This window comes from Anthonomus grandis, chromosome 3 (assembly GCF_022605725.1).
Source record: "Anthonomus grandis grandis chromosome 3, icAntGran1.3, whole genome shotgun sequence".
Lineage (NCBI taxonomy): Eukaryota > Metazoa > Arthropoda > Insecta > Coleoptera > Curculionidae > Anthonomus > Anthonomus grandis.
Window position 1 is genome coordinate 14,750,809 of NC_065548.1, and position 288,358 is coordinate 15,039,166.

The 288,358-nt window shown below is 30.3% G+C and overlaps 5 protein-coding genes and 2 long non-coding RNA genes across 12 annotated transcripts; 4 read left to right on the forward strand and 3 right to left on the reverse strand.

Moving 5' to 3' along the window:
- Window positions 1-8,623: 8,623 nt before the first annotated feature.
- Window positions 8,624-54,282, reverse strand: LOC126733711 (uncharacterized). Its single transcript, XR_007659836.1, has 2 exons — window positions 54,139-54,282; window positions 8,624-9,056 (listed from the first exon to the last, which is right to left on the reverse strand). It is a non-coding gene; the product is annotated as an uncharacterized LOC126733711 (long non-coding RNA).
- LOC126733709 (uncharacterized) lies at window positions 49,216-242,832 on the forward strand. 4 transcript variants are annotated; one of them, XM_050437085.1, is made up of 14 exons: window positions 49,216-49,582; window positions 187,106-187,169; window positions 204,405-204,568; window positions 211,829-212,056; window positions 216,885-217,047; window positions 217,564-217,745; window positions 217,802-217,940; window positions 220,970-221,101; window positions 229,226-229,401; window positions 229,458-229,591; window positions 230,147-230,286; window positions 237,183-237,409; window positions 241,358-241,547; window positions 241,607-242,832. In XM_050437085.1, the coding sequence occupies exons 2-14, from the start codon at window positions 187,106-187,108 to the stop codon at window positions 241,756-241,758; spliced, it is 2,091 nt and encodes a 696-aa protein (XP_050293042.1). In that variant the 5' UTR covers window positions 49,216-49,582; the 3' UTR covers window positions 241,759-242,832. The 4 variants fall into 4 exon arrangements, with proteins under 4 accessions (XP_050293042.1, XP_050293043.1, XP_050293046.1 ...); XM_050437086.1 differs by lacking the exon at window positions 49,216-49,582 and adding an exon at window positions 62,110-62,177; XM_050437089.1 differs by lacking the exon at window positions 49,216-49,582 and adding an exon at window positions 130,649-130,666.
- Window positions 182,711-184,232, forward strand: LOC126733710 (enolase-like). The gene has a single exon (XM_050437090.1). The coding sequence runs from the start codon at window positions 182,768-182,770 to the stop codon at window positions 184,109-184,111; it is 1,344 nt and encodes a 447-aa protein (XP_050293047.1). The 5' UTR covers window positions 182,711-182,767; the 3' UTR covers window positions 184,112-184,232.
- A 9,451-nt stretch (window positions 242,833-252,283) lies between the features above and the next one.
- Window positions 252,284-258,916, reverse strand: LOC126734354 (exosome complex component RRP4). Its single transcript, XM_050437945.1, has 5 exons — window positions 258,702-258,916; window positions 256,227-256,464; window positions 252,868-253,002; window positions 252,631-252,810; window positions 252,284-252,569 (listed from the first exon to the last, which is right to left on the reverse strand). The coding sequence occupies exons 1-5, from the start codon at window positions 258,833-258,835 to the stop codon at window positions 252,348-252,350; spliced, it is 909 nt and encodes a 302-aa protein (XP_050293902.1). The 5' UTR covers window positions 258,836-258,916; the 3' UTR covers window positions 252,284-252,347.
- A 132-nt stretch (window positions 258,917-259,048) lies between these two features.
- On the forward strand, window positions 259,049-271,742 carry LOC126734351 (xaa-Pro aminopeptidase 3-like). 3 transcript variants are annotated; one of them, XM_050437941.1, is made up of 8 exons: window positions 259,049-259,216; window positions 259,294-259,529; window positions 263,322-263,461; window positions 263,540-263,934; window positions 263,992-264,156; window positions 264,219-264,460; window positions 264,537-264,657; window positions 271,448-271,742. In XM_050437941.1, the coding sequence occupies exons 1-8, from the start codon at window positions 259,174-259,176 to the stop codon at window positions 271,630-271,632; spliced, it is 1,527 nt and encodes a 508-aa protein (XP_050293898.1). In that variant the 5' UTR covers window positions 259,049-259,173; the 3' UTR covers window positions 271,633-271,742. The 3 variants fall into 3 exon arrangements, with proteins under 3 accessions (XP_050293898.1, XP_050293897.1, XP_050293899.1); XM_050437940.1 differs by having other exon boundaries at window positions 259,050-259,216; window positions 259,275-259,529; XM_050437942.1 differs by having other exon boundaries at window positions 259,050-259,216; window positions 259,324-259,529.
- On the forward strand, window positions 268,037-269,289 carry LOC126734358 (uncharacterized). Its single transcript, XR_007660031.1, has 3 exons — window positions 268,037-268,505; window positions 268,712-268,842; window positions 268,960-269,289. It is a non-coding gene; the product is annotated as an uncharacterized LOC126734358 (long non-coding RNA).
- Window positions 271,743-271,801: 59 nt separating the features above from the next.
- LOC126734350 (amidophosphoribosyltransferase-like) lies at window positions 271,802-284,687 on the reverse strand. Its single transcript, XM_050437938.1, has 9 exons — window positions 284,519-284,687; window positions 282,176-282,423; window positions 281,844-282,114; window positions 279,316-279,565; window positions 279,078-279,262; window positions 278,839-279,021; window positions 278,550-278,771; window positions 278,367-278,487; window positions 271,802-272,286 (listed from the first exon to the last, which is right to left on the reverse strand). Exons 2-9 carry the CDS (start codon window positions 282,412-282,414, stop codon window positions 272,126-272,128), a joined length of 1,632 nt encoding a protein of 543 aa, XP_050293895.1. The 5' UTR covers window positions 282,415-282,423; window positions 284,519-284,687; the 3' UTR covers window positions 271,802-272,125.
- Window positions 284,688-288,358: the final 3,671 nt, after the last annotated feature.

Genomic DNA, 288,358 nt, shown 5'->3' on the forward strand with positions numbered 1-288,358 from the left:
AGATTTGGTTTCGAGTAAAAACTGTACCATTGTGCATATTTGGAGCTCTTCACCTTTGGCAGCTAATTCAATATTCAAGATATTTAAGTGAAGAACTTAAAGCTGTAGTTGATCCTGTAATTCAACGAAATGGCTTTTATGGCCATCCTGAAAATATTATACTAACGATGATCTTTGACTCACGTCGTCATATAAGAGAATTAGGGTACAGAAAAATATTAAGTTGCAGGTCGAATGAGAAAAAAATTGCTGTAAATTTGAATAGCACGATAAGAAGATTTGAAATTCCCAAGTTTAATTTTGAAGCGGAATCATATATTGATTTAATAAATTGGCAAGAGTGCAAAGTAACAGAGCCACCAATGACGAAGCCTCTGTCTGATGAAGTAATTGAAGAATTTATTAAAACTCGCAGCTATCCAGAGGGAGATTTATGGAAGTTACCCTGCCATACGCAGGCTGTTGAAAGATGTGTCAAATTAGTGACAGAGGCATCGTCGGCCGTATGTGGGTGGTTTACTAACAGAGATGGTTGGATAAGTACAACGATAGCATCTAGAAGCCAGATGCCAAAGTTTAATACCAAATCAGACTATGAAGTAGGAAATTAGAAATTGCTCATATGGTTGGGTGGATGGGTGGGCAGGGATGGAACTCGGTGTGGTGAGTTCTGGGTTATTTTGTATCTGTTTATATACAAAATAGGCGAAGAGCTGTCGTAAGTGGAAAAGTTGAAAAATGCTAGATTTTTTTTAGGTTTAAGAGCTGGCGGGGGAGCCTAAATATGTCTACAATTTAATAATTTTTTTTTGCGTAATTAGAGGACTATATTACATTATTTTATAGCACAGGTAAATTATTTTCTTTTAATATTTTTTTTTGTATTTTTGGGGGGTGTAGCAGGGGGTGCAAACGCTGATGATTTTTTTTTTATAATTGCACGAGATTATTTTACCCAATAGCAAGTTTTTAAACCACAGGTCTGTCAAAATTAAAGAAAAAGTATAAAAACGACCTACCCTAATGCATATTAAATTTTTAAATAAATAGAAGTTTTATTTTTAATAGTATAGCCGCACCCCACTTGAGAATTTGCGGAACTACAAAATTGAAGAGTTTCAAACTATTCAAAACAGAGCTATGAGAGCGATTTTGAACTGTGATAGATATACATCAATAGACAATATGTTAAATGTTTTAAATATGTTTTCTGTTAAACAAAAGATTTTATAGTGAAGAAATAGTCCATAATTGCAGTGGAGTCATAGGGGGTTAAGGTAAAATGGAAATCCTGCAGTCTCCCTTCACTTATTTATTAAACATTTAGTTATTTAAAATTCCCTACATGTTTCGGACACAGCGGCGTCTATCATCAGGGGATAAAAGGTTTTAAATTGGTATTAGATATATGCCTTAAGGTTTGATTCCATGTCAAAAAAACCCTTTTTTTATTCTACTTTTGAACGATTTCCTACTATTTTGGGTTACAAAATTTTTTGTGTAATATAGAACGCACCTTTAATTTCTATTTATGAAGAGTCTGTAAGGGTTTCTTTTCTGTTTTTTTTTCACAAAAACAAATTAAAATTAAATTTTTTTTTTATTTTTTAAAATTTTAGTCCGTAAAAAAATATTTTTTTTGCAGTTTTAAAATGTGCAAAATGTTTTTTGAAAATTTAAAAGAAATGCCATTTGTAGCATGTTTTTAAAAAAAATTTTAATGCTCTGGATTTAAAAAAAAATCATTTTTGGATATGAAGGAAGCTTTTTAATTTTTATCTTTAAGTTTTTTTATTTTTATTTTTTTTTCATGTTTTGCACATATTTTCGGTATTTTTAAAAAATTGGTATATTTATGTAAAACCATAGAGGTTAATTAGTCCAGGAGCCTCAAATAAAAAATTTTTAAATGGATTAAAAATGAAACTGGCTGGAATAATTTGTACATGTAATTTATAAAAGAATGGATTTTTTGGATCGACTTTTTATTTTTGGAGAATTTATTGCTATTTATGCTTAATAAGGATTATTATTATAAAAAAAATTCTTATTTTCTGAAAGAGGAAAATGCATTAGTTTTATTTTTTTTTAATTATAATTTTTTTTGGATTTTTCAAAATTTTTGATTTACTTCTTAAAGAAGTTCCAAAAAATTTTCAAAAATTAATTAAAACCGCACTTTACTATTTTTCAAATTAGGAGTTGTACTTGTAACTTAAGAGTACTACTTGTAACAGGTTTAAAAAAAAACTTGTCGAATATTTTTTTTATTTACTTTTTTAAGTCCTAAAAAATTTTTTCCACAAAAATAATTCGAAATGCAGTTCTTATTTTTATTATTATTCCGGTCATTCTCCACTAAATTTATTTAAAAACGATCAATCCAACATGTTTTGGACATAGAACATGTCCATCATCAGGGATAACGATTAAGGAGTTCTGTCAAACTTATACATCTAGTGCCTCAGATAAAGGTAAATAGTTAAAACGAATGAAAATAATCAAAAATAACATATTAAAATACATGTAAATAGGACAAAACTTGGTTTTACTAAAACTTAAAACTACATAATTAAAACAATTGGTCCTTTAATGGCTTGCTTTTGTTTTTTGTTTACAAATACTTATTGAACTATTAACTCCACTGCAAGAATGGACTACTTTTTCAATTTTCTTATTTCAGATACAAATGTTATAGAAATAATCTATAGCTCCGCAGCACTTATGTACCAACCACCACTGATACCGTGTATCAGAAAATTATTACGCCTAAAATAAACCTGTTTCTTACATAAACAAATATCTTCATTATATCTTTAACATCAGTTAGTAAAATTGATAATACTTACAATTAATGCTTATTGTTGCTATTTCCTCGCATAAATTAAGACTTTTTTAAAAGGACTGTACAAATGGATGAACTTCAATGAAAAATTTACTTTAAACAACTGGATACAAATTTCCCAAAAAGAAAAACGTAAACAAGATTCAACTAAAATATAAAGAAGCCGAGTCAAAAGACCCTAGCTAATGACTAAACCGACAAAGTTATTTACCAGCTAAAAAAGTCTCAAATGATTGGAAAAAGAGCATAACCATTCCAATGTAAGAAAAGGGACAAAAATACTCAGAAAACTATAGACGCATAACCTTACTAACCTCAGTCATGAAACTATTCACGAAGATCATAGAAACAATAATTAGCAAACATGTAAAAATAACAGAAAAACAAGGATTCAGAAAAAATCCGTCAACCATGGATACTGGGATCTTTATAGTCAGGCAAGTAGTGGAATAGGCCAAATTGAACGACGTGACAGATATTCTTAAGTAAAAACCGTATCCAGATATATCTTTTATTTTTATTTAATTTTTTATTTATTTATAATACATCAATAGTGAAAATACCAATTGTAGCTATCGAAGCTAATTAAATCCAACTCTAAGTCACTAGCATAAATATTAAGAATTTTACATTTTATAGATTGGTGAACCCTTAAATATGTTTTTCCTGGAAAAATTTGAGTTAAACGTTTTTTTTGTCTAGTGCTATCAGTTTGACAAAGAATAGAAGCATTAAAAGTATTTCTGAAGAACTAATTTTAGGAACATATATATATTTTAGGAACATATATTTCAGGAATTTACGTTGCACACTTTCTATAGTTTTAGTTCATATTTTATATTGTGGAGTCCATACCCTGCAACCATACTCCAACACCGGCAACACCAGACTGTCAAACAATCTTAGACAACACTCAACGCTAAAACCCTTAGTGGATCTGACAATACATTTTTTTTTATATACCTTATCGGACAAATCAATAATATAACTGTATATACCAGGTTACAGTCTACTATAACACTCAAATCTTTTAGTTATATTTGATTACATTTTTATTAGGAGTTGAAGACACAGAACCAGACTTTTTTTTTATTAAAAGTAAAATGATTCAAATTACACCAGCCCTCAACTTTTTCTGAATTTCTTTGTAAACTATGACAATCCTTCATTCAACTTGTTTTCATGTATATTTTAAAGTCATCAGCGAAACATAAGGTCATTGAATTATCTACAAAACTAAACAAGGCATTTATACAATTTAAATTAAATCCTAAATTGGACCCTTGCGAAACCCCGGTGCGGTGGTGCTAGTATAAGCATTAGATTTAGCACCCTTGACTTCAACATTTTGCAGCCTATTATATGAAGAGAATTTAATATCTTACTATGACTTACTTTATTAAAAGCCTTCTCCATATCAGAATAAACTGCATTAACCAATTTTCTTTTATTAAAAGCATTATGTACGTATTGGTAAAATGTTATTAGGTTGGTTAATGTTGATTTTTTCGGTAAAAACCCATATTGATATTCGGATATACAATACTTACTCGTAAATACGAGTACCGTAATAGACGTCATAAGACAGCTGAATTATCATACATCTACCCATATATTGATTTTGGATAACAAAGGAAATAAAGACACCTACGGAAATCCGACAAGGTGACTTCTTCAATCAAAATCATATATTGCCGATGACAGCCTAATTGTGACGGAGAATGAACGACTTATAGCGGCTCTATACTCATTTGATGTGGGAGCAAAATTCTTCAACATGCAGGTATCGATCAGAGAAACTTGCCCTGGAAAATAAAACAATAGAACATGTTACATCGTTAAAATACTTAGGCAAAAAAATTACCTGAACCCAAAATAGAACAGATGAAGTAAGAAACCAAGCAAACAAAGTTAGCAGAATCAGGTGGACTTCGGGACATTATCTGGAATAACACCAACATGAGCCAAAAGTCAAAGATTCCAATATACAAAACCTGTGTCCAAATGTGTACGTAACATGAGCCGTCAACACAAGAACAAAAAACACCCTACAGACAACAGAAATGAAAATACTCGGGAAAATCGGAAAAGAGATACAGACATAAAATACGAATTTAAAATGGATAATATCATCAGATGGGGATGCAAATATAGAAGGGACTGAAGAGCCACGTGGACAGGCTGGCAAATATCGCTAGTGATGAGGACCATGGACAAGACACCCCTCCGGCAGATCTCCAAAGAGTTGGATAGGTCATGGACCTTCACATCTCAAGAGAATTCCGTTGGAAAATACAGTCATAAAGCCTACAATATGAGGAATAACAAAAAGAACTGACGAACTATAAATAATTTTTCTAGTTTCTGCCTGACAGTATAGTAGTTAATAATCCTTTACCCAAGTTCTGCAAAGTAACTTTAAAAATGTATTATGAAATATTCGTTTATTAGGAAGACGTTTATTAAAGTACTTCATTCAGTATAATTTCTTACAAAATATAAATAGGCTCCCTTTCTTTATATTGTTTCTCGAATTTTTATCAAGAGTAAGTATTTTTGCTGCCACAATACGTAATCTTCTTGGTCGTATCTTCAATTTCTTTATTGCTTTAATAAATCTTCGTCATATCCGGTCATATTATACTTTATGGACATGCCTTGTGGTGTATACGTTGAATCTTATGCAATTGTTTAAAACACAATAAATAAATAAATAACACAAAAACTTGAAATATCATAAAACATATCTTAAAAAATCTTTTTTAAGCACATGTAATAATTTTAAATTTTTAATTACCCATTTAACAAATGTCAAAATTTAGGAGGTATTAAGGTACAGTGATCGCAAAAAACTTCAGCAAAATTTTCTATTAAAATTTTACGAATACGAATTAATTATAAACAGAAAAAATCCCGAATATGTAAACATACGTATTGGGAGTTAGTGAAAGGGACAACTTCTTAGAATACACATATTTTGTTATAAAAATAAAGTTCAAAATTCAGTCAAAATTAATTGGCGATAAAAGAACTGTGCAGTGTCATTCCGTATTGGTTAAGCAATTAATTGCTCGTAAATAAAAACAAAAGGCAATTCTCTCAGTTAATTTTTAAAAAATTGCCAAAACTCACCTAACCACATAATTAATCATCTACCTATAATAATCCTAACGGGCTTTTCGAAACAATTCGGTTCGCTTCCCATATCACGTCACATACTAATTCATAAAAACAAAATTCGTTTTCATCGTCATCATAATACCTAATAATCCATAAAATTACAAGATTAAAATTAAGCAAGTTCGTTTGCAAATGGTTATTAACAAACCACGACGAAATCTATGTAGCAATCCGCAAGGTCGTTTAGTCAATGACCGGCAATGCCACTTCCTTGAACTCGAAAAAGAGAGCAAAGTAGTCCTCTATATCGCGCTAATGATCGAAAAGAAGACAGAGAATGCGGTGGCTGCAACGAGATAATGTTAAGTTGCAACGCTCTAATAGTTTTCCTCTTTTAGAACTTCAGTACCGGATTATACGGCTAATAAAATTGAAAAGCTGACTAACGCATTTTTGAAGGATGGTTAAAAGAATGTTAGAACAAATAAGTAGTACTCTGACATAAAGTTATACTGCCTATACTTTATTATATTCGTAACAAGTATCAAAAATGTTTAATGTCTTATAATTAGTATGACTGACTTTCATTCTCATAAGCATAAATACTAATATAATAAATGAATAAGCACGAATTCTTCGCTTTAAATCATCAAAATTATTTAGTCTATTTACATAAACTTTGAACTTCAAATAGCCCCATAACAAAAAATCTAATGGGCTTATATCCGATGACCTTGGTGCCAACTCAATCGGTCCTTTTCACCCAATCAATCTGTTGAGGATGAGGAGCTGCCCCATCTTGTTGAAACTATATCTCGTTACTACTTAGTAGTATGACAGTCTCTTGTGGATCAGGGAATAAAAAGCAACTAAACCAGGGATAAGTTGAAACTGTAGAAAGTCCAAGTAGCACTCTTGTTGTGTACGCACCCGGTCTCCAAAATCAATCATCATAAATATTTCAGCTTGTTCTTTCTCAGATAAATGCGTTTTATTAAAAAATAAAGCGTAAAATGACAACTAATATGACAATTATACTAACCAATGCATGACAAACCGTTACGTTAAGTAGATCCTAAAATTGAAGACTGTTCGAAAATAATAAGGTGTACTGTCCTTTTTTTTTTAATTATAGTTGGCATCAAAGTTCGATTCAAAAAACGTGCATGTGACAATACTAATCGATGTGTCCAAAAAATAAAAGAAGTAAAATAGACCTGAGTTTTAAACGAATTTGTTCCTTTTATCGTGAATGCACTGTACATACATATATTTTAGAGCCGTTTTAATACAAAACAAAGTTGCTTTTATAAAATATTTATTGTAATAATAAAATGTAATGTTAACAGCAAAAAAAAACTACGTTTTAGGATATAAAAGTTTAAAAAAATGTGCATCTGATTAATCATCCTCTTTTTCTTCATATTTTAAGCAGATTACAGGTACATCTTTCTGATGTTCTTTGCAGATCGAACTATTGTAAAGAAAATAATAGTTTCTCCTTTTTTTGTCTCTTTTTTGAGGACATATATAGAATTGACCATTTCCTCTTTTATCCCTCTTTGGTTGGGATGCAATTGTTTGTACAGAAGTTGAATCTTCTTCCGAGTGATCTTTGTTTTCAAGCACCAATTCACCCCGCAACTGTTTCGAAACATTAGGAGTGCAAAATCTCTTTTTAATTTGCGGCTTCATTTAATCAGTTTCAAAGCTAAGCTGCTTTAAAAATCGCGCCGTACAACAGTTAGGTTTGGGTTATTCATAGAATAACTGCTATACACAAAATATTAAAGAAGATGGCTAGGAGCCATCGCCTACTATTTCTGGCAACATAATAAGAATCACACATTTGATCTACAGCATCGACCCCAAACTTGTCACACAATTGAGTGATTGGAGTCACACAATCATTGCTCGTTTGCCAGTATTGCCCGGTTAATACTATCATCTTTATGGCTTATTGATAGAAAAGAAAATTTTTTCTTCTTCCTTAGGATAAAAGATATAACCGTGCAGTCTTTATAAAATGCTAACTGGCTACTAAAATCTGGCCTTGCAGTGGTGTCTATGAATTCAATAGGTATTTCCCGTATGTTTTCCTTTACTGTTCCGAGCATAGTGAGAGTGAATTAATTTTTTAATTTTATTGCTAGTAGGAAACTGGAAAATCAATGGCTTATAATTTATTATGATATCTTCCTCTTATAAAGTTTATAAAATGCTTGACAATATCCGAAGGGATTCTGGCTGAGTTCTTGCGCATATTTCGAGGTTCAGAGTATACATGTTACTTGAATCAACCAATGCCAACAGGACCTTCATGCCAGATTTAGCTGATTTTGAAGGTGTATACGGTCTAAAAGAACACCGATCTCTGAAACTTATAAGTGGTTCATAAAGTATGAGCTCAGGGCCAGGTATTACTGATTTCTGGCAGTTTCCTAGGAATATTTCAAAAATATTGCATATTGCCGCCAACGTATCGGTTTTCCTTCACACTTGACTGGCATTGATATCATCAAAGCGTAGACAGCGTAGAAGAAATTTAATCAAATTGTAAGACAATGTGCAGTATATGGCATCCAAAGCAGAACCGTCGGTTATCCAAAAATCTGTTACGTTTTGTCGACCTGATTTACTAACTCCTAGAAGGTAACATATTCCAAATAGAGCTTTTATTTCACATCGATCTATTTCTCTAATGTATATATTTGTAAAATTAATGAGCATTTCCACAATGTTGTTACTGATAAAAATTTTAAAACATTCTAAAATCGTTTTAGCGTTTACATTAATATCTATAGATTCAGGTCTTTATTGGAAAATATTATATGCTTTAGTTCTTATTTTTGGTAAACAGACTCCAACAAGTTACACGGTCTTTTCCAACATAACAGGGAACTTCATTATTTTTGTGCCATCCTATATTTTCATCAACACTATCCTGCTCTTTGTCATCGACTGAATCGGTATTATGAATGCTATTCAAACTAAAATCACCATCATCTTTATCAAGATCTGCTACTTCTTCCTCTTCTAGCTCTTTGTACCATGTCAACCCTCTTTTTATGTACTTGCTCATGTTGAAAAGCTAAAAGTAAAAATTGACATATATTAAATAACAGTTAATGAAAATAAATAAATAACTTATTTAAACAACAAAAACAAAATTCGTAGATCGCGTGGGATGCGTATGTATCTCCACAGATTTAACTAGCTAATATCCAGTTCACATGATAAGGGGTCAAGAAATAAACTTTCCGAATCCTATTTTAGAAGGATGGAGATAAATATTATTTTCTTTTAAGTAAAACAATATAAAAAACCTTTTTTTTGGTTTATTACCATTAATGGTATTTTATAAAGTTAAAACAGTTTATTATTAAAATATATTTATATAACACACAATATTTAATATTGTCTGTAAAAAAATAATTGAAAACCGAAATTACAACTAAATACAATAAAAATTGCATTATCATTTTGTAAAAAATTAAAACTCAACATTGCACTTAAGCCATTAAACGTATAACGAATTTTTTTAATAAAACTAAATTAAAAACTACAATATGCAAATTTAAAACTGCTAACGATAATACCTGTACTGAAAAATAGGACATTTTAATATCAGAGCAGCATTAAAACTCTTAAAATTCATTAAAAAATGCAAAGCTTCTCATGCTCTAGTTTCATAGGTCGATAAAACTATATTTAATATTATAATAAAATCCTCTCCTAAATAACACAATATAAGAAATAAGTTTTAAAAAATTTAAAGTCTTTTCACAGAGTCTATTTCCTGGATTGCTTTAAAATTGGTATATGTAAAGAGAGTAAAATACTTTGCTTACTCCAATGCTCTGACACCTTTCCCCGTTGGCTATTCTATAAGTCGGTGTTTCAGATTCCTTAAGCTTTCGACAAATCTTCTAATTACAATGCCCATCCAAGATTCCAGAATCTATAACAGAAACTAAAATTATATAAACAGGAAACATAGTTTTGGTTGCTTTAGAGTTATCACTCCAGAACTTGCTTCTTCAAAATATCTACTTTGAACTTTCTTCACTCTAAGCATAATCAATTACATAGGCCAATAAAGAATAAATAGAATTGTTCTTATGTTGAGTGGCACTTCCCACATCAGCATGCCGATCTAGGAGCGCCTTGGCTCGTTTTCCTGGTGCTTGCAATTGGAACAGTTCTTGACAGTCACACCCTCTTTCCTACAGCCAAAAGAAAATTTCTTTTGCAAAGCACAACCTATAGCACGATTAACAGGCTTCTTACATCGGTTACAGATGACCTCCCTACTATCAGGATCAGCATTCTCCTTTACTTTCACAGTATTAATGTTATAATTTTCCTCAACATAACTAAATCAAGCTCTAAGATATTACTGGGCTTTGGAGGCTGTGAATAACTTTCTACGGATTCTCTACCCTCTTCAAGTCTCCTGCGCGAAGACCTTAGTTGACTGATGAAAGTGATATCTACCAAAGGTTTTGATTAAAAGGTGTCTAATTCCTTAGAAGTATCTTAAGTTAGGCATTCTCAGACATAGAACAGTTTGGTCTCTTAAAATAACTAGACATGATGGCTAAGTAGATTCTAATGAATCTTTTATCTCAACCTTGAGTTCTCTTTGTCTTCAAGTAGCTTCTCATTATAGTTACATGGTTAAAATTATTCATCTAATAAATTAACAAGCTTGCTTCAAACGGTTACCTCATGTCTATAGGCTACGTAAAATTGATAGGCTTTCCCAAAGAACCAATCTATGCGAGACTTCAATAAAACTTTATAAGGTACATCCCTTGCCATGCTCAGCTCGTCGCACTTTTCAAGGAATGCACTCAAGGAGAGCTTTTTCTTATCTCCTAAGAAGCTGAGATTCCATTTGCTAGGAAGAACCACACTATGCACAACACCTGAACCAGACATGGTTGGAGACAAATTTGTAGCTTCGCGGAAGCTTAAATTAGAGTACTTATAAGTACTGTTTTCTACCGTAAGCAAATTAACAGACTTTGAAGGGCCGGTAAACGGTCTTTCTCTACTGAAGTTTCAGCATTTTTTTCTAGCTTATTCATTAAATTCAGTAGCATTGCCTTCCACTCTGCCTGGGATTTCTTTTTAGCATCCTAGTCTTGAGGTTCCACATGGTCCACTCTTTCCAAGAAAGATGACAGCTTACTTTGGCACTTTATGTATGCTTTATTGAAATTATCGTCCACAAAACTCCCAATTTCCTTGACCAACTCCTTTAACTTGGCTGAAATGACCCCTGCATCCTCTCCATAAGTGTATAGATAATCCGGATATCTCAGAGCATCACTCTTTTTCTTCCTCTTTAAGACCCTAAGACAATGCACAATGATGTGATCTAAAGAGTTCAAGATTTCTTAATTTCGAATTGCCTTATTAAGTCTCTTTGGTAAGGTGAGACATCTAAAGTCTACATATTGTCTAGACATTAGTAAATCTTGTTGCGATAGCTTTTGCAGTTCTCTATTATTTCAACTCTGTAAAATATCAATTTTTCTTGTCCATGGTCGCTATCAATCTGTAAGTTAGATGGCTTTTAGATATTAAATATAGTAGAATTAAAAATAGTTTTCCTCATTCTTTTTAAGTTTTTAATACCTGTGCAAAAGGCAGTCTCCCTTGGAGTGAATGATTGTCAAAATAATTAGAACGATCCAAGCAAGTACGTACATATAACGTAATAATGAATTTAAAGCTAAGCAGCTAACAGGAGTTGATCTTGTAATTGGTTCAGGAACACTTTACGTTTTCTATTAATAATAATAATATAATTAATAATTAGATAGTCAGCACCTCTCTCATTTCTCATTGGCTTCAAACCTGGTGTTACAATTAAATTCTGTTGGTTCTTAATTCCTATTGTTCGAAAGAGCAATATCAATGACAGTTGTTGTTTTTCAAGAACTTCATCTATTAGAATTAAATTATGTTTATCGTTATATGACTCCGGGGCAGACTCTTAATAATTTACCTTATCTTAACAAAAGGTTTAGTTTTTCTGCTATCTCTTGATGGAGTATTCTCCTTACAGTATCATGTCGCTCTGTACATCCGGGTGGTACAAGTATCTGACATACTTTTGTAAAATGCTGGCAAGACTCCGAGGATTCATATCCCTACGTACATCTGTTACACTCTATTGCTTGTCAAACCATGAACAAATTTCAAATTAGTTTAAGGTTATTGCGTCAAAGTGGTTCTATTAAACCTTGATGATTGGCCTTCCAAGTAGTGATTTTTCAATCCATTTTATCCTACTCAGTACTGTTATCGGGAGCTCTCGAAGTTTAAGAGTTGTTGTGTCGTCTGCTTCACATTTAGTTAGATGAATTTTAGATGGTTCAGAGATATCCATCTATGCAGAGATATTCCAACCACGTTTGCACTTTCACTTGTTCGGTTTTCGGTCAACTTAACTGCAAAGATGATCGATTTGACAAGTTACATGATGGAACAGAGAAGCTTTTGCCTGTATTTCAAAGTTGTGAAGATTAACAATTTGTTTGCCAGACAATTTCTCATATCGATAAGATCCTTTCAACGGGGTAGTGCTATTCATTCTGCAGCATATCGATGATAACGTTTGTGTGCTATAATTATAAAAGTTGGTAACCATATAAGTTAAAATTTCCCATACATAATAAAAAATTAAATTGAGCCATGATAAATCTATATTGTTATTTTTGATAGTAAAACCATTGGAAGTTAAATTCAGCTAATGGAAAATGTGTATTCATTGCAAGGCAAAACTGCATTTGACTCAGCGAGTGACATTAGAATATGTTTCTTCAAATTGAAATATATTTAGTATAAAACTATTATTTTATAAAAATTTATATAAACTACGCCTCTCTTACAATAGATTATCCATGCAGATTGTTTTGCATAAATTGCCCGTGGTGTAAAAAGCACCTGTTTGAACATAGCCTCTGTTTACCAGACCGGAAAAAGGGTTATGATCAATAAGGCGTCATAGCGCCATTATAGAAAAGAAAAAACATCTATATCTTAATAAATGGATCAGCCTTACTTGCAGGCCTAATAACTCGTTTTGTCTTAAGGCATATTGGCTGTTCCATTTAAACGTGGCTTCTCACAAATTCTCTTAGTTCAAACCTGTATTAGGTTTGGTTGAAATAACACTAATTAAATAAACTTCTCTATAAGATATGAAATAATAACATTTAACTAGAAAATCAGTTTCAGATGGTTTGCTAAATATTACCTGTTATTAATAAGTGTTTTTAAGACCTATGAACATTGGTTTATTTTCTCTGCCACTTTGAAAAATAAAAGAGCAGTTCCAAGACGTTTACTTTAAGATTTATTATTACAAGATCGCGTTTTAAATTATTCATTGCCGTGTATAATATTATAATTATTTAGATTATCTATGAAATTAAACTTGTTTTGTTTATTTATAGATATTTTATTTTAAAAGCTTGTACAAATTCATAAATCTCTTTTATTTATATATCCTTTAATTTATCTAAACTATTTACGCACTTTTGCCTTTCTGCGTAAAGACTTTTTAATTGCTTCTTTAATTGCGATTAATATAATGTATGTTTCTTTAAGATTCATAAATTTTTTATAAAGTTTCTATGCAAGAGCTTATATTTGCTTTTTTTTTTCATTTTCGCCTTACGAAATCAGGTCACGTTTTTAAGTTGTTTAGGAAAAAAAAAGATTGTACCTATATACTGGTACCACTTTTCACTCTCGGCCTTAGTGGGTATTCATTAAACGTCTTCTTGGCAAATTTAATAGCAACTGGGGAATAAAAAGTGAAATTTTTACTGTACTCTATAGATTGCAGGATAATAAATGTTCAAGCTGAGGTATCTTACTGAATTTTAATTCTCCTTTGTTATAGGAAACTACTTATTTGGTCAATACATAAGTTGGAGATTTTTTTTTTGTTTTTATAGGATGTTCTACTTATTTCTTAATTGATAATAACATAATAACATCTCTGGAAGGTCAGCGAATCTTCCGGAATTATAATCAATCGAGTATAAGGAGCCACGTCGCTGTTGGGAGTCAGTTGACAGTTCAGTCGAAGTTCGGTTTGGAATATTGTCGCAAGATTTAAATCGAATCAAATGTTGCACGAATTTAAAGCCTAGCATTCCTGGATGGACTCTGCGATGGTGAAATGAGGCAGGCCTTACTACTAACATCCATCTAAGCTAGTAGATGCACTAACACGTGCTCTTAAATTCAAAGCTGCATAGAACACGAATAGGAGAGACCAGCCTTGTGTCCGGTGTTGATTGAAAATGATTCCAGAAGAGGACAACTTGAAGGAATCGGTTAAGCAAATCATTAGGAAGATTAATGGAGGATGCCAGAATCGGAAGTTGGAGTGTTGGAAATGTGCCAATGTAGGTCACATGAGAGGGCCCTGTTTAGAAGGCTAGTTCTAGTCCTGCCAATCCGGAAAACTAAATTAGGTCGATACGAAGAGGCGATCGTCGACCTGTATTTAGCAAGCTCCAGCAAATGCAAATACCGTCCAGGTCCCTTGTTGCAGAACCATAGCAACAGTGTTTTTGTCGATGTGGATATAATCCTCCGCACTGTGCTGCTGAATACAGGTGCGGCAAAGACAATTATAGGACCCGATATAGTAAAATCACAGCTAAGATTCGGCAATCAAAATTACGTTCACAAACAGCGACAGGACATTGAGCACATGTTTATTAAAAGAAGAGTCACATTCACCATACCCACATTTTAACATCCTGTGAGAGTGGCAGAGATTAAGAATGAGGTGATGGTCGAGACGGACATAATGGATACAAAAGACTTCAAGTTGAATGTTAGAGTGAGTCCTGAAAACAGATGATGAGAAAGTTATTTTATATCGTTAAAGGAACTACAGTATTCGAGTCCTACTTCCGGAAGAAACTTTGTTACTAGAGCAAAGCGAGATCGCTCTGGAGGGCTGCGGTGATAACTATACCACGGATGGTAAAATAGTCATGTTCGAACCTGCAATGCATGACGAGAATGTTGGTCGAGGAATAGCAGTGGGAAAGAACCTTGTACGCCGTGAAAGGAGTATTCCTGTGAGGGTAATGAATGTCAATCCTGCCTTGTTAAAGAAGGTCATAGAGTGACGACACTGCTTTGCAGTTTTAGCAATACTTCGACCAGTTACGATTGTGGACATCAACTTAGAAGCCATTCCAAAAAAAATAGAGGTGCTGGTATCGGTGTCTGGCACTGGCCTAAAGCCAGATCATAGGAGGCATTTGGTCCATAGATATCGAGACGTTTTTGATACTGATAAGAAAAACAGGACACACATAGTCGAGTACAAAATCAATACAGGAAATGCTTGTCCCACTTGGCAAACAGCTTTAAGACTACTACTGGTCAAAAGAGAAGAGGCTGATAAGCCAAAGAAGGTGTGACAGAACCATCTAGCTGTCCATGGTCTTCACCGGTGGTACTGGTAAACAGAAAAGACGGCTTAATTAGATTTTGTGTAGATTACCTGTAGCTTAATAACGTGACTAAAAAGGACACTTTGGACACCCTAGCTGGATCGAAAATCTTTTCCGCGCAAGACCTGAAAAGTGGATACTGGGAAAATAAGCTGGCTTCCGAAGATTGAAAAAACACGCATATAATATCAATTCCAGCCATGGTCATCCAGAATCATAGTCAGCCTATTCGGAAGAGAAATATAAGGAGCCGTATCGCCACTGGAAGTCACTTGACAGTGTGGTCGAAGTTTGGTTTCAAAGAATGGCGCGAGATTTAAATCGCATGTAATAAGTAATAAATAATTACTGTGGAAATATATAGTTCTAGTAGTCGTAAGTAACTGTGTTTAGTAGTAAAAGTGTGTAAATAAATTATTTGACTATTTTGCTGCAATCGAGTATTTAATTCACATCTAGCGAACTATAAAAACGCTATACAATACCTTAATACTACTTCAACTGATACTTGTATTTAACAGTTCTAGACAGGCAAGACTAAAAGAGGGTATTCCAAAAAAGGCAGATCAGTTCTTGTATACTGACGGCCCCTCAATGACCAACTAAGGCTCAGGTTATCCAAAAATTGCTATAAGAAAAATATTAGATCACACATTTTGCAGTATTTGTTTAGGTAGGATACGATACACAAGAATAGTCAACTGATTTATCCCACATTTACAACACAATTATTAAACACATAGATACTAAACAGAATTACTTAAGACTACTAGAAACACTTATTTACTTTGTATGTTATTTCCTTTTGTTTATTTAGTTTTAAAAGTCGCGCCAATATTTAGTTTTAAACTCGCCTTTTAGTCCCGACAGCTATTTTAGGTATTTTCTACGTATGTCCCGGGATTTTACTATGACTTATCAACCGAAGTATTATACCTTGATTGATGAGACAACTCCGGTAAGTCTGGTGAATTGTTGTGAAATATCCCGCTTTTGCTTGCTTTATTTTAAATACGCTAACCCTCTTTAGCTTTTTACTATGATATTAAGCTGCTAGCAAAAAAAGCAAAATAAAATACACGATTCGTAATACCAATAAGCCTCCTTACACCACAGAGAAAAAAAAAATCATGAAATAATTTTTCCCCTGAAATAACAGAAATAGAAAAACTCCAAGACGAAAAGAGAGAATAGAGGTGAGAAGAATCGCTAGAAGCATCATGGTCGATAGCACACCAATATGCTCCCCTAAAGAAAATCTTATCATTACATTGAAGTCAAAAATAGACCTAAAAACATAAAAATTAACTATTTTGATGTAAAGGTTGGGGTATACATAGGCTCGGTTCTTATTTGCTATAATTGCCTCGATATGGCTATCTAGTAAAACACCGAAAACCACCAAAAAGGAGAAAAGTATAGAGAACCACCCAACTTGCGCATACTGCCCCAACACACACAGAACCACCGATACGAGTTGACCGCATTATTTGAGGCAAAAACAAATAGAGAAATTAATGAAAATATCAAATGTCTCATACTACGAAGCCCGAGGCCGATGCCGCAAAACTAGAATAAAACAAAATCTAACTAAAGCCTCACATTTCCTTGGTGATCAGAGAAATTTCCCAGCCACTTTTAAACAATAAACACAGAAAAATAGTTATAGAAGACAAGAACACAAGAACAGTTTATAACTCTAAACTAAACACTGCATATACAGCTGTATATTCAGGGCTGCTAAAAATATTTCAAAATCTAATGGTCCTGTTATTGAATATCAAATGTAGCCCTTTAGATGAAAAAAAAATTAATACAATTTTGAACAAATAAGTGACCACTATCTTTTAACAGACAAATACGTGCTCGAATTATAAACTACATGATTTCTGATGATTTCTTAATAAAAAAACAAAAAAATTTCATTTAAATGCCTTGTTTATTTTTGCATAGAAACTAACACAGTTTTATCCTGATTTCAAAGATATATAATATGTCAATCTTTAGCTATTAATTTTTAAATTATTACAATGAAATAAGTATCAATTTATGTTAAATTTAAACCGTAATGATAGAAAATATATTCATATCGCTTATTTATTTTCAATTTATCAACTAGGACTTATAATAACTTAAATCGTTTTCTCTGGGCTTCCTATATAAAACAAGTATTTTATGTTGGTTTCTACCACACATGCAATGAGTTTTATTCTTATATTTTTAACGGTTGAATGTGTAGATTTTTTATACCGAATGTTGAAAACCTTGCCTCATCTGTAAAGATAATATTTGCTTGTATTTGAGATAGCTACTAGTAGTTTTCTTATCTTTCAAAATGATATCGAGTCTATTGCTAGATATAATTGGTCAAGTAGGTTTTCACGAATTTAATACAACTGAAAACTATTGTTTTCCGAAAATTTCTCGGGAACGTCCTTATATTATAATGATTTATTTTTCAATTTACGTTTTAACATCATTTCTTTCCTTGTATTTAATAGGTGCAAATATTTGATGCCCTAAGGTTGCTTAATGGTTTCAGAAAATGGTAGCAACCATATCTGCTATCTTAAATGTTCGATTTTTTGCAATATATTTTTACGTAGTTTCGTGTAAAATTGACTGATGTTGGATAAACTTAAATAGCTCAATATAAAACTTTCTGTTTCACGATCATTTTTGTCCTTATTATTCAACTAAATTAAAATACATTTTTATATTTTTTTTAAAGGAAAGAAGAAAAAAAATTGATTTGATCTCTAGAAAAACTATATAAAAAATAATAATATTGGCTATATAACCACCGCCAGAATTGGCAAATAACAAATTTGCACAAACACTGTAACTATCAAGTGGCAATATAGTTTGCAGGTAAAAAGCCGGAGTTTTGACGCGTGTCCAAAATAAATTATATCTGGCGGTCTTTTTCAGTGTAAAATTCAATAATGCAATTTCAGGTGGATAAATACATTTAAAGCTGGTGGTATATATTTGCACCAATCAGTAAAAAAGCGTATGTATTTAGTAAGTTCTGTATCTCCCATAAATAAATAATGAAATTTGATAATCTCATTTAAGAAAAAAAAAGCATATTCTTAAATACCAAAAAGATTGCTTGCAGTTTACCAATTTTGCATTTTTTTCATAATAAATAACAGAACTGGTTATTGAATAAAACACCGTTTATGATACTTTATGTGATTACTGAGCTTTAAGTAAAGTTTTATAAGATAAAATTCCTATTTACTCTATATTCTATAATTTCTATAACCTAGAATTAACAGGGGCTTGATAGGCAAAATAAGTAATTTGTTATATTCCATGTAGCGATCGGGTTATACCAAATTCCGACGAAGAATTCTATTAGTAAAACCAATTTAATTACATGAGATTATCATACAATTTTTTTATCATTTCAATACACCTGCCATGTTTCAGCGTGCAATTTGCAATTCTCGAAACCGTCGATATATCAAGAAGTTAATTAGCTGTACTTAATTACGTCTCATCCTAATACCTCTAGCATATTTTGCTTATCATATTGTGATCTTATAGCTATTACATTTAGCAGCATGCCAAGGATATCCAGGTTTGTAGAGTAATATCACAAATAGAGATATTTCTAAACAATAAATTAGGTTATTCAGAGGATTGTAAAATGAAACATAAGGTATTTAGATTAATTTTATTTAGGTTATATTCATACTTTTGCAAATGAGGATATTGTTTAATTCACGTGGTGAAATCTTACTAAACTTTCATTCATAATGTCAAATAAGCCACAAAAAAGTCAAAGAGCTTATATTTGCCCATAAATTTATACCAAAGGATACTCGAGTACTCTTAATTCTATCAATCTAGATTAATTTGCTTAGATTCTTAAGAATAACTGCCTAATTTTTGTGTTTGTATTTTAAGTTTGTTGTGTATTTCTTACTTACTAACGATTGATAAAATAGAAGTTTATATCAATAGAATCACAGCAATTATCTTTCATGACCTACTTGTTTGACCGATATTTCGCCTATCATGTTTGTCCGAAATATACCTGCTTCTTAACTCTCAAATCCCTAAGTGGAGGCCCATACGAACCGCAGAATGTATTCCTTTATGTTACTTATATCCTTTAATATTACACGCGAGCAAAATATAAACTACTTTGGTCTTTAAAAAAGCTTTTAAGCCTTTAAGGCCTTTCTGGGCTCATCTAATGCAATAAAGGCAAACACAAAAAGGTGTTTTTCGTTTTGATTAGATTTAAAGATTGCATCATATTTCTTCGGTGATGGCGTCACTGCTACTTACAGCCATTACTATAGTCATGGGCTAGCTATTGTAACAAGACTTCACCTTATTTTATGTTACCTTGAACTCTGTAACTTCTTTGCTTGTTTGCAAAATAATAATAAAACCAAAGTTCAGCTATAAATAGCTTAAATAATTTAACAAATTTCGGCAGGAATATTTGTAAAAAAATCAGCAAATTCATTGAAAATACAAAAAAAATGTAACATTAATAAATACTTAGATAAATACTTAAGATTAGGAAATTTTACCCAATTTTTTGAATAACTCCCAAAATTAAAATAATGTGATGTTATCTTATTACCAATTAACTTAAGAAATACGTTGAGTTTAAAATAAATCTCGGAAGTAATTTAGCGATTTTTCAACTCTTTTTTAACAAATGTATGTTAAGACATTTGCTGTCATGGGAAACTAGCACTGTTATGTAGGTTTTCTCTTAGTTTAACATGAGTATAGATATTTCTCCGAACGCCATTATACATAACGACATCAGTTTTATTCAAATAATACGCCTTGTATGGAAGTCAATATATTACCGTTAGGTAAAGGATTTAGGAATGCAAGAAACGGTCCAAAGACAATTATTATTTAATTATTTTTGAATTTCTGAGAAGATATCTTAAGAACCAATTTGCTATATTTACCATTTTTAGTGTTACATGAGTTTTTGTTGAGGCTGATTGACAGAAGCAGACGTTTAGTTTTAACGTTTTGTAAAACAACCGTATGTATCAGTAATATAATACATTTATATTAATCAATTTTCTACTATAATATTATATACATCATTTTTAGTAAATTTAGTTAAACTTAACTTGCTACAAACGTTGCTTAGTTTTAATATCTTTTTACTTGACTAATTAAAAAAATTGCTTATATGTTTTTGCCGAAATTTGGTACATTAGCGCAGTCTTACAATACAAACAACTCATGTCACAGTGATATAGATATGGTGTTTATGGACGTTTCTACGTCAATGGAACAAAAGAGATTTGGCTACAAAATTCCGATCAACCTATACTCATTTGCTACGAAAGAGGCACTCTAAGTAACGAATGAGAATATAAGCGACTATATATAATAAGACATATAAATTTTAACCGCATTAAAACATCATTTAAGAATATGCTCAACCTCTAGATTTCCTTAATCAAAATATATAACTTATGCATTCTATTAAATTTGTCTACCCTTAAAATCTCAACTCTGATTTTTTGGCTAAATAAGTAAAACATTTAATAATAAAATGTGTTTGCAGTTTACATAAACAAATGTTACATTTTTACTATAGTATTTTGATCCTACATATTAATTATTTATGTAACAAGTGTGTGAATTGTTTCTTCCTTTATAAATAAATTTACAAAAGAGTATTTACATGCAAAAAGGAACATGCAAACATAATTCTACTACCAAAGAAAATGATTCAAATATACTAATTACTTTACGCAGTAGTGTTTTTTATTAAATTAATACTGTATTCGGTAAAATGTCAAATCATTTTAAATTCTAAAATAGGGTGAATACTGTATTATATGTAACTAAAATATACGAAAAATTATACTTCTGTATTTCTTAAAATCATAGGAAAAAGTAATATTTATATTATTAAAAAAGGATTTTTAATTTTATTATCGTTATATCTTAAAGTAATAAAATAACATTTTAAATTCAAGTCTGGATATACTATATTTATTTGAACGTATAATAAAACTAATAATTAAAAAATAATATTAATAAATTAAAAAATCAAATAATAATATTATAAAAGATTATATTAATACATTTCTTCCGATCAAACTAACATTGAAAAAAAAAAAGTACGTTACATTGATCTAATTTGAACCCGTCACCTTTTGCATGCAAATCGATACCATACCTCCTGACATTAATCGTTTTATTGATTATAATTGTACCAGATTATAGTTGTAGGAGATTTCAATCTTAATTTTTTAAGCAAAATACAGGTAAAATTAAAGTTTAACAGTTACTTGATATTTTTAAGTTAAAGCAAGTTATTACTGAGCCTACACGATATAATTTGACCACAAACAGTTAAAGTGTTATTGATCTAATAATGACTTATAAACTCTCCATAATAAAAAAATCAAGATCTACAAATATATCAGAAAACATAACTGACCCTAATATGTTATTTTCAATTATATATTTTTCTATGAATACCAATAGCATTAAACGAATTCAATTAAGAAATTACGAAAATTTAGATTTACATCAGTTGCATTTGGAAGCAAGTCAATTAAACTGATGTTATTTAATTTAGTTAATGTATTAATATTGTATACACACCTGATATAAAATACTTGAAACACTATTTAAAATTAGTTTTATATGCTTAGTTTTTGAAAAGAAAAAAAAAATTAACCTATTTACGTATGTAAAAAAAAAGGTAAACATAAACCCTTAATGTTTACGTTAAACATATTTCAAACTAATGTTCAATAGTTCTTTAACACAACAATTTACCTAAAGTATAATGCATTGTTTTTATAAACCTGGGCGCTAAGGCTTTATCTAGCGAATTCTAAACCATGTTGTTTTTCAATAGTCAAATTAGTTAGATAAAAAATCGTAACTTAAACCAATTTTATTACCAAAAGTAAATTAAATGAAGTTTTCAAATGGAAAGCCACTTTTTTAAACTCTCATTGAAAAGAGCCCTTTTTCTTGATTAAATTGCCCTATTTACTTTTGTGATTATCTAAAGGAGAAATACGAAAAAAAAAAATAAAAACCATTAAATTATTAAAAGTTGCGTTTAATCTATAAGATGCTCAAAATGGGCACCATTTACTTACACCTAAGACGATAATAAAATTCGTTTCTGACATTTTCTAACACTTCTGGAGATATTTGTCGGATTTCTTGCCTAATACGTTCTTTGAGTTCGTCAAAGTTTCCTGGTTTGCTCATATAAATTTGACTTTTCAAATGTCCCCCACAGAAAAAAATCAAGTGGGGTGAGATCGGGAGGACGTGCCGGCCACTCGATAACACCCTCTACTACCAATCCATCTGTTTGGAAAATTGTCATCTAAATACTGGCGTACATTACGGGCATAATGTGGGGGAGCACCATCTTGTTGCATCCAGATTCTTTCATCATACAAATCTGGATCGAACTGACTCGGATATAAGGCACGTAAGACTGAAACTAGTTCATGTTTAAGAAATTTTGGATATCTTTCCCCAGTTAAAGTATCATTGAAAAATATGGGCTCTATAACTTGCCTGCCATTATGCCAGCCCAAACATTAATTTTCTGGGGATATTGTGTATTAGTTTCTCTTACCCAGTGTGGGTTCTCTTCAGACCAGTAGCGACAGTTCTGCTTATTAACATGGCCATTTAGGGTGAATGTAGCCTCATCAGAAAAAAAAATCCACTCCGAAGATATGCGATTTTCGTCAATGGCGTTCATCATTAATTCACAGAACTGAACTCTGCGATCTGGATCGTCTTCCAATAACTCTTGAACGGGTTGCATTTTATAAGGTTGTTTGTTTGCACTTTTTAAAATTTTTAGCACAGATTTATGATGAATAGTGTTTTCGCGAGCTACTCTTCTGGCTGCAGTTACCGGATTTTCTTCCATCGCTAACAATACATTTAATTGGGTGTTTTCATCGATTTTAGAAGACCTTTGTCTTGAAACATCCCTCACGTGCCCAACTTCTCCAAATCTGCTTTCGATTTTACTAACCGTACCTTGGTTAATAGGTGGCAAATCTGGATATTTCTGCCTGAATAAGTGGACAACCTCTAGCTGAGTACGACTTCTGTCCCCATAACCAATCATCATTAAGATTTCAATCTTGTGGGATTCGGATAAATAAGACATTTTTTTAATATAAGGTAACTTATTTAACAACTGGTTGAAATTCGCTTTAACAGTGATACTACAACAATGTCAGGAAATGTCCCGATACCAATAAAATAAACAAACACGCCAAAAATTTACCAACACAAAATATTTCAAGACTTTTAATAATTTAATGTTTTTTTTTTGTATTTCTCCTTTAGATAATCACAAAAGTAAATAGGGAAATTAAATCAGGAAAAAAGGTTCTTTTCAATGAGGGTTTAAAAAAAGTGACTTTCCATTTGAAAAAAAAAAATGGGTTAATTTGGACCCTTCCTGTAGGGGAAAAAATATATAAGTTATCTTGAAATGTAAAAAAAAATAAACAAAAATTGACGGGTCTCAGGAAGTTTGCAAGATAAATTTTGATTAGTTTTAACTGAATTTATTCCAGTTAAAGTCACCACACTGTATATACATCAATATGTTTTTTTGTATTTTTCTAATTCTTCCAAAACACTTAAAGAAAAGTTGATATTTGTTTGATGTTAATAAAGTTCAAAAACTAACAGAGAAAATACAAAGGTAATTTTTTTAAAAACGTAAAAAGCAACAATTAGTCAACTTTTTATTATTTTATATTTTAATTAATGAAATTATTTTAAGTTACAAATAAAAGACAATATTACAGCTACGTTTGCACGTAAAAATTCTGTATGCGATTTGCATTCAAAATGCCATTTAGAAATATTTTCATATCTTCCGATTTAAATCATAAGCTTATTTTGAATATGAAAAATCGTAAAAAATGCCTAATACATCTTGAATTATAATATTTTAAAAAGTGCTTTATTTTGATTTTTTTTAATAAATACGAGTACTACGCCAGAGTAAATGGAGTTGGTTTAACATTGCTTTTTGTCAAATTGAATGAAATGCAATAAATATGAATTTTAAAATCCTTTTAAATTAAAATATAATATAATAGACTTTTATACCATTAAAATACCATTTTTTACAACTTATCACGTCTTACGTAAAATATTTTTCCTAATACAGTATCATCTTCCATTCCATTATATCATATCCTGTATACAATTACAATTTTTTAAATATTTTTTTTTACATTTATCATAATTATGTCACGCATCAGATGCGTTTGGATATCGCCATCTAAACATCTAAGGTTTCAAAACAATAAAATTCGATTAAGGCAATTAGTTTTTCTATTTCTTATAAGATGATTGTCCTCGTGAAACAAAGTAAAGGTATTCGAGATCCGATATAATCGAAAAACATCTTAAAAATAATTTGACGCTAATTGAACGTACTATTTACAGTTACCATCAGTTATGGAAGATACTTGTTGGTATTTTTGTCTTAAGGACACAATCATTTCAGTACCGTATTGTTTTAGAGAATTAGAGAGCCGTTAAACTTTGCGTGGTTATCGTGGTTGGAATATCAGCTAACATGCTATTGCACAAATTATTATATAACTATAGAGGCTGCTAGTTAAACGTCATTGTTTTCCCTCAAGGATATTGCTGTTTAAGTTATTTGTTACGTTAAACTTCTGTTTATATTTTGCTTCCGGTATAAAATTATAAGTTTATTATAATTGGGTAAATATTGATGATTTCAAAGCATTTACTGTGTGAGTAATTTAAAAGCTAAGAAACTTTGAAAATAGATCCAAGATTATTAAATAGTCTATTATAAATTCACTTTGTAAGGTTAAACTTAGTAATAGTGATTTACGTAATGAGCGTGTAAAATGATCTTTTTTTTAAATGGAAAATTTCGACAATTCCCATGAATAAAAAAAGATTTTACACACATGTAACATAAAAATTTTTTTCTACTACCGAAGAAAACATAAAAAAATAAAAAATGCCAAATAAAGTATATTTATACGTAAGAGTGCGTAAAAAAACACGTCAAAAAAATAATTCACACATTTTAAGGACTAGTGCGTAAAAAGTGAAACTTTATAAGCCCTGGGAAGTGTGTAATGTGAGTACTTTACGCACGGTAGTAGAAATTAGTAAAACTTATAAAAAGCCTTAAACTTAAATAATTGAAACCACTTAAAGATTATCTTAATGCAAGGCCAATTTATTTAACCTTAATAGATACGTTTAGTTAAGACTTTCCAACATTTTTCATTGAAAATAATTCATTTAGATTTCGTCACCAATTTTTCACTTTTATAAAGTTTACAGTTTATACAGGCTTTTTACTAAGGTGGCAAAAATAATTGAAGTTTTTATTATAATTTATTACTTCCCTTATAGAATAATATTAAACGTATACAGGGTGTGATTTAATAACGGACAAATTCAATAAAAGGTAATTTTTTAATGAAAGCATATTTTATTCACTTGTTAACAGATAGGGTGTCAGAAAAAAGGTGACAAAAAAATGGTTTTTCTTAAGAAAAACCTGTTGTATATTTTAAAATTTTCAGATTATCCGGAAAATTCTGGACATGTTTTATGTATATTATTTGATACCAGTTTTCAACCGTTCACGAAATAATTGGGATGAAATAATAATTATAACACTCTATTACAATATAAACTGATAAATTACATTCCACATTCCTAAAATTTATTTTATCAAATGCTGGAAGTGACCGCCATTAGCAGCATTTTAAACCAGATACTAGCCCTAACAACTATGTGTTGGAACAAGCAGTTATTTTGAAATAAAATGCCCATTTAGCGAAAATATTTTATTAATTTTTTTTTTAATCATAAATATGAAATGAACAAGCTTTTTTATAATGTTTAATATTGTTTTTATAAATTATTTATATATTTTAAGTTATTTAGTATTTAATTACTTGGTAAATAATTAAAAAATGCTGACAAGTAAATATTGGAACAAGTGAGTTTTAAAAAAGGAAAATACAAATTAGTAAGGCATAACATCGCCCTTACCTTGAATAACAGCCTGAACTCTATGAGGCATTGTACCAACTAGACCTTCACAAAATTCAGGGGTGAAACTATCCCATATTTCCTGTAGTTTAGCACGTAGTTGTGACAAAGTACGCTGCGGACTATTTCTTAGGCGTTGCTTCATTTTGTGCCAAAGTGTTTCGATTGGATTAAGATCCGGGCTGTTAGAGAGAAGTGACAAAACTTTAATATTATGTTCCCCCATCCATTTTTTGGTAGATTTAGCAGTATGACATAAGGCACCGTCCTGTTGAAAGATAAAATCTCCAGATGGATATAAAATTGCTGCACTTGGTAAAAGCGAATGTTCGAAAATGTCTTGATATTTTTCTGCATTTATTATGCCATCAATAAAGTGTAACGTTCCCAACCCTTTAGCTGATATACAACCCCACACCATGATGCCTTGTGGAAATTTTACAGTCTTTTTAAGACAATCCTTATGGAATGCTTCTGTTTTGTCCCGAATTACACGCTTTCGATAATCTCCGACACAGACATCAAATTTGCTTTCGTCGCTATAAATAACTTTGGTCCACGAGAGTTTTGATTTGGCCCAAATATAACGATTCCTTTTTTGAGTCTCCGTTAACAATGGTTTTTCTTTGGCCTAGGCGAAAAAATGCGAAAAATGAAAATAATATAGCACAGAACAGCCTATTAAACATACCTTATAGAAACTTACACTTTCTCTATTCCACCTTTGCAGTTACTTCTCGTAGAGTATTTCTTCTTCCTGACTTACAAATTTTAATCAAGTCCCTTACATTTCTTTGAGAAACAACTTTTGGACGTCCTGAACTTTTGCCGCGAATACCAATACTGGCAGTTTCACCATATTTTTTAATTATATTAAATATAGTAGTTGTTGCAACATTTAATTCACTGGAGATTTCTCGCATTGTTTTCCCTTTATGGTACTGCCGGATAATAATTTCTCGCACTTTTAGATCAGTAGGTTTTCCACGAGCCATTATTGTATTTTACTCGTAATAAAAATGACAGTAATTGATTATTAATGGTCAAGTGACGCATCAAAATTTTTATTGTTGACAACGCACTACTTACTTTTGTTTATTCAAAGCCATATCTTCGCGTCATGCTAATAAAACTGGAAAAATTTGAGCAAAAGCAACCCATGTTCCAACATTTAGTTGTCAACATTTTTTAATTACCAAACAATTAAATAAATATTATTTAACATCAAAATTTTATTAAACCTTAAAAATAATTCTCTAAAAAATAAAAAATGTTATTAATTTATTATTTTTAAATAAAAAAAAATAAATTAAAAGAATTACGGTAAACTGGAATTTTATTCGTAAAATGACTACTTGTTTCAATATATAGTTGGGGGCTCGTATAATAATTTATAACCATGTCAATTATTTACACCTCTGTGAATATTTGACAGAAAATATTTACAGTGCGTTTAATTGAGACTCAAAGAATCAAAATATTAATTATGCTTAGGGGTGATTAGAAAACTAAAACACACAACAAAGTCCATAATCTTCAGCAATAAATATCCGAATAGAGAACCTGTAAGTCAGTCCACAATCATTAGAAACAAAGCTAAATGGAGAGAGACTATTAACTATTAAGGGTCTTGGCAGATCAGGGAAGGACTCGCATGCCTAATAATTTAAAAAAATTAAATAGATTGGTTTCATTACATGAAAATCCAAGCTTCTCAATATTGAAAAAAAAAGTGGTATTCTTTTAAAATTCAATTTTTTGAAGATACTAGAAGATAATCTAAAAGAAGTTTTATTAATTTTAAGTTTTATATATGTTTTTCAAAATAGAGGAAAAACCTAGTTGTAATAATAATATCTGTTTCAAACATGCAAATAGAAATGTTATATTGATGATAGGTATTATATTTATTTCCTTTTTCCTTGTTTTTCTAGTTACCTTGGCCTAAAGAAGCCAATAAACAGAAACACGTATCTTCAAGTAGCATCCTTGTTTTTCCTACTTACTGACGTTGCTACCGCTAACTTTTTTTTGTACACCATATTAAAAAACTTAGATTTCAGGTTTTTCAGTTTTATTATTAGTATTCCGTTTGAATTATTTAACTACACATTTATCAGATCAAAAATTAAGTATGCTCCTGTAATATTGCCTCTATATATTGACAATATTAATAATGATAACTATGCAGTAATAATATTATAACAGTGAAAAATAATATTTAATTAAACTCGCTAATATATTTAACCAATATTTAATATTAAAGAAAAAAAATCTGTTTTCGTAATAATAAATTATTTAAAAAAAATACAATTGCCAAATAAAGCAAAATTATTTCTTTAACTTATATTATATATATATGAACCTTGAGAGAAAACAATAAAAATTAACTAAAAAAATATAATAATCTTTTAACCACACTGTTATTTGTACTAGTTGAGTATCAAGCTTTTTATAAAGATGTTTAAATTTTATTGGTTTACGGTAAATCAGAGTTTACGGCAGTGATATATAATTTAACTCCCTAATAAATTCAACCAATACTGCTCTGCTAAGGCAAGTTGTGCTAACTGCAAAAAATGGTTTTTAAGGTTAAGACGGTTTTGCATGTAAATGGCGATAATCTTTCGGCCTACTAAATGAGAAAGTCCTATGTGTATTTGAAATACCCGAAATAGTACTATTCATTTTTGCCTAACTGCAAGAACTGCAAGGATTCCTAAACCGAATTGTCTTAAATAGATTTTAGAAAAAGTTTATGATTTTACCGATTTTAGAGACTCAGTTCAAAATGCCAATTCAAGAAAAGTTAATGTCTTGGAAATGGCTGCAAATAATTTTTTTACTTTTACTGATTATACTTCAAAGCAGAAGCTACAGAAACTTAATGACCGTGTTTATTTAAAAAGTATAATTCAAATAAATTTTGAAAGAGGTTGTAAATTGTTATATTATAAAGTAAAATTTTGTGATGAACTTAAGCAGTTATACAATATATTTTTGGCTAAGTTTTGCAAATATGAGCTAACCACGCCAAAACAAAGAAATGCTCCTAAGAGAATTAATTTAATTAGAAAAAATAATTTAATCAGTAAACTAAAGGATCATATACCACCAAACAGGCTTTTATTTTGGGAAAATCTACCGATTTCAATAATTATTGATGATTCTGGTGACATGAACTGAAAATGAATGGTTTTAAAAATTATAGGGTGTTTGGTGCATCATTTGACAAATTTAATTGGCTGAAAGAAGAGTTAAAAAATGTCTTCTTCCTTCAGCCAATTCAATTTAGCAAATAATAAACCCAACCCCCTGTATATGTACCTTGTCATCTATTTTTGTTTAAGTTGTTTTAGGCTCTAGAGTTGCTTTGGTATTATTTGTTTTTCACTTATGATATTTGAGCTTGTATTTTGCTATTGTTTAAATTGTCCTACTATAAATATATTGGAGAATAAAGAGAGTTAATAAACCTAACCTTAAATTGACGTATAGTGTTTTTTTTTACCATATATTTAAAAAAAAAATTCGGATTAAATAAGTAAAAAAAGTGTATACAAATACATTAAAATGAGAGATTTCTCAAAACTACTATTTAGCAGTTAGGACAACTTGCCTAAGCAGGGCAGAATACTTAATATTAACGAAAAAATTTTTATTTTTGCGCAATATGAAATTATGTTTAAAAAAAGTAACAATTACCAAACAAAAAAAAATTATTTCTTTAACTCATATTTTATATACATTAACCTCGAAAGAAAGCAATTAAAATTAACTGGAAAAATATAATAATTTTTCAACCCCACTGTTATTATTATACTATTATCACTAGTCAAGTATCAAGTTTTCTTATAAACATATTTAAATTTTGTTGGTCCATGGTTTTTTAAATTTATTTTTATTAAATTATAGTTGTAGAATACTGATTTCTTTTATCATTCATCAACAATTTATTTGATGATGAATTCATTTATACAGGGTGAACCAAACGACCATCAACTTCAATTTTTTAAATGGAAACACCTATTTTTTATTCCTCTTTTGAATTCTGCATAGAATTTTAAGTATATTTTGTATACCATGTCTTATACCTAATACTAAGATTATTAATAAATTTGGAACCGTTTGGGTCATTTGAGCATATTCAGACATGTTTTTTCATAGTTTTTTTAACAGGTATATTTGCTTGTTGACACCTTGTCACCTTTAAATCGCATGGAAACAGTATATATTACTTAAGTATACGATCTTTTTAACAATAAGTACCCAGAGAGGCCTATTACATGTTCGGTAGTAAGCAAAATTGAAAAAAAGTTTAGAGGTTTTGGTCATATAGAGACAAATATGACCTGGACAGTCCCACGCTTCCAGAAAACAGACAATTAGATATTTTGCTCGATTTACAAGAAAATCTACATAAATCAACTCGACAAGTTGCTGCAGATCAGTCGGTTAGTAAATCATGTGTTCTAAAATATTTACATAGGAATAAATGGCATCCACATAAAATTCATTTAATTCAGGAGCTTATTGAAAGTGATCACATCCGCAGAGTTTTGCGAAATAATAATGAATAAATGTAATGCAAACCCACAATTTTTAAGTAAGATTTTTTTTTTTCGACGAGGCAATTTTTTGTTAAATGATTCTCTAAATAGGCAAAATTTTTGTTATTGGACACCAGAAAATCCACAGTGGAGTATGGAAAGTCTCGAAAGGCAGAAATTATGGGCACGTCATTTGTGGGTCCCTATTTTCTTGAGGGCGCTCTTACCTCTAAATAATATTTAGAGTTGCTTCAAAATCAGATAGTACCTTGTTTAATTGCACTTTATCCAAATGGTGAAAACCCATTTATACCGGCATGTTCGATATGGTTTCAACATAGCGTCCCCCCACACTATTCGTGAACGTTACGCGATTACCATACCAACATTTTTCCAAATAGATGGGTTGGAACGGGGAGTTTTATTGAATGGCCAGCAAGGTCGCCAGATTTAACGCCATTGGATTTTTATCTATGGGGTTATCTAAAATCTAAAGTTTATTTTGACAAACCTAAAAGTTTAGAAGAATTGAAAAATAGAATTAGAGCCGAAATATAACAAATCCGGCTTTAAACAATAAGTCAAGAATTTAAATGTCAGGAAGTTAATCGTCAACAATTTAAATATTTATTTAAATTTTTTTGCTTTGTTTTCTTTATAAACTGTTCCAAAAAATTAATTTTTAAAAAAATTAATCGCAAATTACTAAATAAATATTGAGATAGGACATGGTATACAAAATATACTTAAAATTTCATACAGAATTAAAAAATAAAATAAAAAATGGGTGATTCTGTTTAAAAAAATTAAGTTGATAGTCGTAGCTCATGTTCGTCCTTTGGTGTTTTTATTAAAAAAAATTTGGTTGGTAGTCGTAGCTCATTTTTGATCCACTCTGTAAATATGAATTTATCATCAAAAAAATCAACGTAATTAACGTATCCGAGCATTTTATTTTCGAACACACCCCTGAATTTTAAATGAATTTGTTCCAACTTGCGCGTCCTCACTGTATATATAGAGGAGCAGATAATAAGCTGATGTTCAAGGTATGGACATCGGATCTAAACTGTATTTTATAATTGACCTTTATTATACATTACAGACTAAAATAATACAGTTGATTGAAATTTCCTACGATTATTCATATTCAGCTATTTGCCGTCTTTCAGCCTATGTATTACAGCTCAAATTTTCGTATACCATAGACCAAACCTAAGCAGTATCTTTGGACCCTCTGAATGCCATCCTTATCCAATATGGTTCGACATAGATTGTAAAGAATATCACAATAATTAATTTTTTGATTTAATGTATGCCTATGGGGCTACAAAAGTTTTAAGTTAGCATAGGCTTTTTTAATATATAAGGATATGTAGTCGCAATAATCGACAATTCAGCATTAGTAGTACCGGTGGTTAATGAAGCAAAGAATTTGGGTATTATTTTTGATAATACTTTGTCTTTTTCAGCCCACATAAACAAAAAAATTGTCACTGCTTATAAGCGCTTAAAATATTTAAATAATCTAAAGCGTCACTTACCGAGTGAAACCAAGTATTTTTTGTGCAACCCTTTAATATTATCATATTTTGATTATGGTGATGTAATCTACAATAATGCAATTACTTCGGCAGTTTCATCTTCTATTCAAAAAGTGCAAAATTCCTGTATGCGTTTTTCCTTCAATATTTGCTACAGATGTTATATTACCCCAAATCTTAATAATCATTTTATTATTTCAATATCAAATAGACGCAAATATCACATGTACTCTTTCATATACAGAATTTTAAAATCGGGAAACCCACCATATCTAAGAAAACTTTTCAATGTGCTTGAACACAACCATAATACCAGACGGTTTAATATTTTTAGGGTTCCACAGCAGCTAATCAAAAATCATTTTGTTACGTTTTAATTCATTTGTGGAATAATTTGCCTCATTGTGTTAAAGATGATTCTTTTTATAAGTATAAGAAATACATAAGAAATATGCCTATGCAGTCACAGTATGATGCCTAATAATTAAAAATGTATTGAGATGAATGTCAATTGGATTTTTTCCAGTCTCTTTTCATTCAGGTTGTGTCATATTCATATAGCTGTACTGGGTAAAGTTTACACTTACATTTTCTTTCGCATTTAACAAGAACCTGCATCATATTATTTATATTCATATATATTGAATGTGTTTCCTCTCCTGCGCTTCTCTGATTCAGTCGCTGCCCACCCCTGCCCTGTGTACACTGTGTCCCAATTGGGTTGTATTTGCAGGTTATCTCTGTTATTTTTAAAGATAGAGATGTGCGGTTTTCGCGAACCTGTGTCACTTTTTTGTAAAACTTTTATTGCCGCAAACAGAATTGAGATACCTTTTTTTGTTTCTGAGATACAGGGTGAAATTGAAAATTTTCACTTTTTGACGACTTGCTCTATCTCACGAACCATATAAGTTATAAAAAAAGTAAAAACTGCTATGGATAGATAATTTTAAATAAAATTCAGTGGCGTAGTCAAATATTTTATTAAAGGCATTATTTAAGAGATATGACCCAAACTTGCATTTTTTTAAATGGAACACCCTGTATTTTTTCATACCAATAAATTGCGCTATTTTTTCCGATTAAAATGATATATAACACTTGGTATCTTAAGTCATGATAAATGGCCAAAATATGCAAAAAAAAAACAAATCATAGCGAAAGAAACATTAGTTGGCCATGAAACAGAAAAAATTGAAGTTGGCTGTTTAAAGATGTCAATCATACCGTGATAAAAGTTTTTATAACCAAATAAAAACCTTTTAATTATGTAATATTTAAAAGTCTTAGATACAAAAACTCTTGTTTTAAGCAATTTTATTAAAAAAAATATTGTAACAACTGAATAAATTTAACAAAGAACCTTAACAAGCTATGTTTTATTTATTAATTCTACAGTCCTATAAAAAAATTTGTAAAAACTAATTAAATTGCTCGAAATGGTTACCATTTTCCTGAACGCATAATTGGAATAGAGTTGTTATTCTCCGCAAAGCATTTAAAATAATAAGCGGCCTTGCTTGCAAGGCTTCAAAGGCTTGAACTATAGCATCCTGAAGTTCTTGCAAATTATGCACCACATTTAAATAAATTTTGTTTTTTAAGAAAGACCAGACAAAAAAGTCCAAAACAGAAAGATCCGTTGATCTAGCTGGCCACCTATTTGGAGCGTGGGTACCAATCCATCGATCTTCGAATGTCTCGATTATAAATGGCCTTACTATTTAAGAATTATGAGCTGGCGCCCTATCTTGCTGGAAATATATGCTATTTAAAAATGCCAACGGTATCTCATCTAGAAGTTCTGGTAAAATCCGCTGCAATATTTCCAGACATCTGGCTGCTGCTAAAGTGTGTTCATAAAAAACATACTTTATTTTAGTGCCCAAAATAAAGCATGATACACTAAATCCAAATCTGCCCTGTTGTTGGCGTTCCCGTAATAAGTATGGATTCTGAGTGTACCAATGCCTGTTATTATGACGGTTAAAAATTCCAGTGCAACTTATATATGCTTCATCGGACCATATAACTTTTCTGGCAAAATTTGGAACAATTCGAGTTTGCTCTAAAAACCAATTGCAAAAACTATTCGCCTTTGCGCATCCCCGGGATGTAATTGTTGAACTATGTTAACTTTGTATGGTTTATATTTATATTTTTTTAATATTCGCTGTGTTTGACTCTTTGACATTCCTACATTAGTTTCAATATTTCGACAGGAATTTGAATGATTTGCCTCAACACTTGCTAAAACCGCAATTTCATTATTTTCCTGATTTTGCCTATGGTAATTTTTATTTCTTGGCTTTGTAAATGATCCATTATTAATCAAACTCATTTTTATTCTCCGAAAAATAGACTTGTTTGGTTAACGCCTTTCAGGATATCTTAGAAAAATTGTTTTAAGTATAATAGCAAATATTAGGTAACGACACTAACACATATCTGTTTAAATACAAATCGGATGCCCTGTCACTATTTTCTTGGCACTCAATAAAACAAGCTATCATGTCATATTTGTGACTGTTTTCAAAATTATTAGTCATTCTTAAAAATTACGCTCTATCCCTTAAGAAAAATACTAAAATATTTACTTAAAAACTTTCGTTCGAAATAAATAAATTCTAAACAATTATTGACAGCTTCATACTGACATCTTTAAACAGCCAACTTCAATTTTTTCTGTTTCATGGCCAACTAATGTTTTTTTCGCTATGATTTGTTTTTTTTTGCATGTTTTGGCCATTTATCATGACTTAAGATACCAAGTGTTATATATCATTTTAATCGGAAAAAATAGCGCAATTTATTGGTATGAAAAAATACAGGGTGTTCCTTTAAAAAAAATGCAAGTTTGGGTCATATCTCTTAAATAATGCCTTTAATAAAATTTTTGACCACGCCTCTGAATTTTATTTAAAATTATCTATCCATAGCAGTTTTTACTTTTTTTATAACTTATATGATTCGTGAGATAGAGCAAGTCGTCAAAAAGTGAACATTTTCAATTTCACCTTGTATCTCAGAAACAAAAAAAGGTATCTCAATTCTGTTTACGGCAATAAAAGTTTTACAAAAAAGTGTCACAGGTTCGCGAAAACCGCACATCTCTATCTTTAAAAATAACAGAGATAACCTGCAAATACAACCAAATTGGGACACAGTGTACATAAATATAAATAAATTGTATTTTTTAAAAATTTTTTCAAGCTCTCACTTTCAAAATGTATCGAAAAGATATTCTGACGTAAGGTTTGCTTTTGTTTTCTTATTATTTTGTTTACTTTTTTGTTGCTTTTTCTTGAGGATGTATCACTTAAAAGTGCCTCTTGCAGAGGTACTTTTGAGAAACGGTTTTTATAATCGAGATGCATTCCTTTTTGCTAACTTCACTTACATCATAAGTATAACTGTTTTGTAATTTTTGATATTTGCAAATAAACGTTTTGAATTTGAATTTGATTTATTAAGAGTAATTTTAAATTGAGTTTTTAAAATATATTTTGTTTTCCGAATAATAGTACTAAAGCTAAAAATTGACGGATGCAGGAAAGGATCACTTTCTGGTGCAGGTAAAGATATTAAAAAGACCATAACTAGACAAGAAATATCCGCACTAAAAAAGTGAAACGCAGATAAAAAATACCAGGATAAAAAATGCAGATGCGAATACCAAAAAGAACTAGAAATACAATGGACTCTAAATAAAAACGCCAAAGGACCCTAAATACCAAAAACAAGGCCAGAATTTAAATGCTGTGATCCAAGTGATAGAACATCTAAAGATTCAACGACCTAAAAGCAGGGATAATACAATTCAATCAAATAATAGAGGATGTAGAAAGGGAGACAAGATTAATAAGCAGCCGAAATTTATTTAAACAAGTAAAAAATATAAGGAAAGGGTACATATCACAAACTTAAGAATCTCTAAGATCTTCAGAAATTAAACCGATGAACTCATAACTGATATAAAAGAAGTATTGCAAGCAAAAAAAAAATTCTTCGAAAACCTGCTGAACGTAGATGCAGTATCTAGGAACATAAAAAAGGTAATGATCTGAAAATATTTATAAATAAGGACCTAGAAAAAACCTTGTATTTCTGCTTAATGAGACGTTTTATTGTAGCAATATATCAAACTTTTAATTTTAAACTTACTCAAATTGAAACAAAATTATTTCAATATATTATTTAAATAGCTCTACTATCGCTAATTAATATTATTAAAACTATAAATTTTAAACTCTATTGGTAGGAACTCACATAAATTTAAGTCACTGAGACGAAGAGAGATTTCCTATCCTAGAATTTGCATATCCAAGTATTTCCGCAGATTCTAAATTGATTCGAACCGCAGGCAAATGACATATTGACGATTTTGCGGCATATTTTAACGTTACAGATCACGCCGATAATTCTAGCGTACAGCGAGATTATCAGTAGCCAATTTTATTACGAGAAAAAAAATATATTCCGCATATATACTGTGTGTAGGCATTAGCATTGGATTCGATGCATAGTTATTTAGAAAATAGTGAATAATGGCCGTAAGTCCTGTTTATATCGTCGTAATTTAAGATTTATTTTTGTTTTATTGTGGTATAGAAGGCAGTATAATTTAACTCTTTATATTAGCTCTAACAGACATTGGCTAATTAAGCGTTTTTCATTTATTTCTCTAAACGTAATGTGAAGGAATACATTTTGGTACCATTAAACCAGCGATCCTATATAAAATAATTCTTAGCAGACTGGATGAAGTATGAATCGGCAAAATAAAAAAAAATAAACGAAATACACTAACTCTTAATTTTCACGTCATCTTTCTTATTGTCAAAACCTGACGTCACTGATTTATTATTTTGATATCAACCTCCATCAAAATTTTAAATCAATTTTTCAAAAATGTAATTTTATTATGATTTTATTTATGAGAATATCAGGTCCTGTACTTAGATCCTATATCTTAGATATTCTAACTCTTTAAAAGGACATAATGTAACCCTGGATATTATATATAAAAGAGAGTGGAACCATCCTCATTCTGAAATTTAATTATCTTTATAACGATACCTGAATAACGTAATCTACGTTAGTTTCATAATTATTTGCATTTCAAATGTAAAAATGCAGTCAAATTTTATTACATAATTAAAACTTACACCGCATAAATTTAAATATAAAGCAAAAAAAATGATTTTTTATGCAATTTACTAACAATAATAATAATAATAGTAATAAAATAATTAAATTTACTTAGAGCCTAAGTAATACTGCATACAACAAACATCATTTATCTAAATAGTCTATGCAACAATATAAATTTTTCTGCAAGATGCTAGGATTAGTTGGAGGACTCCAATTTATATATTTTTAATGAATTTGGTTTATAGAATATTATAAATATAATCTAAGAGTTATAATTTGGCTATCGAATAGGTTATTTAATAGAAACTCTTCTCCCTATTCACTAATTTGGAAACATTGGATTCAAATAATCATCAAACATAAATCTTTCCTCTTTATTTCTCATATTCTGACTTAATTAATATATTAGCTATAAATATTGATACTGGCTCAATAACTGCTTGTAGTTATAAATTCCTTATGTAATTTTAAATAGGTCATGTTACATTTCCAGGTAGAAAAAAAGAGTGAACTAATTAATAAGCGAAAAGTATCCTAAATTTTCGTTTTTATTAGTGTTCGGCATATGAAATAAGTTTCTTAAGTGAGATTCAAAAAGCAATCAATAAGATCCTCATTTCGCCATCATCCTTTTTCTTGCTATAGTTGTAACTAATACCGTCTATTTTTGCAAAATTGTAATTAGTGAGCAAAATAAATACCTTCACTGAACTGTAGTTTACGACGTATTTTATATGGAAGCTACGAAGTTTCAATAATGATTTTTTTAAATCTTGTTACTCCATTCCTTTAATTATATACTCTTTCTAAGTTTTCTTGACATAATTAAGATAAACCTGTTCTAAAATAATGATTTCTGGATCTGCGTTTTCTAGAAGAGTCTCAAAGATTAGTTTTTATTATCTAGGTTTTCAAAATTTGACCAATAGTTTCTAAAACCTATTTTCGTTGCACCTGACAATAATCATGACGCTGATTTAATAATTTAGCGGTTCCACTTATGTCTAAACCCATTCTTCCCGTTATTTTTCTTTTTAATAATAGTTCAAGCAAAGGGTATATTATTATTTTGTTTTAATTTATAGCTAAAAATTTCCTCTTTTGGAACTATATGTAAACTTAACAACAGAGAATCAATAACTATGTTAGTACATATGTTTGTAAACCAAACACCTCCTTGCTCCTAAGCACATGCTGAATTTAATCAAAGTTGTTGCTTACTGATTCTATCTAGTCTTTCAATGTTCTAAGAAGAAAAACAAGAAAACAGCATATTTTTATCATTTGTTTGTATTGAGTTTGTTTTTCTGTTCTCTAAATTTCGAGGAAAAACAGACTTTCAGGTATTTAAAAATAATTTCATATAGCGTGATGTTCTATTTTAGTGATATTTTCTCAAAAGGCGATACATGTGAATAAAATAACAGAAATAGAAAATAGGCAAACATACGTCTCCGTGTTTTTCTTTAGATTTTAATCAATGATATATTTCACCTTAATTAAGGAGAAATTAAACTCACTTCAGAAGTACAGTTAAAAATTAATTACATAGAAAAATGTTAATATTCGTGAATTTAAATTCGTTAATTCCTGAAAAAAGCATTTGAGGAGAGTTCTATCTTTATATTTTTTTTTTATAAAACTGGGTTTATTTCGAAGCCACTATTTATGTCCAAATTAACAATATCTTAAAAACTTTTATTAAAAATATATAAATATCTCTGCTAATTACCATTGAGATAATGCTAACTATATCAATCAATTTATCTAAACCTACCAAATAAGGCACATTCAATTAACTATACAAAACAAAAAAAGTAACTGTCTTATTAATCCAAATAAGAAATTTACACCCATTCTGAATTTACTGTTACAATTTCTCATTAGCAAAGTTTTCAATAATTAAATAGGCAGTCTAATATGTAGCCAATATGTCGTGTAGAGGAACTATTAATTTAACCTTCATAATTGGTAGTTGAAATAGATTTGGTAAGTAAGTTAGTTGGTCTTAAATCTAGACGTTTGCTTTAATAATTCAAATACCTCGTGTACTTATTTATATTAGGTAAATTGGTTGAGTGGCTTACATTAATTTTTTTTTTACAAAATCTAGATTTCTGATATATATTCACAAATAGAGACAGTAGTTTTAATTAATTAAGGTAGGCTAGCTCTATAAATATTATATAATATATTTTATTAGTCTGCATTGATCGTATTTAGTGTGTACGAGTTGCTGCATAAAAATGCTGCATCATGAAAACTGTTCTTAAATGCTATCCAGACTTCACTCAGGTAAAATAATTTACGTACATGTACGTCCAGTTATGTAATCAAGCGCTGAGAATTTTCAAGCCATTAATTGAATACATTTAATTTTTATAATATTAATATTTTAGTTATCAGCTACTCTAAAACTAGACTTTGTCTGATTATGTAATAAATAAATAAATAAATAATAGTAAAAATCGTAATAACTTGTTTTTAATATAAATGTTATCTACACTAAGTCTACAACCTATGACAAAATAATGCACATAAATAAATAAATTGCAGTTTTTTTACTGCTTAGATCTGTTTCCTAAAAACATTAATTTACTCATACCGGTTCTGTGTTGAATGGGTATATCTTGCTCCTCTTAGAGTTAATCGTTCTTTTTCTTAATCAACAAAACTTTAATAAATGATGTGATTTCTTAGTTTACCAGAGTTTAGAGGTTTTTTTTCAAGTAATTTTAAAATAAAAAAAAGTTTATAATTGAGATAGATACAGATTTTCATTTTAAGCCTTTCTTATATGGGTAATTTGCATGAAAAGTTCTGGACTTAATTAAAATATGTTAAATGAACCCATTACAACGAAATATTAAGACCTTAATATTCTCTAAATCTTTGTGGAAATTATTTTATAAATTATTTTATTACAATAAATTTAACAAGATAGAGGCAGTTTTCGATGTAAAGTATAATGTTTTCCAGATTTATGCAAGTTCTAGAACAAGAAGATATCTCTAGATAAATCAGATCAAGGACGTAATGATTACCTCGAATTTATGATTGTTACGAACCCTAGTCTGCCTAGATTTCTTAGTAATCTAAGGAGATTACTACTTTAATCAAGAAAGCATATATTGAAATTACAAAAAAATACATTGTACTTAAATTCTATGCAACAGGTATTACTTCATATCAATATTCATTTAAAGCTATTTTTGTTACATGAAATCTGGAAGATTTTGAGAGATTTTATGTGCTCTAAAGGATCTTTGTCTGTTATGCGGGTAACGTTGGTTTCTGGGTAACTTAGGAATATTCGAGCACTATTTATACCCCCGATACTATGATCAATAATCGAATAATCACAATAATGACAGTTCGATTGAATGCTGGGCTTATAATAGTTCATCTAATACAGGTTTATGCTTCTATATGTACCGCATCAGACGATGTTGTCGAAACATTTTATGGGAAGCTGGAAGATATTTTGCACCCAATTCCAAATAGAGAATTTACTTTTTTAATAAGCATTTTCAATTCCAAGGTTAGAAACAAAAAGTGGATGAATATAGGCAAACAGTGGGCAGATTTGGCAATCCTAGAGGAGAGTCTTTAATTCAGTTTTGTTTAGAGAATGAATTTCCATAAAGCACCATGTTTTCGCATCATCCTTGTTTTCTTTATACTTGGATATCACCAGGTAGTAAATATCGACACTAGATTGATTATTTTATAATTAAAAATCGTTGGAGATCATCTATAAGGTCGTGTAAGACTTTACCAGGCTTAGATTAGATATACACATTTCAACAATCTTTTAAAAAAAGGTTAGAGAACCATACATAAAACGCCACCTAAGATCACTGATACAGCATCCTACCAGACCCAGGTTAGACAAAATATAGCAGATAATGCGGTAAAAAAAATAGTAGTAGTTTGCTGTCAGTTTACACTTGATAACGGTTGGAGATACTTACCAACCGAAACGTCGTGTTACATTAAATAAATAAGACAATGCAAGTCCGACAAGATATTTTCACTGTACCATTGTCTACCACCTTCAAAAACAGATAATGCGGTACTACTGCATCCAGTTGCCATAAGTCCGTGGTAATCATTCAGAAGATGTATTCCAGATGCTATTACTTAAACTGAAAGTAGACAAAACTCTGAACCTGAATGATGAACCCACAAACATTTTATATGATAGAACAACGAAGATCATTGAAAGCTTCAAATCTACATGAGGAAGAAAAAATTACTGAATTTAATGAATATACAAGGCAATGAGGTAAGAGACAATCATATTGCCCCATTTATGGAATTAAAATTAACATTAATCTTTAGTTTTATATCAAAATAGTGGCCAACAGTAAGGCAAACTGAAAAATTAATATTTTTTAAACCATTCCTTTTTAACTTTTTTATTACCACAATTCGATAGGGAAACTACTTTGTAATTCAACAGTAGGAAAACAGAGGCAATTTAATGCCGATTTAAAAAAGAATAAGGCATATTTTACTTAATTTAATATGCTTGTTACCAAAGGAAATATATTCTCAAAGTTGTGCCGAAAGGATAAAATATTTACATCTAAGGAACATGTATAGAAATACTACCTCATTTTAACTGTAATACCTAAAAATTTAAACCAAAAATTAAACAGTTAGAGACAGTGAGGAAAATTTGGTTGCTGATTGGATCAGGCGATTTCATTGTAGTCTGGTATCGGTATTGTATGCTAACAATGACTTACTTAAGAATCGTAAAAACAACATTACTCAATTTGAACCGTATATTCTGCTCTCGGAGGTTAAAGCTGCCATTAAATAGCTAAAATTTAATAAGCCTCTTGAAATTAATGCTATAATAACCGAGGCACTAAAGTCTTTGAAAGAGGAAGGTTTGAGAATAAACATTGATTATGTCAGGGGTCAGGGAATATGGAGGACTGGATGACTGGAGAGCATTAATCTTTTTTCCACTTCATAAAAAGGTGACAGCTGTAATAACTATAGATTACTTGCCTTGATATCTCATACCCGCAAAGTTTTTCTGTACATTCTTCGATCTCGTTTGGAACACTAACTTCTATGGCATATAATAACTCCTTCACAAGCTGGTTTCACTCCAGAGGCACTAAGGAGTAAATTGTGAATATAAGACAAAGCATAGAGAAGTCGAGAAATTTCTATGCTCCCACGTATTTATGTTTTGTCGATTATAGGAAAGCTTATATAACATAAAATGAGAAAAGCTTTGGTTTATTATATTGTCAATGAGTATCCCAAACCATCTAGTGTAACTCATACAACAATTATATGATAAGAATATTACAGGGATTGATAAATGCTTTCTAATGAAAGTGCCCCATGCAAGGGTGGAAGATTAGGCTGTATTCTCTCCCTGTTTCCAGAGAGAAATTCTGGAACTTCTGAGGAGACTTATAGTGCTTTTTATCACATAAACATAAATTGTAATAAATCCAAAATTATGGTCCCTGGTAGAAAACATATTAACATATAAAACATATTAGACATGGTAAAGTTGTCAACAGTTTCGTCTATCTTGGAGCCCTAATAGAAAATACTGGGATATATGATAGCAAAATAAAGCAACGTATTCAGCTTGCTAGGTCAGCAATGATACCATTAAATAATATTTAGAGGGTTGAGGATATCACAAAACAAACTAAAATCAATCTAGTGAGTTTGGTCTTTTCGGTATTTCTTTATGCTTCAGAAACCTGGACTGTCATAAAAATCCTGTCTAGTGGATGGTCATCGGATTGATGTTGATGTTGATGATGATTGAGATGTGGGCGTGGTGACGAATGTTAAGAATGCGCTAAACCGTACATAAATCGATGGTTGAATGTTACCAAAAAATATGTAGATGCTGCTTTCTCATAAGTGGTTCACATGTCATCTAATCAAGTTGCATGAAGGTGCATTTCATCTCAGCCATCAGTGTTAGAATGGTAATTATTATTAGTTATTAAATTTTATATATATATGTATATTTATGTCCGTCGGAATGATTAAATTTAGGTTCAATAACTTGCCCTTTGACTGTGATGAATATTGCATTGGATAATTTCAAAAGATCTATAAATTTGTGTAAATAAAAAGAAATATTCAAATTAAAATGTCATACCCAATTAAGTTATGCCATTTTTTTGTTGTAAAAATATTATTCCATGGTTTAGAATTGTCAAATAATATATTTATGGATAAAGTTATTATAAAACTGTACTAATGATTATTGTTCCAATTTTTAGACTGGATGAGTCCCTTTGACCGGGTCATCAGTGGTGAGCACAATGGGACATTTTCTTTTTTTTTATTTTATTATTTTGTAGCCTAGTTTAGTTTAAGTAAATTTTTAATTACTTTTTGAAATCTCAAAATTTAAATTTATTTCTCACAGTTAAAGAAAAATATTCGGGTTTCTTTTAACTTTTAACACTATTGAAATACTTTTTATTATAATTACAAAATTATATTTTTAGTAAAATAAATATATAACTAGTCTCTCTTTAACAAAGGCACGTGAGTTTATAATTCAACGGTTAAAATTTAAACTTTAGAATCGTGAATCATCATGGATGATGAGAAGTATGGCTATTTTGGGTAAGACTTAAAGTGCCAATTTTCAAAAACTAAATAGGTTATGCGCACCACTTTCTCATAAGAATGGGTAGCACTCTTATTACCAAACAAGCTTTATTATCTAAACCAAAACACATCAGTAACGAAATTATAAGCATTTTAAATAGTGCATTAAATTTCTTTCTACTGTGCTACATATATCCTGTTAACTAAAAAATAATATCCGAGGTGATATATTAAAAATCCGTATGGCTAGCGAGTACGTTAAAGAAATCGATAACAAGGTCAATTTTAAAGTGAACCAAGTACGTACAAATTACGAAACTGAGAGCAAAGATTTAGTGACTATTATAGCAAGCTGCAATTAGCCTAGTCTATCCATCAAGAATAGACACAGTTTTTTAAACAGTCAATTAAAAACATAAAGCAGCTTTCAAATTTGGGTGTTCCTTTTCCCAAATCCTTTTCATGTTAGTTAATCAATACCGGATAAATTAATCAAATTAAATTAATAAGGAGGTTATATTTAAATTAACATAAACTTAAAATAGAAGCTTTAATCAATTTAATCGTTTTGCCTGTTGCCTAAAAAGGTGATTTGAAAAAGGGCCATTATCCCGGCAGATCATGGTCGTGAATTTTCGACAAATTAACACATCTTTATCTTAGTACCAATCTTTAACATTTTGGTACCAAGCCCTAAAAAGATTATGATAATATGGCCGATGAATTTAATAACTTTCTTAACATTTTTGAGGAGACATTTCTAATATATTTTTCAGAAAACCGATATTTGGTGCACACATCATATTTTAATATCCTTTGACAAATATGAGACTGTCTCCATTTTCTCCATGAGGCTAGAAAGCAAAAGAGGAATGATGTTTTTTATAGAGAATTTAAAGATTTTTATGCGGTTTATGAAACTGAAATTTGTTAAGAAAAGATCGAGGCATTTGATGATAATGAAATTCTCACAAAAATCTTCCAAAACAGTGTGAGAAATTAATAACCAATATTGTATAATTATTTCTGAAAATTTTAGTATATATTTTACGAATATAGCCACTAATAAGTAAGCAATAATTTTTCTTTTAAATTAGCTGATACTGAAGAAGTCAAATTTTTCATAAATTAAAAAAAACGGGGTGAGCGATGACGATATTTCTCTTAGAATGCTTAAGAATTGTAGTTCGCATATTGATGTATTTCTAGTTTATATATTAAACCTCTGTTTGGATTATTATTTATACAAAATTATGGACCGCTTCCGCTTTTCTAACTGGACTAGCACAGTTAGAAAAGCGTATCTAAAAATGTATTATTAAATAATTAATGCGGATTTAGAGCCTCATTAAGTACATTTACAGTGCTTGTTAAAGTAACTAATGATATTTTTGAAAACCTGGATCGTGGCTATGTCACCATGCTAAAGCTGCAGATAGAAGCTATTATCTATTCTGCAGCTTCTGCAGTAGAATAGACAATAGATTTTATCTACAGCTTTCAAAATATTCGAAAGGATTATGTACAAGCAAATTTACGACTATTTCCTATCTAAGAATTTATTATAAAATAATCAATGCAGATTTAGAACCTCATTAAGTACATCTACAGTGTTTGTTAAAGTAACTAATGAGATTTTTGAAAACCTAGATCGTGGCTATATCACAATGATATCGCTGCTTAACTATTCTAAAGCGTTTCACAACATAAACGAATAACTAAATTATAAATTTTAGGTTTTTTAAAGTATCAGCTTCTCTAGTTAATTCATATTTATCAAGTAGATTGAAAAGTTCGCTACCATATCTCATATTCTGGTAAACTAGCTATAATATCTGGTATACTTAAAGGATCATTTTTTTTAAATTATTTACACTGCTGATATTTTGTCTTTAATAACCCTAATAAAAATAGAATGTAAGCATAATAAAAAAAGAAAAGATAAAACTTTAAATAATAAGCCTAACAAATAATTCTTTAAATAAAAGGCTTAAAAAAACCTCCTTCTTTAGCTAAATAAATGGTTAGCCTATCGCTAAAGCTGTTTCTTACTTACAAAAGAGTCTGAGGTAAAATGGAATTGACTGAAATATTAATTGGAATGGATTCAACAATTTTGTTTTTCAACTCCTCTAAATTCGTTGGCCTACTACTATAATATTTATAAATAGCCTCCTTGAGATAACCTCGCAAACAAAAGTCATTTGGTGACAAACCGTTAGATCTCTAAACTCTAACACTATACTCTAACCATATGAGCAAAACAGTCATTTTGTTTAAAATAGACTAATCCCAAGTTTATATCAGGGAGAAGTTGAATGGCAGGAAAAACTTGGTTTTGTAGCAATTTAAACTATGTTTCGGCATTCAAAGTACCGTCAATGAAAAATAACCCAATAATATGGTCGCCCAAAATACCATCCTAAACATTCAACCTTTGAGGGTAAAGAATACGGAACTAAAAGCTTCCGTGCTCGTTTTTCTAAAATAAGTAACGAGCATTGGAAGGATTGTATTTACCAGGCAATGGAAAAGACTCATCTGAAAACAAAATATTTTCATTTTCATTTACCTTTTTCATCATGATTCACAAAATGTCATTCTTCGCCACTAATCTTCAGAAAACACCTTTTCAGTTTTGGAATATTTAAAACATTCGTATCTATGTTTTTTCTAAATACCTGTCAGATTTTTATGGTTCATACCCAGTTCCTCTCCAATGCTTCTGCTCGATTTTGTTGAATCCAAAACTAAAGCACTACAAACCATTTCTTTTCGCCGTTCTATCTCATGAACCCTTTCAATAGGTGGTTCTTGAGCTTTGATGTGATAATTTCTACATTCTGTGACACGACATTTAAAATAGTTTTAGCACAAGGAATTAATCTATTTTTAAAATTTACTGAGAATAAATCCCTGCATTGTACTTACGAATTGCCTCCATAAAACCATTTAATCAATTGAACTTTTTCAGAAGGGGTATAAACAGCCCTACTTATAAATATTAAAAAAAAAAATAAAATAGCGCTTTAAGACCCAACAGTGCAGTATACAATCACACAGCAAAATGAGGTGTGCTGATTCTGCCATGCCGAATTTTCAACCAGAAAGTAAGCGAGAAACGGTGTTGCCATTTATAATGACTCTGTGTAGTCTTCTATTCGCCAACCTGTATATCTCCTTTGATCCAACGACACTTAACACTGCCTCTGTTGTTTAATGGATGATTTAGAACTAATATAGTAGAACTCTAAAAATATAAATAGAAAATATCAAATCTAATGGCTTTGATAGCAAGAATGCATCATAATCAATAATGAATATTTTCATGTATTCGAAAATTAATTGCCTTTTGTAGAACTAGTGCGCACTCTTGGTATTCTTACTCACTCTTTTTACTTTATTATTTTTTAGTTCACATGTAGAAATGTTAACGTGTAAAGTGTTTCCCAGGCTAAAAATTTTATTTATTAATAGACGCTTTTTACACTTTAAATTTAATTTTAACCGAATCACTCGTCTTTCGATCTTTCATTATTGCAATTTTATTATTTTTCCTTATTTTAATATTCTTGACAAGACATGATACAAGTTTCCCAAAATACTTACGTTCATCTAATTTTTGATCTAAAGAAACGCGATTACATTTTTCATAATATTAATAATTTAAAATAAATCAAAATTTAAAATATTTGAAAATATTGCTTATGGTATATTACACAGATACTATTAACTACTCATTATAGTAATTTTAATATTTTACTAATATTTTTATATCATGACTTTTTGCACATTCTGTAAATATAAGCAAAAAAGCTTTCAATGCTCCAATTTCGAATTGCTTTTTATGCTAGATCCCTTGCTTACAATGCAATAAACTTGATCATCAATTTACTTCCCGATAAATTTCGCCTTTTAAATTTCCGCAAATTTCGATTTAAATTAAAAAATTTTACAGAAAAACAAAACTATCCATTAAATGTGTTGACCTAATTTTCTTTTTTTGTCAAATGGAAAACTTATTTTATCACTACTGTGCTTCCCATTATTATTAGTATTATATTTTTTTAAATGTTTTATATTGCTTTTTTCTTCGTACAAAAAATGATCTTTGTTATTGTGTTTATGTTTTTTTTACTCCAATAGTTTAGTGTATTCATTTTTATTCTTTTGATTTTTTCTAAGTTTTCTAAGGTTGAACAAAATAGCATTTTTCGCTATCCTTGAACTGTTAAGTGTAAGTAATGGTTATTGTACACATATTTTGTTTTATCTAATAAAAGGCCTTTTTTATTTATTTATTTATTTATTTATTTAAATAAAGTTATCAAATTATGCTCTAAAAACTTAAGCATTTAAATAACAATTACTAAAAAAATTTAAAAGTATTTTATTTTATTTGGTACATACACATTATTTAATTAATTAGTCCCAAAATGATCAAATTAGGTCTAAAATATTAATTTCATCTCAAACTATTTAAATTCCATCAAAAATTGTAAAACATTTACATAAAAGGTGTATAAAAATTTGTCATAGCGTGACCCAACAAATGTTTTAGGTACACAAACAAATTAACATCTTCTAAATCTTAAAATCTCAGAAATCTCTTGTCACTAATATGTAATTAGTTGTGTTACTTTTCCGTAATAATTACTTCAAACTAGATTTAGAAATGCAAGCATCTTCAACTCTTTGAGCTTGTCTAACTGTTAAATCCGAGCGTACTTCGGAGCTAGCCGACTCAGCCATCCAATAGTACTGCCTTTTCGTCTTCTTCTTTGCGTAAAAACCAAGCCACGGTCTTCTTTGGCTTACTTCAATAGTGGAAGCCTTAGAGTCCACCAGAGACCGATCATTTTACTATATCAGTCTGACTAGAGTTGAAATCTAGCCGGCTGATCTTTGAAGATTTTTTTCTTTTACTTCTCGAATCAATTTGTTCAAAAGGCGACTGCGACACTTTAGTTTTATCTCTGGTTTACCGTTTTGCTTTCATCTGTCAACGGTTTCTTTTTACGGTCATTATAAAAAAAAAATTCAATCAATCCGCGTTGACATTGACATTGTGAATGGTGTTTTGAAGTGTGTGAAAGGTTCAACGCTCGTGGACTGTTACGTTAAGATAGACTCCGGCACCCACTGACATTGACCTGTTCTGCAATTATAATAAAGGTGAGAATTTGCATTTTTATGTTAAATTTTTATGTTGCAGCTGGTATGAGGTATTGTCACTAGAAGAAAGTTTTAAGAATATGACTTACTGTATTTTTTATATTATGTTACTTTAAGTAAAATAAGGCGAAAGGGAATAATAATTTGTAAAATTTATAAAATTTAGAAAAAATATAGTCATATACTATTAAAACAACAACAAGCAGTTTTTTAAAAATCTACTATTTTTTATCAATTAAAAGCTAAAAACGTTAATAAAATAAAAAGTATTAGTCTAAAAATTTTATAAATTAATATTCATTTTTTTAAGAGTATCTAATATATGGAATAATACTATATAAAGGATACAAACTGAAATAAATGAAATTTAGGTAGCATATCGTTCGTGAATTATAAAACGAAAAATTCATATGAATATGAATCTACAATATCCCCCATCAAGAATATTAAAAAACACTTAAGAAAATTTTCCTGTAAATTACTGAGAAGCAAAAAATGCATATTTCCTTTTAATGTATTTATATATTACAAATATGCATTATAGAGAGAAAAATATACTTCAGTAACTAAGCAGTGATTATTATAAAACACGCAGTATTCAATAATTATATAAAATACATATTGTATATATGAAGATAATTCGTTGAGAATTTTTATAAATATTTTTTATTTATATGTTATATTTGAATCAAAAAAATCGTCAGACATTTGTTTATGAATAAAAATCCCTTTTGTTAAATTCTGAGTAATTCAGAAAAATACAAACAAAGAAATAAATAAACGATATAAAAGCGCTGATGAGTTTCTTTAGTAAAACGGTCCTTATTCCTCTAAATACAGCCGTTTTGGAGGTATTAAGTAGGTATTCAATTAATTATTGATACTATCAAAAAATTTTCAATTAACTAAACATTTTCTGTAAACTTATTATGTAATCATTATATTTCACAATTTTGGATGTGTATCAAAGTTTCTTAACCAGAAATTCTATTTCAAATTTCCTTCCAGATATAGCTCTTATGAAATTATTAAAAGCATTAAAAAATTTTAATAATATCAAACGCCTTCCGAAATTTCAAATATTTTGAAAACCCACGATTTTATTAATTTTACTATCATGGAAGCTAATCGATTTTTTTTACCAAAAGACCATTTCAAATTTCTTTATCCGTTTTGAAGTTATTGAGAAGTTAATGAATGTATTGAACACACTTTTCAAAGGCTTTATACAAACCTAAATATTTTAAAAATCATATAACTATTTTACTAAGTCTAGTTTTACACAAAAGCTTCTTTTTATGTTTCTATAGCCTTTAGAAAATTTTTTTATACTCCAGAATAAAAAATTGGAGATTAAATTAATTCAAGATTTTGGCTTAATCTTTTTGTCGTTGAGAAAATGAAATAATTTTCCAGGCTCTCGGTATTGTCTATTGTATTCCAGAGATTTTAAATAATTTTCCAGAAGTGTGAAGTCACTATTTATATCTTCCATTGATTAATTATTCCTGGAAAAATTCCAGGTTTTTGGGGTAATTTTTTATGTTTTCTTGGTATTTGACCTTGGTTAAGACCTATCATTCTGAAGTAAAAAGAGGCTTTTTTGGTGAATTTATTTTTAAAAAATTCGCTATAAAACCAATGCTTCGGCACTAATTTCTGCCATCTTCAGGAACAGTCATCATGTAGTCCAGACACTATATAACTTTCTTTATGAGTTCCAGACCTTTAAAATAGTTTTTCTTTTATTCCAGTGTTTTGAATTATATTTTTATGTTTGTCGATCATTTAACGTCATATTTTAAATTTTCCGTGAAATTATGATAATTTTCTGTCAAACAATTTATTTATTCGTGTCTTCCAGGCCTATTGAAATTTTTTTGTTTTGCTAAGATTTGAAAAAAATGTTAAATTTTTCATGGTTTTTAGACTAATTCTTCTATAGGCATCTCAAGCCTTATGCAACTTTTTAAAAAAGAGACTCATATTCTTTAATAAACCTTTTGCTTATATTTATTTTCGATAAGAATTCTATAAACAAGAAAGCAAATACCATAAACCGTGATATACATACGACGACCACAAGATGAAAAAGGTTGATGATGGCAGCAAAAAGACTAAAAGCTTTATATCAATTTTAGATCATGATAATATAATATTCAAAAACATTACTACCATAAAACGCCAAGATATAAAATAAAAGAATATGACTTTTTTTAGTTTTAAAAATAGTTCCATTTTATTTCCTTAAAATTATAAAACGGTTTAGTTTCTAGTTAAAAAAAAACACTCTCGTTTTTTTACGAGTAAGGCTTAAAATTGAATTAATTATTTATATGAACTTGGCAACTTTTAATACTTTTTAAATAAATGGTACTTTCTGTTTCTAAATCTGTTTGCACATTGACTGAATAAAATAATTTTATCTCGGATTTTTCCAACAGATATTTTTTTTTATTAGGAGTTAATTTTATCGGTTTTCTGACCCTGCCAAAATGTTTTTTTATTCCTAAAATAAAAATGCATTACTGCATTAGTCACGTATAAATAAAAATATACAAAAAAAAATTAATTAGGAAATTAAAAAATTACACATTTTAATTAGATAAGGACACGTTTGCATTTTATATAGTGTGCGTTTTTTACATTTTACTTTAATAAAAAATTCATAGCAATAACTGATAAATTAATTACTTTGAATATGGATACTAAAGACAAACTTGTTAAATTTATATAAAAGATTGAAACAAGTTAGCTGCAATAATCCACTGTCTAGAAGGCCAATTTGAAAACAAAATAAGAGATATACGTCAACAACTTGATAGACGGAAAGAATATATTGGGGAACTTTTTAATGATGAAAGATCTGAATATAATATGATTGATGCTACATTAGGACTACCTAGAAACGAAGTAGAATGACCGATAAAACTCTCCAAAAATGGGAAAGCAACTGGAATTTTATCGGTTTTCTGACCCTGCCAAAATGTTTTTTTTTATTCCCAAAATACAAATGGATTACTGCATTAGTCACGTATAAATAAAATTATATAAAAAAAGTAATTAATTAAGAAATTAAAAAATTACACATCTTAAATAGATAAGGACAAGTTCGCGTTTTTCAAAAGTGTGCGTTTTTTACGTTTTGCTTTAATAAAAAATTCATAGCAATAACTGATAAAATAATTACTTTGAATATGAATACTATAGACAAACTTTTAAATATATATATAAAAAATTTAAACAAGTTTGCTGCAATAATCCACTGACTCCAATCCCCTATCTAGAAAGCCAATTTGGAAACAAAATAAGAGATATACGTCAACAACTTTATAGACGGAAGGAATATATTGGAGAACTTTTTAATGATGCAAAAATCTTCATATAATATGATTGATGCTACATTAGGACTACCTAGAAACGAAGCAGAATGACCGATAAAACTCTCCAAAAATGGGAAAGCAACTGGATCTGACCAAGTGCCTTCAAGCAGGTCGTAATATTAATGAGGTCAACCAACATAATATCAGATACACCAATCATATACTTATGGTCAATGATTTACAAAACCTTATTAATAAGACAACCAAGACTTGTTTACACTTCGGCTTAGACAATAGTAGCAAAACTAAATATATAAGCAAACAACCTAATATTGGAAATGATAGTATTAGAGTCAATGGCACAAAGATAGAGAGAGTTCATAGGTTAGTTATTTCGATAGGAACATCAATGATCAGTAAGACCTAATTGTGTAAGTCAAAAAAAAGGAAGCTGGAGACACCTTTGTGAAGGTGAAAAGAGTGTTAACCAGTAACGATGCTGAAGTTGAAAATGAAGACGGTACGCTACAATGTATTTCCAGTTCTTTCGTATGATGGAATTATTGAAACTCACTGAGAAAATGCCCAAACGTCTAGAATCATTTGAGATCTGAGTATACCGCCGATTACTAAAAAATAGTCGGGTAAACTGAATTAGTATTAACATGGTTGTTAATCGCATGGTTAAAGATTTAAAAGTATAATAAATATAAGTAGTTTAAACTATCAAACGATGCAAATTAGAATATTTTGGTCATATCATTAGCCATTTGGAGAAATATAAGATCTTGCGTCTTATTTTAGAGGGAAAAATCATAGGTAAGAGTAGTCCAGGAAGAAGGAAAACCTTGGTATGAAAAATACTCAATCAATCTAATACAATCTAACTTTTTTGAACAGCCGACAATAAAACAATAGCAATCACTATGATAGCTAACTTGACAACCAACAATCGTTAAATAGTCATGGAACTAGAAGAAGAGGAGGCTATACACTGATCATAAGCATTTTTAAATAAAGTATTAGTACTTAGTATTATTTCCTTATTAAAAAAATTACCACAAAGCCACATTTATTTAAAATTGTCTTAAATGCTTTTAATGAAAGAGTAGGCAAAAAAATTAATGAAACACTTTTAGCTTCTTAACTTACAGAAAAATAGGTCAATGTCCTTTTTACAGTTCTTCTCTAAATTAAGATCTTTTTCTAATAGCACATATTATAAATGCTTACCAATTTATCATATCCCAATAAGTTTTTTGATGCCAAATTATTACCGATGCATTCTTCTTTATAAGCTTAAAATTACTTAAGCTTTTCCATCTAGTTCATTTAAAAGAGTCTTCTTATTTAACTTTTGAACGCAAATCTTACTTTTCACTTTTACTTTAGGTTCAAAATTTGATATTAGTGCGCTATTTCTAATATGTTAGCTTTTGATGAAACAAACTATCGTAACTAATTATATACATAGTTCGACTGACTACTTATTTTTGTTTTCATTAATAAAACCACATTGCGTATAATCAATAACGCAACGTAAACTATCAACATGTAATTTTATTTGCTTTATTTAAAAATACAATTATTTGTAATTGAAATTTTCATTATATATTTAACGGACCTCATTTACTGTTATGTTATTCACCATTATTTATAGAAATATACAGTATATATGTTACTGGCAACAAAACATATTAACAAATACCGTTTGTCGAAAAAAAGGATCTGTTATTTGAAATTTCACACCTCGCCAATAAAGTCAGTCATGACACACTTCGTAGGCATCGCAGCTCGTAACATGATCAGCAGTAAAAAGTTCAAAAAACTGTTGAAAATTTACAGTTTCTTAAAATTTTGTCGGACAATACCACCAATTTTTAACGCTGCTGATTCCTCGTTGGTCACGGGTGTTACACAGCACTTTTTTTCATAAAAGTCCGCCGGTTGATTCAATAATAACCTTCGATCACGAATTCGTTCCTCCAAAGAATGACTGCTCGGAGAGGCGGTGACCAAATATAATTTGTTGTGGCATAACAATTATAATTAGATTTGTGTTTGATAGTGCATTAATAAATAAAAGGATTTGAAAGGGAATTTGTTTTAGGGATTAAATGGAATGACTTTTGATTTTTTCAATGACGTTATTAATTTGAAGAAGTCTTGTTCGTAAAGTTCACAAATTTACTGATTTTTGGTGGCACATAAACATAATTTTAATGTCCACTTTATGTATGGATTATTGATTCAACTAATCTTTTTAAAGTATTTTATGATTTTAAGGTTGCCATTTCTTACATATTTAAATTTATTAGGAAACTTTTCTTACACAATTTGAGGATTAAATCATGTTGCTCATTTTTTTATATAAGCCTTACGTAGTTGCAGTCTTCAAAATGTCTTAGCTGGTCGCACAGTCCCCTACTAGCTTTAAGAACATTAGGCAATTAAAATCTTAAAATTCGAAATACTCCTTAGGCCTATGAGCCTTATTATTTTGCTTTTACAGATTTAATATTAACAATATTCTGAAATTATTGAATCAAGGATCTAGTTCTTCTCTGAATAGTGCAGCTCCCATTTCTTTATCAATTTTCAATCCTTCTATATTTAGTTCTTATTAAAAATAGAAAGTTAATAACAATTAACTATTTTATCAAATGATTAAATATTATTTATTCTGCCTTTATGCAACCAATGATGCGAGCGCAAGCTGAAAACCTTTGGTAGAATATGTTTTTTTGGAAAGATTCATAACACTTAGGTCACATGCTACCAAATTTTTTGTTACTTTTTTTAATTTTAAAATTTTGCAAGTATTTACATGATTATTTTAATAAACAGAATAGTCTTTTAAGTTATGCAAAATCACTTTCTTCTTTCTATCTCTTGTGAAAAATTCCATAGTTCAAATATTTGGTAAATTTTAGTTTCAAGTTTGGTAAATTAGTTGAAATTTTGCTTCTTAAGTTACTCAAATAATTTCAAACTAATACCTATTTTAAACTGGTCCCTAGCTTTTTCAGGTAAGTTGCCAAAAAGTTAGCCTAATCATTGTATATTGGATCACAAAGCTACGTGCTTTTAAAAGACAATTTAATTTGTCAGCATATTATTTTTTTAAGTCTTTTTAAAACGTTGTTTTTTTAGTTCCTTTAGAATAAATGTGTGCCTTTGGTAAAGTTGTTGGAAATATTTTTGCAGTATAATAAGTCTATAATTAGGTTATATAGTTAAAAATACAGTAATACAAAAATACAATATAGTTAGTAATAGCTAAAAATAGAGTTATAGTTTAAAACTTGCGGTCATTAACTTTTTCTTAATAAAATTACAGTCAAAAATAAAAAATATAATTTAACCTTTACACTACGTTACATACTACGTTACATTAACTTTTACAAAAGTATATCTACATAAATACTCTCTTTGCGTTAGGATAGGAAAATTATATTTTCATTCTGGATTAGCAAGAAAAAAATAGTTTTTAAAATTCAAATAAAATATTTTTGTGTTTTTTGAAATCTTAATATAAACTTAAAGTAAACTTAAAACTTAAGGTTTAAACTAGGCATGAATGGCACTAGATTTGTAAAGTTAAACAATTGAAAAAATTAAAAATATGGGCTTTTATGGAAATTTGAAACTTCCTAGATAAAGCTACATCTAAAATTAAATAAATTCTATAAAGATTTTTAACAATTTACAATGCAGCGATTATGCATTGCTATATTACATATAATAACTATGTCTAAGCATGGTACTAACATACAAGTATTAATTCCATATAGTTCTTGTCATTATAAGTCAGAACACAAATGTTAAATTGTTTTTTTACCTTCGCCTGTATAAACAATCAAATAAAATTATTAAACGTAAAATGTGTTAAAAAATAAAGCATAATTTAAATGGATAAGATGCCTCTAAAATACATTAAGTCTATAACCTCTCATACACCCAGATTTTCTCATTAATAATATAAAAAAAACATAATTTTTTACTTTATTTTGCTACTATATATACAATATACGCCAATAGACTAGTTTTATCAATTTATACTGTGAAAATACGTAAAGCCTTATCTGACGTATAATAAGTGATGTCCTTTTGTGAACTTATACTACTGATTTATTTCTTTTTGTTTTTATTTCAAAACTTAAACAGAATAATTAATCATTACAGTAATAAATTAAATTAACAAATTTCTTTATTACCCAAACAAGCATACGTCATATGTCTTTTTGAAACATAGAAAGCAATACGAAAGATATAAATCCTAGACTTACTAGCTACAAGACATTGGAAGGGATGCGCTTCCTACATCAGCCCATAATTTATATTGTAGTGGTTCCTCTATTATGTTATGAGGAAGTTCGAAGAATTTATGATCGTTTTGATAATAAACCTCTTTGAAATAAACGATTGCGTGTCTCGGGCACCACACGTAACTGAACATAAATAAAATTGGTAATGCATAGTGTTTGTAATATTCAGTTACTGTAACATGGGGAATATATGCGTGTTTATGCAGTGCATATCCGCCGAATACGTTTCAGTAATTTTGGTTATTTGTAATAGGCACTGTGGATTTATCTAGGAATATGAACTAGCGTTTAGCAAGTCAAGTCAAATAATTTCTTTATTTAATTTTCATGCAGTTTAGATTCAGTAAGCATTTAATTTGTATGGAAAGGCTGGCATGCGTAAGTTCTTAGAAATTACCTGCGACAGTGAATCTTTGTGTCTGTCTATTTCTAGTAACTTTTTTCCATCCGGTTCGTGCGAAAGAACAAACAATAAAAGGGAAGTATTTGATATTTCATCAGTTTATCTATCTAGGGAGTTGTTTGAAGAAGGAGCTATTTTTAGCTTTTAATTTATGGTGCCTTTTTTAATGTTACGATGTAATTTCTAAAAACTATAAGGAATTTTAGTGAAACGAGACTAATTTACGAGATCAATAGTGATCCTCTGGATTTTTTTTTCTGATAAAAGTATCATCAGCAAAAGTAGTCAGGCGTACATTAAAAAGTAAATCATTTTAAAATTTTAAGTAAAATTTTAGCCTCTCCCAAGCCTGAATATAAGTCTTTAAAACTCCAGTTAATATCATATAACAATCTAACAGAAATGTGCTAAATTTTAAATCAAAGTTCGAATAAATCTATCCTGTTACATAAAATAAATCTATATTTATTTGTAAATCTTTTATAATTCCCTTTTTTCTAATAGTACATTTTGTAATTATACATCAGGAGTTTATTTGTGATTTATATTTAATTAAAAAGTATTTTTGAAAGACTTATGTAAATAAAATCTCTATTATTATATATAAATATATACATATATTTATTAATAGCGCAAACAGATATCCATAACTTTTGTTCTTCTGAATTATTCAGTATTTTTTTTTTAATTTATATGAATTTAGTCTTACAATTATTAAATATTAAATTATCTTTTAATCTTAAAACTATAGCCTTCGGAAAAAAAACAAAAAATAATTAAATATATTATATCTTAAAAAATTATACTTCCCGATATATTATTCTATAAATAGATGCACCTGGGCAAGAGTCCATGTAAACAGCAACAATATTCTTAACAATAAATTATTATGCTGTACTAACTGTAAACTAATACCGTTTCAGTTAGGCACTAAATAATCTCTTGTTTAACTTCAATAATAAATTAATTAGAATTAAACATACGTATTAAATACTTAAATAAAATTATACATTTTGATAGAATTTAGGGCAGTGGGTATTTTAAAATTCACGATATTTGAGTATTGTTTTTTTAATTTCGTACATATAATTTGTCTTGTCATTATTAAAATTTGATTTTAAAAACTGATGAAAACCAGTAAATTTCTCTCTTTTCCAAAAAATGTTTGAATTTATTTATTTGTAAAGTTTTAAGAATACAATAATTTAGTTGGTTACACAGAAATTGATGATGGCTAATTTTAGGTTTATCTGTAACTAGTTATATAGCAGATATATTACAAATTTAATAAAATATGCCATTTCTGTATTCCCAAATAGTAAACCAAAGTTCAAAAGTGATATCTTATCAGAAAGATAAACTGATATATATATATATATATATATACATAAACCTTTCTTTCAAATATTCACTTAGCATTTATAGTTCAAAAGCAATTTTTCAATTTTTAGTTTTTAGTTAACGTACTATCAACACTTATTTATTTCTGAATATCAAACAAATCAATTATTATTAGTGCCATACAATCGAAGCTTATAAAACATAAATATGCTAGTAGAGTATTCAACGAATCATAAAATATTACGTCGCACCTCAAAATCGATCAAAACTAATATTTAGATTATGTGCTTTCTATGAGAATATCTTCAAGTATACCACTTCAAAATCTAATTGATGTCTACCCTTTAAATTTTTGTCATGTAAATATGTCAAGCTCCTAGTCTCACAATTAAATTATCTCAAGTATTTATTATAGATCTTTTTATTTTACAGAGAAGCATGTTGGTCATTAATAAATATAATCAATTATGCTTGTCTCAAAATACTTTACTACTGGTACTGTAAAACCTTAATTTTTATCTAATTTTAAGCATTCCAAAAATGTTAATCCTGTTAACAGAATAAGTAAATTAATCATCTGTGTTATAATTATGTGCATTGTCAATAGTTATTTTGACAATAAATCTGTCGGGATTCTTCGAAAGTCTGTTCTATTTTTATTTGATCATATTTTTTTAGAACATGAACACATGTAGATAATTTTGATTACATAAAATTTGATATAATATAAGCTTCTGTGCATGCAAAAGTGTCGGAGATAATAAGAAAACCCCAAGTAAACAAATATGTGAACAATTTAAATTTCCGGTCACAAATTGTAAGTGGAAAACTCGGATTTAACATCTCGGGATGGAAATTCACTTAACTGCGTCAAAAAACTGCATTTTATGTAATGTTACGTGTAAAGTCTGAGCTAAAATTATTTAGTTTGAGAGGTTGTGTTTGTTCTTTTTTAAAAATTTTATTTATTACTATTCATAATATTTTGTCATATTTTTGTTTTAGCAATATGTCTAACCTTTATTTATATTCCATTATTGAGTATTCTTATAAAGATTTACAGCAGGTATTTTGATTATTCAGAACAAGAATTTAATTGAGTCTTAATAATAGGTTTAAGTCAAATTCAGAAATTTTCAGTTTTTGTGTATTAGTTGATACACTTGTCATTTTCATTTGATATGACATAACCAAAAGTTAAAGAAGAACCCTATTCACTTTGATAATATTCTTGGGTAACTAACCTTTATGATACAATAATGCAGTTAATAGGCTCAAGTTTATAATTATAGTGACAAAGCTTTTCATGTACTATGAATACGAGATCATCAACAAAGATAGTCGATAAACAATTAGTTATTTAGGCATCATTCAATAATTCAGAAGTCGCAGTTCTTTTCGATGACACGTAAAAAAGTAGAAATATATTTAGAGTTTTATGACTTATTTATAGCTTATCTAGGTTTGACGCTTTAAAAGTGGGATGGAAGATGCATTTGCAATTTAATACAATAATAAACTTCATAAAATCTGTTGATCCTTTGTTATTTTTAAAGGCAAAAGACAATGAATATTTTTTGGATTGGATTTTTTATTGACTGCATAATACAATAGTGTGTTACATTTTGAAGGTTCCTATTTGATATATCAAACTGAAGTTAAAATTTAAATCACTTTGTCCATTATAAAAGTTATATTTTATAAAACGGTTCTTTATATTATGAGAAGGACTAACAGGCCACCAAATCTTTTCTTCCGATGAGTGCATTCTCCCAAATAATAGAGGAAACGGGTTCCTAATGGCCTTTTTTAACGTTCCTTTTTAATTTGGTTTACCGCAAGTCTACGAACGTTTTCAATTAAAACGTAATCAAAATGACAGCTATAAAAATGTTAGCTCTTGTAGGGTATTCGGTTTAAAAGAATTGAGATGCAACCATGTTTTTTGAAATTTTGTTTAAAGTTTTTGTATATACAGTAAATTATTTGTACTATATCAGTACTAAAAATTTTAGATCTTAGTAAAGAGAATCAGTAAATAAAATTGTCCTAGAGAATGAACTGATCATAATTTCAAAGTTCAAATTTCGCTTCTATATTTTTCTTAGTTCTATTTATTTTCTTTGGAAATTGAAAGAAATAAATGATTGTTATGTTATAAGAAAAAATTAAAATAAATTTACAAAAAAATGTGAAAGTTTAAAATTCAATATAGTGAATTATATAAGTATATCAAAGTAAGAAATAAATGAGTAATAAGAAGTAAGGGTTAACATCAGGTTTTTTCTTTCCCCTAGTATATCCTATATTTTTTTCTCGTATTCGAAGCTTTCTGTAGTATCTATATATTTATATAAATACCTTAAAACTCTCCTTGGTGATAAAAAAGTAATCCTGTATTTTAAAACCCTGTCCTAAATAAATTTCCTATATTTCTTTATTGGATTCTAATTTCAGCCCTTTATAATATTTTTTTTAATCATTCAGCTTCTTCATTTATCATATCATTTTTTTGAGTCGAAATATAATTCCATTTGAATTAATCGAATAATATATTCTAAAGTTGTTACATATTTGTTCTAATATTAAATAGTAATAATATATTATGATAATTTTGTCATTCTATCTAACTGTCAAGCGTAATTAATGCAATAAAGCTTTTCTTACCAGCAAATGTTTTTTCTCTTTTAGTTCTGTTTAGCAAAACCCAATTTTTATTAATATCCTTGCATTAAATAAGTAAAACTTAACCAATCGTACCTTTACTTCAATTTCATGATTTTTATACAGACAAACATCACAGAATGAATTTTGAGCAGTTCAAAAAAACGAGTCAATGAATAGCTCACGAAACCATTTTCCGTTTTCCAATTTAAATCTGTTAACATGATCGCAATGCCAAAAGGTCTCCATTTATGCATTCTCATCTCATTAGGCATTCTTAATCTTAACTATGGTGGGCCCCAGTCAGAAGCCGATAGGTAGTAACAGTTAGGTCCATTATGCCTGGGATACCAATTTCTATTGTATGTTAATGGGTATGGTCGTCAACAGTACCGCAAACTTTGACGATGTTGTGAAAAAAGTGTTAACCTCCTTCACAGCATCGTGTGAGATACTCGGCATGCTTGTGTTAGAACGGTGGTCTCTATAGTGTAATTTTAATGATGTGTGCTACTGGTCTTGTGTTTTAAGACGAGGTAAGTGGGTATATATAATCAATAAGAAAGGTCCCAGTTTCTTTAGTAGTTAAAAGACAAAACAATTCAGTTCATTAGTTCAACTGTACTTTAAATTTAAATATTACATTTTTAAGGTTATATCCTAGGTCCGCTTCACTTTACGATCTTTATATCAGACTTTGAAATTATATTCATATATATACTGACGACCTTAAGGTTGATTTCCCTTCGACTCCAACTAGTAATTTTGATTTATTTACCGATGATCTGAAATTATTACTATCAATTGGGACTAAGACTTACTGTCAATTTGTCATGTCTAACGGCTGCTTTAAGAACAAAAGTCTGAATTATTACGCCTTAACTCAAGAGAGTCCAAAGAGAGAACTGACATGACCGACTTGTAATCAGTATGACCATTAGCTAATGGAACTTTAAGTTTAAAAGAACAATTTCTTAAGAATTTATTTTGGACTTTCTCAATATTTTCAATATGCGATTTATAAAATGGAGACCATACGGGACTAGCATACTCCAAACCAGAACGGACTAACGAACAGTACAAAACTTTATAGACAGAGCATGAGAAGTCTTGACTGCATCTAGTTATAAATCCTAGATTTCTATACGCTTTCTGAACTAACTTTTCAGCATGAGACAAAAATGTCAACAGAATCGGAAATTACTCCGAGATCCCTAACTTCCGTTACCCTTTTTAAAATAGTGGAACCTATACTATAATCAAACAATGTAAGGTTGCGAATTCTTCCAAAAGTTATTGAATAACACTTCGGAGCATTTAAAATCTAAACCATTAAGGTTGCACCATTCATAAATATTATGCAAGTCGTCCTGTAATAATTGACATTGAACATTAGAATCAATAGACAAAAACAATTTCAAATCATCAGCAAATAATAAAAATGCACTCAAACTCATATCATTAACTAATATTGTAAAAAGCAACGGATCCACATGTGACCCCTGAGGAACGCCAGATGGCACAGAAAAGCTGCTAGATAAGAAGTTATTAAGCCGAATACATTGCGATCTACCCAATAAATAACATTTAATCCAAAACCCAACGGTTGGAGCTTTGTCAGTAGAAGCGCATGATTAACTCTGTCGAACGCCTTCGAGAAATCCGTATAAACAGCATCAACTTGTGAACCCTTACCAAAAGCATTAAACTAATAATCTTCATAACATATTAAGTTAGTAATAGTGGAACGACCTTTTTGAAAACCATGTTGAATGTTAATAATAAGGCTTTTACATTGCCATGACAATTGCTTGGTTACAAATGCATCCAAAAGTTTAGTCAAGGTTTAGTCAAAGTTTAGGCAAGGTTGACTGTATACAAACTCCCCTATAATTACTGACATTACTAGTATTACCAGACTAAAATATCGGCGTAATATACGAATTCTTCCAAAAAGAAGGAAATACTCCCGACTTTAAAGACAGATTGAATAAAGTGCAAATAGGCTTCGACAAAATACATACACATTCAAGAAGTAACAAGCTGAGTATGCCATCCGGTCCCGCAGAAGTCTTGCTGTGTAAGCCAAGAATCTCGTCAAAAATCTCTACTAAAGATAACTCTACAAATTTGACATCGAATTTATCCACAAGCCCTGTCATGTAAGGTATTTGAAATGCTTTATCAGAATATACGTTTGACAAATATTTGGCAAATAAATTAACAGTATCACCACCCTCATCACTAGTTTCATCATTAAAAAACATATGTTTAGGAATAATATTTGACTTTTTAACATTGCTTACATGTATCCAGAATAACCTATAACCTATAACAATAGATTATTCTCGTTACGAGAAATATAATCGCGGTAACACTGACCGCTCAATACACTGCATGACTGCCGAAGCCCAGAGAAAACCAAGTAATCACTTTGCAATTGAGACTCCCTAAACTTCTTATGAGCAATCCTCTTACGTAAAACTAAGCTTCTTAACTCTCTTGAAACCCATACAGGAAACCTACCAGTAATATAGGACTTAATAGGCACAAAATAGCTGATTCCATCATACAAAAGGTCATAAAACTTATTTAGGGAAATATTTATATCAGAAGTGTTGTTAATAAAGGACCAGTCGATAGATGCAAGGAAATTATTTAACGATACAAAATCAGCATTTTTAATCAAAAAACTTTACTGAATATTTCAGAGACCTTGACATATATGGTACTAAAAGACACGGAGTGTGTCGAGAGCCAGTGACCGGCAATAAAAAATCATCCGCCAATCCTGAAGACCCATTAATATTAGAAAAACAAAGATCAAGAAATGTGCCTTCTGGATTTGGTCGCTGAAATATTTCTTTACCATCTAAGTAATTAAATACCTGTCCAAGCAGTGAAGCTGGTGCGACATTCGAACACCCATCCGAAAAGGTAACTTTAAGATTTTGATTTTCATTAAACCAAGTGCAGCCAGGTAGGTTAAAGTCTCCTGCAATACTAAATAAGCAATTCGGATGGGCCTCAAAGATCTCCAGTACTCTATTACAGAAAGCACTGTATTGATTCATATCAGATTTTGGCGGCAGGTAAACCACATCAAAAACAATATTCTTAAGATTAAGTTGTACAAAAACAAAAACTTGCTCTAACGATGAACAAGAGTGTTTAATTAATCGCGGTTTTAACTCTTTTCTACCAAGGAATCACTTAATTCTTTTTTGGACCTCGTACAATTCTCTTTGAGATTGATGGAACTCCATTGGTAAATTTAACTATCACATCTTCACCTTTTTCCTTTCTTTTTGCCGCCAATTCTCTATTCCTACATTGAAAGGTCTGTTTAGAATTTTAGTCTTATTTCTAGATATAGTAAAGACTTTTTATACTCGATGCAGTAAATTAAAGAATGTGAGTCTGGTCACCCTTCTCTTGGCATTAGGAAAGGATAAATATTCCTAACAAACTGCTCTTTTAAAAGTTCGTTGCACTACCTACGAGTCTGTATTATCGATTTTTCTCTATGGACTCGCTAGAGTTAAGGCGTAATAAGACTTATTTTAATTTGGATTGTAAAGTGGATAAACTGTCGTTCGTTCGATAAGTATTATCTTCATTTACATATTTTCTTTCGTAGTTTTTAATACTTTCTTAGATGCATTCAGCATTTTTTTTAAATAATTTAATCGTAAACTGGTTTTGATATTATAAAATTAGAATCATTTATTTTTGTTAATTGGTAGTTAAAGTTAATAAGCAATTGGCAATCAAAAATTTTCTACCAAAATAACTCCAGATAAAAAATAAAAGCTAAGAAAGAGAAAAATAGTTACTACTCGGCTAATACTATATAGTTACTACTAATGGCTTTCTATGTCTTTTCTATGTTTTAAGTCTTATTTAGTAGTTGGAAGGGTCTTTATTAAAATATGCTAGTGGTACTTGGCACCTTTGCATAAGCTATAATTTATAATATTGAAATAAAGAAAGAAATATTATAATAAAAAAAAATTAATATTTTTAAGAAAAACAGAAGTTTAATGTATTTCACTCAATTTAGTGCATCGTCAGGCCTTAAAGACATTTATACACTTTTCATATTTACTAACAAATTAAACTGATTTTAGTTAAGCATTAAACGCCTGCAGCAATGCTATAAAATTAGTGAACTGGTAACTTTGTGTTTTTGTCAAAAAGAAACATTATTTTACAAATATACTAATTGTCACGTATATTGTAATCTTGCTTTAGGTGCTACTCTTTTATAATAGTTTACTCATCGTGTATGCAACACGTACTTTAATTACGTGATAGTAAGTTAATAATATAACAATAGAAGATAAACTTCTATTGTTTTGAGTTACAGAACACTTATAGGCTCTAAATTTGCCGTCAAAATACCATCCTTGGCCATAAGCTTTTACATTACCTTTGTTATATATAGCGTTTTTCATCAATTTTATTAAGGATTTATTATTTGAGAAAATTGTTCTAGAATATAAAACACAAATATGGATTATATTTTTACCATAAACCATCTAACAAAGTTTACCTTCTTCTTTTGTTCTTCTTCTTCCTGGGCTGTTACTTGTCCACTTCTGAGCATATGCCTTTCTACCTTCCTTCTATTTCTTCCTGTCCTGTGCTATCTCTAACCAGTTTCCACCCGCAATTTTCATCAGCCCATCTCTTCTGATGTCTCCCTACGCTCCTTACTGCTTGTCTTGGTATACATTTTGTTACTTTTGATATCCGTCTATCCTTATTGGATTGGATATCCGTCCGATATTGGATTTGGATCTTCTTGCTTTATGCCCTGCCCATTACCATTTAAGTTTAGCTATTCTTTCCACTACATCTGTGACCTTCGTTCTTCCTCTTATTTCTTAATTTGTCTCTTAACTGCTGCCCAATGTCGCTCTTTTTCGGGCCGTAAGTTGTCACTGATAAGATACAGCTATCAGACACCATTCCTTTCAGGTTTATAGGCACATCTTTATTTTTAAGTATATATCTTATCTTTACAAATGCACCGGTATATACCACGTTAATACATTTCTGATTTTAATTTCTCCTGTCTGACTTCTTCTATTTTTTGTTGTTAATAAATATTTCAATGTTGTTAAAACTCACTATTTTTGTTTGTTTGTAATTCATTTTCAGTTCGATTTGACACGATACGGTCTCTAGTTGTTGCAACATAGTTTGAAGCTGATCTATATCGTTAGTAATGAGTATAATATCATCAGCAAAATGAAAGTGGTTGATATAACTAGGTAAATTTTTAAAGATATCCTCCAAGGCCAAAGTAAACAGTTTAAGAGAAATAGTATCTCTTTGTATTATCCCTCTCTTTGTTTTGGCTTTATATTTTATTAAATCTTTATTGATTTTTACATTTAAGGTGAAGTGTTCATATATGTCTTTAATAATGAAAGTGTATCTATCAAGAGCCTGGTATTTTTCATTATAAAGATGATTTTACTTAATTTAAGCAACATTAAATACTATTAAAAAAAACAATAAAAATCCTCCCTGGTGGTAAAAATTTAAGTCACACGAGTGCAATCCACACTTCAATATCTTAAAATATACAGGGTTAGGTTCAGTGTCAGGGCTGGTAATTCGATATATTCCTTTGAAGATGTGATAGGGGAGGGGGTAAGAAGTAAATTGAACCCTAAGTTGATAGTTTTCGACATATTTAATTTTTTCTGTTTTTCTTCAAAATGTAGACCTTAGTGGTTTAAAAGGCAGTTTCCAGAAAATCCGCTGTATATTTTTTTAGGCAAAATACATGCTCAACACAATAGTGTTACGTTTGTAATGGCAAAAGTCCCGCATACAGGCTCGGCAGCGCCTTCTCATTTCAGTCTTTGTTGTTCTAGTTATTATGGTATTCCTGATCTGCTGGGCAGCGTTGGTTATTCTTTGGATAAGATCTTCCCGGGTAATTATTGGGGTTGCATAAACCAGTGCTTTCATTTGACCCCATATGCTATAATCAAGCGGGTTTAAGTCAGGGCTTCGTGCTGGCCAAGCTATTGGACCTGACCTACCAATCCAACGATTCGGGAAACGTTCATCCAGGAACTGCCGAACTGACCGCCGAAAATGAGCTGGACAGCCGTCATGTTGAAATATCATTCGTCCTCTAACGGCGAGAGGAATATCGTCAAAAAGATCTTGTAGGTCATGTCGTAAAAAATTTTCCATAAATATCCCCGTTTAAATGGTCTGGGAAAAAATGTGGTCCTATTACATCCCGGCCAATAAGTCCCATCCACACATTTACAGAAAACTTTCTTTGAAAACTGGTTTCTCTTGTTTAACGGGGATTTTCTTCGGCCCAAAAATGAAGGTTATGAAAATTTATAATGCCCTCATGACTAAACTTTGACTCGTCCGTCCACAAAATGTCGGTTAAAAAAGTTCTATTGTCTGCATTAGAATTTATAATAAATCTGCAGAATTCTACCCTTCTTATCGGGTCCCCTTTTTCCAATCCTTGGACAGGCATATAATGGTAAGGATGGCTTCCCATTTGCCGAATCGTGGACCAAACTTTCCATTGCGATGATCCTGTTTGCTGCGCTACGGCATTAGTGGATGTGGTTGGATCGTCTTCAAAATGTCTTAATATTTCCTCCTCATCTTCTGCTCGATATACGCGAGGAGCGCCAGCGTCACCTCTTCTTGGTTTTACGGATCCAGTTTAAGCGATAGCTCGGTAGGTCGAAGCGAAAACACGGACATTTGGAATGCGGCGGTTCGGAAAGCGACGTTGGTATTCTCGGCGAGACTCCGCGGCATTACCATTGCAAAACCCATAAACAAACATAATATCTGCATATTCAGCGTTAGTAAACGTGGCCATAGCGCAGAAACCAATAGAATACCTTCTTTGAAAACACGAGAAAAATAAACTCGAAACTCGTAATTTAACTACTTTCCACAACAATTATTGCTGTCAGACTATCTACACATCAAATTTTTAACAATAAAATTTAAAAAACAAATTGTTGCTATAGTACTTAAATACCATAGATGTAAATACCACTTGGCATTTTTCAAGTGCGTTCTTACTATTAATAATAAAAATACAAAATTCTGTTAAAATTTTTGGTAGCATTTATAGCCTATGAGTTAGCTTAGATAATAAGAAAGTTTTACGTAAATTTTGAAGAATGTAGCATAATTTTTTTTTCAAAAAATATCCACTAGAAAGTGTAGTATTTTATTTAAGAAAAAAAAATTACACTTTGCATCGAGAATTTACCTATGGTTACAACTATTTGCGGGACTTTTGCCATTACAAACGTAACACTATTGTGTTGAGCATGTATTTTGCCTAAAAAGTTAAAAAAATATACAGCGGATTTTCTGGAAACTGCCTTTTAAACCACTAAGGTCTACATTTTGAAGAAAAACAGAAAAAATTAAATATGTCGAAAACTATCAACTTTTGCATAATACATATTAGGGTTCAATTTACTTCTTACCCCCTCCCCTATCACATCTCCAAAGGAATGTATCGAATTACCATTAACCATGTATACGAGTCATTCATCTAAAGAAAATTACAGATTAATAAATGTCTCTAAGAGATAAATATGTAAGATGCTGCTCGTAGACTTCAGCTTTCTTAGAATGCATAAAATTAATCTTTCTTTTATTTATATTAACTATTTTTATCACATTCCTTTTATATCGTTGTTGACAGCGCCTTGCCAACTAAATTCTCCATGTCATTAAGGTGACACTAATCTAGTTAATATTTTACCATTTTATCTAGACGAGTCGTTTATATGTCACTAATGCCCCATCTGAATTATCTGAGCGATCTTATCATGGTTTCATATAGAAAAACCAAAGTTACACCTTGCTTTTATTTACATTTTTTAACACGTCATAAAAAAGAGACAACATAATTGGTGTGTAAAACACCACGAGAGATGCCAGTCATCTGTCTAGCTAGCTTCGTTTGATTAATGTATCGGATTTGGTTTGAAGAACACGTTGGGCGCCATGTTGTGATTATTATTAAATCTCGTTTATTTACATAAGGGGTACCTACCTATTTGGCGCTGCACTGCGGTGGGTAATTGCTTTGAATTGGTTGAGTTAGGTTAGTATTAAGGACGTATAATTTGTGGTTCATGGTCATATTTTTAATTGCATAACTGCGGCATGTTGCAGTAAGATGGTGAAAGATTTCAAATGACAACAGTGGTGTTAGTAGAGAGTTAACGCCATATTATATTATAATTAACTTTTACAACGTAATAATTTTATAGAATAGTGACAAAGAACAACTGCCAGAACAGGATAAAATTTCTTATAAAAATATCTCAGAATGTGTGAGTTATCTCTTACTTGGATTCAGTTAGAGTTCAAGGGAAAGTTCTAATAAATGTTTTCCTTTGAATCCTTTCGCAGAATTGATGCCAATAAGAATTTTTTTTTTCTAATCACTTTTAAAATACTGTGTATAACTTCATAATTTTTTAGTCTAGTAAATGAGTTTTCTTAAAGTAAATCTAGTAAGTATATTTGGTTTGCCATGAATGATCCAGCTATAGCGTAATATTGCCTTTTTTTACGTCCATTAAGAGGCTCACGAATGATAGCGTTAAAGAGTTTTAAACTTTTTTGAAGTAAATAAAAAAATTCGCTTATGCAGAAGTAGTTCTTTAAAGCTTTTTTAATTTAACTATAAAACTTTTTATCGAAGCTCCTTCCTATACATTATAAATTTACCTCAGGAGTGCTTAATTAGCTTGTTTAGTATATAAATACTCATTTAGTTATAAAACTTTAAACACCCTTATAATACTTTAAAGGAAAAAATAGTTGCTCTCTATATTAATGAGCACATAAATTTTAAATAACCTAATTAACGTTAAAATTAAAACCGTCGAGAAGTAGCTTTTATAAATTTCTACAAACTTTGAAAGTTTTACTTATTTAGTTAATACAGAATTAAAAGATAAATATTTGATAAAAGTGCCTTGCATTTTCATTTAATTTAGATATGTTATTTGACTTAAGAATTTTGCATCTATCCACAACTCGTTTTCATGAATTAAATTAATTAATAAAAATTGATTATCAGTGGACCCAAGCAGAAATGAAGACAAGAAAACAGAAAACATTTAAAGATTTATTTTTTAATTTAATGAGTTAATTTTAGAGCTCTTTGATGGGGAGAATTAAAAATTACATACTTAGATATTGAAAATCTCTAGATTGGAAGTAAACTAGCGAATCAACTAAAGAATGGCTTGCCTACTAGCTATGGATGCCTGCAGAATAACACAATTGAGAGGTGCTACTTACAGCTTATTTAGGCTGTATTATTAAACAGTTAACACACATATCTCTCTGTTATTATCTGATTTATACTGTCATTATATCTGTTGTGGCAATATGCGATTATAGAAAAGTGTTTTTATTTATTCTATTTATTTATATTAGTTATTACAAAAATGTGATGTCAAAACAATTCAAATAGTAGTATAAAAAATTCTTAAAAGACTAAAGTTTCTAAAATCGACCTATTCTAGAGTTTTTAACATGGTTTTTAAAAATGTCCTCATTGTACCTAAGAATATTTACATTAGACCATAATTTATCATAGGTATCCAATTGTAACAAAAGCCTTGCTGTCCATAGTTGGTTCGTCGCTGCTTTAAGTAAGACTCCACTTAGCAGGTAGTTGCGTAAAATTTTTTCGTGTAACAGTTTGCAAACAAAACTAACAATTGATTCTTCTCTTTGGATCTTAAAATGTTGAAGCTTAGCCAGTGAAATTCTAGTCTTATTACAAAAATTTTAGTTTATATAATATAAACTTTGGGAACATATTTAGGCCTATTTCAAACGATTAACATAACATGTATACAATTGACACCATATTATTGAACAATACTCTAAAACACATTTGACAAGACAGTTGTGCAGTGCAGTTATGACGTAAGAAACCCAACATTCTGTATGATTTTAAAATAATCGTGTCAATAGGTTCTTCAAAACTTAAATCAGTGCTAAAAATCATCATAAAAGTCATTAAAGGTGTCAGCTTTTTAAAAAACTTGAATTCCAAATAAATAGTCACATAAAATAGATTCTTTAGGTTTAGAATAGCAGATGTTTTTACATTTAATAACATAAATTTTTAAACATTTATCTTTCCACCACTTGACTAAAGAGTTAAGTTTTAATAGAAGAGCTAGACAGTCAACTGCGTCCAGGATATAGGTCTTAGGAGAGCCAAAATCTCGACTCTTCGGCCAGTTTTTCGGACATATCCTAATTCTGTAATATCCTCGATATCATTTTATAATTGTGTTTTTCTATTGAAGTTTATCCAATTACGTATGAAAAGACGTATTTTACAAAAATTCTTTGCTTATTTTTATACTGCCTCCAGGATATAGGTCTTAGGCGAGCCAAAATCTCGACTTTTCGCAATTCTTTCATGATAAAAAATGGTAGAATCCTTGAGGCACACCCGAAGTAATATTCCAACAACTTCGCGCGACACAACATTACCAACTCTTATACACTGCTTGCAATTGAGAAACTACAAAGTTGACAGCCGTGGATCTCCCTTTCCTGTGCTATACTTTATTTGAATTCAGTAAACGGCTTATTAGAGAAGAGGACAACAAATAAACTCCAGGTTAGTTCCTTATTTTTTCGCCCTGTCCAGACTTAAAAAAGTGGCACAAGCCATAATTGCTTCCACGAAGCTCGAAAGCCCCTGCAGTTGAAGGATTTCTGGAACAGGAACTGCAGCGTTTTTGCAACCGTACAAAAGATACTCCATCGGACCCGATAGAGTCTTCTAGTGTGCTGAGTTTGTGAAGAATTACCTCAAGTGAGAACTCGCGGTGTGATAGGTTAGCGCTTTGTGTTTCTATGACAGTTGAAAATGCAAGAGCAGAAGAGTTTCTCTAACAGTCCTAAAAACAGTCAGCAAACGCTTAAGCAATGTTGTGAGGAGTGGTCCTTTCGGTGGTGTCCAAGATCATGCTTTTTGAGAGAGCAACTACTTCTTCAGTGAGTTAACGTAGGACCAGAAGTATTTTATGTTTGCAGGCAGCATTTTTGGATAGTGAAAACATATAATAGGTAGCTTAAGTCAATTTGAACGTTTTGATTCACGGCGAAGCTAGGAGTTGTGTAAATAGTTGCCCGTGTTTTTAGACTTTATAAATCGTTTGTGTCCTTAGAACATTAGCTTTGTTTTGGTTCCTGTTAGAATCGTCCTAGAATTGTTTTGCACAAGCGCAGATTGTTTTATGCGTTTTGGTTAAATTAGAATTGATTCCGATTTAAAAGTTTGGTGTTTTGTTTTTTTTTGGACTGGTTCAGAATTGTCTTAGAATCGTCCAAAAATCCCTGCTCGAGAGTAGGGATCAATTCAGAATCAGGCAGTTCGCACATGCGCAAAAAATATATCCTTACAATTTTACTCGACTTCACCAAATTTGAGAAGAAAAAGAGGAGGAAGAAGAAGAAGAAGAAGAAGTAAATAAGTTATTTTTTATGCTTTGTTAATGTTTATTATTTTTCTTGTAGATAGATTTCACTTAACCTAAGAATTATCTATTGATTTTTTTTTTAAATCTATTGGCATTTTTATTCCAGTCCTAATGTTTAAAAAAGTTTTAAAAAGGTCCAAAACCAAAGCAATAAGCAATATTCAAAATTTCAAAACAAGTTGTGTTTAGTAAATAAACATTCAGAATCAGCTGTTTACTGTCAGTGCGTCAAGCGTTCGGATGGAACCCGAACGCTTGACGCACTGAATGCAGAATTAAAACGGGAGCGATTCCGGATTTTACTTTACGGCGCAACGAGTTCTGCGCAGTTTTAAAATCATCCCAAAATCGGAACCAAAACAAAGCTATTGAAAGGCTAGAGTTAGTATTGCCATGGAACTATGGGCAGTTTGTTTGCTTGCAACATCTCTGATGCAATGATGCTAAATGCTTATGTAGAAATGTCAAAAAAAACACGCTTTGTAATATTATAAAAATTTGTCACTTATTTTGACAGGTGCAAAATAATACTATTCCTCTTTAATAAAATATGAAGCATTTCTTTAATAGAATATGATAAGATACTCTATAAGGAAGTCAACATTCAAAGCTAAAGGAATGCGGATAACGTCCCTATATTAGAGAAAAAAGCAACGACATCGCAACGCCGCTCGATTTCATTGTTGATTCCACCGACGCCAGTAGCCTTTACCAGTGACGTCGTCAAAAAATACTTAGATGGTAAATATTTATTATTAATAGATTATAGAAATCAAATATTTCATAATTATTATAGATTTCTTTCTAAGTTTTTATTATTCTACGTTTATGACGACGGTTGTCCCTTGATATGCTATTATGATAATATCGGTATTTACTTGTAAAAAGATCGGCCTATCGCCTTTTTTCCATGGTGCGGCACAAACATCACAACTTTTTACTGTCGTAACAGTTCACAAAAACACTCACATGATTCAACTTTTTTTCTTTTTTAACCAAAAACTAAAGAAAAAACACAGAATTTCACAAATACCGAATGTAAACACAAAGCCGTTTGTCAAGATGACATTTCGCAAGATGACATCAGCTTTTACCTGCAGTGTTGCCATTTCAAATTTTTTAGAAGTGAAAGAAGAAAATTTCCTCTTTTGAAAATGTGTGTAAACTACTTGACAAGAGAGAAGCGATAAATATGTTTACAAACAAAGCACCCCCCTTGCCCTTGTACACATGTTGAACTCAAACAAAGTTGTTGTTTACTAATTCTAGCCTTTCAATGTTCTAGGTTTGTATCGCCTATTATTTCAATTTATGTTTTTTTATACCATCTAGGGTATTTTTTGCTGTTTGTAGTTGTCGTTGGTACAAACAGATTGACTCTCTGATAAAAAATTCAGTAGAACACCTCGTGAACATCGTTGGATTTTTCTATTCTGCTCTCTACTCTTCTAATGGTTATTTTGAGACCGAGACTTGGATTGAGACTTTGACGAGTTGGGAAAGTGATTCAATTATTGTTGATCATTGCATGTCAGTAATTAAAGTTTCGGCTGCAGGTATGACCAAATCACCAAAATGTCCTTGGTTCAAAAAATCTTGGCAGATTAAATTCACAACAAATCAAAAGTTTGCAATTTTTATGATTGCGTTTAAGAGACTTCAAAGTTTCAATAAATGTTTTATAGGTAGCCTTAGATGAGCTAGGATGGAAATATGTGTAACAAACCAATAGAGAATCTGCTCCTGACTTTATGAGTACCCATGAGTCGTCGAATGCTGGATCATTGGACCTCTAGAACTAAAACCGTTAAGCCATTCCACCACTACTTTCACACTTAAGTGCCTCATAGTTTCTGTCTGCACGATATGTTTGGTATTCTAATCTAAATATTTCTGAGCTGTGAATATCATCGCTTAGTCAGAAATATGAGGTCGTAATTGGAAGCTCGTACAGCGTTAGATACTTCTGGAGTCTTTGTTATGAGGCCACCTACATTTTGATAGTAGGCTGAGATATTAGACATAGTCGATTTAGGTGATGCTTTTGTTAGTTCAAATTTTTGTGGAAAGCTTCGTTAACTCTGGAACATCTTAAATACCCATTTAGAACTATAATTATACATTTTAGACTCAAAAGAATAGTCTACAACAGAATAACTACAGCCAACTATGTAGAGGCTAGTGAGTAATGTAACTATTAGTAGGTCGAGGTAAAAATATTGATGTGATCTGTTTTGTTAAATTTGTTTGAAAGTTGTTTACACACACATACTCAACAAGTCAGAAAGGTATTTGCTGTGAAAAGTGTCGCTATAAATAGTAAATTTTGCACAGCAGAGTTAGAATATCCGGATGCAAATGAAAGGTAGAGATATCAAGCAACATTAAAAAAATTAAGTAATATGTACTAATGGTTGACAAAGCATCAACTGGACAGTAAGGCAATAGACTCCAACACATGCCTACTAGAGAAATTCTAAGTATGATATTACTTAAAATTTCGAAGATATGAAGGCAGAAAAATAATCCTTCTATTATGGTACATACTTGACTTAAAGGAAATGAAGAGGCAGACACACTAAAAAAGACTAGTACTAAACGGGCTTTAGCTATAGAATAAAACATGACAAAATATACAATATGTGCTAAAACAAAAGAAAAATTTAAGCAGGACTGAGATATCAGGTCTTAACCATGCCAAAGCGTTCATTGTTCTGCTCCTAATTACTCCAATATAATACAAACTCTGTATAAGATTGGTTTGACAGAAAAAAAGAAACAGTGATAGATATTATATATGATAATCCAGTAAAGAAAATAACCAGGAAGGTCATTTTAAGAACTACCAGACATCAAGCAGTAGATATGAAAAAAGCTTCTTCTATTAAATTGATTACCATTAATTTGACTGACTAGATCGAGAAAACCGACCTAAATGTGACCACAATAGACCAACCAGTCGCAATTAAGCCTAATAAAACTTAAGATTAAAGAGAAGGCTTTTTCTGGAATAGCCTTGAGGTTTATAGGAGTTGCCTGTTGTTTGCCTCCTTTTCTATAAATCTATAAAGTATAAAGATTTTACTTCTTTATAAGGATATATGGCTTTTGTTACTTTGATTTTTGGTCACTAAGCTTTTTCTATCTTATGTCCTACGAATAAAAATATTCCAAAATTGAAAAAAATTTAATAAGTCTATTATTACGAGTAATAACATCATAATGGAAACGTAACTGTATTTTTGCGAAAGAATGGTAATCAATCAATTCACTCACATTACTGTCTGCTTATTTTAAAAATTATATTACCTTGTGACTGATCCCTTTTTCATATCTTCCGGAAAGTTTCCTTATTTTAATATTACGATCAAATTGGAAAAGAATATTAAGTTTAATACTGCTTTACTTTAACCTTCATTTCTAAGGTCGGGTATTGAAAAATGATTTTGAAATTTTTTTTTAAGTTTTTTTTTTGCTAATGGCTGTTCGCTCTTTGTCCATTTTAAATTCTCAATATCTCAGTACCATCGAGGCTTTCAATCTTTTTTCCAATCAAAAACTCCAGGCAGAACAACCTACTGCAAATTGATTAACCGCATAAAAATCAACATAAATATCTTTTATCTTTCAGCAGTAATAGCGCTTTAATCTTTAATTCGTTGCTGTATTCTGCTACGTGCGGGATACTCTACGATACCACAATATTATCATATTAAGCTCGAAAGTGTTTTGCATTCTTTCCCTTATTTGTGTGCGTACACAGCATGACGAATACTTAAACTTAGTTCTTGAGTCACGCAAACCCTGTTCCTGCCTTATGTATGCCAGACTAATGTGTTTATAGTTCGTTGGCAAGCCCTTTACTTGTAAATTTATTTTTCAGGTAAAGAGTTGGTAAATATTGAACCATTATTATGCTCGTGAGCACTTAATGACACGAAGAAGATTGTCTATGTTTATTTTAGACAATACACTTTATTAAAGTAAATGTGGTTCTTAATCTAATAATCCATTTATAGTAAATTATTTTATACTTTTTCTATTATATATGTTAATAATAATTATAAAAATAATATTATTATTATCGGAGTCATTTGTCATAAAATAATAATAGTTTAAAAAAGTACTATTGAAAAGATAAGTTTAAAGTAACAAAAGAGCATATTAAAGTATTTTTTTTAGCCAGAATGTTTTAAAATCCTCAAATATTCCCAGCAGAATTTTGACTGAGGTGCAATTGAATTTTGTTGTTGGGAAATAAAAGGAAAGAGGTATAAAAATATAAATTATCATTAACAAATTTATTCAAAATTGATATAAAAACATCAGGATTACGAAGATATTATTTAACCAAAAAAACAACTTTTTTTTATCAACACTTGTGCATTCTTATTGGAAATGGTTTATTTTTACTGAAGAACTACTTATGCAGGCTTCAATTAGTGCAATAAATATCAAACAATACTTTTTATTACTGAAGTGAAGTTTTTTGAAGGTAAAGAAATAAATTCCAAGCACTATGTTTTACCGAGTGTCCAAAAAATCTTGAAAAAAATTATTAAGGAAAATCAGGTCATTATCATTGCTATAATTCTTTTTTTACTTAAAAAACCTTAATCAAATCTGAATCTTTTTCTCAGTCCGTATTTATCCACTTCTGGATGTGGGCCATCTCTTGATCATTTTCATCTCTAGCAGTCTAGATGCAATTTCTTCCTGCAACATTTTGGATATCGTCCCGTTATTGTCTCTGGGTCTTTTGGAGTTTGGTCTCTCTTGGACACTAAATAAATATTCTTTGTGCCCATCGTTGGTCATTCTACCTTGCTCTATGACTAGCCCATTTTCATTTTAGTTGTGCCACAAGCCTTAGTACACCCGTCACTTTAGTTTTTCTATGAACTTAATTGCTGTGAACTTAATCCCTTAAAGTGATTGCTATCAAAGCTCCCTGCATTGCTCGCCAAATGGTTTGCAGCCTATTAGCAAATTTGCGTATAATTACCGTAGATGCATATAATTGCCAATATGTGAGCACCAGCATCACTCAGGAGTCATAATAGGATAAACCCTAGTGTATCACAAGCTACCCAGAAGAGGCCTTTTCTTCTTGTGATTTTAAAACAATAATTAATTATCTTTATTAAACTGAATTTTGTAGCCTAAGTAAATATATTCTAGGGGTTGGTCGTTAACAGTTACATGTGCAATTTATAGCTTTGTTCGACAAGGTTCCCAAGGTAGGTTTTTAAGCTCTTCGCCTGTGTTGGCAATGACCACAACATCCTTGGCAAATCGTAAATGATAAAGTGATTAAGGAAAGCTTAATAAAGCAGATTAGAATAAATATTATTTTTTTATTAAAAATAATATCAATATCCTAGGAGATTTAAGCTCTTACGAATACTTATTTAAAGTAATATATGACTCAGCGGAGAACACATACATCAGAAGGAGAACACACGAAATTTGAAATCCATGGTTGGATCAGGAATATTTAATTGACTGAACTTGCCAAATGTAAAGAATCTATCGGGAAAGCCCCACAATGGAAAATTATTTAGCCATTGCCGAACGGGAAGAATATAGTGAGGAGGAGCGCCGTCTTGCTGGAAATATATTTCAGACGACGAGTTTCCAAATCAATGTATAGGGCGAAGGGGGAATATATAGAATGGCCCGCTAGATCTCCTGATATAACGCCATTAGACTTTTTCCTATGGGGTCATTTAAAATCTATTGTGTTTACTCCCCAACCTGAAAGTTTTGATGACCTTCGTCAACGCATCATCGACAGCTGCAATCCCACAACATGTTTTTGAAAATATCCGTCAGGAATTTGAACATCCCCTATATCATTGTTTGGCCAAAAACGGGCAACATTTTGAACACTTATTGAAATAAAAACTGATATTTTCATGTTTTTTTTTTCTATCTAAACAAATTAAGATAAACAAAGATTTTTCTAATTTTCTCGAAAACGAATCGACCGATTTAAAAAAATCAAACGTCAAAATAAAAGACTTCGAAAGACCTTTTAAACAAGCTATTACTCGATACCCCTTGCTATTTAACATTTTTAAGGGGATGACCCTGGGGGGTAGAGGGTGAAAGGGAGTGAAGTAATTTTAGGTTAGAAAGTTTTCCCCCTTGACAAACCTTTTGACGTATTTCAGCGCTTTTTTTTAAACAATAGTTTTCGATAAATACGTGGTGGGAAGTTTTCAAATGAAAACCCTGTATAACTATGAAACAAGTGATTGCAATAATACTTTCCTCCTGTATGTTAGTACAGATAGGGATCATAGATACTCATATACGGACAGGGATTGAAGATAGAGACAACAAGATATAAGATGTTTTAGATACTTTGGCTGTCAGTTGGATAGTAAAAGTCAATTATAGCAGTGTTTGTTGATATTAAATTTGCATATCTTCATGTCAACACTTTCAAATTTTATCAAAAGTTCATAAACTTAAAGATTCCTTATGAACTGAATAAAATCAATTTTGAAATTCTAGAAAACAGGTACCGTTATATTTGAGGTACTCCAGGACAATTAATAGGTCATGCAATTTCTAGTACAGGTCTCCCTCTGGGTTTTCCAATTAGCACATGCCTTTTTAATATGTATATTCTAAGGAAATATTCCATTTACTTACTAAAGAAATGGAAATATTAGCTTATGCGCTTATACTGATGACTTGAACATATTCTTCGTCAAAAGAAAAAAACACTGGTAGGATAGTCTTTAAAATCAAAGATGCCCTAATACAAATAAATAACTGGCTCATTTTAAACGACCTTAGCATGGCATTCTTTAAGTGTGACTCAATACACTTTGTTAAGGGAAATTGGAGAGATAGGTCTCCTCCTATAACGATAAACAACATGAATATTCCGTGCAAATATCAAGTTAAATATTTAGGTGTATATCTGGATAAAAATTTAAATTATAATAAACATATAGAATATATTATACAGAAAGCGAAGAAAGGTTTAAATGTGATCAAATACTTTTGTAGAGTATGGTGAGGAACAGATCCTATTACATTAACAACAGTTTTTGGAGAACTTGTGCTTTCGCACAATCTTAGCATTAAAATCCTTTATAATTAAAACGTACTTGGTCTTTTTTCTGTTTTTCGCATAATCTCTTCATATCGCTGTTAGATATCTTCAACATCGGAGATGCTAGTTGGGGCATACATCTGCACTATCTATAGACTGTATCTGCTATTAACTTGCAACATGATGTACATGACTCCGGGTGAAATGGATTATATGTATGATACTCTGTTTTTTAGACGTCTGTTTACCATCAAAGCCCTCTACTTGATAGTTTGTTTTTGAGTTGTTTTGTTATATTAAGTGTCCATATTTGAGGGTGGTAGTTAACTCTCCCTTTTAGTCTTATTTCTATAATACCTAGAACGTCTTAGTTTATGTATTGCAATTCTTGTTTAAGTTCTTCCATATGTTTTTGGAGTCTTAGCGTTCGGACATTATAGGCAGCAACCATGAGTTTCTCCTTGAAAATATATGTTGGCTGTTGGATATGTTTCTTTGCCGAATTTCTGCCTCCTCCAGAATCTATGAGGCAGACTGATAAATTAGTGCAAGATTCCAAGCTAACCGTTCTACTTGCCTGGGGTAATAAAGTTGTTTAAATCGACATATTTCATTTGGAAGGGTTATAGCATGAAAACACCACAGAAGTCAATAAATATCTAAAATTTCTAAGATAGACTCATTGAATCTTACGAATTTAGAATTATTTGTTTGTGGAAAAAAAATTGAGCTTGTGTTGATTGACAAGAAATTTCGGTTTGATTGTCGTTCTGATGGATTAAGCCAATAAGTCTTAAAACAACTCTTAAATTTTTGCAGAATTTAATTTTTAACGTGTTAGCTCAAAGCCAAACTGCAGCATTGATGGTTTTATGTGTGTATAGTATTAAGTATCTTGTATTAATGCCTAATAACAAATAATAAAAATCCAATCGAAACAATAGAAAGTAAAAACTTATTCAATATTCTTTTAAACCTAACAAATAAGATCCTCCAAATAAGAGAAGCTTAAAAAAAATAATTGAGGTTAAATTTGATTGCTGAATACATGTATGTTATTAAAAATATTTATCTAAACAAGAAGAATAAGATTTTTTTTTATTTTCCAACAATCTTTCTAAATGACCTACTAAGCAAATCTTTTCAAGTTATAAGTATTTCGAAAAAATTTAAAAAAATATAATCAGGTTTAATAAAAATGCTGACAATAAAAATTGCTTAAAAACTATTAAATTGAAATATAGTTGATATATTATTAACAATACTTAATAAGAAAAAAAATCTCTTCAGCATCAAATAAATTCACCTCTAGACTTACTTCCATTTTTTAGACACAAATAAGGCGATTAAAATCTCCACAGTCTTTAAGTACCGTCTTTGGCTACCAGTCTTTTGCATCTTCATTTTCTTCGCTAATTAATACCAACAAGGTTACTGGATGCCTTTAAGATATGCATCTGATTTAAACAAGAGCCCTTTTTTCTTTGCTTCGTAGCTATTCTTATCTTCTTTTGCATTTTATTAGCACCCCAGGCGCTAATTATTTTATTAAATATTTTGTAAAATGCGATTTATTGACTTGATAAGTGAGACCTGGCAGCGATGCATTTTTTAATGATGAGAATAATTATGGTAATATAAACTGATACATATTTTATTATTAAGCGAATATAATTAATGTCATTTTAAAGTTTCACATTAAAGTGAGTAAATGGGTTAAGGTAAAATATAATCCCAAATTATTTATTGATATGAGAAATTTATTCTGCATTATACTAATTTGCAATGATTCCACGAGGGTTTCAGTATTTCGCAGAAAAACAATTTATTTTCTGCAGGGCTTAAAAACATCTTTAATCATAGATTCACTACAAGCTTCTTAAAGGATAATTTTGTAATTTTGCAATTAATCTACCTATATTACCTCCATCATGCTTTTGCATTCCCTATCGTAAAAGCAAACTAGTCCTACAAGTAATTACAAGATGGTGCCTCGTAAGGCATTATGCATGGCAACAACTTGTGATTATTTTTGGATTATTTATAGAATATAGCCTATCTATTATTAAGATTAAATGCAATCTGTAACGATACAAGCAGATAATTTTAAAAGGAAAATGCGCTTAGTGATTAATAAAATATTAAAAATGATTTTAAAATATACAACATTTTTCAATAAGGTTCTCGCAAAATTTATTAGTTTTAAAAGTAACTTCTAAGACCCTTTAAGATCTGTTAAAAGAAATATAAGAACAAAGTTAAAAAATTGGAAACAAACAATAAAATAAAGCTTTAAGGTTTTACCTAAGCAGTTCTTGGGATCTCTATATTAATGCTGTTTAAAAATTATGCATAACTTAAATGGATATGAATCCTAGGTAACAAAAATGCATAAATAAATTATTGCAATACACAGAGTATAAATACCCTGGTATTCTATTTGAAATATGTGTTTTTTTACATTTACCAAAAAAAATAAAACAAATGAAATAAAAACAAACCCCAAGCTTTTAAAAATGCATTTACAAATAAAGTAAAATTCTTTCGATGTTTACAGAACAACTCCCATGCCGTGACGAAAACGATTCTAGGATTGACTCAATAAATTGCAGGCTGTCAGCGTATTCCCTGCTCGCAAGAATTTCTCGGAACTTGATAGATCGGGATCAAATCCCTGGTGTGCCATATCACGTTTTACGCATATTCCATCGGATATTATACGTGAATATGTAGACCTGCTTAGGCTACTCCACATTTATTTTTTATGTTTACTCGAAATAATAGCAAAAAGCAAAGCCGCTGGTTATTGGGTAAACATAGGTAAACTAAATCATGTAAAATGATTTACTGAATAGAACCATTTTTATGGCCGCAATAATTTTCGAGAGTTTATGTGAACAGTTATAGCAGAATAATAAATATTTATTGGCTAGTGTCGATATCCCTTTGGAAAATAATACTTCCGGAAAATCGCCGCTAGTTCACTGCTAATGTGCCGTTTTAGGGCAAAGCGTCTCGTTAAAAATAAACATTGCGTCCATCACAGTTTGGAATTACGTTTCGTATTCATGAAAACAATTTTCCTCATTAATCTGCAAAAATATAGGCCAATTGAACCGACACTGTAAAGGGTGCATTAAAGGACCATTTGTTTTCCTTTTTTAGATAATATATAAATTCTTTTCAAAACGCCCGGCGGAGATCATTTTTTTAAAAAGAGAAGTTCATCATTCTGAAGATATTAAAACTATAAAATATTCGGAAAATTATAGAGCTTATTGTTTAAGAAGCATTCCAGTAGCTCACAATCTAATATAATGGCTTAGAGCTCTATTAAAAATGTATTTGGAAAAGAAAGGAGATAATATGTTTGTATTTTATTTTTAATACGAATAATCCACATTTCTTACAGTTTAGTACAAAGTTTTACCGGCTTAGTTTTAGCTTCCTCAGACACTGAAATAAATACAGAACGATATATAACACAAGAGATATATCACTGTATTTCCTACTTGAATAGACAAACTGTAACATTTTACACAGAAATTAATCTAAGAAGACAAAATTTACTACAATTTAAATGAGTATTCTGTTTATCGGGTTTTGGCACTTAGTGAGGATCCTTAAGAGGGGTGCCACAAATCTGTAATAAACAAACAAAATAAATTTAAGGAGATGACATATTGAACTAAAAGCTGATTAATTGATTGAATTCTGCAGATTTTTACATTTCAGATTTTTCTTAGTAGTAAAGTGATAGTAATTCAGTTTTAAAAAAATTACCACGATTTATTTTCTATTTATTTTGCAATTCTATTACCATAAATTTAAATTGCTTGTTTTTTACAATTAGCTTTTAAGGATTTACTTTCTATTTTTGTTTAATTATTTTGTACTAGATTTTAAGACTCTTAATATAGTACTAGTTGCTAAAGCAATGTATACAAATCAATGTTAATGTCAATAGTTTAAAATTACTTTAACTGAATTAAAAAACGAATAATTTCACCCCTGATTTTTTACTCAATGCTATAAAAAATATTATCTATTTGAAAGTCTGTTATTGCATGCTACTGGTCTCTTTAATAACTCAGCTGATTTCTTAATTTTAATTAGAAATTAGGTTATAAAATTAAATAGGAGACGACAACACCATGTCAAGCTAATCGCTTTAGTAATATCAGCGCACATATATTAAAATGGTCATTCTTATACGTATAAGTTTCATACGCCGTATCTTACTTGAGTTGGCAAAATATGGCAAGAGTTTTTTATTCTCAATTTCATGGAAAAAGTTATTATTTATAAAAATATAAGCATTAATCAAAATAAGTGTTAAATTTTATCAGTCGTATATGAGGTTATTGGAAAGTATCAATTTTGCTTATAGTATTTAGTAAAATATCTTAATTTTTGACAATAACAAAAAATATTATAACATGAAATTGTTAAAAGCAAAAAATCACGTGTAAATATGCAATCACCTTGCACTACTTAATTTTTTCCTATTTAAAATAACAATGCAAATGCTTAACAATGTTAAAGTTATGTTAGTTACGTTAAATCTATGATGCAATTACAAACAAAATGATTTGTTTATAATAGGAAATGATTGATAGTAAGGTTGAAAATATCAGTTTTAATAAACGACACCCAGAGAAAATTCTTCAATATGACACAGTAAGAAAAATATTACAAATTCAACATTTTTGGAGATCTAAGTAATAAATTTACCAACAAGCGCCAACGACAGATTGTCAATGACATGAAAATATTATGCTTTTAATAATCGACTATCCTAAATAATCTTTATGAACAAGGGCATCTTTCATGTCATCCTATTAATAAAGATACGGTTTCCAAATTTTGAAAAAGAGCAGGTTTCACCCACACAAACCCCAATATATTCATAATAGTAGATCGTGATAGACGCTTTGAATTTAGATGTGATATCCAAAGAATGTTAAAAGTGAACTCATTTATGAAAGGACATATTCAAAAAATCAACATTTTGATCAAATAATCAGTCTCTCCCCAAAAATTACCGTTTTTGGAGTGATTGATACTAATGCAAATTTTAATATCAAAACTCGCAACCACTACTTATGTAAAATACATATGTGCTGTGGAATTTACTAAAATATTTTTTTTCAAGTATCTTTAAATGCAAATCGTTATTTACTCTTTTTGAAAAATGAATTATCAGATTTTCTTGACAACGTTTCCCTGCTTCAACCTCAGTAAATATGGTTTCTCCATGTCACAATAGGTTAGATTTAAGGCAATACCTTGAACATCGTTTTAGTGGAAATACTCAATGGTTTAATAGAAATTTTTTGGCCACCTCGATATCTATAATGGACGGAAATCGATTTTTTCTTGTTTGAAGCAAAAGGAATATTTTTAAAGGTTATTTACAGATGTTGCTTATTTTGAAAAAATCACTACAGATTCGGTTTAGACTATTACTCTAGCTATGGTTAGAAGAGCTGAGCAGTAAAAAATTTTGTAATAGGACTATTACCTGTACTGAAAGAGAAGAGAGATATACTGAAGAATTAGTAAATTGAAGAAGCTAATAATATTCGTTAAAATTATTTCAACAAAATATATTATTATGATAGTATTCATTTAAACACATAGTTGAAATGTTACAAGACATTGAGTAATTGAAGGGTTATAAAGTGTTCAATAAAACTGAGAGATTATTTTCTTTGTCAAGTTTCTGAAAGGAAGGAAAAGATTGAAATTTGTAACAAATTAAAAAGATAAATGTTTGATATCTGCAAGTTATTTGCAAAAAATTAGTAAAAAAAATGTTTTAAGTAGTAAAACGTAAGTGCATATAGTTGCACTAAACAACTTTCCTAAATAACAGTTCTATATATTGTCAAAAATTAACTCTCGAGCAAATTTATGTGTTTTGACAAATCTTGTATAGGCCGTTGATTGCGGCATTTAAGGTTGAACTTTTTGTAAGGAATAACTTTTGTTGATAAAACTATTAACAAACATGTTCCCCATAATTAACTTAAGTAGACACACTGTATATATGTTACCTCGTAATATATCTATTAAAGAAAATTAATTATTTCTGACACCAATGTAGCTACCGATGAAATCGATGCCGACTTTTTTACGACGAAATCTGATATATTTAAGAAAATAAAAACATAAAGGTACGGTTGACTTAATAGCAGTGTAAGTAACTGATAAGGTTGTTATTTTATTTTATTTTTTATTAAATGTTTTTTTTTGTTAATACCAAAAAGGGAGATTTTTTGTTGAATAATTTATCCTGTAAACCAAAAACCCAATCTACATAAATAGGTTCTTTTTATTTACTGGCATAAAAAATTTAGGGTTTTCATAATATAATTCAGATATGCTAAAGTCATATTTCATTTTGTTTTGTCCTGTCTTGATGGTCAGGTTTGAGATATTTATTTTGTTGACAGGTTTTGCTCTAACGTATTATCTTATTTTTCAAGGACAAATATATCCGAAGTTATTCTGCCTCATAGGAGAACGTTAAATGGTTTCTTTTGATAGTGATGGTCAATTTAGAGAGCGGGTTTGTTTTTACTATAGCACTAATATACCATATCTCGTAAAACTCGTTTCTTAAGTTAAATACAAGTTCTTTCATAAAAATAACTTTAGGTAAAACTAATTTACTTGAAGAGTCTTCTAAAATCCTGTACTGATATCTAATCCTTTTTCCTTTCTGCCATTAGCAGTGTTACATATTTCTTTCTTAATATTTTATTATATATATTACTATATATATTATCTATAATTGCCAGATTTTTTATATTTTTAATCTTAGGGCTTAAAGAGCTTATTTATATGTTTTTTTTCCTCAATATTTTTCTTATAAATTTATAAAGCAGCGCTATCTCAAAAAGCTTGGGTCAATCAAAGATTCAATGACACACTCAGTTACTTTAGACAGGGTTAAGTCAAGCATAGGTAAAGATTCTTAGATTCTTCTCAGGATTCTTACAAGTATTGTTTTGTCTCTTTTAATTTTTAATTTTAATTTTGGTTTTTACTTTCTTCCTTCTGATATAAATTTTTCCTCTAGTGAAAATAGTTTGTACCGGAATCTAAAATCAACATACTAATTAGATCCTATAGCTATTTTCACCAAAATCAGGGTAGTCTCATGTTTGTAGATCTGAAACTTTTGTCAGCTATAGGGTTCGTAAACTGCACTACAACATCATTATATAGAAGGAAACATGTAGGCTCTTTGGAGTATTTAAATCTGTTTGAAGCTACCTGTTCCTGTAAAAATTTTACTGCTACTCGGGCTGCAAACTGTTTAATAAACTTTTTGCCATAAATTTTGCAAAATTATAAAATGCTAAGTTTTAAGAGTCCTAATGTTTATGGGCTCTTCATCCATCTCTAGCTCAAACTCAAAAGAAAAATCTTGATCAATTCATCGTTACTTGACGAGGACGGGTCAAAAACTGTTTTTTACTTGCTTTACCTTCTCTTTTCTTTGTGCGATCTCGTCTCGTTCAGGTATGTCTGTATCAATAATAGCTGTTTTTCGTACAGAACCCCAGCTAGAGTAGACTGCAGGTGCTTCTGGATATGGCAGAATTTTACTACGTGAAACATAACTTTGGTTATCCATTTCAGAAAAAGGACCAGCTTCTCATTATGACACTACATCTGAGTTATTAACTATGCCATTGGATTTTTCAGGTCATGAAGCAACACAGGAACACAAGAAATCTTGTTCAGTAAAGACATTTTTATATATTGTGTAGGTCCATTTTGTAGCATTCGATGTGCGTCCTATTTTTTCAGCTGTGCCGTTTATCCTAACTTATCCTATCCCCAACTATCCTAACTTATTCTATTTACTCGGCCCTATCACGAGAAGCAACTTGACCCACTTGATGTTGCCCTTCTGTCGAGAGGTAAGGTAGTAACACCAGATTCAGCCAAATTATAGATATTGGATACTGAAAACTGATGCCGTTTCAAAACAGATTCTAACTTTTCGTGGAGGAGAAGATATTAAATTTTCAATTCCAATTTCGCGACTCTGCTAAAGTCAATTTTCTAACATTATATTATAGCGCGCTCGTCCTTAATGACATTCTTCCTGATAAAACATCATCTGTTGCAATTTTCATATTTTCTGCAAAAAAAGATCTGTTTGTAATTTATTGGTACTTTCTAGACATGTTTCTGAAAAATAATATACAGGGTGTCCATTTAATATCGCGGTGCTCGATTCCTGCTATATCTTAAAAAGGAAAACATCTTTAATAGGGGGAATAGTAATTAAGTTAGAGAGCTTTTTAAAATTGGTTTGGTTGATGCAGGGTGTCCCAAGAAAGCGTGATCATATTTTTTTTTTTTTTTAATGGAACCACATATATTTTTTTCCGAAATTGGAGTCTCATTTGACTCTCTCTTTAACCCTATAATTATTTTGGCCTAAAACTGCGACGTTGTCTAATTATTAACAATTAAAAGAAATTTTTAAGAAAATCAATGTTTCACTTAAATGTTAATATTTACCACCGACGTTTTTTATTTTTTTGAAAAATCTATGTAGAGTCCTTGGCTCAGTTGATTTTATATTTCGAAATTCAAAAATTATTTTTTTTTTATGCGGGGTGATCAAAATTGTTCTATTTTTCAATTCTTCAATTTTTTTTTTAAAATAGCGTAAAATTGAATTGAAAATGTCATTATTTGAGTGACGATTTTGATCAGCCTGTATAAAAAAAATTAATTTTGGAATTTCGAAAGATAAAATGACCTTAGCCAAGGACTCTACATAGATACATTTAGGTGAAACATTGATTTTGTTAAAATTTTTTTTAATTATTAATAACTAGGCAACGTCGCAGTTTTAGGGCAAAATAATTATAGGGTTAAAGAGAGAGTCAAATGAGACTCCAATTTCGGAAAAAAAATAAAGGTGGTTCCATTTTAAAAAAAAATTATGTACCACGCTTTTTTGGGACACCCTGTATCAACCAAACTAATTCTAAAAAGTAGTCCCTCGAACTTAATTAACATTCCTCCTATTAAAGATTTTTTCCGTTTCAAGGTTTAGCCGCAATCGAGCACTGCGATATTAAATGGACACCCTGTATAACCGTTAAAAAAGGCGAGACCCTCTGGACATATGCAGGAGGATCGGATCACACGTCCTGACCCTCCCTTAAAAACACATAAAACAAAAGATATTTATTCTGTTAAAATGTTTGATAATATAAATAGTAAAAACATATGAACGAGACTTTCAGACTTCAGTTGTAGCAACAAAATATATTATTAAATATGAACCTGAAGTCGAAATATCCACTATATTGTGACACTCAAATAATAAGTCTTCGACGAGTTCGAAAAGTAGAAAATGTGCATTAGAAAGATAGGCAACATCTGACTCGTGCGATACCTAAATATATACTATCCAACCTGAAAAACTAATCTGGTTGCACATCACGCATGCGCTTTTTAGCCAGGAAATTTAAATGCAGCCATAGCCTACCGGCTTTCCTCTAATTATACAACGATCTGTTGGATCAAATTTCTCTTTTTAAATTTATATAGGCATTTTATTATGTCTTCTCTTACTCACTTAAATCTTAATATTTAAGCATCTAGATTATCACAAAATTTTATTAAGGCTTATAGATATTGAGGGAACGAATCGAAATGAACACAGTAGAATTGGTTCTTTCGGTTAATATGTACGTCTGAACGAATACTACTAGTAGGAAACTAAATGTATTTGGCTTCGCTAAAGTTCGATCGCTAGGCGATATATCAAAGAAAAATTCATTTGGCTTCGTTTAGTATGTACGCTTCACAGTAAAGAATAAATTAAGAAAATAAAAGAATAAAGTGAAAGAGTGGTCTGATTCGCTTTTTTTTTCAGCTCATTGATTTATATCGAGACCATCAATATTTCCTAAACTTAGTGTAAGGAAAATAAAATGAAAATAATAGATTAATGCCTGGAATTATATAAGCATACTTGAAAGACGAAGGGATATATATATCAAAACTAATTGAAATATTTTACAGACAGGGTGCTCAAACAATACAGTTTTAAGAATGATAAATTTCTCTTCCAAAATTGTTTTATTTTAAAATGCTATTAAGACTAATAAACCTGATAAAAAAAACAACACAAGTACGACAAAACAACAGAGTGATTAAAATGACAATCAAGCTAGACATATTTATTAAGATCGCAAATTTATTGCGCGTAAACGTTCAGTCGGTCCGTTGGAACTACTATAATTACGCCCTATCGTTGAGAAGACCTTGACAATGGCAAAGAGAGTTCAACATCCTTAGCTTCGCCTTCACTTACTAGCAGGAGGCGTGCAATTTACTATGCAATTGCACCTATTTCAAAGGTAAATCGATCTCTTTGCTTCACTGAATAATAGAAAATAGCCTTTACGACTCTTCCTTTTACCAAGTACTCTCTTAGGTTTGTTTTACATTTCAATGGAACACTACACATGTGCTTTGGATATAAAATAAACACGTGTCAACTAGCTATTTTTATATTTTTTACAAATAAGGGAGAGCGTTTCTTTTTTAAGACTTTCGTTCGACTTCGTGGGTATTATTGTATTTTGGTATAAATTAGTTAAAAAAAGGAACAATGTATTGGAATACGATTACAATAAAGATAAGCTGTTACAATACCTTAATTTAAAAACTATAGATCAGGTTTAATTTGATAATGAAATACTAAGAACTTACCTCGTAAAAACAATTTGGAATGCCGCAACTAAGTCAAGCAGAACTACCCTGCGCCTTTGTATGTAGACAGCCTAAGGTAGATAGCTTCTCTGATTCGATCTACTAATTAATTAAATTACATTTTTACTGGTTAATTATTCGCGATTGTATTCTAAGAAATTGGCGCATTGATAATTATATTAAACTAAAGGCCCCCCAGAATACTAACAAAATACACATGATCTTTTTTATACATTTTTTCTAAGACTGTTTTAATAAATGCTTATTTTGTTTTAGGTACGTTTCTGCAAATTGTAATGCATAGGCTAATTTACTTCAAATGAACGTGTAGGTAAGTCGCATAATTGATCTTATTTTTAATATTGAGGATATTACTTTATAGAACAGTATATATTGAATACATTACTAAAATCAAGTGATAAAGCTCTTATTAAATATAGATTTAATTTATTGAAAGCTAAACCAATACATACATATAAGATTCTGAGTTTCAATTAATAAAAGTTTTAGTAAATAGAACCAAAAAACTAATTTATTAAATAAAATTAAAATAAAGCTAATTTTTTAATATTTTTAAATAAAAAGGATAATTTGTAGTTAAACTTTTATTCATGTCGATGGAAATATTAACAATTTTTAAAAACTTTTAAACTTAACTATTAAAAGAGGAATTATGAATTTTTTTAAAAAGTAATCGTTTAGGTTTTAATTGATAATTTTTATATAGTAAGTCATTTTAATCGAAGACAATATATCACTGAAATTACCCAATCTAGAAAGGCAAATCTGAGGATTTTATTAATGGTTGTTTAGAGAGGATATAAATGGAAAACCCATAACAGGGCCATAGAATTAACATATTTTTACATTTTTATATTTTTTTAAGCTATTCCTTCTTGTATAAAAGGTATCTCAATAAGACTATTAAAATTTATATATTATAGAAATTAGTAGTTTAGCTGATGAGAAAAACGTTATCAAAGGAAGTATCTAAATATTTCTGAAAACTTTATATTTCTAGTATAGGAGTTTTTAAAGGAAATTTATATTTTATAGAAGATAACATCAGCGTAAAAAGTACTAAACTGCATTTTTTTTTAAATTGTGATGTGAACGTCGATTTACGTGAATAACGGAATTACTATTTATTATTCACTTTTAGAAAATGAAGAACTTGCTCTGTCTTTGCAAATATGTTGATACCTGTTTCTTTAAACTGGATTGGTAATTTCATAGGAAAAGCAAAGTTTAATCTGTGATTCATATGCATAAAGTTTGCATATTACAAATAAATGGCTTTATCAAAAAATGTTCATTTCTTTGGCAACAAGTTTGTACGAAAATATTTAAAGAAATAATTTTAAAACAAGGCAAACAAGGATCCAACATAACCAATTCTATAAAATATTAGAGCTTATTATTTTTAATTAAAATCACATTGCTTAATATCATATTGCTTCCAGCCAATTATTAGCTTAAAATTAATCTGACGTTTTATTTTAATTTATTTTGTTTGAAGTGTGATTGAATAGTAGCTAGTTACAGTTGATGTTGGAGTCTAAACTTGTATTAAATAAGTCCAATTTAGACACCTATCTACGAAGAGGACTAATGAAGCTATTTTTCACATGTTAAAAGAATTTTACCTGGACCTTGAGGTTCATAGCTTTAGAGGTCATATCCCTAAGTGGTTAAATTTTTTTTCTTAGTAGATACTAAATAAATCAGGAAAGCTAAGTGTCATTAGACAAGGTCCTGTCTTTAATTCACCACCTTAAGTATATAAGAAATAACATTTCCTCACATACTTTAATGACTTACTAAAAATAATCAAGCACAATGAGTGCACATCCTTAGCAGATGACACCACTTTTTTAGCATAGTTGAGATGCTGAGGTAAACCGTGAATATTATATAATGGAGTGATACAAATATTTCAGAAATAAATTGGAAGTAATATAATTATTTTAAATTTTAAAGTGTTCAATATAATATTTGATTTGGATAACAGGTAGCTGCTGTGACTAGCTTTATTATATTTAAGGCTTATTATGCATTAAATGACTGTTATCCAAGATGTATAATATGTTCTTAAGAAAATTCATCCATCTATTTGTTTAATTCACTATTTGGTTTGCAAACCTTAAGATATTAAACAATAGCCAAATTTAGTTCAGCAAGAAATATAATTTTTTAAATAAAAAAAGTTTTGTAACGAACTTTTTATCACCTCCCATATTTATTTCATAAAATTGCACAAGAATTTTAAGAAAAATATTATTTTAAAGGTATATTATATTGACAAGGCTATTAGGTAATGTAATGTAGTGCAATAAGATCTAGCCCAGGGTGGCCCTTTGCACTTCGATTATTGTTGACCTATTGGGCTCCCCTGTCGCTATCTATTCAATACGTTTGTGACTAGGATCAGCTCCTTCAGTGGGAGCTTCAGCAGATTCTCATCCACACACTCTCGAGTGTTCATCAACTCCTCTTCCTCACCGCAAAATCTGCATATATCTATGTCGGATAACCCATTCTGTATAGGTGGCCGTTGCAGGTGTATTACCCTGTGAGCACCCCTACCAGCACCCGTAGGATTTTCCTGTCTAGTTTTAGAGCTAGATCTGCGTTTCCAGAATCGAAGCTCAGGAACTTTTAACCAAAGTGTTAAGTGCACCGACATATTGGTGTCATTCTAATGTCGCATCATCCTGAACAATATCCATTTCGTAATTTGTCCTTTAAGGAAACCTTTGTTGACCCCAAAGGATGAAGTGAGTCCAATAAAGTTCCCGTCAACCCTCTTTTTTGCGTAGATATCCGCCATCTTATTCGTTGCTTGTGCCTTATGTCCCTCATCCTGGCTTCCAGACATGAGTGATCTGATTCCGAAACGCCAGTCCTGCTGTGGCATTCCAGTTTTAGTCTTGACCTGTAAGACTCTTAGGTTGAAGCAATTTAATGACCAAGATTTTGACTCCGATTTTTATCATTGATGTATAATTAATTTTGAAAATAATTAGACTAAAACATCCATATTAAGTACACGAAAAGTAGTAATGAACTCTTTCCATTTCTCACATGATCCGAAAATCTAAAATAATGATCCTAATATTTGAAGTAGTTTGCACAGTAATAATTTTATTTATTTTTTGTATAGTTGTTAAGTATAAAGTAACTTTAGTTAAACACATTTTATCATTAAAATCATTTAATCATAATACATAATCATCTAACTCTTTTGGACATCAATAAATTTATTTTTATTTGGATTAACAATTTTGACGTAGAAAAAACATATTTAACAGAGGATGTAAGGCGTAACTCGAAAATAAAATAATTCTTATTTGTTGTTAGCAAAATGTTTTGACTAAATAGAGTATTTTGGAAAAATTATGAATCTTGTATTTTGTCCTCCGGGAGAGCGTCTTGTTCATGGTCTTCAACCTCTACTGTTTTGTGCCAGTCTTCCTTTGGTCATTCTGTCCACGTAGCTCTTCTACGTTTTACTCCACATCTGATGATGTCTTTCACTTTACATTCTTGTCTTATATGTGTATTTCTTTTTTTTGTTTCTCAGTTTGTATCCTGAGATGTTCGTATGATGAGTATTTTCACTTCTGTTATTTGTATTGGTCTAACACAGGTTTTGTATATTTTAATCTTTGACTTTACACGCTCATGTTGATGTTATGCCAGATATTGTCCCGAAGAGCATCTAAAATTCGGATAGCTTTCTTGGTTTGTTCTCTTACTTCATCTGCTCTATTTTGGCGTGAGGTAATTTTTATACCTAAGTATTTAAACGACATGACTTATTCTATTGTATTATTTTCCAGGGCAAGTTTACATCTCATTAGTTCTTTGGAGATAAAAAGGGCTTGGGTTTTTCTGATGGATACCTGCATTTTGGATTTTGCTTTAACATAAAATGAATATAGGAGTCACTGTAAGTCGTCTTTATTAACCGCTATAATTAAGGCGTCATCGGCATAACATACGATTTTAGTTTTACCTGTTATAAATGTTTATCTGCGCTTTTAACCTGGTTTTTTATTTCATCCAATATTAGATTGAAAAGTTGTCGGCTTAAGGAGTCTCTTTGTCGTATTAGATGTATTGTGGTTTGGCTGTCTTATGTCATATGACGTCTATTAGGGTTCTCGGTATGTTGTTTTGTTTAAAAATATCTGCCACATCGTTCAATCTCACCATGTCAAATGCTTTGGTGAGGTCTATTAAGCACATATATGCAGGCTTTTCGTAGTCTAGAGTTTTTTTCACTACTTGCCTGATTATAAAGATAGTATTCAAGGACCGATTTTTCTTGAACCCTTATTATCCTTCCGATATTTTTACATGTTTGCTAATTATTATTTCTATGATCTTCATGAAGAGGAATTTCTTCTCATCATCATTCTCGATTTTTATCAAATTTGAGATTTTAAAGGAGATTATAACTAGTGATTGCTAAATTAAATGTTAAGTTCTTTTCTGGTACAAAAATATGCTAAAATTACTAATTATACATTTCATCCAAATTATTTAAATTGTTTTGGCAAACTAAAAAGTAAATTAATAATAAACAAGTTAAATTCAAAAAATTCTTTGAAAAAAAAAAGATCTTTGTTTATATGTTTTAAAACTCATCGTCAATCAAGATGTAGGAAAAAAATTATTTTGCCGTTTTAATTTAAAAAATTAAACTTACGTTAACTAATATTATTATTTAGTATGTATGTAGTATATACAGTAATGGCCAAAAGTAGATAGACAAATGGTTTTTTATCAAAGGAAATAAAAATTCTATAATAAAGATATTTAAGTATATTATGGGCAACATAAACATGTATAAAAATAATAAAAAAATTTTTAGAAACAATCACCTAATTTGGTAAATAATAAGAAATAACTAAATATGCGCTGGACAAAAGTAGATAGACAAATTTAAAAAATAACCAATACCCTTTTTTTTTTCGAAGTATTTTTTTTTATTACAAACTAAACCATCTACAATATTAGTATTTTGTAAAATATCCATTATTGTCTATTACAGCCTGACATCTACGTGGCATTGATTCAATAAGATTGTCTATGAGTTTAAAACCAATATTTTTTTCCATTTCTGTTGCAACCGTTCGAATAATTTACCTTTATTTGAATAGTTTGTATCCCTAATATCACGATCTACAATTTCCCATAAATTTTCGATGAGATTAAGATCGGGTGACTGGGATGGCCATTTAAAACTGGTATTTTTTCTTCTTCGAAAAATTGCCTCATAATTTTGGAGGAATGCTTCGTGTCATTATCTTGCTGGAATTAGAATCTCAATGGTAAATTGTTTTCGACATAGGGCAACATAACATCTCTGAGAATATCCCTGTACATAAACCTGTCCATAATGCCCTCTATGCGATGTAACGGGCCCATTCCATAACCTAAGAAGCAACCCCAAACCATCACTGATCCACCTCCATGCTTAACTGTGGGTTTTGTGTACTTGGGATTCAAACGCTGGCTAGAAGGACGTCTAACATATTGAATTCCACCGGAATTAAATAAATTAAGCTTTGATTCGTCGCTCCAGCAAACACATTTCCATTCATGCTTGGTCCAGTGTATATGCTGACGGGCAAATTCCAATCGGGCTAAGCGATTCTTTTTTGAAAGCAATGTTTTTTTTGCTGGCCTACGTGCAAATAGATTCTCTTCTACCAACTTTCGTCTTACAATCCTTGAGGATACATTACAAATTCCTAGAGCCTGTAATTCTATCTGAATTTGACAAGAAGTCATGAAACGGTTATTCTGGCTGATTTGTTTTAATTTGCGTACAGCTCTAATGTCCGTTTTTTTTGGTCGACCAGATTTATTTTTTGACTCTAATGATCCTGTCCTTTCATATCTTTTGATAATTGCCCAAATAGCTTTTCTTTTAAAATCAAATCTACGAGCAATATCAATTTGATGATCACCCGCGCGATATGCATTAATAATGCGTTGTCTTAAATCAAGAAAGAATCTAATTCCGCGTGGCATGTTGCACCTTGAGTTAAAGAGAAGCAATACTATACTAATTTTATTTTATGAATATCTAAACAAAAAAATAATTCCAAAATTGTTAAAAAGTCCAAAATTGTTTAAAAAGTTGTCTATCTACTTTTGACCAGCTATATTTATATTATTGCTTTATCTGATAGCAAGCAAAATAGTTAACTGAAATTCATTGGTATCTTTTTATAGACCGCCTTACAAATAACAATAATTTAAAATCTAGGGGACCTGTGGGTAAATCTTTAAACAATTATATGAAGATAATACTTTGTCGATCTACTTTTAGCCACTACTGTATATATTTGGAATTTTTCTCAAGCGCCACATGTACCTTTACCTATCCAAGATTTTTATAAAATAGCAGTTTGATAAGAATCAAATTATATGCCAGAAAGAATAAAATTGTCTTCTCCATATTTTTTAAATATTTTAAAATAAGATATGTAGATAAATTCACAGTAAATGATTGTTAAGTTTCTGCTACTAAATTAATTTAATTTTTCAATTTCAACATTGAAACTTCTACATTGTTGTTAAACCTGAAACTTTAAAATATCACAGAAAATTATGTCAAATTGGTAATTTGTTTACTAGATATAAAACGATAGATGAGTCATTCTAAATAGTACCCAACTTGATCAAAATTCTTAACACTACAATTCAAACCGGTTCGTCTCTATACTTGTCAACGACTAGTAGGCAAAAAGCATTCCAAGCCACGCAACAAGACCATAATGCTTCCCCGTAGTCGTTATAAAGATGCCAGCAATGGGATGATTCACAATTCATTTACTTTAATCAAGTACCACTATCTACACAGCGGGTTTGTCAAAGTGTTAAGTTGTTCGGACGCCCAAGGACGTCATTACGTTATGCAAATAAATCGCAATTTTTTTTTCTCATCTTCGGAAAACTACGCCCTGTCGCTGTTCAGTTTGTATATACCGACCAGACTAGAATAAAAATCCCTTAAGAACACGATGAGCTGCTCCGGGGGCTAATCTTGAATGTAACTGACCTAGGATGAACTTTCAAGGACGTGACGCGGTTATTATTAGACTCTTGGCGAAGTTCCTTGGCACTGGTTTAATGAATATCAAAACGCATAGAAAGAGATCGAATGATAAATGAAGTGGTGCGACTTTCATAGGCCATCCTGTCACGTATGCTAGTTTAAATTTTGATTGAGAAGGCTATTAGGATACACCGTTTTCATGTAACTTAATTACGAATAATGATCGGATAATTGATAATTGAATATAGTGAGTTAGGAGACATTGATTATGAAAATTCTCTATGAAATGAGCATTATTTCTGGTTATTTTATTTATTGAAAAAACTTATATGTTGTTGAGAATTTTCAATAAATATGGGGCATTATGATGTTCAAACATTACAATATTTTAAATTGATTAGTTGAACAAATTGATAGCAACAATTAAATATTGTTAAGTGGATAATATAAAGTTAAATATAAAAAACTAATATTTTATTTATTACTTAAGTACTAATATTTGTTATAGTAAATCAATTAAATCTAAAGGTTTACCTTTTTGCGATGATATGGTTTACTTTGGTTACTTTCAAAATATTTTTCATATAATCATCTTTTGACAGGCGTATAAATAGATTTTACAACGTTATTATAAATCGAAAAAATTGTTCCCTGTCATTTTTTATTTTTCTACTAGTTGACTGTATTCAAATTTTCTTACACGTAATATACCCGTATTTTATTATTAAACTTAAATTATACCTCTTGAAATTCAACCAGACCAATTTTGTTTCTTCATTTATTTTAACCTCAAATACCTGCTTTAGACCGAAGATTTATTACAGGCATTAACTCTTCACGCAGAAAGTATGCATGCTGAGCTATAGAAAAATAGATCAATTTGCATAAAGTGGCAAAAGTGTTGTTGTAATGCCGTCTGGAATTCTTGCGCATTTCTCTCCCACACACGAGGTGTCTTTATGATTAATACTATCTGAAGTCACGAGCAATATTCATAAGATACTTTATCATTACGGATTACGAAAAGAAGTATGGAGTGAGAGCAATTTTAATGTAACTTTTTATTTGCTTGCTGTAATGAAAAATCGCTCGCGAGAAAACATCTGGCTTAAGCTTGAGAAAGGATTGCTTTATATGATTGGAGTTGAGTTTTATATGCTTTATAAAAAGTGTAATAATATTAAATAAAAAACGTTTTATTGAAGAGAAATTGTTAGACTTGGTGAAAATTTAACTATACTTATTTAAAAAATAAACCAACATAAAATTTAAAAAAATATATTGTTGTAATCATCAAGGCAGTAATTATTCTTAACTTAACAAAGCTATTTTCAAACTTGCCCAACTTTTCTTTATTCTTCTTTAGCTTCAGTCAGAATAACCCTATAAGCTTTGGTTATTTTTTATAGTCTCGACAAATACTAATCCCCTGAGGTCAAGTCATGGTTATGATCTAGATATCTGACTTAATTTCTCCGATATCCTTGATATCAAACTATCAAAGTCATCTTCTAAAAGAATTTTTTATTTAAATTTATTATTATAGATTTTATCTGAAGCTAATCATTGCAAGTGCATTAATCTGAAAGTAATATTCGTAAGCACGTTATTACTGCAAAGTCATATTACATTGCTATTTATAACTTCTTTAAGTAGAAACTTTTCATTCCGAACCTTGAGTATTATTGGATATTTGAAGGGCGTGTATAAAATTATGATCGTCTGTTAAAAATTAATGCACTATGAATGTATCTCAGAGATATTAATAAGTTTTCCAAATCTAGTACAGTAGTTGCAGAGACGAATGACCATTATGATAATTTATAATTCGGTATTGTGGAAGCATCATCCTGATTTGCACATGATTTATTTTAGAAATTCTAGATAATTATGTAACTGGATGCAAAAAAAGTGTTTTAAATTCTTCTTTCATAGTAGATCTTTAATTTTATAATATTAATAAATGCACTTTATGGTCAACTATTACTTGACAAAATGAAAGTTTATTCATTATGATTGTTGGGCCTTTTAAGGATCTTATTTTATTAAAGCCTTATGCGCTTGGAAACAACGAGTTTGCATCTTTTTTTCGTACATTTTTTCTTCTTTATGTGCCGTCTTCATTCCGAAATTTCGCTATCATCAAAGTTATGCTTATTTTTTACCACAGATCTAAACAGTTGGCAATTGTTGAAATTGCACCATTCTCTTAAGTTCTCCAACCATGAATTCCTTCTTCTTCCTGTGGATGCAGTTTGCCAAAGTATCAATTCTTTCTCTTTCTACATTCCTCACAAAACCTCCACATTTGTCACTCACTTTGACCACGATATTCCCAGGATTCTACGGTACATCCACATTATAAACGCTTCTTATGAATTTTAAGCTCAATGGTTAGATCTCGTCCACAGAACACCTTCTTCTTTTTAGTAGATGTGTCTCTAGCTTTTTCCACTGTGATCCTAACTTATTCAGAATTTTTGTTATTTTCGTTAATAATAGTTCTCAGGTAATTTTTTTGTTTTTACACAGTCAAGTTTTTAACCGTGTAAAAACAAGTCAAGGATAGTGTTTTGTGGTAATATAGAAACCATCATCATTTTTGCTTTGTTGATATTAAATGACAACTGTACTATTCTGTTAATTAGTATCTAAAAATCTTCTGGAGTTTCTGCAATTACAACCATGGGCATATCTTAAGTTGTTATTAGGACACCATTTATTTTTATACCTATATTTATGTTATTTGAGTATAGGTTAAATAGGAATGGTGAGAATTTACATCCCTGTCTTACGCCTTTCTTAATCTGGATTTTCTCCATTGCCTCTTGCTCTATTCGAATATTTGCTCGTTGGCTATAGTAAATCTTATAATTGTGATGTCCCTTTTATCCTTATAAATCATTTTGTATCCTATGCTCCTCTTATCCAAGCTTTTTTCTACCAGCAGTCCCATTAGATAATCGTAACGTATTTTATCAAACGCTTTTTTATATTTAATGAAGCACATAAACGTGTAATTAATAGTATACCTTTTAATAGGTATGTCGTTTGAGTTTCAAAAAATTATGGTATACATATAAACCTATAAAATTGTACCCAAATAGATAAACAGCATTATCACAAGTTATGCAAATTTTATTTTTGTAAGAATTAATTGTATTTGTCTGTTGCTAAGAGGCAGTTTGCAATATTGTGGTTATTTTGTCATCGACAAGATGAATAGATTTACCGGTATAGGAAGCAAATTAAGCAATTGGGTTTCTTGTTAGAGGTGCATGACAGATTGATGTGGCTTATCGGTTTAATTTCTCCCAAAGTGTAATTTCCCGACTTCAAACCCAATTTAATGAGACTGGCTCTGCCATAAACAGCTCTAGGGAGGGCAGACCAAAATCGACAAATGTTACGGAAAACAAAAGATTAGTAAGAGGAGCTAAGTTGGATCCTAAAATAAACTACACAGTGGTCTACACAGGACCTTTTCGCTGCCAGCAGAATTCGCATTACCCCTCAGACGGTCTTAAGCCGAATAAATAAAGCAGGTGTACGTTGTTTTAGGCGTCTAAGAAGCCGCAGCCTATAAAGATCAACGTTTTTTTTTAAATATGATGAAAGAGTCATTAAGTATCAGGGTACTGTGATGTCAAGCCCTGAAAACTGCTTTTGTTTCCGTTCTGAAGGGCGTACAGTTCAGATCATCATGATTTGTTCCAGAAGGGTATCCATTTGGAGGTGAAGGTATAATGTTCTGGACTGAAATTTTCTGCAGAGGTAAAATGGATTTGTATGTTTGTGAAGATATCATGACAGGTGAAATTTAATCTCACAACATCAATGATAACTTAGTAAAAGATTATCGGATATACGGATAATAATTATTGGAATTTGGAAGCCAATTTCAGATTTGTAGATGATAATGGTCACCCGTCAAGAGTCAAAGTAGTGCAGGATTTAACGAAATTTGGCATTAACTCTACTCTCATCAAATTTAAACTTTATCGAACGTATTTAGGCATCTGATGCAATTTTCACTTAATTGAAGTCATTTTTTTATACGTCCAGGCAATTAAGGCCATTGGGGGTCACTAAAAGCGTCAATTTCTCTCAGAGAATTACTTGAAACCAGTTTCAATTGCCTAGAATAGTCATTTGAGTTCTAAGCAGTTAAAGTCAACTTTTTCAAGCATTTGGTGCCATTTTAACTTAATTAAAGTCATTGTTTGATACGTCCAGGCAATCGAGGCTATTGAGAGTCACTAAAAGCATCAATTTCTCTTAAGGATTATACAATTGCCCACCAACCTCCAGTTCAGGATGTTAGACTACTAAGGCAACTTCTTCCACATTTATGGGATACTCTAGATCAAACTGACTTGGATCATTTAATTTTAACTATGCCTCGCCGGGTTGATGCAGTTGGAAGTTTGCAAACGTGGAATTACTCGCTATTTATCTGTTTCGTGCTTTTTGATAATTATCTGTTTTGTTACGTTATTAGAGAAATCATAGGTAGGCAACTTTCATAAAATTTTGTAGTTAAAACAAAATTGGATTTTTTTTCTAAAAAATATTAAAGTAAATGAACGTTAAGTTTTTTTTTTAATTATTTTTTCTCAAAGAATTTACAATATCTTTAACTTTTTTCTATCAGTTTATTTATATTTTGGTTCATATCTAGACATCTTTGGCAAATTACGTTACGTGCAAATAATGCTTCACAAGTCGTTTCGAAATCCCAACTGGGTATCACCAATATCCACACCTAGTTTACCGTGAATTCTTGAGTGAATTACTTTGAGTAATAGTTTTAATATGTGTCCCATTAGACTTATTTTTCAATGGTCAGTTAACTGTTTTGCGTCTGTCTTTTTTAGTATGGTGACAAAAGTTGACAAAAGCCATTCTTTTGGTATTTCTCCTGTTTTGTAGATGCAGTTAAAAGAGTCGACTAAGGTATTTACGGAATAAGCTTCCACAAGCGCCATGAGTTCCGATGTAAGCTTGTCCGGACCCGGTGATTTACCATTCTTTATTGTTTTTATAGCCTATAATATTTCTTCTTTATTTCTGTCCTTTGACCTTCGTTGCTTTGTATGCTATCTATAATATGTTGTTCGCTTTTATTGTCAATCAATTCTTCAATATAGTTCTTTTAAGTCATAAGCTTTTATTGTTGATCGGGTATTATTTCTCCATTTGCGCTGCATAATATATTGGGATACTGTATACCTATCCTTTTTTTTATACCTGCTAATCCTTTTATCCTTTTATGTAGAGTCATGTTTTAGTTGCAGTTCTTTAACCTTGAATTTTTGCAAATGTAACTTAAGACTGAAATCAATAGAATCTAAATAGGGCTAGGATAATTTGTTTCCAGACCTTCAAGCTAATTTTTCGCTACTTCCAGACTTTTGGGAGTGGTTTCTTACGCCTTTCATACTTTTTACAGGTTTAAAGATAGTTTTTATTTTCTTCCAGGCATTTGATATTTTAGATGATTTGAAGTTATTTATTTATATCCTTTAGACATTTAGAATAATTTATTTGTTTTCAATGGCCTAATGGCAAAGCAGCCATTATGTAACTGTTTTTATAGGTTTTTTTAAAAATAGAATAGAATTTCTCGATATAGAATAGTCTGTTAAATTTTTCCAGAGGGAGCTCAAGTTTTTTCAGGAGAGTTTTTTGGCTCAGTCTCCCTAGGTCCCCTGAACTATATGAGTCTATCTGTATTTATTATCTTAAAACTGCAAGTGTATTATTTATTTATTATTCGTCTTATAAGCTTTTTGATACATTAAAAGTCAGAGCGATAAGGATATTTCAAACAGGATAAAAATGCAAATTTATCTGTTATAATACTTATTTAGTGGTTCTTAGAATCGCATAATTATTATAAAAATGTCTCAATCTTTTTACTTGACCCCTCATATTCTAAAGATAACAGACAGTTCTCTTTAATAACCCAACCCAACCCAAACTATACTCTCTTAGAGTTAAATTTTAAAACTAATATGAATACCTAGCCAAGATATTCAGGTTGTCTTTGAAATAAATTTCGGAATATGAATGAATTTTCCACTCCAGATATTTGCCTAAAGCTCATCTTAAAAGTATTTTCATGAAAATAAGTATGTAAAGCACATATAGGAGAATGCTCAGAATACCATTGACATATCACATTACAAACATAGAAGTGCTAAGAAGAATAAAGAAAGACGTAATGTACACCAGTAAAAAACGAAAACTAGAATACCTGAGGCATGTTATGAGAAATAAAGAGCGATACTCCCTACTGCTAACTATAATACAAGGAAAGATATTGGGTGAAAAAAAGCCCAAAAAAAAGAACATCATTATTACGAATGTTGGTTTTGGAGAAACTCAGTAGAACTGTTTCGAGTTGTTACAGAAAAAGTTATAATTGCAAACATCCTAAACGGATAGGTACCTAAAGAAGAAGAAAAAGAAAAAGTATGCAAGTTAAAGAGATTTACCTCTATTTTACATGTTGTTGTTTATCGTTGCTTCGACTCTTCAAATGTTCAAACGAATAAACTATCCAAAAATATACAAACATTGACTCTAAAGTAAAACTAAGCTCGTGCTTAAAGAATATTAATAAATCTGTGAAACAGAGTGACTTCATTTTTTTATACTCCTTTTTTTATCCACTTACTACCTTAAGCCAATTTAAGAACACGCAAATTAATTTAAAAAATAAAATAATGGCAGCCCTTTATTATTTATGGAAGCATAACTTAGAATAGTCTTCTGTTTAAATTAATAAATAAATTTAAGTGCTATACACGATGTTGTTTAATAGGCTTTACCCAGCAGGCTATAAACAATTAGGAATTTGTCAACTTTGTATAGTTAATTAATGTACGTACTTAGTCGGAAGCTAAAAAAGCCATTAAAACATTCATTAATGACTTAGTTAACGTTAACACAAAAGCGTAGCTCGCAAATAGCAAGCTCATTAAACGGACCTGCCTTTTTATTACTTTGCAACTTTTACATGCGCAAAATTGATTTTAAGAACTATAGAATTTACTTAGTCAGTCTATCAAAAATTATATGCATAATTCGTGTAAAAGAAGGCAAAAATTATTTTATGCCAATGTTTAGCCAAATATTTTTCAAGATAGCATTATTCAAGACTTAATAGAGTGTGCATTTTTACTCGAATTTTATCGGTTGCACTAAAGTTTATAAGTCTCTATTTTGCAGACATGAATAGATTCGAAATTATAACATTTAACACTGGTTACTTCTCAATTAAATTAATTATTTAATAAAATTAAAAAAAATACGTAATAAAGTCCAGTTAGAAATTCTGACAGAAAAAGCTTTAAAACAAAAAAATATAAAATATCCATTGTAACGAGAGATGAAGAAATGAATATCGATTATCTATGATACTAAAGAATTTTAGTCAGGTAAACCGTTTGCAAAAACAAATACATACTGAATTTGACTCATAAAAACTCTACAAGCCTATATGTTACTTACAACCTAACCTTTGAACCTTTAATCTGGGTTATCCGATATTGTACCAGTCGTGATATTTACGTTCTGAATCTCATTATTTTTGCGAACCCGTCTTTAGGCATAACTGCGTTTCTAGGTCAGAGAACTGTTATGAAGATCATTCTTTTTGGCTTGCTTCGCTTTTAACCCGATCTTATGTGGGCTGATTTCAAGAAATCATGTCATTGGGTTAGCGACCGTTTATTTTTGAACCTGAAAAGGTGTCAATAACAGGTTATTTTATATTAAGGCGTTAAAGATTTAAATATTTCGAAAAATATATTCGAACGAAACAAATAATAATAGAATTATTAATTCTTGTTATTTTTAGATACTTGAGCACCCTCCAAGATGAAGGAAATTCTTAAGTTTTTAATTTTGTTTAAATTGGGTGTAAAACTGATAATAGTGCAATTATGTAGAGCCTAATTTTTTGGATAAGGCATCAAAGTCCAAGTTCTATTATTAAACCATTTTTAAAGTAACAAGGGGAAACCAAAGATTGATTAAATTTTGAAAAGTATATAACCATCTCCCTAGCTTCCAGAGGCACCCCCTTAAAAGTTTCGAATTGGAAGGATAGTCGAGTAATAATTTGTTTGAAAGGTCTAATAATTTTCTATATTTTACCGTTTTACTCATAGTGATCAATGCATCCGTTTCCAAGCCATGCCTCTTTAAATGTTAGTTAAAAAATATTTATTTTGTTACTAAAATTAATTATTAAAAGCCACTAACACAACTTAAACTAAAATTATTAATTTGCCTGAAAGTTATTTATTATTATAAAAACAGGAAAATATTCGTGCCTGCGATAAAATCATTCTCGAAATATTTGTTGTTTTTTGTTTATTGAAATAGTGTATTAAAATATTTTATTTTTAGTTTACTTAGTATATAATCGTGTTTTTTTTGGTATTTAAAGTTCTCTCACTGCTCTAGTTTTGTTTTTACAATGGTTTATATCATCGCCGAAAGAGTTGAAATGATTTTTGATGGTTCCCAAAATTGCTGTTCTCACTCGCTATCTCACCCAAAATCGCTATCTTAGAACTGCCACAATATTTATTGAGAGATATTCAGATAAATAGATTGGGATTATTACATCCAGAAAATAGTAAAAAAAATTAAAGAAACTGGGTCTGTAGCTAATATAAAGAAAAATCAGTGAAGAATAGTGGATGAAGCATTCATGTTAAGGTTTTTGGGCATTTTGCCTGGTAGGTTGACTCGTCAAGTAGCAGCTGTTTTGTCTCGTAAATTAATACGAAAAGTATTAAAGGTTAATAAATTTCATCCTTGCAAGCTGCAGATTATTCAAGCGTTTGGTAATGATACAGATAGACGGATCGAATTTTGTGATTGACACAAAAATTGGTAAACAATTAGCCATGTATTGTAAAAAATATTTGTTTCGGTGACGAGTGCACTTTTTACTTAAGCGGTAACGTTAACAAATAAAATTGCCGTTATTGGAGTAATGAAAATCTCTATATTTTTATATCTGGGCCGAAAATTAAAAATCTTGTTTTTGATGAAAATTTATTGCATTTATTACAGGACGAAGCACCGCCACATTATATATTGCCTGTTAGACAGTGACTATATAATAATTATCCACACCAATCGATTGGTAGAAGAGCTCTTCTAGCCGCCAAGATCACCACTCTTGATTTTTTTCTTTGGGGCTATCTAAAATCGGTCGTTTTCAAAACACAGCCTGCCACCATTGAGGACCTGAAACAAAGAATTATAGAACAGTGTCGATTATTAATTAATCGATTATTATTAAGTCAAGTTTTTTATGCATTTTCGTGAAAAATTCGAAAACAGATTGTACTTTTGCTTGCAAAATAATGTAAGCCACTTTAAGTATTTAATAAAATAATTAAAGTTCAATTAGGTTTTTCATTGCCGTAAGTGTCTTTTTGGTTCTTAACGATTTATCCTAATGATTTAAACAGTAGCACAGTTACAGTTAAATATTTTTAGTAATTTTCAAAATATGTTAAAATTATTTAAAATAAAAAGAGCGTAAAAAGAGCGTAAAAAAGCGTAATAGCGTTTATTAAAATATTAAAATTGGCATAGCTTCGAAACGAATGCAGCGATTATATTATGTAGGGGCGCAAAATCTAAGGAAATAATAGACCTTTCAAATATAGTATCATTTGACTTCTTTCAATTTGAAATTTTCAATCACTTTGGTTTCTGAGAAACGTACCTGTAAATCTGGAGTGCTGCAACTTGGTACGATTTACACAGTCAAAAGCTTTAGAGAAATCGCAGAAAATTGTTGTTGTCTATTATTCCCAGTTTAGACAGATTTTAGATACCGTGGAAAAAAGTGCAATTGGTCGATAGTTCGAAAATTGATCTTTATTACACCCTTTATGCAACGGAATAATTATTGCTGCCTTCAGACAGTATAGAAAATATCTATTTTGAAATAACCCTAGTAATTAGGGAGGTGTAATAGTGGATAATGAAAAGGAGTTATAGTTAAGAAAAATTTTATTTATTGATTTCCGGTATATGATTTTTCCATTAGTATATTATTCAGTAGTATCGCTATTAGTAAGTACCAAATTGTGTTGCCTATTAAAATACAAATTTCGAGACACTTGTACCACTAACTAAAACTCTTTATTTTCACTCTCAACACGTGTTTCGCTTACGATGTTAACATCTTCGGGAGAAGATTAAAACTCCGAAGAGTTTTGGTTAGTGGTAAAACTGTCTTGTAATTTGAGTATCACGTCAAAGATTCCAACCATAGGACTATTAAGAATTAAAATATAGTTTGTATTAGATTGGAAATTGGTGTTCTCTAAGTGTTTCTAGGGTCAAAAATTAAACAACTTTCTATGTATTATCTCGTTTGGTTACCGTCACAGGTTTTGCTGACCATTTTATATGGCCCATATCAATCATATAAAGTCTAATTTTTTACCAATAGTATCTCCTATTTATTTAACAAATATGCTCTTTTAAATAACTGCCTTAAGCCACGGGTCAATATTTTAAATTCCTGCATTTCAGAAAATAAATTTCCCTATGAATGGAACAAAGCAATACTTATTCCCTTAGAGCTTAAGACGACCTAAAGGACATAACATGCTTAACACTTTTAGATCTAAGTTAAGTATTCGATACTATAGATCACCAAATGATTTTGGCAAATGTATGTTTTTCGGTGGACGCAGTTTGTTTTTTTTTAAGTCCTATTTTGAAGATTACGGTAAATTTGAGTTTACCAATTTAAGTTCTATACTAGGTCCCTTACTTTTCTCTCTGTATATTGCTTAGATCAAGATTCTAAGTTACACCAATTTGCTGACGGTTTACAAATTTATACTTCATATAAATTGTCAGGCGTTCAGGTGACACAAAATAGAATTAACCCCGAGTTGCAGAAGATTGCTATATTTGCTGAAAGCCATAACCATAAAACTAAATTGTTTAAAATTATGTACAATGTTTTTTTCGCGAAATAAAGATCATCTGCAAAACTGCACCGAAAATTTCAAATTTAATATTAGCAGAACAGGCGTACCAACAGTGGCAGAAAAACGTAATTGAGGAGTTATGTTTGATTAAAATCTTAGTTTTGTATCCCATATTAGGAACAAAATTAAAATTGCTTATTGGCGTTTAAAAAATTTATTTCAGTACAAAAATCATTTACCATCAAATAATGAATATTTGCTTTGTAATTCCCTTGTACTGTCACTGCTAGATTATGGAGACATTGGACTCTTTAACCGTGTTTTTGTCAGGGTCGATACAAAAATTTTAAAATAATTGTAAGCGTTTTCCTATTAAGATACCATATAGGACTCATGTTTCTTCTTATTTCATTTCAAATGTTGTAAGAAATAGAAGAAAATTTCATATGTATAATTCAATTCATAAAGCAATTAAATCTGGTCAGCCATCATATTTAAGGGAATTATTCTTTCACCAGGATCATCAATCACACAATATAAAAAATCAGCACCTGCTTAGAATTCCACATCAAAGAACATCTATCTATAAAAAATAATTTCAGTATTTAGGAATTCACATGTAGAACAAGTTTCCTGTTTTTTCTGAAACAAATTCATTGTGCATGTTAAGAAGATTCCTTACAACTCCCAATTACTAATATAAGTATATTAACAATCAATGACAACAATAATTTATAAAAATTTGATTCAATTAAATTGTCAACTAATTTGTTTGTGAAAAGCATCTTGATTTCTATATCACTTTTTTCAATAAATAGTTTATGATCTCGCCGATCATGCAGGCATTAACTGAATCTTAAATTTTAATCCTGGAGAATCTCTTTATTCATTGCTAACCTTGTGATGCCTTTAATTTCCAGCCTATGTTTTAGTTTTTGCTGCCAATCCTCTCGTTTGATATACAGGTAATAGAATGTATTTTAGTCAATTATTTAGTTTTTTATTTTTTGGCTTTTATTTTAAGAGGCTTAATATATCTATTTTTTAATTAATTCAAAATAAAAAATATTGTGCTTAGTATTTACTTATATAAGTTTTAGTATGATTTAACGGGCTGGACACCACATACGCGCTTTTAGTTCGTTTGTGTTATCGGTTTTGTATAATAGCTGTTCAGTCCGCACTACCCTTAATACTTATAAATATTCTTATGTCAGAAGTTTTTTGAGTTTGAATTTGAATATATTGATACCAATAAAGTAATAAATCCATCTCACTTAGTATTATTCAAATCATTATTGCCAGCTTAAAAAGCAACTATTTAACATTAGGTAAAGTAATAGCTGAAATTATCATGAATTTAATATTTCTTAACAAATAGTTCTCTTGCCGTGCCTTTCGATAAACCGAAGATAAGCCAACTATGGCTTAGCTCTTAGTCGGCTATGATAATTTTAGAACGCCCGCTATAATTTACGGAAAGTCTACGTTTCCTTGACCGTACCTAACGCGACGATCGACGATGGTCCTTCGAACCGCCAATAATATTACAGTTTCGAGACACAATCGCGATCGAGCCAGTAATGGCCCATAATAAGGAAATTGAAAGCAAACTGCCATAAACAAAAACCGGCAATTTTCATTTCTACAATATTCACTGATTTACTGCGGTAAAACATGATCTGATATTTCTAAGAATGCTGTCGTGCGATCCGGGGATAAAAAACATATTAGAGCCAAACGACGTTCCTTCGTGGCGATAAAAATAGAAAAAAGTGTGATGAGATGGACATTTTTGATGATTGAGAAAAAGTGGCTAAAAAGTTGTACAGCAGTAATGAATAATGGGAATTGAAGATGCAGCAAGCTTAATCGATTATATGACGTATGCATGTAACTTGGATTTCTTAGAATTTTAAATTAATTTATTCGTATAGAGTTTTTCTCTTGGTATTTTATTAGGGTTCAAGATTAAGACAATTTAAGGCAATGACAAGATAATTTTTTGCAAAGCTATTTTTAAATTTATGTGAATTTATTGTGTCAATATTTTTCGATTAACATGATTGTACTATTTGCTAAGAGTTAGAGCAATATATTTCAAAAGAGAATAACGTCATAAGATCTCAAATTTACTGTACCGGCACTACTGCTATTATTAGATCTAATAGTCAAAGTAACATTTTTTCATTAATGTCTTACATCATATTTCCACAAAAACATATGATTATTTAACCATATGTTATATCGCTAAATCCAATTTATTTTACGATCTCCATGCTATTACTTAATGTGTCTTAAAGAGAAGGCATTGCTCTCGCTCTTCTATATTAAGGCTTTACATCACCTCCCGGCCTTCCGACTTAAGACAACATTTTAAATTAAAAAATAATGTACGCAAAACAGGTGTTAAGCGACATACCATTCGACCAAAACATCGCCACTGGTAGTGCCAGTGGTGTAAAATGTAAATATACAAGAAACCGGGTTAATAAACTTAAAGTTTAATTAATTAAACTAACATTTGAGTAAGGAAATAAAGATAAACTTGGTTGGAAGATTTTTACATTATAAAAGCTTTATTTAATTTTATCAAAGAAAACCCATTAAAAAAAAATTTAAAGGTTGTAAGGAATTTACCGATATGTTTTAATTTTTGCTGCCTTTAGCAGAGCGAGGAAGCCATAAAACCAGTGAATACAGCGAAGGAAATAACCACATTATTTGCATTTTTTTTTCGAATTTAGCTGTATTAATAAAGTTGCTTACGCTTCCTGTGCGAATACTTAATATTACGTTGAAATTGAGGTTACTGCAGTTGATGGTTGCTTTCTTCTGATTAACGTGACCTCGTATATTTTATGTTTCTTTTTTGCATTCTCTGGTTTACGAGGCTTATGGTTGCCTACGGAAATATTATTTGGTGTTTCTTTCTATACTCTTACCTCTTTAATTCTTCAGTAATTTAGTTAATTTTTTTAATAGTAAAGAGCTATTTTCAAAAATATAATTTAAATTAATAGTGTGTATTTAAATACATGTTTTTGGCTATTTAACGACAAGTACTTTTAAAATTATCGTCCGCCTATTGTTTAACTGAATTTTATATATCTTATTGAAAATGTAAACAGTGTGTTGTATGTGCTAAGGAAATCTTTAGAATATTTATTTTAGTACTTAACGTGTCTGTACTAACTATACTCAAATACTAAATATTATTTAAAGTAGATTATTTAAAAATAAAAATTATAAAAGTTAAAGGACTAATACATCCATTTGAAGAACTACTTAAAGTGCCAATGAGTTGGTTTTCTGTTTCTTACCTATGTTCCTGTTTTAATTTATAGCATACATATGAAAATAATAATAATATTTATTAAATTTTTATATAACGAAAGCAGAAATTAGTTAGATTTTTAAATACACACAATTTACTTTATGAGAAACAATATGGCTTCAGAGGTCAAAAAAGTACAAATTTATGAACTAGTAAATAACATTAATTTAAATTATAAAAATAAACTAAAAATATTAGTAGTTGGATGGACTTATATAAAGCCTCTGTCACTCATGATATTTTATACCAAAGACTTGAAGAAAATAGACTTTGAAATGGACCTTTTGATTTAATAAAGAAACTGAGAATCAAGCTGTAAAAATTAATGAAACAATAAGTACTTAAAACAATAGAATGTGGTGTACCATAAGGTACGTTGCTGAGGCCACTGTTACTTACTCATACTCTTTTACTATATACAAATAAAATTGGTACCATTTCTTAAAACTGTAGTATTATCTCATACGCGGATGATACTGTTCTACTTTTTCATGGAAAAACTTGGGAAAAAACCTATAAGAGAGCGAAGATTGGTCTTACGAGCGTACATGATTGGCTGAATAATAACTTGCTTAACCTTAATTGTTCAAAAATATTGTTTCCTACATTTTTCCCCACAAGGACCATTTGCAAATTCATTTGTAGAATTGCAGCAATGTGATTGTATGTGATCGGAAAAATTATTACTTTGTACTAATACCATTAAATGCATCGGCGTTATGTTGGATAAACATCTAAAATGGGACGAATATGTTATTTATTTTAATAAAGAAATTATAAATTTGTTTTATTAATTTTTTCAAATGCGTGAAATACCTTAAAATATATAATTCAAAAATGTTGCTAATTTCATATGGATCCTTGGTGGAATCAATGCTTAGATATTGTATTATCGTTTTGGGCAGTTTATATAATTTCAATCTAAGATAACTATCTACTTGTCAAAATGTTCTTTTAAAAACTCTATGGAACAAAGACTTCAGATACTCTAACAACTTTTTTTTATTCAAAATAATAATTTAAATATAAGAAATTTATGTCACTTAATAAACCAATAAACCAGATGAACTCAAAAATAATCAAAAGAAATTCAAGATGGAAATCAAGTATTTTCTTCTGAAAAACTCCATTTACTATCTACACATGATTACCTAATCCCATGCACTAATGTTTCATATATTTTTCATTAGGAGGAAGAAATCTTAAGTAGAGTATAAACCATGAACACAAATTGTTTTATAATTTCTTATATAAATAAAATTTTACGGAATTGAAATAAATTTGTCTTATATAATTATAAATAAACCTATTTTAAACGTATTTTACGGTATTTGCACATTCACATTTTAATATTGAAGGTGTATTAAACGTACAAAGCTTAAAAGCGCCTTTTATGACTTAGGCAATGAACTTTGCTTTAAATTTTGAAATTGCGACCAGAATTTAAACTCACTAATTCAATTATATTAGATATATTAAAAAGTTATAATATTTAAGTATATAGTGTGTTTAAAGTATGTCTACTTGTTAGTTTATAAGAATTATATAGTCCATGAATTTCTTAAAAATGTTTCTTCTATATTTAATAAATAAATCGAATTGCATGATGTACAGGGTCTTTCTCCATATATTGACCGCTCCCTACAGGGGTAATTCGAAAAGTTTAAAAAAAAATTTTAATACAAAACTTTTGGGGTTTTACTTAAAATTTTTCACATCCGATTTTTGAATCGAATGTCAAAAATTTTTTTTTCGTTTAGAAACGTCAAATTTTGACAGATGATCAGTTTTTTCTTATGGAACATCCTATATATGACTTCATAGTTAAAAAGAGCCGAATTTTCTGATTTCAAATATATATAGTTTAATTATGTTTTATTAAACCGTTTCGAAAATATCGGGCTCCAAACTTTGACCCGATAATATAGATAAGCCCGATAAATAAAAACAGAAGATTTATTATTACTAAGGTGATATTAAGCATCTTCTTGTTGACAAGGATACATTATTTTAAGAATTGTTAAACTTTAATTTAGACGTAATTATAACTATAACTCTATATGACCACCACCATTATCAATACAGTTTATATAATCCTGCTCAATTTTGTGTATTGTATTCCTTATAAATTATCTATGATTTTGGTTGATATCATCTATCGCGGTAATAATTTTTCTGCGGAGCTCCTCGACATTTTCAGTTCTCTGTTCGTAAACTTTATTTTGCAGGTAACCCCACAGAAATAAATCAAGAGGTGTCAGGTCTGGACTGTTTGGTGGCCAACCAATGGGCCCAGTTTATCCAATCCACAGGTTATATCTTTCATTTAAAAATCTCAAAACAGGTAACACATTATGCGGTGGGGCACCATCTTCATGCCAAACTATTTGCTCGTATTGCCTTATGGGTAGATCTTCAAGTTTAGCTTCAATTTGATAAGTAAGCATCTCTAGGTATCTCTCTCCCGTCAAGTTGCCGTTATAAAAAATAGGTCCTAGTCATTTAAAATTCCACACCATACATGTAGAGATTGCCGCCCTTGAAACTTAATTTCCCTTGTTATTCGGGGGGTGTTCTTGACAAAAAGCGAACATTTTTTCGATTGTAAATGCCCGCGGTTGTAAAGGTGCACTCGTCGGTCCACAAAATTTTTTTAAAAAAGTTATTATCTTTTTCTTTTAGCACTAGCATCTCTTGACAAAATTCTACCCGTTTATTTCTTTGCTCTACACTTAAAGTTTGAACAAGTAATATTCGATTGAGGGAGACAAAGGCCCGAACATGATAGCGTAGATCTAAAAGTACGCGTATTCAAAAATTAGTAAAAACTTACCTACCTTCGAAATATAGCAAAATATGTAATTCTTCTTCTGGATCGACAAGAACTGTCCGACGTTATTTTCGTAGAGTTTTCCTGATGCAAAATACTCGTTCTATATTTTTAAACGTATTTTTTGCCGGAATGGCACGTAAAGGAAAGGTTCGACGATATTCCTCTCTGGCGGCATTTGCGTTATTATTATTTTTATAAAATATACGGACGATGTCACATTTTTCTTCATCACTGTACGGCATTTTTTAACATTTATCGGTCAACAAACAAGAAATGACAATGTCATCTGAATGATTTATTGTTTAATAAATGTCAAACAATAACAATGCAGCGCCTACCAAGATCTTCAATATATTATTTTTTCGAAGTTTGGAGCCCGATATTTCCGAAACGATTTAATAAAACATAGTTAAAATATATATATTTGAAATCAGAAAATTCGGCTCTTTTTAACTATGAAGTCATATATAGGGTGTTCCATAAGAAAAAACCGATCATCTGTCAAAATTTGACGTTTCTAAACGAAAAAAAAAATTTTGACATCGGATTCAAAAATTTAAAGTAAAACCCCAAAGTTTTGTATTAATTTTTTTTTTAACTTTTCGCATTACCCCTGCAGGGGGGGTCAATATACATATGGGGAAAGACCATGTACCTTAAGTTTATTAAATATTACATTGTTTAATTTCTCATTTTTAAGTTTGCCATATTACAAAAATTCAATAATCAACGGATATAATGATAAAACCTTAAAAAAAAACAGGAAACTAATATAATATAAGTTATATAAAAAAGTACCATGTCGAAGCAACAAATAAGGAAAACAAATTTAAGAAAAAAATTTAATGTTAGTAATAAAAACTCAAACTAATTTAACGAAATATAAAAGTTCTTCACAACTATTAAAATTCGTAAAAAAAAATTAAAGCAAAAAACGTACCAATAGCACAGTATTAAAATTAAAACTAATTTGTTACTGATACTAATTCAGACCAAAAAAAGTGAGACAGAATAAAATACATATTTTCTTAGAAAAACTAAGAAAATGCGCTTAAAATAATAAAAAATTTACGCAAGTAGGCTTTAGCTCTATTACTACTTAATGATTATAGATATAATAAATCCTTAGAGCTGTAATAAACTTTTCATGGTTTATTTTTTAAATTAAATAATGCAATATATAATTTGTCGGAATTTCTTATACCATCAGAATTTATATCCCCACTGGTTAGAAATTATACCAGATGTTTTCTTACTTAATCTGCTGCTTCCATCATGACTATATTGAAAGCATTTAATACATAACTAACGTAAGAACTATTTGGGTTAAAATAAGGTACAACCACTTTAATATCAGACCTTACACAGTTATTTGTTATTGGTGCAGTGATCACAGAACTATTGTCTGGAGCATCTGGAAAAAATAGAAAAATGGTCTGATTTATTATCTATTTTAATTACATACCAATTATTACAGCGAAAAGCGCAATTAACATACAATTATCATTTATAAATTTTGCCTGTGTACTGGCTGTAGATATTGAGGTATTTCTACGACACTTAAAATACAGAATTGTCTGCACCAACCATGGTGCATACAATTCTGTTCTCATATATTGAGAGAAAGATTAAGAACTTTAAAATATACGATATTGCACAATAAGCTATAATATATTCATATTGCATTGACTAATATATCCATAATAATATGATTCTACAGTATCCAAAGTACAATACATATTTTTAATTGTAAAAATGCAATTTTCCTACGCGGTATGCTATTCTGAAGATAATTTTTTTTCTGACGTAATACCCAGAAATTTAACATAATCTTTTTGTTTAATAGTGCGATGAGAAGTTTCGTCAGATCTTAAAAGTTAATATCAAAAAATACAGGTACAAATAAAATTTGAGATTTTGCTTTTTCTTAGTTTTATTATTTTGCACACTAAGTAATAATAATATTTGTCACTCAAAGAACTTCTTGATCATCAGTTTAATCTTGTAGCTAACGGCATTTTTGTGTTAACAATGTTATTTAATCAGTCAAGATGGTCAAATATTTTTTTCAGAGAAGATTATTAGTAATGGCTCATATAAAACACTAATATAGTCGTTTAATGTAAACAAACAAATGGATTTAAGAACAATTCACAATTTTTAGCTACGCGAAAGAGTTGTCACCCTTAAGAGAAATGGATAAATGAAAAACTTCAACAGAGTTAAAAAGGAAAATTAAGTGTTCAGGTCGAAATAATCCGCGAATGTCTGCAAATCAAATTTTGGCACAGTTGGATGTTTCAGAAGTTTCCTCTTAAACTGTTCAGCGGTAATTAGTAGTCGTCAGATTTTCTAAAAGGAGACTAGCAAAAATATGATTAATAGAATTATTTTTAAGATGCGTCACCGCCATTAGATTAGAACAAGGTTTTGTCTAGTAATGAGTCAAACTTATGGGAGTGAAGAAGCACAGTAAGTAAATGTAAAACATGTCTTTAATACATTTAAACCCATAGGTAGCAATATAAATAGGGTTGTTTTTCGAGTAAGAAAATGGACTCAATCCACTAAACTGATCGCACCAAGGATTGATCGTACCATATTGAAATATGTAATTTTGTCTTACGCTGAATGCGAAATGCCGGTAAGGTTCACATTTCAACACAATAACAAACCGAAACATACTGCTAAACTTGTGAAAGAATGATTTATGTCAAATAAAGAGGAAGTTCTAAAATGGCTAACACAATCTTTTGACTTCCAAATCCAACCAAGAATATTCGAAAAATAATTTAAAAAAATTATTTTCAGTAAAGATATCAACAATCTTGCTCAATTATTCACAGATCAAGTTTTGATCTCATTAAGTCTACGCCAAATAAATGCCAAAATTTTTTTTTCTGAGAAAACTGGATAAGGTATTAGTAAAATTTCATTAGTATAGAAATTACATGTACCTTGAGAATAAGTATTTCACACCACTTAATAACATGCATTTTATTTCATCATAATTATTGAAGTATTTTTAACTGTGTCCAACTCTAGACTCGGATAATGTTATATTTAGTCCTACAGGCTAAATAACATGAAATTTATATTTTAACGGCCAACATAAGACTATTGTTCAAACAACAATTTTTTATTTGAGCAACATAGAAGTATCAATTCTTTATCCATTCTATTCATCACATAGAATAGGTACTGATACTTTCAATATATGTGATAACTGACAGGAAAATGGGAAGCTGATTATATAAAGAAACTAAATCACACGTCATAAATAATACAAAGCTTAATGGCATGAGTGCCCTATGTAAGCGTTTTAACTTCTAGTCGATACAATAGCACAATCATCACCTTCCAATTTGTAAATCAGAAAAATTATTTTTTCATAAAGGATGTCTTTATATTATTTATTCATGACTTTCTAGCATCTTGCTGTCCTGTATTAGCCTGCATTATATATTTCCGTTAGATCGATTTAATTTAAATTAATGAAAGTCCAGAGACCTAGATTCCCTTTGCCAAGTTTTTCATGTGCATCCTGACATAAGTCTTTTGCGAAATTATTATTTTCTATATATTTAATACTTCAAGTTTCTTCTCACATCGAAATGCAAATTAATTATTTTTATTATTCCAATGTATGTGTTGCCAACGTATTGTGACGTCTACAGATCTCTTTTTCGTAAGGGTGTTTATTTACTCTCTATTATCTAAATATGATTTATTTCATAAAAGCCTTATAAGCAGTATAGGAGTAAGCAAAAATAACATTATACGTCAGAGGAACACCCAATAGCAAACAAACATACATAAATCCAGAAAAAATCTATTAAAATCCAAACCATAAACTTGCTTTTTCTAGTCAAATCGACATTAAACTTTCTGCATGCATATCAAATAGTATACCGGTGCTCTGCAAAGGTCATAAAACTTCTTTTGCCAGTTGAAAACAGGTTTCCCATTATACTGAGCACATCCTTTCGCTATTACTTAAGTAGTTTCTTGCTTAAATAAGTACCTTAAGTGGCCGTTAGTTAAATAATATTTAGAGAGAGTGCACGGGTTAATGGATGTGCTGTGTAAACTCCTAAAAAGAAACATTTTTGTGGATTTAAAAAACGTTGGTAAAATTATCTCATTTTTATGAATTGAATTGACATAATTTTATTGATGACATAAAGTAGAAAGTCACCAAATAACTGCGATTTTAAATAACGTAGGTACAGGAAACCGGAGAGATTATCAAGCAGTTCCGTTACATGAACAGTTATACAAAAATCTTAAGATGAATCATTTTTAAAACCAGAAATTACCTATAATAAAAATAATTTGGTACTGGTTATTTAATGTGAAAAATATTTCGTACAAATTAAAATTATCAAATATTAAATAAAAATATTGATTTTCATCAAATAAATATGAAGATTATGTTAATAAATATTGTTTCAGTGTGTTCAGTTCATAATATATAACTTTTATTTGTCACCGTAAACAGTTATTCTCATGCATGTAGCTTGGCTCAAGAAGATATTTTCTTAGACAATGGAACATAGTTCGCATGGTTTCAATGGTAATTATTTAGACCAAATTATTGTCTTTACGGTACCTTATACTTTTTGCCTACACTTCCTGTCAAATATTTTTTTAATAATTTATTAAATCGCATTTTTCTTTTTTTAATAATAATAATAATTTTTTAAAAGGTTATCTATCATTAAAGATAATAATACTGCACTGAAAATAAAATTAATATAATGATCCAGATATAATGACGATGAGCAAAATTAGATCTTCTGGTTATTTCTAACCGAACTGCAGGGTTATTTTTCTATTTATTCTTTTATTCTGAAAAAATACTTTTGATTGCTTGAAAGATATAATTCATTTTCTGAAATCGAGTCTAACCACAGTTTTCTATTTTATTTAGTTGGAAATGTAAAATCTTTGAAATAATCGGACATCGGACAATCATCATTGGACTTATTGAAACCAGTTTCTGCATTTCTTTCGTTTTCTTTAAATAGGAGGCATTTGACATGGCAGAATAAAATTATCATTTGAATCTTTAATGTTAACTTTCTAATTAAAATCGTTTACTACATTTTCCAAGCCTTCCGTATTGATTATGTTCATCTAAGGTATCAGTCTCCTTTTTGTAGTAGTATTTGCTTCCAGTTTATGTACAAACTTCAAAATCAGGTTATGTAACTTAGTTAGGATTCTTTGTTTGAAATAGATTTATATACACTGCGTTTCACCTTTTTTTTTATAGCAATATAATTTATTTTGTGTGTTGGTATCACTTGGTAAACTTTCTAGATACAATCTATGTTTTTCAACTTCAGTTTAGTTAGTTTCAACTAAGTTTAATAAGTGTGTTACAAAGGAGTACAATTTTATTGACAAAATAAGAAGAAAAAGAAACAGAATTATGAAATAATAAAAACGTTACAATTAATTTTCTTCTCTTTGTCCCACTTAGTAAAGTACTTCAAAAACGCCAGCGCGTCATCAATTTTAATAGCTGAATAATATTTTCTTATAGTATGTTCTTGTAAGCTTAAAAGTTTGATAGTAAATATTAGAAAATTTATTGCATTAAGAAATTAGATCAAAAGTTTACGAATTTCTTTCAGAAATATCTTTTTAATTTAAAAAGAGTTACATAATCAATAGTTACGTCAATCATAGTTAGGATATTTATCACATTGTATAGAAAAACTAGGCTTACTAAATAAAGAAGCTTATGGTTTTGTCGAAAAATGGGATAATTTCCATCATGCTTAACACATTAGGACTTTTTGGACAATACTCAATAACCAAACTAAAGTTCTCATATTATCATTTATTGTCTTTTATTTTTCTTGCAATAATATTTTATATCACCTGGTATTTTTTTAAATAAAATTCCCTAAAATATTCTTCACGAATACCGAGCAAAATACGAAAATTACCTAGCAAATAGACCGTAATTTGTAATAACTTCAATCAAGAATGGCGGTAAAATAGCAATAATAAATGAGTTTTTACCCTCTCTAAGTTAAATCGATATCGGACAATGATCCTCAAATTACTTATTAAAAAATTGTCAGAAATTAAACATTTTTAGAATTTCACCGTGATTACTGAAACAGCTGGAAATTTCTTGGTGAATCAAATAGTTTACGTTTCCTTGTGAGAACCGCATCACAGATAAATAAAAATTTAGGTTTTATTAATTTCTCAAGAATTTTAATACAAATTAATATTTTTTACAGCCTGGATTAGTAAATAGAAAGAAATTAAAGTTTTTAACATTCTTCAACTAATTTCCAGCTGCACATTAACAACTGTCTAAAATCCAATAAGATCGTATATTTGCATATGGTAATACATTTAGAGCTATTTCCAAGACCCTACCGTATCAATATAAAAAAAGATGACAGTACTAATCGCTAATTAGTACAAACGAAATACCTTTTCAAGCGGAAAACAACCGTTTTCACACTATAAAGGAACAACAGATACGGCAATTAAAAGGAGTCATGTATGGTGCCGTTAAAGCCATACGATTCTGATGGCATCTCGGACACGAATCTGACCCTTACGGGCAGCGATCTACGGGGTGTTGCACGATTTATGTCCAATGGCAGTATTGGAATTGGATGTGACAGGCATTGTGACTGTATATGTGTGGAATTCCATTGTACCCTTTTTATGCAAAGAAGGGGCACGGCGAGTATGCTGTGTAGTTTATCAGCGTACTATATAATAAAACATTATATCCAAATCTGTTAAAATAATAATAATGATAATAATAATAATAATAATATTTTTATTTCAAATCACATAACAATTACAAATACTGTACATGAAATGAAATAATAACAAAAACAAAGGTAAGGACACAAAGTCATGGTCTCATCCAATCTATATAATTTCTTAAAAAAAGCTTAAAAGCTACACGTGGTTCCGTTGTAATGTGATCTGTGTAGGTCTAGGCCTGATGATGCTCCGACAGGAGCGAAACACGTGTAGCTTTTAAGCTTTTTTTTTTTAAGAAATTATATAGATTGGATGAGACCGTGACTTTGTGTCCTTACCTTTGTTTTTGTTTTCGTTTGGTCTCTTAGAGAAAAATGGATGATACGTTTCTAAATGAAATAATGTCAACAAAAACATGCATTAGGATTAAGTACAATAGTCTCTGAGAAAGTATGGTGCCAGCTTTACTAACAAATCCTTAATTGCAGCCTTAAATTTTCCAACTGATACAATTCTTTTTATGTATTTTGGTAGGTAGATAAATAGTTTTATACATGCATAATGTGGAGATTTTTCTGTTAGTGAAAGTTTATGAACTGGATACCTAAAGTTTATTGTCCTTGTGTTATATTTATACAGTTTGTGTCTGAAAAAGATGCTGGTTTTTGAAAAGAAACATTAAACATTCAAATATATAAGGCGTATTCGGTCATTATACCCAAATCTCTAAAGACTGACCTACAATTTTGAAGAAAACCCATTTTTTTATAATTCTTATCAACTTTTTAGCGAAGATTCTTAAGGATTTTTCATTCATGTATTTTCCAACTCTTCTAATACCAAAACAAATAGAACTTAACTTTTTTATTAGCTGGTTTATATGGTATGACCAGTTAAGGTATTCATTGGTATATAAACCTAACATCTTGGAATTTTCGTTTACATTTAAATCATTATTGCCAAATTCCATTTGCAAAGGCTTTTGTATATTACATTGTTTTGTTCGAAACATTATGATATTTGTTTTTTCTTTGTTTAAAATTAACCTATTTGTATTAAACCAGTATGTGATCATGTCAAAGAATTCTTCTGTTTTATTTAATAAATCTTTTAATGATTTACCAGTGATAATAAGGTTAGTGTCACCAGCATATTTAACAATCTTCTGGCTAGGTGAATTTATTAAGAGATCAAGATCATTAATAAATAATATGAATAATACCGGACCAAGTATGCTGCCTTGTGTAATTCCTATATCATTAAATACACATTTAGAATAACCTGTTTTCCCACCCTTTGATATTTTTACTATTTGTTTTCTGTTATTAATGTAAGACCTAAACCACTCTATTACATTTCCCCTTATGCCATATTTCTCTAATTTTTTTATTAACCTATTCAAACAATCGTACGCTTTGATTAGATCAAAAAGCCTTACAAGAGCAACTTCACCATTTTCCAAATGTTCTACAATGTTTTTAATGAATGCGAATATAGCAGTTTGTCTTGATTTGCCTTTTAAGACACCGTTTTGATTTTCACTTAACAGGTTATTGGAAGTAAAGAAATTAATCAATCTTGTGCTCATAGCTGCTTCGAAAATTTTTGAATACCCCGGTAATAGGCTTATGGGCCTATAATTATTAAAATTATCAGAATCTCCTTTTTTAAAGCGTGGGTTTTTTTCGGCAATTTTTAAATTTTCCGGAAATATTCCATATTTAAAAGAGTTGTTAATGACATAGCACAGGACATTATTGATTTCAGAAGTTGCTATTCAAATAATACTTGTTGAGATTTCATCTATTCCACTGCTATTTTTATTTTTTAACCTATGCGCTTTGTCACTAATTTCCTCTGGTGTAACGAGACTTAAAAACATTGACCTAGAATTTTTTTTTTCAATTAAAGAATTTAATGGAATTTTAGTTAGGGAACTTAATAGATCTGGAATAATAGAAATTTAAAATGTATTACAGATATTTGCAATTTCTTCTGGCTCACCCTCTAATTTAACAATATTGTCTCCCATATTGTTATTTATTTCCTTGCAAATAGACCACATACATTTTGATTTGTTGTCCGAGTTCTTAATTCGGGTTTCATATTGCTTGGCACGTGCGTTAACTAATAAGCTGTCATATTTCAGTTTTTCGACTCTATACGCTTGTTTAAAAGTATCATTCTGGGTTTTTAACAGTAATAAAATATCTACTTTACGCTTACATTCTACACCTTTATATATCTCTTTTTTCTTTCAACCACCTAGTTCCCGAAAAGGAAAACTTTGGTTAAACAGGCTCTTAAAATTATTCGTAAATGTATTCCATTGAATATTTACATCTTGCACATTACAACAGTTTACCTGTGCCCAATCCCGCTCCTTTAAACTACTCAAAAAATCAGCCTTGTTTTCTTGTGAAAAGATACGTTTATATTGTAAAGGGTTTTTATGTAAACAATCTATTTTAAAACTTATTTTCTGAGCTGTATGATCCGACACAAAATTTTCAAATACCAATGTTTCAATATATTCTGCATTGGTGAAAATATTGTTTATACAACTTGCACATGTTTTTGTTGTTGCGGTATTTTTGTATATGGTTTGAACTAAATTGGATGACTTTAACAATGACAATAAAATCCTTCCATTTTCGTTATCAATTAATAATTCAATGTTAAAATCTCCTAGAATATAAATTTGTTTATTTTCATTAAATATTTTTACCAGCAGACTTTCAAGTATAGGGACTATACATGATTAATTGAATTTTTTTGGTCGTGTGTATACCGTCCCGATAATAATCTATAATATAGATCCAAACAATCTAGTCAGATGGCGAGGTGTTGAAAATTACATGATATAAATTGATCACGACAGCATTTTTAGTTTTTTAGTTAGACAGTGCGCACATCTATTTAGTAAGGCCCTTTTAAAAACCTTTAACTTTATTATACAGGGTGTCTATAGTACTACTTTCGGGTCGCTCAGAGTCGCCATTTTCGAGATATCTGCCTTCAAATTATTTAGTACAGCAGCTTAAGCAAGCAATAATGTCTTGTTACTCTTTACCAATCATTTTTTATATCATAAATAATGTTTTAGTATAAGTCATTGAGAATAATGCAGACAAAAATTGGATTATCAGTTAATTAATTTTATTTAAAATAACTATGACACTAGAAAATCTATTGAAAGAAAATAACATTAACGAAAACAAACTTAACTATGCGACTGATAATTTTTCCATTTTGAAACTGTGACGAGATTTAGTAAAAAAATAGATCTGCTTTTGACAAAAACTGTTCAAAATGTCTACCATTCACTTCAATACATTTAACAGCTCTTTTGCTGAAAGATCTCCTAATTTTCAAAAATAATTGTTCGTTTCGTAGCTTTTGTGCAGCATATAAAATTCTCTGCCATAGTTCTTGTCTGGAATTCACTATTTCTTTGTGAACGAGCGACTTCATATAGCCCCATACACAAAAATCCAGCGGGTTAAAATCGAAACTTCGCGCCGGCCATGGCCTCTGGCTCCCACGACCTATCCAGCGATTAGGAAAACGATTGTTCAGGTAATCTCTGACAGCTCTAGAGAAGTGTGTTGGCGCTCCGTCTTGTATGAAATACATATGTTGCCTTATGTCCAGCGGAATATCATCGAGAAAATCTGGTAAATGTGTTTCTAGGAACTCAAGGTAGAGTTCCCCGTTTAAATTGGGCGGTAGTTCGAAAGGGCCCAATAAATGATTATCGGTTATACCACACTATACATTAATTTTGAATTCATGTTGGAAATAACGTTCGTGTACTGAATGTGGATTTTGTAATGCCCATGTGTGTTTATTTCTAAAATTGAAAATGCCTCTACGTGTAAACGTTGCTTCATCAGTAAATAGTATCTTATTCAGAAACATGGGGTCGGCATTTATTTGGGCACGGCAAAAACGGGCAAATTCTATCCTGGGCGCAAAATCATTTTCTAATAAATTTTTCACAGGAGTGAAATGATACGGATAAAGACCCTCTTCGTGAAATATTTTACAAATAGATGACTTGCCTACTCCAGTTGCCGCAGCAGCATGTCTTGCACTTATTTCCGGATTTTCAGCCACGCGGACCAGAATTTCTTCTTCTTTTTCTGGAGTTATAACCTTCGGGCGTCCTGCGGAATTCCGTCTAGGACGAAATGTACCTGTTTCTCCTAATCGATCGTAAAGATTTTTGAAGATCTTGAAATCAGGTTGTCTTCGATTTGGATAGAGTTCTGAATATCGTCTATAGGTTTCGCGTCCATTAAAATTTGCCTGCGCATATACACACAACATATCCCTCATTTCGGCATTTGAAAAAAGATTGTGCCTCGGCATTGTTTCTTAACTTACAAAAAATTTAAAAATTCAACAAAACAGTAAACTGGATGCAAAATCACAGAAAACACTAATTAAATATTTTCTGACAACTTTAAACTAATCAACAAACAACAACAACATGGCGGTTTCCTAACAACTGCGTCTCTAAAGTTTATTTGCTTTCTCATAGCTTACTTTAAAAAAGCAAATTATTTCCCGATTATATTAATTATTCAGCCGGGGTCGACTGCATGGTGCACTAAATAATTTAAATACAAATATCTCCAAAACGGTAACTCTGAGCGACTTCAACTTAGTATACCTTTTTTATGTAAAAAATATGAAAAAAGTATTATTTTCAATAGAAACTTAAATACAGTTAAACACAAAAAAGTTATGAAAAATGACCTTATGAAAGAGAAAAAGATGTCGCAGACAGCGCCCCCTACATTGTACACTCAATTTGTTAAAAAAATGAATTTCTCGACCTAAAAAACCCCTAATTACAAATTTTTGTGAAAAAAAGTTAACGTTTGTTAAAGTTATTGGGGAAAAACAAAAAAAAAGTTTTAAGTTTAACACCCTGTATCTCAGTTAATATCAACTTTTGGATATAGGTAAATATAGTTAAATCGTAATATTTTTATATCAGGAGTCTGGTTTTTCCATGTACCATTAATTAGCGGACACCCTGTATACAAAAGGTCGAGTGCGCAAAACTGGCGATGCAGATGTAGCAAACAGAACTACAAGTCTATTTTCGTAATGTGAAGCATTGCCAATCCTTTCAAAAAATTGTCGTATTTCACAGCTTTCCCCAGATAAGATCGTTATTTCAACGATTCAACATTATTTTAATGGTCACCGTTCTAAGATCTCTAGCTAAACTAAGCGGATACTATATACCTACCATCTAGGCATATCTCTAGAAGAATGTGAACTATCAATTTGGTACTAGGTCTAAATAAGATACTATTTTCAAATTACTGAATTTAACTTATCATTGGCACTACTTCGTGCGTCGTCAATAAAGTTATCTTAAAATGGGTATTCTTGAAAGATCTTTTTGGCTACTTCTTAAAAGTTTAGGCTCTTTGCTTTTTTCTATTTTCTTTAATGATATTGTTTTATTTTTAACCTCACCCATATAAAGATTATTAAGGCACTATGTTTTTATAAAACAAGTGGTTCAACTTCGGCATTAACACTTATAGTTTATTATCTTTTGTTGACTGTATTAACACATAGCTTATTTTCTCTAATAAAGGAACATAAACATATTGTTTAAAGATCTACATCCGCATGTACAGTTAAATTATTATTCTTTAAAACTCAATGTTCATCTAAATGTATTGACAATATTCTCTTGCTAAGGTTGAATCCCTGGCATGTCGTAAATTTACATCAAATATTATTATTTTGCTTGAAATAATTTAATAATGTCGACTCAATTAATCTTTTGCAACAATGTAATACGAGAGATAACTAATGCGCACATTGATTTATTTAAGTATGGTGATCTATCTGATATAAGAGAAACTTGGCAAATATACCATAAGCAGTTTTCTATATAAGTATAGTTTTATGTTAATTTTACTAAGTTGATTAATTTCTTAGTAATCTTTATTTATATGTCATTTCATTTGTTATCTTTTTATAATATATTATGAAAAAAATGACATGCATTGGCATTCATAATAAAATTATAAAAAAAAATAATTTATAAAGATATTTTTTATATATTATATTACGCTTCTTAAACGTTATTATTTAATGATTTGTATTTTTTACATTTAGTAGAACCTTTGATACTATAAAATTATATCTCGCATTAACCAGAAGCAGAAAAATACAATTACGTAATCAAAATGGCAATTCACCAAATAACATATTAACAGAAATAAGACAATAATTAATCGCATTAATTTATATGAAATCGTCTCTCGAGGGTCCTTGATAAGCTTGCTTGTTGAGTATATTTGATCCATGGATTCACAAAGATAGGCTAGAACGACTTAAATTCGTGCGTTTCGCGAATTTTTGTCACACTATTGCTTTATTACTAAATAATTGCTATAAGCTGTATTGTAAATTTCTATCCTGGATATACATAATATATCCTCATAGAATTTGCCACTTTCATTTTCCGTCATATCGGCAACGTCGCTCTTTTACTTTGTAGTTTAGAAATTCATTCATCAAAATTCAGCGTAAGTAAAAGTCAAGTCTGGCTACGATGAAATTAATGTATTTCGACGTTGCCACTGTGCCTAAAACTTCTAGGAAATTTCAGTTACTTTTTTTAATAATAATTATAATAAAAGATGTATTATTTTAATTATGAATGATACTGTAATGATTATGATAAACACATTTATTAATGCTGATATTATTATAATAATGATTATTTGTGATGAACTAATCTACCTTAACCTACCTTGTAATGTTGACTACCTGAATTACTACAGTTTTAAATTTTTATTTATTGTGTTTTTATGCCTCACATATACTTACATTTGTAAAAGAATAATGAAAAATATGATGTTTTTCCATGACAAAATAAAAAGGTTTTTATGATTTGATTTGCATTAATAAATATTTGAACCATAATCGGGTTTCTAACATTATCTTATACATTATCCTTCTAATATTAGAGGTATATGGTTTTTAATAGTTGATAAAGTATTGGGAAATAAGAGGAGATCTGCTATGAGTGCTTATGATCATAAAACTAAAATGTTTCCAATAAAAGACAAAGTAATAAAAAGCTTTCCCGTTTGTTTCATTACTGCGACATGCATTGATTATAAAAATTAGCATTTTATAAAGCTCTCTTATATGAGATAATACTTTATTTATAAAAAGCCTAAAGGCACACTAATTCTCGGTATTTCATTGGCTTACATTTTACTCTTTGTCGGTTTATTTCATGTAAATTTACTGCTATTTGCAGAACAAATATGACCTAAAACGACTAATGAATCTTTTCGTTCCCTACTGTTTCATTCGGCAGAAGGTTAAATGGGTCGCTAATTATAAAATTCCAGGTGAACATTATTTAACTTTAATTGTTTTTCTGGCACAGATTTAAAAGATTTAATGATGCAAATATTTGTTAAAACGTTTAAAGAAATACATGTGATTATCCAGTATGGGTATTGTTTCGTTAAGGGCACTAGTAGACTGTAATGCAACGACTAATAAAATAACACCTTACTATTTAGGTGCTTTATAAGATTGTGGTCTAAAAAGTATATGACCTAAGAAAATAATTTTTCTTTACATTTATTTTAATTTTTCTACCTAGTATACTAGTAAGTATAGACATCTTTTCCAACAACGCTGCCACCTCTTTAACTCACCCAAATAGTAACTCTGGATCTCTCTTTGTAAAACAATTGTTAATGAAGATAAGGGTCTAAGTTAGTTTAAAGTCTCTTCATTTGAAGAAAATCTTTTTTCTTCGAGCGCAATTTTTAGATTGGCATATAAGAAGAAGTTGCTTGAGGCGAGATCTGATCAGAAATGAGTCCAGCACTTTAAACCGTAATTCCTTGATTTTCGCAACTGCATCAAAGTGTGAAAGTATAAAAGTATATTTTTCAACAATTTTTGCCTTTGATGATGCTTATTATACTCCTGTAATGGTTTTTCCTGCTTATAAGTAATCAATAAATATAACGATTTTGACTATCAATGTTGCCATCTTAATATTAATGTGTCCTAATATTTGCGAAGAGTTTCAGTAACGGTTCTGATATACCTTCACTAAATGTCTATTACTATCGTAATATTAAATTAAAGAAAATCCATTAAAAATATTTTCTTACATGTTTGTATTTTATTTTATATTAATGCCTATACTTATACTGTTATATTCATTTTTACCTATAAATCCCTTTTCATGGAGAAACCTAGTTTTTTAAGATCCAATATCGTTATAAGCTCTTTATGTTGTAAAATAAAATGTATAATAAATAACGAAAATTTATGCTTTTAATCCCAAACCCAGATTTACGTTGACAGTCCTAATGCTCTAGCACTGCCATTCCGTTTGGTCTGTTCTGAGTCGTAATTTATTTTCACTTGTCGTTTAGTAAAGCTTGGACATTCTTTCCGGTTTTGGTAAAAGAAATTATATTTTAAGATATTTCGTAAGTAAATATTAATTAAAAATAAATAAGTAAATCATTATTTTTAGTTATAAATCTAATAAATTTGTTAACGAAAATCATTTTGTTTCAGGTACGTTTCTGCCTAGACTTTGTATAATCCATTACGTAGATAGTTTATAATAAACGGTGGTAAGTACAATACTTCATATTTGACGACAAATATTTTTTTATAATAATTTGTACTTGAATAATCTACAAAAGTAACGTTTTAATATTCCCATTTCAATTGGTATTAGATACACTCTCAAGCCGCAATTTTAAGGGATTTTTTGCAAAATATCTTTTTGTCTTAATAAATATTTCAAATATAATTTTAACGGCAAAATTTTAAAATTAGCATTTGATCAAAGGGCAAATTAAAAAAATTCTTTAGTAGAGGAACCAGAAACTAAATTAAATATCGCTTATAACCTAATACATAACTACTATTTCACAAGTAACGTGGAACGTCCGCTAAAAAAAACCTTTTTGACAGTCTAAATAGTAAATTGCATTAAAAAAATTTTTGAGTAAGGTTCCTTGTCTCTTACTAGTATAACTTGTATAGTTTTAGCAAAAATAAAAGTAGTATTTGTCTTAAAAGCCGTTAATTACAAAGATGTAATATTTTTAAAATAAATTGAGCATGACATGCATGAAAAATAAAACAAACTTGTAACATAAATGAGTAAAAATTTTAAAAAATTTTTAGTTTTTATTAAATTTATAAATAGTTTTTTTTTCTATGGGGATCAGCTGTTAATGTGCAAAAATATCTATTCAACCCAGCATTTAACTGCAAAAGATTAATTATATTTACTTGATGTATCTGGTATAGAGATATAATTATAATTTCAGTAATAATAGTAACCAAATATAATTATTTATTAAATGAAAAGTATTGATTCTAATAAATATGGACGTGATCTATTAATCATTTTAGTTAAATAAATTAAATTATACAAAAATAAAAGTAGAGTTAAAACCTTGGTAATGAAAAAAAATTGCATAACTTAAATGGGTGCGATTCTTCCTTCTTTAAACTTAAGTAAAAAGGATGTCTAATAAGCCTAAAATAATAAGTTTGTCTCTTTGGTATTTAAAATTTAGGTACAAAACCTATATTTTCTATAATATGTCATATAGAAAAACATTTCTTATATTTAATTAAAAAAATATAATAAAACTTAAGATAAAATAAGAAACCATTAAACATCTTAATCAAACCTACACAAATACAATGGAGAACAAAATCACAGGTGTGCACTTAAATAAAACCCTACCAGCGTTGTCAAATTATGCAGGAGAGCCGTGCATAGTGCGTCTTTTTTTCGCCGCGTGTACTGATGGCGGCGAATAAATGTACATCAAATTTAAATACATGAATAGAAACTGCTGAGATAGTATCATGAATCGGTGTATGTGTCTTTGATTTTATTTGTGTTAGACAATGAAAGCCCTTTTTGCTACTTAGATTTATGGCAAGTTAGATTGATATTGATAGAGCTTTTTTAATATATCAAATTTAACTGGAGTAATTCAGTTGGTGAAATATATTTACTACGGTTCATTTGTAATTATTTGAATAAATGAATACATCAACCAATTAAAGCAAATAGTACATAAACCTGATTAATATCACGTCAATTACTCAGAACCTGACATAATACTGTATAATATAATAGTCCAGTTTTCTATGAATGAGGTAGTACTAATATTACCTGTAGAAGTAAAAAGGATGCTTTTCATAAAAAATATAAATTATGTAAGACAGGATATAATATGGCCTGATCTTGATAATAAAATCCCGTTTAAGGGTTTCACTAAGTTGCAGTTAATAAAACGTAGATCGACTTTAATAGCAGTTAATTCATTTTATAAATATCTACATTAATACGAATCAGTGCGAGCAGAAGTAATGAGAAAAAAAAACGAAGAAGCGCATTTCATAATTTATTAAAATTGCCGAGGATATTTAAAGAGAGGATGTAATTCATTTGTGGCAGGTCTGGGGCGTAAAATTTTTAATTTTGCATGCAAAAAATTAAAAATTCTACGGAGTCGCTAAGCTCGTTAGGGTTTCTTGGAAAATATTTAATTGGGTCTGCAATTTAGTTTATCTTGAAAATTTTATGAGAGGTTACTTATTAAAAATTATATTTTATGTAAAAACACGTGTTAAATTTAAATATTAAAGTAAAAAGTAATTGAGCCGATGATATTTTATTCGTTAGTTAATTTTCAATTTTTTTCCAATATTATTTAGTCATGTTGTATAATATTTTGTTTTATTTATAAGTAAAAAGAGGCAATTGGATGTGTTGCTCGAAGGATAATACGAAATAATCAAACCAGATATATTCAGACCAAAATGTTTCTTTGAATATATCTGAAATGATTATTTCGTATTATTTATGTTACAGGCATTAAGAAAATATTGTGTTATAACATATTATTTAACGTTTAATAATATATTTTAATTTACTTAAAATAATAATAAAAAAGGAAAAGAAATATTTAAAAAAACTGTTTACAATAAAGTTGCGGCAATATTTAAACGAAAATTAAAAAGAACTATTATATAAATATATTCAAATTCTAGAAAATATGTTTACTTTAAAACTAAATCAAGCATCGATATAATATCTGAAAATTGATATAAGTCCTTTCGCAGCTAAAGAGTTTATGAGTTTTAACCGTGCATGTTCTATTACCTTCAATACATCTTAAAATCCACCATACTGAAAGTGATTAAAATAATATAGTTCAACTTTTGTCTTTGGATAATCCAAAAAAAAAATATTCCTATGTATCTATAAAATTCAATTAATTTATGCTAAATAAAAGTTGTGCATTAAACCATGGATCCTACAACCTAATCTTTAAAGAAATTATGATATACTAAACTTTGTATTTATTCTCCAATGCAAATCCTGACATTAATAAAATTTAAATTTAGACACTTGAAGTCAGAAACAGGCGGAATCACCAAATAAACTACATTATCTATCTACTGAGTATGTCTATGTAAGGTAAATGAAACTATCTGAATAGGATTTTCGGACATTTCAAAAAACTTGAGCAAAATGATGTAAGTTTTAAAAGTACTGTTTTATGTTTGAATTAAATTGAATTTTTAAATTTAGGACAGTGAGTAGTCAAAGGGGCTGCAGTGCCTATAAATACTCCTAATAGATCCGAGAGTTACCAGAGGTCAATAAGATTGCAAAAGCCAATAAAGAGGTCTTAAGTCACTGGTTAAATTGTAAGTATTACCCAGATATTTGAACCTAGCGGAGATAGATAGATCATGTGTATATCTAAATGTCCTATCCAATAACTTGATCTGCAGGTTTTTTTTCTTTAACTTAACTAAACTTTTCCCTTTTCCCTATTAGGGTATGGAGATGGCACCTTAAGTACCAGTTTCCAGGTACTGTTGAGTAGTCTAAGAGATTGATTTTAGTTTTGGAAGTAGTAAAGGAGTCCGCTTCCTTGTTATCAGTATTACCTGAGTGGCTCGACACCTAGACCAGCTAAACCTTGCAGCTCCTTAACTAGTTCCTTAAGAACTTTTATACAGTCCAGTACTAGCTAACAGCTTACCTTATAGACTCTAATAGCCTTAATATTGGCTCTGCTACCCAAGCAGATTGACCAAACTATGCTGTGGTATCCAAATTTGTTCATATTGTTCATATTTTAACGCCGAGAATAATTTTAACTTGGAACACAGTAACGTTATCCCCAGGAAGTAGACCCAACTGGTTTATGGAGTCTTCCTACAGAAGTCTGTACTGGTTTTATGTTTATTATTGTTGATGTCATAAGCTCTAATACCCGACTTGTTTTTAAATACACGACTGCATATAGGTTCCTCAAACCCTATAATTATATCACTATCTACCATTCTATCATCCCTATATATCTAAGTAATATATTTTGTTTTATTTCTTAGCGGAAGCTCAATGACAAGAGCTTTTTTTGAAAATAAATCTTGATCATATATTTCTCAAGGGTACAGAAAGTACTTTGTAGATTGTTTACGCTGTTATTGAAGAACAGTTTAAATAAGAGTTAATCTTAGTTTTTCAAAAGCCCTTCGCATAAGTAGAAACTGGCTGGATCTTAAAAAATTCACACTAAAAATAGATAAAATCAAGTACATATTTTTTTCCAGATGCCAATAGACCAAATAACAATTCCTTGCAATTACTTTTATCAGGACTTAGTTATTCATTTAGTCGGTATTCATCATTCAGAACGATCTTGTTGACCAATGCAATTGATAAGTTGTTGACGTAGTTCCTAGTTACTGTTTACCGGTGTCTTGTATACCAATTACCCCAAAAGTAAAAATCAGGTTATCTCGCAGGCCAATCCCATGGTCCCAAACGCCTAAACCAATTGTCAGTGCAATGAGCGTGTACCCCATCCAATTGAAACCAGCAAGTACGATAATCTTCAAGCGTTAAATTTTCCAGAAAACCTTTTACAACTGAGCGCAAAATCTGAAGGTATTTATGGGAGTTTAATGACCCGCCGTAAATGAAAAAATCTATTTGATTGTCTTCTAGTAAGCAAAAAACATTAAAACTAAATATTTTTTGAAATCCTATTTCCTTAACCGCATGTGGATTTTCATGAGCCCAAAAATTTCGATTTCTTCTATTAAAAATACCTTCTCTAGAAAACTTTGCTTCATCTATCCATATTATTTGTTTAGAAGGTTTGGATTCTCTTGAGTGCTTGTAAGAATGTCTCACAATATCGAACGCGACGTTAGTTATCATCCAGTTTCAGCTGATGTACTTTTCAAAATTTAAGGGATGCATATTATTGTTGTCCGGAATTTTTTGCACGGAATAATAAGTTTCAGTCGTAAATCATCTGCTGCAGCTTGTGGATATGCGTGAAAGTAGGCTTAAACATTCACGATGTTGTCCTCATCAGACGTTACAGACTTCGGTTAACTTGTATCATTTTTAAGTTATGAACCAAATTGTATAAAGTTATTTTGTATTCGCACAAATTTTCTTTTATTCATTTTTTGTAAATTGGGGTACATTTTGTTGAACTTTCTTCATGTTCTTGCTACAATTTTGTCACATTGGCTATAAATAATAAATAGATTTATCAAAACTTCATTTGAATAACTATTTCTTTCCATTTTAATGAATTTTTAGGTCACTATTATAAAAAAACACTTAAGCGTATTTACTATCAATTAACTAAATAACTGTCAAACATTAATAGCATTGTTGCGTCATGACCTTTTATGGCCACCTAAAGTAAATATGTCAAAATTCCGATTTTTACAGAAAATTGCTTTTATTTCAGAAACCTATCTCTTTAGATATAGGAATATGATACCTCGTTAGAAAGGGACTTCAATTTCCTTTTAGAATAATATATAATATATAGTGTGTTCAATTTAAAAAAATGCACATATTACAATTTTTGTATCCAGCGGTAAAATTACTAATTTTGAGCAACCCTATATAGCGCAGAACAAATATTTATAGTGAAGACTAATGTACAATACTTCCGTAAATTACGTTTATAATTTCAATTTCCAACGCATTCCAGTACCGGAATAATAAAAATTTATTCGGAGCTATGTTTTGGTCAAAAAATAAAGAAAATAATTAATTTCTCAATAACCACTAAAGATAGGTATAGGAACAACTTACACAAAAACAATCATAAAGTAATAGCGGATCGGAAAATAAAATAATATACAGGGTATTCTATTTAAAATACCAAAGTTGCTACTATTTTTTGGTATTAGCGACAACGCTGTATCGCTAAAAATATTTTTAGTCGTTAGATCACTAGCTAAGATCCGTGATGCCAAATTAAAAAAAAAAAAATCCGTTCCCCGTAAACGTCTACGGTACCATTAACCATCAATTACCCTGTATATATCGTAATTATCAATTATTAATTATCAGTTATTTTGATTCTTAAACTGATGTCAATTTATATTAACAATAATAAACTGTTTTACTATATTGTATTTTTAGCTAGATAATGATAATCCCTTTTTACGTGTATATTTTCCCAATGAAAAGAGCTTATTGGTATAATGTATATTTTCAGAGATATTATTTATTAATTTAATGTTTTTAATAGGCCTTATTTGTATATTCTATTTGGTTGTTTATTGAATATCAAAAAATAATAATGAAAATTTAAAATGATCATTTATTGTATAGAATGTGTAAGCTACATTAGAATAAAATAAATAAATAAAAGTGTATTTTCCAAAACAATATTTTATTTTGATTATAATAAAATATATTTTAAAAGTAGCAAAAACATTCCTTAAGATAAGACGACGAATAAAATATATAGAAATTACTAGATAAAATTTTCATATTAGTTCCAATTTGAAACTAAGAAATATGCATTTTTCCTTATTAGTACGCAAAACAATTTTCTCTCGTCTCTATTTGGCCTCCAAACGCAATTCTAATAATGCACCCTGCATCAATAATTTACATCAAGTCTGTTTCGAGCACCCCTTATAAGGTGCGATCCGAGACGCCACCGGTCAACATTATCTTCTATACCGTTAAAATTATTATTCAAGCACCATCGTTACGGGCAAGAACAAGTAATGATATACTCTTAACAGCCAGAAGGATCTGAGAATATGAAAAAGCATTTAAAGTTGATTTGCTCCTACGGGTTGTTAATAAGATGTGCATATTTACGCCGCGTCTAAACTTAGAAAGGAAGTAAAACACGCCTAGGCGGAATATGAATAAATCCAAACCAAACATCGACTTCGTGACGGCAAATACTTGAAAATCGGGAGAAAAACATTCTGCATGGGTGTGAAAATTGCTGAGTTATCGCTTCCCGAGCGTCCGAAGATGTTTTGGTTTGTTTTTATTTTTTTTTTTAATAGTTTGCTTTGTATATTATCTTAGATCTTGAAGAAACGATTTTAAAATAAACATATATAATGTTCCTTGAAAAGTATTAAATAAGTGGAATACTATCAATGTATTGTAAAGAAGTTTATTAAAATTAAAAACATACGTTTTCCCTATTTTGTTTTCCAATTATTTATCACAGTATTTATATTATTTTAAAAATATAGTCATTTTAATATATTAAATTTTAATATTTATTCATATTTAATTTTTTTAACGCTAAATTAGTCTTTTTTTATGTCTACTACTTACCGAAAATGTTTGAGTTCTACAATTGTTGACATGCAAATATCCAGGGTAATTTTTTGTATTTGCTCCTATACCTACAGCGACTACCAAAAGTTTTAGAAAAATATATTTAAAACTCGTATGTAAATACTTTTTTTCCTTAATTATCTTTTGGACTTTTAAAGAAAAATAATAGAAAATTAGAAGCAGCTTTAAATTTTTTTATTATCTTGCATATTTGTCATAAAATAAAATATATTTTAATTTGATTTTAAAAAGGTTTAAGATGTTGACATTTTGTTTAATATCTTTTAAAATAATTAGGAAAGATTTATTATATTATAACAAATAATATTAGAAAACATATATTTTTAACAATAATTTTAAACATATAATTTTGAAAAATAATATGTACGCCACTGCTTTTCCGTAAATTAAAAACTATTATTATATTCCCATTCATTTTAGGGCAAATTTGATTTGAACTTCACTTTGTTCCGTTCAACATAAAATTACCGCGAAAAATAAAACAATTTAATGCATGGTCAATTTATTAGTAGGAAAAATATTACATTTATTTTATAAATATATGTATATACATTATTTTACCGTTAAATTAAAAAAAAAAAACAAAACGTGAACAAAAATAAAAATAGTTTAGATTAGCTATTGAGATTATGCATGCTTAATAAATGAATTATTTTAACATTCTGTAGCTTAAATGTTAAGGAGTTTAGGGCATAGCTTTATTTAAACTTTTCTTCTTCAAATCACCTAAGGATTACCATCCTTAATGATCAGCATCTTATTCTGTAACACCCTGTATATCCACGACGTTTTCCTATATACATGAAATGGTTTTCCCTAGTTTTCCTATGGAATGCATTCGAAATAAAATCTGGATTATTTCTATTAAAAGCAAATATCTTAAGGCAATAATGTTTTTAATACCACAAAAGCTGGAGGTATATCCATTATAAACTTAATTATTTAAATATCCCCACAGTAAAAAATATAGAGGGTTTAAACAGGGTTATTATAATTTGCCATTTAATAACTTTTAATCGTTTTATAGATTTAAAATTACATTTATGCAACCTATGTCTACCTTCATCTATACTAAACTATAATAAATTCAAACATCAAATTATAATTAAAGATAAGAAACTTTAACTTAAATTATTTAAAAATAGCTTAAATATTATTAAATGTATTTTTGAAATTAGAATAAAAACATCTTTTTTTCACAAAAAGTATAAAGGGTGTTGCTTGTGCGCTTTTTGAAGTCCAAAGGACAATAAAGAAAGAGCCAATAACTTTTTTATTTTATTTTATTTTTCCTAGTACCTATGGTCATGTATATCTCGTAGCTATATATGACCATGGACTTGGACCTACCTGAGAAATATTTAACTTCTCTCTCTCTTTTCAGCGTAGTCTTCCTGTTTCCAGGGAGACTGATTGGTTTTAGCAACTTCGGATATTCTAAGTACTTCTTGTATTTCTACTTTCCCTTATGAAGGAGTTTCGGGACTTCTTCCTTCTAGCTTTAGTCCCTAGTCCAGTTGTAATACTACTAGGGAATGTTCTCTTACTTTTTTTTTAATATTCAACTTATAATAGTTACAACTTTGACATGCCACATCTGTCAAGATATTAGATAGGTTTGCTTGAATATGAGCTTGAATATGAGCACACATTTAACGACATTTATTATCTTCAAAATGTTAAAAACCAAACAACTTTGAGTTGTATAGAGAAAAAGTAATACAATATATCCTGGATCACCTTGAGAAATATTCAACTTATGACACTGAATTTTTTTTACATTTGATATCTGTTAAACTTCTTGACAGATTTTCTTGGACACTAGCAGATAGTGAATTTCATTCATTCCCTTCAAAATAACGACAACGAAACCGCTAAGTGTTAAAGAGTGACATATTAAGCTTATGACTTCATGTTTATCAGTCTATATTAATCCAATCTTAGACATAGCATCGCACGTTGACAAACCCGTAGTTGTGTACTTTTCTTAGTCACAGTCACTGTCTCGAGCCCGTACAAGATAACTGATAGTACGCAGACATCGTATATTTTTAGTTTCAGATTAACTCTTCGGTTCTTTGAGGATGTGTGAGATTTTTCCAAATGCTGTACATGCCAAAGTGATTCTCCTCCTTATCTCGGCTGTTTGGTGTCTTTACCTAGCTTAATGTTGCGTCCCAGATATATATATATATATATATATATATATATATATATATATATATATATGTTTATATATATATATATATATATATGTATATATATATATATATATATATATATATATATATATATATATATATATATATATATATTCTTTCACTAGTTGAAGTGTGTAGTTCTTGATATTGACATCGTTGTTTAAGTTCACGATCTCCGTTTTCTGAAGGTTCATTTTTCCTTCTATGACTTGTCCTGGGGTCGGTGCTCATAATCACAATGTCATCGACAAATCATAGGTGACTCAAAAATCACCCGTTTATGTTGACTCCCTTTTGTTTTCTAGTTCTTACACACGTCTTCTTATGCCAGGGTAAATTATTTTGGAGAAATTGAATTACCTCCTCTTAACTCTCTCCGTATGGGAATTATTTTCGTTTTTTTAACATGTATTGTAGCACCCTTATCGATATCTTTGATAAGGTTGATACATCTTAATTTAGTCCCTGCATTACCCATTGCCTCCAGCACCTCCACCACTCTAGTACGAATGTAATCATTTGTACTAGAGCCGCTTCGAAACCCGGTCTGTTCCACTGACTGGTAGAAATAGAACTTTTTGTTGAGTCGGTTAGTTATGAGTTTGGTAAGAATCTTATGCAAAGCGGACAGAAGACTGATCGATCTCTTTTTTTCGATATTGGTTTGGTCTCCTTTTTTGTGTCAACGGTATTTGTCCAGGCGTCGGTAATATTTCAGAATCAGTGCTTTCTCCACAGTTATTTTCCCATTCTTCACTATTTCTGTTGGAAGGCAGTCTTCTTCTGGGGCTTTTCGGTTCTTCGTCCGCTTTAGTGTCATTCTCAAATTTGTAGTATCAATCTCCGGAATGTCCTCGAAGCCCACATTCAGTAATACTTAGTCTCTGCGGTTTGGCTTAGGACCCGATTGGTGAGTTAATTATAGAAATACTGGATGTGCTCTGTTCCCTCTCTATCACAACTTATTCTTGTTGGTTTTTAGTTTTGTATATGAGCGACTTTCCCTTTGTTCCTTTTGCTTGGAGGACTTTTATATTCATGTTGTCTTCGATAGATTCTGTTATTATCTCTGTGCTAAGAGATCTTTGGTCATTTTTAATTGCTTTTCATGTAATCGCTGTTCATTTGTCTGCATTCTGCTAGGAATGCGTTAGTACTCTGGCTGAGTTTCGTATTTGCTGCCACGTAATTAATATATTTTCTTCGCAATAACTCAATTAGGCCCATATTTCTCATACCTTCAGTTGGTTCTAGTTTTTTGTTGATTTGGGCATTGTATTCCTCTATTTTGAGTTGATTTCTTGTTAGACGAACAGCTTTATGGATTCGCTTTTTCTTCCCAAGAGTGTGTTGATATTTGTTGTGGCTCTTACGATTCAGTGGTCGTTTCGTTTTTAAAATGGCTAAGAACTGATACATACGGTATAGCACTGTCTATCTGTAGTGAGTATATATGGTTAATTTCGTTCTTAATTGGCCACCCGGACTTTTCCAAATGGATTTTTGGAAAATGTGTTCATGCAGTTCATTTGTACTTTGTTCATCATTTCGCCTCTCTTGTTTGGCCCAGTCTGCATTTCACCGATTATAACCTTAAACTTCGTATGTTCTTGGTTTTTAGCTATCGTCAGATTTTCATAGAAGATCTAACGAAAGCTAAACACCATTTAATCCATCTCTGGTTCAGTTAGAGCATAATATAAATAACGCGGTTTGATATAGCCTTGCTTTTGGTAACCAGGTATTTTCTCTTGCTGTTTAATATGATGGCTATTCCTCCAATATGATGCTTTGTTTCGGAATTTCTCGGAAAAAGCATATGTCCAGGTTTCAGTCCAATCGTTTTGAGTCTCGCTAATTTCTAGCATGTCCCATTAAATAATTTGGAGTTTGCTTTCTAGATTTAATAGGTGTTCTTCGAGTTTTTCTGCAAACGTTGTATATTAAAGTTTATGCAAAGTTACTTGAAATACCAGGAATTTGCTTGAAAGCTTTATCTGCCTTAAAAACGACAGCATATGTCAGCATGTTTTAATTATTGGTAACAATAGAGGCACCTGTCAAGCAGAATGCTGGTATTCCAAATGACACTCATAAACTATAAGTCTAGATGGTTCTCTAAGCTCTCGTCAACTTTGGCAATAACTCTTATTTTAAGATCTTATTTTCTAATACTTATGGTCATGTATACCTCTGTAGGAATATATGCAAATATGTAAAATAACTATTCACTATTCTATAAATATGCCCTCCACCAGATACTCTCTTTATAAGATAATATAATATAACTGTTGCGAGAACTAAATGAATTATATATAAAGTTTTTTTTTTCAATTATTCGGTAAATCGCTAATAATGCATTTAACGAAAAAACTCCACTCACCTGACCTGGCTCTGGAATTTCACACGACCAGCGGTCTTTCCTTATACTTCTCCTAGTACAATTCTGGCAGACCCTCTTTTATTATAACAATGTAAATTAATCGAAATAAGCGGTAACGTATTTATTAAATAGCCTTGCAAGAGTGTAGAAGCAGGTAATCTTTTAGAAAAAAAAATACTCTTCTTGGTTAAATATATTATGGAGTTTAAATATGCGCTCATGTTTATTTTAAAGAATTCACTTATTTATCACAATATATTGATTTTATTAGAAATAAATGAACTATTTTACGAAGCTAAATAAATCCGTATTATTATACTTTTAAACATTAAACTCGTAAATATACATTGTTCTAATTAATTCTAAACAAGAGTCTTATATAATTCCTCTTTAAGCGTCGTATACATCTAAGTTTTTTTTTCTTTCTGGGTTTGTCCAATTTCACGAATACATCTTAAACTAAAAAAACTTATTATGCGTCAGTATTCCAATTACTACACTCAGCTAAACACCAAAGCAGTGAGCCCTACACCAATTTGTATAGTTTGTATCAAGGGAGTAATTTTTCTGCGAGAGATTCCTTTCTGTGTCCTTCGTGCATACTTAGAATATAGTAGATCCCCTTGTAGTTTATTCTCATTTCCTGGATCTCCTCTTGATTTTGGATTCCATGTAAGCTTTATAAAGCCTTATTAGTCATACGTAATCTATGCAATCCTTAAGGTTGCAAAACTGTTTCAATTAATAAATATACCATTACATACATTCGGGAATCACACTTCTTTCTGTTGCAATTTCTTAAGGTTTCTTAGTGATTTAAAGCTTTTTTAATTTTTCTCGTATTAGTATCCATGAGGTCTAAGACCTGTTAGTTTCACTTATGACTTTATATTCTTCTTAATCGGCTTCTTAGAAAACTATATTAAAGAAATATGAGACATAAGTTTGGATAAAATTATATAATTTTTATAGTTTTTGTTCGTATTTAAATTAATTTGCATTGTATCAAATTAGGTTAACTTTTATTTTACGATTTCTTTAGTCCGATTCTATCTTTTTCCTTAACTGAAATAGCTGACTATAATTTAAAAAAAAATTGAAAGATAAATATGTTATAGATTTAACTTATTTATATAACATTTTGAATTATTTCTCAATGTTTTGTGATTGAATAATAAGTTAATTTTATGGTTGTGTCATTCTGAGGAAGCCAATAAGCAAAAATACGTGTCAGTAAGTACCATCCTTACTTTTTTTCTTGTCATTTATCTATCCAGACTAGGTTTTAAAGATAAATGCCACGAATTTATCGGTCACTCAAAAAAAAACAATTCATAAATAAATAATAAGATATTTTTGATAAAAACAAAAGACAAAATCTTAGTCTTACAAGTTTAATAGAATAATTACAGATGTTTCGAGTAAAAATAATAAAAAAGGTGAATTTGACCAGTTTTTTCAAGACCTAATAATGGTCTAACCTAAGCACAAACCAAAACTTATGAGACAAAACAAAAATAAGGAAAAATAAACCATTTTATAAACATCGTGCTAACATTCTTTTGCCAAGACTAAGACTAACATTTCCGTTTATCACTGTGTGTGTATAGACTGAATATTCGCATACTTAATAAGCAACATTGCCTTTATGCAATTAATGGCGCCATCTTGCAATACTAGAATATTAATTTTGGGTGCTAAGTGAATAGCAAGTATTGTTTTGTTACGGGTTATGCCGCATGTATATTGCGTTATTAAAAATAGATCATGTAGGGACGTTCGCGAACTAAAAATGCTTTCAACAAAACCCTTAAATGGTAATGATACCCACATGAATTTCCGGCGATTTGCAACTGTAGCATTTATTGGTCAATAATTTAATAGACCTAATTACACATCCATTGGCATAATAATTTATGGTCAGTTAGAATCGTTTGCATGGATGTACCTGCGGTATAAATCGATCAATGTGATAAACCACCTAATTAACTTTTTTAGAATTAAGGCTACTGAGAAACTTAAATGATGCTGGGTAATATATAGAATTAAACATTATAAGATTAGTGGGTAAGGCTTGTGTGATTTTTTTAAGAGTTGATACTAATTGGTGCACTTTTAAGGACAGAAAATTCAATTGAAGCAACTTAAAATAATAGTTTATTTAAATACAATTAGGAAAGAAATTTGGGATAGAATTTGGGTTAGAAGAGAATGGAAACAGATTTTTATTAGTCGCGGATCGAGTCCACCTTACTAAAAACTGACATATAAGGGATTTGGAAATTTGGAAAACTTCAAGATGTTTCTATTGTCCTAAAAACAAAAATATATATTTTGGGCTTGGCATAGTCATTAGTGACTGGCCGATTTGCCTTATATTTCTTAATTGTAGTGCCTAAAATAAAAAAATTATTTCAACTAAGTGTTTAATTATTAAATTCTATCAAAAAATAAAAAAGAACATCAACAAAAGTTTGTAGTCAAAAGCCCATCTCTACAATTAATGATATTTCGAAAGCCTATTATCATCATCATCATTCAGCCTTTTGCATCCATTGCGGGGTATAGGCCTTCCCCAAAATATTTTCCACTGCGTCCTGTCTTTTATTCTTTTGTTGTCGTCGGTCCATGTTGTGGGCGATCTTCCTTTACTTCTTCTATAGGCTCTTGGTCATCATTCGGGCAATTTCCTTGTCCATCATTGTTGGTTATTTGAGCAATTCCATTTAAGACTACCGCTTGTTGATATAACATCAGTAACACCAATTCTTCTTCGCAGATCTTCGTTTCGGAAATGATACCCCACAACAACACCCCAAGCATAGACCTCTCCAATTTTTGGTTTTACTGATATTGGTATTTTTGCTCTAAATAAATCATTCAGTGTTTCATTCAGAGTCATTCTTATTTCATGACTAAGGTATACGTAGCTATTTCCAAGTTCTATCTCTTGTCGACCAACAGCCAAACCTTCACTAGAAACAAGGTTTGTCATGTATTTTGTTTTTAAAAAATTGTTTATTAAACCAATCTCAGGGCATACTTCCTGCAGTTTCAGTTACATCTGCCTAATATTCAAGTTGTCTGATAGTAGTATTATATCGTCAGCAAAATGCAGATTTATTAATTGTTGACAATCTATATTCATATTATTTTCGTCCAGTACAGTTCTTTGAAGGCATACTTCAAGATGGTGATGAAGAATTTGGGCGACATTCTGTCTTCCTGCCTCACGCCTTTTCTAATCGGGATTGCATTGGTGTTTTTGTGCAATTTGACCTTCATAGTGGCGTTTTCATATATTATGTGTTAGGTTAGTGTATCGGTAGTCTACACGACACTATTGTCATCAATTCACGACTGCATACCTTTCCACCGTTAGATGAATCAAACAATTCATACATATCAAACAAATCAGTTGAGTTGCTTATGCCTGGCATATATTAAAAATTAACTTTTTTTCTACAATTAAGAGTCAGCTACCATAATGAACTGCGAAGAATTCAGACCATTTGGGCTAGGCTACTGTGGAATATATCGCATTAATCCTGTATAAGAGTTATAGGTATTGCAAGCTCTACGTATAGGCGAAATTTTGTAATGTTAATTCTAGATCTTGCAAGGTCAATAAGTTAACAGCCGAGGACTGTGTAAGTTTAAAAGCTTTAATATCTCTGGCGAGTCAATTAAGTCAATAATAAATTTAAATAAGAATTCTCGATTCCATTCTCTTCTGTAAATATTTTAGCTAAAATCTTTCAAGCAAACGATCATGTGAGAAGTCGATTTCCAAATACACTCTTTTGCATTTAAACCTAAGGAATTTAAGAAGTTCTCGCTGTATTTCTTTAGGCTCTTAAATATGGTTCTGATAGTATGGAGAACAGACTTGGGAAGAATATACCTAAATTGAACGAATTTATGTAAAATACAGGAGTTGGTCAGAAAGATTTGATGTAAGAATGGAATGGTCAAGATAGTCGAAAGCTTTCGAGAGATCTGTATAGACAACTTGAAAATTATCATTCAGAGGTTCTGATATAAATTCCGTGATCGTAGTACGATTAGAAGTAGTGGATCTGCCCTACATGAAGCCATGCTCTCTAGTGTCTATAAAATGTTTCATAGGAAAGTATAATGCTAAATGAAGAACCGCTTGTATAATAAGCGGCTGATAGTTATCGATAAGATTTAAGAACAGGAATAATTTTTAATTTCTTCCAGAGCTAGAAAATTAGAAAATTTTTTTTTGTTAGAAAAGTCTATAGGCATACATAAAAAAACTTCTGGAAATTCTCCTAAGCACGTACAACTGCTGCTGATTCTAGAAAAACTCAAATCATGAAAAAAACTCTTTTGCTTAAAATATTTGACACATGTTCAGTAGGATTAATTATCTGACCCACAAATAATTAATTATCCTAGAAAATTCTTTTAACGTTTCTCTGACTTATCCGAACTTTAGAATTTCAATTACTCTTATCATTTCTTCCTAGGTTAAATTTAGTCCCTATATTTTTCAAATGTAATTAAAAAGTAACAAACTATGTGCTTTTCTTAAAAAAAAATGTAATTTTACTGTGCACTAACCTAAATATTAAACGTAATATCTATAATCTATAAAATTGTATACATATAGCAATTTAAATTCCGAATTTAATCATATTTTTAGCTCCTCCTTAGGCCGTTTTAATGTGTGTATACTCACGTTAAAATGTACTTCTTATAACTAGCCATACGAATCTTAAATTAAGCTTTTTAACCTTACAAAACCTCTATTAACATATATCCTAAAGCGGGGTACTTAAGTTCTCATCATAACGAATAATTTCGTTTTCGACCTTTGACTTTGACCGTCAAGCCCCCCGAGGTCCTTGTAATCTGGGCCAGTAGGCTGATATCTCAGAACACACCTCTTGTTACTATAATGGCAATACATCTACCAGTAATTATTAGGGATTAGGTCTGGTTATGTTAACAATATTACAATGGACTTTTGATTTCTCGAACAAATTGCTTTGCATGTCTGAAATATGTGTTGAAAAGCCCACCTTATACCGTCGAGTTATATGCTTTATTTGCTATTATATTATTGTTAAAGGTATATGTTTATCAAAATTTTATATAATATGTCATAATATTTTAAGCTTAATAAAAGTTTAATTGAGATCTCGTATACATGATATTCAAGATGAAGAAAAAATTAAGAGCTATTTAAAATATGTATTAACCCTATATTTTTTTAATTATTTAACCTATTTTCAATAGGAAAATGCAAACTTACTTAAGACAATATATATTTCATTAATTGTTAGAGTTGATGGGAGTGTTTAATTTAGGGTTCACTTTTTTACACGAGGATATTTAATAATTTTTTAATTGACATAACTTAAACAAGATGTTACGTAATATTGATAAATGCTATATAATTTATTTTTTAAGACAAAGGACCTATAAATTTCATCAACTTAATAAATATCGTTCCAGTTAGTTCTAAAACAGAGATTTCTGACTTAAAAATCCGGCTTGACTTTAAGATATCATTAGGGCAATGAAGGTGCGCGAAGGTCAAGTGTGATTAAACTGGAACAGTGTTAGTATGTAATAAAAAGTTGAAGTTAAGTTGCAGTACCCGAAAAAACATAGATACAGAAAGATTAAATCAGCTATGTTTTGCAGATGACATCATGTTGATATCATATAATATTTAAGAAACCCAACTAATGCTATAAAGCCGATGAACGATAAGGCTAAAAATAAATTTTACAAAAACACAGTTCATCACAAATCTGGCCAAGGAAATAAATGTCAAAAATTAATTTTTACGCCAAAATGGTATTTTATTAGATGTCGTTGGAAGTAACCATTTTAGAAATATTTGACCCATTTCTTTGACCCAAAAATATAATACAAGATTATACAAAAAATCACGTGCCTTTAAAAGGCATAAGGGACACTATTTTTTCCATCGAATTCCAGGACGTGGGTTCCATTGCCTTAAATTCTTGATCTATGATGGTACTTTATTAGTAACTCCAGGCAGTTGTGGTAATTACCGGACTTGGTCCCAACTGCCTGGAATTCTTGATCGATAATTTTGTTTTATTTTATTCTTCGATTCCAGGCAGTTGAGCCAGCCGAACTCTCTCATTTAATTGGAATTTCGGGATTTTTTTTTTTATTTTTAGGCATTTGAGATTATTCTGAGATGTGGGTTCAACTGCCTGAAATTCTAAATCTATGTTTCTTTTTATTTGTATTTCCAAGCAGTTCAGTTAGTTCTCAGACGTGGTCCCCAACTACCTGTAATTTTTGATCTATGATTTTGTCTTATTCTATTTTTTTATTTCATTAGCGCCCTCTATAAGAGCCAAATTAAGGGCAAATTCACAGCACAGTACTAAGCTACCAATTTCTCTCAAGAGAAGTCTTAACCCAGTGTGTAATACAATCCTTATATTCGGTAACATTAACAAAGAACAATGCTTACCAAAATACAGGTGATGCAATGGAAAACGGAAAGACTAATAATAATAGGAAAATAACAATAGGAATCCTCTATAATAGAGTCCTTTCTGACAAAAATCCCTAATGGAGTCATAGGAAATAAAACAATAAGAGGACATTGAGATTATTTTACATCTAAAATGGGTAGCTCACGTGGAGAGAACAAGAGATGGACAAAAAAAAATACAAAATTTATTTTATACAGTTTTACTAAACAAATTTAAAGATCAAGCAAAGATTTAAAAAATAATGCTTTTAATATTAATTACACTTTGTTATTAAATGACATTATTCAAATAGCACTTATTTCTAGGAAAGTTTTTTAAATGCTGGAAATAATTAAAAACTTTTTGATAATCTTTATATAATGATAAAACAATTGTAACAGAAAACATCCAATATGTTCTTACAGTTGGTAATCAATAAAAAAGTAGTAACTTATTCTAGTAAGTACTTTTTTTATTAACCCGATGTTTCGGTTTACAATGTTTCTTAGCTGTCATCAAGGGTAAGCGCCAATCAACCACGACTTTCCATGCTAATTTAGGTTAAGTCATACCAAGCGTAACATTTTACAGAAACCTGCTAGTGATAATCACTATCAATAATCATGCTTCATAGCAAAGTAGTAGTAATAGTCATGAATCTGCTACTAATAATATGCTTCTTCATTCTCACTTCTATAGGCTATTTGGTCTACGAGTCTCTACACTAACAGGGGATCTGATAGATATAGTTATTGTAATCAGACATGCACCAATGTTTGGTCTCAGATACTACGCCTTTGGTTGTGTTCCCAGATTTGAAAGCAGTTCTTGGATTCCCTGGTGATGTATCCGATTTTTTTTGATTTTCAGATAGGATTATCCGAATACCTGTATACTTTTTGATGTAGGTTGTTCTGGTTTCTTCTGAATCTCGATTAGGATAGGGTTTTGGATAATTTTCTTCAGAAAAGCAGTCTGTTAGAAATCCCTGTTAATATTTTCTAGCTTATCGTTGGGATCAGTATCATTATTGCATATCTTGGATAAAAGTCTTCTAATGATGCCCACTTTAGTAAATATAAGATGGTTAGGCTTATAGTGAAGATTATGTGCAGTATGAGTGAGCATCCTGTGGACCGATGTTATTATGCTCCCTTTGATGTTCTACCCATAAACGTTCATGAAAGGCGCTCTTGAATTAGTCAACGTCTCTATTGTAAATTTTGTTATCGGTCTAAATATTACTCAGGTAGTCCAAGAAATTGGTTAGAAAAAAATAACTAAACAACCCGTTGTATAATTTATTATTGGGTATAGTTTCCATGCAATAATTTAAAAATATATGCTCTACAATGATGAAGGTATCATTTTATTCTAATTGTGATGACAAAAAATACAAATTTGGTCAAAAGTCTCAAACTTGTATTAAGATAGATCAGGTCTGATGATGCTTTTAGGGGCGAAACACGTGTAACCAACTCCTAACTCTTAACAGTATTTGTTCAAGACTTTTAACCAAACTTATAGTTTTTTGTATTAATAATTACGTGTCTTGAAAAAATGAAATAAAGAAAAGGCATAATTTCGATTAATTGTATTGATCCAAAACTCTTTTGGTGTTACAATAAATCGATTCTTCTATCATTCTCCAGAAGTATTTTTTTCCTTCTAACTAGAAAACATTTTTACGTAAATCACGTAAAACATTGGCAAGCTTAAAAAACAGCTTTGGGCTTTTTAATCATAGAAACCCAAAATAACTTTTTACTTGTTTGATAAATGTTTCTAGGATCTGGAATTTCCGTGTCTTTGACACAGAATAGAGAAGAAATAAGAAGATCCATTAGACAAAAAAATTTAATCTTTGTAAGTAGTACTTGAAATTCGGTTAGCTAAAGAGTTGAATTAAAGAATCGAAAAGTTAAAAGGTTAGAGTTTAATCTAATCTACTTGTTCTAATAAAACTACTAATCTAATCTAATTTATGTGAGCTTCTTTAGAATTCCTTAAATTACTTCAAAATGTATTTATTTCGTCGCCATTCAAGAGAGTTTGATTCTGACATCGATCAGTTATAAAACAAAAACAAACATTTTACAATATTTCTGATAGAATTAAATATATTTAAGAAGAGATCTTATAATTTATTTCTCAAAAGTTAAGTTTCAAAAAGAAAAACCACTTTATACCTAACAAAAGAGGATAAAAGAAGCTTTTAAGAGTCAAACCAAAATTCTTATGTAAAAAGAGACACCTAGAAGCTTAACTTATTAATCAATTTGCATAATATTGCAGTATCTAATCCTATAAAACAACGTAATCCAGTTTACTTGAAACTGAAACAGAGAGGATTAGCTACTGCCTGAGGGAAATTTGTCGAATTTAGGTGTATGTATACGGAGAAGGAACAATCCGGATTTCAAATACAAACGACTATACCGACATTACTTAGTCAGCTTACTGCCTTCACTTTCGCAAGGAAAGTATATTATTGCTCCCTACAGACGCTTGTGAAATGCTAAACTGTTCGAAATTAGTTTTGTGTTGGTAAGTTTGAAATAAAACTTTTTGTTTTACACCAGTTGGAACCTGGAAGGTTTAGTCAACGTTAGTATGTTTAAATTTAGCTTTATATGGGAAGCTTTAGCAAAGTGAGTGTTTTCACAATTCAAAAAATACTGTAATGGTCATTGTTATTAAAATATTTCATACTTTTAGTTAAAAAGTGGAAAGAAATATAGAAAATATAAACCTTTAGTAGAGGTCAAGGTTCACTTACGAGCAACGATAAAATAACGTTCAATGATCTTCACGGTATAATAGTATTGTGTTTTTTTCGATGTTGGGTATAAGAACCAAATGTAGGTAGTATTATATGATTCTAGCCGGTAGTTTATGTTTCCTTATTGATTAATTGGTTATGCAGTGGTACAGGATGAACCATGAATTCATAGAATATAGTCGAGGGTAAGTATCTAGCTATATAGACGTAAGAAGAAAACTATAACTACTTTATTCAAATTATAAATTTTAAGTTAATATTTTATTTTTATTTCATACCTCAGCTAATATTACGTCATAAAAGCTATATAAAAGGGCAATTCTAAATACAAACTAAATCTATAATTTAACATCTTTATGAGATAATACGTAAAATTATTTAAAAATTCTTTTAATATTTTCCACTTTGATTACGTCCCTGTACAGAATAACATAATATACAAACCATATATATCTTTTCTTCCTATAAACCATATTATAACATTTATTTAGTAAAGCTCCGATATTGTCTAGAAATGCAGACTTCCGGAAACTCGCCAACACATTATTAAACCCTCATCCGTGACCGTCGATACCAGGATAACTCCATAGAATTTTCTTAAGTCCAACTCTTTCATCAATCATCTATAAACTTTACCGGCCGGAATTAGCTTAGTTCCCATGACGAAACTGCGATATGTTTCTCACGAAAATCTAAGAACGTGATATAAGTACTCGGGCGGTCTATTTCTCGCTCTGAAATGCCAGACATATCGGTCAAATCCGATATTAGATCATTCGGGCCTTTGTTCGCTCTATTTTTCGTTCCGTTTTGTTATTGACGCTTTTAAAAGGCCTGTGAGTGGGTTCTGAAGATAATTGATGACTCAGTTAAGTGATGTTCACTTAGATGATATAAAATTAGGAGCTCGGGAATGAATATAGATGGATTAAGTTGTTTATATGAGACAGCACTATTTCTAGCTTATCTCTTATTGATGTCTTTTTAAAACATATTTATAAAGGTTTTCATTTTAGTTAGGATATTTATATTAAGTTATTAACATAAATAATATGATTATTAATAACTTAAAACTTTAGCGCTAATAGAGAATAGCTTATATTTAATAAATGATAATAAAAATTAGTTTATTATAATTTATTCATTATATTATTTTGAAAAAATGTATAAGAAGTATGTTTAAATGACAAGTGAGTTATTTAGTTTCTAAAATTAATAAATAACTAATAATGTAATATTCTAGAAATAAGCAAAATTTAAAGTAATATTTTCAAATCACACTAATATATTATGCTAACAATGACTTAAAAAGAATAAAATTTAATTTATTATTATGGATTATATTATTTTACTTTTAATTGCTTGTATAATAAATAAAGGGCATTTTCTGATTTTAACCATGATAATTTGCCAATTTCGCTTTTAAGGTGACTTAACATTTAACTCTTAAAGAATTTTAAAACTGTAAATCAGTTTACTTACTATTTGCTTTTTTGATAAGATACCTTTTCTATAAAAAGCTACTCATGCCATTTTTTAAACATAAAATTTCAACTAAAACTCAAACTGATATTTTATATTAGCCTAAATAGAAAATAAAAATGTCTTTTTCTTCTTCTTCATCCAATGTATTTACTTATAGATGTTCGCGATAATATTTTTATCGCTTCTCTGTTCCTCGCGTTGTGTATCAGCAATTGCGCTTTATGTATCCCTATCTAGTGTCTTTGTTACGCAGGTATAGCATTTTTGCTCCAAATCTTCTGCTCCTTAGATCATCTGCTGCAAGAATTACTAGGTATCTTTTACTGCGCATGATATGCCGTTTTTCTCTTTTTAAAGACTTCAAAGAATTCGCGTTCCTTATTGATGAGTCTAAAAACTTGTCAGTTTCGCCGTGTAGGGAATCTTAAGAATTCTGCGGTACATGCACATCTCAAAGGTCTTCAGTTTTTTATTTGCATTTATATTTAATGTTCAACCTTCCATACCGAAGAGCACCGATCAAATATAAGAATTTACGAATCTTAGCTGCAAATCAAGGTCGAATTCGGAGCAGGCGAGTACCTCCTCAAATTTTAGGATTGCTTGACGGGCTTGTTCAGTGCGACAATTTACTTCATTATCTGATATCCAGCCTTCGAATAACCAAGTGTCGAGCTATTTAAATTTCTTCACTCTTTTAATGCCAATTGCATTTTAAATTATGCTGGAGTTTTTGAAGAATTATGCAAGGATTCAGATTCTTCAAGACAACTATTAACTTTGTCTTTTTAGTGTTGACATTTAGACCCATTACTCTCTTCTGCTACAACATTAACCAATCATTGTAGGTGGTGTATATTGTCGGCAGTCAAGACCGCATCATCAACGTAACGGATATTGTAAATTGACGCTCCACTAACATTTATGTCTATATTTACTCTTCTAAAGCATCTTAAAAAACTGTTTCTAAATATAAATTAAATCGGAATGGAGGTATAGCATATATCGCTGCCTGTATGGTTTTGAACGTATTATTGGCTAATTTTATTTAGTTGCATACGATTCAATGCTTTTTCGTAATTTATGAAGCAGAGCAACACGTTTTTTCTCTGCTAGTAGCAATTCTGGCCAAATACTTGGATGAAATATATCGCTTCTCTTGTACCCAATCCTTACGTAAGCCTAAATTGTGAGTCGCTCATAATATATCTTCTAGACTCTTTGAATATTCTTTGGTGTATTACTTTAAAAAACATGTTTATCAGGCTAAGAAGTATATAGTCTTCGCATTTTTTTGCATTGATCTAGTTAGGCACAGAGATAAAAGTAGAGCATGGCCATTGTTGAAAGTGACAATAAAAGTGTAAAGATAACTTAATGCTCATAAAGTAGTCAATTTAATAAATCAAATTTAAATTAACATCTTCAGACAACCCAAGTCAGTCTAGCAACTGTGACTACAAGTAGCATCCAAACGATTTTTATTAAAAAGAATTTTAATTTATTTGAAAATGCTTATAATATTTTCTGTCTGGATTGCTATGTAATTTGGTTTTACATATTTTAAATGCCCTCCTATATGTTCTAACTAAAAACATCTATCAGGATAAAATATAAAGATAATCCTGGCATAATTATTTATTTCCGACCCCAATACCTAAAGTCAATTATGTAATAAAATAATATACATAAAAAAACAAACATATACATTTCTTGACAATTTCATTTAAAAGCATCAACAGTTTGGCATTTAAAATTATTTTCGTTAATACTGTTTAGATTTTTTCAATTGTCATAAAATATTATGTTCTAAATTTAATACTAATTAAAGTATTTGATAGTATGAATAATGATTACGCTTTTGGCGACCAGATTTAGTTAGTAAAGTTATGTGCATAATTTAAATGGAGACGATAAGCCTTTCAGATATTTTCTTTTTAGTTTAATAGAAAATTACATAATTATTTTATCATTTATCTGGATTTAAATGAAGGGTTATAATAACACTTATTCTTGTGTAATTTATTTGATTTGTTTTTGATAAAAAAACTAATTTTCGTATAAAAAGAAAATTTTTTGCTTTTTATTATTTATCCTACTAATTCATACAATATATAAGGTAATAAAATAAAATAAATTTCATAAAATAAAAAAAACGCAAAAATCTTAAGTTACAAGTATTTAATAACGACTAAAATGGTAAGTAACCTTATGCCAATCAATTTCAACAATGGTATTCCGAACCAATAACGACAAAATTGTTCTCGGTAAACTGATTATTATAAGGCCTTTATCTTATAATGATACAGTCACGGTGTCAATTATTTTATATTTTTATGCGTTTACGAGCATTCAGACTCCGCCGCGGTTTTAATGGGTATCATTATACCCCAGTTAGGTTTACTGGAATTGTAAGTTTCAACAATAATAATTATTGCAAATTTTATTGGAATTTCGTTGCTGCAAGCTGAATATCGATGGATAATTTTAAGTGTTATTATTATGGTAAGGGTTATTAAATATAATTATTATTGTTCTTAAGCTGTTTAGAGTATAGTAATGTAGGTAATTGAGCGTAACTTTGTATAAAGATAGATGTTTAGAGTATATATGACGATGGATTCATGAACAAGTAGAAGTGGTAGTTAAAGCTTAACTTAAGAACTCTTATTAGAGTTAACAAAATTTTGACAAACTATATCAGATGGAGTTGTCTACCCACACCTGCTCACTGTCTTGAAGAAATGTTAGATTTTGCCACATTATCATTGAACAATTTTTTGCAATTCTACAAAAAACCTAACTATTCTCTAAGATCGAGATCTAGAGATTGTGTTCGGTGGTTAATCAAACTATTATTTTCATTGATTTGTGAGTTGGTCCAAGGTCATGATGAAGTTAGACTTTCTTTAAACCGAACGTCCAGAATTTTTCTAAAGATTGCATTAATCTAAAGAAACTTTGTTGCTACCAAGCCAACATTTTGGTACTAATTTGTGCTATCTTTAGTGCCAGCATACTTCTAGATGGGCAAAGTTTCTCCCACAGAAAGATTTATTTTAAATATTTGTCTAACTTTTAAATTTATTTGCATACTTTTTAAAGCTACTGATAATGGCCATCATAATAATTGAATCACGTTCTTTATTGCTTGACTCTTGATGTCTTCGTTAGCAATTTACGCAATTAACCAAGCCATACGGCCATTTGACAACCCATAATTAGCAAAAATCAGCAATCATGAAGGCAAAAAGAACTAAGCGTCGTTATGTTTATGAAGGCAATGATGCATCAAACGACGTTGGGCATCTTGTAGTATAATTGCTGCGGAATTATAGATTCTACGCTCACCACTACTAGCGAAGTTATAATTTGCTTGATGGTTACGTATAGTTGTCTTAATAAGGCCAACAAAAGGAACATAAGATCCGGGTAATTTCATACTGTTAAATTGCCAGTGTGGTTCAAATAAGCCGATATATGTTGCCTTTTTACTGCCTTCGTACTACATTATTCTTTATGCTGCTGCTTTTCATATTAAATACATACACTGTACTATAACTTTTACTTTTACAGTTTAAATTATCTAAGATGAAAAGTTACGATAAAAAAAAAGAATTTTCCTACTGTGATATACTTTTATTTCTCAAAAATCTAAAACAAAATTTATTCATTTAATATTAAAATATCTATAATTGTAAAATGGTATATTTAAAAACAAGTAAATGTAAGTTTAAAAATGCTTTGTATTTAAGTTTAAAATTCATTAGTTATCTAACTAATTTTTCTTTTCAGGTAAGCTGATTCTGCACTAAATGCTTCAAAATAATAGGTAACGTATTAGAGAAATTTATTAAATATATGCCACATATTTGAACTTGAGATATAGGGATTAGTTACAAAACCACAAAAGTGGTTTTGTGACCAGCAGGTTTTATAATTGATTTATTAGGTTGGAGTATGTTGATGGGAAGAGAAGGGTTAGCTAATAAAAGGTTAAGTTTAATTTATAATTAAATTTTATCTTAAATCACTGCACTAAAATTATGTTTTCACGACCCTTAAAAAATAAAAAGCGCCGAACATATAGCTTATAGCTAAGAAGTCGAAATATTATGCATACTGATAATGGGAGAGAATTCATAAATCTTTAAAGCTTAACGGATATGTTTAATGCAAAATTTATTCCTGTGAAATACGAACTTTCTATAAAGTTTCAGAGCTAAGTCTATGAACAGGATGAATCAAAACCTTTAAGATATAAGAGTTGCATCCATGAACGAAAATAAATTAACTAAATGTTTTAAGATTAAAATTATACGATTTGTTCAGACAGAAAAAATAAATTCATCCGATATATTGTTAAGTACCAGGTTTAAACAAAGGTTTCAAAGCTTTCTAAAATTACATTTCAAGAAAAAATGCCCAAAAAATTCGAAATATAAAAGACTTGAGATATATAACATTTTTATGGTGTGACAGGGGTGTACAATATCAGGTTCAAAAAACATTAATTATTATGGTTGTATTGTAAAATTATTAATTTTGTATTTTACTATTGAGCAGTACTTATTTCAGTAAATGGGTGAATTAAGCATTTTCTATCTCAGATAATATACATATAAAACAAATTATAAGTACGAAATAGTTAAATAAAATTGAATTTTTAGAGAAAATGATAACTAACTTTCATTCTAAGAAATTTAGAGAATATCCTAAGGTTCTTTTAAAGAATTTTTTAAAGGAATTCCTCATTGAGTTAATGACTACCTACTCGTTTTGAAACCTAAATTTACTAAATATAATTATAAGCCAGACATATAATTTACTTTTTAGTCTGGAATGCCTGTCTACCTACTGACCGACAAACTTCTAGACGCTATATAATTTGGCAATGAAAATAAGGTGATAATAGGTGGTGCATTTTAATGATAGATAATTTCACTTAGAGTCTGTAATTAGGGCTCAAACATATATTCAAATAATTTGACAGGGAATGAATGCGAACCAGCTATCAAAACCATTTATATTATTGCTGTAAGTTCAGTAAAATATATATTACCGCATTCAAATTAAATTATGTTACGGCTCTTTAAATTAATTCTAATAATAACATAAATTTAATTATCAATTATTTGAATTTATTGATATATTTAACGAACACCTATTTATTTTTAGTTTATATTCTCTTTACGTTTAGTATTTGCAGGCATATTAAATAAATAGCTCGTTTGTTAAACTAATCGATAAATTTGTTAAACTAGTGGATAAAACAGGTTTTATTATTTTCAGAAGCTCGTTTAAACACATTGCTCATAGATTTTACCGCTTTTTTTCCGACACTTACGCTTGATTGATTCACTGCCTAGCCCAGGTCTTTGCCTTTCTTTTCTAAGCTTTACCATCATGTATTAAATGAAACTACATTTTTTGTGGTTTTCACAGTAATGGTTAGACATGTTTCATCAATTTACTTCAGACCTTTGTTGAATAAAAATCTCTCAGCATCTTACAAAATGACTCTTTAAAATTTATTTTAACTTTACAAAATTTTCTAAAAAACTTGGGTTAGAAAAAATTTGGGTAGGATCATAATTCACCAACCCAAAAGGTGGCCAGGTTCCAAAGTTTCAGTATCAGTATTCTTTACAGAAGTTTGCTATCATAGTGACAAAGTGCCTTGTTTTACCTTTTTAAGAAAATATTATTAACCTTAAATTATACAGTCCCTAAATACGTTCTAGATTACCTTAGTTCATGCTATCTAAAATTCAATCAATTTTCACAGTTCTAAGTTTTTCCTTTAGATAATTTATGAATTTTTGTATTTACTAAAGGCATTATTATAGTATTTTTCAATGATTGTATTAGGTACTAAAAATTATTAATAATACTGTATTACCTAGATTACCCCTTTACAAAAAAAAATCTTGTGAAATTATATTGACCTAATGAGAAACATTTGAGAAACCACTAAATGCGAGGTGTAGTTAAATATTAGTTTATTTTTTTGTAAATAAAAGTGTTTTAAATTTTGTTTTACTTTTTTTAAGCAGTAAAACAATATTTTTATTTTGCAAGTTGATAGAAAATTATAACTTTAGCATTATTTGAATTACAGCATTAGTAATATAATGACAATTTAAACATTTCATAATTATATCTTTTTTTTATCGGAGCAGTATTTATATTAAATTTCTTTCAAAACTATTATAACCACTAGACTGTATCAGTTTTTGGTTTTTGTACCATTAAAGAGAAATTATAATAAATATTTAGGATAGTATGGATAGTTGCACTGCAAATAGCCATCCAAAACAACCACTTCATTAAACAAATACACTGGAATTAAATAAATTCTATTATGTAAGGGTTTTTTCGCCTTCAAATAGAACTCAAATAGACTCAGAAAGAACTCGAGAGCCAATACCACAATCTGGCATATCCCCATGTCAACGGAAATCAATCTCAAATGCACACAAAACTTTTTTAAAACATAGCAAATACTATCCATAGCAATACATCTGTTTTATTAAAAAGTCCTGAAGAAGTTCGCCCTTATCCCAAGGCGCTGTCACATTAAATTCGAATATTTTTATTCCCTCAGCTGTACATGATTTACGTATATATTTTCGCTTCAAAACTTTTATGATTCTATTAATTTTTTTAACCTCTTTACAATACCAATGTTATCAGGTGTTTATTCTGAGTGCTTTTCTTCATCTGCTACTGCTAATTAAAAATTTCATATATACATTTTAGTACTATGGTTAGGTCTAAGTATAGCTTTTAGTATTATATAGTCATTGAAAACGTTTGGAAAGTTTTAGTAGTTATTACTCAACATACTTTTGTAACCCTAATTCTTTATGCAGCGAGTTAAGTTTAAATAATAAAATTGGTTTTTCGTAAATATCTTAAATACGCTTTATTCAATTTTATTGTAATTGAGGGGTGTGAATTATACTAGTAAGGTGTTGATTTAATCATAGTTTAATTAAATTTTTTTAAGTTCAGTGGCTTTCCGAGCTATACCTAAACCAATATTATTGACTAGAAAGTTGCACGTCACTGACATTTGTGTTTTTTTTTTATTTTCTTTAGGTAAGTCAGCTTTTTTGTCTATTAATTTTTTTTTATCTTGCTTAATTTTTAAGGAAAAAAATTAAATGCACTTAATTTCAAATCCCTAGGTTACATCAAAAAAAAGAAGCTTCCTGTTTCAGAAAGTCGAGCATGTAGACGTCCAAAAGTTCTTCCGTTAGGTGTTACACGCTAAGGGAAACTTTCTCCATAAATGCCTTCTACAGCATTGGACTTTCCATAAGACATTCCATAATAAAAATACATATCTGCCATGTCACTATTAGTAAATTGAACCATATTAAATAAAAAATAACCCGAAAGCTGACCACCAAAAACTAATAATAGATTAACAAGGATAACAACAATTAAGAATAGGGATAAGTGTCAACAAGAATTGGTTGACAATAATTGTCAAGTTATTCATTAAATGTTGCAATTGTTTTCCAAGGCAAATTAATTTATTATTTGAATTTCCTATTTTTTTCATTTACAGGAAGTTATGAGTCTTTTTTCTAATCTGAGCTGACCAAAAAAAAAACAAATAACCGTCTTGACTTTCACACTAATAAATCTCGATTATTATCTACTACGTATTACTTAATTAGCTACTTATGTAAAAACCGTTAGTTTAGGTGTTTAGCATTTTCTAAAATCTTCTGTTGCTGTTTGAAATTTTATTAACATTATTAATATTATTATTATTATTAAAAAAATTATAAAAGATAAAAATTTCCAATAAAGACTCTTAAAATACTGAAAGGTTAGAATTAGTAAACAACAGCTTTGTTTGAGTTCAGCACGTGCACAGGAGCAAGGGGGGTGTTTTGTTTACAAAGATATTTATCGATTCTCTGTTGTCAAGTTTACACGCATTTTCAAAAGAGGAAATTTTCAGCTAATACATCAACACATATCATAATGTTAATTTAACTTATTGATGTTAGATTTTGGTTTAAAAATATAAAGTAGAAATAGATTTATGTTATTCTAAGCGCAAAAATAACATTTTTAAAATTAAAAAGACAACACCGCAGGCATAAGCTAATATCATCTTGACAAATGGCTTTGTGTTTACATTCGGCATTTGTGAAGTTTTAGTTTTTGGTTGAAAAAGGTTAGTCAGTAGGAGTCATTTTAGTATTTTTGTGAAGTAAGTAAAGTGTGTTTTTTTGCCATTTCTACATAAGCATTTGGCATCATTGCATTAGAGATGTTGCAAGCAAACAAACTGCCTATAATAGTTCCATGGCAATACTAATTCTAGCTTTTCAATGTTTTAAGTATGAACTTTTTGCCATATTTCTTGTGTGATCTAAAGATGATGCATATAAGTGCATTTATTTTTTTATTTCGAAAACTAGGCAAGTTACAAAAAAAAATAAAAAGATAAAAAAGCTGTATTTTTAATTGGTTAAAAAATAAACAAAAGTCTATAAAAACGGGAACGTGTATTTTTCTAGTTAAAGAAAAAAAAACTTACTAGTATAAATTACACCGGTAAACTACAAAAAAATTGGTTAAAGGATATTTAAGAACAAATTTTTCTATTTAAGTTTAATACCCTGTATCTCGTAAACAGAGCTGTTGCAAACACATGATTCAAACTTCTGTTTTGGATCCATATATGGCTAATATCTTTTTTCTTTTATATAAGGTTGATACCTATTTGATTAAAATCTCACTTATTATAATAAAAATAATTTAAGAGTATTTATACATATACATGTATATGTGTATTTATAGAGTACTTATGTTTTAAATATTAAGGCAATTATATCGGTTCCCATCAAAGCAGACGTAACTGTTTCCTCATAAATGTAAATATATACATACATTTTTATTAAACAGGAAAATCTTGAATATAAGACCTTAATTCAAAAAGCTCATACCACCTTGGCCGAGAGCCTAGTGACCCAGTTCAAGGCATTCCGAAAAAATAAAGATAAAAAAGCAAGTTTGCTCGAACCTGCTGAATAAAAATTACATTAAGACTAACGGTTTGGGTTCTGCAACAGTTCGCATTCACAAAAGAAATAAGATATAATAAACGAAGTGGGTAATGCGATTCTGGTTCCTGTTGGCAATATGTAAAATTACTTTACATGTTACTTTTTCGACCGTCTGTATGTATTAGCATAATAATATTTTATATTATTGTGGAAAGATTTTTTATTGCTGACTTAATAAGTCACTACCCACACAATATTAACCATTATTAAAAATATATAATCTATAAATAGTTTCCGTTTTCTTCATTATTTTCTATTTACTATTTTTACCTCTTAGTCAACTTTATTAAATTATATGGAATGTTATGCATGTTTAAGCAGATATTCTCTTAAAAATAGTTTAAATTTATTACCATAATATTTATTAGTTGTAATAATAAAGACTTAAATCTAAGAAATTAAAATCTTAACTAAAAATTAATCATATTGTGATGCTCTCAGTAGAAACTACTACAATATAATTCTTTTTCTTATTGAGATCTATTTTAAAATTATGTGGAATTTATTTAAATAATTTAATTTGTGATAAGAATTTGCATTTTTATGAGTTATGAAACTATTTATAGCTGATAAGACTATTAGCAACTATCCTAGTTGAGTAGAGTTGAAAGTTAGGAATCCTCTATCTCGATTTTTTCTACATATTGGTTTTGCAGAAAACCAGTGCATAGTCATGCTAGGATGTAGAATTATCGAAAATGTAAACAAATGGTAAAATACTGCCAGGATAAATAAAGAAAATAAAAGTTTTCTAAGAAACTGTGCAAAAGTCTTAGTACTTTATTTAATTATTAATTTAAAAAAAATATGTAATTTAAAATACGAAAGGGTGGTGAAATAAATTTATTTTACTTAGATAAGCTATATACATGTAGATAAGCTGTATACATACATAACTTCCCTGTAGCTACTTCTAAATACAATAATTGTTTTTAAACTATTTTTACTTTTCGTCGTGAAAATTAGGTTCTTAGAATTTATTTAAAGCCAAAGTTTATTAAGCTGTTAGTCATATACTTTAAGATTATGCCTTAGTTTACATTTCAAAAACTGTGTATCTACTATATAAGGAAAATTGTTACTTTAGACTATCTGATTATAATAGTAAATAGGGCCTGATATATTATATTAAATAATTCAACTATTTTTTTTTTTAAATCGAAAATCATATATTATATACTAAAGTTAAATATTTATGTAACTTTTTTAGTAAGAATTTAGTAGAATTTAGAAACTATGGCTCATAATTTAAATACAGGGTGATTTTTATAAGAAGGTCATACTTTTGGGGGATGATAGGGGACGTTCAAATATAACTTTTGATATAAGACACTATGGGTCGGCAATGCCTCAGAAGCAAAATACATTGCCAAGACGTCTCATTGCAGGGAATTATTTGATTTTTCTTCGAGATGTACTGCCTGAAGTTTTAGAAGATGTGCCATTGGCTGTTCGGCAAATAATGTGGCTTCAACATGATGGTTGTCCGGCACACTATGGTCGTGTTGTCAGAGAATATTTGAACCAAAGATATCCTAGACGTTGGATTAGGAGGGGAGGCCCAGTGGCTTGGCCAGCGCGCTCCCCCGATTTAAATCCCTGTGATTTTTATTTGTGGGGTCATTTGGACCAACTTATTTATTCTACACCTCTGCCAGATGAACATCATCTTTTGGCTCGCATTGCAGTAGCTGCAGGCGAAATTAAAGATAGGGGTGAAGTTATTCAGAAAATTCACGACAATTTAACATTTCGCTGCAGGCTTTGTATCCAACCAAATGGCGGCCACTTTGAGCACCTTTTAAATTAATTATTAATTATTATTATTTATTATTTAGTATTTTTTAACGTTATCCAATAATGTTTTTTTCCTTAGTTTTTATTAAAGTTATTTATTTTTAAATTCTGATAAAATGGTGCCTTTTGGCTAAAAGAAGCAGGATACCTTTTTTCTGTTAAATAAACCAAGGATTCTTAAAATTTTTGATTATCAGTGGCGTACTATTTTTTTTATTAAAAAATTACTCTAATGCCTATCTGATCTACGCCACTGGTTGAAACTAAAACATTTACTTTTTAAATTTAAAGCATCTTTATTAGGTAGCTTTATTGAGAAAATTTGACACCGATATCTTAAACAGTCAAAAAACTAAAAATTAATTTCTTCATTTTTTTAAAAACTTCAACCCTCTGTATTTTGCTTCTGAGGCATTTCCGACCCATAGTGTCTTATATCAAAAGTTATATTTGAACGTCCCCTATCATCCCCCAAAAGCGTGACCTTCTTATAAAAATCACCCTGTATATTACCAAACCTCCTATAGTTCCGATATTTTACTTAAAACCATTATTAGCCATTAAAACCATTCCATCAAAAAGTCTAATTTCACGCCTAAAAGTTCAATCAATAATACTTTTAAATAATTCTTTTAAGCCGAAATCTATCGATAAAGTTGATAAATTGTTTGAAATAGATTAAATTCGAGCACTGGAAAGTGCTTTGTCAGGAAAGTAAAAACAAGGGGTGAAAGGTAATAATGAGATAAAAAAAAGAATCTCGAGAGCGTGTTTTTTTCTTGATAAAAAAATAAGACAGATGTCTTTTTTAATTTTAGTTTGAAATATTCTTTAATTAAATATAATGAGAAAATTTGATAAAGATCATTTGGAGATTATAGGTAATTAATTAGTTTCAAATTATGATATTTTAAGTATAAAAAACAATTAAAAAAATTAAATGACTTAAAATTAGGGTAACGTACTTGCAATTTAAGCTTAATGCCAAAAAAGACAAAAAAAAAATATAATTAATATCTAACAAATAATAAATAATTAATTTCCCAAATCCTACTTAGTTTAATTCTATAAACTATTAAACTAATGAAAATAAAATAGCAATAATTTAGAATTTAGGACAGGGTTTTAAAAATATAAGCAATCATATTTGGTTCATTCATACACTTACATAGTAACAGTAAATAAATGGTATTTTCCACAATAAATCCGATTCCACCAACGTAATATTCGTAACAAATCCCTTTTTATTTTATTTTTTATCGTTTCTCGCCACTAAGCAGAGTAAGTTTTATAATCGTAATAAGCTCACTAAGATATCAGCGGATATTGGCTTTTCCAAAAGTATCATTTTTATTGATCGTTTAGCAAGGCATATAAAGGATATTTTCCATATTTTATGAGAAAACGTGAAACTAAAAAACATAAAAATATTGTAACGGTATTAGCACCCATATCCTAGAATCCAGGCCATAACCGTTCCCTCAGCACGAAAATCGTGATTTATATCTAAATCAATTAATCTTCAATGGCAAACTACCAAAAAGCAATTTATACCATATTTGGAATATCTTCTTTATGTAACATGTGTTACGGGACCTCTCTAGATGCACTGGCATTCAAGTCAGATGGTACGACTGACCTACATGAGCGCTGTCTTCATTCTAGTGAGGATATTGAACCTGAATTTAAAATAAATTGTGGTGCCCAAAGAATATGTGTGAAAAATAAGAATTGTTTCTAAATAAAAGGGTCAGAAGGTTGTCAGAATTTTAAAATCTTGTTTAAATCTCATGTGACCTAAAGGCTAAAAAGTATAAAATAAGTATTATTAAATAAGTTACCATTGGAAAAAACTCAAAATTGCAAATATGAATGACGTAGAAATCGTAACAGGAATCGAACTTCTGTAATGATTACTATATAAATATGGAAACAGAGTTAGAAAAACTAGTTGTAGCACCAGATAAAACTTTTTAGTTGACCGATGGTTTGGGCTGCTATATGTTTTTGAGTCCAGTAACAGAGGCAAAGGTTATTACCCTAATATCTACACTAAAAGCAATTAGTGAAAAATTAATAATATGCTTTCATTTATACCTGGCTGCTCCTTTATCATAAATTTAATATTTAAAACTGGAATAGTGCTACCTCATTTTAAAGAAACTGCAATTACACCAATTTTTAAATTCGGACCAACACGACAAATACAAAACTATCGCCTTATTAGTCTTATGAGTAAAAATTGTCGCAAAAATTTTTGAAAAAGCATTAAAGGTTAGACTAGTTAGATTCCTGAAAGACAAAGATATCTTATCGAAAAATCAATATGATTTTACTTAAAGTTCCATCACGGTGGATAGTATACAATACCTAACATCAGATATTTGATGAATAATAGTGAAAAAACAATTGTTGTATTTATGGACCTTGCCAAGGTCTTCGACACAGTGTCCCATAGAAAACTTCTTAAAGTATTAGAACATAACGGTATTGGAAGCACAATATTAATCATTTTCGGAATACGATACAAATCTTGATCCCATCCTGTTCATCTTAGATATAAATACTTTACTGAGCCTGCTGCTTGAAGTATTTTATTATTTTTTTTAGTATTTAAAGGAGAACAATAAATAGACCAACTTTCAATTAAATAAACAAGTAACGAAATTAAGTACCTTGGTATTATGGTAGACCAAAATCTTAAACGGGCAATTCATATTATTAATGTTCCAGCCAAAATTAAATAGTTGGTATGGATATTAAGTACCAGTCTTACTATTTTATTATACAGTGCGAACGTAAAGGTTGGAATAAATTCATTTAAAATTCAGGGGTATGTTCAAAAAAAAAACGCTCGAACATGTCGATTTTTATTTTTAACTGCGGGTTTTCTTACTATAATTTTATGTATACAGGGTGGCCCAAAAATAAGTTACGGTCATCAACGTAATTTTTTTAAATGTAAACACCTATTTTTTATTTTAGATTTAGGTTCTACATCAAATTCTAAGTACATTTCATGTACCATGTCCTATACCTAAACTCGACCGTTGACGATTGAACACAATAAAAGGCTATTTTTGGAAGAGTTATTTATATCAAGCAACCTATCAGTTATTGTTTGGTTATTTACATTTGTGGTTGGTGTTTTTGATTGTTAACTTGTCACAATTTGTTGACATCAAATAATTTTGAGTGAATTTAGTTTGATTTAAAAGCCTAAGCAAAGTTTTGCTTGTGTTAAGTTTATCAAAAGATAAAATTAAAATTTCAAAAAATGGTACGTCTTAGTGAGCGAGAGCGAATAGAGATTTTGATGATGATTGGTTATGGAAACAGGATGCGCACTCAGATGGAAGTCTGTGAAATTTATCATGCCAAGTATCCTGATAGGCCACGTATATCTCAAAGTACTGTCAGTAAAATAGAACAGAAATATCGGGATTTGGGTCATGTCAGGGATAATTATACGAAAGGTCGGTCAAGTATATCAGAAGAGAAGCAACTAAATGTTTTGCTGGCAGTTGAAGAAGATTGCCATAAAACGACTGGTAATATTGCGTTAGAAAATTAGATATCCCAGACATCCGTCGTTAAGTATTTAGGTATAAATAAATGGCACCCTTACATAGTTCAATTGGTTCATGAACTAAATGAAGATGACCCAGATAGGCGTTTAGAATTTTGTGAGAGACTTATGGACTTGTGCCATGCTAATCCACAATTTTCAAAAAAAATTGTATTTTCTGATGAGGCAACGTTTTGTCTTCATGGTAGTGTAAACCGGCAAAACTGCCGATATTGGGCTACTGAAAATCCGCACTGGATGATGGAGTGCCACAGCCAAGTCCCTCAAAAAGTAAATGTTTGGGCGGGGGTGATTGAAAACAGGGTTATAGGGCCCTTTTTCTTTGAAGGATACTTAAATGGTGAGAGGTATTTAGAGTTTTTAGAAAATGACTTGGTTCCATGCCTTGCCACTTTATACCCCGATCCAGAAGACCCGGATATATTAGATAATTCCTTATGGTATCAGCAAGATGGAGCTCCAGCCCATTACAGTCGTCCCGTGCGCCAGTACCTGGATACCGTTTTCCCTGGACATTGGATTGGTCGGAGGGGTGCAATTGAATGGCCGGCCAGATCGCCGGATCTGACTCCTTTAGATTTTTTTTGTGAGGGTATCTTAAGTCCAAACTTTATGTTAATCGGCCAAACAACATTGAAGACTTAAAAATTAGAATAACGGAAGAAATAAGATTGATAGAATCTTCTGTTATCGATAACGTTTTACAAGAATTTCAGCATCGACTGGGATATTGCCAAGAGGTTCGTGGCAGCCATTTTCAACACTTAATAAATTAATTTAAATATTTTTATGTATTCTTGCTTGATATAAATAACTCTTCCAAAAATAGCCTTTTATTGTGTTCAATCGTCAACGGTCGAGTTTAGGTATAGGACATGGTACATGAAATGTACTTAGAATTTGATGTAGAACCTATAAATCTAAAATAAAAAATAGGTGTTTACATTTCAAAAAATTACGTTGATTACCGTAACTTATTTTTGGGCCACCCTGTTTACATAAAATTATAGTAAGAAAACCCGCAGTTAAAAATAAAAATCGACATGTCCGAGCGTTTTTTTTTTTGAACATACCCCTGAATTTTAAATGAATTTATTCCAACCTTTACGTTCGCACTGTATAAATTCTGAGTGGAATTTTTATTACGTTATACTATTGTGGTGTGAGGTTGAACCTATAAAACTTAATTACGACCTTTAAACATTGGGCAGAACTACATTTTAAAGTTTATTTGTAAAAAAAGTAAATTATATAGCACTGATAGCTTGTATGATGATAATTTTTTAATATCCAAAAATTATATAATCCAACGACCTGTATCTATACGCATAAAAATGTAAAAATCAAAAAAAAAAGATTCTCATTAGACAAGAGTAAATGTTAATTGACAATTATTGGTACTACAGTTAAAATTATTATTAAAAAATGTTCAAAATTCACTACTGTTAATAAAATAATAAATTGATAGGGACAAAACAGGTTACAATGATATATTCTATTAATATCTACTTCTGTTTGTCAGGGTACCTGACTCTGTTTGTGTAGTAAAAGCAAACTTCATTCTTCTCATTTGCACATACAGGCATTCAGTTGTCTGGGTGCAAAATTACATTAAGGACTATAAAATTAGATTTTAGGGATTGGTAAATAAATCTGTATCTTAAATTTATACTTTATTAATTAGCAATTAAGCAATTTTTCGATGAAATGAAACACAGTAGGCAGCACCGTATTACAGCTTCTGGCTTATCACAATAGAATATTTAATTTGAAAATTGTATGCAGATGTTAAATAAACTGTATAACTACACAGTATTCGATATGTCTAGCCTGCTAAAAATCTGCATATTATATCTCAAGTCTGGTTTAAATTATATCAATCAATTAGTCTTAAATAAGGTAAATGATCAAAATTATTGACCTTAAAATACTACTAAATACTATATTATTTACATGGATTACATTTCCAACTTGATGTTGTCATTATTTCTCTTTTTGTTTACTTTTATTGTAACTCTCTTAGTTTTATTCTTTGTATTAATTACCCTCCCTAAATTTTATTATTAAAATATTTGTTCTTCTTAATCAAAATTAAAAGATTTGACTATGAACTCAAAATTTAATTAGATTCGTAAAATATCTCTACTAACTAAGCCAATTTTGCTCGCAGTTAATATATTTATAACTTTAAGATTTAATTCAGAAATTGTAAATAAAAGTATCCTTGCTAAATAACATTCCTTGTTGTCCAAAAGTTCTGATGTTAACCAGAATATGTACTAAATATCCTTACATAAGTCCAGCTTTCGTTGATTAAAGAAAATTTTAATACTTAAGACTAATGACATATCTATAATTCCAAAATTCCATAATATTTCTCAGCTGGTACAATAATAAGAGTTCGTTTCAAATTATATTCCAATCCTTAATATTTAAAATTACATGTTTATCTGTAAATAATTTTCGTTCCATTATATCATGACTTTATTATGAACTATCGAAACATACCTGAAACCATTGGAAAAGATTTTAGTTGAAGCATTTCACTTTTCAATTTGATTAGATAGATGTGTATTTTTAAAATACCTTTGGAGCTCCTTGAAGGGAAAAAATAATTCCGGCACATCTACTTATACAAATTAACCTTTAAATATTTTTTTTTTAATTTAAAGGTAAACATAACAATAATTGTGGCAACTAAAAATAAATCTAAATATTAAGAAATAATAAAAAAAATCTGAATTTTTTAAGTAAAATTGTTAGGCTAATACATATTTAAAGTTCATTAAAAAAATCACTTTCTTGATCTACCTATATAATGTAGTTCTTATTGCAACAACTACTGCATGGTTCAGTCGATTTTAGAAGTTTGTTGAAGTGTCTTTTTTTACATAAAAACTAAAATATTTTAAAATCAGTGAGGTTTGGGTGTACGTTATTATATATTATTAAGTATGATGAAAATTTCGCAAATAATTCAAAAATCAGAGAAAAATGTATAGGCATCCATAAGGGAAAAAAATTAAGATGGTTGAAAAAGTCGAAACGTCTTATTATCAATTTTTAATCACCATTATGTTGGGCGACAAAAGGTGCTATAAGAAAGTGTATGTATAACATTAGAAAAAATAAAACACATTTTTAGTATTTTCGTTATAATATAAAAAATAACAAGTAATATAAAAATTTACTCTTGACTACCTTTAAAGTATACTAATTATTTAAATGTGTATAGCACAAATTCTAACCATAACTTATACATTTTTGCCTTAACATGAAGTTTTTTTTATTTTATTATTTTAGCTGTTATTTAATAGTTAAATTACCATATCTTCCTTAACTAACCTGTAAAGCTCTGGCACTTTACTGTTTTTTATCGGCAATAAAAACAGTAAAGAGCCAGATTTTAGTATTCAAAAAATAAACATAATTCGAAAAAACAGAAAAATCATAAATAGTACAATGCCCCATGTAAAATAAGCGTCCTTATATGTTACACAGGCGAACAACTATTTCCGACCTCTGACCCACTACAACGTGTCTGAGAACGAGTAGAGGCTTTCAGCTGATGGCATGCCGGTACCTCAAAGCCATTGTAAAGTATCCTTAATAGATACTCTTCCCTTAGTTTGATTTATTGATTTGCACGCCTATTTTTAGAATTTAATGATAAAAACGTAGGTAAGAGGTTAAATGGTATGCATGTAACAGAAAAGTCGTGTTTTGTACAGATTTGGCAATAATTGTTTCGAATTTTGTGTATATCTGCCTGAAGATGGTTATTGATTAGACACGATTGCTTGAATCATATACATATTACATCAGATGTATATTAAAAATCTGAAAATGGCTATTAGGGATTTGCTATAAGGGAATCTAATATTAATGTGGGTTCCGATGCTTTAGAGCTAGACATATATAAATATATAGTATAGAGGTTATGATAATAAATTGCTGTTTCACTTTATACACTAGTTGTGCACGAATATAAAAGCTACTGAAATTATCTGAAAGACTATTTGGTTTACATTATTTTATCTCAAATTAATAATCATATGAAGCTGACTACTTGATTTAATTAATTTTATATGTTATATTTCAAAAAAGGTCTACTTATTTTTCATATGGAATACTAAATAGAGTACTTCAGAACAAAATACCTATCTTCAATGGTGTGAATTCTTACGTAATTTTAAGAGGAAAAGAGTTTAAAATTTAAGTTTTTTAATTAAAATGATCATAAAATGTATGGGGATCTTAAAGCTTATTTATATTCCAGAAAAAAATCCATATTCTGGATTAATGGCATTACTCTTGCAATAAATAAAATATTCTTGAGTATTTTTTCTTAAATCTTGTATCTCAATTGTTATAAAGATTTTCATATAAAAATTCATTGATCATCTTGTTCTGACTCTAACACCCTATAAACTAACTTTACTGATAGAAATTAATTTTAAATCAGTCGATGCAAAATGATAATTATAATTCTTTTTACCTTAGCTTCTTTTGAAAAAATATGATGAAATTGGAAAAACATATTAATAATAATTTTTTTATTATTTTTAACATAATTTGAAATAATTAAATATTTAAAAAAATAGTGCAGTTTAATTCGTTAATCTGAATTAATGTAAAATAAAATTTTATAAAAAAATTACAGGCATTTATAAGACCATTTCTTAATTTTCTTATCCAAAAATAATATCAGCACCTAAATATTTGCTGCAGATTGTACATATTTGGGTAACTAATAACCTGACTATGCAGTAATTCAATAAATCCACATGTTATTATCAAATATTTGCCAATTTGGAAATTTGCTGAAACTTACTATACAAGCAACATGCTACAAGCATTTATTTTTGCAAGTTGCTATGTCAAGTTTGCATAAAATAATTTTACATTTTTCACATCAAATCAATTAAGCAAAATTTAGTAAAATTATTTTTAGATTTTAAAATTTGTTGTAGGAAGATATACTTTCTATTGTAAAAAAGTATTTCAGTTTTGAATCTAAAAATTGATTTAAAGTGTGGGAAATTATGAAAACAAAATATTTTTTTTGTTTAAATATTTTTGTAAATAGCGGCTTTTTTGAGTTACAATTTTAATAAGAATATTATATTAGACTTACTAATTACGTTAAACGCGTTAAACTTAAAAATACTTTTTCATAGATAAAACGATCAATGAGTTCACTAGTGACTGTTGTTTATTATTGTTAAGATTTGAAGACATACATTTTTTGACACGATCTAGCATATACTGTAACAATAGTAATTAATATTTCAAATATATCAAGACATTTTATTATATCCTATGCTCATAAATGTATTTACAATAATTATAAGAAATGTGATGTTATTATTGTTTTTATAAAGGATGTAATAAATATAAAACAATAATTTAGATTTATAGGTTCTAGAAGAATGGAGAATTACTTTGACTTAAATTGTTTCCTTCTGTCATATACAGCGTGTTCGTAGTTAGCAATCATATTTTAGGAATTTCGATGCTCCATTTCTCGCTTTTTTTAAATGAAACACCCTGTATATTTTTTATCCATTTAATGAAGATTTAATACATGAACATTTTTTATTATGTAAACATATTAGCTAATTATTCGTATATAATAAAATGTTTAAATAAGAACCAGGAAATCTGCATTCTTAACAAAATAGATATTTTAATACCTTTTTTGTTGCCAAGCAAAATATTTCACCTGTTTCTCTAAATAAATTTTTGATATTTTGGTGAGAATATCATTTTTGTATGTATTGTGTATTATTAGCTTAAGTATTTTTAGTTATTTGAATTATCATAACTTTTTTTGTAAAAGAAATTTGGAGTTTTGTTTCAGAAATCTAATCTGAACGAAAATTGCATACTTAGAAAATGCATTTTAGCAAAGACGAACTTGTTGACATGATATTTGTGTTGGGGGAATCTGAAAAGAATTGCCTCTTAGCCTCCCGAATATATGAAGCGCGCTATCCTGATAGAAGATGTCCAGAAGAAAAATCTTTTAGAAGGTTACTAGCAAGATTTGTGGAGACAGGCAGTGTTTGTTACCTCAAGCAAGATAGAATGAGGCCTGTTACTAATCAGGAGTAAGAGTTAGATATGTTATTAACGGTAACCGAAGATCCTCAGTCAGTCAAATATCGGAGCAGCAGTTGGAATAAGTGAAAGATCAGTGCAACGAATTTTAAAAAGAAATCATTTTCATCCATACCACATCCGTGAACATCAAGCACTTTTTGATAGGGATATACAAAACCGACTTGAATTTTGTACTTGGAGCAGAAATTAATTACAAAACGACCCCACGTTTTTAATAATGTCCTATTTACGGATGAGGTAACATTTCATAAAAGCGGATCAGTAAATAGACATAACTTTCATTATTATTCATCCGAAAACCCCCATTTTATGCGGCAGATCGACTACCAGCATAGGTGGTCATTAAATGTGTGGGGTGAAATTATTAAAAGCACCATTATCGGTCCCTATTTTTTTAATGGTCATCTCAATGGAGAAATGTACCTTCAATTTTTACAAAATGAACTGCTTAGATTACTTGCAAATGTTTAATTAATTACTAGAAACCAAATATGGTTTCAACAGGACGGAGCTCCTCCACATTTTTCTTAAAATGTCACTGAATATTTAAATGTAACCTTTGAAGAAAAATGGATTGGAAGGAATGGACCTATTTATTGGCCAGCCAGATCACCTGACCTAATAAAATTAGATTTTTTTTATGGGGTTTTGTAAAAGAAATTGTTTATAGTAGAAATCCACCTACAACGGCAGTAGATATGGAGCAGAGAATAAGGGATGCGTTTGCTCAAGTAACTCCACAAATGCTACATGAAGTACAAAGAAGTTTTCAGGAACGTATTAATTTATGTTTTGAACAAAACAGAGGACATATTGAACACTTAATGTAATAATAATAAAATGATAAATATTTTTAATATGCTTGTTTAATTATTATCGTGAATATTTTAAAAACGACTAAAGATAGCTAATATGTTTACATAATAAAAAATGTTCATGTATTAAATCTTCATTAAATGGATAAAAAATATACAGGGTGTTCCATTTAAAAAAAGCGAGAAATAGAGCTTTGAAATTCGTAAAATATGATTGCTAACTACGAACACCCTGTATATGACAGAAGGCAACAATTTATGTCAAAGTAATTCTCCATTCTTCTAGAATCCCAATTAAGTCCAATATTGACATTGAATTAACATTTCTAGTACCAAGATGAAATTAAATGATGTAATGATTTTTAGATTTTTTTATAAAAAAAATTATTGCAGTCAAACTGCGCATGACAAAGCAGCCATATTTAGCGCATATACTAGGTAGCCTAAGGCGGTCTTAAAAATAAAATAAAAAGAATGGCATTCTATTTTAAAAAAATGCTGCTTATATCGCCCTACTTTTTTGAAGCACCCTGTATACTTCAAAATATTTTCCAGATATGCGCTATCAGGTCCCAACATTTTTTAAGAGGTTAGAAATTTTTAACCTTATTTTTTTAGGCTTTATGGAAGACCGACGCACTGCTGCAGGACCCTGTATAGTATACAAATGAGGAAACATTCGTTGATGACTGATTATTTATCACTAAACAGAAAAAATTAATAACCATGTAATTGTAAGAAATTTATGAAATGTATTAATGGCTTTTTATCCTATAATAAATTCTAGACAAGAACCCAATCAAAAACATTCCTCGATCACTTTTATGTCAAGGGTTTTGGTTTGGAAACATTTTCAGTTTAAAAAGAGTTTTCAATCTTTTATAATTAACTATAAAATAACAGACCACTTTCAAATATTATTAAAATTACCTAACAAATAATTATCAGTTTAAAAACGTTATTAACTATAGACAACTAAGAGCTGAAATAAAAAAACTAACAATAGACAAATGTATTACAAAGCAGAGACATACATGACGCTACATTCAATTTTATACACGGGTTTCAACATTTGATGACAAAAAATACAAACAAAAAAGTAAAATCCAACACAAAGGATGGTAAAGAAAGATGGATATCAAAATAAATCTTATAGAGTTTATAAAGGAACTCGAATAACTATTTGATGAATCAGTACACAAATTACAAATATAAATGTACAAAAATGACAAAGAAAGCAAAAAAAAGCATGAACATAAACATATTTCAAAACACCAAAACAAATCAAAGGCCCTATTAAACTGTGTCAATAAAATAAGCAATAAATCTATTCAAGGGACAAAGACAGATAAAACTAAGATCGCAGGCTCTAAAATATGCACAGATCAAAATAAAATTACCGATTAATTCAAATTTAAGATTTAAACATACAGGGTGTCAATTTGAAAAGTTACCACCCTCTATATTTCTGCCTCTGTATAAAATTTAAAAATTTCTAAAAACACATCAAATGTATTTTCGAGGGGAACATTTTTTACGCTACTTTTCAATTAAATTGGAAGAGCGGACATAACCTCAAAAATCTTAAATGGAAATAAAGTTCGAGTATACCTCATTTTAAAGGTCTTTTGATTACCTTTTTAAAAATGCCACATAGTCGACCCTTTGGTTGAGAAGTTTGCGAAAAATCAAGCAAACATGAAGGAATTTCTCAACTAGTACTTGCGTGGTAATCACTTCGGTTGCATACAAAAAAAAGAAGTAATCGTCGTGTTTTGGATAAAGCTGCACAACTGGAAGAAGCTGCACAACATCACTCGCAGTGTACACGCCAAAATCGCAATGTGTTACGCCAGATAGGATGTCTCACGAAACAGTAAGAAAAGCACTAAAGTTACATCAATTTCACCTGTATAAAATGTAAATTCTTCATCTGCTTTTTGATGACGATAAAAAGATTGAGAAAAGAATTGAGTTTTGTGAAATAATGACTAATTTTATAAACGAAAACCAAAATATTTTAGAGGTATTTGCTTTACTGATGAGTGTTCATTTTTTTACATGGAAATGTCAAGAAACAAAATTGTCGAAATAAAACTGAAGTAATGAAAATCCGCAAATTTTTAGAGAAGGTCACACGCAGTATCTAGAGAAGATAAATGTTTTGGCTGGTATTCTTGAAAATTCTATTATAGGACTATTATCTATTGAAGGAAATCTAACCGGTGAATTTTACCCATTTCTGCTGGAAGACTAACCTAAAAAATATCCCTCTCAAAAATACATTTGTGTAATAAAACAAACGTGTTTATGAAAATTTTTAAATTTTATACAGGGAGAGCAATATGGTCGTACCTTTTTAAATTGACACCCTGTATACAGCTATTAATTTTAATTAGGTCTGTTAAGCAAAGTTTGATTGACCATAATTATTTCGTTTTTATCAAAACCTTATGAAGAGAGGTTTAAATAAAAAAATCATCTAACTTTAAAGCTACTAACCAATTTTTATAAAATACTTCTTATTTAAATTAAGAAATAATAATTTTTTTACGATGCGTAATGAATATCGACGCATTTATGCTGACAATTTTCTAATTAAGAGCATTGCTTGCAATTTCTGTAACAAAAAAGGTTAGTAGTTTTAATAAACGAATATAAGTAATTCTCTTCCTGCATACTTGTCTTTATAGATTAAAGTTTATCGTTAAGTAGCAATTAACTCTTCTTATTCGCAACGGGGTTACTTTAATTAAAACATCAATCTACATTCAACTCTATGATGAATTTCTTATTGATAGGAAGCAAGCAATTACATTTCGAACCCTTCATCAATTAAACTTACTGCAACATGTACCTTTTGGAGAGTCATCATCATTACCATTTCTCTCTTTTTTCTCCCACGATTTGGAGTGAGCTGTTTTAATGGAAAATAAATGCGTTGCTTCTATAAATCATTGTCTAGAGTCATCAAGATATTATTACGGTAAAAGGTATACTAGTATTATATAATGGTTTTAATCTGATATCTCATCAGTTTATAAAATTGAGGGTATTATAATATAAAAAAAGGTTCATCTTTTTTTACTTTATTTCATATGTTAGCTAAAAGAAATATAACGTAAGTGTTAAATAAACGAAAAAAAAACATATATCTGTAATAAAAACTATACTTCCTTGGAATATATATGCATTTTATGTATGCTTTTATAGATAGCAACGAGAACAAATTAACGGTTTCATTAACTGTGCGGCCAATAAAGCCTGGCAATGCAGCCTGTTTTTATATTCCGGGAAAATCTGTATGGCGAGTGCAGATGATACAAGAAGAGGAATCAGAGCGCAAAAAATGCCGCGGATTTAACTCGGCCTTTCAAAAGAATATATCAGCTCTACATAAAAGTTTTTTTTTTAATTAAACAGTTAAAAAGAGGGTAGAAAATGTTTTTATGAATAACAAGTTTCATAATTTCACAGAGCGATGTCACAGAAGCCAGTGAATTTTTTTAATGCTTCGTTATTATAGTCATATATACGAGAAATCTTTAACCAGAAAAATGTTTTTCCGGGATTTCAAAAATATTTATTTTGTATAGGGGAAAACTTTATTAATTGTTTTAACAGTATTCACAATAAATACTTAAGTATAATATACCATAAATAAAATAAAAAACAAGAAACAAATAAAAAATAATAATAAAATACTGATTATAAAATCACCACTTCCTACTAAAGCTAATTTTCTTCAAGATTGTTTTAAGAAAATTGTAAATATATCTACATTTGAACTATTGGTCAGAGCTAAGTATCTATCTAATCAATTCTTGAAGTTTTGTATCTTATATCTTATATGGGGACGAAGGCCTGAATAGGATGGAGCATTGATATAGACAATATATAGCCAAATATATAGACAAATATATAGCCAATCAGTATTTATGAAATAATTTACAAATAAATAACCATATATAAAAAACACCACTGCTATTTCTACAACTGCCAAGTGGAGCCAGAGATAACGCTTACTCAATTGATATATAATCCTGGTCACAAATTCTAATGTTAAATTTAAAAGTGCAGAAATGAAAAAAATAATGTTGCACTCTCTAACATGTGCCAGATAGAATAGAGACATACATAAGGATAATAGACTACACTGCAACACTGATCTAACCAATAAGCAGTGAATTACAACCGGTATTCAAATCAAATAAATTACAGGAAAAATGATACATCTACAGTTTACATAAATATTTCTTGTACACCTAGATATATATTATCTGTGTGTACAAGAGAACCTTACAGCGATCCCATATCCATCACTTATAAACGTATCTATTAACAATTGATGACTTATACACCTAATTTGTTTAGTATAAAGCTGAAATGCATTTTTATGACCTGTCCAAGATGTTAGCAAACATATCAAAGTTTTAACTCAAATATAGTGAAATTTTTGTATCAAATAGATTTCAGTTGTGGATGCGTCTAATATCTGTAGGAAGAAAATTGTAAAATTTAGGAAAAAATATATTAAATGTCAATATATGTTACAAGTCTTTAACTTCTCATTTTAGTCAGAGAAGGGATTTTCACAAACTGCGCAGACGTGCTTCTTGTATGATAACTTGTAGTATATTGTTATCTTAAGCCAGGATGTTTGTACACTAATAAAAGAATTGTTGTACCGTCATAACTTAAGCTTCCTGGAACAAGAGTTGAGTTGAGTATCTAATATTTTCTTTAAATATGATTTTTAACAGATATTTTTGGGTTACATTGAGAACATTTAAAGTTCTTGAATAAGTTTCGCCCCATATTGACAAACCGTATCTAATTATTGATGCCGCCAACGCAAAGTATAGCAATTTTCAAATTTTAATTGTCATACAATTTCTAATTTGATAAAATCTATAAATTAATTTTCGCAGTTTTGTGCTTTCTATGTTTTTAGAATACTAAAACACATAAATTTAGTTTTATCTATATTTATTGTTAATTCATTCTCTTCCAACCATTGATGTACTTTTGCGAATTCACGTATAATATGCTCGACTGTGTCGCTCCAAGACCTTCTTCGCCTTTTGCAAGAAGAAGAGTGTCATCTGCATACGAGATTAGTCTGCTTGTTGTTAAATATAAGAGATCGTTAATGTATAAAGAAAATAATAGCGGTCCGAGAACAGTACCTTGAGGTACACGATATTATATAAGTACTTTGCTCATTTCCAATTCTTACACATTGTCGTCGATCTTCAAGATAATTCCTTATTAAATTTTGAGCCAAACCCCCTTATACCATAACCTTCGAGCTTTTCTAGAAAAATATTGTAACTAACAGTACCGAACGCCTTTGCCAAGTCTAAAAATATTGGTATTGGCTTCTTATTTTCATTTGTTAAGCAATACATTACAACACCCAACATTTCAGAAGCTTTCAAAAATATTGTGTTAATGTGTTTATTGAATGAAAATTTTTCATCAAAAATGATACCTAAATCTAACGGTCCGGGTCCTCTTAAAGCAGCAATCTGGTCAATATTACATTTAATTGGTCTGCAGAATTTAAGATCATTAGCAAATTCTCCATATTTACTATTTAAAAAGGTGGTAGTAATGTGAACAATAAAAATATTAAACAGAAGTGTCGAGTAGTGTCCACCCTGTGGAACTCCAGAAGAAGCAAGACGTATGTCTGAAAAGCAGCTACAAATTTTAGTTTTTTGACTGTGATTTGAAAAATAATTTTTAAACCAATAAATTCACAATACTGTGTCGAAAGTGCTCGAAAAATTTGTATTTTTTTATATCCTTTATAATATTCGATATTATAGGTAATCAGATTTATCATGTTGGACGTGCTTCTGCTACCATGAGAATTGAATACTTACCAGACACTTAAATAATGTGCGTTAACTTTTAATATTCTCCTTGTCACCATTTTTAATAAAATATGTTTCGAAGGGTTAATAATTTATAGTTAGACTGTAAATATAATACACCAAACTTACAGTTTAAATATTTTTGATTGTTTGAATTCAATTTCTATCTTTATCATATCTTGTTTGTTGTTTAGTGTCAAAAATAGATCTCTAACTGTCTTCCTACTAATGAACTGTCTTTAGCTATATGTTTGAGACTAATAATTGTATGGTAATTGATATAACAGCACAAAGATTTCGTCTACTTGCAAGTAAGTCTATCCACTCAGTTCAGTAAAAACCAGCTGTAGAATTTTATTTTTTATTGGATTTTTAGTTTCTTTTAATACCAGTTATTCCAGCAAACTCATAAGATCCTATTTAGTTCATTTTAAATATTCTACATCATTTAGGAAGAAAAGTGTTCAAACACGTCACACAATTCCTAAGTTCTCTAAACTATTCCAGCCATATTGTGATATCTAATCAGTTATAGTTTTTGTGCTCTTCCTTATTGATGATTAAAATTAAGAAATAGCTTTATTTCATTTAAAAAAATATGTATTCTTGCATTCTTTTCAACAGTAGCTGTGGTGCCATCTAAGAGTCATTCTTTAAAATATGAATTAAGGTCACTGTATGTGAAAAGTTATATCATTCAAACAAATAATGGGTCCCGTTTTTACTTTTATACCGTGAAAACAAATCTAGTTGGTAGTCATATCTAGTTCAAAACTCTACACTGATAGTATTGTTTTCGTCTCCCATCAGCTCGGGTAACAAACTTGTTTACTGAAGGAAACATTCTTTATGAACGTTGGTACCTAGTTGTTACAACTTCTCTGTCAAGTTTCTCCTGTAAACAATTGTTTATGTTACAGCTAATTAAGTAACTTCTTTTTAATTAAATATTTCTTTTTTTATAATTTGTTTTAATTCCTATTTTCAATATGACCCATTTTTTTTTCATAGCTACATGTTTTTTTGTTGCAAAATGCAGTTTTGGTTTTCCTTTCAGGATTATCCTCTTGCTTCATCTCTTCAACTAATTTCTTAAGTTCATTTCTTCTGATACCTAAGCAAGTTATGGAGGGAATGTTGTATAAGCTAATGATAGGCTTTATTTTCCTCAAACTGGTTAAGTAAGATCTTATAAGGTATTTTATCATAGTGGGGGCCGTTCTTTTGTATTATTTGCTTTGTAGATCTTAGTCGTTAATTTTTTGTTCTCATGATCTTTACTTTTTTCTAAATTTCGGATTCTTTAATTACTCCTTTTTTGCTTCGGCATTTATAAAACAGAATGTTAATGTTATTATTAGCTATTTTACTTACTAGATACTTAACTTGTTTTCTAATATCCATGTGATTAAGAAAAGTCTGATATTTTAGTTCCCAAACAACCGAACCGAAAAAATCAGTTCTTTTATTCTAAATGCAGCAAACAGGGTTTAAGTGGCACAGTAATTAATTAAATATGATTTTTTTAAAGTAGAATAAATTAAACTAAGAATGTTTGGAGGTAAAAAATCAAAAGAGTCACTGTCAACTGGCTTGGATCCCGACTTGGCAATCAATGACCAAAATATAAAAGGCACATTTAATCTATGAAATATTAATATTTCTCTTAATATCCGTATCATTAAATATTTATACAAAACGTTTGAAAATATGCTACAAACTTTTCTATGTTTCATATTGCTTGAAAATTTGGAACGCATAGTGAAAATGGGAGCTACCATATGAAATTCGTAAATAAAGTTTCGCATGCTGCTCTACTTCATAACAAAGTTCTAAAGTCGATATAATCTTTGCCGAGGCGAAATTTGATTCAATATTTTGGAGTCAGTAAATATTTGGATGCATTATTTAAGCGCAAAATATGAGAAAACTTTCAGTCGATAGGGCAATATTAGCTCATATCCTTTACAACCAGGCTTTTATAAAATATAAATCTGAAAAATATGTGAAGAGAATTAATGTTTCATTAGAGGGAGAGAGAGAAAGAGAAAATATAGAGATATTTTTTTCTTTAGATCTAAATTATGTTAATGTTGTAAGTATGATCTGTAAGAACTACTTCCTGATGATAACCACAAAATAGACGCTAATATAAGAATAATGTTTTTATTTTAAGAATATTAAGAGATTTGTTTTTCTATCAAAGTACAGGCAACTATCGTATTTGCAGTAACGTCTTGCATTTTGCCCTTATTATTACCCGTAATATTACCTATTTTACCTTTATTACCTTAACCTTCAAAAGTTACCGCAAACTAACCAAAACTCAAATTTGCATTTGTCACTGTCATTTATAATCCGTCGTAAACTCACCAAAGGAAAATGTCTTGCCGCGAAGAAAAAGCACCAAAAGGTGACCAAAAAATCATTAAATCAGTTTACGCTCGTAGTATTTTTGACTCAAGAGGTAATCCTACTGTAGAAGTAGACCTCATCACTGACTTAGGTCTATTTAGGGCGGCTGTACCTTCTGGTGCCAGCACGGGAGTCCATGAAGCTCTGGAACTACGTGATGAGGTCCCCCAGGACTACTGTGGTAAAGGTGTATCAAAGGCAGTTGATCATGTTAATAACACTATTGGACCAGAGCTAGTTAAGCAAGATTTTTGTGTAACTCAGCAAGAGGAAATCGATGATTTTATGATTGCCCTTGATGGTACTGATAACAAATCAAAGTTTGGGGCAAATGCTATATTAGGGGTATCCCTAGCTGTGTGTAAAGCAGGAGCAGCTAAACGAGGCCTACCGTTATATAGACATATAGCGGACTTAGCAGGTAATAAGACACTTATACTACCAGTGCCTGCGTTTAATGTTATTAATGGTGGTTCTCATGCTGGAAACAAGTTAGCCATGCAGGAATTTATGATTCTTCCTACAGGAGCATGTTCTTTTACCGAAGCAATGAAAATGGGTACAGAAGTATATCACAACCTTAAAAAAATTATTAAAGATAAATATGGATTGGATGCTACAGCAGTCGGAGATGAAGGGGGGTTTGCGCCTAACATTACAAATAATAAAGATGCTTTGGCAATTATTAATGACGCCATCGGCAAAGCTGGATACACCGGAAGAGTTGAAATTGGTATGGATGTGGCAGCTTCTGAATTTTTCAAAGATGGATTGTATGATTTGGACTTTAAAAATCCAAAAAGTGATAAGAAAAACTGGATTAAAGGAGAAAAACTCATGACAATGTACCAAGATTTTATTAAGTCGTATCCAATTGTCTCTATAGAAGATCCGTTTGATCAAGACGACTGGGAGACTTGGACTCTAATGAAGAGCTGCACTAATATACAAATAGTTGGTGATGACCTTACCGTAACAAACCCAAAAAGAATTCAAACAGCTATTGAAAAGAATGCGTGTAACTGTTTGCTTCTAAAAGTTAACCAGATCGGTACCGTAACTGAATCTATTAGGGCTCATTTATTAGCTAAACAGAATGGCTGGGGCACCATGGTGTCCCATCGATCCGGAGAAACTGAAGACACCTTTATAGCGGATTTGGTTGTGGGTTTATCGACTGGTCAAATAAAAACAGGCGCACCATGCAGGTCTGAAAGGCTGGCGAAATATAATCAGATTTTAAGGATTGAGGAAGAGTTGGGACCAAACGTTAGGTTTGCTGGAAAGGCTTTTAGAAAGCCATCGTGCTAAATAAATTATTGTGAATTTAGTTGAAAAATATATCGAGTAAAAAAGCACCTTATTATTGAAGAAGTGTACGGCAATAGAATAATATCAATTTACGCATTTGAATAAAAAATTTAACGTACAATTTTCTACCAATATTAATTATTACATTTTATATATTTGGTTTTTTTTTGCAATAAAAATTTACGGAAAAATCAAACACATTTATCAAAACTCCCATTTCGGTTACAAATCGAAAAATTCGTTGTCGTTTTGTACACATGTTCAATTACTGAAACAATAAAAATGGCTCTCTATTAAAGTATTTTACAACTTAGTTTAATAGAAACTTAATAAAATTATAAAAATATAATGCACATACTCTATATATATTTAAAAAACTCTTTAAAAAGTATATCGCTTTTCTTGATGTGAAGTGCTATCACAAAAGTTTTACAGTAATATCTCGCATAAAAAGCTTTGTGTAATAATAAAAAACCCGATGCCTGTATTCAATTCTTTAGAAAGCTGCTTTAATATATGGAGTTTTCTCAACGTAATAAAGCTTAGTGAAGCTGCATGATTTGAGAAAAATAAAATGTTTTTCTTTTATTAGATAGACTAAAATAGTTTTAGACGGATATTTGACTTATACTGAAATTGTAAAACGTTTATATTTTGATACTTAACAGTGTATTTTAACAACAATTCAGTATATTTCCCTTATTAGCCTAAATAAGTAACAAATTATAATAAATAACTAGCTAACAATATTGGTCTTAAAAAAAAATGTATATAGCATTTCTGTTAAAAATGTTATTCCAATTAAGATTGTTGTTCAATTCAAAGATGGCAAAGAATTAATTGCCTTAACGAGCATCTTCAGAATAACGTCTGTCCAATTTGAGGAAATCTTGAGTTACATTTCATCTTTCAGTATAAGTAATAACTACATTTCATTTTTAAATTAATTAATGGGATCTGTTGAAAAGATTTAGGCAATAAAATTTTGTTAAGAAGACTTGTTAAAAGAGCTGTATTATTTTGATTTAAAATTTTAATCGTAATAAAATAAGCCTAGAAAAATAATAAAAATTATACTAAAAATGTTTTCGTTAATTCATACTTAGAGTCTCCAGAATCTAGCATGTAAGCGAAGCCTATATAGACTGTGATGTAAGGCATAGCCCAAACATATTCAAAAGTCCAAACTATTGAATAGGTTGGTTAGGCTCAGATAAAAATTCAAATTCTATTTAACTTATGCAGCATCGTAATTTCGCTCTGAATGCAAGAATTTTTATTAAGAATCCAATTTAGTGCATTTTAATCTCCGGTTATATTTTTAAAATCACAAAAGCAAGAATATAATTTGCAATAACAATAGCCTACCAAAAAAACGACGATATAATTGCTTATGTTAACAGACGTTTTTAAGAGTTTAATTAATATTTTCTATTGGTGATTTTAATTAAAATAACAACACTTAATAATCATTTATTCCAAAAATACACTATAAAATATATGAATGTTTCAAAGTGACCCACAAAAATAAAATAAATTAATAAATAAACTTTAATCAGAATTGGTTAAATTATAGATGAGGATAGTATTGTTAAAATCGTATTGCGACATTTTATATTTTAATTAATAAATATTGTAGTTGAATTGTCTGTAATATTTCGGAATTGTAACCAATTTTATTGATATGATATTAAATCCATAAAGGAATCATTTAAATTTTAATATGTTATGAAATGGCGTGTCAATAAATTTATTTATAATCGTATTTAATTCATCAAATATTTCATTATAGAATAGCCCACTATAAATTTTGGTTAAATCCAAAAAGCATATTACCAGTAATTGGTTTTACGTTTCACATCGAACTGTTCAATTATTTATTATATGGGAGTTTCAAAAGTAAAATGGTAGGTAGAGCATTATAAAATTATTGTATTGAATACTTGTTTGTTCATTTGAGTTTAATTCATGCGAATCATACAATTAAGAAAAATTGCACAAAATATTTTATAATAATTTAAAGGCCTTGCGAAAAGTCACATTTTTCAATGATGTGTGTTTTTAAAGCTACAAACAAAATTTTAATTATAGTTTATGATTGATTTAATTTTGGATTATTTTTTTAAATTTGTATTATGGATATATTAAGAAATATCATGTTTTAAATACAACCAACTGAAACCTTTTTTATTTTATTTTTTAAATGTAATTGGGGTCAACCCAATTAAGTTATATTTATCTTAAATCTAAAAAAAGCTGTTATTGGTGAAAATCATCTAATCCAAAAAAGATTCTTAATTTTTGATTAACAGTGATAACATTATCAAACCAGCATGCATTTTTAAAAGGAAAAGTAATTTCATAAAACACCTCATCTTAAAAATCACCAAAAATTTTGAGACCGTAGTTATATTTATGGACCTAACAAAGGCTTTTGACAGAATCTCTTTATATTTTTAAGTGTCTCTTCATATTATATTATCATCCATAAACCTTTAGTTCCCTAGTTGATGCAAGATAAAGATTCTTTCGTTTTTTTAAATGGCAGACAATAAAATTCCAATAGTGTCATTATTCGATCTGAATGATGAGAATCTGATCTACCACTTCCACGAAAGTTCATCAAATACACGCGCTGATGAACTGTCGGTTCTTTGCACCTAAAGTGATTTATGCATTGTACTATAATGGTGCGATAGGTCCGACATCGCAAGTGATTTATTTTATGCAAGATCATGATGTTCGCTGGTCGTGGCCCGTAACGATACACGAGATTCTATTCAAGCTTGAGCTAAAAAAGTTCACAAAACGACATTGTATCTAAGCAAAAGGGAGTGTTAGATATCGCTTTCGAATGTTGTTATGGTCAGTCAAGAAAATGAAAATAATCTAAAATATATGGCATGTAGGAAAAATTAATTGGTGCTATTTATTTATTAGATTTTTAATTGTGTTTTATCGGATTTATACTAATGACTAATTTGTCTGTTACAGATGGATCGCACTTGCCATTTAGTCATAGGAGTTCTTCTAGTCCTAGTTGTTAATGAGGCATTTGGTGAGTACAAAATTATTTTATATTAGGATATGTTAAATTTCATACCAGTTATTTTTTTCTAATTTTTCCAGAGTACTGCACCAAAGATACAATTTTTGGTCTTCATTAAATTTCTCTGTAGTTTCGCAAAATTCATTTCTAATATTTAATAACGATTTGTTTAGACGTTAAAACTCAACTAAGCAGATATTTGCAGATGTCCGTATAGTCAGAGATTATCATGACATGCTTTAAAATAACTTACTGTAAATTAAATAGCGTGAATGAACAGTCAATTTGAGCCGGAATAAAAATTCTACTTAAAAAATGTAAGTGTATCAGTAGATCACCAGAGTGTTAATTTAGACTTTTCTGACCTTTACTGTTATTTTCATATTTCCACCTTGGTTAAGGAATTCTACAAAACATGGAGTTTTGTTACGTGAAATTCACAAAAGTTCTCTGTGGTCTACGAAATGTTCAAAAACAAGTTTTTACGAAAAAAAATCGAAACGATAAACAATTCTTTTTATCAGTTTCTCGACAGTTGTCTCCTTGCCTGCATGTTTACTGGTGTATAACTATATTTAGGGACATGTTTTTTCGACTGAAAATATTATTGTAGTTAATTGCGTACGTTGTTCGGATTAGTAAATGAGAAACGCTGAAAAAGTAAATCTACAAATGTTATCATTGCTATCGTGTCTTTTTCGTTATTACAACAATGTAATAATTTTCGTTGGTTTCTTTGTAATCACAAAATAATAAACAGTGAGTATTGGTCAGGAGTTAAGTGCCGTATATAGTCACTATTTTACTGAAATAGATGAATATAATGATGGGTTTGATGATGACGTTCATTTAAATACCGATGAACATGAACTACATATGTCTCATTCAGAAGTTGTTGAACAAAAATCGATTTAGCTTCTGTTGATAAAGAGAAACAGAAGTTGGTAACAAAATTTCTCATCAAAGATTGTTGTAACACCAAATGTCAAACCAAACCACGATTCAAAATACGAGAAAGAAATAGTTCAAGTAACGTAGAATAAAGAATTAGAAAATGTTTATTTAAAGTTTCCTGAATGATAGAAATATGAACAAGTAATATGGATAGCATATGGATAGAAAAATAGACAAGATACGAAGCAGAATATCCAGTTTACCTTCTACGACGTGCTTTTTTCACGAAACTATGCCTTTTTTATTTTCACCAAGAGCGTCTTAAACTCCATTCGAATAGGCAAAAAGTGGAAAATAATTTCTCTACATCTAAGCTCCCTTTTCATATATCAAATCATAATTAAAACTAGAGCAAAGGCCATTTTAACTTATGTTATATTTCAATATTCAAGTATGGGTTATACTTGAATATTGTTCCTTTCTGCCACATGGATTAGATTTATTTCAATTGTAAGAAGAATTTTTGTCTTTTTTGATTTTGCAGAATACACGTTGGGTTTTATTATGTTATTGCGTTTATAATTTCTTAAAATTATTGATTTATGACCATCGGTAAAGATTGCTCCTCCAAGGTTTAGAACAAATGTTGGAATTTATTCGCCAATAAGTGTAGACGTGAAGCTGTGGAACAATTAAAACCTAATTTATTTAAATCCTGAATTATAGCTTTTTTTGTATTAATATATTCAGATACAAAAAAAAGCGTATTAATTAGAAATATATCTCTTCGAAAAATATTTTAATGAAAACATATAGTGCAGTTACTAAAACAAAACCAGACTGATAAGAGGAAAGAATCTTATACAGATTTAAATGTTCAAATGATTGTACATATTTTTTGGAGGAATTTTCACCACATTTTTAAGGATCGTTATCGGCCGCAAATCATTGAGTTCTGAAATTGGATATTTAATACCAGACCCGGTATATTTTCCACATTTTAGAAAAATATAATCTATTATTTGGACTTGGTTGGACTTGGACTTGGTTGGTTAGATATGACAATAACACTAGTGACACAAATGTGACCGTCAGTATTTCTTATGGTTTGCCACCAACACTCGTTGCTTAGGTGGGAAGCTTCCTGAAGAACCGATTGGTTCAGGTTGTGGTTGATGGATACTCCTCGTAGAGGTTTCAAATTAACGCTGCTGTCCCTCAGGGATGCATCTCATCTCTTCCTGTTATATATCAACAACCTTGTGAAAGACTTATTCCAATTTACAGCGTTTCTGATAATAGTACATTAGTGTCAGATGACTTCGTTTAACAGCCAGTGTCATAGGCGTCGTCGAAAGTCATTAATACCGACCTCAACACCATTTTGGAATGGAGTGGGTGCAATCTGAATGAGTTTAACGCAGCTAATACTCAGGCTGCTGTATCTACGAAGTCCGGAATTAGGTGTGGAGATTGGAACCAATATGTCTTGTAATAGATACATTTGAGACCAGTGACTTGGAGTTTAATTTATTTGTATTCAGTTAAAGCCGGCCTCTTTGATGAAAAATGGACCATTTCTTCGAGATAACTTTACATTATTGTAGATATAATTTCTTAAAAACATTAATTTATAAGCACCAGCTAGACATTCCTTCCTAGCGCCCTTCTCTTCTGCCTAGGAAGGATTATCAGAGTCTGGAGGATTGATCCTCCAAGGTAATTGTAGTCGTTTTTATTCGCATTACGTGTAGGCATGCTGAATGACTGTGGAATCTTTTAAATCAAGTTTCTACTACTCTCTACTCAACTTATTTAAATCCTGATTTATGGCTCTTTCTGTATTAACATATTCAGGTAGAAAACAAATCAAAGATGGGTATTTATTAAAAATATATCTCTTCGAAAAATATTTTTTTTGTAGTTTATGGTGTCAAACGCCTTAGAAAAGGCATAATCAATTATTGGTTATAGTGCAGTTACACAAATAAAACCAGACTGATAAAAAGGGAGAATTTTATACACATATAAAAGTTCAGATGGTTGTATGCACGTATTTTTTTGTAAGAACCAGCTTGATCACACTTGTAAAGATACTGTATCAGGTCCTCCTGATGTTGACAATCACAATAGCGAGGTGAGCTCTGTCTTCAGCGAGTCTAAAAAGTTGTTCTGCACTCCAAATTCAGGTCCACTCTCTGAGATTCTTTAACCACGAGGTTTGTCACCTATAGACTCCTCTCAACCTTCTTTCTTGCCTTCATTATAAGTTGAAGGATACGGTATCGATCATTCCTAAGTATGTGACCTAGATAGGACAGCTTTCGGAATCTAACTGTGGTTAGTAGTTCGCGGACGGAGCTTGTTCATTTGTTTGCATAACGACCCATGTGATTCGGAGCATACATCTTTGTAGCCACATTTAAAATGCTTCAAGATAATTATTGGTTGCTGCTTTTAAGGTCCAAATCTCGGTAGGTCCAAACCATATGTAGTACTTGATCGTTCTCTTGCGGAGTTTTAAATTTAGATTATTATTGCAGAAGAGTGATCTAATTTTTTGAAAGGTTGCGTGAGCCGACTCGATTCTGCACTTTACTTCTTTATCCGGATTGAGATGATCTGCAATGTAACAATCAACATATTTGAATACGGCTGACGACTGAAAACCATAAACATCAATTTTGTGATATTTATGTTTCTTTTTATCTCTGGTTTCATCCCGCGGTGCTTTCGGTTTAGCGGATGATATTGGTTAGATCGACATTAATCTTAACTCCTGGTCAGGTATAAATATTTTATCAGAATATAAATTAAACAACATTGGAAAAAGTATACACCCCTGCCTCAGGCTAGGTCAAATCTGGCATTTGTCGGTTAGTTTTTCATTGACTTGAAGTACTGCCTTTTGTCGCCAATACAGGTTCTTAAAAATATATTTGTCATCAACTCCAGTACTCCTTAATATATCTATAAGCTCTTCATTTTGTATCCTGCCGAATGCCTTCTCATAGCCTATAAAGCATATGAAATTGTCTTTACGTTGATTGCTTTTAGAGAAGTTTATTTAAGGCAAATATTATTTCTCGGGTATCAAGAGCGTTTCGAAAACCAAATTGGCTTTCATCCAGGTCACTTTTACATTTGTTGCATATTCTTCTATGAATAATGCTAAGGAAGACTTAGTGTGTGGCTCAAATAACTTATTTACCTGTAATTACAGCATTTCTTTGCACGTTGTTTTTTAGGCAATATTATGAACATGGACTTCAGCCAGTCTTCTGGTATTTTTCTAGCTAAATTTCTGATGTTGTATTCTTAGATCATTTTCGAAAATTCCACTGGAACTTTGTCTGATTCGGTTGCTTCCTTAAATTTTGCAGAGTCAATGCTATATAGTACTTCGGACTTTAGGATTTCTAGACTTTCCACGCAATCCGTCTGGTTGATCTACTCTGCTATCATCAAATAGTTCAGCTATGTATTAAGGGTTCAAAAAACTTGATATTTGTCGATGATTAGTCTGCATGTATTATCAACCTGCATATTAGTAGTTTTTCTAGTATTTAGATCAGCAACTTCTCAAACTTTTTTGTACAAGTTAAACATGTCGTGTTTCCTTTTCAACTCTTCTATTTCTCTGCATCTGTCTGTCATCCATTTTTTCTTTAGCGTACCGGATTTTCCCTCTGTTTATTCCTATAATTATAGCATTATATTATGTTTTAGTTCTCTTCCTCGTTTCAGGAGTTATAGTATTTCGTCAGTGAGCTATTTCTGTTTTCTGGGTCGGACATTCGTAATTAGATGTTGGTTTAAGATTTTACTGAGGTAGCTGTGGAACAGTTTCCATATATTATTGCCGTTTTCATTGCTGTTATTGTCGTTTATATCAATTTTAGCTTGCGTATTCTTTGGTAGTTTCTTTAACTGAACCTTGATATCAGTAACCAGTGAGTTATGCTCAGAACCAATATCTGCACCTGAGTGTATTGTGACTCTGTTCTGAAGTTTCGGAATTTTTTGTTGACTTTTAAAAGGGGTATGTTGAATTATCTCCTGGACTCTTTGAAGTAAATATCCTTCGTTTGTGTACGATAAACCAAAAACTTGCTGGTTGAAGGCATTTTAAAATACCAAAGTAACAGTTATCAACTGCCATAGCCAGTTTATTAGTCGTTTCAAATAAAAAGAAGACACGCTCTCATCAAATTTTAAGGAGCGTGCTACTAACTACTATTGTCAGGTCAATAATTAGTTATCTTAAATTTAAAAAAATACGCCTCTCTAAAATCTTAAGGACTGCTTACTATTAAGTCCAAAAATCACCGATATCTAGGTGATTGGATTGACTTGGATCGCATTAATATTTTTTAATAATTGTAATATCGTATCTATTAATTTGGAAGAACTATTATGTGTGTTTCCGTATAAGGATGCTATTGCATTTTTTTTTATCAATGATAACTTGTAAATCTGTTTAAAGCTGCAGGGTGTTTCAGAACTATGGGATCAAACTTGTAGGGGTTATTCAGTGCAACAGTAGAAAACATTTGAGTTACAATAAATAATTATTACGGCCCTAAGATTCTTTAAAATTTAAGAAGACGATAAATTGTCTAATAACAATGTTATATGAATCTATTTTCTTATATAATTAGATTAAAAATTAAGTACTTATAAGAATTATCCGAAAACAGTTTTAACTGGCCCCAAAAAGTTTGTTAAGTGTGTTAGAGTAAGTAAAAGTAAGTAAGAGTAAGTAGAAGTGTGTTATATATTAACCAATTAATCTGATCGGCAATGGACCGTTTGCTATTCAGTCTTAAGACAAATTAAAATTCCGTAGAAAATATTTTCAAAGTCTTAAGTTAGCATCTACTGGGGTGTTTACCCTAGGATCTTATGCATTTAATTTTTGCCTTTTGTAAATGTATTATCATAATAATTGTTCAAAATGTCATCCTCCAATCTGAATATACCGATTTAAACGTCGCACATGATTTCGGCGGACTTAAAATTTAAAATAACTAAAAATTTGATCCTTGTTTTGAATTATTTCAAATGCTGCTATAATTTCATCCAATTAAGCCTTGTTCTGTTTCTACTGGAGTTTCGTAGACCAAAAGCTTTACATTTCCCCACAGGAAAAAATCTAGCGACATTAAATCGGGTGACCTAGGGAGCCAAGAAACTGCTCCACTGTTATCGTTTTTAAAGATAACAACACACAAGTGCTGGTAAATTAAATTAAATCCTATTTAAGTAGTTCATCGTCTTTCTAAATTTAAACGCATCTTAGGGCCATAGTGCCGTAGTGACAATTTTTCGGACATGGATCCTAATACTGAAATGTTTTCTACTGTTGTACTGAATAACCCCTACAAGTTTGATCCCATACTTCTTAAACATCCTGTATAAAAAAATATGGGTAGGTTGACATTGATTTATTGACCTAACGTCAGGTGAAAGATGGTTATTTTTGACAAGTTTAAAGTTTGCAAGACTAAAGGAAGAAACGTAATAAATTAGACAAGTTTGACTTTACATCCTTTGATACGTGACTACTATGCATTGAAAATTGCATTCTTTCCATATTAAAAAATATAAAAATGGATTATTGCAAGTCCAGTTAAGGGCAAACACAAAGAAGAAGAAGGAGAGCAAACTATCTATCTAATAAATCTACTTTAAAATACATAAATTTCTGGTTGCAGGCTTTTATATGGTTTTTTATTATTTCATATGCTAATGTTGTGCAGTTAAACGTTTTCGCATTAATAAATATTGGGATTATTAATAATAAATATTGCTTTTATAAATGGCTCTGAAGACACATATAAAATACATGAGTAAATGAATATTTAATTTAAATATACGAATGTAGGCTTAAACATCCAAATGTTTATTTTAATTAAGGCGAACTACACAAATATACATATCCCTAAATAAAGCTATGCAAATTTCGAATTTGTAATTTAAATGGATTCCTATTGCTAAATAATAAACTATCGGCATAATCAAATATTTTTAAATCCCAATGAAAAGATACTAATCTATATTTTTTTATAACAAAAAGTAAAATTAATAACCTATATGCAAAAAATAATCATAAAATATCCGGCGCCTTTACTTCCTTATTAGCTAATGCAATTACAACTATTCATGAGTAGAATATACAACGTGACGAAACTTTTTAAAGTGTGAGAATATTAAACTATCATTTATCAATTTTGCCACGCGAAATCTCTGAGCGGAATTTTAATTTAGTTCCGCCTTATAATAATTAAGTTTTTTAGCCTTTAAGCGAAAAATAATTGAATATGAAGCGGATAAGTGTTTAATCATAGGGGTTAAAAAAATCTTTATAAATTAATTACTTATAAGATAATCTTGACTATATTTCCTATTTAAGAAAAACAAAATGTAATACTTTTAATTAACGGTTTATATTTTTTAGGCTTATTATCTATTTAAAATATTTGATAAGTACATTGCGTCATGATTAAAAATTAAATTATCTACGGTTTTTTTCTAATTTTTTCAAATAAATTATTTAACTAACTTGTAACTGGCAGATAGATAAATAAGTATAAGAAGTGCCTTTTATTTTATGTTGGACGAAAGCATAAGCTTCCTTCATTTGCTTCAGGTAGATTAAATAAGTCTCACAAATAACTTCACTGTGTAAATATGTTTAACTATTTCTGATATGACTAAATGTATATTAACACGCATTTTTTTTAACAACGGTTTTTGTAAGATTTTAAAATAGTTATTTTTTCATTCTAAACCTAATAAAGACTAAATACATTTTATTAAGATTACAACAATAATATTTTGTACCTATATAGATATATTTATGTTTTATTTAGTCTTTAATCGCCAATTAGCAGTCCTAGGAAATAAATTAAACACTTCAAGACTTCTATTATGAGAATATAGAATGAACATAATTTTTCTTAGCGTTATATTTTATTTTATATAGGTTTTACTTGTACAAGCATTTTGATGTTTTTTAATCTTGTAAATCACACATTTTCTAAATTGTTTTAGTTCATGCTCGTGTATTCATTGAGAAGATACTCTCTATTGCCTTACAGCTTTTGCTTTTTGGAGTCTTTATAGTTTTCGAATAGATACACCCTTGTATTAATCTAACATGAAATTAGGTATCGTAGATGTAATTGATTTTACGAGGACATTAAAAAAGAAACTAAAATATGGTATGGTCATCATGGTGAACATTATTCTGGGAGATTTCAATGCTAAAGAGGGAAGGGGAAAAATACTCTAAGGAATTGCTGGCCCTTGGAGACTAAGAGAAAGAAATAACAGAGAAGATAGACTAATACAGGTCAGAAAGAAGAGTTGAAAAAAGAGTGTCAGGAAGAACAGTTGAAAATCACAAATACATGGCTCTACTTGACTGTAGAAGACTGCACACATGGAGAGCGCCATGTCTTGAAAACATTACTCGTAACTAGATCAATTCTTATTCTAGTCAACAAGAGATTTAGCACAAGTCATACAAAGGCACTAACTTATTTAGGTGCAGATGTGCCATCCAATCATTGTCTTTTGTCGATAAGATTGAAACTGAAGATACCCTTAAATAAGATGAACGTGAAAAACCGGATACCTTTAGACTACAAGAAAAGAATACTAGATCGGATCTCAGGAACGAATTGAATAAGGAACAATGAGATGAAACAGAATTATGAAAAACGATTAAGAATTCCTTAACAGGGGTCGCGACCGAGAAATCGACAATAAATGACTGACAAAATTTTACAAATAAGAAACGAATATAGACAATACAAGAAAACTAATCACGGCGAATATAAAAGATTGAGCTCACTGATAAGATTCGAAATTAGAAGGCCCAAAAGAAAATAACTGGGAGAAGAATGCGAGAGTACTGAATATCTACAACAGACCCATAATACACGAGAGAAGCACAGAAATACTTATCTATAACAATACTTACAGATGACACAAGCAAGTTCATAATAGAGGAAAAGGATAAGAAATGACTATGGAAGGAATACATTATGGAGTTATTAGGTGACGATTTTGGTAAAAAACTAACAGATAACCATACAAACCTTTATCCGGACCACCAATACTAAAGGAAGAAATAAGAAATCTTCAATGGAAGCAAAAAATCATTAAGCCACAATACCGGCGAAGATCGTAAAACTGATTGATGAGAAAAACATCGCCGTATTACTTACAGGCACTTCTCCCAAAGCTGGTTGAAGTCCATTTTCATACTTCTATCTAAGAAAAAAATACCCGAAAATGCAAAGACTAATAAGCCTGATGAACCACTCCTTAAAAATATTTCTCAACACAATACACAGAAAAAGAGAAGTGTGAGAGAAATATCAACCCCAATCAGTTGGAAGTCGAGTATGGAGACGCGTGAGGCACTTTTCGAACTTCGAGTTCCAATAGAAAACTGGCGAAATGTTAACATGGACATGTTTCTAAGCTTCGTAGATTACGATAATATATTTAATCGCATTAAAAACTCATGCAGATTCTGAGACAAACTTTTATTGGCAATTACAACGCAATATATTACTTTTGAAGATAATGACATATCTACGTAGGGAAAGCAGACAAGGATTCGTCTCATCTCTTCTGCTTTTTAATCTATACTCCGAGGCCATATTTATGGAAACTTTTGAAGATCAAGAAATAAGAGTGAAGGTAAATGGTATGCAATATTAATCTTCGACTATGAAGGCAAACATGATCAATAACGATAATGAAATAATACTGAGAGTATCTTGTACCGACAGAGTAACAAATGAAAAAATATTGAGAAGACTTCATAAGAACAAAGAATTGTTTTAAGTATTAAAGACAGCTTACCTTGGTCATGTGTTCATACACGACAGATATACCAAATTGCTGCAACTGATTCTGGAGGAAAAGATAGAAGGGAGATAGAGAATTGGGAAAAAACAGCTGTCGCGGACAAAGAACATTAGACAATGATCATTATAGATAGAAGAGCTTGTCAGCATAACAAGAGACAGAAATCAATTCTTACATATAGTCGCCAACATATATTGAGTGCATGAGGCAGCTTGATTGATTGAGATATTGTGGTTCAATAAAACTATTATATAGCTGTTAAATTTAGTTGATGTCAAAATTTTTTTATCGCACCTATAAAAAAAAAATATTTTACTGATGACACTATTTGTATGTTTGCCAATTTAATTGACAAGTAATAATTATTAAACCTAAGTATTTGTAATCATTTAGTCTTTCCAACGGGATATTATTCAGTTTAGTTTCTGGCTCTATATTCCTTTTTCTTTTTTGAGTATAGATCATGTACACTGCCTTTTTAGTATTTATACTTAGTTTTGTTGGAGTTAGCCTGTTCCAACATACCGCAGCGCGTTACTACTCTGATTAAAGACCCTCTTGATTTTTATGAGGGATTTGACTGTTCACATTTGCTTGGTTCACTCTATAGCCTTTGGAAAATAATAGATAGTGCCCGGTGTTATGAATACTTTATTTGATAATACACAACTTGACAGTTTGACGTGCCTAATTGGACCAATTAAAATGGTAGAAAGGCGTGGCCAAATTATGGCGGGAATTCAAATTCCATTTAATCTGATCATTTAATCATAATATCTAAAGCAAACGCCTAATCAAAAAGGTTACTCATAGAGAAAACTGCCTTTTTGATTAGGTGTTGTATATGTCAAAAAAGTTTTTATTTTTTAATATCCGAACTATCAAAGATATTGAAATCAAAATTGGTATAAACAATTCTAGGATGAAGGGTCATAATCGTAAATAATGTCATGTTTCTACGTTGGCCAGTGGCGGAGATATGACTAATTAATAATGGTAATGTGACTAAAAAAGTAGCACGCCACTGGATTAAGTCGATTAAACGATCATTTCTAAGTAGTGCATTTAATTGTAAACAAAAATGCCCTCTTAATATTTTTTCGTATCTGACTCCGTTTTCTCCTCAAATTGGGTTGTAAAAATCACTTAAGATTTGAAGATAAATTTATTTCAACCGTCTAATAAATCGCAACATAGAACAATACCACAAATACTTATAACTTATTTATAACAAACAACAGATTACAAGAACACAACAAACAATTAACAAATTTAAAGAAGGTGTTCGAAATGTGAACCATTTTCTGCAATACATAATTCACATCGACGAATAACCGAACGTGAAATGTTATTTATATTAATTTATTTTAATAATTTGAATAGTGTGCCATGAAATAAAAACAGTGTCATAAAATGTAAATGTCATATTAGTATTATCGTGTCAAATTGCAATTGCGTTCTCAAAAAGTGTTATTTGTTTATTTCTTCTTATCGTTTTTGTGTCAAAATGCCATTTATGTTTTCAAATCAAGAGTTAGCGGATATCCACTTTATTTATGGGGTTCCAAATGGAAACTTGCAGAAGCAGCCCGGGAATGTATGCGCAGATATCCGATTAGAAGTCATCCACATCCTTCTATATTTGTAAGAGTCCATCGACAAATTATTGAGAATGGTTTAGGCAATGTACGAGGAAATGAAAATAATGTAAATTTTCGAATAGAGAGAAATAGGCAACAAATTTTGCGTGAGTTCAACAGAGATCCTACAACAAGTATTAGAAGAGTTTCCGCTGGTTTAGGAATTTCAGCTTCCCGTGTTTACCGAGTGTTAAGACGGGATCATAGACGTCCTTATCATTTGCAGCCTGTTCAGGGATTACAACCAGGAGATGAAGAACAAAGAACTGCATTTTGTCGTTGGATTCTTAATGCAGCTAATAATACTCCAGGTTTTTTAAATAACGTGTTGTGGAGCGATGAATCGTGCTTCACTCGGCGTGGAGTGGTCAATTTCCATAATCAGCACATTTGGGCGCATGAAAATCCACATGGAATTCGACCAAGAAACTTCCAGCATGAATTTAGTGTTAATGTTGTTAATTTTTGGACCATATTTTTTGCCACCACGGCTAAATGCTGCAGCCTTCTTGGAATTTTTAGAACGGGAGCATGCGAATATGTGGGAAGATATTCCTTAAAATTTAAGGAGACGGAGTTGGTTCCAGCTTGACGGTTGTCCTGCGCATTATGGGAGAATTGTGCGAAACTGGTTGGGTACCTATTATCCAGAAAGGTGGATGGGTCGTGGAGGGCCAGTAGCGTGGCCTCCACGATCCCCAGACTTAAACCCCTTAGACTTTTCAGTATGGGGATTTTTAAAAGAAAGAGTGTATGCGACACCTGTTCCAACAAGGGATGACCTTATAAATAGAATTAGGATTGCTTGTAATGAAATAGTACCATTTTTAAATAACATTTCACGTTCGGTTATTCGTCGATATGAATTATGTATTGCAGAAAATGGTTCACATTTCGAACACCTTCTTTAAATTTGTTAATTGTTTGTTGTGTTCTTGTAATCTGTTGTTTGTTATAAATAAGTTATAAGTATTTGTGGTATTGTTCTATGTTGCGATTTATTAGACGGTTGAAATAAATTTATCTTCAAATCTTAAGTGATTTTTACAACCCAATTTGAGGAGAAAACGGAGTCAGATACGAAAAAATATCAAGAGGGCATTTTTGTTTACAATTAAATGCACTATTTAGAAATGATCGTTTAATCGACTTAATCCAGTGGCGTGCTACTTTTTTAGTCACATTAACATTATTAATTAGTCATATCTCCGCCACTGGCCAACGTAGAAACATGACATTATTTACGATTATGACCCTTCATCCCAGAATTGTTTATACCAATTTTGATTTCAATATCTTAGATAGTTCGGATATTAAAAAATAAAAACATTTTTTTTTGGGAAACTTTGACGCCCTGTATCTCAGAAACAAAAAGTTTGACGATCAATATTTATGTGAGAAACCTACCTTAAAATTAATTTTTCTAAATACTGTTAAAGTCCTGCTACAAAAAAGTGAAACACCCTGTATATATATATATATATATATATATTGTAGTATGTCTCGTCTCAGTGATCACAGGAAGTGGTATGATGGGAGCATGAAATAAAATAAAAAAATAGGCAGTGCAAACCTTATAAATTAAATTACTAAATGATTCATGTAAAAAAAAGACAAAATAAATGTTTAAATGAATATGTATTGTAGTGTAAAACCAGCAGTATCAGCATTATTAAAATTTGTGGAGAGAACTGATCAGAAGAAATTCTATAGCTCAAAGTCTTAATAAAATTTACATTGCATATCGCTCTCCATGTTTTTCTTGTAATGGGATCTGAAGGAAATTAAAAAAATCTTTTATTACTATGTTTCTTAGAACCATTTAAAAATTTTAAAAAAAATCATGAATTAAAATAATATCCTTAAAACAAATAGCAAACTCAACCAATGCTTGCATTTATTGAAATGGAAATCAAACTCAAATGGTATGGCAATGACAAATTATGTTCTATCAGTCAATGTCAACAACTGTCTGTCAGATCCCTGTCAATTTTGCCAAGCAAGATAGACATACGATTCCGATATTCATCATACAAGCTTCATACATGTGATGCACATAATCTTACTCCTTTTTTATGAAGTGAATCCCCTTATATGTCATTTTCATCAAACTTCACGCTGTGCTTTTTACATTCACGCGATTAAAAGTCAACAATCCATCAAAGACTGTTAAGGTAAATGTTCACTAGTTGTCCTGAATAGCAACACGTTTTAAGGTATATATTTACTGGTTGTGCTGAGTTGCAACAGTTTGTTATACCACAAATAGAACTTGTATCAGAATTACATTAGTGTTTGATGAAATATTACACTAAATACAATACGTTAAAGTTTAAGCAAAAGAAAATATATAAAAATAGTTAAAATGAGAGAAAAAAATAAGTAAGATTTGGCACTTTATTATTTATAGTATATGATAATTTTCAGCCAAATTTTCTCTATAATATACTTTAGAGTTTGTGAAGATAATTGAGCTATAAAATGCATTATTTATCTATAGTTATTTTACTGCCTTTGTATAATAATATTAAGATCTAAGGATAAGTGATGAAGGTATATTTTTATATACAAAAGAGCTTTTTGCTGTTGTTCAAGTTCAAAGTTGCCTTAGATAAATAGTGAAAGATTAAAATTCATTATTTCAGAAATAGTAGACTTTAATAAATTTTACCCCATACAAATAGCCAATAGCTTTTTGTGATTAGAATTGTTGGCTACTACCAAAAGGATAACCAGATGAAATTATGTCTTAAACTTCAAGAGAGGTAAAACTCAAAGAATGTATTAAGCTTTTGTATCGAAAAAAGGACTCTATAATAGAACAAAAATTTAACGCTCTTTTTTGAGAAAATATTTTTTGTAACTATTAAAAGTATGTATACCACAAAATGTTAAAACGAAGAAAATAAAGAAAAGATATAAACGAAAAATCTTACCAAAAACAAACAAAGTTTTTCTTGTCATAAGTACATAAAACATGATTGTCATATAAATATCATAGTTGGGGTTTTTTATCGTAGTTATAAGATGGCGAAAATTAGAAACTTGTAAGTTAACCTACAACATACACTACATCACACGTTTAATATTTATTAATAAATAAATAAAATAATTATTTAATTATAGTTTCATTACTTAATGCATGTATAGGTATTTAGGAAAACAAAGAAATTAAATTGCAAATTAATAAGAGTTGGGAGAAACACCTTCTAAAAACAAATAGTTTTATTTCGCGCTTTTTTCACGATAAGCCCACAAATTTGTCTAACATACATTTGGTCACTAACATCTCTACAATCCAAGAGCATTATAAATCGAAATATTTTAAATATTACATTTTGAAATATTGAAACTCAACAAGTATGATTACATTTATTTTTCCAGCTCCTCACACTATTTCTTCAATTAACCCAGATCTGCATTATGCCACAAGATATGTAGATATATCTCCTGCGAATAAAAAATATTTAAAAATTTACCTTCAATTAAGTTTTGTGGGATTTTCATGCAGAACTGCAATCAGTAAATCCATTTGGAAGTTTGGCATTGCTTATTTTCTCAAGTATGTATTCTATTAAACATTTATATTTAAAGTAAGAAGCAAAACTAAAACAACAATGATTTCTTCATTTAGCAACAGAGTTGGAAGATCAAAAAAGACGCCTTTACTAAGACATTTTTAAATATGCAATTTGTATCTTTAAATTATGTACATCGAAGAATGTCTAAGAAATTGTTACTAAGTAATTAAAATTAAACTTTGCAATGTATTGTCACAGAATATCATGACTAATAATTATAATTAAGCATTCCTTAAATTTCGAGGAAAATAAATTGATTATGGGTAAACAAAATTAAAGTCCAAAAAGCATTAGGTTTTTCGAAAAATAATTGGTTGGGAGAAGGAAACCTAAAGACCATTTAGTAATTGTCTTAAGTCTTTCTATGCAACATAACAATTAGTTATTTTTATATTTACAACAAATGCAGTGATATTTTGACGCAGATATAATTTGGGTTAAAATTGTTGGGGAGCCATAAAAATATTGATGACAAATTTTCAGAAGTCCCTTCCCAAAACATTTTAAATTTCGTATATAGAAGTAAAACATTTGTAATATTTAATTAATACAATTTAGCCATTAATTATTTTTTCGTACTTTTTACCAAATCAAAATTGTAAAAAGCTGAATTTTGTGTAATGAAAATAGTTGTATTTAATTAATATTCATGCAGCAAAGCCTGCCAAGAAACTTTTCGTTTTAAAGGAATATTCATTCTTCGACGTTTTTGGTTGGACACTTGTGATTGGAATCTACATCAAAAATTCATATAAAGTGGTCGGTCCAAAACTCGAAAAGAGTATATCTTTCTTGCATTGTCTTTATTTTCTGGAAATCAAAGAACATTTAGGCTTTGAAAAACCACCATAAAAAAACTCAAATTAAAATAATTTTCTAATTTCAAAGTCTCTCAAATACAAATTCTATAATGGTATATATTATTATTATAACAATAAAAATGACAGACTTTACATCCACTTAGCAATAATGTAATTAAATATTAATATCAATATATTAATATATAGTCAACACCCAGCTTTGACTGATGAGATTAAATAATTAATTCGTGCAACAGGAAGAGGTCCCTCAGGCTTAATAGTTACCGATATTTCCTTAGTGTAAACCCTTATTGGCACTTTGGCATGCTTGGAAATCCTCATGTTATAATCCATTCTCGAATAGTGTACATTGGCCTAACATAATATAGAATGCATCCCCGAGGTAGCATATAAGAATATGAAAAGCAGGGTGTATGTCCGGATTCAAAATTTGATAATCCTTTAATAATATTGGTTTTATATATTGCAGTGAACTCCCCTTTTGCATAATACTATTATTCCGTACAATGTGCTCAAAAGCTTTGTCATATTTTATTAGCTAAGAAGAGTATTAAAGCATGTAAAGTAAAGACAAAAGAAATTTAAGAATAAGTTCGCCAATTGATTTAACACGCTATATTTGTTTAAAATATACCAAAAGGTAATAAATTTAAAACATCACATAAAATGACGACAAAATAGTAATGCCGACTACTATTTTTACTATTATTACGAAGCATAAAATATAAATCTTGAATTTAAAATTTTTTTAAAGATCAAAGTCTTTAATCAATTTCTAAATAGTGTTCAACGCTTTATAAATAATTTATTTTTATCACATGTTTTGTTAAATATTTCGGTTTGAGCATGTATTATTATGCTGTTAATTTTTCATATAATATATAGATGATAAAGGTTGCCTACTATATTTTTTTCTATATAAGAGCTTTGTTAAAAGGATCCACATCTTTAAACAATAACTTTCTTTTTCTTTTCTTTTAACAGATACTTTCTATTTTTTAAATTAATATTAAAAACATATATAATTATATTTATTAAATTCCATTACCATATTTAAAATGATATAGTAAGAGTATTTATCACCTTATTTGAAATTCATAAAGCTGTTACAAAATTAAATCCTTTGTATCCATAAAGCATACCAATATGCCCTATTTAAAATTCAAATAGATTTACATATCTTAGTAATAAAAAGCGCTATGCTTTGTTAGACAAGAATATTGTAGATCTAGTTTTCCATGTATATCAGTTAAAACAATTATTGCGTTTAATACCAAGAAAATAATGCAAGTTGGTAGATGATCTTATAAGGATACTAATATAAATTATGTAAAAACATCTCGTTAAACCACGCAGATCAATGTATTTAAGTAGTTTTCTTGCTATAAACTTTATTAACCTAAAATATTTTGTTTTTAGGCCGAATAGCATTTGAGAAGCTTACAGACTTCGATTACAAAGGAAACACGTACTACACAGTGAAAAATCTCAGTTTATACGAATGCCAGGGATGGTGTAGAGAAGAACCCGATTGTCAAGCTGCTGCATTCAGTTTTGTATTGAATCCTTTGATACCCGTTCAGGTGAGTAAATACCAATGCTTGTATTTTGATTTCTATTCTAACTTGCTGCATAATTTAAAAGGGGATGGTAGGCAAGCTGTTTAAGTATAGTTGTATTTAATTCAAAAGCAGAAATTCATTTAAAGATATCTAGAGAAATGTTGTTGCAGTCAAGTTTATATGTTTATCTTAATAAATATATGGCCTTAAAATCAAACTTAGGCCTAAATCATCAAAATAAGAAAAAAATAGTTTGTAACAAAATTAATCACAAAATTAACTATTTACAGAATATGAAACGATAATTTTCTTGTATTTAAAAAACTTATATAAAATTTGTTATTACATGAATTTTATAATTTCATTTAAACGGTGTGACTGCTATCATAAAGGCCATCCAAGCACTTAGAGAATTTATTTTGCTTTTAGTAAATTATAAATATGCTTTTTAAGTTATATTATGAGAGTGTCAAGGCAGAACAAAAATTGTAAAAACTGTACTTACATGTATTTTTACATTTGAAATGAATAATAATTTTCAAAAAAGGCGGTTAACACGAACTTTAAAATATCAAAGGTACTCAGTATATTCTGCAAATCAGTCAACCAAAGAAAAAGAAAATATGGGTAGATAGAAGCAAAGCCGTAGATATTTAATCCTATTTTTCTCTTTTCCTTAGTTAACTTGTTGCCTCGTCCTGAAGAAATCAATTGGTAGAAGCACGTGTGGCAAGTACCATTTTTATGTTGTCTGCTCCTTAACTTATGAAATATCCCCACTTACTTATCCATAATAATTATATTATTAATTATCATAATGATCCGGCTTAAACTTTATTTTCAATTAACTCCCTTAAATAGCAATATCCTTTCAGCCCAAATATATTCGTCAGAATAAACTTAAATCGACATATTATACCAATAAACCCAAAGTTACTAACAAGGAAACTGTGTGGAAACTAGGGCAAAATAAACCACTATTAAAATATTCGATCCCTCAAACTTTATAGTGAAATTCGCGTTTGTGTATACCCTTTTAAGGATATCAAGGGACAAGTTATCCATTTGAGGGTACTCTGCCAACACAAGTTTTGTATAAGTAATAAAGATAAACGAAAAGGACGACAGAATGTATGGGTATGCCTAACTTAAAGATAAAATATTTAAGGGAGCAAGTTTCACAGGTAAATGTTTTGCATGGATAAAATAGAAAGGAGACTTTCTATGACAAGAGCCCTGCATTAAATTTTATGAAGGTTTTATACTTATGTGCTTTAGTGTATTATTTTTATATTAAAATTAAACATTTATTGTATAAAATTGGTTAAACTCTTTTATTGCCTAATTTTATAAGAGTATTATATTTTTAATTAAGTATCAAAAATGCAAGAAAAATGCATAAATTAAAAATTTGAAAAATATCGACTTTTTAAATAAAATTCAAATTCAAATTTTCCAAAAAATTCCAAAAAAATTCTAAAATCTTGTTATTGCTGCCACAATGTACTTCTATTTATAACAGAACTTTTTTTTTAGTTATTATGTGTATTTTTCTATTGACTTTAAAAAAATTAAATTAAATTAAAATATAAAATTATAATAATTCTATAAATAACAAGTGTATCAAAATATTATATCAGGTTGATATAAAGTTTAAAGTATTAAAATCTGTTATTACCTTAATTTTAGTATTCTAAAAAACAAGCAAAAGGTCAAATATAAAAAGTCAATGTGCGTATCAAAAACGAACCTCGGAATAGATTACTGTGGAATAGCGGAATTTTGCCATAAAATTGCACTGTAAAAATTGCAATGTACTGCATAAATTTAAATTAGAGTAGGCATTTAGTCATGGGAGTAGACCTTTGTTAACATTATAGTTTCATAGATTCACTCAAAATAAACGGATGATGCCTTTATAAAAAAGAATCATGTTGCCTAGAAAAAATAAATGCACTATGCTTATTTTATAAAGAATAGAAAACAGGTTAAAAACAGCTTTATATACAGAAAATATGTTTTTAATTATAATAACATCGTTATTATAATTAAAAATTGTTAACACAGCTTTTAACAGAAATAGCATGAAATGTACCTATCAATCAATCAGTTATAAGCATCACAGTTAAAGATCGATTCAACGATTTAATAGCTAGACAACAATAGTAACCAACTAAGGGCCATTCCATCAATGTTCTAATGACGCGCTTAAATAAGGATGGATTGGATGGTAAATAGGCAAATAATAGTCATTGAAGGCTCTTTAGATTTGAGATAATGGACAGAATTTTATAGAATATGTTGTAGCATAAAACAAATCTGTTCTAAGGTCATCAGAATGTCACAATATGGCCAAAAAAGTGGCATATGATAACAGAACGTAAGCTAAAGCAAGAAGAGAAGAGGATCACAGAGTCCTGTGATACCCCCCAATGTTGTTATGTCATAAGTTTATTTATTCGGATTGAGTTGTCCAATTTGATAGCTACTCATCAAATTCAAAATAAAATTGCCTAATCCTGAAGTCTTTAGTTTTTTCATAAAAAGATCATCAGTGAGTCTATTAAGTGCCTTAAAGAAATCCGTATGTCCACTTGCAGACGGTTCTCGAAGGCTCTCAACAGATAATCGTGACACACATCTAATCCTTAAGTGTGAAAACTGTAATCATGCAAAACATGCATATTTATTGTTATACACTCTAGGAAGCAATTGAATTTTGATTCCAAAATTCAAAATAATAGAATAACTAACTCTAAAAAAAGTTGATATTAGGCACGTTTCACAGGTTTTCATTAGCCTAAAAGAATTAAGGTTGTAATTGCCGTATGGTAATAAAAAATAACAAAAGCAAATAGAGTAGAGTATAGTGAGAATTCTGTGATACCCCTGAATGTTCCTATCGTTCAAGTTTTTTATTCTAATTGAATTCTGCCAATTTTACAGTTACTCATCCAACTCAAAATAGAATTTCCCAGTCCCAGAATCTTCAGTTTTTTCGGTAAAAGACTATGAGTGACTCTATTAAATGTCTTCGTGAAGTCCGTATAGATGACATTTACTTGCCGACGATTCTCGAAAGCCCTTAACGGTTCAATAGTAATCCTGAGAAGTTGACCAAGTGGAAACTGCGGAATTTTTGCTCATAAGGTCCATATTTATATTTTTGTCAATGATTAATGATCTTCTTTTTGAAGAGATAACCCATAAGCAGTATCATTCCAGCTTGACATTATTAGGCTCAAAACACATATCATTTCCGGTCTGCTTCTAATCCATAAGCGTGGAAACTCTAATTTTGTAAGAGTAAAAGGTCCCGTATTTCTAATGAAAGTTAATTTGCTGTCCCTAAATGTATCCTAATCTTGTGTCGGACACCTTAGAAAGCAATTTATTTTTGATTTCAAAATTAAAAATAGTGGGTTAACTAACTATTTATTACAGTGCAAGACATTTTCTGTTTAAATGTAAAACTAATAAAAACAATAAAAGACATTATAATAATACCTCTCACCAAATTAATAAGCCTGTGCATTAGTGAGCAAACGTTTTCTGATATTCTTAAAAAAGCTACAATTTCTCCAATTTTCAAAAAAGTGGTAGGGGAATGTTTAAAAACTATAGATCAATCTCTTTGCTTCCAATTTTGTCAAAGATTATTGGAAAATCTATGGTCTTGCAAATGGTGAAGTTCCTGGAAATGAGAGAGAACAGAAATACTACATTGGGTATATTGGATCTTTTATCGAATATAGTTAAGGCGTTTCGTGAGATGAAGTACACCTCTGTTTTAATGTTCGATTTGAGTAAAGCGTTCGACTGAGTCAACGATGATATCCTCCTAAAAAAACATAAAAATGTAACTTCTTCTTCAAATATTCAACTTCTAAGATTACTTAGAAATCCGAAGGCAGTCTGTTAGGGTCTCAGGGGTGTCATCATCAGAAAGTTTGTTGAACATTGGGGTCCCCAAGATTCAGTATTGGGTCCAATACTTTTTTAATAATGCAGATACATGCTTTTTGCTGATGGCACCAATGCGTCCTGTATATCTAATACAGTCAAAGAAGCAGTTGAGAGTATCCTAGTGGCACACGCTAGTTAAAGAGTAATTTGCAGCAAATAAATCGGATTTGAATAAATTTGGTTTGAGTTTTGAAATTTGAATAAAACAATGCAGGTTGTGTTTTCAATGAGAATCCTGGACAATGTAAACGAGGATACTAAGGAAGATGAGCTGCTTGCCACGCTTGGCAAACTTGTAGAGAGATTGGTAAAAACTATGATGGTGGAATTTCTGAAACGGCATAATGTTCCTAACCATCAGCAATTTGGATTCCGGACGAAACTGGGTACATCTAATGCTATTTTCAATTTTTCGGAGAGTCTGTACAATGTACATGGGGTTGAACGCTGGGAGAGTGCGGCGGCGGTGTTCTGTGACTTATCTAAGGCGTTTGATTGTGTAAGTCACAGAATACTGCTGCGGAAGCTGGAAACCTATGGATTCAGAGGAGTTGCTCTCGACTGGTTTCGTTCTTACCTATCTGGAAGAACACAAAGGGTATTTTTTGACAACGATATGTCATCCCATCTGGATATGGATGCGGGTGTACCCCAGGGTTCTAATTATGGACCAATATTGTTCCTGTTATATGTCAATGATATCTCTCAAATTCCAATTAGGGGCAAATTTACTATCTTTGCGGAAGATACAACATTACTTTGGCATGACACTGACATCAAGAGGTTAAAGAATATTGTTGATGAAGATTTCATTCTTGTAAAGTCATGGTGTGAATCTAATAGATTAACTTTTAATATTTCTAATTTCTATTTTAAATGTTACTTTGGAACTGTCACTTTGCAAAATGAAACAATGAGTCCTTCTGAAACATGCAAATTTTTGGGTCTGACGATTGATAAGCTATTAAAACTTGAAAATCATATCTTCTCTTTAATAGGGAAGTTATCATCCAACTGTTATGCTATTAGAGTAATAACACATTCTCTGGGACTTGATGTGGCTAAAATTGCCTACCATGCTCTTATTGAGTCTCATCTGAGATATAGTATTACGTTTTGAGGTATGTGCTCTCAGTATTTGTTCACCTCTCTATTTATTTTGCAAAAAAGAGCCATACGCTACACGTGTGTAGCTCCCTTTCGTAGCCCCTGTAGGCCATTATTTTTAAAACACTCTGTCCTGACATTGCCATGCCTTTTTATTTTAGAGACTGTTTGTCTTATCCACAAACAATATAGCCATCAGCTTAGCCCCCCCTCCTCGGGTTACAATCTCCGAACAACATTCTCTTTACCTCTGCCTATTCCAAAAAGTGAGCAGATTAAGTCCTCTATTGTTTACGGGGGCAGAAGGCTTTTTAACCACCTACCCCTTTATATAAGGCTAATAAATTGTGAAAAACGTTTTAGGAAAAATATAAAGAAACTTTTACTTGCTAAAGCATTGTATTCTCTAGACGAGTTTTTAAATACAACTTTTTGACAGTGAAGAGTTTTGCGTAGCGTGATGTGACTTCTTATTACCTTTTCTTTGGGTGTGTTCTATATTCTATGTATGTTAAAATTTGTATATTTTTTTACAAGATTCTGTTGTCAACTATCTTTAAGGTTTTATATAATGCTTCGTTAACAACAGATTATGTTACCTAACAATAAAGTTATTTTTGACTTTGATTTGACATTCCTGGGTGTTTACTTGCTTTGGAAATCACATACAAATGGTTAAACTATACAAAAAGCTCAGCAAAAATTTCTTTCTTCTGCGAAACCTCTCAAGCTATGTATCTGAGACTACTTTAAAAACAGCATATTTCTTCATATTTTACTCTCATCATTTCACTCACTCTTACGCAATACTAGCTTGGGGACACGCAACAGACAGTACTCGTACATATGTCTTTGGTCTTCAGCGTAAAGCATTAAAGGTACTTGCTGGCCTCGGTTACAGGGAGGATTGTAGCCAAGTTTACAAAGACCGCAGAATACTCAAAGTCTCCGGACAGTATATTTTTGAAAATAATAAATTTCTTAGACCAAATTTGAATTCCTTTAGCTTCAGAACTCAAGAGGAAGTTTACAACTATGGCACTATAGGTGTAGAGAATTTATAACCCCAACCTATTGGAGACTAAAGACGTGTCAAACAGGACCGGAATATTGGGCAGTAAAGTGCTATATTGCTCTATTAGGTGAAATAAAAACAATAACAAATTCTATATTTCAAAAAAAGGTTAACCATATCTTAGAATTTAACTAAGAATGCATTTTATTCAATCCGTGCATTTTCTAATTATAGGTTCCTAATGTAGTTTATTTTGTGATATCTGTTTTTATATTATGACTGGTTACAAGTATGATGTATATGTAATGTTCTTGTAATTTTAGGCATCTTAATTGCAAATAAGTTAATTGTTTTTTATACATTTTTGGGATACTTGAGTTTTAGTTTTCATGCCTTATTTGTTTTTTTTTCTGGTTGACGTATGTAAACATTATATTGACATGAATTAATAAATAAATAAATAATTGAATAAAAACAATAAAATCAAAAGGTTGGATTCCTGTGATATCTCCGACCCATTTTGACAGCTACTGATCCAACCCAGACATGATATACCTAGTCTCAGATCCTTCAGTCTTTTCAGTAAAAACCATGAAGTCTATTAAATGCCTTCGAGAAATCCGTAAAGATGACATCCACTTGTAGACGGTTTTCGAAAGCTCTCAGCAAAAATCTACCTGGTTTGTGACCACATATTTTTGGGACCACAGAGTCCTGTGATACCCTTTCATGTTCCTATCAGCCAAGTTGTTTATTCTGATATATTGGATCTTGGTAACTTGACAGATAGTCATCCAACCTAAAAACTGAATTACCTAGTCCCAAAGCCTTCGGTTTTTCAATAAAAGACTGTGAGGGCCTGTATTAAATGCTTTCGAGAAATCCATATCGATGAGATCCACTTGCAGACGGTTCTCGAAGGCCCTTAAAAAATAATAAGAAGTTAAAAGTGGATGATTTTTATCAATGATCATATTTTTGAAAAGACCTACCAACTACAAACGAATCAATTTTGGTATTACTGAATGAATGGAGATATCTCTGTAGTTGACTGTTTCTGATCATGACTTTGAAAAATTGGTTTTATTTAGAAACTGTTCAATAATCTAAACTGCTTAAAAAAAAATTATTTAATATACGTATTCCCGTGTAATTTATTATTGTATTAATTTAAATCTTATTATTTATTATAGGAAACGCAATGTCAGCTGCAAAATGAAACTCAAGCAAACAATCCATCCGCAGTGGCGCAGCGCAGTGTTAACATGTACTACATGACCAAGCTACAGCTGCGCAGTGACAACATTTGCTTAAGACCGTGGGCTTTTGAGAGGGTACCGAACAAAATGATCCGAGGATTGGACAACGCTATTATTTATACCTCAACCAAAGAAGCCTGTTTAGCTGCATGCTTAAACGAAGTAAGTTTTAGATTCACAGTCGTAAAACTTTTAATGATGTTATTGATTTTTATGTACAACTGCTCTTTATATAAAGCAATAAATGTCTCCCGAGAATATTTTCGATTTGGACTTTTTCCACACAATCGGAAATAAAATCTTTACAACTCATTAACTTAGTTTTTATATCTCGTGATATTGAAAAAGTTTTGGTCTGGCCAGTCATAAAGGGAACTGGTGATAGAAAATGACAAAATATATTTTTTTCTCTCGTAAACCGTAATGGAGGCTTATTATAAGCGCTACTATTTTTATTTTTATTTGTTAGCTAAGTAGGTTCTGAGGGTGAATTGTCAATATCTTTAAGGTTTCTTGATATCTTTAGAGGAGCGGAAAATGTCGCCTCTTTAATTAAAAATAAAGTTTTCTTTGTAATATTAAACCTTTTAACATTCGAGGAGTCTTTCTTAAAGAAGGTTAGGAGGTGCATAATGTAAAAGTTTGAAAATTTAAGTTCATTTTGAGCAACTTTTTGTTAAAGATTTATAATGAAAATAACATTACTATATATAGCTTTATAGGTTTTTCCAACTAGCAAAATAGATCCCTAAAATAACGAAACTGTTTTATAATTATGGTATAGTGCCCCTTGAAGAACAATTTTATTTTATAAAGCCCGGACCGCAGAGCAAATTTCTAAAATAATTGAAGATTTCTACACCAACATATATCAATCAATAACCTCCAAGATCAACAAAGATCAAATTGATAACAGGACAGTAATAAACGTAGGTCAGAAGATATACCAGAAAGAACATGTGATGAATTAATATATGCCTTTAAATAAATGAAGAACGGTTAATGTAAATGGAGAAGACCATATTGTATCAGAAATGGGAAGGACCTTTAACAACCCGCCGAACAAGCAGGATTTCATAGTGCATTTAATACCATTGACAGCTGAATACAACATACCCATACATCTAACATACACAGACTTCATAAAGCATTCGACTAAATCGAAACATGGTCCTTCCTCAATGCCATGAATAATGCTAGAATCGACTCAAGATACAATGCAGTCATTATGGATATAAATAGAAACGCCACAATGCATGTTAAAATTGACGAAAACATCTGAAATAACAGAAGGGTATAAAAAACGACAGATCGTATCCAAGGCACTTACGCTTTGCGGACGATATTGTTCTCATCTCCGACGATCCAGATGAGTTAAAGGAAATGATGCAATATCATTTATTATCACAACTTGCTCAAGATTGACAGGAATGGAAAAGACTGGAAGAGTCCTACATCAAGGACTGGACCAGACAAGGCTGATAAAAAAGAAGAAGAAGCAGATGCATTGATACCATAACACGTTAAGACACATTACCATGAATCTTAAATATGAGTCTTAGGAAAATGAGGAGCGCGTTAAAAAACTCGTAAAACATAAGATGATGAATCGTGATGAAAGATATATGGATAACAGAATAATAACGGATTTTTGGATGAATATAACTAAACAGCTTCGGTGATTCAATAAATTAATAAATATTTTATGCAAGGAATACTTGGAGAAACTGGAATTTAGTTTCTAAGTAAGCTTGGCTTAGCTCTAAGTTAATCCTTGAATAACATATTTGCATATCATCAACATAAACTAAAAAGAACTAGAAAATAATCTACTTGAACCAAATCTTTAATTTGAAAAGTTAGTACCTATGCTATAAAAATAATGAAAAAAAATCATCTGACTTTGCACCAAAAACTATATCGGAGTTATCTATTTTTGTCATAAATTAAAAAGGTTTTTGTAAAATTGTTGTATAGACGTTCTTACAACTCATATTATAGGATAAATGTAAATTTCTTATAAAATCCTTATAAAATTATTTTAAAAGAACTTTATACAAATTATATTATAATCGCATAAATATTTTATTACTTTTAATAAGTCCGTTAAGAGTTGATTGTGATAGAATAGCGTAAATTGTTGATTAAAGGTTGTATTAAAGTTCGTTAAGAAGAGTAATAGAAGTCTTATTATTGGAAAAAGTAAAAGCTTTTTATAATTATTATTATATAACTACAATAGTATGCTTTCTTATAAAGAGTTTATAAAATAATATAGCTAACCTAAAATAATATCAGAATTAATAAGGATAACTCCATTGCATGTACAATCAATTAATTCGACAGTGTATCAGTGGACAAAAAAAGTGGTCATCTTAAAAGATCAGTAAAAAACTATAAAAGAATACTTTAGAATAACTGCATTTCTTAATTTTAAGTGAAATCCTAGGTATTTCAATTGGAATATCAAAATCAAAAATTTTAGTAAATATTTTTAATAAAATTTTTATAAAATCATAAGATAAAGAAATAGAAAATGTCATAAAAATGCAAATGAAGAATATGCAGATATCGAGAACCAAAATTTGGTATCTTTTCTAACTAAAATTGGAAAAAAAAGAAATTTAAAGAACAACTTAAGATTTGGGCAACGTCTTTCAATATTGATCAATCTACATTAAGAGATCTCTTTGGAATATGGAACCTGACTATTCCTAATCTTTTTCTTCCTACAGATCCAAGGACATTCCTAAATACTACAAAAGAAGTTAATTTGGAAAGAACTATATACTGTACAGCAGTTTAACGAAACACAATATAACTAAATATTGTCTACTGTCACGCATAACGTACGTTAAGCGATACTTCAGTTCTATTATGTAGGTCCCTAACGCGCTATAGGATAATACGGAATTTTATCATGCTGTGTTGCTACGTTACTAGCAATATATTTTATATAACCAATATCATTACTAAAATTACATCAAACACTTTTTACGATTGTATAAATACAACTGAAATCTACTTAGTTTTTTTTACTGTAAAAATCAAGTTTTTGTCTACACCATCAAATTTTTTCTCTACTGACGACTGGCAACAGTGAAAAGTACCTAATCAAGAATTAAACCACTAAGGTACTGAAAACAGTTTTGTAGCGTCTATATTACACAACATTATAGGACTTTAATATCATATAAAGCCAAGATGAGAACAGAATCATTGAATAACGTCTCTTATAACACAAAGTTATCGAAGTTATTAAATGTTCATTGTCCAGATACCGTCACCATTATTGTAAAGAATTTATGCAAACATAAAAATCTCTAATAAAAACACCATGCTCTAATAAATCTGAAGATTTTTTGTCACTTTTATAAAACATATATTGCATTTTTTGTTTCAGTTACAAATTCGACTATAAAACATTATTTTTTATACATACTTTGTCAGAAAAATTGGCAACGTAAGTCATAAATATTGTCTGTTTTTGAATTATAGCAAACATATTTACTTGTAATGTTTTCAATATGGTAACCAGCTAGATCCACCATAATGCCTGATTAATCTTAAACTACGTCTTTGTTTATGTTTGTGATCGAGAACAATGCTTAATAAAATATTCTTGCGATAATTCTGTTCTGAATTTCAGCATTAAAAAAATATTATATTAGCGATTCTGACTGCATTATAAGATACCTATAAAATATTTTCTAAACAGTTGTATACATGTTCGCAAAATAAGCATAATCCGCACTATTATAAAATAGCTTTTTAGCAGTCTCGAAATAGTTTTGTAAATATATTATATAATGAATCCTAAAAACATACTTATAGGACCGTTTTATAAATATCACATTGGTAGTCATATACCCGTTGTGTAATGTACTAAAGGATCTCCTAAAATGACTGAACTATTGTATAAACTGGGGTCTTATTTTATTGTGTGGTTTATAACCACATTATAAGATTTTCACGTTTCTATAAAATATGATGTATAACTGTTCTAACAATATTTATAAAACTAGTTTTGCTAGTTGGGTTTTATGTTCATTATTTACCTGGGCACATTATTTACTAAAAAATTGTAGATAAATAAGTTTTTTATCACCAGTTAATATATGATCATCAAAGGTTTATAGCTAAGGCTACCGGCTGTATATAAGAAATAATTAGTTGGGAATCTTTTTGTTATTTATTTTTCTAAATATTTTTTAATTTTCTTTACTCTGCTGTTATAGGGCTTATTTACTAAATAATAAATATCTAAAGTTCTACCTTCTTTTGATCAAACACTAAAATATAGCTTTGATTTCAGCTGGATGGCGTTATTTAAAGACCTACATTATTTTAGGCATATTTTTTTTCAAAGTTAGGTAAAAATGCGAAATAGAAAGAATTAGTTCGCAGTAGTCATTTTATACTAGAAATGACATGAAAAAACTACAAATCTTTTAAAAATTAAAACTTCCTTGATTAAATGATTAGTTGAGTTACATAAAAAAAATTATTTACTGAAAGTACACCCTCCATAGGCAGTTTAAAAAAAATAATAATTTCAAGACGTTTCTCTAAAAAAATGTAGAATGTGTTTTCTTGCTAGTAAGAATGGGGCCATAAATTAAAATGAATTTTTAATTGAAAGAAAAACTCCCTTCCGCCTTCTCAGCTATAGCGGCTATTCTCAAATAATTAATAATGAAAAAGTGCATTTTTACTCTCTTACCATCATGTTAATTACACTGAGAACCAGTTTAAGTTTTTAGCAGCACTTTAAAGCATTTTCCGTTAAGATCGCAAAATTAGAATTTTCTCGGGGAGAGGAAAAAAATATAAAGTAGTTTTAAATTCCTGGTTTCAATTTAGAAAGGCGCCAAATCTTGTTGGCTTTTAGTTAAATTACCTTTCTTGTTATAAAAACTTTTAATTCTGCTATAAAACGCGACAGAAAGAACTAAGTATTTTATTTTAATAATTTCTTTGTCCTTTTCAGCACCGTTTTACTTGCCGATCCGTAGAATATAACTACATTACACTGCAATGTCAACTTAGTGACACAGATAGACGGTCAGTTGGACAATTTGTGCAATTTGCAGATGCTCAGGGTGTAGACTACTTCGAAAACTTATGCTTGAAGGGTAATCAAGCTTGCAAAGGTAATTTTTTTTGTTTTAATATATATTTTTAATTTCAATTTAATCAGTTTTTAAAAAAATAAGAAGTTGGGTCGATTATGAGCTAATATAAGACTAACGGAGTATTTTTAAGCGAAACAGACGAAGTAGAAGAAGTTTTTGACGGTTTTGTCAACCTGTTGAAATGAAATTGAAATCTTTTACACTTTTTTCAGGTTGTCTGTAATTATTAACAGAATAATTATTTCCTTTTTTGTAGGAATATTATGAAATATCCTATATAGTTTTTAATAAATAAATACGATTATTCGAGAATCAGTGCGATAATATACATTCTTTGTTTCGGAATGACTACAATGGCGCCATCATATTTTTGTTCTTTGAAGTTTATTTAAAAATATTTACATAAGCGCATTTTATATATTTAAGACTTCTATGTTTAATACTGCTAAAACTTTTAAAATAATTCTACTAATAGTTTTTTTTTAAACTTAATTTAATTAAAATTTTACTACACACATATTTATATTTTTTCAGGTAATAGAATATTCCAAACACCAAGAATTGGAGTAGCAGATGACAAAGTAGCTCAGTACGCTGGTCTTAACTACTACACAGATAAAGAATTGCAAGTTACATCAGAAGCTGCCTGCAGATTAGCTTGCGAGATTGAAAACGAGTTCTTATGTAGAAGTTTCTTATTCAAAGGACCACCACAAGTAAAAACATAAATGAATAATTTAGATAAAAACTTACAATACTGATTTTTTTATAGGGATCTCAATACAATTGTCAACTTTTCCATTTGGACCACAAAACCTTACCTGATGGACCCAGCACTTATTTAAACGCCGAGAGACCATTGATTGACAGCGGAGAACGAATTGGTGCATATTTCGAAAATACTTGTGAAAGTAAGTTTTTAAATAGATTAAGCTAATATTTATTTTTGTCTATAAATAATATTTTTACAAAGTAATCATATCAAATTCCTTCTGCAACATTGGACACGAGTTGATATTAAAGTAACCAGCTGACAGCAAATGGTTATACGATAGGTTACTGCCTCGTAAAACGAACTTGTAATTTAGAAATATAATTTTTCATATACGGACGAAGTGATAGCTATTAATTTCATAAAATAGCGTTAGCACCGTCGAGCAAAAATAGGAAAATATATTAGGCAATATTTCGAGAAGATTAAACTTGGTTTTGATCCGTGTGGGTCATGAATCGTATTTCTCAGCATAATGGGTATTTGCAGTTTAGGATATTGCAATCTTGTCGAAAAAATAGTTTGCAGTTATATGAGTTTGAATTAGATTTAACATTAAAGTGAAAGGTTTAGTACTGACCGATGCTGGAGATTTTAAAATTTGTTATTGCTTTAAATATAATCCTTACGTTAGTCGATTACTCGTCGCAAATTACTAAAGTACAGTATAGAGCTTTGATATACGGTCTAGCTCTTCTATGGTTCTGGCATGATTGATCTCATAATTGTAACACGCGACTTACGTTTTAACATATTTTATCTGGTATTTTTATCAATCATCTTCATTGTCAGCTACTCGTTTATCGTCAGACATACGCCTCCCCCAATCGATGTCACTTTACTCGGTCTTGTGCTCGCCTCATCCTTTTATAATCAGTTTCTTGACATCGTCTGTCCATCTAGTCTGGAGTCGTCCTCCATTTCTCACACTAGTCTACAGTCTCCACTCTATTATTCTACGTGGCAATGAGTCCTACATCCTAGCAATATGGCCTGTCTAACTCCATCCCAATTTACATAGGCCTTCCACGACACATCAGTCACTTTAGATCTACGCCGTATTTTTTCGTTGTTTATTCGGTCTAGAAGAGTTACACCTGTCATTTCCGTTTTATTGCTTATTGTGCAGCTTGTAATCTATATAAAATCTCTTTGTTAATCGCCTATGTCTGTTAGACTTGAAAGTGATTTAAGGTTCATGCTTTGAAAGTATTTGGGAGATCTGAATAAAAGATATCTCTAAGCCTTCCAAAAGGGGACCATGCCAACGTTATTCTTCGAGATAATGCTGGTTTAAAATACTTTTGATAATTCCATTCTTTGACGTAAGTAAATATGTCTGTTCGTTCTTGCTTTTTGTTATTGATTTTGATATAAATCCTACTGACTTTATGTGAACAGACCGGCTTAAGGAAGTTAGCTGAAGTATTCTCCTATAATCTGTATCTCTTTCGTGTCTCAATCAATATTCTTAAATATAGCATCTAACGCAAGTGTTAAACATTTTAGTGAGATAGAATCAACCTGTCGTCTGCCTCCTCTGCCGAGTTTCATTTTGTTTGTACAATCCTTCAATGCAACTCAAAAAGTTGGTATCAATAAAATGTATGAAATTAAGTAAATTTCATCTTTCTTATAAGTGTCTTGATGTTAATTTCAAAACGTGTTCTGTTTTTTTTTGCCTGGTACTCCTATCGAATGTGGTGCGCCAATCGAAATAGTTTCCTGCACTGCGTATTCCTATTAATTCATAGATGTTACTCAATCAGAAAATCTGTTTCTTCTCACTCCTCTACATGTTTTCACTTTTCCCAGTCACATGTACAACACATGCATCAGCATCAGTTGTAGTATTCTGTATCGCTCTACTCTGAAGATATGTCCAAGTTATGATATTTTCCTGCAGTTGTATTTAATAGCATCAGTGTTGCTTCGGCCTTGCTGAGTGACATTTTGTTGGTCTGCATACCTGTCCAGGGTATTCTCATAACACTTATTACTCTATATTCACTGCATCGTTTTGCTCCTCGTTTTTTGTAATTGAAATAAATACGAATATCAGCCAATTTGTCCTCAATAGTATACACTGCATTAAATAATTTGAACAAGAGTTCTTATTCAATATTTTTTTCTTTGATCAATTGATCAACAGTTCCGTCTACCGGGTGGTGCGTCGCCGAGCGGAACATAAGAAAACCCATGTAAATTTTAAGAGGGTCAGTTATTCGCTTCTCTGTACATTTTATAGAAAAAATGTAAGATAACTTTTTTGAAGAGACCAATCTGGCAAACCCTTGGTTTCATTTCTTCATCTTTTCATTTCTGTTTCTTAGGTTTATTTTTCCTTACCGTATATTCAGTTTCAGATTTTCAAACTGCATCCATGCTGTCGTCGGTTTTTATTTCCTTTATGCAATTGTTCAGGTCTTTCGCGAATACTTGCTTATTGCTTTCTGCCAGTTTAAATTAATTGTGTTTGGTACTTTTTAGTTTTTTAAGTTTACACACTGCCTAAATATTTGGGAATTAATTAATATGTACTCTAATTTTAATAATTAACTTGGAATAATTCACTGACATCAAAAAGTTGATTGCAAAGAGAGATTGGTTAAACGATACTTGGACCAGATACCACTTTATCCTAGAATCCACATCTCAGTCACACTCATTCTTTTTCTACGGCGTTCCTACATTCATCTCAGTCTCACTATCCAACTAGCTCTGAGTTTTCATCACTACAAAAGTAACTTGAGTAACAAAGTATATATAGATATAATCTTCTGATTTAATTGTTTTATATCAATTTGCTTCTTCTAGTATTACTTTTTATAAATACAGCAGTAGAAGGAGAAGATTGTTTGTGAACAGTCAGTATTTTAGATCATATATTTAAGGGTGATATATTTAACGATATTTAGCTAAGCATTTTAGTCTAAAGCCTTCCTCAATATTTCCTAATAACTTATCAATAGAAAACTATTTGATTAACCATACACTTAAACAGCTTCAATCCAAAACTACAAACGAATAAAATAGTAAGTAGAATAATAAGAAATGTAAGGAACAAGGCTGTAATAAAATGATAAAAAGAACACTACATCTTATTTCATTAATGCGTAGAATTAACTACAGACACAAGCATATCGTATATTGTTGTTCTTCTTTCAGAATCAGCATCACTTCCAGGTGGCAGTGACAGTAACCTTCCTGTGGTATTCGACACTTCCGAAGACCCAACTTTAAATAATCTTACCAAAACTGCAGATGTTAACTGTGATAAAACTGGCACCTGTTATGATGGTAAGTTCAAAGTGAAATCAAATAAACATATTTTTTTATTAGTTTATAGCTGATACACAACACCTTTAATCTCTTGAATAATCCAATGTCTTTATAAATCCGCTATGACAACATATAGTTCTAAAGGCTTTTGTCTAGTAAGTTATTGTTATCCAGACAGAATACATCGTAAAAAGCGCACATTCAACTGATAAACCTTATTCCATCCGAACAGTCAAAACAGAAATCCAATTTACCGTAACACGCTTACAATGAGCCTGTATTCGCTCTTGATCTTTTACCCGTATTGCCGACAGAAGATAACTTCTGTGTCTATGTAAAACAAGTCTATAAATAGAGCATCTACTCGATAAAGTACTATGCATTGTTGGGGGCCTAATATCTCCTGTAAATTGGAGATATGTTGAAAGCCCGGTTTATTTATTAAAACGGAACAAGAACCTCGACCTACCTGAAATATCTATACGACTATAAGCCAAGCAGTGTATGTGATTTAGTAATGAAGTTTCAATTATTCATGTTTGGATAAATGGCCTGGCCGGATCGGATTCATGGCTCGTATATTGCTACTGGTAATATGTTACTTTATGTAAATAGAAATCTAAAGCTCAGACAGTCTATGCTAAATTTTGTAGTGTTTTATTGCGAAGTTTATTTAATGCTTCCAAAACGTCAGTTTTTAAAATATTTCTTTTTTATTTTAAGTCCTTATGTGCAGTAGACATATAATAGTGTATATTTACGGCTATGCCAGAAGAAACTGGCATTATTTAATAAAAGAATAACAGTGGTCACACTAATTAAAAGAAATAGAAATGCCTATAGTTTTTGATACATTCAACTTGGCTTTGTCTACAAAATTACAAATTATTTGCGATCTTTTGCACTGTTTTCTTTTCATCCCATCATAGTTCAACATCCTTGTTATTTATTAACTTTATTAACAATTATTTCAGAAGTATTTTGCGGAAAGCCGAAAGCCATACACAATTTCGAACTTTCCTAAACTATCCTTATTTACATCTTTATTAAGCCGCTATCTGTTTGAGAGCGAAATTATATACCCTTTGAGGTGGAAGTTCTATATAAGGAACTTTATTTTTGTAATAATTTTAAGCAATTTCTTATCTGTACTAAAAATTTCACGCACATAGGCTAAATAATTTCAAAACCTGAGGTTATGACCTAAAAGCTTAAGTAACTTCTTGGATTTAAATAATTTGTTTATTTATTTGCTAAGGTTAACCTAAGGGTTCCTTAAAGCTAAGTTAATTTTTATATTACTGCATAATATAAATGGACACTAATCACCTATAGTTTTAAATATGTTTATACGTCTTAATTTAAGCTTTATCAATTTGTCTGACTTATAAAATATTGTTTTATAAGTGAGACAAATTTATGTTTGTACTTTTTTCTATTATAAACAGTGGTTTAGGGACATTTTTGTTATAATGATTTGATATAACAAAGTACATTCTTTCTATTAAGTATTTTTTTAACTGTTGAATCTAGCAGCTACATGTCGAAATTATTGTTTAAGATGTTTAAGAAGTTAATTTTTTATTTGCAATTTAAAATTAACAATTGGTTGAAGTATATTATTTTATAGTTAGTATATTATGTATTAGGTTGGATCAAATTTTATTCAATAATATTTAAAGTTTACGCAAAAGGTTACTGTTATTAGGTTTATCTTATGATAAAATTAAAATCCAAATAATTTAAATCAACATATAGTTGCCAATATAAAGATTTTTTTATGAACGGATTTAAGCTGACATTTAGTACAGTATATGGTACTGGTTGGAAATTTAATTTAGTATATATTATTGGAATATTAATTCTTTAATTACAAGAGATTACAAACTTTGTTTAACAGTAACAAATTTTATTTCTTTTTTCTCTATCTAAAGTTGGGCATTTCTATCTAACTCTAGATCTTGTATGTTAGAAGTAGATACTTCTAAATTTATGTTTAAATTATTTTTACTTCTTCATTTGCCTAATATTAAGGATGTTTTTACTTTGACTTTTATACTAAAAAATTTGCTTTATATTTGTCTTCAGTGAATATTATTTAGCTTTGGGCTATAAGAGAAATGGAGTTTATAACTGTTAAAGCTCGATTAAATTCTTGAATTATAATAATTTTTAAATCCTTTACTAGGTTAATCTAGGAGTTGATTGGTTGAAGTGAACACGAATCAACTATAGTTACATTTACAATAATTATATTTACACTTATTTTGCATTCAGTATCACTGTATTAAATCATTGATCCTTTAATCTTGATGATCTCTCTTTAATCTTTAATTGTAGTTTTCATAATTTTCTAATAAATTTTCTATTTAAATTTGTAATTATTATTTTACTATCGGTAGTTGTATACATTTTTAAATTAAAGCTAATCTCAAAACTAATTCTCAATCGAGTCATAACGTTCCTTTACGCCATCCTTACTTTTCATCATAAAAAGTGGTGATATATAATCAGGACTAAGACTAAGCCTATGTTATTTTCACTTCTTCGTTTGGTACATGTTTACTTTGGCTTTAATAATCCAAAAAGGAAAATAAAATATATATACTGTTATGTATCCACACGTACAACGCCACTGTAAAGTGGGTAACATAAATGAAATAAAAAATAACCCAGTTACGCTATCTACAGGCATCCACGCACCGTAGATTGGCAATAACGAGAAAACTAAAATGAAAACGGTGCGTCTTGTCGTCCCAACATACAATTTTATGTTCGACGTTACAATAACGAGAGCTTTAACGGGCAATAATAAATTTATAAGACCAGACTATTATAAGCGAAGCAGTCAGAGTTAATTGAATATAGAGTACTGAATAAGGCATTGTTTGCGGAATAATGTTGCTGCGAAACACAGCTGGAAGCGTTACACTAAAATGTTTCAAAATGAATATTGCATTATTGGACAAAAGTATTCAGCGAATGATCAATGTTTTGGCAATAATTTTCATTTTCAGTTCGAGTTTAATTGACAATGCGAATAGATGTCATATGTAGGAAATCTCTTAAATAAATGACCCAATAATTTTTTAGATTGCAAATTTGATATTTTAAAATATAATAACTTATTATGCAATATTATACATTGTGTTTTCAGACTTATTTGTTTTATTTTAAAATGTTGAAAAACCCGTCAAAAAAAGTCGATTTATGACAAGTTTTTAGTATAATTTTTTTAATACAAAATCTTCTATTGGTAAAATGGATTGTGTCTCTCTAAAAAATATTTAAAATTTACTTCATTTGTTTAATTGCTTGCTGTATTCACAACTCTTCCTTTCCTAAAAATCAGTGGTGCATTTATTTCTCTATCATGCTGCTGTTTTAAATAGTTCTTGCAAAAAAAATCTCAATGCGTTTAATCCGGGGAGCAAGCAGGCCAACAAATGTCCATTGTACGCTATCGATCTATTCGGCAATTCAATATTTAGATGTCATTTGTCAGCCCAAATAATTTAAAAAATTAACAATTAAAAAAATTAAACAATTAAAAAAATTCTTTGTTGAAAATTAGTTATCATTAAAGCATGCTAATTTTCTGCTCGCCACACATAACTGTTGTGACAATTATGTACCTCATTTCGTATAAATAAAAGGCTTTTTTCCATTTTTTTGGTGCTATTGTGCTTCTTTTTCTCCAAAGATACTATTTGGAGTACTTTGTTTCGTAATGAAAACAATATCATGCCGTCTAGTGAACTTTTAACTTTTCTAGAAAAACCACCTATCAGTCTATTGGTTAATGACCGTATTATTACTCCGCAGTTGCATTGCATAAACGCTTTATTTAGGAGTTTTAACTATTTTTACCTAACTTATTTTTTAAAATAAAAACAACTGTAAAATACAGTGATCTATAACGAACACCGTTATATGGCTTTACTCTGACTATGAAAATTGCAATGAAAACAATCAAAAGTCAAAAGAAATGCATCCTAATCTCAAAATAACCAGTACAAAGTCAATTATATATATAGGGTTAGTGGTCTATAACTCCTCATAGATTCAACTCCACGGCTTGACGGAGTAAGTTAATACGATAGCTTCTTCCAGGACTAGTTATCTCGGAAGAGGTACATCTTGATTGAATCCTATCGTAGACTAAGTAGCTGATGGCAACTATTAGGCTTCCATATATCAGGGTGATCTGACTATGCAGTTTATCCAGAACATCTAATTTGATGTCGTCGCTATGTGTGCTGAGGTTAAGTGTGGGCACCACAGCACTGTTTACTTCCAAATTGATTGTCGATGGGAAATAACGACTTCTTCATTAAGTGTGACTTGACAATCGACGAGTACAATAAAAAAAGCAATTTTTACAAATTGATTTTGATTTTGACATTCTAAATGCAGGGGATTCTTCTTTATTAGGTATAATGACTACATATTTGTTTGAACGGTCCAGCTGATTAATGATTGATTTGGAGATCTTGACCTTTACTTGTTGGCAGGTACTTCGAGTTTTATTTTCTAGTAGTTGAATGGTACAAGGACTGTTTGATGTTATTTTGTCCAACTCCAAGGTTCAATCCCTCGCGAAACTGGTCAATGTAGTACCGCTGTATCTTCTGCTGTATGTGTAGTGTAGACTAGACTCTTGCCTATGTGTACAAAGGGCCTTACCACAATACGCAGAGAGTTGTACAGGGTATGACTATTGAGGCATTAGTTTCGAAATCCTTTAAGTAACTATGCTCCATGACACCCGGTAACCTATAGCTATCCGAGATCTCATCATAAGGCAATCCATCCATAGAGATAGTCTAGAGCTCAACCGGTTTCTCAAGTTTCATTAGTTCAAGTTTAACCAGACTATAAAGATTTTGCAGAATTAAAAAAAAAAATTTAATAAAAAATGCAAAACAGATCTGATATTGTCGCCTATTTTAATCCTTTCATATGGTAACTTAAATTGGAGTTTAAAACATCTTTAGTTTTTTATAACATTATTTTTCCTCTAAAACGTAAAACAACGAAATTATATTACATTTATATTATTTTCCATTTATTTTTATAAAATGTATCCATTATTTAAATTAAATTAAATATTTCAATATTATTAAAGGTTTTTTTATATACTTGTTAATATCCATCAAGAGCAGAGTCAAGGAGAATTATAAAACAAATACGTCCGCAGTACGAAAATGGGTCAAATAAAATTTTCCCTTTTAATACAATTTCTAAAAACAACAGCATTCCCGAGCAAACTAAACAAAACAAGCGTTAAAATAATATTTTATTAATACAAAAAAGTAAACACATGCGATGGAATGAAGTTGACGAGTGAACAACAGAATAATAAATTTAATTTTCCAATAGTAGCAGCAATACGAGTTTTGCATTTTAAATAAATTTAAAAAGAAAATTAATTGCAGCTATGAAAAATAGTTTTTAGCTAGAACTCCGGTACTTTATTTAGTAATTACTTTTTTTATTGTTTACAAGATCACTTCATATAATAGGTTCAAGCGTAACAAAACCATTTCATCCAATATAAAAGAGTTTATATGGAATTTTAAGAAAACTAGAACCAAGTGTTATACATGCTTACATTTTAGAAAATTTTCAATATTTCTGAGATTGCTCTTCTTAAGTCAACCTTTTACATTGAACTTAATATCTTCGACTTCCAAAAAATAGATAATAGATCCTTGACACCATGTATCATAAACTTCTGCAAAACTTTAATATTACCAGTTTTTAAATAGGCTTAAATAATAACTTATATTTTCGAAAAATCCATTCTCCGAGAAAATAAGGTATAAAAACTCGAGGTAGAGCAGAATCCTTTCTCACGACTAATATCTGTATAGCATAAATGTAATCATATCTCACATACAATAAACCTAATTAAGAATGGATAAAAGCAGGAACTTTCATTTGGGAAACCGTTTTTTAAGCTAGTCGTTTTCTTTAGCAAATAAAAATGAATGTATAACTTCTATAAATATTAACTCTAGAATCATCCAATCATATGAGTACCAGGATACAGGATAGGTGGCAATGTATCATCAGCAAACTACTGCTCCAGCGGTCTTATTAGAGGGATTTATTAATGTGTGTTTAATATGGTAAAGTGGCAAAATTTTTGCCTGTTGTTTTTTTTTTTCTTCTTTTAAAAATTAATAAATCAAAAATTTTTAAATTAACTTGATTTATATTTTACTAGTGGTTAAAAACAAGTCAATATTTAAGAAATTATTGTAATTTCTAAACTCATTGTTTGAAATTCACTAAAAGTATGTTTACGCACTCAGTAGATGAGACCGAGCTTTTTATGTATCGTTTTGTTCAAATAAAATTTTAGGCTTATTTAATATAATTTTTGCTCTATTTATTTATATATATCTACACTATATGTTGAAATATTAAAATAATTTTCATTTTCTTTTTATTCCCTTTTAAATCTAAATGTGTAGCTGCAATTGTTCTCTTCTGAAGCTGCATCCGTTATTTATCGTTTTTCCAACCAAGGTCCTTTTAAATACCACCATGCTTGTGATTATTTCTTCTATTACATGACATACTATAATGTATCTCAACTACAGATTTTTTTTAAAAGATGAAGAATCCGTTAAGGACTTACCATTGATAAAGAAACCCTGTTCATCAAAGACATATTCGCTTAAAAGGCATTACTTCAAGTGTTTAAATTTTGTCGTTCTGTACGTTTTCACTTCATTTTCCTTTACTTTGTAAAATTTTTCTTGCCAATTTGATACGCGTTTGCAAGTTTTTTCATCATTTTAAGAAAATTATTTTATGGCTTTGCACTCAATAGTTTTTGCTAATTTAAATATTGTTATGATGCTGGTAATTTGAGAAATGCTTTATGTCAAATAATCATTTACTTCTCCATATTTGTTATTAGTCCATAAATCCTATTCAAATATAAATTTGTGTCCTCTAACATCAGTATGTTAGAGGACCAATGGTAATACTATCCATTGGAGGTTTAAAGTATTTTGTGCACTCCCAGGGTGACTAGAGGCACATGTAGTTTATGAAAAAAAGGAGTATAATAAAGGATAAATTTTAGTAAAATTGCAAATTAAATGGTAGGGAAACACTTTTATAAACTTTATAGAGTAGAATATCAGTATCCTTTAACATCAGTATGTGCCAATTCCAATAACACTGATGCTCTACAATCTTAATACTAAAAAGACTTACGGGTTTGCTTACCTTTACAGCAAATTGTCAAAAATTATTGCTTTGTATGTATCTATCTTGTATAGTCAACTCCGCCCACTAAACCATCTTTTATTTTATTTAAGGAACTAGAATTAATATGGCCTAACCTCTTGTGCTAAATTTCTCTTGAAGCTATTGTTTGTCTAGGCAAGGAGAAGTTGTTAGATATACCTATTTTGTAGTAGCAACTAAAATATCAGGCTTGTTGTACACATTTAACAATGTTCTTCAAAATCCACAAGATCTGTTTTCTTCAAAAGCTTAATCACTGACAATAAATTTGTGGTTTAATTAGGACAAAATAGGTATTTTATATCTCTACTGTGAAATATTTCTTACCTACTTTGATTGAAAGCTTAATTTCTCCACAGCCTTCTACTGGAACTTGAGCACTTTCAGCCACTATAATTTGTTTAAGAGTAGGCTCCCTTTTATTACGCCTAAAAATTAGGTGTACACTTGCACCAGAATCTAGATACCATTCATTAATACTGAGTGATTTACTAAAAAAGACCGCTGTAAAAGCAGTTGACATGTTATAATGCTCTGGCTGCTGAAACAAATGATATTCTTTTTATAAAATGATTAAAGCCGAGCAACCCACTAATTGCTTTTTATAAGATAAATACTGTTTGCATCAATTGCTTAGTACAAGAGATCCAGAAACTCAAATATTCCATAAGGTAAACGGATTACTGCAAAGTCTATTTTCATATTGTTTATCTAATTTGGATGAAATAATTCTTATTGTACAGCAGTTGTCTACCCACATCTTGTTCTTCTTCCATAAAGTTATTACAATTTCTACTTTTTTATGTCTGCTATTCTATTGAATATTACCACAAAATGATATAGTGAACAACCATTAATACAATTTTTTTTCAGTATCCGTCAACTGCAAAGACACCAAAATTGCTGTATCAGTAAGAACCAATAAACCCTTCAATGGCAGAATTTATGCCCTGGGAAGGTCAGAAACCTGTAATGTTGATGTTGCTAATAGCGATCTCTTCCGATTGGACCTTACCATGACAGGACAAGATTGTAATACACAGTCAGTGGTAAGTAAATTAAACAAAAACTAATACACAAGCCGTCATTCAACATATTTTTTTAGACCGGAGTCTACAGTAATACAGTAGTGCTGCAACACCATAGCGTAGTAATGACCAAAGCGGACAAAATATACAAAGTAAAATGCACATACGATATGTCATCCAAAAACATTACCTTCGGAATGATGCCAATAAGGTATGCACTTAACTTTAACAATTCTTGGCACTTCTTATGTCAGTGGCGATTTCTTTGCTTAAGCAATAAAATGTTTATGGCAAAACTTGCCAGTAATTTTTTACGCCATTAGAATTCTATAAAATTATCGGGCCTTAACGTAACTAAACCAACATAACTCTATAATAAAATTTGTATCTTTATATATTACGTCATAAAATGTTTACGAGGCTATTAAACCTATTGAAATATTGTAATAAGCCCTCGCGAAAGCTTAAATGTGCTTAACAACCATTACGCCTCATGCTTACACCTTAAAAAAAAGACGATACTTATTGGAGGCAGGTGACGACCAGAGCTGCACTTTCGTATTTTAAGTGTTTTTGAATAATTTCTTTGGTTTCTTAACTGTTTTTCTAATGTTGGGATATTTTGGAAGCAAATTCTTATTTATGTCCACCTGATTAAGATCAAAGAAGATATTTTTTAAAGAATTAGAGTCACAAAAGTATCTTGTAATTTGTTTTTTCCGATCATCAGTGACAATTTAAACATACTTTTAAATTTGTTTTTTAGAGACCCAGAAATGATCAGTATTACATCTGCTCCTGAGGCCCCACCACCAAGGATCCGCATCTTGGACAGCCGCCTTAGAGAAGTAGAAACAGTCAGAATTGGAGACAAACTTACTTTCAGAATCGAAATTCCTGAAGACAGTAAGTTTAATATAATTTTTTCCTACCTAACTACAATTTAAGCTTAAATAAACTAAAGCAATTTTCTCTTAAACAAAAAAGAAAAAAAATAAATTTGCGTCGACGGTTATATTGCATTTACCTTTTTCAGTGCTATCCAAGATTTATGGCTACTGTGTCCCGCTTTACTTTGTGGCAAGGTTAATTTCCTCAAAAGAATACATTTTCTGTGTAAACACTTTTATTAAAGTCATATAAAGCAGCGATACCTATGGCTAACTGTAAGTTGTATTGTAAATTAAAGTAGAGTCTTGAATTTTTAAACAATATGTTATAATGCTAAAGCGTATTTTCTTTGAAAGCTCTAGTTTTATGAGAAAATTTTGCAAGGCTAAACCAGGTCTGCTTGTCCTTATTTCTTAGAATTTATTTTCCACAAGGGATGTAAAAGGCAGTGAGAAATATGTTGGCTTTTATGTATTCTTAAAAATTTAAAAGAAACTGTTTCAAACCGAACTAAAGGCTTATTAACTATATGTAAACAGTGTTGTTTTTGTGAAGATTATATGTGGTATTTTAGTAGAATTTAATAATAATACGAATAAAAAATTAATAGATGTAAATTATATGTAACAGAACAACACAATAGGGCCACCAAGAGCTGGCCTTTAAATACGAACTCAGAATTGAAAAACAATCCTATTTTAAATACCACCTTAAGAAAATACTAGAGAATAGTTAAAATTAACTGAAACTATATTGAGATATTATAATTCATATTGCACATAGCAGATCAGATATAACATTTACCCTAAGGAGGAACAGAACTACAGACAGATCCAAGCATACGGCAAAAGAATGAAGGAAAAATTAAAAATTTCACAACGCTAGCAATTGAAATGTAGGAACTGTGTAGACTGAAGACAGCGTAATAATAATACGGTTATGGTACTCACTGCAGTCATCGCTAAGACTTTTCCGGTAATACCTAAAGGAAATTAATCTTGACCCAGCGACCCGTACGTAATTCTAAAAAGCCACCATAGTAGACATATGAAACCTGATTAAAGAAAGAATTCGTTAACTAAAGAGAAAAAACAGACTAAAATTCTGAGAATAGAACAGCACATCATAATAACAAGTACGAGAAGCTCGTACTTTGATCAGTTGGGACCAGTAGAAAAGCTTTTGGTCAGAGGAAATTATTTAAAGAAGGAAAATTAATTAGAGATTGTTTAACAGGTGCTGCCCCAGCAACGCCGTGAATCTTAGAAGTTGTAGGTTTTTCGGTTTCTTAGGTATGAAGAAGAGAACCATGATGTAAGAGCTCCGGTCTAATTTAAGTATGCTTTAATACATAATATAACTGGAGCAATTGACGTAATGATTGATGTACAATTTTTCAAAAATCTGTAAAAATTGAAGAATTTTATCCTAAATAAATCCCAAATAACAAAAATCAATCAAATCGGACCCACAGGAAAAATGATTTAGATTTTTCTGAATATTTAAAAAATTTCATATTAATAACATAAAAATAATTTTCTAAATAACCCCCGAATACCAAATTTCAATCAAATCGGAACCATAGGGAAAAAGTTTTGATTGTCACGTGACCTTAAAACTCAATATTTAAAAAATGTAAAAAAAAATTAATAACGATGCTCTAAGTCAATACCAAATGTCATTCAAATCGGGCAAATAACAAAAAGTAACAAAAAATAAAATCTCACATAAAATAATAATACATCCCGATTAGACTTTTTTTATCATTAGGACCCACTGTATTGTAATTTTTGTCTAGCAAAATGCCTTGTATAGACCACTGTGTCGCAAGAATATAATGATAACACACGGCAAATTCTAAAACGTCAAAATTTTGCCGAATTATCACGGCTAAAAGAAGATGATTTGGTAAAAGATATGCATATATTCGGATTGTCCAGAGTCTCTTGAATAATTCCATACCAATTCCTGAAAGTTTTGAGCCATTTTAAGCAGTTTATCAATGAAATTAGGAAGCAAGTCCGAGCCGATTCATCCACGTTGACGTCATGTTGTCAAGACCGTAAAAGTCGGCATTAAAATCGCGCATAGACGTCAAAATCGACCATTTTCACACGATGTTTTAGGGTCTAAAAAAAGGATTTTACCTTATGATTTGTACATGAAAAAATAGTAGAAAGCTTTAGTAACCGATTAACATCAATTCTGGACCGATTCCAATTGGATTTAGTAGTTAAATTTCGATTATAAAAAGGGTGTTTTTTCGGCGAAAATCGTAATTTCCGTTGCCATGGAAACGCGGCCATGGGTGACTTTGAGAATAGCCATTGTGCAGGGTGATGATGAGTTTTAGCGATTTTTCGCGTTTGGTACTTTTTTGGAAAAAAAAATAATTTTAGGGTACTTGTAAAAATAGTTAAAAATTAAATTTTATTATGTTATAGTAAAATGAATGGCGCATTTTGCTCGAATGGTTTTGGTTTATCCATCACATACAGGGTGCGCACAATTAATTTGCAAAGACAAAAAATTCTCTATAACTCAAAAACTTTTAACAAAAAGTTTTATCTAAAAGTAGGATTGAAATTGAAAAACATTCCATAAACCATCCATAAACCATTTTGCTCTGGGTGGCGCCGCTAAGAAGTTATTAAAAGTAGAAAAACAAATTGTGAAAAAGGGTATTTTCAACTAAACAGTGCTCTCCTTGTATGAATGATAGCGTTAAACTTAAAACACCGTTATATTCGGAAAGAATGCAGCTTTAATTACCCTAAAGTAATTTTTTTTTAGTTTTGTATCAGAAAAGTTTTACACAGAAAAAACTTTAAAAAATCAATTTTCTAGGGTTTTTTTAAATTTTTCTCCCAAAAAGAAGCATTTTATTTTAGAAAGCCTTAATGAAAATTGTAGTTCTCGATGAGGGGCACAGATCTTCTATGAGTCATTATTTCCGGAAAGATACCGATAAGCCGTCAGGGGGGCTAGAATATCACACATGTCTGAAACTTTGGACGTTAAAAAAATACTTCTCGTATGCTGAGAGTAACCAAAAACTCTACGGCACTGTCTCACGTGCATTCTAATCGATCTGTAGAGTTTCATAATATTCAAAGAACCTTAGAACATTGAAAGGCCTTTCAATGTTCTAAGCAAAGAACCATTGCGATCTGTATCGAATCAAAATTGGACAAAAATTTTATTTTGACTTTGAAGGTATCTTTGTTCTACATAAAAAAATAAATGAAAATTTGTAAATAATCGGGTTATAGTCTCATATTTCTAGATTATAAAAAAGGAAACTTCATTTCTCTAACCCAAATATCAACAAAGTTATAGGTACTTGGGTCCGACGGGTCTGAATTTTGTGCAGAAACTCTCCTGCGGGAGAGCCGCTCCATTAGAGCTTCGCTTTAATAATAATATACTACTTTAGTCATATAGTTAAAGATCCAACGGTGGGTTACTATACATAAACGTGCAGCTGCATGTCTCAAAAAGTTAATGCTATTGTCCATCAGGACGTGTAAACCAAATAAGAATCGAAATAAGAAAAACAAACATGAACCATTTTTATTATCGAGACGAGGCAAGGCACAATCTACCATGATAGGACTAATATATCTGATCAAACCGAGTGACTCACAACAAGTCTGACATTATAGTAAAGGAATAAAATATCAAACATTAAAGACGTTGCGATACCTCATGCAGACAATCACCAAAGAAAAACGCAAATATACACAGCGTCAAAAAACTTGGACCTCCCAAATTTATTCGAAAGAGAAAATATTTTTTTACATTTGTTATTAATTTATCAAAATTTCTAATTTAACAAAAAACCAACTTATGGAAAAAAATAACCACATTAATATTCCATTTCCAACTGCCTCTAGTCTCGATATATTGATTGACTCGCCTTGGCATTGAGCGAATAAGATTATCGATCTCTTTTTGAGTAATATGGCTTCACTATTCTAGCGCCGCTCAAGTGCTCAATCGGATTCATGTCCGGCAATTGTGCTGGCCAGTTCATTCACTGGGCATTGGCAAATTCTTTTCTTTGAGGTAGAACAATAGCCTCATAACATTTTCTAGGTAGTGTTTGCCGTCAGCCTTTCTTGTTTATGAATAGATAGAGTGCGATATTAATGCATAATGTCTGAACTCGTCTGAAAAAAGGACATTTCTCCATTGAGGTAAAAGCCAGTTCCTGTGAATACGGCCCCCGCTTTATGTGCTCTAGAAAGCCCCGGAACTCTTAAAGGTCTTCTTGATCACAAAATTTGTACCAGCCAGCCTTCGTCGAATTGTAGGACTAGAAATCTTAACTTTCGGTATGTTCTTCTGAAATGCGTTCTTACCACTCTGACTATGACATGCCGATTGTGTCAAACAATATTGGCTTAATATCTATCGATCCTCTCTTTCGTTTATAACACTATGACGCCTACTACCAGGTCTCTTCTTGACACCTCCAGTTTCTTAAACAGACTATTCTGATAACAGACGTCCTAGGAATACCAAGCCTTGCTTAAGTCCTATGATTTGACCAGTTCTGTTGAGGTAGAGAGATTACTCTAGCTCTATCAAAATCTGAAATTTATTGACCAGGAATTTTGTAGCGTCAGGCAAATGCTGTAGTTAAAGAAAGTGAAAAAATTTATACGAGATTAGCATAGATAATTTGCTACATGAGCAAAATTTTGTCAAAGTTATTTGACGCTGTGTGTAGGATTATTACTCCAATGGAAAAAAAGAGTATGTGAAGCCTCTACAAACTATCCATTCTACGTATAGTATTTTTGCAACTGGTTTTATGCCAAAAGCCCTACAAAGAAGCCTTGAGATACTCGGCCCTCAAAGCAAAGTCTTTAATCTTCTCCCGAAAGCAGTCGTAGTCGAAAGTGCTTGCTGCAAATCCGTACTCCACTGAAAACACAAGAAGAAATAATAATAAAGTACTTTATTGTGGAATTAATAAACTATAAAGAATGGCAACTAACTATATATTAATTTTTCCAATTTGCGGTGTGTCTAAATCCGACCTACCTCCATATTGCTCACTCGAAGCTAATTAACGTCGGCTGACTTACACCCATCATAGTGGTCCTCATTTGATTGAACATGCTCCCAACGATTTTTCCACTTTTGAAAGCAGTTCTGTTATCGCTATTAAAGCATTCATCATAATGGATTTAATCAGTTGTACATCGTTAAGTCCGTGGCCTTTAAGCCAATTTTCAATTTGGAGTCAGCCGAATCTTACTAATATAATCTTTATAATATTTAATATTCCTTAATGATTTTCTGACCTTTAGGAGTATACTCAACGGTTTTCCTGTTCAAGACCGAACAGAATAGATGTATCATCTTTGAACCGGTTGTAGCACTGATTTAATTGTGTATTGCCCATACGCTCATGCCTATACACTGTCTTTATTATTTCGATAGTTTAAAGCAAAATTAAATACGTATATCGTACAGTTTGATTTTATATACAATTTTATGCTAAAGATGTTGCAAGAAGTAACCATTATCTAAGCGTTCAAATGTGTGTGGATAACAGTTGAAAAAAAAATAAGTAAAATTATCCATTTATGTGGAATTCATATACCTGTTGCCCACTAGTATATCCAAGAGTGTCATTCATGGTATTTATTGAATATCTGGAGATCAGCAGGATATTTTCTTTATCCTGATAAATCTACTATAATGAATGGATTTTTTTTCTATAGGGGTATTAAAGATAATTGTAATATTTTTTCTTAAATTAAAACGTACTGATTAGAACATCCACGTGAGATGATCTCCAAGACACCAAGCAAATAATTTGACGAAAACAAGAACACAAAGTCAGTTTGTGAAATTATAACTTTCTGAGTTAGTATCAGAAGTTTTAACAAGTTTTAGAGAAAAGGTTTAGAATAGATATGAATTAGATGAGAGTTATTACTAAGGTTAATGTTGGTTTATTTTCTTCTTAATTCCAAAATTATATTCTAGGCTCAAATCGAAAACAAAATTTGATAACCAAGGAGCAATTGTTTTTTTTTGGATATTTTATGTAAGCTTTATTTTGTCACAATTACCATAGAAATAATTTTAGATCTTTTTTTATCATATAAATTGGTGCAAAAATATTTTATTCAACATATTTAATAAAAGGTTACTTGACCCCACGGTATTGCTTCTTCCATTGAAAAGCTCCAAAATATTAAATTAAGTTTTGCCTTCAAATATAAAGAAAAATAAACAAAAAATAAAAATCCTTTTAAAACTTAAACAAAGACTCACTTCTGCCATCTTTTGAAACTGCACTGTTCAGCTCCTTTCTTCTCATCAGTATGCTGTAAATTTCTATAACACAAAAGCCCTTTAAGCTCCATATTGCCACACGGGTCACGTTTTATTATGTAGCTAATTTTCTGATGCACAAAACATTGTGAAGGATAAAAAATTGAGGAAAATATTCTTTAAAATTCGGTTAAAAATAGTTGTAAAACTGCAATTTTATCGTGCAAACTAAGTCAGGGCTCTAAACTTCTTAATGTCTGCAGTTAGTGCAGTTATAAAAACTTTAATGGGAGTAATAGTAGAAAACCCGCATGTTAAGCACGCCTAGTATGGTCCTATTTTATATTTCGTTTTCGTTGGATGAGCTAAAAGCATTAGTTTTAATGTTCCATTTCTGCACTAGCATTATAGGGATTGAGGGTTAGAGCCACGTAAATAGGACTTGAATACGTAAGCGAATGGCGTCTGTTCGCATTAAAGGATGTTATAAATAGTAATATAAGCTGTACAAACAAATGAAATTACTTATTTTCAGGAATTATGTATTTTTCGCTGTTTTTATAATTTAATCTTTAAAATGAATGTTATAAAACAAAACCGTTTATAATTTTTAGCTCCGTATGGTATTTTTGCAAGAAGCTGCGTGGCAATGGCCAAAGACGCCAAGAGCACATTCGAAATCATCGATGACGATGGATGTCCAGTTGATCCCAGCATCTTTCCAGCTTTCACTCCTGACGGCAATGCTCTTCAGTCAGTATACGAAGCATTTAGGTTTACAGAATCGTATGGTGTGATCTTCCAGTGTAACGTTAAATACTGTCTTGGGCCTTGTGAACCAGTAAGTAGCACATTTATTTCCTTAGTAATCTTAGGTTCTTCTTGTAAGTATAAAATTCCACAGGATATTTAATTTCAATTCATTCGGAGAAAATTACAAATTTGGTGGACGTTATTAGTTAGCTAGTTTATTAACACTCATTAAATTTATGTCTAAATAAGAAAACGAAATTTTGTAAAGTGGTGAATTTGTATATACATTTATTATACAAAACTCCAAGTGAATAGTCCTTTTCTTTTCCCTGTGATTTTAACTTATATTTAAACCATATGTAACCATAACCATAAACCATGCCCCCATACTTTAACCCAATTCTTTATATTGCTACTAAGTTGAAAACTCTAACTTCAACTAATTTAAAATATATAGATTTTTCTCTAACCTTAGCAATACCAAAAAATCAAGAAGTTGCATCCAATACTCAACATCAATGAGTAACATATCCAATTAAATAGTTAAGGCTCTAAATTAAAAACTTAAGGAACTCCGAAGAAACTAATATAAATTATCAGATCTCCCTCTCTCGGAGCTTAGCCTATTTAGCAAATAATATTTAACCAATTCAATCAAAATAGTTAGTTTATGTTATTGTACCTTATAGAATAGTTTTTCTATATTTCTACATCTCTCATTAACTTGGTTTTTTTCACTAACTGCTTTATAAATAAATTAAGCAAAGTATATTATTAAATTTGTTATTGTAGATTTATTGGCAGAATCTCATGTTAGCCTTCAGATATTTATTATTTATTAAACTGATTATATATTACACTGATTTTCTTCATACAATTTATTAACCAACGCTATCTAAAAGACTTTGGAAACAATAATTTATTTTTTTAAGTAATGGGATAACTGATATAATAGGTTAATGCTTTTAATAGATTGAAGTTCTTTCTTCTCATGTACTATTGTTGAACATGTAAAGGAAAAATATATCGTAATATATGTATCGGTTTAAAAACGTCGTTGTCCGATGTTAGTCTCCCTTGTTTTCTACCATTTGGTGGTACCCATTTCATGGCAATTTTGGGCAGTCTTGTTTCTTTGGATCCTTTAGACATGTCCGTACCATATCAGCTATTTTTGCTCTATGCCTGTCATTATCGAACCATATGTTCCCGTTCCTTGTCATACGCCGTCATTTCCGATTCTATCTTATCTTAATATACCCAGTGATCTCCTAAAAATATCCATTTCAATCGCTTCAACTTCTCATCGATTTTGTTCCGTTATTCCCCATGTCTCTGCTCAATAAGTTAAACTGCGTTTAATGAGTGTTTCATATAAGTTGTATTTTTGTTGTTTCCTAATTTCGTTACTCCTTAGTACACCATTTAGACATCCTATAATTCTTCTGGCTTGTGTTCGTTTCTTTATTAATCTATCATCTTTTCCAGGCGAGTCAAACTTCACACCAAGATACGTGTAAACGTTGCAACCAATTACTTCATCTATCCCTAGATTGTTCTGTTCCTATGAAATCATATTTTGTTTTCTGTATATTGTAAGTCGTCTTTATCGTTCGCTATGATAACTTGATCGTCAGCAAATTAAGTAGACAATTGGCTCTTACAAGTTATTACCGATTTTTTTTACCGAATTTAGGCTCTTCAAAGACTCTATAATAGAGTGACTAAGATTGCTTTCCACAACTTCTTGACAAGGACTGTATCATAGGCTTCCTGAGGATCTATGAACATAACATGAGTTTCTTGGTTGACAGCTGACGTTTTTTCTAAAATTAGTTTTAAGCAGAAGATGTTATTCGTGCAGACTGACTGATCTTCTTCTTTGTTTATATATTGCTGTTCAAAGAGATCTCGGATACTTCTCCCATACAGACGTTTCATATGGTACTGGCTACAGATATACCTGTGTATTTCGAACATTCAATTTTACTTCCTTTCTTATATATACGATATATTTGTCTTCTTCTATTCTGCAATGATCTCCGTTTAGGTATGGATTAACGCACACAGTGAGTTGTTGAAACAGTTTTTCTGACCCACATTTGATTAATTCAGTAAAAATTCCGCCTGTACCTGCAGCCTGATCGTTTTCAAATTTCGTTCTGCATTCTTGATTTGGTCAATATTGGACCTAATTGTATCAGCCTCTACTATCACATTTGTAGTTATGTTTAGCAAATATTCTTCTCTGTTTTCAGTCAACCGCTTTTGATAGTGATCGGTCCATTTCTTTGTTGGTATAATTTCGACATTTGTCTTATTTGAGTCGGACTTTATTAGTTTTTTATGAATTTTCAGGATTCTGCGCACTTTTTTCCATCTGTATAGGTGTTAATTTCCGTACACTTTTTGCCCTACATCTCTTTCTGTGCTAGATTCATAGTTCTTCTGTTTGTTCTTTTAATTTCTAAGTGTTGGTTTCTGCCTTCCTGGTGCTTAACCATTTTTGATATATTCCACCAGAGTTTCTTACTATGCTGCGCAATTTTTCAGTCTGACTTCTTCTTCTGCAGCGCTTTGTATAATGTTCACTATAATATCATATACCTTTTTTAACAGGTTGTTGGTGTACTGTCATAAGAAGTTTCTCGTCTAGTTTGTTCTGGTACTTTCACAGGTTAGACTGTTTACATTATATTGATTGTTTGTGCACTTCTCTGTTCATTGTTCATCTATGAACTTCTCAGATCTGAATGGGACTAGCAGTTTTGCTCTGACTATATACTGGTCTGAGTCGCAAGTGGTTCCTCTATATGCTCCTACGTCATTTATTCGTAATATGGTATTTTGTTATCGTATATCATAATAAACTTTTTTAAATAAATTTTCTATGTCTTCTATAAAAATAATAATTTCATTAAGTGATTTTAGTATTTACTATATACAGGGTGTTTCATAATTAGTGCAACATACTTGGAGGGGTTATAGAGGGCCTCAAAATAAGCAAGTTTGCGCCATAAACCCCTATCCGAAAATAATTAGATTTTGAGATACAGGGTGCTAAAATTTTAAGAAAAAATCTTATTTTTAACATTAACAGTGACAAAAATTCACTTTCTAATACCAAAATTCCACATTAAAAGCAAGTAATTTTTCTTCCTTATAACAAATACCGTAAATATTACCAAACAAATGAAACTAAAAATTTAAATTATAGCGAGAAATAAATTTCGAACAAAGGATTTTATTTTTTATGCGAAAACGGTACGTCGGAGAAAACAAAGCCAAGAGACGAAATTTACTCTAAATTAAATGAGGATTTGAAAATTATTTTTTATTTGAAGGTAAAATAAAAAAATTAAATTATATATTCAAAAATAGTACTAAATGCATAGAAACTACCTACTAATTTTCAAAAAAACATCTACAGAGATGTAAAATTTATCGTGAAAAAGAAGATTATTTTTTTAAATGTTATCACCTTGCCTGTATATCAAAATCTAATGATTTTCGGTTAGGCGTTTAATGTGCAAATTTGCTTATTTTGAGGCCCTCTATAACCCCTCCAAGTTTGTCCCACTATACCTATGAAATATCCTGTATACTACATTGTAGTATATATTTACAATATTGTATAATCTATCTAATAAATTGTCACCTATACGTTGTAAGTCTTTTAACTTTTTTCCTACTTCTCCTCACCAGATGCGCTTCTAATCTCGTACCTTTTATTTATACCTTCAATCATTCCTGGTCCGTAGCTTTTGGGATTGTTTTCCCTATTTTAATAGTTTGATTTGTTGAAGTTATTCTTTTCTCATATATTTAGTATTTTACCCTTTTAACTAATTCGTTTTCAGAAATTTGGCTTTCCATACTATATACACTTATACAATGTATACCATTTATGTCTTCCAAATTAGAATCAGCCTTTCGGAATTTTTCTCTTTCTCCAAACATATTTAGATAATTCATGTGATTGCCTCATCAATCAATACTTATTTTTATAAATATTCTTTAACATATTTTTTTTCAGGCTGTTTGTGAATGGGGAAGAGACTCAATCGAATCTTGGGGAAGAAAGAAGAGAAGCATCCAAAATCAGACCGAAGAAGAAAAAGACGAAGACATGACCCTAAGCCAGGAAATCCTCGTATTGGACTTCGGCGACGAAAAGCAATCCGAATATTTAAAGAGTGATTCAAATAGTGCTGATTTTGGAAAAGGTAAGCTATCATTAAATATTCATGGGTAAAATGTATTATAAAAATTTATTTTTATTTAGACAAAACTGTGACCATCATTGAGCCTTGTCCGACCAAGACATCCGTGTTGGCCCTAGGAGTGACTTGCGCGCTTTTAGTCCTTCTCTACGTAACGACGTTATTCTGCTACTACATGAAGAAATGGCTGAGCCCCAGTAAACATCTAGCTTAATCTAGTGCAATATGGAATGGTAGTGGCGGTACTTTAAATTCATAAAGATTCCGTATCTTGTACCTTTTTAATTGAGCTATATGATAGGCTCGTTAGAATAGTAGTTTTATGCATTAATTTAATCATTCTGGTATTATATGATACATTCCTTTTTAAGTTACTGAATTAAGATTTAAGTGAAATAATTTTTGGGGTTTTAACAAGACTGTAAATAGCCTTAGGAAAGACCAAGAAAAGGGAACAAAATAGAACCCCGAAATTTATTTCTAGGCTATTCAGTACAACTAGCTTTGGCCTTATAAAGAATTTTTTGTTTGGAACCAAAAAATACAAAGTGATTGGAAGACTCAATCAGCTAGTTTTCTGAATACTTTTAGAAATTTCACCGAGTTTCTTTAAAACAGTTTTTATGCCTAATAAAATAATAAGAGACGCGGTGGACTGTTTATATTTATATAAACAGAAGACGCATTTAAAATACTTAAGTAAATTATGCTCTTTGTATGATCTTAATAAATTCTTAAAACCTTACATTAGTGGAACATTAAGGAATCAATTTCAAAGATTATACGAAAAGCATCGGCTAGATAGTTTAAAGACTTATGAATTGATATTATTTTTTAAATAGACACATTTTCTTGGGCACGGGTGTAGGTTTCTTATTGGTGGTGGGTTGCTGTGATCTTAAAAATTGCATAAATTTTTTTACTGTTACAAACTACAGTTTTTGGCTTAAATTATTATGTGATCTTAATATGAATGAGAAGGTTGTGAAATTTTTTGTTTAACTCTTTTTATGAGTGATTTTAACGAAAAAAAGTTAATTATAATGGTTTGTAACAATAAGATAAAATGCTTAATTAAAAATTTTTAGTGATTTTCTGATATTCTAATTTTTAGTTACTTATTAGTATTTATTTAAAATGATTTTAGAATAATTAGGTAACTGTATATATTATATTTTAAATTATTAATACAGATCTGTAGTAATTGATAACCATTTATTAAAACCCTAATTAGTATGACATTTCTTTTTTATACAATTATATGTACTAGGATTATTAATAAATTTGCGATATAAAATCTAATAACAATGGTATTTTTGTTGTACCTCCTAGCAAGGTTTGTGTGGACACAATTGGTGTGGCATCTTTGGGCAAGTCAAACTTAAGTTCTAATAAAATAATAGATAAGATTCTAATGGACGCATTATTTAGCATCTAAAAGAGATTCTTATTTTAAATATAATCAATTATAGTAAACGTAACATTTTAAATTTAGAAGTATACTTGTCGCACAGTATTGCAACTTATAGGGAAATCAGGACAAAAATCATTATTCAACTATAAGTTAAAGTAACCATTTTTTTGGTTTTATTTATACATGGACACTTTTACCAACAACCTATCAAATTATAGTTTGAATAGGAATTAATGTTATTATAATTAATATTATGTTTATATAGGGTGAAACAAATCAAGACAAAAATCATTATCTAATTAAAAGTTAAAGTAACCAATTTTTTGGTTTTATTTATATATGAATACTTTTACCAACAACCTATTAAATTATACATAGTTTGAATAGAAATTGGTGTCTTTATACAGGGTGAAAAAAAAGAAGTTATTTACAACACTAAACATCTTCGGGTACATTATCATTTTCTAAAAGTAACGAACGCACGTTTGAGGTTATTAACCACACATACATTAGCAAATTTTCCTCACTAAATAAAAAAAACTAAAAAAGTTGGTGAGTGCGAAGGATAAACCACAAAAAGAAAAATCAATTATTATTGTTGCAAATCGGTCATTTATGACTTATGAGAAAGATCTTGATGTTCTTAATAAGGGTCTTAACTTTGCACCAGTTTTAAACTGCAAAAACAACCTGGAGGATATTATAGTAAGTGTTGAATCATCAATTCAGTACTTGCCAGAGTCTTCCAAAGGTTTTGCTAGGGAAACGATTCGGAACCAAATTAGAAGAAATCTTATTAAATCAAAAAACACATCAGGTTCTATTATTGTTAAACGACTGAGAGAAAAAGATTGTTTCTATTTAAAAGCTGACAAGGAAAACAAAGTTGTTATTTTATACTAGCCAGTATATTTAAAATGAGTTGACGATCTTATTGAAAATGGCCTACATAACTAGATTTCTAAAAATTCTTTATCAAAAATGATCTCGCAGGTTAAGACAGCATTTAATGATTGTAAAACCCTTGTTTCCCCTTTAGCTATGCGTAACAAATTTGGAACCCAACAATTTCAAAATTATATTGTTTACCAAAAATCCATAAACCTGGCAATAAAATGAGACAAATTCTCTCCACTATAAGATCTCCAACTTACAACATTTCAAAATTTTTAGTAAAGGAATTTGAGACATTAAAATTACGTTATGAATATTTTTTCAGTCAAAAACAGCCAACAGTTTATTTCAAAAATCAATAATTTAAATCTAAGTGAAAATGAAATTCTTGTTTCTTTCAATGTATCTTCTTGGCTCCCAAGCTTTTCCTATATCAGAAACTTTGGAATATCTTATTGAACTTCTGGAAAGTAATGGTTTCGATAATATCTAAGAAATAATTAAATTAACAAAACTTTGCATGTCACAAAATATTATATATAACAACTCGTACAATGAACAACTGGAAGGTACAGCCATGGGTAATTGCCTCTCTTCCCTTTCCTAGCAGAGCTCTTTTGACCGCTTTGAGTTAAATGCAAAAAAATACATTCGAATACTTTTCACGAGTTTGGTTAAGACATGTTGATGTGTTTGCCATGTTCGTCAAAAGCAAATGCAGTATTGACAATTTTGTAGAACAACTCAATAACTGTTTTCCATCTATTAAATTTACCTTCGAACAAGTAACAAATAATCAACTTCCATTCTTAAATAATATTGTCATCAAAAATAATAATCTGTTAGAATTCTATATTTATAGAAAAGAAACAAATACTTTTAGATACATAACTAGTGACTCTAACGATTGTTTTCAACATAAAATGGCTAGCATGCATTTTTTGGTACATCGTCAGGTCTCATTTAGCCTAAGTTATCGCTGCCAAAACTATACAGCAAGAACAAAAGAGAGTTTATATTCTTTGTGATGAAAACGGTAGAAAAATAAGTAAGCATATCTATGCGTCTATCTAATCTGTATGCATGGTTGAAACCCTAATAAAACCGGGTGCAGTTTTTAGTAAGGTAATAAATAATGCAAATAAAACAATTACTAAAAGTGACTTTGTTGTAATTATAGCGGGTTGAAATGATTTTTAAAACAAAAAATACTCCAAGTTTAGAAATATACTTAATTTTATTAAAAACATCTTGTCGAACTTGCATTGTCTTATTTATTTAATGTAACACGACGTTTCGGTTGGTAAGTATCTCCAACCGTTATCAAGTGTAAACTGACAGCAAACTACTATTCTATACAAGTGTCTACGTAACAACTTTTCCGATGGAGCGCACTGTTTCGCCCCGTGGCCCCGTCGATTCATTTAAATATGTACTTGCACTTTATATTATCCTGTATTGATTGTATTTAAATATTAGGTTTTTGAAGCCGAACGGAATGGTTGTTTTGATTTTGATAGATTTAATTATACTGGTGACACGTTATTGAGGTATTTTACGGATATACCTGGTAGTAATAAAATATGTTTTGTTTTATTACTACATGCCTACCTTATAAGGGGTTTCAATTTTTTTTAAAGTCTAGTCGGGCCCGTCGATTTTTGTTTCGAGAGTCTGGTATTTACTTTCATACTCTTTGGGACAATATTTTGTCTTTTGAAAAATGTTTTTAGGAGCGTCTTTTGGGGGCCTATACCTATATCTCATTAATAGGAATTCCTACTGATGAGATATACGCCCCTTTAGGGAAAAAAATAATAGATAGATAGGTACTTTTTTCCTAAATAACATAAAAATTCCTACTACATTGCCTGTTGTTTACGTTAATTCTATATACCTCTAGGTATCTGAACAAGATTTTTTCCGGGCATGAATTGTGCAGCGGCCTTAAGAGCGTAATCCAATTCAGCCAAGAAAATTTCAAAAATAGTACAGAAGGGGTGAGTTTAGTACGATCGATTATCAATCAACGATATCGATTAGCAATCACTCAACGATCTTAGACTTTAGCCGGTAAAAACTGCGTTGAAAGCCTTTTTTGGATAGATGAGATCTAAGAAACTAGCGCTTTTTTAATATTATTTTTTTATAAAATTGTTAGTTAATGGATTAATCTAGACATCTGTAGAATCAATTTTTTGAAATTTAAATTCTAAACAGCTAAAATATAGCGTTGAAAATTACCTTAATTTTCTGTATGTTTAAGCATTGTTTTTTATATGATTTTAGGCCTAATTAAAAAAAATAAAACTACAGAAGTCTAGTTTTGTCCTTTCTGAACAAATATTTTAAAACCTCATATCAAAAAACCTTTTAGATTCTTAGATCTCATCTATCCAGAAAAGCCCTTTTTTGGCCAATTTTCGCAGGCGTATGAAGCCTCTTTTTTTGGGCGACTCTCTGTTTGTAATGCGCATCAGTTATAATTTTTTTTGGCGAATGTGCACCTCCCGTTATTTTAATAAATTGTTAAAAGTTGATCCAGAGGTCATAATTTTATTTAGAAATACTACCTACATATTTAATATATCAATACCAAAAGTAGATTATTATATTTTATTTTCTGGTTTTTGGATTGTCTTTTAATTAGCATTTTATTACTTCTATGACTGCACAATTTCACCTGGCCGAATCAAGCCTTATAAAACGAGGTATTTTATTAAATTTGTCCTTATTCTAATTTAAAATCATAAAGCTATCTCCTCCCTCTATTAAGGTACCTACCTAGGGGTTGCTGGTTGCCGATGCCGGGTTAATTCCATAAGGTTGGTGAATATAATAATATTGTATTGTCATAAGACAAGAACCCAATGTTTGTGTAAAATTTTGTTACAATTGGTTAAGTAAAAGTAGTTCAAAAGTCAAATAGTTAGTGCAATATTTAAAACAATCAAAATCTACATATATTTTAGATACGGGCCAAAGATGAATAAAACTGTTAAAAAACAGATTTTATTAATACTAATATACCTAAAATAACTCAATTAACGTGTCACCAGTAAATCTATCTAAATCAAAACGACCATTTCAGCTTTCAGCCTCGAAAAACGTTTTACTTATTATACAGGTAATACAATTTCAGCGATGGCTTGACGGGGCCACGGGGCGATAAGGCGACGGGGCAATACCAGTGCGCTCTATATGAAAAGTTGTTATGTAGACTCTTGTCTATTCAATAGGCTTCTATACTAGATGTGTGCAGCGATGTGGAAGGGAAAGTCATCCGTGAAAAGAGTTGGGGGGGGGGGGGCGGGGAGGACACGCCTCTCTCTGGATTCTACACTGTCCTGAGAGTAGAGGCTTCCAGATGTTGGGTATATCGACGCTTGGCTGGCTGAAGATCCTCTGATTCTGTGAAATGAAAGCTGCCTCTACGAACTTCCTCTTCCCCCAGTGCTGTTCCTTGTGCAGAATCTTGGCTTCTGACCAATGGATATTGTGTCCATTATGCCACGCGTGCTCTGCTATTCCGGATTTGGAAACCTCTCCTCTTTGGGTCCAGCTGCGATGTTCCTTCGCTCTGATTTCTAGGGGGCGCTTCGTTTCACCTATGTATGAGTCACCGCACTCACATGGGATCCGGTAAACGCAATTTTTGAGGCAACTCCCTCCCCCCAACTCTTTTCACGGATGACTTTCCCTTCCACATCGCTGCACACATCTAGTATAGAAGCCTATAGAATAGTAGTTTGCTGTCAGTTTACACTTGATAACGGTTGGAGATACTTACCAACCGAAACGTCGTGTTACATTAAATAAATAAGACAATGCAAGTTCGACAAGATGTTTTCACTGTACCATTGTCTACCACCTTCAAAAACTAATTTTATTAACTTGTGAAAAATACTAATTTTATATTTACTTCTATTCCCACAAAAAATATTAATAATTTTGTAGGTTTAATCTAAAATTAGAAGAATTGGTTTATAAGGTGCATAATTATATTGCAGGATCTCTAACTTATATTGACATTAATGTGGCAAGAGATTTTAAAAGGCAAAAAATCTTATTTTTATAGACAGTTGAGTTTAGCAGTTATGCACAAATTGCGGGTGAATGTATTGAGACAGTTGAAATAAACGATAGTGTAGACGATCTAAAAGATGTTATTATGGACGAAACGGGCATAGATTTTAATAAAAGTAAAGTTAATTATAAAGGTACTATTGACTCAAAATTGTTCCAACTTCTCGTACATTAAAAAATAATCTGACTCATAATATTGGCTTAATTGATAAAAAACTTATAAAAGGAAAGAATAAACCTAAAGAATAAAGACAGAAAAAGCTTTTTCGTGCCAGAGTCCACTCAATCATGTGACCTTATTATTTTAAGTTTTAACATACGTAGTATAAGGAAAAAAGTGAATTTGTTAAATGTATTTTTGAATGAAATATTACCCAAAGTTGTATGCTTAAATGAATCGTGGTTTCGTTGATTGAGAAAGAGACTAGCACATATTCCTTGGATAATTTTAATCTATTTAGTTTTTCCTGTAGAAAATTTGCAAGCTAAACCTATTTTTCTTAAAACGATAAATAATGTTGAGTGTTCTGAAATGTCATTGGCTAAGTGTGAGTTGACTATTGTTAGTATTTATATCATCAAACGCTGACTTGAATATTTTTTTCGATGGAATATACAGGCTTATAACGGAACTTTACGAAAAGGATGAAAAAATAATCGTTTGCGGTGATTTTAACATTGATTATTATTCATCAAAATATCAAGAGCTAAAAAATATATTTTTGTCGTTTAATATTATCTCACATTGGTCAGAATGTACCAGAGTGAGTAATAAGGGTGCAAGACAGATGAGTGCAGTGACAGTGCAGAGACTATGTTTGCTCTAATTATGATAATAGCGAAATTTGCATGGATCTAAAAAAGTGTGAGTTCCCTGATCATCACGCCCTTTTACTGAAACTCAGAAATTCTTTAGAAAATATTATGATTTTGGTGAAGTACTTAGAATGAGCTTTAATGATACAAATTTGAGAATATTTTGTGATGGTTTACTTTCAGAAGATTGGTCAAAAGTGCTAGGATGCCCGTAGGATGTATGACATATTTTTTCAGATTTTCTTTCGCTATTTTGATGCCAGTTTTCCATTAAAAAAGCAGCAGCTGGGTTCTAGAATAGCTTATTGGGTGTCTCCCGAAATGAGTAAGTGGTCACAAAATTGAGAGATTGGTATGATCTTTATAAAAGAATAGGTTCTCAGATTATTTTGGATAAATACAAATGGGGAAAAAAGAATACCAAAATATTTTTAATAATTATCGTAAGCCACTTAATGACAATATAATACAGAATTCTCAAAATAAGTCTAAAAGTATGTGGGGTCTCATAAATGAAGGATTACGGTCTAGTACGAGTAAAGAACCTCTTACTCTATCACACGAAAATAAAATTGTAGAAAATCCTAATTTAGTGGCTGAAATATTTGGGAATAACTTGTCAGAAAAAATTCATATTGTTGTCAGAAAAGCGATAACACAACTTGTGAGATTTATATACAACAGGAAGCTTATGCTACCTTAGTGTAGATGAGATGCTATATTTTTCCTCCATTCTCAGAGGTACTAAAGCTTATTGAATAAACCAATTGTTCACCCCTGTTCGTAATTCCCTATGCATTTTTCTTTTCTCTTCTTCTTCGGTTTTCTGATTGCCGTTCCTTGAAGAAACCAATAAGCGTGTCTGCAAATACCAGCTAAAATTCCTGACCTTCGTGACGTATGCAGTATCCCTAAAAATCTATCCTTTTATAACGTAACTTCCCTTTTTTTAAGATATGAATACTTTAATTATTCAAAGACACAAAATAATTACTTAACTTTATGTACCTAATCATCTTAGCAAGTCTCTTACCAGAAACCGATATCAGAAGTTCACATGACAAAACGGGCCAAAAAAACAATATACAGATCCTAGAAATGTAAAATTAATATACTTTTTTAATTGTTTATTATTGGTAAATATTTCGGTAAAGATCGCGTCTTTCATAGAGAACCCCACACAACTACTGCAGGATAATTACCTATCAGGACACCTCATAAGCGTGACGAAAATCTTTAAAACAATAATTATTATTTGATAAAGACAACTAAATGAAATTTTTTTTGAATTGGATTTTTGATTTTAATGATTTTATGATATGGCACTCAACATTGAATTTTTTTGACTACATATTTTCATTAAAATTAATAAAACAAATAGAGTATATTTAAGTATTTAATAAAGATTAATAAAAGAAATGGGTGAAAAACTGCTCTTGGTAATAACTCAAGCAGAAAAAAATTTAATTAACAGAGGTCAAAAACAGAATTGAGAATGAAATTGTCATAAAACTGGTGTTACAGCAGGGATGGTTTATGGTCGGATCACTGCGGGTCATAAAACATCATTTTACGGCCGCAAAGGTGCAATAAATGTCCTTGTCGAACGCAAAATTTAATAAGATGATTAAAAGGCTCTCAGATTTTATCGAAACTAAACAATTCACTGAAAGGCAATAAATATATCTATTACATTAATATATTAAAATCATATACTCTGCGGTTAGTAAAACCATAATTCTTCAAAGGAATGCTTAAAAAGTTTAAGGACCCGGCGTTAATTAAAGAAAAAATCATGAGACTAATGAAAGGTGCATCCCAAATTGAGAATAACAAGAATTTTAATTTAAAATGCATATTTATATTTCCACTTTTTCCCCTCCTGCATTCTGACGTTTTTAGAACTTCAATTGGGCATTTCACTTCTTTGTCAAATATTTTAAAAAATATATGCTCTTTTATTAGGTCATGAGTTTGTTAAATTATTTAATTTGTTTTAACGTATTTAATTTAGACTATTGTGCGCCTACTATAAAATAATATTCAGTTAATTGATGGTTAACTGATGATTTTGTTATGTATTTTATCATTTATTACTCGGAGGATATTATTATCGGTTTTCTGAATAATATGTCTTTTCTTTACAGAATCTATGGAATATCAGAGTCTCCTTTTCTCAAAATATCCAGGAATTAAGCATTTTAAAATTGCTTACAATTACACTTAAAAACTCACCCATCTATCACACTACCGAAACTTTCAGATGCAGATGACACAGACTTTATCGACTTACATATGACTGCATGTAAACACCGCCAACACACTTCACCGACATCCATATTTCTTCAACCATTGGATTGTTAATTTGGAAATAGGTCTAATGCCAAAAGCACCTTAACCACTTTGAGCACTGGTTGCACAATTTCTGTCAGTATACTTAACATATTTGTCGTCAAAGAATTCTGCATTCTAAAGAATTTTCAGTGAGTGCGATAACCGAGTATGACTCTATTAAAACAGGAAGAAGTTTGTTTTGTCTTAAGACCTCAAACATTTGTCTTAAGACCTTAAACATGTCTTAAGACCTTAAACATTTTGATATGAAATGGAAATTAAATCTAACGGGGTATACTTTTCAAGTCTAATTGTTAAACATTTTCTGAATTTAAAGGTGTATTAGAACCACGTGGGTAGAATTCTTTGACTGCAGTGACAGCAGGCAATAGATTACGATTCGGAAATCTCTTTAAAAGTGATTCCTTAACACACAACTTGAATAGAATGAACTGTTGTCATTATTTTTATCCAGCAAAATACATTGAACGTCCCTTGTACACAACTGATTTTTGACATAGTCACTAATTTGTTGCTCGGTAGTATTAGGATTCCACATGCCAATGTCGTCTTTGGCCATCGTAAACACTTTATCATTTGTGCTGGTTTGCTAAATTGACCAAGTTTGGAATGCAAATTGGATTGGGTACTCTGGTTACTACTTACCTGGTTACTGGTTATGAGTGAATTCATACTTGATTCAGGTTGAGCAAGATTTATGTATTTGTTGAACGTTTTCTGGGTTGAGATCTGTAGTAATACACGTGAAAAATACTGCACAGGCACAGGCTTCTTAGCTTTACCATCAAATTAAGGAAGCTGTTGCAGTCTTTCCTCTATACTTAATATCTTGGACTCACGTTGTATGTTCTTAATGTTTGTTCATAAATCATTTTTTCATGTAGATTGTTAAGGAGACCTGCATTATCCAGCATTGGCAAACTGGGAGTTTCAAGCTTACTAGAAAGAGAGTTGGAGGTGGTTTCGCAAAAGGTCTCACATATGTTTTTAAGTTAGGATTTTGCATAATTCAACCAATTTGGAAACACGTCCTGTTGCTTCATTACATTAAGAAGGAAGGACTCACAGGCAAAAAGCTTTTAGGGAACTTTTTATTAAAGTTAATACCCTTAAAATGTACTTGATTCATTTTAGACTTATGAAATAAATGTGAATTTTGCAATAAAAGACGTCAAGTATGAAATAATTTATTTTATAAAAAAAACCTTTAAATCTTACATTTATTGAAACACTTAGATTTATTGGAATTCGTAGTCTTCCATCATACTTAACCTGTGTTGGGTTAACACAGCAATATCCACCATTGCTTCAGGCAATAATAACTCATGAACTGAATATTTAAGGGACTCTTCATATGCAAATATTATACTGGTATCAAATAACATCAAATGGCTCTGGGATAAAGCTAAGATACAATTTCTTACCCTAGCCATGGCCTCTCTTATATTTTTCGGAATAACCTTTAATATATTTCAGTTTAAAGATATATTTTCTAGAGCTTTTTCCAAAAAAAAAACTTACTTCTTCCAAGTTTTGTACAAAACCACCTTCGTTTCCTTCACTTTCAGTAACAGGTGGGCTTATCCAAATATAACCATTATTTCCTAAGATTAAGCTTACTCCAAAAGGTAAATTGTGAAAGTGAATTTTTGATTTTTTCACTAGGGATGGGAATACTTTGACTAAAATACCTTGACCCAGCTAAGAAATATTATATATAGTATATAATTATATAAATCATAATAACAGCTTATTTACCTTTCCGTATCTTAAGCTTCTAGTATGTAATGAAAGAGTTCCATCTGTAAACACACTTTGAACCTCAGCACTGATTAAGTCACCCTCTTGCAAATACTGCCTCATCATGTGTTGATCCTCCACTGATCGCCTTCTCTGTAAATATTAATAATTAATTTTTTCTTAAATTGTTAATTTTATTAGCAAGTAAGTTGAATAAATAAGTTTTGATTTAATGCCAAAAATTATATGTTTAATATGGTTCAAGTAGTAGTATCCAAAACTCGCTACAGCGGTCCTTCTTTAGAAATAAAATAGGTTTTCTGGTTTACTAATATTTCTCTTTTGTTTGATATATTACAATAAAATGAATCATAGCTATTCAACAGTGCAGGCAAATTTTTAAAAAAAGTTAAAGTTTATATATAAGATGAATATTTCAGTTTCTGAAGTAACTTAAAAATTAAACAATTTAAGTAGGTATAGAAATGAATATTTTATTACTTTTACCTCATATTATTTATCAGTTAGTATACTTAAGGTAGATGCTGAGTTCTTCATGTCTCTGCTTATCCAATTAAAACAAAATGCAAGTAAGATTAATAAGAGAGAAGAATTGAGACAAAGTGCAAACATATAATGAAGTAATACCACAATTGTTAATTATATAATAATAATAATAATAATAATAATAATAATAATAATAATAATAATAATAATAATAATAATAAATAAATTTATTTGCCAGTAATAGTACAAGTTTACAATGCATTATTGGTATACATTCTTCATACATGATAAATGTATTACTGCAAAATGGAGTTTAAGGCAGTAAAACTGATATTGAATAAACTCCGTGAAAATTTTGTAACTGTAACTAACAACAAAGAATATTAAATTAATATATAGATTCAATGTTAGCACAATAGCAAATCATAAGTAGTATGTAGTTTTATAATTTCAACACAAGTAAATTACAACACTGTTTTTACCTAAAACATTCTAATAGTTCCTAGTTCTTATACTTATAGTAGACGTTTGTACCTACCCAAAACACATACACACACACACGTATGAAAAAAAAAGATAAATAAAAAACAACAAGACTTAGTGGTGTGTTAGCAAGTTATTTTTATATAGATATCTGAATTTTGTTGGCGTGAGTATTTTCATTTCGAGAGGAATATGATTGTATAATAGGTAAACATTATAAGAGAAAGATCTTGCAAACAAGGCAGTCTTATGGAAAGGAGGAGATATTAAGCCCCTATACCTTAGGTTTAAGTTGTGAACATCTGTTCTAAACTTTATTTTGTTGTACAAATATGGTGGACTTTTATTAAATATTATTCTGTGGAATAAGACAGCGGAGTGAAATGTACGGCGATTTTCCATATCCAACCAATTGCAAGTTTTGAGTTTGTGAATTACTGGCTCAAACTTCCTTATGCCAAATGCAAACCGCAAACACGACCTCTGAACTCGCTGTATCCTGTCCCTATCCTGTTTGGTTAGGCATGGACCATACAATGCATCACAATAATTAAAGTGACTTAACACAAGAGCATCTGACAATGTTAATTTTAGTTTTTGACTTAGTGCACGCCTATGTGGATATAACAGCTTTAAATTTGCATACGCCCTCTGTACACACGCAGATACATGTTCGCTGAATCTTAAATCTGTATCTAAAATTACCCCCAAATTCCTAGATTTTTTTTCAAAGGTAAGCTCTGAGTTATTTAAATTAATTTTAAGTTGGTTTTCTAAGTCAATTTTTTGTTTTCCAAAAGCAAGTATTTTAGTTTTTAAAGGGTTTAATTTTAAGTGGTGTTTTTCTGAGTTTCGAACTAATTGATTCAAATCTTTATTTATGTTAAGTTGAGTTTGTGCTATGCTATTAGGTGTGACAGAGTATAATAATTGTTTGTCATCAGCAAAACTATAATCAATACAGTGTTCAAGGGCATGTGTGAGATAACAGGTGTATATGCAGAATAGTAACGGGGATAGCCCGGAGCCCTGTGGAACACCACAGTGAAGCGACCCTTTGTCCGAACATCCCTTATCAGTTTCTACATATTGAACCCTATTAGATAAATAGCTTTTAATTAGATCGACAGCACTCTGTGAAAATCCAATATGCAATAGCAAAGCGAACAGAACCTGGTGGTTTACCTTATCAAACGCTCTTGTGTAGTCTAACAATATCAAAACACATGAGTTTCCAGAGTCTATATTTGACATTATTGAATCAACCACGTCCAACAATGCTGTACAGCAACTGTAACCTTTTCTAAATCCCGATTGTCTCAAGGGAAGGATATTGTGTTTATTCAGGTGTTCTATTATTCTAGCGGTTAAGATTTTTTCAAATATTTTCGAGCAGGGTGATAAAATGGATATGGGTCTTAATTCTGAAAGGTTTGTGGGCTCGGTTTTAGTTTTTGGCAACGGAAAAACCCTAGTAATTTTCCAGGAGTAAATTTAGATACGAGAATACACGAGTTATAAATATTAACTAAAATATTTAGAATCTGAGGGCAGCATAATTTTAGCATTTCACTGTTTAGACCATCCGGACCAACGGCATTTGATTTTATTGATGATAAGGCAGTGTAAACTTCCTGTTCATCCGTCAATCTAAAAGAAAAAAGCTCAATAAAGTTTTTTGCCGTACTAGTAGTATATAATAAAATCAAGTCCGGATCTGCTGGTTCAAGTTGAGAAAATTGAAGAAAAAAGTTGTTTATTTCATTCGGGTTATTAAGATTGTTGGGAATGGTATCACCGGACTTTTTGTTTAAAATATTAAGATTCTTGAGAGTTTTCCATAAAATCTTTATCATCATCATTTGAGTTTTTATTATAAACTCTTGTACTAATGTTCTAAATTTTAGTAGTTTTGACTGTCATAATGTTAAGTCCAGTTATAAATTCTTGGCAGGTATTCTATTAGTAAGATATATATAATCCTTCTCTAAATGTTTCCAAAATCTTTCCACTTTTAAATTAAGCTAGAACTTTTAACAAATCTTTAATTAAGAAATGTTTTATGATACCACATATGTGAAAAAAAAATTGCTGTTTAAGGTTTATATAAAAGTGTGTATCTGTTATGGGTTTTGATAAATTCTACATCCTTTTTAAATGTTTGCTGTACCAGTGATTTTTTCCTTTGCATGCATTGTTACTTGGAATTATTAAATAGTAGTGCCGCTACCCGAAAGTGCATTTTGACCCCAATGTGCTACTAATTTTCCTTATTTCTTATTTATATTAAGTTCTCATAGGTGAGTACTAAAACTTATAATTTTAAATGTCCATATAGATATTTCATTCAACTGACTTAATGACATAATATCCGGGATAATACTTACCAATTCTCCTCCAGGCAAATTAACAGAAGATAAAAGCAATGCTGAATCTAGCCTTGAGTTTGTGTCAACCTTCCACCTCTTCTGCTGTACTTCCATTATTCTGCCTACTAAAACCTCTCCAACTTGACCATTGTACCTGCTCTTTAATGGACGAATAGAAATAAGCTTGTTAACTTGTTCTTTAACTCCAGCCACTGATGCTTTAAGATCCCCATTTTCTTCATAAGTTCCATGACCTCTAAAAGATTGATTTTTTTGGAAACAACATTTATTGAAGCAATACGTTACGATAACAATTGATGAAGTTTACTCTGAGGTTTAAGATTTCACTAAATAAACTCCTAAAAAATGCATAATAATTGGTCCCAGAGTTTGATTTCTAACTGTACCAAAAACAACATGTGTGGTTATTAAATTAAAAGCTAGTTAAATATTATTGACTAAAACTAATAAATTTGTGATAGATTTCTTTTTTAATCTCAATACACATTGTTAATTATTTGTGAAGCTTCATCAATATGATGTTTTGAAACTATATTGGTTCTAGCCTAATATTATTATTCCTTGTGATATGAGTGTATGTCATTGAAATATATGATAGTGTGATTGGACTTTTGAAGCTTATAAATAATCTTAAATTATAATTTTTACTGCTCTAACTCGCAAATATAATCACTGGCTTGAATTTATAAATATCATTAGTGTGCATAAGGTAGTCAAGATTAAAAAGATTTTTAAGTACTCTATTTTGTAGAACATACCTTTTTAGAAATTAGTTTTGTTACAGGTTTCCCACACTGGGATGAAGTAAGTTAGTACTGAGAAAATGGAAGAATTATATATTTGATACTTAGCTGATATACTTAAAACATGGTTACATCTGTAAAATGCTCCCATAAAATATATAATTTTGTTTTTTACATGTTCCATGTATGCATCCGAATTAGATAGATTTTTATCCTAATTATTTTGAAGCAACCATTGAGTATACATGGTTAAAACATTATTAATTCAATTAACCAGAAGCTCCAAATTGTCTAGCAAATACAAAAAGGCAGAGTTGTCTGCAAATGTAAAATATTAGGCAACTAACCCTGCTAGTCACAGACTAAAAGTGTGTACAGCAGTGGCCCTAGAACAGATCCTTGAGATATATTATATAGGTGAAGATTACACTTTTATGACCATTAAATTTACATATTGCTTTCTATTCAACAAGTATGACCTAATCAAGGCAAGTACAACACCCCTGAAACCCCTTTTTTTATTTATCTATCAAAATAGTATGATTACAAAAACTGATGTTATGATTTTACTATTGTCTAAATTGGATGAAATGTAATTAAGTAGATTAGAGAACTACTATTTTGAAGGAATCCATATTGATATAAATTATATGCAATAAATTTTTTGACAAATGATGCTATTCTTTTTTTTGTTTCCACAATTTTTAAAAATACACTAATTACAGAAATTGGTATATAGTTATTTTGTTTTGTTTTAGATCCTGATTTATATATTGGGCATTGGATATTTTGAGTTCAGGAAGAAATTCACCAGTACTAAGGGCCTTATATTAACCAGCAATTGATATATAATGTGTTCTTTTATATTAATTAAATCAAGAACTCCAATATTATAATGACTATATTAAATTTCTGGTTTCATTTTAATTTACCCTTGATAATGGTCATACCTATCTCCGTAAAATATTTATTTAAACTACCTATTTGCTATTGTTTTAGTGTTACTTACAATTTCACCGTCAATTTCAATTTGATTTATATATTGCTATTAACAGACTTTTTATTTAGAAATATATTTATGACATTCCATTTAATATATTATATTAAGGATAATTTAACTAATATATTTAATATATTATTTATATATTTTATTTAATATATATTATACAGACCTGAATGTACCAATGCATAGACTGACAGCAACGGAAAGAGGATCCACTTACTTTTGTGTAATATTTTCCAATAAGAAGCCTGATGCAATAAAATTTGAGCAAAGTTTTAATGTGTACAAAAGAAAAATTAGGAAAATTTTAATTGAATTAGAGCCATATACAATTCAAGATTTTTTGAACTGTGTGTTGTAGCTGTTGTTCTGTGTCAATTTAATTTTATTTTTTTAATCATTGTTTTTAATGCAATATTTTATTTCTATTTTATTATAATTTAATTTTAAGTGATATGGTAGGTGAGTAAGCTAATACTACGCTTAAATAACAGAAGTTTTTATTGTAAATAGTGATGTACTTATTTCGTTTGATGCTTATTGTTCAGTTGTATGTGTGTATTTGCTCACAATTTTTTTTTTAAATAAAAGATGTTTTAAATTTGAATTTGAAATGGAGTTGGTATTGAAATTTTAATTCCTAATTAGTACAACTTTTGCGTAGTTCTTTAGTGCAGGTACTTGTGTCCCTAGTTAGTAAATGTAAGGGTTTAACTAAGTGTTTACCTGACAAAATTTAATGTTGCAGCTTTAATTACTTCTTCACCTGGTGTATATATTCTATGATATTTTTGGGTGGCAGCTAAAGGTCCAACCCTAGTTGAATCAGATGCACTTTTAATGTGAATTTTTTGGGACATTTTCACTCAAAAACTGGAAATTTAAAGGGAATTTGTGTTTACCATGTGTATTTGTTTACATTTGATGAAATTGAGGTTAACCTACCCAGTAGTGGTTAGAATTTCAAGAGCTTAATACTAAGAGCCCTTCTGATTGGTTTAAAGATAATTTTCCTAAAGTCTTATTGGTTAAAAATAGAAATGACAATTTCATATGTCAAAACTGGAAATCATAAGAATCTGTTTTGTCAAATGTGAAATGAAAGTCAACATAAAATAAAACAAATACCCCAATTTTTAGGAGACCCAACTCAAAATTACTGTGATATTTTCAATTTTATACATAAATTTTAGTAAAAATGTTTAACTTAAAATATGGCCTTACACACCTTTATAATACCGGTGAGTACTCCAAGCTAAGACTTTGCCCCCTAGGACAATATTGCTAATATTTTATAAGGACCCCTTTTATATTCTAGGTTCCACTAAAAAATTTTGTTCGAAAGCAGTACAGAATAAAATAAAAGGAGCTTGTGATGTGAATATCAAGAAAGCCTTCGGCCAGCCTGCTCCTCACAGTCATCCACATTTGTTAGGCGATGATGAGGTTACCCCACTAATCAAGAAACAAGAGTACCAATGCCGAAGACAAAAGCTGGTTGATGCTGTTATAAAACATGCCAAAAAAAATTGTTCTCATGCTGAAAATCATATGGTAAATTTATATTTCACACTTGCTTTTACTCTCTAATGTTCTCTTGGTAATAATTCAGATATTAAATTTACAAATCGATTCCCAACATAATTTTAGTGCTTTTTCAGTAGCAGGTTTATATATCACTTTTCTTTTGCTCTTAAATGTTCCCCAGAACAATGTAATTTAAAATAGTTGATGTTATTTCAAGCAATCCCCAATACTTTTGTTTCAGAAGAACATAGTAGTCTTGTTGCTCGATTGATTCTGTATGATGAAATTGTAATGTGATTGTTGCCTTTGGTAGAAAATGGTATTGTGACTATTGTGGTTGAGTTAAGGATAAAATAAAACTTGTTGAAGACTGACACAAAGAACCATAGTGCTGTTGTTTCTTTGGTACTAGCTAGTATCTCCTGACAGAGTTTTGTAAGCAAGATCTGCCCTCATATGATGCATTTGGTTTTCAATTTTTAGTTGTTTTAACTCAGCTTTATTAGTGAATGAACACATTTGTATAAATAATCTATCACAATATGCACAGGAGTCAGATCTCGGAGGGCCAAACCTGATTTGGTATTTGATATGTGTGTTGAATATGTCTCGATAGAAACTTAATTCACACTTAATTTCAGGATATTGTTCATGGAAGTTGCCACATTTTTTGAACACTAAGGCTAGGATCCAAACATAGTTTCTGGCTAATATTTTGGGAATAGTGGTTTTCTTGTATTGCAAAGGAGTTAATATGGTTTTTAATGAGGTTTTTTTACTGCACCCAGATTTTGTTTGGCCTGTTATCATGAAAACCTCGCTTGTTTTCCAATGGTCTCTGAAATTTGATCTTGCATAACTTGAAGAAGATGGGTGATTTAAAGAATATCACAATTATCACATACAGATTTTGGCACACTTGTACACTTTTTCTTGTTAATGGTTTAAAGTATTTTACAGTATATTTCCTAAATTAAAAAAAAGAAATTGCTTCATCTCTTCTTCTTTTACCTACATCCCCAGTTTTCACACATGTTTGACAAAAAAAAAATAAATAAAATTGAAACAAGATTTGTAGGAAACACAAATCTTGTTTGGTTATTATAATTGAGCCTGTGAAATTTTCTGAAGAGCTCTATAGTTTTTCAGCCGCCTCTTAACATTATTTATGTTTTTGACATTTACAAATTCTCTGGTGCAAAAGAAAATAAATTATAAGCCCACCTTGTTACACTGTAACCCATAAAACACCCACAATTTACAGGCTATATACTCAATAGGCAGGAGTTTTTGGGGAAGCGCTTTTTTTCTAAATGAAATATGTGGTTCCCCCACATCTCTTAAAACCTTTCTTGTATTAGATTTCTATTGCGACATAACAGTATTTCTTTTTTTCCATGATTTAGTGGTTTTCATCTACTGAAGAGAACAATACACTATTTACACTCGCCATGTTTTGGTGAATACTACATTGTTTAAGCAATTTTTGTCAAGGCTCTCTCTCTTTAAAGCACGACAAATCATAACTCAACAGCGAAGTAAGCCCTAATAATGCAACTGATAAATACTGATGCATAGCACATTGTTGGCGCAAAACGCCATTTTAGAAAACTTGGCGCTCGCACAACGTTGTTCAGGTGGCCCATTCGAAAATATTAATACCTACAATTTAGTTTGAATTTTACTCCGAATATACTTATTCTATTCCAAATTACTACGTACTAGTTATCATCTACTATCTTATACTATTATAAGTACTTATTCCACCAACTCGTTAAACTAAATACTACTAATTGACATCAAATTCTCTGCCTAGAGCTGCAAATAGGAAAAATTCAAGGAAGATTTTCTAAAAACAATATAATGAAAATTTTTAGCACAATTTTTGAATGATTGCAGATTCTTCCCAGCTTTGTAAGGTCAAAAACAACCGAGAATACAACTTATCTGAAGAGAAGGCTCTAAATACAATGTTATTAAAATACATTCCACTTTGCAACAGGCATACGAAACAAAAAATTTGAAAAGAACAAAAAAGAATGAGTCCTTCATAGATTTGTTGTTTATATTCATTTTAATCTTATAAAAATTTCAGATGATTAACACAGATTTAAACTTTTGCCACCCCTAGGCAATTCGCCGCTCATATTTTAACAAAAATTGCAATTTTGTTTTTTTTTTTGTGTGAGTGCTTAAACAATAATATTCTTCAATATTTTATGAGGATTACAAATATTAATCAAAACAAACAATGCTTGGAATCTCATTTATTTTATTGAAATTATGACAGTGAAGTCAAGGACACAACACTCATATTCACAGGTTTTTGCGTCATGATTTTTCAGCTATAAAATCACGGATAATTTCAAGATCTATTAACAGGAACAAAAATCTGACTACTATAGATGCAACAATGCAAAAGCATTGAGCTTGTCTTTCCTCAGTGAAGGTCTATTATAGTTTTAAACAAGTTTTAACGCAGAATATGATTTTTCAGCCCTACAAGATGGAAATAGAGAGTTAAAGCAAATATTCTCAATGCAATGCAAAAAATATATACTTTTTCTAGACTTAAAATTTCCTCGAATTTTGCCGCCCCAGGCCATAGCCTATGTTGCCTTTACAGTAAATCCGCCATTGGATGAACATTACTTGGATGGTGGTGTGTGCCTATTTCTTTCAATTTATATTTTAGTATTGTAATTCACAACTATTTCTATAAAATAAAAGACTCAAGTTAAGAATAGGCTAAGATCACTAAAAGATTAGATGTTCTAGTGTATGGAATTTTTAGAAACAAATAATAACATTAAAATTTAATATATAAAGCATTTAGAGAATAAGACTTCAACCAACTTCTTCCAACAAAAAATTAAGTTAAAGAAAAATCCTATCTTCTATAGATTACTTAATACAACATTTTCCGAAATTTACTAAAAATTTACAGATACTCTACAAATCCCTTCATTTAGATAATAGATTTAGAGTCAAAAGAAATTAAATAATAAATTTCTTCAAGGCTTTCCCATTGGGAATTAAATATACATTTATTAGCAAAATTTATCCTTGTCCTCACTTTCAATATTAGTACTGAAGTGGTTGAAAGCACTCTTCTATTGAATGAAAAAGATTTTACTTGAATTTAATCATTGGTCCACAGATATAGAGACAAATTATTATCTCATTAACTATCCTTTCATTATCCAAGAGTAACATAGCATCACTCGTTCTTCCTTCTATTTATAATAATAATAATAATAATAATAATAATAATAATAAGACGTTTATTAGCCACCAATACAAAAAAACCATAATTACAGAAGGTAATATGATTATATACATGGAATTGAATATTAGAATATTAAACAAAAAGAGCATATTAAAAACAATAGGTTATATAAAGAATTTAGTTAACACAAGTAAGGCAACTAATAAGCCATGCATTCAGACTTCCAGAAAAGAAGGAAACAACTTCCTGGATTCTGTTAAGGCTGTTATGTCTTTTATTCATTTTAATAGTTTGTTTTTTTTATGGAAAATCCCAATTTGATATTTTTAGTGTTTAGCCTATTTTATGTTTGTATTTTATCTATATTTATTTTATATATTAGTAATAGAATCATAAGCACAATTGTTTCATTCTTATTTATCTATTTTGAATTATTGAAAACATTTTTAGGTAATGAAAATAAGGCTTTATTTGACTTTGACTACTACAATAATATAAGAATAAATTATAGAGCTTTGATATTGCTGACTAATCAGTTTTCCGATACAGTATAAATATTTAAGTATAATTAGTTATTTCAAATATTTCAGATTATTATCCCATCTACTTCCAAAAAATATATGTCCGACAAAATTCCGTACGTTTTTCGCCAAAATACAGATTTTCTCTACTTAACGGGCTGCCAGGAGCCAGATACTTGTGCTGTGATCACAGCTGGAAGCCATGGAAGGTAATAAATACCCTACACTTTTTGACGGAAAACAATTACTTGACAATATTGCTATGTTTTAATTTAATGTACTTTCAGTAATCACAGAGTGGCCCTATTTACAAGGGACAAAGATGATCATGCAGAATTATGGGATGGACCTAGAACTCATCCGGAAGATGCTCCTGGATTTTTTGGAGTAGATCAGGGTCTGCCTATGTCTGACCTTTCAAAATATATAAGCTCTTGCAAGAAAGCCTTGCCTCATTTAAGCCTGTGGTATGATTTTGAAGCTGCCCCTCACCAAGATATCCACAAAATAGTTTGTGATTATTTGCATGATTCGTCCAACAAGACTTTTGATTCGCCTAGGAACTTTATCCATAAATTAAGGTTGTACAAAAGTACTGCCGAAGTAGCCTTAATGCAAAGATCATGTGATATCGCTTCTAAGGCGTTTATTGAAACTATGTCTTATTCCAGGCCAGGAATAGGTAAATGTCATCAGCTTGAAGTAGATAATAAGTAGCTAATGAATTTAATAAATTTAGGGGAGAATCAGCTTTTTGCCAAAGTTGATTATGAATGTAGAGTTAGAGGCGCAGAGATACTAGCATACCCGCCAGTAGTGGCCGGTGGTACTAGAGCTACTACTATCCACTATATAAATAACAACCAACTTGTTTTTAATAATGAGATGGTACTTGTTGACGCTGGTAGGAACACTTAAATTTACAACAAATACTATCTATTGTCATGTCTCTTATATTTTTTTTAGGTTGCGAGTACCATGGATACTCAAGTGATATAACGAGGACGTGGCCAATAAATGGTCGATTTACTAACCAACAAAGGGAAATATACGAAATAGTCTTGGATGTACAAAAAGAACTGATTGACTTGTGCGCGAAAAGGCCTAGTTTGGATGCTTTATTTGAGTGTATGTGCTTGTTGTTAGGCAAAAGGTTACAGGAATTAGGACTTATTGGGATACAGCCAAATAATAACTACTTAATGCAGGTAAGTAAAAGTCTAAATAAACGACAAAATTTATATTAATTTAGGCTTATGTGATTTTATTATTGACAAATTTAAGGCTGCTTATCAATTGTGTCCTCATCATGTTTCACATTATTTGGGAATGGATGTTCATGATACACCAACTATTAGTAGAAACATCAAGTTGGAACCTGGTATGATAGTCACTGTTGAGCCAGGTAATATTTTTTTAAATAATTTTCCGCATTTTCTGTAATTGGTAAAGCTATATCAAAATTACATCATAAAAATCCTAAAATACTCTAGCATTCTAAATTACAACTAGCTTAAATAAACCTAACTATTTTAAATAGTATATCAGAAAAAAATTGTTAAATTTATATATTTTTAAATGAAGGTAATACATTTTTATTCATAAGTTTTTTAAATAACAGTTAATTTATTTTCTTGTTAACATTGGTTACGTTAATTGGTCTGGATTTTTTTTATAATTTGTAACGCAATTTATTGCAAATTATTATCACGATCGCCAAATTAAGAGAAGAATAAATATCAAACAGACACATTCTGTGTTTAGAATAATCCTTAATTTTCTATATAAACATATATCGAGAAACGCTTCGTTTTCAAAATACAGGCTGTTAAAGTAATTTTTATGACATTTTGTACACATCTTTGCGGTAGAGTTTGTCTAGCTAAGGAAAGGTACACCATCTGTTTCAAAGCTGCGCCAAGTTTTGTCCCCTAATAACGCGCGATTAGCGACAGTAGCGCGCCTTTTTTAATTTTAATTTTAGAGCACAGAACACAAATATAAGAATTAACGCAACGGCACTGTTTATATGCAAATCGGGGCGATCGATACCGTTGCTTTGGCAGCGGCGTAAACAAATTTACTGCGCAACCGAGCCGAACAACACGTGCTGTACCTTTCCTTAGCTAGACAAAGTCTAATAAAAGGCATTTTTCAGTTTAAAAGGCTAATAAATTTTTTATCAGTGGTCTCGATACGGGATTTTTAATATAGTATTCTTGAAGAGAACATCTTCTCTTCAAGAATACTATAGTACGCCACTGCTTTTCCTAAAAAGAAAAATTATTTCTAAAATCCTCAGTAACTTGGATTTATTGCCTTTTCTCTGTATGATTGTAAAATGGTAATTACAATAAATTTCATTTCGAAGATTGTACTACATTTGACAAACTACTCTATTAAATAAGTCGCTAAATAATTTTAGAAAAACTAGAATGGCAATCAATGGATCTCATTTACTTAGAGACCAGACCGTAAAGTTTACAATAATGGTCCAAAATGACCTCCTCTAACCTCAATACATTTTCGGATTGGCTTGCAAAGTTTCACAGGCTTGCTCTATCCTTAGAATTAGTTCTACTCTTGTTTGAACTGGTCTCGAATAAACTACATTTTTTAAATAACCTCACACCAAGAAGTCAACAGGGGTGAGATCAGGGGAAAGGGGTGGCCAGGCGCTAGCCCTAATCCAGTATTCTAGATAATTATTATTTAACGATTTTCAATTTAGCGAAAAATGCGTAGGGCCCCTGTCCATTTGAATCCAGAATTCAGATATCTAAGATAATATTCCCTTAAATTTTCTAGTTATTTAAATAAGTCATTTTGCAAGAAACCATTAAACAATTGTCCATCTAGGTGATAGAATATGGGCCCCACAAAAAAATTTATTTATTACACGACAGCAAATTCTTGTTGAAATGCTTTAGTGTGTGCAACATGTGGATTCTTATGGCTCCAGATCCGTATATTATGGTATTTTACTAAGCCACTTCGGGTAAACGTGGTTTTATCAGTGCATAAACAGCGCAAAAAGCAGTTACAAAAACGGCGTTTATCAGCATTACCAGGCTGTAAGTTTTGAACTGGCTGCATCTGGTTTACTGTGATCTTTTCTCAAAACGCGATTAACTGTATTTTTAGAAACCAAAACTGCGTTGCCTTGTAAATTTTGGGCTTCCCTTCGTACACTTACTGTTCTATCATTGTCAAACATATATACAATTACATTTTTATGTCGTTCATTACTCTTATTTTCCTTTCTTGGATTCTTTTTGAGTACAAAATCCTTGAACATTAAATTTGTGTTTATTAAGACTTGTTTGCAAGATAATCTTCTATTTGAATGAATGTCAGCATACTCCAAGTTTCTGAATAACACCATCTTCAAATCTCTAGAAAGACTGATGCAAATACTTTGTGTAAACTGTAATGTACTAAAAACTCACCTGTCATACTTTAGACAGATTTAATAATGCATACTAATATTTGACATTAAGAGAATTACTCCTGAATGTAACAATAAATGAAATTTGAACTACGTCGTAATAAAAGTTAATGTTATTTCCTCTAAAAAAACCCCCTGTGAAGTTAGTGCTATTTGGTGATGTCCATAATTATAATGCTAGTATTAATCGTACTGATTTTATTTTAATCCATAAGTGTAACCATTCAAATGCTTAATTATGTGCTTTATAAAGGTTTGCTAGAGTTTACCTAATAATATGAAATATGTCATCATATCAATAATTTTAAACGTTTATTGAGAATACATATTTTGGATGTGTAATATTAGGCCAATATTGTGTTTTTTATATTTAATTTGTGTCCTCTACTTTTAAATTTCAAGTGTTATTAATAAGTGTCTTAGTTTTGTCATTTTGTATTTACAATAGTTGTGCGTTTTTATTTACTTTTTATAAAAACCTGTTGTATATAAATAATTCTTTGTTTGTATCTAACTCTTATATTTATATAAAATAATGTAATTTTTTTTTTGTTATTCGAATTGCTTCACATTTAGTTTGTGAGCTGACTTCTTGAGAAATTAATTTAGGACTATTTCTGGAAAAATCTCGATTATTGATATTTCGCCAATGAGGTGGAACGCAGCGTTTAATAATTTAAGTGTATTATGTATAATTTAATATTTTTTATTTTCTGTTATATATGTAGCACGTTTACTAAATAAATATATTATTATTATTTTTAGGAAAAGCAGGGGCGTACCATTTTTTTCTTCAAGAATATTACACTATTGATAAAAAAATTATAAATCTTTCAAATCAGAAAGTGCCCTTTATTACTTCAAGTCAGTAATGATACAAATACATTTTATTTCTTAAAATTTTACCACCGTGTATTTCGAAAACGAGGCGTTGCTCGATATAATATGTTTATACAGTGCGAGTTTATACAGTAACTTTGAATAAATTCGATAATAAATAAATGGAAGCGTGTTCGGAAAAACGCTCGGACACGTCAATTGAGATTTTAAGTTGCGCATTTTTTACAATGCAAAGTTTTTATACAGGGTGTGCTATGTAGGAGGGGCTAATAACAACTTTCTTATTTTAAATGGGACACCCTATATGTTATTATATTTTTAGATTCTGCACAAAACTCCAAACATCTTGTATCACATGCCATAGCTTTATTCACTAAGTTTAGATTTTTTATTTAAAAAATGTTTTAAATTCAAAAAATTTGCGTTTCAGTAAACATTTTTTCGTAATGTATTTTATGAATGTCCTATAAAAATGTGGCATTTTTATAATTTTGACATTTTATAAATTTTGAAAAGCACAAGATTGAAATTTTAATGATGATTGGGTACGGAGATAAAACAAGAACCCAAAATGAAGTTTTGCATTTATTCAGACAGAAGTATCCTGATTTATAGGTAGAAAAGTTTATAAAGAACCGGCTGCTCAATATGCGCAAACCCATTTTTCAACACAAAATCGATAGAAAATCCGGTGGCAGAGAGAAAAGACGACCGCAATATATTTTCTCTCGCTTCTTATTAAAGAAACCGCAATAACAAAGCAGCCGCCGTACTTCGTTTCTTTATTCCTGCCGGGGAATTAAAGCCTATGAATAGCCTGAAGGCCTACTCAGTGTCGTCTCGTACGGGAAGTGAGTTAATCGTGTTATAAGGCATTTAAAATCTGTTGTGTGTTTTTTTTTAATTATAATAGTGAAATAGACTATAGTTTTTTTAGTTAGACTATCCGATTTTTATTGTAAAAGGTAAGTAAAATTGATTTAAATTATTCAATTTTGTCTAATAATTTAAAAAAATAAATGAAAATTAATTACTGTTAAAAATTATATTATTTAAAATATGCTTTGATTTTAAGTGACAAAATAATAAGTATTTAACTTGTAGGTATATATGTACAGCCTAGAGTGTGCATGTGTATATTAATTTTTTTACTATCTAATTTTTTTTTTAGATGTCACCTAAGAAAGTAGGCAAACAAGGACAAATAATTCACAGCCAAGGGAGAGAGATTATTTCTAACGTGGCAGCTTTTATGAAAAAAGAAGCAGAGCAAGGAATTACTATTCCTTTGAAAAATGTTAGGTAAGTGAACAATATAAATTCATATTTTATTGTAGGATGTTGTTTTCAAATTTCAATTTTTATTGTGTTGATAACTTACAATAATAGTATATAATTATTTTAAACAACGTACGTTAGCTGCCACTCGAGTATCCCAGTCAACTTACAGAAGAGTGGTCCAAGAGTCAGAAGATATAGAAAATATACCTTCCTGTTCCAGCAGGCATACAGGCTCATCTGATGAAGAGATCGAATGGTCTTCATCCGATGAATCTGATTTAGGTTGTAATACACTATCTGATAGTAAATAAAAATATATAATATGTAAAATAATGAAATAAAACTTTAAGCTTATACCAATTTGTTTCTTTACACAAGTCGTTTAAAATACCTAATCCTTAAAAAAAATGCGAATAAAGAATAATTTTCAGCTACCTATTTGAAGTTCTGTTTTAAAAATAATTAGCGAACTGCATCCTCCTGTAAGTAAAACTATTTTTTATTAGATTTTTTATGGGCACATCACAATGCTAAAAAATGTAATTTTAATTTATCTACATTTTTTTAAACGAATCTCGGAGCAATTAAATTCAAATATGCATTCTTAGTTGATATTTCAACTAAATCAAATGCACTTATAATATCGCTAGCTATACCTAAAAATCTAAGGCTATTTAAACTCTAGTACAAATAAATATTAATAATTTCAACAAGTGTGCCGCCTCCACTGTCTTCAGACCTCGACATAGTCATCTGACCCGATCGATAGAATAACGAGGTGCGCGGATTTTGCCGCCTGTTGATGTCACCGGTTCTTTATAAACTTTTCTAATACTATATTATACTACCCATATCTCAAAGTACTATAAGCAAGTTTAAAAAACAGTTTCGGGAAAATGGTCACGTAAGAACAATAACAAGTTCTCGGCGATCTGCGCTTAATGAAAGCACCAAAATTAATGTGTTATTAGCCATTGAAGAAAATTCTAATATTCCCACTAGGTATCAGGTAGCGCGCGAATTGGAAGTGAGCCAGTCTTCAGTAGTAAGGGTTCTTGAAGCAGAAAAATTCCATCCCTATAAACTAACAATTCTCCAGGAACTCAATGAGGAGGATGCAGATAGAAGAATTGAATTTTGTAAACAATTTATGGAAATAATGCAGAATAATAATCTTATTACAGAAAACATTTCCGATGAGTCGACATATATGCTGAACGTAGAAGTAAATCGTCAAAATTGCCGTTACTGGGCACAAGAAAATCGATGTTGGATGAGGCAAGGCCACACTCAACACCCAGAAAAAGTAAATGTTTTGGCAGGAAGAAAATTTAAAGGGAGCAAAGTACTTAAGTAAGAAGAACTAATTTCAAATCTAGCTGTTCTATTCCCTGATCCAATAGAAGCTGATGTGCCGAATAGAAACATGTGGTTTCTATTCGACATTTCGGCATTTGGGTTTCTATTCCCATTTTGCAAAACCTGTTCGAAACTATCTGGATACTATTTTTCCAGGGAGATGGATTGGCAGGAGGGGACTTTTTGAATGTCCACCAAGATCGCCCGATTTGACTCCGCTGGATTTTTTCCTATGGGGATATTTGAAATCCAAAGTTTATGTGACCAAGCCGGCAAATATTGAGGAGTTGAAAACTAGAATAAGGAAAGAGTGTCGAAACATTTCTCCAGAATGCATAAGAAACGTTCAAAATGAATTTGTAGTACGTTTAGGGCATTGCCAAGTAGTAAATGGTTAACATTTTGAACATTTATTAAAGAAAAAGATTTAAAAGAACCCTCTTTAAGTTTATGAAATACGTTTTCTTTAACGCCCTGTATCTTAAAAATAATCGAATAAAGGTATGGCATGTGATACATCAAAATGTTTGGAATTTTGCGGAGAATGCAAAAATATAATAACATATAGATTGTCCCATTTAAAATAAGAAAGTTGGTATTAGCCCCGCCTACATGGCACACCCTGTATAATAACTTTTTATTGTAAAAAATGCGCAACTTACAATTTCAATTGACGTGTCCGAGCATTTTTCCGAATACGCCCCCATTTGTTTATTATCGAATTTATTCCAAGTTACAAACTCGCACTGTATAGAAAATTAAGGCTTATTTTGAACACAGAATAAGCTGTTAAAGTCTGAACACTGCAATTCTGCACACCCTGTACGAGTATATGGCAATATACAAAACCCGTTTGTAGTTTTAGTAAAAACCCGTACGAAACACTAAAGGCTAGAATTAGGAGAAACTGAAATATCTCTATAAACTATTTTATTAGTTTGTGGACATTATTACGTTAATATTTAAAACAAAAAAAAGAAGGATACTGATATGGTTGTTAAAACTGATATGTGTCTTGTAATTGTGGTAGCGAAAAGCGAAAAATGTAATTTCTTCCAACTTTTCCTTTTTATTAACTTTTCTTAACACCGAGACTTTAATTTTAATTATTACAAAGGTCTCTTTGAGAATCATGGACAACTTCTATTAACTTATTAGTTCACCTTAATAAGATCGTTATGTACTCATTAAAAAAATACGCCTAACTGTACCATATCTAATTGATCAAACTGCGGTGAAATCTTACAATGCTATATTTTATTTTTAGGTATTTATATAACAGAAAAATCAGGGCTTCCAAAAGAATATCATGGCATTGGAATAAGAATAGAAGATGACGTACTAATAACAGTAAATGGACCGGTAGTCCTAAGCCGAAAATGTCCGAAAGACATTTGCGAAGTTGAACAAATCGCCAGTGTTGGACTAGAACAATGTAGTAAAAACGTATAGTGATTTTTTTTTTAAGTAGACATAGGGTAAGACTTTATTGTGTTTTGGCTGTTTTTTATCTATTTCATTATTTATACTGTTGGTTGTAAATAAAAGTTTATTTTTATAAATTTTCATATTTACCACTATAAATACATCGAGACTGTGGGTGTTTAAATTAAAAGACACGTTTTAAATGATTTTTTTAATTAAAAATTGGTAACAGTACTAGCGTAATATACACTAAAAGGTAAATTAGAATTCAAACGAGTATTTGCATAAAATCAATCAAACCTACATACATTTATAAATAAATTATATTAATTTAATAAATGTTTGCTCAAATTTTTTCAATAATCCCGTTAAAATTACCCATTCTAAGCTAGATTAACGCACGTTTCATTTACCGGGTTTGTGTTATTTACAGGTGCTCCACAGATGTAAATGAATTTTAAAAAGTCATTATGCAACAGCAATTATTTAATTTTTTTTCCTTATTCATATATTATTTTTTTCACCATTCCATATCTGGGTTTTTAATCGGATTTCCTCCTGGGTATATCCCTGTTAAGCAGGCGGTGCAGTGGCCAACTTTGACGTTGCTCTTGCTTTTCAGATCCGATCGAACTGCTTTGATTAGTCCCTCTACGCTCAGGTATTCTAAACTATCGGCACCTGAAAGAAAAATTTTTTTTTTAATTAAAAAATTATTTTCGACTGTTATGCATTTTAAAACCTTCTCCTTGATCTTAATTAACTTTTTATATGAGAAAATTAGTTCTAAGAAATTCTTAAAAATTGGTAATGTCTGGTGATATACAGGGTGTCCCGGTTTATGTGGGAAATCTCTCGGATTCAGGTAGAACATCGAAAAATAATACCGAACGTTCCTATAAAAAAAATTCGTACAGGCCTTCTTTACGAAGATACAGCTTCAAAGGACGCTGCTGGAAATTGGTTTTTCATAAATTACTTTTAAACTATCCGGTAGAATTTAATAAAAATTTTAGGTGATGAACACTATTAGGGACCTCTTAAAATGACATCCTTAAAATACATTTACCTTATTTACTTTACCAGGGGCGGACTAGGTTGTACACTTTAATGTGTATATTTTTAACACCCTGTATGTTAAAGTCTAAAAAAAATAAATTTGGATACCTTGAACCCTAGGCTAAAAAAAAGGTACTCTTGTTCATTATCGATAAAATGAACCGTTTTGGAGAAAAAAAATAATAAACGAGCCAATGTTTTATTTTTTATTTTTTTAACTACCTAGATCCGAGAGATTTCCCACATGAACCGGGACACCCTGTATAAATAAATATTGTTACATGATCATCTTTTCATCTAGTTGTAATGCAAAAAAAAAGCTTTTTGGATATTTTTGATTTACTTTGTTGCTAAAAAGTCAAGAAGGTAAATATGATATTCAATTGCCTACAAAACTTTTTTTAATTGTATTGCAGCCCTTAAGATTGGCTTTCTAGTAAATTAGTTTATAATAAATATAGACTTTGTAATTCATTGTCCAAAATTACAAATATTTTTATATTGCTTAAATTTTGGGTTATTACCAAAGTTGATATCCACTTGCTTGTCTTAAATAAACCACTCCGTATTTTATATTTACGATTATATTACGGTATTTTACGTTCTATGGACATATTTTATACCGTGGTTCTCTAACGGTTTTTGAGATATTAATGTTCGAAAAATGTATCATTTTTGAAAACTTTGAATTTATTGGAAAGAAAGAGGTACAGGGAAAAATGATAAATATCCTAATCGTATGTCTCCTGTAGTCGCAAAATTTTCAAATTTTGGTCTAGCCATAGTTTTTCCTTAGATAGATGTTCCCAAATGAATACAATATAACAGATATAATAATATCCCAAATGAATACAATATAACAGTATAAAATATACAATATGAAGGGTACAGGGAAAAAAGCAGATATGTCACTTTTTATTGAAAATCTTGGTAGAGGCGCCATTGAATTCTTCGAATGAAGACGCTTATTTTAGATTACTAAAACCGGGAAACAACCACCGAAGTCTTGCGTAAATTAGTATCTAAAATATAGCGTACCGAATAAAAACCTGCTTAATCCAAACGTCCAGGGAAAAAACCAGCGATGTCATGTAAACAAACCGGCTGATGCAATATTCATTTTTAAAAAACGTGCCAGTATTATTGTAACCGCAAAAGTGTGACTTCTTGTTTGTCAGTGTGATTAATAATAAACCGTTATGGCTAATAGTGATTCGGAGTATGTACGCCTTTAATGTACATGTCCTCTCTTCGGGTCAATCTATTTTTTATACCTATCATGAAGGAGAGGCTAAAAGAGGATCAAACGAAGTTGCATCTTTTGAAGAACTGCAAACCTTCTGTGACTGTGCCGGAGGACAAATTAAAAACTTTACCATTTTTCGATTTATTCATTTTGTAGTAAAAAACAAAATTCATAATCTGAATGAAATAAAAATCACATTCCCTATAAGAGGACACTTCTATTTGGAATGTGACAAAAATGTAGGATTGTGGGATTTGAAGAGCCCCTTTGAGGTCTTGGAAGAGTTCGAACAAGTCATTAGGCATTCCCGCTCCAAACCATCGCCGTTTGTTGTAGTAAGTGCGTCACAAAATATGATACTGGATTGGAATTCATTTTTAGACACAATATATTTACAAAAATGCCCATTTAAAATCCAGATTTTGAAGGAAATAGTAGCATCATCTGATCATAGCCGCCTTATCTAGTACCGTTTAACATACAATGGACCAGTTTTGTCTGAATTTATACGAAAACGCTTTGACCGAAATTCAGCTTTAAGATGCGGAGAATTTTTGCTGCCCGTTCCGGCATACGATGGTAAGTTATAAGAAAGTTTTAAATAAGAATGAGATGTATTAATTTTTTACAGGTTCATTACCAATTCCAAAGGCTAAGTTTACCGACCTAATGAGCCTCATGAGGTTTTGCAGTCCAAAAGCCGTGAGATTTTTTCAAAACCTGGCTCATCTCTAACTTACTTTATAATAATATGTTGATAAATAAACATTAAAAATTCCAAAAAATTAAATCTTTTTTATTTCAAAAATAAAAGCAGCTGGTTTTTGTCGATTTCAGGTGACATTGCTGCTTTTGTTCCTGCAAAACCCTGAGTGATGCAGATTTTTTTGCAATAATGACGTATTTACTTTTTCTAAACCAAAAAACCATAGTCATAATACTTTATAATAATATTAACTTCTGTTTTATGTAAACTACATGTTTATATTCGTTTTGGAAATAAAAATAATTGGTTTTGAACATTAAAATTCAATTTACTCTAATGTGAAAAGAAATGACATCTGGTTTTTTCCCTGTACCCTTCATATAATATTGTATAGGGGTTAAGTAGTTAGACAAATAGAACTCGCTTTCTTAAAACAAATTGTATATTTTAAATATGTTTTAAACTATCGCACGGAAGTAAAATAATATCCTTAAAACAACATGGTTTCTTCACTAGAAGGTCGATCACCACGAATCACACGTGTTTTCTACAAAAAGCATACAAAGCTGTGGAACAAAGACAATTGGATGTTGTGTATTCAGATTTTTCAAAGACCTTCGATAGTTTGGACCATAGCTATTATTGAAAAAATTATATTTATGGCTTTCCATCAGGGCCTTGTCTCCTATCTGAAAGATCCATGTTATTCCACACTAAGTGGTGCCCCTCAAGGATGCAATCTTGCCCGATTAATGTCTTCTATATTTGTCAATGATATCACTGGTACCGTTATGTCCGCATAATAGAAGCTAAAGAGGATTGTGATCTAGTGCAAAGAGACATTGATGCTTTAGCACACAGTACAATAAATAAACTATCTCTGAATATTAAAAAGTGCAAGTGTATGTCAATCTCAACTATTCACAATGAAGTTAATATAGTTAATAGCTTAGGTAATACTCCCCTAGAAAATGTCGATTCTATGAGGGATCTAGGAGTCATGGTTGATAACAAACTGACATTCAACGAATACATCGATGAAGTTGTTACATCTTCCTTGAAAACTTGGTTTCATCATCAGATCAACAAGAGAATTTGAAAGGTTGGACAGTCTTGTTAATTTGTATAATGGCTTAAATTACTTTATGCAGCAATGGTATGGTTCCCTAACTATAATATCCATATAGACAGATTAGAATATGTGCAGCGCAGTTTTTTGAAGTGTCTATGCTTTAAAATTGATAGAATATACCCTCCAAGGGGGTATGACCATAAACTACTTCTACAAACATTTAATTTTTTTATCTCTGAGGCACTGTGCTATTCTGAGCAGCCAGCTTTTTTTATTTAAATTATGCAACTATAAAATTGATGCACTTGATCTTTTAAGGGACTTAAACTTTTTTGTTCCCCCTATACACACTAGCCACCTTCGACCAAAAATACCTTAATTTACTAACTTAGCAAGAAATGCGCCTTTATATCGAGCTTGCTCATGGTTTAATATTTTACACAGCAATGATATTGACCTGTTTAATGGCATTCAAAAGCAAAATTGCTCCAATGATTCTGATCCCATAACCATTAAATATTTCTATATATACAGGGTGTCCGCTAATTAATGGTACATGGAAAAACCACAGACTCCTGATGTAAAAATATTACGATTTAACTATATTTACCTATATCCAAAAGTTGATATTAACTGAGATACAGGGTGTTAAACTTAAAACTTTTTTTTTGTTTTTCCCCAATAACTTTAACAAAAGATAACTTTTTTTCACAAAAATTTGTAGTTAGGGGTTTTTTAGGTCGAGAAATTCATTTTTTTAACAAATTGAGTGTACAATGTAGGGGGCGCTGTCTGCGACATCTTTTTCTCTTTCATAAGGTCATAACTTTTTTGTGCTTAACTGTATTTAAGTTTTTATTGAAAATAATACTTTTTTCATATTTTTTACGTAAAAAAAGGTATACTACTTTCGGGTCGCTCAGAGTCGCCGTTTTCGAGATATCTGCCTTCAAATTATTTAGTACAGCAGCTCAAGCAAGCAATAATGTCTTGTTACTCTTCACCAATCATTTTTTACATCATAAATAATGTTTTAGTATAAGTCATTGAGAATAATGCAGACAAAAATTGGATTATCATTTAATTAAGTTTATTTAAAATAACTATGACACTAGAAAATCTATTGAAAGAAAATAACATTAACGAAAACAAACTTAACTATGCGACTGATAACTTTTCCATTTTGAAACTGTGACGAGATTTAGTAAAAAAATAGATCTGCTTTTGACAAAAACTGTTCAAAATGTCTACCATTTACTTCAATACATTTAACAGTTCTTTCGCTGAAAGATCTCCTAATTTAAAAAAATAATTGTTCGTTTCGTAGCTTTTGTGCAGCATATAAAATTCTCTGCCATAGTTCTTCTCTGGAATTCACTATTTCTTTGTAAACGAGCGACTTCATATAGCCCCATACACAAAAAGGAGGTTGCTTGATTGATTCAAATATTGTTATAATAAAATACTATGGAAGGATATCTTTAAATAATTTTTTGATGAGGAATTATTAATTGATTAATTTATTTGAATAAATATTTCTTATAAATTACTAACCCAACCCAAATTCAGCACACACCTAACCCATTACAGATGTAAATGCTTGCAAATTGACATGGGGTAAATGTAATAAAAAATATTTTTTTTATTAAAATATGTTTTAGTATAATTAATCTAATATGTAGGATTTATATATTTAAAATTCTGCATATTAAAAAGAAAAGTAAAAAATACAATAATTAAGTGCATTTATAACAATTAAAAAAAAACAATTTATATAACTCACAGTGAGTGTTAAATATATATTTAACACTCTTTTTTCGTAGGGGAGTAATATCTATTAATATTTTCTTTGTTAACAAGCAGTTAGGATAAGTCCTTAAAATCAGGATGAAAAATCAGAGATCTATTGTAGTAGTAGAAAACTTATTTATTATTTTTCCAAAACATTGAAACTATCAAGCTTTGCTCAATAAAACATAGAAAAAACGTACAAACTGAAAGTAATTAATTATACCATTATCTTAGGTGACTTTTCGGATGTTTGGCGAGACCTTATTTTCACTCTGTATTTATCATGTTCCATAACTTTATTAGTTAATTGGAATAAATTCAATAATAAATAAATAGGGACATATGTACGAAGTCACATTTCATGTTAAATACTTATACTATCAAATGTTTCGGAAATATTAAGATTTATTACAAAAATTTAGATTCAAAATATTAATTGATTACAGTATTGAGTATGTTGTAGCGAATCAACATACTCAATGATTAAGTACAACAGGTGATTGTTTTTGGAGATGACAGAAATGGTAATTGTTTACATACAAGCCCCTATTCACTTGGTATTGATTTTACAGGTTTTGGCACAGTATATTCACACAGAACCGACTTGCTAATAATATTGCTATCAAATAATCCTGACCTATTATAATATCCCAATGTTTGTCAAATTTAGAGCCTTGACTCAATTCAACAAGTTTTATAATTTTTACTGAGAACATTCTTTAGATGTTTTGCTTTTTCGGAGATACTCAGATATAAGTTTTAAAAAACGATTACTTATTTTATGCCTAACAATAAATTAACATAAAATAAGTAAACGTTAGTGTTAGTGTTAGGACAAAAATTTTACTGAACGTCCTTGCTTTAATTTAACACTATCTTTAACTTACCAACGTGCTTAGCTAGTTCCCTGGGATTTAACTTATTCGCTATCAGTTCTTCTCTGGTGGGTATATTAATACCCATATAACACGGATACTGAAGTGGCGGACTGGCTACTCTAATATGTACCTTAAAACAAAAATATCCATAAACTTTTGTTCAGAAATGTAAGAGAAACAGTTCATACTCACTTCGGTTGCACCCGCATTCCTTAACAACTTAATAATTGGCCCAATAGTGTTTCCCCTGACAATAGAGTCATCCACCAAGATAATCCTTTTGCCCTTCACCATACCAGCAAGTGCACCAAACTTCTTAGCCACCAATAACTGGCGCAGTCGATTACTTGGCTGGATGAATGAACGTCCTACGTATCTGTTTTTGCATAATACTTCTGCGAATGAGATTCCACTCTAGAATATTTAGAAAAAATCTAAATTTAAAATCCGCTCCCTTATTAGCTTTATAAGAAACTCTAACCTGTCTGGAAAATCCATGAGCGGCAGCATTTCCAGATTCTGGAACAGCACTAACCACATCAGCCTCCACAGGATGTTCAATAGCCAGTTGTTTCCCGCATTGCAGTCGAACAGCGTATACCATTTGGCCTTCGAAGATGGAATCAGTTCTTGCGAAATAAACGTATTCGAATATACAAAATGCCTGAAAATTTTAATGAATAATTATTGATTATTATGTAAGTTAATCTAATTTTTTACCTGCGCTTTATTTTCTGGGCGATTTACTATATCAATAGTTCTAATACCGTGGCGAGTCATTTCAATTATTTCACCTGGATAAACTTCTCTGACATATTGGGCTCCGATTGATAAGAAACCACATGACTCCGAAGATACTACCCATCCATCTGCTTCTCGGTTTTCATCACACTCTCCAGACAATGCTAAATTATTTTACTTGTTAATAATTGAATTAGAAGTGTTTTAATAGACTTACGCTCATTCGAAGGTAAAATCTTGCCCAAACACAATGGTCGATTACCATAAGGATCCCTTATTGCATATATTTTATTCTTTAACATAATAACTAAAGAGTAACTGAGAGGTGCCAATTGCATAAAATGTCTTATTCTAGCAGGCCAATCAGGTTCACCAGTTGGCTCTCCTTCGGGTGGATTTAGGCAAAGTGCTTGTGTGATCAGCTCACTGTCTGAATGTGTTGATAGACCCACTCCGTGTTCTAATACCTAAAGTGAATGTAGGTAATATGGAAAGGGTATAAAGAGAGAAACAGTATAATGGTAATATAAGTATTTAAGGGTTGTTTGGAAAGTCCGCGCAAAGTCAAGAGAAATAGTACCACTGTTGAATGTAGAGGTGAGTTTCACATATGAAGTTTTAGCCAGAATAGGCTATTTATTTGTCTTTAACTTAGGTTTGAATCAAGGAAGTCGATTGAGAACCAAAAAAAATGGAGGAAAAGGAATTTTGTGTGATGATTAACCACTACTTTTTCATATTTCAGATGCCTCGTTCTAACTCGTTTTACATCAGTCCTATTCTCCAGATTTGGCTCCGTCAGACTGTTATTACTTCCCTGAAATAATGAAGAAATCGCTGCCGGAAAAAATATTTTATTTAAGTGAAAAGTCATTGCCGAAACGGTTGAGTATTTTGCAGACTTGCACAAATCCTTTTGTTAGGAAGGAATCAACAAGCAGAGTTGGATGAGGTGTATAAGCATATATAAAAGGAAGCAGAAAAATATTAATTTATTTAATTAAATTCACTTAGTCTGTTTAATAATTCTTATTTAGTCAAATAATGTCCTTTCTCTACTGTTTAAGAAAAAACTATTTCTTTGTTGAAGTTTGATGTATAGCCAAATGTACTGGTGTTATAGCAAAAAACTATTGCAAAGATATCGGTTGTAAAATCCTGTAGAAAGGATCTGGATGATCCGCTTTTTTCCGAAACATAAACAGAGTGAGATAAAGCCTTGGTCTCAAAACTTAATTAACTTGCCACTCTTGATGGTAAAATTTGATTAGATAGATAGTGCTTAATAAAATTAAGGAAAATTATAAATAAAAAAGTCTTTTCGAAATTTCTTTACTGCGTCAATTTTAAGTGTTTACTTCATAAGCGTATCTTTCTTCTTTTCCTCTTTCATTAAAACTATAGAGTTAGTAAATTTTGAATCAAATATAGTAACATTATTTTAAGTGTAATATTTAACTAAATATCAAGCCTCTGATTAAGTCGGCACTATTAGTTTCTTTGTTACTATTTAAGAATCAGGTTTCGCCACAAATTCCAGACTCGTAACGAGCCAAAGCGAATATACTTTTTAATCCTCTACAGAAAAATTAAATGTAACAAAAACGCGTTTAAAAGAACTAGAAGAAGGAACCAATGTATAGTAAGCGAGAATGTTGAAATTTCTGTTTCGGCATACTTTGAAGCTCATATGGAAAACTCAAGTAGAGATTTAGCAAGAGCTTACGGTGTAGCAATATGGAGGTCTTAAAGAAACACAAATTTGCGCCATATACGTATTAACCAGTAGAAACATTCTTGCCTGCCGACAGCGAAAGAATACTTGCTTTTTGGAACTGGTTACGTAATGCATATGAAGCAAATGATAATATTTCAAAATGTACTTATCATTTGGAGCGACAAAGCCAATATATTATAAACGTTTGGTGCGGCTTAAAAGGAAGCCCAATAATAGGACCTGTGCCTTATGATGGCACTTTGACCGGAAAGAAGTATGTTGACCTCCTTGATTATTTGGATAATGTTAACTTCGAGAGACGGCAACAAATCTATTTTCAAAAGAATGGAGCACCTACCATCAACTAAATGATGTAAGAATATTACTTGATAGACTGTTTAAACATAAATGGATGGATTGTAATACGTGGCCCGATTCGTTGACCACCTAGGTCACCAGACCTAAACCCTGTCGACTTTTATTTTATTGGTTATATAAAGAATGGCGTGTTTAAAAAAATACAGAACCGTTGATAAACTTCAAACACATATTAGGCAAATAATTGGACCAACAGATGGATGATCAATCTGCAAAAATTACAAGACGAGTGCTTTAGTGTGCTCAGAATTGAACAAGATCGCCATCTTTTGCTCTTTTGCTTTTTCACCACGTTTTTGCTCATTTATTGTACTCGTAAATTAAGTAGGTTGACCTGATGTAATTTTTATATTTCAAAGCCAATTTGCCTTAATTTGGAAAAATTATTAATATCGCTATAATATTGTTCTTTTTAGATTTAGTCTAATAGTGAAAATAAACTTTTTTATGAAGAAAATAAAAAATTTACAGAGAATTCCATTTAACAAAAAAAACATTTTTCTCGCAAACGCGATGATCAATTTTTTGATTGTTTTCACTTTTTTAATCAGCAGGAAAAATCCTACTAGTTCGCTAATTTAACCGACCATGTATCTTAAATATTAACAAAGATACCAATAATGCCGGAGGCTGTTAACTATTTAACTTACTTGTCTTCTCAAACTATCACAGTTAACCAGCTCTCCGTTGTGTGCTACAGCCAAGGCTCCATGGGCAGTGTGAACGACAAATGGTTGACAATTAACCTCTTCAGAGGCTGCAGAGGTGGAATATCTCGTGTGGCCAATACCAACGCTACCTTTCAGTTTTTTCATAGATTCGTCCGTGAAGATGTTGCTTACCATGCCCATACCTTTGACCACGTTAAAGTTCATGGAACATTTACCTTCACTTGTAACTATACCGGCTGATTCTTGACCTCTGGAAGTTGATTGAAAAGTAGGTTAATAAAGAAGAAGTGAATATTTAAAGTTTTTATTACCTGTGCTGTAAGGCTACCAATCCCCAGGTTATGATTTGAGCAATTTCTAGATGTGTAGGCCAGTCACCTGTGCCGATAGCGCCAAAAACTCCACATTCGTGAGTTAATCCGGATAATGTGTCTCCTCTGTTTTTTCTTTTTGTTAGTCCTACTGTTCCTTCTTGCACGTCATATTGTACGTCACTTGTGGTGGGTGAGAGACGTTGCTCGATCGTTTCGCTTTGATTTATTTGTTCCATTTTGTGTGTCTAAAAAACCAAGAGTAAAATTATGATATAGGTCTTTATCAAAGATTTTCAACATCTATAAAAATTGAAAGGATATAGATAATACTTAACAGATTGTTTGACATTTGAATACTTAACAGATGTTTATAGGTGAGTACTTTATTTTAAGTACTGTTTTTAGATAATAAGAATAATTCTTTATATTCTTTGAATATTGTTCTCTACTCATTCTTTTAGATTTATTTTAATAGGCAACGTTTGAAGCAAAAAAAATTAAACGATTTTGTCTAATTTTATTAAAAATGATGCTTATTTTATTTTTAGACCACGAAGAGTCAAACCTTCAAAAATATTATTTATTTTTTTTACAGGGAGCTAAAACTATCTAAACATGCTGTAAAAGCGGAAATATTATTTGAGCATAGATAGACCAAGAAGGGTGCACATTTTTCTAATTTCATAACATCTCAAACTAAACTAAAGAAAGAAATGATAGTTCAATTACAAGGATAACAGTCAAGAATAATTTGCTCAAAAATCAGGTATAATGTTGATAAATTTGAGATAAAAATATCTATATTGAGTTACTAGAATTATTTATAAGTTAGGGATTCGGGCGTTTAAAGATTTAAGATGCTTATAAACCCAAATGTACCGACACTTGATGTAATGAGTATAATCATTTTATACTGAAAAGTTTCTATCATGAAAACGAGTTATAAGTACTTGTAAGACTGACTAACTCAAGATTTACGTTTACCTAAGAAAGTGGTATTTACGTCAAACTCAGATTGCAGTGAGTTTCTGCTTGGTTTCTTTTTACCAATTTTTTAACTGGTAAATGACATCATTTATTAGTATACTTGATGGATAGTATGGATGATTTAGAAAACGTACTATTAAAGTTCTATCAATGTTTCTTTAGAAATGTTCATGGAATATTGGGTATTGAGATTTTTTTATTTCAAAAATATTCAAATTGCTCATACACTCATACTGACATAGATTATTCCCAATTTGAATCCTATATAAGTACAAGAATGTCAGTTGGATCTAAAAACAGGGAAATACAACTTTAAAGAACTATTCTCAGATACCTACATAAGCAGATTCCCTAGCTAGTGAGTCCAGTTTACTTTATAATTATGAATTCAAGCAAAGGTATAACACAACAGAAAACATTTATTGATTAGAGTCAGTATTGATAACAGTCTAAGCTGAACTTATTTTTTTTTTGCTTATTTATTTACGTGTAATTTGCTTATATGAATAGTAAATAAGGTCGTGTATATGCCAACTATAAATTGTTTCAAGAAGGAACATTTGCACACTCTATGCGAAGCTTCTTTATCACAAATTAACGCTTTTTCAAAACGTCAAATAACAACATTTTTAACATACATATTTGGTTTGAAATCGCTGTTTTTTAGATGAAATTTGCATCAATTATAAAAAGTTACAAAAATTATAAAATGGTATAAAAATAAATATATTTGTATGATTTAATGATCAAATCAAAACTAAATGAAACCATATATATTACGTTTAAAAGTTAACAGGGTAGGAAAATTCACAATTGATCATAAAATATTTGTTATTATACATTATATAGAATGTAGTGAAAGTAGATATTTATTCCGCCTATGTTCCTACTGTCGATTTATAGATGAAAATACTGATGGGGTGTCTCATATAGGGCTGCATACCCGATGTTTAAGGGACTCCCAACATGTATCTCAATGTTAGCATATAGGTTTACAAAATACTCCTTAGACATAGTCTAAGGGAATAACTATAATACTTTTTACAAGGAAATCTAATTCTACACTAGCTAAAGTATATTACATAATAATTTTATGGAGATAAAGAAGAAAAAAAGACACCAGATGAAAAGCACAAAGGAGTAAAAAAGATAATACCAACTATAGTTTTATTTTTAACAGGGTTTGCCGAAAAATTACTAATATTTTGTTGCCCAATGTTTAAGTTTTTACATGTTAATGTTATACCTTCTTTTGCTTACATAACTTGGGCATTATGAAACTTTATAAAAAAAAATGAACAGATTCTTTTCAATTTTAAGCTATATATAATATATTAATATTAAACTTCTTACCTAATAAGCTGCAAGTTTCATAAATATTGAATATCTGAAATAATTCCCGCCTAATGTTTAGTTCCAATGGTGTTCAGTAGAAATTTATTCTTAAAAATTTCGTTCAACGTATAACACAATCGATACCACGATATAAAATACGCAAAAATTCATCGCGGTCTTAGTTTATACACTTTATAAGTTTGCATAACACTTGTTTATTATTTAGTTTTCTTAATAATGATCCCTTGATAACCCCGTAGCCCCCTGCGGTGTTTTTTTTCTTACTTTAATGATGAAATGGTACTGGTTTCGAAATAATCTTTTTACGTTTCCATCAGCAGTAGTGTTTGCTGCTGATAGGGATTGGCGTCATATGTTTTTACGATTAGAAAGCTTTTATACTGATCTTGATTTTTTTGTTTGTTCAACTGTACGAAGCAACAAAACTAATAAAAAATCACAAAATGGCTCACAAACAATTTTACTAATAGATTTAGAATAATAAGTATTTTGAGTTTATTTATTCTTCTTGTTTAAGCCATATTAACTAGAAGAAGAGTAACTTTTATTAATCAGTGTTAGTTACGTTTAAGTATTCAGTAAATTAATGCAGTTTGGTACTTAGACATTATAATATCTTACGTCTGATGTTAAAAATGTTAGTCTGTATATTGATGACATTCTTAAGTGAAAATAACGTATCAAAATTTAATGAAACAAGCTACGAGTAGATGACCAAGAGGTGTAGTTAGTCTTAGTTTAGTCATTTTACTGCTCTTTGCTTCGTTGCCATATTTAATAACTGTTTAATATCTAATAGCTTAAAAATTAACAACTGTTCGATTGCATTCCAAAAATGGAATCTAACTCATCATCTTTCTAAAACTTTTTAAAAATTCGAAGTAAAATTAGACGTTAAAGCTAAATTATAAATACTTTAATAGCAATAATAAGTGTTTCGTATAACTATGTATAAGATATATATTATATCCCAATTTGATGATTCTTCGATCACATCTAAAGCTTTCTATAAATCATTAAATAAAAATAATTTTATTTTTAAAAAATGTGATTTCTTCAGGTTGTAATTAAATTAACAATTTGACGAAATTCTGGAAAGTTTAAGGCAATTTCGACATGTTTTTCTGGACCCAAGAACGAGCATCAGGTTGTTATTTTAGTGCGATGATTATCTAATAAAAAAATTTATGATATTTTTTATATTGCACAAATATATCGTAATATTACCTTTTAAAAAATCGGTATTTTCCTTTTAAAATTTTATCATCGTATTAATTTAACTCAGGAACGTCTTTTTTGCTTGATAGACACGTGGTATATAAATTTGTTAAGCCTAGCATATATCGACCACCAAAGTTTTAAAGTAAGTTGAAGTTTCTATAAAATTACCATTTAAGGCATTTTTTGGTAAATCGCCCTGTAAAACGGAATTTTATGGTCAAGTATCAATATTAAATGACTCAATATCATTTCATTTTCTTACGTACACAGTTACTTTATTTTTACAAGTTAATTTCTGTATTCTGCATTTTTTTGAAAATCAGCGACGGATATATAAATATTTTTCTACTACCATATACTAAAAAACCGCTTGATGCAAAAATAATGATAACATATCCCTATTCTTGACTTATCAAAAATTATTGGTGTTACCAAGTGTTCTTGAATTAATTGCAAAAAAGGCGTTATTTAGCTCCCGTCTTACGCTATAGACCTATTACCCCCTTTTTAATTTTTAGCTCGTATTATCGTGTTTAATAAAAGAAAAAGAAATTGATACGATGATATTTTGCGATTGTATAAATTGGAACAATAAATATTACAAAATATGGGACGAGCTGATCTGAATAACAAATGATATTTGTTTAACTAAAATAGTTAATTCAATCACGTGTATAACCTTTGGAGCTTGTACAGCAAAGTTGGATCTGTTATATATATCAAAAAATTATAATAAATCTCTGTTATAAATGAACGCAATTTGGACTGACAGCAAAAGTTAATTTAAAAAGGAAATTTCAAGAAGAAGTCTACTTTATAGAGATCTTGCAAATTCGGAAAGTTGAAATAATTGATTAAAGGATAAAGAAAAATACGTATATAAAATTTAGCATGGGATGAATGTAACGATTTTTTTAACTTTGTTTCGTTAAGTTTATTCTGTAAAACACTTTAGTTTATGAAGAATATTGTTTTTCAAAAAATTGGCTTTTTTTAATTGTATGGGTTGGTTTTGTGCCCGACCGAAATGATAAAGCAGTAGTTTATCGCGGTGAAGAAGGTTTGAGCTTTGGTAATTTGAGAAACAAATATTTAACCTGACTAAATGACGGCAGCTGGCACAAAGAGTGTTAAGACAATTTTTAGAAAATTAGAAAGAAATATATTAATTTATATTCATACTAATGGCCACATACTTATTGTATGAGTGGAAGTAAATTTTTCAAATCTGCGTATCCGCTTATAAGCCATGTTGTATATTCGGGTTGTACCAAAATATATTTTTTTTTAAATTCTGTCTTTCAGATTTCTCATTCTACTGTACGCATTTGACATAAGGATTTCTATTAGAGAGCTATTTAAGATATTCTTTTATGTTGTTCAATTTCCTTGAAATCAAAATCATTTTGTACCTTTTTTCAAGAATTTGTGGCAAAATATTTATAGGTAAACAATATTAACAATATACAAAAATCAAAAATTGTTAGATTATGAGGAGGTAATCTCCATTGCCTTCTCTTACTAGCCACTTATGTGCTTACTATTATGTTTATATATTTTAGATATTAAACAACCCTTGTCTTACACTACTTTAAATTCGATTTTAGTTAATTATCAAATACCTGCACTTTGATTATGGATGAGGCGAGTCTAGCAAAATTTGTTAATGTTCGCTTTTTAGGCGTATTCAAAAACACTTAGATTCCATGAATAATTTTTGTTAAATGATAGTTAAATATCTTTGTTTGCATCTCAAGTCACACGTACACAATCACACATATAATAATAGCTTGATATCAAATCGGGCATTCCGCATGAGGTAATTTGGTTAAAGTGTCTTTTGCACTGAAGATGTAGCTAAATATGGAAAGTTTTGATTTGAATGACAATGTAAAAGGATCGACTTATAAACGGTAAAGCTTTTTTTTAAAAAGTTTTAAGGTAAAGCTTTTTTTAAACCCATTAAAAAAACTTTTAAAAAAGTTTTTTTAATGGGTTATATACAAACTAAATTTATATTCGGAATACCCGACTCTATTAGGGATTTAATTTAATTTTTGTTTATTTTTTTATATACATATGCCTAGCATAGTTTTATGTGTGGTGGCAACTTTTTTTTTTTTTTTTTAATGTTATTCTTGGTTTTATTTTTTATGGATATGGCTAGGTTAGCTAGTTATTTTTTGGGGGCATGGCATTGGCGTGGGGTGCTGACGGAGGGTAATAGGAACAATCTTGTTTTTTGTAATGGATGGTAATGGCGGAAATGGCCAGTTTGGTCTTAATACGCATCAATTATTAAAATCCAATAATAAGTTTTTATGTGGTCATCTCAATATTCGGTCCCTTAATACTGGATTCGATGAATTTGTAAATTACATAACTGATAATAATTTTGACATTTTGGGATTGACTGAGACCTGGTTGACGGCTTATACTGATAACTTGGCACATCAAATTGAGGGTTATAATTTCGTCAGGAAAGATCGATTAGGGCGTGGCGGTGGGGTCGGTTTTTATGTTAAAAAATATGTTAATTTTGAAGTTTATCACATTCACAACCCGCCACAGAACTTCGAATTCTTAAGCATAAAAACTCAGATTTCTAGCAAAAAT

Coding starts and splice junctions, on each gene's coding strand:
- LOC126733710 (XM_050437090.1), top strand. CDS start 182,768: ATGTCTTGCCGCGAAGAAAAAGCACCAAAAGGTGACCAAAAAATCATT.
- LOC126733709 (XM_050437085.1), top strand. CDS start 187,106: ATGGATCGCACTTGCCATTTAGTCATAGGAGTTCTTCTAGTCCTAGTT. Junction 212,057..216,884: donor TAGCTGCATGCTTAAACGAA/GTAAGTTTTAGA, acceptor TGTCCTTTTCAG/CACCGTTTTACTTGCCGATC. Junction 229,592..230,146: donor TTCGGAATGATGCCAATAAG/GTATGCACTTAA, acceptor TTTGTTTTTTAG/AGACCCAGAAATGATCAGTA.
- LOC126734354 (XM_050437945.1), bottom strand. CDS start 258,835: ATGTCCCAAAAAATTCACATTAAAAGTGCATCTGATTCAACTAGGGTT. Junction 256,465..258,701: donor GCAACATTAAATTTTGTCAG/GTAAACACTTAG, acceptor TCAATCTTTTAG/AGGTCATGGAACTTATGAAG. Junction 252,570..252,630: donor TTGTACAAAACTTGGAAGAA/GTAAGTTTTTTT, acceptor AATATATTAAAG/GTTATTCCGAAAAATATAAG.
- LOC126734351 (XM_050437940.1), top strand. CDS start 259,190: ATGGCCTTACACACCTTTATAATACCG. Junction 259,530..263,321: donor CTCATGCTGAAAATCATATG/GTAAATTTATAT, acceptor CAAATATTTCAG/ATTATTATCCCATCTACTTC. Junction 264,658..271,447: donor GATAGTCACTGTTGAGCCAG/GTAATATTTTTT, acceptor TTTTATTTTTAG/GTATTTATATAACAGAAAAA.
- LOC126734350 (XM_050437938.1), bottom strand. CDS start 282,414: ATGGAACAAATAAATCAAAGCGAAACGATCGAGCAACGTCTCTCACCC. Junction 278,772..278,838: donor CTCATGGATTTTCCAGACAG/GTTAGAGTTTCT, acceptor TAAATATTCTAG/AGTGGAATCTCATTCGCAGA. Junction 278,488..278,549: donor GGAATGCGGGTGCAACCGAA/GTGAGTATGAAC, acceptor TTTTGTTTTAAG/GTACATATTAGAGTAGCCAG.